The 288,358-nt window shown below is 39.6% G+C and overlaps 6 protein-coding genes across 41 annotated transcripts in view; 3 read left to right on the top strand and 3 right to left on the bottom strand.

Annotated features, from left to right (window-relative positions):
* NBEAL1 (neurobeachin like 1) overlaps nucleotides 1-69,849 on the top strand; it is an 86,148-nt gene extending 16,299 nt beyond the window's left edge. For 6 of the 11 annotated variants that reach the window (XM_080600298.1, XM_080600297.1, XM_080600293.1 and 3 more), the window contains exons 3-56: nucleotides 1,280-1,371; nucleotides 6,820-6,981; nucleotides 8,350-8,431; nucleotides 8,637-8,764; nucleotides 10,883-10,965; nucleotides 12,138-12,223; nucleotides 12,934-13,240; nucleotides 14,198-14,304; nucleotides 17,307-17,393; nucleotides 18,820-18,903; nucleotides 20,411-20,509; nucleotides 20,613-21,193; nucleotides 22,699-22,831; nucleotides 23,478-23,597; nucleotides 24,892-25,195; nucleotides 26,119-26,204; nucleotides 26,633-26,722; nucleotides 29,231-29,402; nucleotides 30,404-30,537; nucleotides 30,959-31,118; nucleotides 31,215-31,317; nucleotides 32,067-32,223; nucleotides 32,845-33,003; nucleotides 33,358-33,517; nucleotides 33,793-33,881; nucleotides 34,875-35,453; nucleotides 35,986-36,161; nucleotides 36,533-36,686; nucleotides 38,584-38,712; nucleotides 39,326-39,631; nucleotides 39,743-39,892; nucleotides 40,760-40,917; nucleotides 41,528-41,652; nucleotides 42,658-42,784; nucleotides 43,709-43,857; nucleotides 44,703-44,836; nucleotides 45,705-45,806; nucleotides 47,060-47,155; nucleotides 47,260-47,384; nucleotides 48,653-48,793; nucleotides 48,884-49,014; nucleotides 50,823-50,932; nucleotides 51,439-51,556; nucleotides 52,266-52,363; nucleotides 52,669-52,785; nucleotides 53,269-53,358; nucleotides 54,589-54,698; nucleotides 55,288-55,460; nucleotides 56,132-56,226; nucleotides 58,242-58,358; nucleotides 59,029-59,190; nucleotides 60,278-60,426; nucleotides 61,113-61,342; nucleotides 63,850-69,849. In XM_080600298.1, the coding sequence (XP_080456424.1) occupies nucleotides 1,280-1,371; nucleotides 6,820-6,981; nucleotides 8,350-8,431; nucleotides 8,637-8,764; nucleotides 10,883-10,965; nucleotides 12,138-12,223; nucleotides 12,934-13,240; nucleotides 14,198-14,304; nucleotides 17,307-17,393; nucleotides 18,820-18,903; nucleotides 20,411-20,509; nucleotides 20,613-21,193; nucleotides 22,699-22,831; nucleotides 23,478-23,597; nucleotides 24,892-25,195; nucleotides 26,119-26,204; nucleotides 26,633-26,722; nucleotides 29,231-29,402; nucleotides 30,404-30,537; nucleotides 30,959-31,118; nucleotides 31,215-31,317; nucleotides 32,067-32,223; nucleotides 32,845-33,003; nucleotides 33,358-33,517; nucleotides 33,793-33,881; nucleotides 34,875-35,453; nucleotides 35,986-36,161; nucleotides 36,533-36,686; nucleotides 38,584-38,712; nucleotides 39,326-39,631; nucleotides 39,743-39,892; nucleotides 40,760-40,917; nucleotides 41,528-41,652; nucleotides 42,658-42,784; nucleotides 43,709-43,857; nucleotides 44,703-44,836; nucleotides 45,705-45,806; nucleotides 47,060-47,155; nucleotides 47,260-47,384; nucleotides 48,653-48,793; nucleotides 48,884-49,014; nucleotides 50,823-50,932; nucleotides 51,439-51,556; nucleotides 52,266-52,363; nucleotides 52,669-52,785; nucleotides 53,269-53,358; nucleotides 54,589-54,698; nucleotides 55,288-55,460; nucleotides 56,132-56,226; nucleotides 58,242-58,358; nucleotides 59,029-59,190; nucleotides 60,278-60,426; nucleotides 61,113-61,342; nucleotides 63,850-63,926 (8,193 nt within the window). In that variant the 3' untranslated portion in view covers nucleotides 63,927-69,849. Of the gene's footprint in view, nucleotides 1-1,279; nucleotides 1,372-6,819; nucleotides 6,982-8,349; nucleotides 8,432-8,636; nucleotides 8,765-10,882; nucleotides 10,966-12,137; nucleotides 12,224-12,933; nucleotides 13,241-14,197; nucleotides 14,305-17,306; nucleotides 17,394-18,819; nucleotides 18,904-20,410; nucleotides 20,510-20,612; nucleotides 21,194-22,698; nucleotides 22,832-23,477; nucleotides 23,598-24,891; nucleotides 25,196-26,118; nucleotides 26,205-26,632; nucleotides 26,723-29,230; nucleotides 29,403-30,403; nucleotides 30,538-30,958; nucleotides 31,119-31,214; nucleotides 31,318-32,066; nucleotides 32,224-32,844; nucleotides 33,004-33,357; nucleotides 33,518-33,792; nucleotides 33,882-34,874; nucleotides 35,454-35,985; nucleotides 36,162-36,532; nucleotides 36,687-38,583; nucleotides 38,713-39,325; nucleotides 39,632-39,742; nucleotides 39,893-40,759; nucleotides 40,918-41,527; nucleotides 41,653-42,657; nucleotides 42,785-43,708; nucleotides 43,858-44,702; nucleotides 44,837-45,704; nucleotides 45,807-47,059; nucleotides 47,156-47,259; nucleotides 47,385-48,652; nucleotides 48,794-48,883; nucleotides 49,015-50,822; nucleotides 50,933-51,438; nucleotides 51,557-52,265; nucleotides 52,364-52,668; nucleotides 52,786-53,268; nucleotides 53,359-54,588; nucleotides 54,699-55,287; nucleotides 55,461-56,131; nucleotides 56,227-58,201; nucleotides 58,359-59,028; nucleotides 59,191-60,277; nucleotides 60,427-61,112; nucleotides 61,343-63,849 lie in introns of those variants that run through there. The other 5 variants (XM_080600301.1, XM_080600302.1, XM_080600300.1 and 2 more) reach the window with 4 other exon arrangements.
* A 291-nt stretch (nucleotides 69,850-70,140) lies between these two features.
* On the bottom strand, nucleotides 70,141-76,429 carry LOC308198290 (alpha-aspartyl dipeptidase-like). The gene is made up of 8 exons (XM_080600522.1): nucleotides 76,304-76,429; nucleotides 76,123-76,211; nucleotides 75,010-75,084; nucleotides 74,350-74,429; nucleotides 73,028-73,201; nucleotides 71,492-71,551; nucleotides 70,869-70,951; nucleotides 70,141-70,349 (listed from the first exon to the last, which is right to left on the bottom strand). Exons 1-8 carry the CDS (start codon nucleotides 76,402-76,404, stop codon nucleotides 70,271-70,273), a joined length of 741 nt encoding a protein of 246 aa, XP_080456648.1. The 5' UTR covers nucleotides 76,405-76,429; the 3' UTR covers nucleotides 70,141-70,270.
* On the top strand, nucleotides 76,407-95,732 carry CYP20A1 (cytochrome P450 family 20 subfamily A member 1). Of its 11 annotated transcripts, none has more exons than XR_013953792.1 (15): nucleotides 76,407-76,557; nucleotides 76,866-76,915; nucleotides 77,003-77,169; nucleotides 79,993-80,138; nucleotides 80,823-80,990; nucleotides 81,494-81,572; nucleotides 83,044-83,159; nucleotides 83,575-83,629; nucleotides 85,061-85,181; nucleotides 85,920-86,031; nucleotides 86,667-86,731; nucleotides 88,700-88,789; nucleotides 88,956-91,598; nucleotides 92,988-93,106; nucleotides 93,892-95,732. XR_013953792.1 is itself a non-coding variant. In XM_080600474.1 (13 exons), exons 1-13 carry the CDS (start codon nucleotides 76,486-76,488, stop codon nucleotides 89,104-89,106), a joined length of 1,392 nt encoding a protein of 463 aa, XP_080456600.1. In that variant the 5' UTR covers nucleotides 76,425-76,485; the 3' UTR covers nucleotides 89,107-95,732. The 11 variants fall into 11 exon arrangements, 2 of the variants coding, with proteins under 2 accessions (XP_080456600.1, XP_080456599.1); XR_013953794.1 differs by having other exon boundaries at nucleotides 92,985-93,106; XR_013953796.1 differs by having other exon boundaries at nucleotides 88,956-91,656.
* Nucleotides 95,733-106,282: 10,550 nt separating this feature from the next.
* ABI2 (abl interactor 2) lies at nucleotides 106,283-168,183 on the top strand. Of its 6 annotated transcripts, XM_080600469.1 has the most exons (11): nucleotides 106,283-106,532; nucleotides 132,005-132,172; nucleotides 140,153-140,329; nucleotides 150,940-151,037; nucleotides 151,585-151,731; nucleotides 152,767-152,969; nucleotides 153,861-154,034; nucleotides 156,676-156,834; nucleotides 160,514-160,600; nucleotides 160,923-161,096; nucleotides 162,014-168,183. In XM_080600469.1, the coding sequence occupies exons 1-11, from the start codon at nucleotides 106,416-106,418 to the stop codon at nucleotides 162,187-162,189; spliced, it is 1,680 nt and encodes a 559-aa protein (XP_080456595.1). In that variant the 5' UTR covers nucleotides 106,283-106,415; the 3' UTR covers nucleotides 162,190-168,183. The 6 variants fall into 6 exon arrangements, with proteins under 6 accessions (XP_080456595.1, XP_080456596.1, XP_080456593.1 ...); XM_080600470.1 differs by lacking the exon at nucleotides 160,514-160,600 and having other exon boundaries at nucleotides 106,285-106,532; nucleotides 152,767-152,891; XM_080600465.1 differs by lacking the exon at nucleotides 153,861-154,034 and having other exon boundaries at nucleotides 106,293-106,532; nucleotides 152,767-152,891.
* RAPH1 (Ras association (RalGDS/AF-6) and pleckstrin homology domains 1) lies at nucleotides 165,697-260,257 on the bottom strand (the record flags this gene model as incomplete). Of its 11 annotated transcripts, none has more annotated exons than XR_013953775.1 (16): nucleotides 165,697-172,890; nucleotides 174,023-174,123; nucleotides 174,354-177,913; nucleotides 181,546-181,688; nucleotides 182,341-182,461; nucleotides 183,124-183,222; nucleotides 186,379-186,489; nucleotides 187,743-187,886; nucleotides 189,266-189,331; nucleotides 191,030-191,151; nucleotides 193,615-193,774; nucleotides 195,148-195,225; nucleotides 205,231-205,305; nucleotides 222,974-223,491; nucleotides 224,288-224,393; nucleotides 227,934-228,053. XR_013953775.1 is itself a non-coding variant. In XM_080600327.1 (15 exons), the coding sequence occupies 14 exons, from the start codon at nucleotides 228,051-228,053 to the stop codon at nucleotides 175,928-175,930; spliced, it is 3,849 nt and encodes a 1,282-aa protein (XP_080456453.1). In that variant the 3' UTR covers nucleotides 165,697-175,927. The 11 variants fall into 11 exon arrangements, 4 of the variants coding, with proteins under 4 accessions (XP_080456453.1, XP_080456452.1, XP_080456454.1 ...); XR_013953777.1 differs by having other exon boundaries at nucleotides 165,697-174,123; nucleotides 174,354-174,396; nucleotides 174,858-177,913; XR_013953778.1 differs by lacking the exon at nucleotides 174,023-174,123 and having other exon boundaries at nucleotides 174,354-174,396; nucleotides 174,858-177,913.
* Nucleotides 260,258-274,074: 13,817 nt separating this feature from the next.
* Nucleotides 274,075-288,358, bottom strand: part of LOC308198300 (uncharacterized protein) — a 240,330-nt gene continuing 226,046 nt past the window's right edge. Inside the window, exon 7 of the mRNA XM_080600535.1 lies at nucleotides 274,075-288,358. This exon is cut by the window's right edge and continues 4,853 nt beyond it. The gene's annotated coding sequence lies outside the window, so the exon portion shown is untranslated.

Below are 288,358 nucleotides of genomic sequence, written 5' to 3'. Positions count from 1 at the left end.
GGTAATCCCTCACTGCTTTTATCTGTAGTAATTCAGTTGTAAAGTGGATGGAGTAGAATTTTCTGTAAGGAGGAAGAATCAAGTTAAAATCTCCTTGGCAGCTTTCCTGAACTCCTTAAGAGCTGACACCTTTCCTATGCAAGTTTATAATACAAGTTGTCCCCTTCAGAGTGTATTATTAATGTCCCTTGATTTTTTTTTCTTTGTTTGAATATCCTGTTATAATGGTCTGATGTAAATTATAAGCACAATTGTGTTTGGAAATATAAAGCTTGTACATGCTTTTGGGTTTAGGGCTACCACACCGAGATGCAAGTTTTCTGACTTGTTTGGGTTTGCCAGGGTGTGACCCTGCATGTGATACCATTATGACAGTGTGGCATAAGAGAAGCCTTGTTATTACAGCAAGTAAATCAGTAGAAGCTAGAATAAATAGTTTTTTTTTGTTTGTTTTTCTCTGGTCATATCTTAGCCTGAAGTTGTCAACGTGTTATCAGCCAAATGCTTCTGGCAAACGGTTTACCTGTTGCTTTTTGCAAGTCTTGTCTGTTTGGCACCCTACAGGTTCTAGTATCTGTCCTCCCTGCTGGCACAGCATCTAGTCCTGAGGGATTGCTGGTCATGAACAGAATCCATGTGCTCTACCAAGAACAGTTAGGAAGCCTGCATTTAAAATCTATCTATTTTATAGATATCTAGTGTACAAGTCACAGGCTCTGCATAGCTTCTTGGAACGCTTTATCTGATCTGCTACTAGCTGCCGTGTTGATCAATGAATGAAGAAAAATGCAAATTATTTTTGTGATTAGAATTGTCACGAGTTATTGCTTAATTTCGTAAGACTTAAACAATGTTATTTACTAGTTATCTACTAACTTCCATGCTATCAAGAATAGAATATACTAGTAAATTTTTAAAGTTGGTATGTATTAGAAAACTAGTAACCTCTGAAGAGTAAGTAATGGTTGTTTGGGGAGTGGGTTTGGGAAGCTAAAATACTTTCATTGGCATTGACACCAGTAGCATGAACTAATCAATAGATAGATACCCAGAGCCAGAACGTCACATCACGTAACATTGCTGAGAATTCTGAAGGACGCAATTTCTTTAAACAACTTTTTAAAACTTTAATCATAAAAAATCAGTCTATTCACTCCTTTCTCCCAGCTGGAATGTATTAAATAAAGCTTTCCATTCAAGTTAATACTACAGAGTTGCTGACTAATGATCTCAGGTACTGTATTACTTAATGTTCTCCCACCCTTTTTTTCTTTTACAGAAAGATCCAGATTACCTGAAGCTTTGGTTGGATAGTTTTGTTTCTAGCTACGAACAGTTTCTGGATGTGGACTTTGAGAAACTGCCGACTAGGTATGTAGAATTACAGACCTGTTTACCTTTGATATCTGAACCAGACCTGGCTGAGAGCCCAGTCTCTTTCAATATCAGTACCACTTTTAAACAAAAGAATGCTTTTAATTGTTGACTGGCACTCCTGTTCTTTTGAAGGTCAAGTTGAGTTGGGAATGATGAAACTAGGCAAATACTGGTATTTGTATTATATCAGGAGATGGCATCTTAGTGTTCACTTGTTCCTGCTCACAGAAATATAATCGTTCTTCCTTATAAATTTGTGGAATATGTATTCATTATTAAATGTTGCAGATGAAATAGTATAGTGAGTATTAGTACTTGCTATCTGTACCAGTAGTGACTGAATAGAAGTAAGGTCTAGGAGGAGAGGTTTGTGATATTATTTCTGGCATTGCTTCAAGAGTGAGGATGAGGTGAAATGCTCAATGAAATTTTTGGTTTTTAGCTGAAAAATGTTTAAAAATTGAAATGCACAAATGATGGACTTTCAAGTGGTCTTTGCATCTGTGAAGACTTTAGTTCGGTGGTGAGAGTATTAGTGACTTCACCTATGATGTTGACCGCAAGCATGAAAATATAATCATGAGATGGGTATTGAAGTCTGATTTCAGATATTCATCTTTACTATTTCGAATTTGCTTTCTATGCTCTAAGGATTGTGTTTTCAAGACAGACTAACTTTGCAAATGAGGAACAGAAACCTTGGACTGGTTTTTTTTGAGATGTTTGCATGAACTAAGGATTTTAAGAAAAAACAAATGTTAGAGGGTTCAGAAATCATGAGAACCAGTGTCAGTATTATGGCTGCTATTGCTACTGGTGAGTGAATACAAAGAATGCCTCTCTCTGCATGATGGCTGCAGTCCAAGCCCTGTTGAAATCAATGGAAATTCTCTAATGGACTTTGGATCAGATCCTGTTTGAAGTGTAAGTGATAGCCTCTCCTGTTACAAGGAAATGAAGAATGCTGCAACTGGATCTCAGTGGATAAAAACTGGGCATCTCATCTATTTGTATGAAATTTTTCTTATTCATGCTTACATTAATTCAACCGCTAAGCAAGAGCTACAAATTAGTTCTGTACTCTTTCAGAAGTTATGTTTTCTTTGCAGTGAGATATCAAAAATATATCTTATGTTTAGTTCAGGAAAAATGTTTTTCCTTTAACACAAGTTATCTTTTAACATGCTATTTAATATTGAAATGTGTTCAGTGGAAGAGAAGGGTATTTTGGTACTCCTTTTTTTTTTTTGTGCTCATGTTTTTTGTTGTTGTTTTTTACAGTAACATAGTAAAAGATTAAAAAGAAATGTGAAGCTTACCTGTGCAGAAGAGTAGCAGCATCTTCATTGTGCTAAATAATGGTTTTGTGAGCATAAAATCCCATATTTTTCTGAGGTTAATGACAGGATTAGTGGTTTAGCCTGAAAGAATAATTTTATGTAGATTTAAAGTCATTTGTACAACAGATGTAGAGAAAATGTATCAAAACAACGTAGGGATGAAGGCAGGTTATACTCGTGCTTTGACGGCTGGATTTAAAAATTACACTGTTAGAGAGCAGATATTAAAATTAACGAAGAATTGTTGTTTCTGCCCAGGTTGGCATTTGAGACATAATCAGGCTTAAGAAAAGTAGCATCTTTCTGGCATTTATTGATGAATATTTAAGCATTAAGCATTAAGGAAGTGATATTACTGAGCCTGCAAAAGAGAACACGGAAGAGTGTGGAACCGCCTGTTTTCCAGTGGCTGTGCTCTTAAGGCTAAAAGACCCTGTGGACTCAGGCATCCAGTACTCCTTTTCATTGCCTCCCTCTGTCGAATGTAGTTGAGAGCAGTCCAGAACAGCAGTAATTACTAGAACAGGGACTGACATGACCCTGCTTTTTCATTATGTAAGTTTTGGTGTGCTTTCCAGCTAAGTGCCTGAAAGACCTTGTGTATTGAAGGGCAAAAGCCAGGAAATGATGAGCAACTGTGTTAGGACAAGGAAGCTTGTACAAACTGCTGGACAAAATTAACCTTTTGGAAGACTGCCATGGAGTTTTATGTCAATGTAAAACATGTTTTGTTTTTCATTCAAGAAAACAACACTTAAGAAATGTAATGAAAACGTTAGTCTGTTTTTCTGAAAGAAGTACTCTTAAGTGACAGTGTCACTTGCTGATTTAACTGATAAGACTGTTTCTTCTATAAATTAAAGTATATTATTTCCTGAAACCTGTTTTGGAAATTGGAAAGATGCACATAATAGAGAACTTGGAAATCTCTAAACTTGGTGGATAAGTGTATCCATTGGTATGATTTGGCTGTAATAATAAGTAGAGTTTATACAGTCATACAGCTTATAAGTTATACAAATTCAGTTATACCTACGTCTTTGTGCATCTTCCCTATATTTTTAAGTGAAGTGATTTATTAATGGTGTCTACAGTTATTTTTTTTACTGAGAAAATGGGGATATTGCACAAGAAAATAACTGCTGACAGCTTTGAACATTGAGCACAAAGGATTAATACACATCTCTTCCTAAAAAAGAAAAACACAACAAACCAGCCATCTCATCAGTATCTACACTAGATAGGATAAAATGTTTACCAGCTGGTGGGAGGTTTTTTCCCCATTACTGAAGGGAATAAATTGTCATTTCGTTTAATGCTTTCAGAAACAACAAAGATCTCCAGAGTGTTGTCATGCTCTTTTTCTGGCTTTGGTTTGCATGCTGTCGCACAAAGGAGCTTAAAGGAAACTCATGCAAAGTACCACAGACACCATACTTGGTTAGCATATGGACTCCAAAGCCACATAGAAAAGATGCAGGAATCATGAGAGTAAAGCTGATTACATGCTTACTAGAAACTGGCTGCTGAAAAGTGACGCTTGGTTTTTTGCAGCCTTTGTTCCAAAGCGCTTGCTTACCGCTTTGGTGGGGGAGAGGTTGAGTCCCACTGTGCGGATTTAGGCCGTAATTGGATGAATACACTGTAATGACAAATTTAACTTCCTCTCAAAAAACCTGGGATGAGAATTTATGCTGCTGCGTAACCATTTTATTGTGGTGCAAGGAGATTGTAAATAAGAGAACCTAAATGCATCAAGAACTCAGATTTTTGAGGTAGGGTACCAGTAATCACATAAGACCATCTGTTAAGGTATGATTTTTTTTTTTCTTTTTGAATAGCTAGTTTATAAAACAAGTCTTGTCAGGAGAAAAAAAAATGCACAGATGTTGGTTATATACATCTAACTTTTAAATTTGTATGGTAATACAGTGGTGACTTGCTCTGGGCTGGAAAGAAGTTCAATTATTTAAGCTCTGCAAATATATTCAGTCTGAGAAATCCCAGAAGATGAGCATTTCTTGAGCTGGTCTCACACAAAGCAGTTAAATCTTAGGGGTTAGTCAATGGCACAGACGTGTGTCTACTGCAGAGGGAACAATCTTTGGTACGTGAGGCATGGAGGGTGTGCCATTTGCTTTCCTACAAAGCATTTTATGATCTTACGAAACAGAGACTTGTTGGCCATTTTAGCGAAATTACTTCTGATGTAGAACTTCAATTGTCAAAATTACATTCTTAATACAGAGGTGGTGAATTAGCAGATGATTATGAGCAATGCTTGTGGTATGGTGGGTATGGATCTAACAGCATCTTGAGGGATGAAGCTGCTATCACAGAAGTTAACATTTATTTGTCTTTTTTAGCAGCTGTGTGGTGAAAAAAGCAGTTGCTCTCAGTTTTGTCAGCTAGAGCCTAGGTCCTATGAAAATTTCTGTCAAAACTTTTCAGATCCCTTGAGCAAGATCTGAAAAGCAAATGGCATAACTGCAGAAGCAAGAGAATGAATAGTATTAGGTTCTCTGTATCCGTGTAGGGGAACGCTTGTTTTCTGGGACCTGGGAACTTGCTGTCACTTGTGCCTGTGGAGTTGTTTTACTAAATGGTCTCTCTTTTATGTAAGTTTCAATTTCAACTTCCTTTTCAATGTAGTTGACACACTGTTCCTCCTTTCCCTCAGTTTATTGGTATCACTGTGTTTTGTCACTCACTGCATTTCCCCATGCCTTTTGAAGCTTGTTCATACACAAATATGTACATGCGTGTCGTAACTAGTTCCCAAGTTAGCCATGTTTCTTGTGTGATTTTTTTTTTTGTAATTTTTCCCTGGGCTTGGCTGTATTGAAGGCTTCTGTAAGCTGTAAGGCTCTAGCTTGTCTTCCTCTTCCTGTGTAAAGTTCATAGTGGATGTGTCAGGGTAAATGGTTGATGCCACAGACAAATTCTGCCATGTGAAGCAGTGAACGTACAGCTTGCTGACAGACAGCTGCCCTTTAACATGAGCCAAAAGGAGCTTCAATGAACAGTCTTCATCCCAGAGAATGCTTTAACACATCTATAAATTACTACGGTGTTGCTGAAATGGGTTACTGTATGGCTATTCTAGAAGTACTGGCTTAGCTACTGGTTTTATTTTTGAGTTATTTTCCTTCTTTTGGTTCTCACTGGTGTATTTCTACAAATGTTTCAGTTTAACAAAACAATGAGCAAGAGTACCTAATGTCCTTCAGGACTCTGTCTGGCCTTGATAGAGTTATTGAATTTAAGACCAACACAGGAGTCTTTTTTTGACCCCTAAAAATAGGTAGTTATCAGACGAGGAAAAAAAAAAGGTGTGTGGCCGGGGGAGCTATTTGCTGAATTAAGGACACAAAATAGTACGGATGGGTCAGGTTTTCATGCAACATCTGTGTGCCAGGAGTCAGATGAGTTGCTGGGAGCTCTCCCTCTTGTACATTCAGACCCTGATTTTCAAATCTTCCTGCATTTAATTTTGAACTGTGAACTGTTTCTTTTTTTCCTGTATTAAATCTAAAAATCTATTTTTTTTCTGTATTAAACCTCATTTTCTCCTAGTTAGGGTAGTTTATGTAAGAAAAACATGAAGTTTCTTGTGCATTATTTCCAGCTGGGCTTCTCTAACTATTGAGAAATTGGCATCTAACTTATTTTAGTCTTAATTATAAGGTTGAAAATGTTCACTTGTGTTTAGTTTCATGTTTTATTTCACTGTGGCCTTTTTTAGTAATTTTGGCAGGCCACCTGTTTACCTACTGAAGATCATACAATTTCTCTGCAGTGATAAAAGCAGATCAACTCATGTAAGAGAATTTAGGAATCCACCTATGGTATTCTTAACACTTTTTCTTTTTTTGTCCTTCTTTTTAAATGCAGTTCTTTGAGGAAGAGGATGCTCAAGCTGGCTTATTGCCACCAGGCATTCCCTTGTACTTCATAGGAAGTGTTTGTGAACCATCAGTTGCCACAATTCAGTAACCTTTCTTATACAGGTTTATTGGAACGCTACGTGAGCTCACTGAAATAGATGCTAATGTGTCAATCCCAGGATTAAGAGTTGTGTGTGTTTGTTTTTTATTTTTAGGGTGGATGACATCCCTCCAGGAATATCGCTGCTTCCTGACAATATTCTTCAGGTCCTTAGACTCCAGCTGCTGCAGTGTGTCCAGAAAATGTCAGATGGACTAGAAGAGCAGCAGCAGGCCCTGTCACTTTTGCTTGTGAAATTCTTTATCATCCTTTGCAGGTATTTGTTCTGGTTGCTACCTCAAGAAGGATATTGTTTTGTTTAAGTAATCTAGATGCAGCGTAGAGATTCTAATGATGTATACAATGTGATTTGACACTTTCTAGTAGAAACAGAGAAATGCCACTTATCACAATCTTCAAACTAAAGAAAGAGGGAGCAATGCAATCAGCGATGTTTGTCACAAAAAATGGAGTAGAAGGGGCTTAGACACTAAATTCTTTGTAATTATCTAAGATATATTTATGTGAATTCAAAGCATGGCGTACCTGGTATAAGAAATACTTTTAAAAGAAAAGTCACACTTCAGCTAGTGTTGGATATGAAAGAACTCGAAAGAGGATTGTACAGGAAGAACTGCTTCACATTCTTAACATGCTTATAATTCCATAAACAGCTTAGGGATCTGACTTACTCTATTAATGCAATTGGCTTCCTTCTGAAACTTATGCTTTATTTTGTAATACTGTTCAAGCAGGTAAACGCCTCTGTTTTTAGGGATATATTTCTCCACATTTCTTCAGTTTTTTATTACAAGCTGCATTGAAAGAGGAAGGGGATAAAGTATATAATAGGGATCCTTCTTTTCTGGGAAGTATTTACGCTTTTTTGAGTCCTTTGGTCTTCCTTCTCCCTACAACAGTACAAAGAGGTGTAGGACAGTGTTTAAGTATCCTAGAATATTAAATATAAGCTGAGTAGATTGTGGTTGCTGTGTTGATGAATTACCAGCTGTTTTAAGTCTAAATTGCTGAAAAGTTCTCCTTACATCATCACTTTAGTATTTGATCTTTGTGACGTTCTCAAAACTGAGAAATAATGCCTCTTTGTTGCTGTTGATTTATTTAGTGTTCTAAATGCCTCTTTGTTGCTGTTGATTTTAGTGTTCTAAAATAATCTTAGATGTTTCTTTTCCTTGGGATAATTTCAAGTGCGTGACAGCTTCTAGGTAATATATTTGCTTGAACTTTTAGACAGTGTACATGACTGCAGTATCAGTCTCCTTGTAAAGCTCTAGTAATGTGGAAGAAACTGAATTTATTGTCTCTATCAGATACCATTTCTGAGCTTTCTATTTAAAGTGTCCTGGGAATCTGCTTAACCTCTGAAACCCCAAATTCCATATAGAGCTGGCCTACACCAGGGTGACTCAGGCGTTTCTTTTCCTTCCTGTTAGAAGAAAGCTTGTGTACTATGTTACTGTGGCAGAAATAAACATTTGAGTACATGCAGTCTTTTGGGGAGTAATTTTGAAATGCTGATACAATTTTCTATGATTATAGATTGACTACTAAAACAAACATTGTTTGAACTAGCCTCACATAGTACACTGTGTACATTTCTGTGGTTTCTGTGTTGCCTTCATAGAAATTTGGCTAACGTGGAAGAGATTGGAATGTGTTCATACATTAACCATGTTATCACCATGACTACATTATACATTCAACAGGTATGTGTTTACTAATTGTCGTCTGTCATTTTCCCCATCCGATACTTCCTGCTCTGGCTTATGTGATCCCCCTCTAAGTAAGAAAGTGTTTGTGGGGGAGAACATGAGGGTTCAGAGCTTCTGGAGGAGTACAGGAATTAATTTTTAATTATTAGAAATCTTCTGACAACAGCTTTTTTTTTTTTTTTTTACCCCCCTTCCGCAGTTAAAAAGCAAAACAAAAGAGAAAGAAATGGCAGATCAGACCCCAATAGAAGAATTTGTGAGACATGCACTGGCTTTTTGTGAAAGTCTCTACGATCCATATCGAAACTGGAGGCAGCGAGTTGCAGGGTAAGTGTGGATCAGGACTGGATCATAAACTGTGTTTTATAACTGCAGATAAATTATATATATTAGGTTTCTAACAGAACTACTGCTGCATTATGTCAAACTAAAATAAAATGTAGTTGTGCGCTCAGTTATTGTGCTGTTGCATTTTACAGCTGTTTGAGTTGATAGTCATAAGCATTTGATTTGATGCTGTGTTAGTTCTTTTCAAAGATGCACACTTGAGAATAGAGTTAATGATTTTTTTACTTTTTTTTTTTTTTTACCAAATTAAACATCATTGAGCAGGCACTCCTCAGACTGAACTTCAGTGCCACCAGAGTTGTCAGTACTGCTATATTCTGTTCCATTCAGTGCTAAAACTGAGCTCTAAGTCATTTTGAAAGGTGGGTAGAGAACTAGGAAATGGTCTTTCTGAGATTAATTTCTGTCGTTCTAGGCTCAGGCCCTGCTCTTAGAAGCTGCTAGTGATTCACTTCACTCTTCAGAGCCTCGCTGTTAAAAATTCCTATGAGATTTTTCATGCACAATTCTCCCTTATTAGTACCAAATTAATTACAATAACGTTAAACATAGTGGTCTTCCACACTATAGACAACAAGTTTTTCTCAAGTCTTGGAGTTGTTGATTGTTTCTTGCTGCTATCATTCAGAGCTGCTCTTCCTTTAGTTCCTTAGTTTTATTTCTATCAGGAACCTTTTGATATGCATAATAAATATTGGACTTATTCATGGAAATAACTAAAGGCATAGAAAGGTCACATCTCGTGTTACCTAGCCTTGTAAAATGTAGGGTCCCTTTTCACAGCTTACATTCTGTAGAACTGGGCTGCATTTGTGTGACAAGTCACTTCTGACTCCACACGTACAGAGTGGAGATCATACAGAGTGATGTACCTTGGTTGCTGGTGTTTCTTTGTAGCTGGCAACATGTAGTATGTTATAACACTTCATGGACTGCAGGTTTTAGGAGACTGTTCTTCACATTAGAGTCATGATCTTAGAGTTTTTTTCCAACCTGAATGATTCTGTGACTAACTAGTCCAACGTTTAATCTAGTACTATTTAGTACTAGGTTAGATAAAACAAGTAATACTAAAGCTAGTAATACTGTCTTTTTTTTTTTCCCACAACAGCTTGAATTGCTGTTCATGAAGTTTTAAGGAGAATGTAAGGATCACAACTTCTGGTATTTTTGTGCAAAATGAGTATTTTTCTCTTTTAGAACGAAGTACAGGTTGACACCAGTTCTCATGTATGGCCTGACAAAGTACTGCTAAGCTGTTTTCAGATGTAGCATAGGTAATGCCAGCACATCTCATGTTATATTAGGGAGAATATAAGTACTCAAAAACATTGACTTCGCATTCAATGAAGGTACAGAATATTACAATGAATCAATATAACCACATTGTAGAAAAGTGTTATATTTTTTGAAACTGGATGTGGTTTAGGTACATTTCAAAGATTACATGTATTTTCTGACAGTTTAAAGGTGTTTTTTTAATGAGGTTATATATCTCACATTTTGTTTTGAATTTGTTTGTAACTGACCAACGAGAAGCTTTTTCCATTGCTTTTTCCTTTCAAAAATTTGCTCATTTCTCAAAACTATTGGAACAAGGAAGCCAGAGGGAAAGGGGTAGGTGAAAGCAGTTGAATTACAGCAAAAGAAATTTTTGAAGATCACAGTATAAATATGTTGCATCTTTGAAAAGAAGTTTATAAGTGTATTGGTAGAATTAATTCCCTTTAATTTGTTCTCCCTACCTCTCATAATGAACTCATAATAATGTTTTGTCCCCATTTCAAATTGCATGGTTAAGAACTTTGGCAGTTCAGCTGATGACTTAGTTACAATAAGCAAAGACTAAATAGGACTTGATGTTGTGTTTTTTTTTTTTGTTTTTGACCAAACAATATGGTAAAACAGTACATTTTTCAAAAGAGTGGAACAGTAAACTCGTGGTTAGCTGTGAATCATTTTTTCAGGGTGAAATACTTTTTACTATTTTTAGGACCTGCAGGCAAAACTTTTGATTTTTGGCAGGATTCTCTATGATGAAGTCATAAAGTAATAAATTACAAACAAAGTGTCATATCTTTTAAAATGTAATTTCAGACGTATCCTAAGTACAGTTGAAAAGAGCAGACAGAAGTATAAACCAGCTTCTCTCACGGTTGAGTTTGTCCCTTTCTTTTATCGTAAGTATTATCAGCGGCATGTTTGAAAATGTTCATCTTTGAAAGGAGTGAAGTTAGCAATTCTAAGTTCCATTCCCCAAAGATTGTCTGATAAATGTAAAAGCATCTTACTTGCTTTCTGAGGCTGAATGAATTGAGTTGCTTTTTCTTGCTTTTTGCTCTGGGCAGCACCATCTTGCCATCCGTACTTGTCTTTGAAAGCCTGGCTTTTTTTTTTTTTTTTTCAGGCTTCTTTCAGTGCCTATTGTGGTTTAATAGGGTTGATTCTGTGAATTCTCAACTTTTCCATTTATTTAAGTTGCTGAGCATGTGCTTAGGACCTTACTACCGTGGCAGTACTAAAGATTTTTTCTGGTCTACTCAAGCTCATGATTTTCCACATTTGACTAATGTTTTTAATTTGTCTCAAGCTCCCCAAAAGATTCAGAGGCTATAAAGTCAAGGAAGTAGTGGGCTTTGTTTCCTTTCAAGACCAGGTTTTAAAAATAACTGTGCAATTTTCTTTTGAAAGAAGACTTATACTTTCAGTATATATAGAAATATTTCTTACTGGTAACTTGTAATTGTCTTAAAAGTTACATTATTATTTTAATGAATATGGAATTCTTACATTTTCAATTTCTGTTTTTTGTTTGGAATCTCAGTTTTTAGAAACCCAAGTCATTAACATTTTTATCTTAGAAGTTACTAATGTTTTACAATGGGTAATTCCAAATAAAACAATCCTTCCTGGTTTCAGTTGCAGCTACTATTAGTGTTGTGTTAGCGTGTCCTCACTGCTTTGTGTATTAGCATGTCCTCAATAGTAAATAGCCCTCAAAAAAAGGGGCTTATTTTCCATTTTGGTGCAGTTGCTGTACCTCTGTAGGTCTGTCAGGCTTCCTGAAGCATGTTTTATGCGAGTTGAAGGTTTGGCTCTGTGAATTGCTGATAAATGTAGTGTTGTCATGTTCTTCTGATAATGCTGAAATGGGTGCATTTGTGTCTGTGACTTATGTGAAAAAAGTGGAGATTATATAGTTGAATTTTTTTAAGTTTGCATGGTGACAAGGAGCAGGGGAGCTTATTTTTTATTATTCCTGTTTTTTTGAGAGGTGGGGGGGAACAAAAACTTTGTATAATTTATGTGACCAAAATAAGGAAGCCTTGTACTTTTTATTTATTCCAATCAGAATGCTTTCAAGAAAGTGAACATCTCAAGGAAAGCCTGAAATGTTGCCTGCTACATCTCTTTGGAGCTATTGTGGCTGGTGGTCAGGTAAGGATGTTCTAAATTTTTTTCAGCTGCTGAAGTCTTCAACCTCCTTTTCATTGTTAACGGCTTATACATACCCCCATAATCAAGAAGAATTTGCTCACTATGAATTAGTTGTTAATCTTGTGAAATGTGAGGCCATTCTGTGCAATAGTATCTAAATGATAAAAGCTAGGTTCTTTTTTCAAATAGCAGTTGGTAGCTATAACTACATGTTCATAAGAACTTACTATAATATTTTTGTATCATAAAAAAATATATCACTTCGCAGGTAGAAAGTTTAGTTATAAAGATGTAAATTTTATGTCATCACGTGGAATACATCTAGCTTATTTCCTTGTGTGTTTCAGTAGGAGGTGCAGGGAGTTTGTGTGAAAACACAGGTCTAAAATGAAGTTTCAAATTAAGGTTTATTTAATAGTAGGAGGTTATCAAGGCTACTTTATAAGAATTTTGACATCTGTTTAAATAATGTTTCCTTTTCCCTTTAAGTATTCTCTTTTGAAAAAGAAGGCCTAGTTAAGTGGACAAGACGGGTCACATTTCATCTGTAGCCATCAGTGTAATCCAAGCAGAATGTTTCATATTTACCTAACAATTACAGTGCATAAATTACACACAATATCACATGTTGTATGATTCAGGTATTTTCAAACCAGCAGTTTCCATCTGAGTTGTTTTTCATCCTTAATTTTTTTCCCCATGGGTTTCAGAGGAATGCTCTTCAAGCAGTATCTCCTGCTACCATGGAAGTCTTGATGCGTGTTTTAGCAGACTGTGACAACTGGGATGACGGGAGTCCTGAGGAAGTGAGCAGAAAAGCAGAGCTTACTCTGAAGTGCCTGACAGAAGTTGTCCATATCCTTCTTACCAGCAGTTCTGACCAGCGGCAAGTGGAGACCAGTACAATATTGGAGAACTATTTCAAGCTGCTTAATTCAGACCATTCAGCTTTACCTAATTCAAGGCGATGTAGGCAGTGGGAGACCAGGTTCATAGCTCTACAGATCCAAATGCTGAGTGAGTACCAAATTGTGCAGTTCCTTTAAACTTCTCTTAATTAATAACTCAGAAACAAGTAATGATTCAATCATAATACTAATATAACTGGATGCTCTACAAATAAATGTTCACTTCTCTATGCAACTGAAAAATTTCAAACATATCTTCTTTTTGATGTTACTTTAGACATACTCTGTTTCACATTCATATTTAACCAGAGTGTCAAGGTTCATGGACTGCCAGTCTCTGTTGAAATTTTTTTTGCTAGACAACAGCTGATGGTCTTCATAACTGCAGAGTAAGGAGGGTCTGTTAAAAAATACCCACGTGATGTCCATTTTGTGATAGTTTGCTTTTCAAATGGCATTACTATAAACACTGGCCAAAGATGATGGTCTTAAACAGTTGGTACTAAGTCATTAGAGGATTAATAAGATAAGCATTCAGGATTTGTGTTCTTTTATTTTTTTTCTCTCCACTTTGTTGTTCGGAGTGGCAAATATAAATATAGGTATTTCCTTCCCCAAAACTTCCAAGAAAACTGGAGTAGTATTAAGGTGACAAATGCTAACAATGAAAAGCTGCTGTAGAATACAGAGAAACTGCTTGATGAGGAAGCTAGTATTTCTGTGCTTTAAAAAAAAAAAAAAAAAGGCTGGTTAGGTACTTACAAATGGCAGTCTTTAAACAGAGCCCCAAAACAATCCAAGATATTATGTAGATGAATTTTTCTCCAGATATGGTAGGTTATGTGATTTTTATAGTGTCAAAATGTGTAGCTTCTAGTGCTCTGTGCTTAAAATGTACATATCTTTTGATCAAAGAATATATGACGTATAGTTTGTTGTAAAACTTTTTCACATTTATTATGTGCAATTTCTGATTGTGTTCCAAAGGTAACAGATAAAAAAAAAAAAGCTTAATGGATTTGGGAAGTATTTTGTTTTTGATGGCAGTTCTGTTTTAATTTTGTAGATACCATCACAGCCATGTTAGACTGCACAGATAGGCCTGTTCTGCAGGCAATTTTCCTTAACAGTAACTGCTTTGAGCATCTCATTCGACTGTTGCAGAACTGCAAGGTAAATTTTCCCTTATCTGTGTTTTTTTAACAAAACCAGTTTTGTAATGTTGCAGTTAAATTAATTACATTTATATACTCCTTCTAAATAAGATGTGATCTTTATAGCGTCTACATGCTGGAAGTAAAACTTTGGTTTGGTTAGAGCCAAAAATACTGTGAAAGATCTGAAAGATCTAAGTTGCTCTAATCATTTTTTTGCTAATGAAGTAGATTTCTTGTTTGTCTTATAATTAAAAATATTCATTTTGAGTTCTTCTGAGCAAAAAGACCTTTATAGGCACTGCTCAAGCTGTTAGAAATGTTCTTAGATTTGTTCTTCTCCTACATAGAGTCTAGTGTTTACAAAACTGTTTATTAATCTCAATCCCAGATGGGATCCCAGAATTTGCAAGCCAGTGTCTTCCAGTGATTCCTCTGTAGATTTCATTTCCCTCCTCATATTCAGCAATGTATGAAAAAATTGTTTGGATTATGATTTAACTGTACTTACAATGAGTGGCAGAATGCTAATTTACTTGAAATGTTTTTAACAGTGTTTGTGTTTTTTGTTTGTTTTTCATCTTTTGCTGAAAACAGTTTGTTTTACCTTTCCATTCTCCTACTGTGTTGGGCATCTGTGCCTATTTTTGTACTGACCTTGTACTCTGTAAGAAACTTCTTTCCTAGTTTCTTCTTAAATCACCAAGCAGTGAGACGTTTACCCGATCATGGAGACTCTGGCTTTGTTCCTGCTTTCATGTAAACAAGTGGGATTTATAATTTAGGAAAGCAGGAATGCTTGCTTTTTTTTTGATTGCTCCTTTCATTTCTACTCTGCCTGTATGTCTGTCATAAGATATGCATTTTGGAGCTTTTATCCTGTGATAGTCTTACATGCTACTGTGATGAATTGGGTATCAATGCTGCCAGGTTACTACATAGTATTTTTATAAACTTTTTTTAGTGAAAATATCCCCAAGGATGATAAATGGGAAGGGGGGTGGATGTGGGAAAGATGTTTTATTTTCCAGTGTATCTCTACACTGTTTGAACATCAAATGGCAAAGATGAATTTAGTATTGGAATTAGGATTTCCCCTTGTTACTAGAGGAAGAAGACCCTATTTCTAGATTTTAATTTTTTTCTTCCCTGCGCATGAAGATCTTGCTACTGGATTCATTAGCAAGCTGTGTAAAACACAGTTCTGCAGCCCTGTGTCAGATAGCAGGAGAGTCCAGACACAGATACGAAACTCAGGAATCTATTGGATCTTCAGCAGATTTGAAGAGAGAGAAACTTTCATGGAAAGGAAAGGAGGGTTAAAGAAAATCCATACCACTGTTTCTGCTATAGGTATCTCAGCTTGAGGTATTCAAGCCCATACTTCTAGCCATACTTTAAAATCATTTTCTGTCCATCAGTCTTCTAAAATTTAAATCTTTTTTTCCCCCATTTGCTGGTTTTAAGCCTTATGGACAAATTGTTTTCCCTTAACTATGCTCTAGGATTAGAGATCAGCATAAGGGTTTTTCAAAATTACTCAGTTAATTTTGGTGATCTGAATGTCACCTTTTGCCTGTGATATCCAAGAAGAGGGACTGTATTTTAAGAGGTGTCAGAAGGGACTCATTCTATCCTAAGACATTTAACTAGTTGCTCGTAGGTCCTAAATCTTTTCTCTTTGATTAAATTCTCTTGGAGATCAGACTTTGAGCAAAACACAATTACCTCTAGCAGTATGCCTGGTTGAAAACGTGTGATTATTGTTTGAACAGTTTTTACATAGAAGACTTTTGACATGTATTGTCAGAATTAAAGTAACCCATCTGAAAAAATTGCCCTTTTTTTTGCATGTCTGCATTTCCTTTTGTTTAATGTTCTTATTTGCACTTGTTAATGCTATAGCCCTCTGAGATGTATTGTAGTAATTCTGAAGTATTAAGTGCTCTTGACTGTCATGTACTTTTGAAACTGACTTGTATTTCTATGTGCTTTCACGCCTACATAAGTCAAAGTAGTATCTTGAGTGTCTTCCTTTTGTTTACCCTTTTTTTATGGAAGCTGATTTCCTAGGTTGCTCCTCTATGGAGAGAATGCCTAGTAGGTAATGGAAGAAAATGTATGAGGAAAAAATGGGGAATGCTTAGTTTTTACCCACTGAAAGAAAGGTTGGTTTTTTTTTTTTTGGTGGTTGTTGTTTGTTTTGTTTTTAAAAGGATTTTAAAAACATTTTGATAGTGGAATATTTAACATGTCTCTTTAGAATGTAAAAACAGAAGAAAAGTTTTAGTCCTGATTAGATTATGACTGACCTATACACACACAGTGACTGCAATGGATTATGAAGATACTTGAGTGAGTTTTAAACTTGCAAATTCAGGTGGAGAGGGCAGGAATCTAGCTGCTATACACAGAGCAATTTATGCTGAAAATGCATTATAGGTATACGTTTTATTTACAACTTGTCAGATTCTTAAAATAAAAGCAGAGATTTTTTACCCGTCTTCCTGTCCTGACGTTTATGTGCCTCAGAAATTCTACTGCTGTTGCTGTTTGACAATTTAAATATTTTGTCTAGATATCTTCAGCCTTCATCTAGGATGAGACATAAGTGGGCACCAGTGAGGCACCTGTATCCATTTCTTTGCCAAAGTTCCATTGTTGTCTTTATTTCTTAAAAGTAAATTTTCATCATGTTGCATACAGTAGATGAAATCAGTTGCTAAGCTTTTGACCACTGTTAACTTCTAGATAGGTCTGTTTCCTTGTCTTAGTGATTACATGCTTTCATCTAATTCTGGAAAAAAAAAAAAAAGTGCAATTAGTGTCCAGCAAAAATACAGAGTAATCTTCAGTGTTCTAAGAATTAACAGAAGACTAATGTTAATGGAGGGTTGCATCTCACCAGTGTGAGAACTCACTTGTATGTTAAACACAAATCCAGGGCAGCCTCCACAGGTTTGGCTGGAGGTAACTGTTTAATGCAATTATTTCCATTATTCTTGTCTCTGTTTCTAACAGCTGTTTTTAAATGCTAACAATAAAGTGGCAGACAAGAGTGAAAAAGACCTTGCCAACAAATTACTGACAGAAATGAATGAGGACCAGGTACCTACCTAATCTGTATTGTGCTTCAGTTGAGGTTGAGACACAAAGACAGGAAAATTGGTTCCTGTGCTTCACCTTAATGATCCTCTTTAAGCCTTTTGCAGCAATCCTTGTGTTGCTGCAGCCATCAGTATTTTCTGTCCGTGGAAAGTAATTTTCCTGATTGAATTCAACTTCAGTTTTATTTATCTGCTTCACGTTGCAGATATTTCAATAAATTGAGCATCAGTTATGCATTTTTAAAAGGTGAAGTACATGAATGGAATCTAAATTCTATCAGCCTGGTGGTGATTTTTTTCCTTCCCTTTCCTCTTTTTTGCTTCTTTGTCTCAGCACTGTGGTGTTTTGGATTCTGGGGCCTTGTTTGTGAATCTCAATGGTTGTATTTGATGTCCTGATTCTGTGCTTGTCATCAAGAACAGATGTTCACAAAACAATGGACAGGCTGAATCAGGGAGGTAGGAATAGCCTGTTGCTTTAATTTTCCCATAATGTTGTGGAAAGTACCAGATGGAAATTGTTGCTATATTAATTTTGTAGTAGAATAATTTATTCCAATGAAAAATGTAAAGATGCTAAGTACAAAGCGTTGTAATCTACAAATTGTGATTCTAACTAATGGGTTTGGCTTTTTTAGAAACTCAGTGCAAGACTAACTGCATGTAAATGTTTCTTCACATCTAACGGTCTTCTGATTCTTGACACTTCATTTTCAAAATATTTCTGATACGCAGTTTAATATTTCAGGGATAATGAAACTGAGTATGTTTGCACAGTTTTGCTCTAGGTTTACTGATGGACGTGAGATGGTGCTCTGATTTATTTGACCTTAAAACGAGAAAACGAGCATAGAGATACCACCATAAACAAAAATTAGAGGGAAAAAGAAACAGCAAAAAAAGATAACTTGAAATGGGAAAAGGAGATGTTAAGCAGTGAGATGAGGATATGGATGAGGAAGCCACCTTACTGTGCTGGTGTGACTAATCTCTTATAACTTGTGTGTGGGTTGCATTGGTATATAGGGACTTAGATGTTAAATAAAACACTTTGTATGAAATGCACATACCTGATGGATTGTCAAGCAGCACACACACACCTTAGAAGAAACTTCTTAATTTGTTTTCCTCCCTCCCTCTTGAGGTTGTCCATTAGCCGCATGAGGAAAACCTGTTTGTCCATCAGAATATTTGAAGTGCAATGAGTTTTGTGAATGCTTCTTTCTTCCTCCTGAAGTATTGTCTATTGTTAATGCAATCTTTCTTGTAGGCTGTGGGGGTTATGAAATCTTTATTGGTGGGGAGATGATTTTTGGAGCATGTTAGTAAACTCTTGGTTTTCATCCTGGCAGGAGGGCATGGTATAGATTTTGGAATAGAATGGTCTTTGCACAGTTGTATGTAACTTCTGTACCTGCTACTTTCAGGTGTTTCAGGGACACCTAGACTGCTTGGCGGTATCAACCATTCAAGCCCTCACAGCAGTAATGCTCAAGTCTCCAGCTGCTAAGGTAATGGTACATATGCAGAGGTCTACTTGCAATAGACCTCCTGATGTTGTCTCCAGTTAGCATTTTTATTGAAAAATTCTTGGTAAGGAATCTTGCTAATTAAGATGAGCAACTTGTGTCTGCTAATTTCTGCCAGATAGGAGCAGCTGATTGGCATCCCTTATCTTTTTATTTGTTTCTAATGGCTGGATTCTGAGAGATCTTGATATCAAAACTGGAAGAATGGAGGACTAATGGTATTTGGAGCTTTTGTAAAGGAAGTACATCATTACTTGTCCCATGAATATCTGGGATAGAATTAATGAGTATTTGCAAAATATAGCTTCAGGCAGGAGTATGTGTCGTAGCTTTATCGTGTCTTTAATCCAGGACCATACTGCTGTCTAAATGGTGGTCTTGCCATTACCCTGCCTTCCCTTTGTAGTTATTCTTGTGGTTTGATAAGTAGACAGGCAATGGTTAGTTTGTGAATCTGACTGGAAGCTGAGGCTGCAGAGAAGTGGATTTATTCTTAGATTGCTTAGTCTGTTAGATTCACCTTGTTGAATGATTCTTGGCACGGGGAAAGGGGTATGACTGCACAGTGCAGGCCAAAGTAAGAGTGGAAATCACCTGATTTGGTTGCTACTTGCAGTACAGTCTGAGTGAGAAATGACAAGGTAGTAAATTAGGCTCCTCCAAAGTGTAACTCAGAGTACTCATATCTCCACTGTCTCTGGGAAGCCTGGGAAAAGTTGTATGGTGGGGTTGGGAACTGACTGTAATTCACAAAGGTCAGTAAACTTTTCACCTGTGCTTCCACTGCAGCATATATATTTTTTTCTTTGCATATTTGCTTAAGCAATTGTATCGTGTCTGCTGGCAGACTCATCCATCTGTTTTAATTTCAGTGCAGAATACAGTGGGGAGAAGAATATGCATTTTGTATGATGTGTTTTCTGTTTACTAAGTAAAAAAAAAAAAAAAAGGTACTACATTTTGTATTTTGCAGCTTGATTTATTTTTTCCTTCACGTAAAAGTGATTCATTTTTCAGGAAAACTTCCCTGGAACACTTTTCTAATTTTTGGAGTGTTTAGGATGGGTGACTTTTAATCAAGCTGGTCTAGGAAAATCTTTCACCCCAAAAATATCTGGATACTTAAAATTCTCAACATAACCACTCCATTTCATGCTGTAGTTTGTGTTTAAAAAATAAGGCTATTGGTATTTTGTGATAGGCTTAACATTTTGAGTATACCAAAGCAATTATATTTTTGTATAGGTAATTACTAAAATGTAATTTTGATCTTTTATTTTTCTGCATGCTGCAGTGAAATCCTTCTTACTTGCAGCATGCTAGGTATAGCAAAATGGGCTTATTAACAGAAAGATTTCTAGCCTGTAAAATATTATTCTTGCATCCTAATAATTTTTATCTAATATTGTGTTAAATTAAACTTGTTGCAGTAGAAGAACAATTTGTGTCCCTTTCATTTTTTTATTGAGACTTGGATTTTTATCCTCAGGAGGTCTTCAAGGAGAGAATTGGTTATGCACATATATATGAGGTACTAAAATCGCTGGGTCAACCCTCACGGGAATTACTAGAAGAACTCATGAATATGGTGAGATATGCTTTCTTTGAATGCTGTCTAAAATGCTTATGTCTCTTCAGCAGTACTTCTATTTTTATTGTATTTCATATCCAATTTTTCTGCTGTTTTTCAGGCTGTTGAAGGTGACCACATGGCTGTTGGGATATTAGGCATTAGTAATGTCCAGCCATTATTGCTGCTTATCCAGTGGCTTCCAGAACTAGAGTCACACGACCTGCAGATTTTCATCTCAAATTGGTTGAGGCGGATCTGCTGTATTAACAGACAGAGTCGTGCCACATGTGTCAATGCAAACATGGTCATCCGTATCATTGAGACATTAAATTCCCATTCTGCACTCCACTGTACTTGTGCAGAGAACCTGATTGCCCTTCTGGGCTCTTTGGGGAGCCAGTCAATGGGATCAGAAGAATTGCTTCAGCTAATACGGCTCCTGAGGACTGAGGAACCAAGGCGGGCTCACCCTTATGTTGTTCCAGTGATGCGAGCCATTCTGGCAATGGCCCGGAAGCAAGGCATGGCAAGTGCCTTGCAGTATTTCAACTTGTATCACAGTATGGCAGGAATTGCAGTTCCATCAATTCAGAAATGGCCGGGCTCTGCGTTTTCTTTCAGTGCTTGGCTCTGCCTTGACCAGGACCAGGTGGACCCTAGCACAACTAGCAAAAACGGCAAGCGGAAGCAACTCTATAGGTATGGTTACCGTAATGACTTCAGCAGCATAAATCTAGGTCATCTGTTCCCTGTGGCATATGGCACCCTATTACATGCCGTACTTATTCTCTTCTTCATAGTATGCAGTATATAGCACTTAGTTTGGTTAGTTTGTGAAAGGGAGCGATATCATCTGTCACCACAGCCAGGCTGTGTTAAGAAATAAGCATGTAGTTTCTCAATTACACTGCTTTCTTATATGTAGTTCTTGTCTGCAGTTTCATTATCCACAACTCTGAATCATGTTTTAAGGTACATAGCTTAGAAACAACAGCAACAACAAAACACCCCCAAATGGTCTTCCCCCTGTTTTCTGCAAAGACAGTGGAATCTGTGTTTCATATGAGAGAGCAACGAAAAGGGCACCTTCATCGGTTTAAATAGTAGACATTGGCATGGTTTATTCTTGATAGTTTATATAAGTGTGGGTTAACTATCTGGGTACAAATGTTCAATAGGAACGTCAGGAGTATTTATATAGCAGAGCCCTGATGAAGGGTGCCACGTGATGAACTGTCATAACACTGTTTCCAGTTTGTCAGTGTGTGCCACTGAAGATCTTAAATAGACTGTGGTCCTAGAAAACCATGGTGGAATTACACTACAAAGTTTAAAAAAAAAAAAAATTAAGTCTACGTACAGCTTTTTTTCTATGTGATGCTGCTATACCAATAACTGGCTGTTTGTATATCATTTTATGTACAATTTTGAAGAAATTATGCCAGATATTTCAAGCTGTGTATAATTTCAGTACAGAATCTGTAGCTTCGTTACAGGGCAATATTGATGTGTTTTTGTTATAGGGCACTGATGTTGTCAGTAATGAACTTACATATTCTGTATTGAAATTAATACACAGAAATATTTAAAATTCCAGTGTCAGCTTAAAATGCTAAACACACAATTGAATTAAAATCTTTAAAAATTATTTAACTGCTAAATTTTATGGTGTTTAGTTGTAAGACAGTTTACATCTGCTGAGACTCTCTATAATATTCATGACACTTTTGTGTTTTATATTGATAGATATCTGACAGTACTGTAAATAATGCCTTTGCCTGGAATTACAGGCTTTGATAGCACTTCACAATTTATATTTTTCGTATTCAAGCACTTAAAAACATAAAGATTTCTCAAGACAAGCTTATGCTTGCAGGGCTTGTTTATAGATAGCTGCTGACAGCTGATCTTCATTATACTGAGTGAAATAAGGTATATAACAATGACTACACTTATTTTGCATTAAGGTTCTTGCTGATAGATAATCACGTGTTAAGAAAAAAAAATCCTTAAACAACACTTCCCTTCCTTGTAGTTCTGTGTCTTGTTCTTTGGAACAAAAGTGATAACTAGTCAAATAGTAAATAAGTGAGCAGCGATAAACAGCTTGAGTTGCTTCTCTCCTAATGAAAATACTGTTAGGCGACTTAGAATAGGTTTGATGAAGTAAGTCCTTGACTGTGTGTTTTGTTGTCTTTCTATAGCTTTTTTACGGGAAGTGGTATGGGTTTTGAAGCCTTTATTACGTGCTCTGGGGTATTGGTGGTTGCAGTTTGCACAAAGAGGGAATATACGACAGTGATGCTTCCAGACCACTGTTTTTTTGACTCGCTCTGGGTAAGATTTGATACTGAAAAACACTGTTTAGGACAGTACTGTTAGCTCAGAAGTCACAAGTTTGTGGGTTTTTTGGTGGTTTTATAAAAGGTCTATGAGGTCTATTTTTGTCATACTTAGTTTTGATCTTATGCAAATAATTAAACTCAAATAATACAAGCACTTTCCACATATATTAGTGGTTGATTAAAATAAATTATGACTATATTGTTATGGACATTGTTATTGATAAGCTGATGATTAGCATTGTTTTTTATAGAGGTGTGGAGTTTTTTTAATGTGCAGATTTTTTTATAATGAATTAAAACAAGCATATTGGCTGTGGTGCTGAGTGCACACTACTGTGTTTAAGCCTTGCCTTTTTCTATTCCCATATTTAAGGACTGACGTGCATTATCCTGTAAGAGCTGTATCTCTTTTCTTCCAAAAACCTGTTAAAAAGTAAACTACTTGAAAATGGAAGCAGTTGACAGCTGGTGTTATCTTCTTGTTTATACTTTGGATTTATTTTCCAAAGCAGTTTCTTAAATGGTTTCCTCACCAGATTAGTAGAGATGAAGTTAAATAGTTCTGTACAGTAACTTCTGTGATTCTGTCATTTTCATGCAGTACTTTTTAATAATGTTTTAATTATTTTATTAACCAGCACAACATAACTATTGTTCACATGCCTGGAAAGAGGCCCTTTGGTCAGAGCCTTGTATACATCTATGTCAATGGACAGCAGAAGATCTCTGCTCCACTTCGATTCCCTGCCATGAATGAAGTAAGTTCACCTTCTGTGTCATTCCCCTGTCCTGATGAACTCTCATAGAAGAACGAGAACATAATTGGCTTCTTTTTAATACGGAATTTGAGTAAGAGTTTATGATAGCTTAGTGTATTGCTAATAAGTTTATGTTCAACTTTGGTCAGTGTCCAGAATATCAAATTGGTGAATATGTATAACTAACCAATAAGTAATGCTTGTGTAGTCATCTCAGTTTAAAAACAAAACTAAAAAAGAATTTACCTTGGTTAGATGGGGGGGGAGCGGGGGTGTTGTCAGACATAATGACATAATTTATGATGAATAGTCACCTCTGCAAGTAGGATTACTGTGGTAGTGCTCACTGAGAAATATTCTCTTTTTTCCGTTAGTCACTCATTTGTATTTTCTGTGTGTCCCCATAATATAGGCTAGTCTTGCACCTGCTTTGTTAGCTGGATAAGCAGTGTGCATGCAGCTAATCTAACTTAAAATTTTAAAATGTGTATGCATTTAACCTGAAAACACACTAGCCATCAAAATGAGTACATAGCATGTTCAATTTTCTTTGAAAGCATTGTCCATTCTTTGTGTGGAACAAATCGTTTTTAAACTGGGGTACAATACTGACCATTCTTCTACTTTTTCTAAGTCCTCATTTGATATTTGTTAAGTATTGTGAGAAATTTTAGTAAACATTTAAATTGGACATAGTCATGGTAAAATCAGTACAACACTAAAGAATGACAAGTAAATGTTATTTCTAATGCAAGATAAAACTTTGGATTTTGGCTCAGTTGTAGAATAAGCACTATAAGTAAGGTAGCTAAATGTTAGGCAGGTAAGCCTCCCCATGAGGGCATCTATTTGAGTGGAGTGACTGGTACGGGAAGAATACAGTAGCACATATGCTGGGGCTAGTATTTTCAAATGTAATCCAGAAGAATATATCCAAAGAATATATCCAAATATAATCCAGAAGAGGAATGTCTACCAGGGTATCTTACCAGGGTGCCATCCTTCCTGGCTCTGCTCCTGCCAGCTTTTTTTGTCACACAACAGCTGAGGTTACCAAATTTGCTTTTGATTGTAGAAGGGGCGTTCTGCTGTTATGGAGAGTGCATGCTCTTTTTCTACTGTGCTGGATTACTGATTCTCCAGGAAATGCCAGAACTTGCTACTCTTGATATAATTTATTTAGTTCAGGTTTGCCAGAGAGAGTCTTCAGATTTGTTTTGTAAACTGTTGGGGTGGGGGGTAGAAGGAGCTTAGATTTACAGTATCTTTTTTTTTCCCATGCCTGACTGTCCAGCCTTTTACTTCTTGCTGCATTGGTTCAGCTGGCCAAAGAACAACAACTCCTCCTCCATCTCAGATACCAGACCCACCTTTTTCCTCCCCTATCATGCCCCATCGTACGTCACTTGGGGGCATTCTGTCTCCAGGAAGTTGGGGTGGAATGCTTGCAAAACCGGAGCTCATCACCAAGATGATCTCAGCAGGGACTCAGGATAGTGAATGGGGATGTCCAACATCTTTGGAGGGACACCTTGGATCAGTTATCGTCTTTCATGAAGCACTGCAACCCCCTCAGGTGAAAGCATTGTATTTAGCAGGTAAGCGGTGATTGTACTCGTTTTAGTGGAACAAAATTGATGAGTTTTGGAAGTACCACACTGAGCTTTGCTCTATACATACACATAATGATGAAGTGAAAATCCAGAAGAGTTGCAGAGCTAACCTAAATGGGTTATCGAAGAGGGACTTACAACAAATAAGCTCAAAACGGAATTCTAAGTATTTTTAGTTTTATTTGAAATGTTAGGTTTACTGAAGCTCATCTATTTATATGTACAGACCTGCCAAAATTAAAAATTTTTTGTAATATGTTCACTGTTAAGTTCTTAATTTTTCCTACTGTTTGCCTACATGTGTGTTTACAGTTGAGACTCTTTAAAGTATTGCTGCTGTTAAACCATTGAGGTGATATATTGCTTGAGGATTTTTTCCACAAAAATCAATCTATTTAGGGGTGATTTAAAATATATATCCTGGTAAGCCAGGTCTTACAGTGTAAGGTGTTAAGGTAGTAAGTTCCATAATGATCCGCAGTTGTTAGAGATAAGTATGGAAGTACTTGCATTTAAATGAAATATTTTCTGTTACTAAACAAAGCTGTTTTGAAGATTACTCACTGTTCGGTCATTTGGGCTTGATGACAAATGGATTGGTGGCAAGTATGAGACAGCTGTTTTTAAAGACAGAAACATAGCTGTTTGTACAAAATAAAATCTCTTTATATAGCATTTTATTTAACATTTTATCAAGAACATGTATTTCATTTTAAGCAGACCGTATTGAATGAATGACTTAGGTTGTAAGATTACTTCAAAGAATGTTTCAAGTATGTAAGTATGTTTTGGGTGTCCAGCCAAAGGTTACAACAAAGAATAGTAGTATAAAAATTGTGTAAGTCAACAGTAATATCCAGTGGACTCTTAAAAATGAAAACTAATCATTATGTACGTTTATTTTATAGGTCCAAACTGCTTAACTCCATGGAAATCTCAAGAGTCTGAAGTAGCAGACCTCCCCAGTAAGGTGTTGCTTCATTACACACCAAAGGTATGAAGTGATAGGTAATTTTACTTTGTTTACAGGATCTGCAATAATTTCAAAACTTGTTCTAGATGTTCCTTTTTGTTTTGCTATCGCTGTTTCATTAGAACAAGCGAATATACCATTTTTATGCTGTGGTTAAGGAAAGATGCAGAGCAGTGAGAGCTTTCTTAAAGTGTTGTCTCATGCAGGGGTAAAAGGTGTTACTCTTGTTTGGCAAAAGGACAAAATTATCTTGTGCAATTGTGAATGTCAAATCTAAGATAACATAAATTATATTCCAGGGGTCCTAAGTTGTTTAAATACTTTACTGTCAACACAGTGGCACAAACTTTCTGAAACATATTATACATAATTTAGAAACCTTATTTGACGTTGAAGCATCTGTAACTTGTTTCACAAATAATACTGTAGCCTTTTAATTTGTTTAACAGGCCTGCAGAAATCCAATTTGTCTTGACCTGTCTGCTAATCTCTTACATGGAAGGCTAACTGGAAACAAAGTAGTGAACTGGGACATCAAGGTAAATGCATACTGAGCCCGCAAAGCCTGATGTAAACGTGATGTCAGGTGAACATGTATGGCTACGTTTTGGAATGCTGGAAGTTACTGTCATAATGTCAATGACATTTAACTGATACAGACAGGTTTTGTAATGACAATTAATGGGCTAATGCTGTAGCTGGAGTAGTGTTGCATTACCTTTAATGAGAATTTACAAGGGTTGCTGCTCTTAATGTTGTAGATAATACATTAAAAAATGTTGTGGTAGCTGACTCAAATCTTCATAGTCTGTTCAGTGCATGTTGTGTATTGAAAGAAGAAATCAAGGGTGATATTAAAATAATCTGCTAGTGTTTAAAGAGAATTTCATCCAGTTATCTTAATTACTTTTAGTTTGGGATTGGCAGGACTATACGATTTCACAGTATAAAAGGGTTTCTTCAAAGTAAATACCAAAGATTCATTGAAGAGTTCTACTTTATTTTGTCTCTGCTATATAATAATTTTCCAAAATTTTTTCCTCGTTGGTGGATACATTTGGGTTATCTGATTCTTATGGGCCATATGAATCATCTTTGTTTAACTTTTGCCAGCATTTATAATAACGGTACTACTGTTTCTTTAGTATTGGTGCTTAAAATTTTACATTTTCTGGCTAAATCAGTTTCTAGTATCTTGCTCAAACATTCTATTATAGCAAAACTGTCCTATCTGTGTTTTTTCTTTGTTCTCTTCCTTCTTACCCAACACTTAGGGAGTCCATATGTTCTTCTGGTTGATAAGCTCTTTTCTAAGACTGACAGTTCAGGTCTGACTTTATACTATAGACTTGAAACTCACTGTGAAGTGCACCCCAGCTTGATGAATATTTTCCTCTACTTGTTTGCTTATTAGTTCCCTAATCATTAGCACATATTAACATCAAAAATTAAAGTCAAGCTTCTCACTGTGTATGAGAAAGTCAACTAATTTGCAGCAAAGGAGCTTGGTCTAGAAACATTGACATGATAAAAGGTATTTTAATTTAGATGGAATGTATCCAATTCTGTTCTGTAGATGATCTTTTCTTACAAGAAAAGTAAAGGTAAATGAAGGTAAATGTATGAATGCTGTGCATATGCTGTAACTTGTGGAGATTAATGTTAAGAAAATTCAAATACGTTTGCTAGTTAAGCTAGTTAACTTTGCTATGGTATGAATACTTTGAAAAAAATGCAGTTTGTTGTCCTTATCCCCAGTAGTGGGAAGAGGGGTGGGTGAGGATGGTTTGTATCTCTAGCTTTGTGGGAAAGCATATTGAAAGTACAAGTCTTAAAAAAATAGTTGGACTTCATTAACAAACACGATGGGATTTGGCACCCTCTTGAGGAGGGATAAAATGTGACACTGATCAGGAGGGAGCTCATAAGGAGATAGTTACAGCCTGAAAGGAGTTAAAGCTACTGCTGGCTTTAGGTTCAAATAAATTCTGTTTTTTCAACTTTCAAAAATGTGGTGGTTCTTGTTTTGCCCAGCTAACTAGAAAGTTTCATCCATTAGATAAATTTTGCAGATATAAAAATCTTTCTTATTTTCTGTTCAATTATCATTAAATTCACCGTAATAAACATGAGGATACCTGGACTGGGAAAGGAACATCATAAAGACACATGTAATAGAGTAACAATTGAAAAACTGGAACATGATGGAGGCAAAAAGAATGGTTTTCTCCACTTCTCTCCAACATTTCCAGGAAGGGAGAGTAATATCCTGCATTAATAGACTGACTTACAGAACATTGTTTTTATTTGGGTTTTAAAACTTTTAGGTCGCAGTAGTTTTCATTGGACTAAGCTGGGCAGGTGAACAGGTATCTCTGGCTAGCTTTCTGGTTACTATCTGAGACCCAGATTTTTTTTAAGTGACATTTGGAATCACTTCTAGGAATCTTGTGATTTGAATATGTTATACCTTACCAGAGGGAGTTTTATTTGAAGTGTTGTGCTACCCCTGTTTGAGAGGAATGGAAATAAAATGTATCTTAGGAGACTTGAATTCTAAAAAGGGGGATTAGAATTGAGGTTTATGTAAAGTTACTTTAAAAAATCAAACTCGATTTTTTTTAATTGTCTGAAGTTGAAATCTTGCAGGAATAGGATTAAAACACAGATACATAGTCTCCTTCCTGCTTGCTGCAAGTAACTTAGGTAACAGAAAAATATGTTTCTCTCTGTTTTTCAAATACGTTTAACAGAAGATTCTGTCCAATAGTTGTATCGTTCGGGTTCCCATGTTGTTTAGTTGAGGGGAGGTGGAAGGAAATGCAAAAATACACTTTCAGAGCAAGAACAAGCATGTGTAACTACAATGCCTAGAACTACAGCAATTCTCTTGTTAAATTCAGTATTTTAAACCAGTTTCAATGTGACATGAAACTCTGATTGATTTGTGAGTTCATAAGGTTCCTTGTACGTAGAGTGAATTTTGGTTACATAGTTCAGAGGATGTTATTTATAGTGACCTCTTTCTCCCATTTCTCTTGATTTAGGATATGATCAACTGCATTGGTGGAATAAATGTGCTGTTTCCATTGCTGGAGCAGATCAGTTTCCTTGGTGGACAAGTGCCTGAGAAGTCTGAAGGGGAAACTCTACCACCTCCAGAAGTAGTGACTCCTGTAGAGGGTGACTGGGTGGTATTGGCATCCACAAAGGCATCAGGTAGAAAACTACAGTTGAGATGAAATTGTTCTTAAGCTTGATTTTAATTAAAAATCTTCCTGTGAATGACAGCCATTCTATTACATGCTGGTTTTTCAAAGCAGCAATGTAAAGCTGACAGACTGTTCCTGTTTCTTATATGATATGGTTACTGAATGCCGGCAGTTCAGCACTATGTAAAATTAACCTAATAATGTATTGCAAATATAAATGTATTTGATAGCATTACTTTTCTTTTAATGATTTACTCTTATATTAGTGTCAAAATATGCAGTTATTTTCATTTCCAGTCTGAAAAATTGGTTCTTATTATTTTGAGAAATCATTTTTTTATATAAAACATGCTAATATCAATAGGAGGAGCTTTCTTGCAACATGAACGCTGGGTCAGGCAGCCACACAAAAACTTTGCAGTATCAGAACAGTGCTGTGTAGACTTCAGTTAAACTTTCATTTTCTTAGGAAAATGTCCACAGAGGCAAATCAAGAAAATTAAAAGGAAGCTTTAACAATAGATTTAAAACAAAAGAAAAAAAAATCCTCTACTAATATAAAATGGAAATTAACTTTTGTCAGAAAACCCTGGAAACCAAGGTGTGCAAGGGAAACAACATTTTTGTTTTGAATTTGAAGTGGTGGAATAAATATCTATACCAGTATATTCCCCCCCAATTTTGATATATGTCTAGAAAGTGTGACTTTGCAACTACAGAGGAAGAATAACTGCAGCATATGCAAAAGTCTGTAACTGAAACGAGAGAAGTCTGTTTGTCTATGCTACAGCCAGATAGATGAAGCAACTGGGTCACTTTGTTCTGGAGGGGCAAGGAAAGACTGATTCTTCGTTGGAAAAAAGTCTAAAGACAGCCTACAGCTATGGAAATAATGCATCAGGAGTTAGGAAGTTCAGGAAATAGTGACGAATATAAACACTTCATCTTACTTTTCTCCCACTGTCCAACAATCAACCATGAGGCTTTTGCTACTGTTCTGTTTTGCAGAAGCACGGCTGGAGAAGAATGTTGTTGCAACTTTCATCTTGGTGATAAAACACTTTATTCAGAGGCATCATGTTAATCAAGAAAATCTGATTCACTCCCATGGAGTTGCCACCCTAGGAGCCTTGTTACAGAAAGTGAGCAAGTCTGAGAAACAACCCGTAGTAATGAGTGTTATGAATGAAGTCCTAATTACTTTGAAACATTCTTAATTTGTACAGCGTGCAAGGCTTCTCTCAAAGATTTACTTAATCTATGCTCTTGTTTCTCATATTTCTGAAACCAAGAAGATATAAGGAGTTGATCTTGGTCTACAAAGTGAAACATGGTGTTTTGTCTTTATTTCCTGTTCTGCTTTTTTTGGTTATAGATACTGTATTGTATGTTTTTTTTCAAACTAGACTGGTTTGCATGTATTTTATTGCTTTAATAAATGCAGATTTGCTATAGAAGAGAAAATCTTTTTTTTTAAAAAAAAAAAAAGGTTAAATTAAAAAAAAGTTTATCTTAAGAAACTCTTCATTTTCTGAGTATTAAAACATGGTGTTATTTTGAAAGGTGCCAAGCAACTTAATGGATGTGAACGTACTGATGGCTGTACAGCTGTTGATAGAGCAAGTCTCAGTAGAAAAGAACATGCAGCTTTTGCAACAGATGTATCAATACTTACTTTTTGACTTCAGCATCTGGAACAGTGGGGACTTCCCCTTCAGAATTGGTGAGCTCTTGGACTTGGGTAACTGCACAAAGACACAGAACTTCTCACTTGACATAAATCTTTATCCAGGTTCTAACAGGAAGCTTTATATTGTAGGGCATATACAATATCTTTCTACAATCATCAAAGACAGCAGAAGGCTCTTCAGAAAGAAGTATGGAGTACAATTTCTTCTAGACACACTCAGGGTTTATTATGGGTATGAGTTTTGCCTCTTCTAACTCCTCCTCCTTTGTTGTGTGTAGCTGTTGTGTCATGTCCATGTCTTTGACCCTATTCCCCCGCTTGTCCTAGTGAGAAAAGAAAGCTACAGTCTGGCTTTTAGTGGTTCATTTCATTTTCAAAATTGTTTTGAAAAAGTGTTTTTCCGCTTTACTTATTACTAATCCTTGACTTTTATGATGGGATTATATAAAATTTATGCCAATGATACTGGAAATGGCTTGGAAAAGTAATTAAAATTATTAAATTAAAGGACTTGTTGTCAACAATGCAAATTAAGTCGTAGATGATGGCCTTTATGAAAAGAGAGGATGTCCATTGTTTTAAGACACTTGGTTCTTTTATGTACTTCTAGCATTTGAAGTAGACTTTTATTTTTAGGAATTTGGAAATTTAGATTTCAATCTTGGTGACAGACTTGCAACAATTTATATCTGCTTATGAATATAATTATGTAATTGGGGAAGATTGGCTAGAGGGTGCGAAGTAGGAAGCTGAAGACCTGACCTGTATTCAGATCAGAAGTCTACATTTCAGGGCTTTTTAATAGGCTTGTTAAGACTCATCTGCTATTACTTATTGTTGCTCAGCTGCCTTATTTCAGTAGAAACAGCTTGTGCCGTAATATCAAGGTACACGAAAAATTCCAAACCAGCACAACCAAATAGCTATTATTGAATCATGGAGCACTTGCTTGAGTTGCTTTTCTTGTCTGTTGGTGTGTAGGAGTGGCTGTAAAGACAGTGATTTGGCTCCTGATGACCTGAGAACAATACGGACATCCCTTTATGGACTGATCAAATATTTCCTAAGCAAAGGTGGAACACATGAAGAAATACAGAGCATCATAGGATACATAGCTGCCACCAGTGAAGAGGAACAGGTATCCATTATGACATAAATTAGTACTTTAAGTGACTTGGTTTTGTTTAATGATGTTTAGGAGTTGGTCTCAATGATCCTTGTGGACCCCTTCCAACTTGGGATATTCTGTACTGTTCTGTTTAGAAATCTTTTATTTTTTGTGTTTAAAAAGTAGGGACAAGACCACAAGCATAGTGTTACTTGGTATATGGTTATGGTTAGATGTAGCTGAGGCAGGTTATATATAGACACACACTAGAATCTTGACAAGAGTGCTCTGCAGGTGAGGGGCAGAAAAGCACGATGTGTAATACTGCCATTAGAAAAGTTCTCTTAGATTACAAAACCAAATGAATTGGACTTTAACGGATCAGTTGTTGTAGTGATATGGGTTGCTATTTTGTAGATATTATCAGTAGTTGAATTTGCTTTGTAGTTCTGATTGCAGTTTGATGAAGTGCTCTGTATATACAGAAAAGTCCAAAAACAACCCTAATTTTAAATGTGGTAACAATGAGCAGACAAAAGGTACGTTGTATAACAAGTGAAGGGTGAAATTTAAAAGCTGGGAAAATTTCCCCCAAGCACAGGATGAAGTCTGCATGAATTGTGGATTAATTCAATGTTCTTAATTTTGCAGCTCTGTGGAATTCTGGATATTCTCTTCAGCCTACTTCATTCCAGCCCAACCCCAGACCAGCTTTTTTTACTGCTTTTTGAACCAGGAAATGCTGATATTCTTTACGCTTTGTTACTGCATCAAAGATACTCTGACCGGCTTAGAGAACTTGTGTTCAAGGTAATAGATTGAATGATATGTTCATAAATTAATCAATGGGACATGAATCTGTATTTTCCAATGGTCTGGCTGCAGAAGTGCATGCACCTGGAAAGATGCTAGTTATTCAAGTTTAATTCTTTCTTCTGGTAAGTTAGCTAGATATTATTGCTTACTGCCATAGTCACAATGGAATTAGTGTTCTCTTGATGTCAAGCATAAGAAGTTTAAAAATTAGTCTGTGCTGTTTGAGTTTGTTTTTAAAATTTATTTTGTAAGCTATGGAAAAGCGTATTATGTCATTCACAGTTAAGTTCAAGAGGTCTGGATGTTCCCTTCTGTTTATATTGCATTTGTGTGTACTTTTTCGTGCAGATTGTGGAAGAGATGCTGAAATGTACTAAAGTTTATGAACGCAGTAAGCACCGTATGAGACTCAGAGAAGTGGGATACTCTGGACTGGGACTCCTTCTGAATGAATCACCAGTTCCTGTTTCTCTCATAAAAAACCTTCTTAACCAAGTTCTGTATGCAGGTAATTGGGGAGTGTTATGTCTACTATTAGTAAGCTCCTGTTGCTCAGAGGCGAACATGTTTGGTTTTTGCTAAGGAAGGAGAGCTATTATCTTACAGATCTGTTGTATTTGCAGTCCACAATAGCCTCAGTTGTTTTCTTAGTTTCCTGAAGTTTACATCCAGGGATAGTAAAGGAAACAGAGGTGACCTCCAAAGCTATTTTTAACAGTTAGCTCTTACGTTCACTTGCATGGTATACTTTGATATACATATATTCTTCTCTCTCCCCTACAGATCCTGTTGTGAATTGTAAAGATCTCATAGCTGTAGTGCATCTGGCACATAAATCAGATATAAACGTGAGAGTGGTCATCTGTAGAAAGGTTAGTTGTCATCTTTAAAAATGGAATACTGTTAAGTCCATAAGTTGTATAGTGTGGTATTTTATTTATTTGGATGTGATGGCTGTATTGTTTGCTGCTGTTGCTGCTTTCTTTAGCAATAATTTATGATGTTAGGAATGAAGCCAGTCTGTCACTTGATGTTGAACTTAGTGTATTCAAATCCTTTAAAAAAAACAAACAAACAACTTTTTTTTTTAAAAAAAAGGAAGCAAACCACAAAGCCTCTATAAAGATTCTCAAATAGCATGTTTTTAGGGTTTAGAGGTATTGGATTGCTTGAATTACTGAGTTTTCTCAAAGGATGCATAAGATCACAAACCATTTTGTTTGTATTCCTAATGTGTTACTTTGATAGAACGTATGGTTCAAAAGAGCAGTTGTGGGTGCAGGGAAGAGAGAGTGAAAAAGCAGTAACTCTTTCCTTAACTGAGCTCTCTGGCTTGTGTCACTGAAATTAGCAGTACTGAATGTAGCTGTGAGGCACTGTATTGTCTGCCAAAGTTTCTCAAAGTATGCCAAATTTACGCTATCAGTAAGCTATTAATATTGTAGTTTATCGTAGTTTTCTTCATTGTTATCTAATAGTTTATAATCAAGCATATTTCACATGCTAGTTTTATTTTATTTGTTTTGTAGACTAGTGGCTGCATACAGCTATTTGTTGTGATAACTGCCTTTTCCAGGAACTACTGCAGAAGAGTGACTGAAATATGAAGACTTACTGATATGCCTTGATAGTTTTTTTTCCTCTTATTCCTGAGATTTTTTTTTAAATATATACATTTCTAGTGAGAAGAGTGATTTATTTATTTGGTGGCACTTATGCTTTCTGTTAACTGATTGTGGTTCTTTTACAAGATCCTAAAAAGGCAAAATAAGTTACAAGGTTTTAAAATGTCTAATCTAAAAGATGGATGAATGCAGTTTCAAGCTAAAATTAACGTGTGGGTATGGAATATCTTCTATCCTTAGGTTTTGCACCTTTTACATTCCCAATTGGATGCAGCACAACACATTTCTCAGCAGCTGGGCTGGCAGGACACTTTGGTTAGACTGTTCCTGAAAGAAAACTCTGAGGTCCGGATTGGCTTTAGAGAGAACAGGGCTGATTCCTCAAGGGAGGAGGAAAGAAAGCCTCCTACTGAAGGTCTTCAGAGACATCATGCTGATAAGATGGAGGGAGATAAAGCTGGTGGCTTTGCATCTGTTAATGGTTTGTTTGATCAGTGGAGTTTAGAAGACAACAAATCTTTGGATGTCCCAGCTCATTTCTCTGCTATGCCTCTGGAAGATGCATCCACAGGAGAGATGTCTTTTAGGTCTGAGGACCAAGAAGAATTGTGGCACAGTAATCCTTCACATTTGAGTTTGGATCTGTCCAGTGTTGACTCTTATGAGCTGGCTGACGGGAATCAGATGACAGATAGTCTGCCCAGCACACCATCGCCTATAGAGAGCACAAAACCATTTTCTGGACAGTCTGACAAAGATCTGGGTGTCATAAATGATGTGGGCTTCGGTGCTGATCTATCTTTATTTGAAAACCAAGGAGTAAGTAATTCTTTCCCTGTGTGGTTAACTTCTCAACATGTCTGCAATTCCTTTTTTAATTGTCTCCTTAATGGGATAATTATTGTCCTCTTTTTTTCCTCTCACCTTCCAAAGGGAAATAGCAATATAGCTCTCTTACAGTGAGTAGAGGCATCTTTAATGTAATGTGTCTTTTTTGATTCTCTGGCTGGAATAGCTTGGGCAAGGGGGGAGAAGGGGATAAAAAGCAAACAACAAAAAACCTTCAATATTTCAACATCCCTTTATCTTCCGAAGGCGAAATGATACAGACTTGATATGAAAAAATCAAGGGTAGCTAAAATTTAGGTTTCAGTAATGATGCAGAAATCAAATCAGTATGTATTACAGATTCTGGGAAGCCAGTGCCTCATATATTTGCATTTTCATGTATTTAGTGGTTAGTCCTTAGACTGCACAGTTCTCAGAAATGCCAAAACATGCAAGCATAGGGACTGTGATGAATTAAGTTTTTTGGACTAGAAGGGTTGTAAATATTTCTTTTCTTTTGTAGGGAGGTGATAATGAACTGATACAGTTACTTACAGACATCCTACTGTGTATAATGTGGAAAGGCATTGAAAGATCTGATGATGATGCTTGGATTGAGAGAGGACAGGTATTTTCTGCACTGACCAAACTGGGAATATCTAATGAGTTGTTGCGACCGTCTGATGAAATAAAACTCAAGTGAGTGTACAGCACAAGGACAGGTTCTGTAACTTTTTTGATGAAAAGGAGAAAAAAGTAAGGGGCTTTATTAAAGCTACGAAGGAGTGGATGTTTCTTATCAAGATACAACTTTCTTTGCTCTATCTTCATATATTGTCAATATATTTTGCTACCTATTTGGCAGTGTAATGTGATTGTAAGGTTTTGAAAATCTGTATCCCAGGCTTCATGCACTTTTCAGAATCTCTTTTGCATGGTTGGCTTATCAAGAAGACGATAGTTATAGCTGTGGAGTGAGAGATTCAATTAAATACTTAATTGGATTTTTTTTAAAGCCACTTATATTTGGAACATGTAATAATTACTTTGGGATTTTGTTTTATATGCAGCCTGCTGGAGAAGATGTTAGAATGGTCAGTCACTGATAACAGAGATTCAAAAGCTCTCCCTACGCACGCTGAAAATGCCTTCCGGCTCTTACTAATTGTACAAGATTTCCTGCAGGCAGAGGGACTAGTTAATTCAAACTTGTGGACAGAAAAGGTACAGTAACTGCATAATGGAAATACTGTATATAGGCTGAGTTAGTAATTAAAAAGTTGTCAACTTGGATAATGTTATCTCTTCTAGGTTTATGTTTTTAAACTAGATATTAGGGAGTGAGGGCTCATAGTGAAATGAGTTAGATTGTTCCTTAATGAGAAAACATTATAAATACTATGGGGAATATTGTTATTGTTGCAAGTTAAATAGGTCTATAGTGGTACTCTTTATTGAAAATCTAAGTCTTTTCATACTAACAAACATCTGATAGGAGCTAATATAACAATGTCACTTGTAGTCTAAGAAAATTTGGTACCTGTTATCAGAATGTATGACTCAGTGTGTGTCCTGAATAAAACACTATACAAAACCTTGCTTGCAATTGCGATGTGAGGAATATCACTGCTAGGTTTTTACCCATATTGGAGTTTTACCATGTTTTTGTGCATATATTTGTAAATAGCTCTATTTTACATACCCAGGGAGTCAGAAATATGAATTCTGAGGAAGAAAATGACTAGCAAACACAGGAAGTAATAAGATAAAGAAACTTTGTGTATCGGCTCTGTTTCCTGTCTTCTTGATGTAAATTTTAGAGATCCATAGTGTGCTTCATTTTTTTGTATTAGAAGCAATGTTTGTTTTTTTTCTTGTACTTTCTGAGCAGTGTCATTGCTTTTCTATTTTTTGAGGCTTAAGGCGAGAGAAGTATTATATGGAAGCCATAATTATGTCATAATAAATCCCTAAAAGAAAAAAAAAAACTTAAAAAGCTACTTGTTTACTTGTTTCTAAAAGTGCAATGTTAAGAGTCATCACAACAGAGTAATTGCTAAGCTGTTTTCCACCATGTATGCTTAGAAACAAACACAGCTTAATCACAAAGCTTACATTTGTTTGTTTTTAGAAAGTCTGCTCTAGGTAAAGGTTTTGCTTTTAGTTGTGATCTAGCTTTGTGAAATCTAATTAGAAATGAGATCTGAACTTTGGAGAAATAGAAGTTGTGCTTATTGCCAAGTCTGAATTGAAAATAACAGTACTCTCATAAGTTACCTTCCACTGTGCCTGGGACGAATTTAAAGCACTGTAGTATTTTAAGCAGGAGAGCTTTCAGCCAGTCGCAGAAGCCTTCACATGAGTTTGGGCCTTAACAGAATAGAATGGAATAACAAATATTTGAGTAATTTATTAGGGAATTCATCAAGGTATATTTCTTCTGAACAGGCATGTCTAGGTAGTAAAATGTGTCACTTACCTTAGGAATAGCTTCCTTTCATAATAAAGCTTGGATGTCGCCTAATCTACTGACAGAAAGGAGTGCCTCCTAATTTATTTAAGATACTGATAGTTATGCATTCAAGCATTATACTAAATCAGATATTCATGAAAGAAGCCTTGCTTTCTTTCTCAGTGTACCATACACATTACTGTCGCTGGTAAACTATGTTAGCGTTACACTTATATCGCCTAAGACAAAACAAAAGAAGGAAATAAAAACCTATAAATACTGAACCATAAATTGCAAGTTGGTATGATATCTGTAGTATTGGTAAGCATGCCTTTTCAGTTGTAGTAATCCTGTTCCTGGAATCTGCAACATTTTTAAAGAATTGGCATTTCCTGCAGTTAAGTTACAGGTAGAAGACAGGCATGTATATGCTGTTTTTGGCCTTACTGGGGAGGTACTTGAGTTAACATGCAAGGCTAGCCATATTTTATAGTCCAGTATTTTTTTCAAATGACTGGTGTAGCTGCAGTCTTCTGAGATTTTATGGTTTTGGGTAAGTTAGAAGTGTGAATTCTTCAGTTCTTTGAAATTACTGTATCTCCAGCTGGAGTATTTGCTGATTATTTCTGACTTGTTTTACTTTATGAAAATCTTCCGCTTTTATAATAGCTCTTGGAGGAGTTAGTGACTCTCATGGATAGCCTGTCAGTCTGGTACTCTGCTGGCCCAGAAGCAACCTGGCTTTCACAGGTGCAAGTCCAGTTACTCCTTGGATTCATTGCACAAGACAACTTACAGGTTTGTTGCAAATTCCTGCAAATGGCAGTGTTTAAAGTACTCATTTGGTGTAACTGTTGTGGTTTTGGGGGATCTGCTTACGCCATCAAGTAGACTGATAGCAGTCTTTCATCCTTGTATAAGCAAATGTTTTATCAGGTCTTGCCTTTTGCAAGCTTACTCTGCAGTCCTGTCAATGTGCACATCCTGAGTATGTGAACAAGATAGAGGGCAGGCTGTTTGAAGATGGGGCAATGTAGGTGCTAGTGGCAGTAAGATGGCAATCCGGATTGTGACTTTTCATTTTTACAGTAAAATACACTTAGTGGTTTCGGGTTTAGATAGAATAAATGCACACAAACCTGAGTCTGGAATAATGAACCCTTCAGAAAAGCCAGGACTGTTAGTTTAGGTATGTGATTGTCTTAATGCAGCTAAGTGACTCATGTTGCAGCTGACTCAGCTTTGGTCATCACAGGATGAATAAGTGATCAGTGCCCGTATACAATGTATGTGTGCTCTCAGGCTATCTGAGATACAACAAGAATATGTACATTCTCCTGTGCTAAAAGATAAGTACTCAAAATTACTATTTTGAGGATTGCATTCATTTTTTGTTGTTTTTCCTGTGTAGGTCTGTGCTATGGCAGCAGCCAAACTAAACACCCTTCTTCAGACTAAAGTAATAGAGAGCCAACCTGAAGCATGCTACCTCTTGGGGAAGCTGGAGGGCATCTTGAGTAGATCAATAGAAGAGAAAACAGAAACGTATTCATTTTTGATTCCCCTTGTTCGGACGCTGGTATCCAAAATTTATGAACTTCTCTTCATGAATTTGCATCTCCCTTCTTTGCCTCCTACCAATGGCAGCCCCTCTTTCTTTGAGGACTTTCAAGAATACTGCCGCTCTGATGAGTGGCAAGTTTACATTGATAAATATGTAAGTAGTAGATTGTTTTTGTAGCATCTTCTCCTCATTTTGGACACTACAGCAGAGGAATTCATATTCAGAAATCATGTTGCGCTTTTTGTTTTGTTTTGGTGGAAACAGATTATTCCAAATATGAAGCAATATGAAGAGAATTCATTCAGACATGGTCATGAGCAGATGGCACTTTATTGGAAAGATTGTTATGAAGCGTTTATGGTGAACATGCATAAACGAGATCGGGAGAGAGGAGAAAGTAAGCTTAAATTTCAGGTAAGGTTTTGAGTTCTTCTAAGAGCAACTTGCATCTCAGGATTCACATCATAAAAGATGGAGAAATTGAATTCCAAGATGACCAAATTCAAGTTACTGCAAGGATGCTGATTGTTTTGCTGAAGACTTTATGGGCAGTCTGACTATATACGCTTCTAGTATATGCTTTTTAGTTCTATTCTTTCTATTTAAGCGTCATACCTATAAGCAGAGTTATTCCAAGACAGTAGGTCTTTTTCCATAGTACAGCAACCTAGAATTATGCTTAGCTATTAAAACCTCTTCCCTGTTATGAGATGAGTTAGTGGTGCAAATTTGACCCTGCTTCAATGAAAACACTTAAAGCCATTAGCAGTTCTTACTGTGTGGAAAAACTGAAGTGACCTGTCCTTATAAGGTTCAGAATCCATTCAAGTGCTAGAATTTACTGTTAAACTACAGCAAATGTCATAGCTAAGTTACATTTCTCTTGTTTTCCCTATGTTGCCTTAAGATTCATGTAGTAAGCTTTTCTTTATTCTAGTAACTGTAGGTAGAATACAGTATGAATCACATTCTGGAATACCAGAATTTAAAGAAAAAGCCTATTTACCATAATTGGATTTTTCCTAGTGACCACTTTTCTGATCACAAAAAATTGCCTTCATTTGGATTCAGCATTGGTAACCCTCTCTTCAAGCCTTTAAGTCAGTGTTTGGTGCCATTTCTTCCAGTACTAAGCTTTTTAAAATTTCTCTTGTAAGCAGTACCTTAAATTTTCAGAAATGTCTATTGCTGAACTTCTTTGTTCATTCTTCATTTGCAAGCATTCTTGCAAATTGCAAAACTGTTATTTCAGTGCTAGATTTATTTTTAATGGTCTTTCAGGAGCATTTTGTGGAACCATTCAGCAGAAAGGCTCGACAGGAAAATCTGCGGTACAACAGTATGCTAAAGCAACTTAATAGTCAGCACACAGCTACCCTGAGACAGTGGAGAGCAGCCCAGCTTTACTTGCTCTCTGAACGTGGCCCTTGGTCAGAAATGTAAGAGCAAAGTTCTTTGAATCAAACTGTATATGATGCTTGAAAGGAATTTTCTCAATGATTAACTTACTATTTCGTATGGTTAGAAACTTGTCAAATTGACTTGGATAGCCATTCTTGAGATGTAAAGTTAATATTGAATTCATGCTTGATAATGTTTTCTGTATTTTAATTATCAAGATAAGTTTAAAGTACAATGTTGAGCTGGTTACCTGGTTACTAGATTTTTTCGCCAAGTGACAAATAAAAAATTGCCATTTTTATGCACAGAGCTAATTTCAATTTAAAAGACTACAGTTTGCCTGTCTTGTCTTTTGGGTGAGTTCTGGGTAGAGATTTTTTGTAATCTTCTAATAGTCATTAACTGAAAGTGTAAACAATTTGCTGCATGTCAATAGGAACTAAATACTGCTTACAAAATGCTTTAGGATGATCAGAGCCACAATATCAAATCACAGTTAAGATGCAGTTTACTGCTTATGTGTTTTGCAGTCTACAGATGGGTGGGTGACTTCAGGATTTTTCTAAATATGTATTCTTTTGGAATTAATTCATTCGTAGTTGTTTTTTAACCTTTTAACTATTTTTGTGGATATTCATGTTTTCACAGGAAACAGCATCCTATCCACTGGAAACTTTCAAATGTGGAAAACTTCTCACGTATGAGACTAAAACTAGTGCAGAATTACAACTTCAACTCTCATCAGGATGCTAGTGACCTGAGAGATAATTTAGGTAATGTTTTGCTATATTTACTAGCTTACACGGTTTCTTCAGTCTTCACTGATAGATCAGTGTATTTAAGAATCAGTATATTGTAGGTACTTAAATCATGATTTGTCTTTATTTTTCCTATAGTAAAATGTGTAACATAAGAGAGGTGCTTTGACCTGAAACAGCATCTTCCTACTGGAAAGAGTACTTCATTTCCTCTTGCTCATTGAAGAGTGTATTTTTACTGAAGGAAAAAATAATTAAGAACTCCTTTGCTTTAAAATAAGCAGTTATATACCTTTCTTGTGTAGTCTTATTTTTTCAAGAAAAATAAACAATGAGATCAGAATAAGTAGGCAGTATTGTTTTAAAAACTTTAAACATTTGATTAAAATGTGTAGGTATGAACTGTTGCTTTTTTAAAAGTGTACCAAACAGCTGAGTTGCAGTGGTGTAATCTGTTCTTTAAGTTAGGGTTCTTGGATATCAAGATGCAAACCAAAATAAGATAAAATAAATCTCAGTCATTTAAATCTCAGTCTTGTAAACCCAAGTTAGCAAAAAAGACACAAAGTGTATTTCCATGAAGCCTGCATGCTGTAAGAGTGTTTGGCAAAACACTGCAAAATATTTTACTGGAAATGTCCTATTAGAGTTCAGTTTAAAGCTTTTCTGAGGTGTTTCTGTATTCTTTTTATAGTTAGGTGAAATTCATAGAGGAGGGAGAGAGATAATAGACATATATAAATATATATAATAATTTATGATATACTTTGGCATTCAAATTTGATTCTTTTCTGAACTGTACTTTTACCAATTAATTTGACATATATCTCAATGTAATTGGAGGAGCATTTTTAAAGTGTTCTGCTTGCCCAACAGACTTCTTAATTAAGAAATCTAGTTACTTGTTACTCAGATAAAAACAGTATTCAGCAGTAGAAGATAGACTCAGTAGTTTAACTTTCCAAAAATGCTGTAGCAAAAAAAAAAAAATCTGAGCTGATGATGTGTCTATTACAATAGGTGTGCACCAGATACAGCCCTCTAGTGAGTCTCTACTTCTGGAAGTGGTAAAGCAGGTGAAAGTGAGTGACTTGGAAGATGATGTACTTGAACTACCAGAGGAAGACACAACAGCCAGTTCCAGTATGTAAGTACAGGGGCACAGAACAGTTGAAATTTGTTTCCGTGCTTCGGAAGTGGGAAGGAATGGGAAGCAAATTCTGGAGTTAATTAGCATGCGAAACTTCCCTCTTTGCCTGTTCTTAACAGTCCAATTCAGGGCTCTGTGATAATTGTGAACATTAGAAAAGCTGCTATTGGATTTCTTGTTGTAAACAGCAATACATAAAGAAACTCAAGGAAAAGAAGTTCTGAGTACGGAGTACTCAGATTACAGAGAAGATGCTTGTGAGGATTCATAAGTGATTGACTGTCCACGGTTGGTCTGAGGCTGCAGAGTTGTTGAGGCTTTCTATGATGTACCTTGGTTATAACTCTCAAGAAATGGTCTACCCTGCAAAGGCATAGACCAGACTGGAACCAGCTCGTCTGCAGGTGCCAGAGCTGTTCTATGTGGCACCAGCTGTATAATGTGGATATTTGCCTAACTGGCTTTAATTTAATGGAGAGTCCCCTGATTCTCATTCAAGGAAGAAGGCCTGCTGCATTTCCTTCATGTTGCTTTGTGTACAGGTCAGGGAGAAGGAGACGGCAAATGCTTCATTCCAGTAACTCCAGTTACTGGATGCATGAAGTTGTGCATATGCTTGTGTCTCTATGTAGAGACATGGCTTTTTTTTTTTTTTTTTTTAACTTGGAGTGATACTTCAAGGGGAGTCAAGTTCATTAAGCCTGAGACTGAAATAGCAAGCCTGAAGAACAAGGCTAAAAAATATCTAGTAGTCTAGTTTGAAACATTCAGGACGGCTAATGAAAGTAACTTCATATAGTCATTTATGATGTACTTTTAATGCACTTCAAATTTGATTTTTTTCTGAACTGTGCTTTTGCCAAGTACCTCAGCAATTGTATTATCTGCCCAACCCCATAACACTTAGTGGTATTTTTGTAGGGATGAGAAGGATGAGCAGAGTCAGAAAGAAAAGCTAATATTGTCTGAAGACTGTGAACTCATTACGGTAATTGATGTGATACCTGGCAGACTGGAGATCACTACCCAGCACATCTATTTCTTTGATGGTAGCCTTGAAAAAGAGGAAGGTGAGTGTGACCAATAGGTTCTTCTTTACAGTGCAATTCAGCATTCTGCTTTTAGTAGGCTGAGCTTGATTTTTTGGGAATGAGTGCCAAACTAATTGTGAAGAGACATGGTGAGGATCTGTAATTAATATTCCTCTTGGAGGTCAGAGGTCAGCTGATCACTTCAGAATCCTTAATCTGGAACTATAGATACTGACCTGTTAAATTGATTCGATATTCTTAGCATTTCTTTATTAAAAAAATAAATAACATCTGTGCTGACTGTCTAGTTAATGAACAAAATGTGTCATTTCCTCTAAGTTGTTTCTTAAATGGCACTTATGTTCTACATGACAAATGCTTCACCTGTACATTGATTAAAAAGTTGTAGTAAGTAATGATTAAGAAGTAGTAGTATGTAAAAATTAACACGAACTTTAATGGAATATGCAAGGCTAAGTATGAAAACAGTGAACTGAAACATTTGACCAATAGTGGTAAAATAAAATAAAAAAGAAGAAACCAATATATCAAGAAGCTGGCCTTTTGGAAATTCTATCTACAAAAATTTTCTGTTTGAGCCCAACTAAGAAATGAAAGGGGTTTTGGTTTATATTTTTATCAACAAAATACATTTATAAAGTGTCTTTGATCAGAATGCAAAGATGTTCTCCATCCCATCAGATATTTTCTGCTGTCTCAATCTTTCAGTAGAAAATGAAGCTAGGAATATTTTCTAGCAAAATGGTTAACTAAGCCACGTATAAAATTTGCTCTTTCTAGGGTGATTGAAAATAATACTGTATTGTGTGTATATGAAAAGTTTTTGATATATTCCAAGTCAGTAATCAAAACATTCTTTCTAGGGGTTGGTTTTGATTTCAAATGTCACCTTTCTCAAATGCGAGAGATACATTTGCGTAGGTACAACCTGAGGAGGTCGGCTTTGGAGATCTTCCTTATGGATCAAACCAACTACTTCCTCAACTTCAATAAGGAGGTACACATTTCCCAGATTTCCTTGATTTGTGTTATTAGCACAAGTGTCAAGTTTTAGTTCACTGATCATATCTAGTTCGAGTCTGGTGTCTTTCATAATACTAGAGCATTAATAACAAAATGTTTGCTAGATACAGTCATTATGGGAAATTAGACTGCAGTCTCTGAAAACCTCAGCCTGGCATCTAGAAACTGAGTAATTGAAAGGATGAATAAAGCAAGGCTTTTTCCTGTCTCTCTCTTTAATAATACAGAACCATTATTCAACTAAAATTATATCAGTAATAATCTAACTTTAAGCCCACACATCTTTAAAAATAATCTGAGTATATTAATTACAAAGTAAAAGAGTTTTTATTTTACCACAACATTGGAAATCATTGAGATTTCTGTATTCCGTAGTGTAGGATTAGTGAACTTTTTGTTCCTCTGCATTACTCTAAGTGATCCGTTGTGGAACTTTCAGAACTTAAGGTGAGTTACATACTAGTAGGTCAGTTAAAGAATAGCTGCTGTAAAATGGCTTTTTAAATAAATAAATCGTTTTAATAGTTTGGTAGGGAATATAGCAGTATGGCATAACTTTATTTGAATAGCAGTCTTCCTAGAAGAGTTCTGTGGGAATAATTTTTTTGGTGTAGCATCAATAAAAAAGAAGTCACTTCATAAAGTATGCTGCCTTTATATCCTGAAATTGAAGGTTTTATATCTATACACAAAAGGTGTAAACAAAGGTTTATACAGCAAGAGACAGGAGTGCTTAAAAGTGTAACCATGTTCCATTTACTTCACATTTTAATTAACAGAGAAATTGTTTAATTGTCAGTTTTAATTTCTAGAACAAATATTTCTATGCTGTTTTCAAACAGGTAAGAAACAAAGTATACAGTCGAATATTGTCGCTGCGCTCTCCAAATATTTCTGGAACCAGATCTCCACAGGAACTCTTTAAAGCTTCAGGTTTGACGCAGGTATGAGACTTCAGCATAAACGGTCTAGAGCATTCCTCTGCTTCTTGAAGAAATCCTGGAAGGCTCCAGAGTACTGATTTTTTTCCAGTATTTTAGATGGCAATTGCCAACTTCTGTACCCTCAGTCCAGTGTCTGAACTTTAACGTGCATATTTTTAGAATTGTTGTTTTGTTGTTGCAATCAGTGAGTTTATGCCATGGTAAATGGATAGAGCTCAGCTCTGACGTGATTATGCCAAGTGTTCCAACAAGAATGGAGAATATGCAGCAGACTTGCTTCTAGTTTTAGTCCATGGTCCTTAATGTACATTTTGGAACTTCTCTCAGTACACATGCAAACAATGTTCCCTGCTATCTCTTCATGATAAGGCTTTCAACAAAGACCATGTGAAGACTGAGTATGAAGTATGGTGTTAAAGGAATTGGTAACTTTGGTATAATAATAAAATGTCAAAATGTCTATATTACCCTAAACATGGATAACTTATCTAAATAGAGTAAATATATTTTTATTTTCCATCTGTTTATGACATGATCGTGGTTTTCTCTGAGGGAGGGAGCTTTACAGACGAGATGAAGAATATTGGGAGTACTTCACTTTTTCTTTGTTTGCCCAGGGACATAGGGTATCATGTTGCATACTTAAGTAGAGAAAAACATTTTCTGTAATGAAATGTCTCCATCATGCTACAGAAAGATTTTGAGACCTTCTGAACACAGCTCTGTCTGTTCTTTGGTTTAAAATAGAATAATGGAGCAGAGGAGCAAGGACACTAGATTTACAAGTTCCTGTACTGTTAATCAATGGGAGAACAACTTATAAGCTTTGACCTTAAAACTTGTATGGATTTCAAAATTCTGTTCCTCTTTTACCTTCCTTCTCTTTGTTTCTTTCACTTGTGTGTTGCTTCCACTTTTTTATTCTGGGGCAGCTAATTGTCAGCTGCATTATATTTTGAAACAGGACTGGTATTGATCACAGACACAATTTCAGTGAATTTCAGCACAATCAATGCATTTCAATGAAATATAATGCTTCAATGAAATGCAGTATGATCACTGAATCAAAGGGGAAATAAAATTGATTATGACAAATTAAATTTGAACATTCATACCGTGCTTATAGACTTGTGCCTTTTACTTGTGAATGCTATCCTCTAGCAGATAAATACTGACAAGACGTGTAGTTTGCAATAGTAGTAGCTTTGATATAATGACTTCCATGGTATTTTTTTTTTCTTTTTGTCCTTCAGAAATGGGTGAATAGAGAAATATCCAATTTCGACTACCTTATTCAGCTGAACACAATGGCAGGACGAACTTACAACGACCTTGCTCAATATCCTGTGGTAATTTTAAAAAATTAATTTTTTAGTTTTTGCTGAAGGAGTGCACTTTTCCTGTTTCAAAAGAGGGATCTTTAGTCTGTTTGATCTTTGAATTTTTTTTTCAGTTCCCCTGGATTTTACGAGATTATACTTCAGAAGAACTGGACCTGAATAACCCAGCAGTCTTTAGGGATCTGTCCAAACCCATAGGGGTGGTAAATGAGAAGAATGCTAAGGCTGTAAAAGAGAAGTATGTATTTGAACACTTATATTTGTCTTTTCTGAGACTTGAGGCTAATAATACATTTAAATAAATAAAGTGGTGACACTAAAATTTTTTAAAGCTAATTTTATAACATCACAGATGCTTTCGCAAAGATTGTTGATTCTTTGTTCCTGCTGCATTCAGATTAGTTAGCTTATACAGCACTGAAAGGACAATTTACTGTTGTAAATTTTCTGTTGTTTCTCAGATGTGGAGATGAGAAACAGTATGTAGAGATACTCAATTTAATGGTCCAGCAGTTTGAAGAGACATACTGTGTCCTATATTTGTTTCAAGATGAGGAATGTGAAATCATACTGATGAGTTGAGCTGTCTGTTCTGAAAGGTAGCACTGATCCCTAGATCTGTGCCTCCTGTTCTTTTTTTCTGAGCATAGATTATTATCTTTGAAATAAAATATAACTCAGTCACTTCCAGCAACTCCTTTGTAGGTAGGAGTGACAAGTACTTATGTCCACACATCAGTGTAGCTATCCTTCCTTTTTGCTAGTGTGAAGAGTGAGTGCTGTCATACCAGATTGCACTTGCCAGGCTGCTTGCAAAACCATCTTTTTTCAGAAAACTTGGAACACGGAGCATTTTCTTTGAATGATGAGGGTCTATCCCTGACTGTAATGAAACTGGTTTTCTAGCAGTATGTGTAGCTGTAATTTCTCTTACTGGCCTTGTGATTTAAAGAATATATCAGCCAGATGGTGGCACAGTGCTGTAGAGAGTTTGCCAGTAGAAAAGGAAAATTGATATGAGTGTTAAATAAATCTCTTCTCTGCATCCTGAGACAATCACACATGCTTGTTTTTTTTTTTTAAATCTTGCAGGAAACTCTCACAAGTCCTTTCAGTAATAAATATTCAGCTTTATTCATGTTTTTATTTGTTTTTCTGTTTTATCTCTTACGTAAAGTTATGCTAAATCAAGCTTGTCTTGCCCTGTATCCAGTTTCTGATGGCTGATAGCAAATGCCTAGGGAAGAGTATAAGAATGGGTATGCAAAGGGTGATCCATCATCTCATGTACCTTTCTGTCTTTCTGTAGTCTTTTGCTTGGGGACTCTGAGCCAGAATTTGAATTCTCATGTTTAATAGAAGATGATGTGCTTTTCTCTTACAAATTACTATGATCATTTCTTTTGAATCCTTCCCTCCAATAAGTACAATCCATGTGTGTATCAGCTGTAGTGCTCAATTGTATTTATGGTTATAAATATTTTCTTTATTGTATTTTTTTTGCAGATACGAGAATTTTGAGGATCCCCTTGGGATGATTGACAAATTTCACTATGGAACACACTACTCAAATGCTGCTGGTGTCATGCATTACCTCATTCGGGTAGAACCTTTCACAACACTTCATATCCAACTTCAAAGTGGCAGGTATACTGTGAGCACGTAAACAGAGCCTCTATTTTCTTCCTTATTTTACCAAGAGAATGAACGGCCTGATCTGAGTTCTCTGACCCACAGGTTTGACTGTGCTGATCGACAGTTCCACTCTATTCCTGCTACCTGGCAGGCACTCATGGATAACCCCAATGATGTCAAGGAACTTATACCAGAGTTCTTCTACTTCCCAGAGTTCCTGGAGAATCAAAATGGTAAATAGATTGCTCAGAATATTCTGCATGGAACTCTCTTCTTTTACTCTTCTGAAAAGAATTATAAGCAGTTATGAATGCTGTGGAACACTCATTATTTAAGCTTTATAATGTACTTGTATAAACTACTTCAGTCATCACACTGGCTTCAAACTGTTTAGTGAGACACCAGTTGCATTAGACAGCAGCCTGAATGTTGTTTAAAACTCGAGTGGGACCTTAAGGATGGCTAAAATAGTGTTGTCTGCCTAATGTAAAAGATCAGAAGTGCTCATTAGGGTATTTAAAAATGAGAAAGTTAACAAAAGAATTCATACTGAGCAGATAGTGGAAGTTAGTGGAGATTAATTAGTATTCGTTTTATTGGTTTTGTTGGGTGATAGTCTGGACATCTTCAAAAGTGAGGTCTTGTACTTGTTCCAGGCAATCGGTGTATTTGCTGCTTTTTACTGTTATCTACCAATGCAATGTTAAGTCACGTGATTTTAGAGCTATGTAAGATTCCAATACCCATCAGAAGAAGGGTGTGTATGTGGAGAATAAGCTGCTTCAGTAATGTGTAATGTTGACTAGAAAGACAACATTGCATTCTAGTATAAGACTCCTAGCCATTTTTTTCTTCACATTTAGTGCATAGGAGAATTGTTCTTCCTACTAGATGATTTAAAAACAGATTTGTGTGTTTATGCTGCTGATAATTTCGTCTGGTAGCTACAGTCTACTGGAGTTCTAAGATATAAAAATTTGAAACATCGAAGTCATGCTTTCAAAAGCGTTGTGGTTTAACCCGGCCGGCAGCTAAACACCACACAGCCGTTCGCTCACCCTCCCCCCTCCCTCTCTGGGATGGGGGAGAGAAATGGGAAAGTGAAGCCTGTGAGTTGAGATGAAGACAGTTTATTAAGACAGGGAAATAATAATAACAATAATAATAATGATAATAGTATTAATAATAATAATGTGTACGAAACAAGTGATGCACAATGCAATTGCTCACCACCCGCTGACCGATGCCCAGCCTATCCCCGAGCAGCTGCCCCCCCCACCCCGGCCAGCCACCCCTATATATTGTTCAGCATGACGTCAGATGGTATGGAATACCCCTTTGGCCAGTTTGGGTCAGCTGCCCTGGGTCTGTCCCCTCCCAGCTCCTGCTGCACCCCCAGCCTGCTCGCTGGCAGGACAGAGCAAGAAGCCGAAAAGTCCTTGGCCTGGTGTAAGCACTGCTCTGCAACAATTAAAACATCAGCATGTTATCAGCGCTCTTCTCATGCTAATCCAAAACATAGCACCCTACCAGCTACTAGGAGGAAAATTAACTCTGTCCTAACTGAAACCAGGACAAAAAGTCATTTAAATATTTAGAGTTATTCTAATGAAAGCTGGTGGGATTTAAGGCTTAAAAGCCTTGATTCTACAATAACTTAAACCTGTGAGTAACTTCATAGTTGTGAGCGAATACTCTCATTTAAATGTTTTGGACTCTTAATCCTGGTAAAATAAAGCAAGTGCAGGTATGTTTAAAGATAGGTGTGAAAATGATTAATGTTACTTTTGAGATTGGCACTGCAGTTTTTACATCATTTGAGTGCTTTGGATAACTTATGTTTCACTTGACATTTTAAAGATTCATAGCAGAACTTAGTCTCCTATGTCAGTGGTAGGGTTATTGTAGATTTATATTAAGAATTTTTCAATATCCTTCCCATGTGTTGAGAAAGAACCTTTTTAATCTTTATAAAGAAATTGAGATTTTTTTTTTGAAGTATTTTGTAGTAACTCTTAAAATTCTCCAAATTACTCACTAGGCTTTAACTTGGGTCAGCTTCAAATATCCAAAGAAGTGGTAAATGATGTTGTTCTCCCCAAGTGGGCCCACTCTCCAGAAGACTTCATTTGTAAACATAGGAAGGCTCTGGTAAGATGATGGTTACACATCTGAAATAATGATAAAGAAAATACACTATACATTGTCACTGTGGCTTAAATATAAAATACTGGGACTACATTTGAGCTGGAGTTGGTGTTGAATTTGATGTTACAAGTATCACTAGAATTTTCACTTAAAAGTCCTGTGCATGTAAATAAAATGCTCGAAAGGAGGGAAAAAAATAAAGCCTGAGGATGCTAATGATTTGGGAGTTTGCTGCCTTAGGAGATAAAATGCAGAATTAGGTGTTTTTAGGTGACAGGGCTTAGACATCTTAGATGTGCTATTTTGTTGTATTAAATTTCCATCTTACATGGCAGTTAGTGCACTTAATGCATGTACATATTCTAATGCTTCTGCTCTATACGTTAGTATATACCTAGTTTGTAAATAAACTTAGTTTAGGAATTGAATCTTTTTCACAGAAAATAGTAAATACTTCAAGAAGGGACCAGAATTTTTCACATTATTACAAGAGTGTTTTTTTCTTCCAGGAATCTGAGTATGTTTCTGCTCATCTTCATGAATGGATAGATTTGATTTTTGGCTACAAGCAGAGGGGACCAGCTGCAGTGGAAGCGCTCAATGTGTTCTATTATTGTACTTATGAAGGTATAAAGCAGTATGCTTTCCTGTCATTGTCATCAGAATTGTGGGGTTTCAGCATTAGCTAGAGAGGACTTGATTTGTGATCATGCTATATAGTAGCATATGGTAAAGCAAGAGAATTATGGCTGAAATGTGGCAGCATAACTTATAATTTCTTATCAGACACCTAGAATATTTGATGCTTTAATCAGAAGTTTTGAACCTAAAATGTTAATAAATGTTTTAAAAGAGGGGACTATTTCAAGTGCTTGTGTTTTGTTTCTGAATGTGCTGGGGGCTTTTTTTTGTTGTTGTTAGCTCTTTTGTTTGCTTGACTAAAAACATTTTTGAGAAGGGGTTTCTCATGGATTGGGGTCAAGGAAAATTGTATAAATAAATAATAGATTGAAGATGCAGTCTATTAATACCAAAAGTGAATTTTGGGTGGCTTTTGTGTGCAATTTACTGCATGCATGAAGTATATTAAATCCATTTGACAAGACAAAACCCTGCAACTCTTGCACTGGCAGATATACTTAGAACTCCACATGCAGAGTAGAGTTTTCAGATTGTATTTTATGTGGAAGCATTGTTTGGAGGCATTTCTGTGGGAAAGGTTGAGAATGCTGCAATTAGTTTGTTTTGTTACATTTGTTTGCCATGTCTTTGCTCAATATATTGTTTGGATTATGTTTATTTTTTTCTACCCTTCATCTTTCTTGTTGTGATCCAGGGGCTGTGGATTTGGATGCTTTAACAGATGAAAAAGAAAGGAAAGCATTAGAAGGGATGATAAACAATTTTGGGCAAACTCCCTGTCAGCTGTTAAAGGTAATGCTGTTTGTTCCTTCCCAGTCAGACCCTTGAGGTTAAATCCAACTGAATTACAAAGGACTTTGGTTTGTAATTTTAACTTAAGTCTTTGCCACATCAACATGTATAAGGGTCACATTGATGGAAATATAGCATAGCATTTTCAAAGAAATTAGTATTCTTTCAGAAAGTGAATTAGGTGCTTAAGAGTCTGTTTTCCTGTTGGTTGTTAATAAGATTCTGAGTACCATATATGACTTGAAAAATTGGTAGATTTCTCTAATTTGATTGTCTAATTTGACACTCCTTCAAATGTCTCCTAGGAGCCCCATCCTCAAAGGCTGTCGGCAGAAGAGGTAGTGCAAAGACTAACTAAAAGTGATACCTCTACTCTGAATCTCTTCCAGCACCTCACTGAACTGAAGTCATTCTTCGTAGAGGTAGATACATTATTTGAGATTGTTTAAAGTCTAATCTGAAACTTCTGATCTACTTGAAACAAAAAGCAGTAACCTAGATGAAAACAAACTTGCTTCCGGTGAAGGAAATATTTTTAAATACAATTTGTATCTGCCTTTTTAGTTAGCTTTGTAAAAGTTGATATATTTGTATCTGCTGACATCTTGTTTAAGTATTGAGTTATAGCCAGCACTCTGTGAAAGCTAAGAACAATACTGGTTATATCTGGATACTCACTGAGTTTGGTGGCTAAATTCATTGATTCGGGACAGAGCCAGGGTTTAAGCTCTGGTATTTGTTACGCTCTATACTTGTATGAACTGAGGATGTGTGTATCAATGTCCAAGAGTACTTTACGGGTCTGGTATTGATTCCAGAGGCTTTGGGTCTTCCTCTTTACAGGTTCTGCATTTGTCCCTCAGCTCTTGGTTATAATTAGAACAAAATTGTGTCGTTTCTCTTAGGGAATCAGTGATGGTGTCCCCATTGTCAAAGCTGTTGTCCCCAGGAATCAGTCACGTTCCTTTATGTCTCAGGGAAGCCCAGAGATCTTGGTGAGTTACACATGTTAACATTAAACTTGGAGACTGACAGCAGTCAAAACAAATAGGTGCATTTTTTTGTACAAAGTTTTTTTGTTTTTTTTTTTTCATACAAAGTTTGTAGAGAAGTACTTTCTAACTGTTCCTGTTGAAATGTGTTCCTTTTACCTATGATGAACATCAGCTATCAGTTAAAACTTTGTCTCCTGGAGAAGTCAGGCTGATTTGTTGAATGGCATTTAAGTGCTTATGAGAGTAAGTAGTGGTGAGGTGTATTGTAAGTTGTCTACCTGATCCACTTCCATAATAGCAATCAATTTCCTAATGTAAAGCAGTCTGGCTTTAAAATGACAGGGTTGAGTTATTAATGACACCATTACATTTATCATTATTTTCCAACCCGTATCTTAATCTGTGCCATGTCTGGCATGTGCACACTCCAAAGGCTTATACTGTTCCTAAAATTAAATTTTTCACTGCCTAATACAGGTTCTGGTACTATGGCAGATGTCCAAATGATGAAAGGAGGGCAGCGTTTGCATATTTATGTCTATATGCATGGTCTGCATAATGGCCCCTGTGCAATAATATCTGTGTTTTGCAGGAAATAATATTTTCTGACATTCATATTTTGTAGGTCAAATTCATTGTCCTGGCTTAATGTAGTATGTTTGTCATTTGGAATCTGAAAACATCGAAAATTCTCATTGTGTTTTTTTCTAAATGTATCATGAAAATAATCTTGAATATTTCAACTTCTTCCTTGCTTTCTCAGAAACAGAGCTGTAGTACAAGTTTTTTTCAAACTACCTGTATTAATATGTTAACTATTACTGGTGACTATTTCAAAGAGAAGAAAAAACTTAAATGATAGAATTGTAATGAAATGTTTGGGGTTGAAGGGCACTGGTTGGTTGTTTTTGTATTTTTCTTCTTAAAAATCAGCTTTCTTTGACCTGTCTATAACATGCAGTATTTTTACTTGGTAATAAGTACCGCATGTGGATTATAATCTTTGAAAAGGAAAGTAGATTTGCTTTTTTGATCCTTCCTTGTTGAAACTACGTATCTGAGCTGGACTTTGTTTTAATGTGCAAGGGTGTGGGGTGTTCCTTTTTTTTTTTTTCTTAGTGGTAAACTCTTAAGAAATATGTGCTTTTTTGTTTTTTCCTGATGTAAGCTCCAATCCCAGAAAATAAGTCCCTGGGTTTCACCAATTGTAATTCTATCAAACTTTTTCAGGTAACAGCAAGTCTGAATTGCATTATTGGAACCCATGGTTGGCTACCTTATGATAAAAACATCTCCAACTATTTTACATTCATCAGAGATACCACAGTGACAAATCCCAAGTAAGCAAATGGTGGTGATAGGTACAGATGAATGCATCTGTGGTAACAAAATACAGTAATTGTCTGACAATCAATGGACTGTACTGTTTTCAGTGACTGAGTTTTCAGTTAAGAATATATTTTCTAGTGTTCAATAATACTAATGTTCTAGTAAAGAGTCCTGTAAGTAGCATTTCAGGGTTCTTCATTCTTAGAGCTACTTCTAATTCTATTTTTTCTAGTTACCAATCATAAAAACTCTTCTTGAAATCTGAGATGAATACTCATTGTACATTCTTAAACTATAGCGAAAGCATGGCACTTTTGTATTTGATTTTTGAGAAAATTATTTTTCTTTAATATTCCAATATTTGCTAGGGACATGAGTTATCTGTACAGAATTAAATGACTGAAAAGATGTAAGGTGAAATCTGGTTTCCACTGATGGCAGTGACAGTTTTGCTATGGATATTGGGGGGGCAAAATTTCACCTTTATTTATGTGTAACTTCTTCTAAAGATAGAACTTATTACTTTTTAAGGATATCAGAAGTGCAAGATAAATTGATTTGAACTAAGTTTAATTTTAACTGCCCATTACTTGCCTACAGAACACAGCGCAGCATGAGTGGTCCTTTTGCACCTGGGCTGGAGATCACCTCTAAGTTGTTTGCAGTATCTCATGATGCAAAACTCCTCTTTAGTGGAGGACACTGGGACAATAGCATCAGAGTGACATCTCTTACAAAAGGAAAGCTGATTGGACAGCACATCAGGCACATGGGTTAGTAACTCTTTATATAGTGAAATGAAAGGTTTTATGTTGGAAATTCTGAGAAATTCCTTCTCAGAAGGAGTAGTCAGGCATTGGGAACGGGTTGCCCAGGGAGGTGGTGGAGTCACTGTCCCTGAGGGTGTTTAAGGAAAGGTTGGATGTGTTGCTTAGGGACGTGGCTTAGTGGGTAATATTGGTGGTAGGGGGGCGGTTGGACCAGGTGTTCTTGGAGGTCTTTTCCAGCCTTAATGTTTCTATGATTCTATGTATTGTACCTTGACTTTTGTCCTTCTTGATCGAATTATACTCAGTGCACCTGGGCTGGTAGGCATAGTGGTCATAAAGGAACGGCAGCATAACAACAGAGGAATACTTAAACCATGATTATACACATATATTTGAGTATGGCTTTTTAGTAATTGTAGTGATGGTTTAATGTAGTTTCAAAATAAGGCTTGACTTCCTTTTTTAGGTAACAAACATGATTAAATTATGCTGGTACACCTGGTTGTATAATGGTGTCATTGGTTGATACAGTCTCATCAGTCGTCATCACAGCAGAATGCTTCATGCTGACTGTAAATGAGGATACATTGTTGACATCTTGTGTGCTTTTTGTCAAATTGTGGAGAAATTAGTCTTAAACTATATCAACTTCTTGTTATCCTTTCTTTGTCTAGATATTGTGACCTGCTTGGCAATAGATTACTGTGGAATCCATTTAATTTCAGGCTCCAGAGATACTACCTGTATCATATGGCAAATAGTTCAGCAGGTATGTTGTATAGGCATACTCTGAGAAGCTGTTTCTGCATGCTTCTTTTGTTTCATTGTTTTGCTGTGAAGGTTCATTGATTTTCTTTCTGCCAGCTTTCCAGGGAAAAATAGCTCACAAAACCTGATTAACTTAGTAATTTTGTTAGTCCCATTATCTTCTATGTTTGAAATATTTACTATATACATGAGTTACTATATAGCTAAAGTACAGTAACACTGATGGTTCTTTGAGGTTACTTTTCTCTATTTAAAGGCACTTTCAAAGATTTCACAGGTTATTTTCAGGATAGGCAAGTATCCATCCCTATTGTCCAGAAAGAAGAATGGGAGGACAGAAACACTGCTTGAGACTACAGGAATTAGAACAAATACTAAAGCAATGCTTATAGTTAAGGATTTTTACATTTCTAGGCTGCTGCTAATTATAATAGTTGCATTTTAACATTGTATTTCCTCTGTGGGAAGTACTGATGCATAGTAACCAGGAGTTAGCAAAGACATCACTAATCTGTTACCTGAATTTATGCTGGCATTTTAGAATTCTTTGATATTGCTTTCACACTGTGAAAGAGGTTGTGTGATGCATGTGTGTACTTACACTCAAAGTGTGAGGCATCTCCATTGTTATGCATTTTAAATGTTCATTTCTGCTGCTTCATAAAAGTACAAATAGCATTAATTGCAGAATGGGCCTGTTATGTGTTATGGACAGTACATTTGGTCATGTCACCCTGTTCTTACCACTGAACCTAAAGTTAGCACATTAAACCAGTAGAATGGTACATAACTGTGTTTAGTGGATGCATGCTGTGAAAAAAAGTTAGCTGTCTTTTATGATGAGAGTATTTACAGTTCTTTCAAGACGTATTCTGTACTTAGTACAAATAGTGCGTCATCAAAAAGGCAAGACCTAAGTGCTTAAAACAGTATTTTTTGTCTCAAGACAGAATAAATGTTAGAAACATCATAGTTTATCTTTTCAGAGTGAGTGTTGAATGACGAGTCCTTCTCTGGAGAGTATTACTGTTTAGAATTGTTTTTCTTTAGGATTTTTAATCTACTTTTTATTTAGCGGATATATAAGTGATGTTTTATGTATTGTAAATTCTTCTCATGAGAGTTTTATCTTGGTCTTTACAAAGTGAGAATAATGTTCTGCGTACTGCAACTTCTGTTCTACTTCTCTGCCCTGTATTGTTTCTTCTTTCCCAGCTCTTTAATCTCATACTTGTTCTGCATTTCCTGTATGCTTCAGGATTTCAGGACTTGGTTGGCAGATTTCTAACACACAAACTAGACTGGAGAGTTCTCTGCAGAACTATTTACTGTACCTTCTCTGTAAGCACAGATCTTGCCTCAGAACTGGTCTGAGAATAAGTCTTTATATGCTGACAGTATGCTCACTGGAACAAAAGTACTAAATTGTTTTGACATCCTGCAGTCATGTGAGCAATTAACTTAATATTTTTAATGAGCATTATTGCAATATTTCCATTTTATATCATACTAGCGGCAGTCACTTAGAAGTATTATTTCCTTGGTTTTCCCCTAGAAAATAGAACAGAGTTACGTTCATTTTTAAGCAAAAAATGGGTTTCGTATTCCTTGAGATTGGCTATGAAGGCAGTGCTTAATTCCAGGGTAAGCTGTAAGAATTGAATAAGCCCAGACACATGGACAAAGAAAAAGTAGGTGGATGGACAAATGACTCCTGTTAGGACTGCTTGCTGTGGTAGTTGCACACACAGTCATCTGAAGAGAAAGAAATCGACTAAGTAATTCTGTCTTTCACGTCCACATAGTACCTGTATGTGCATTCATTCCTTGATTTCAGTAAGTAGGACTGCTGACATAAAAGAATAAATTGAAATTGCAATGGGTGAGTTGTGCTTTTGGTTTTGGCCTATGTCAAATATACATCCCGCACAACTGATGCTGAAGATACCAGAAACTTATTTTTGTTTGTCCTTCAGCTGCAAGAGAATGTGTCATTGCACTTTTTGTTACTCTCAGGGAGGAGTGCCTGTCGGCCTGGCACCTAAGCCATTACAGATCCTTTATGGGCATACTGATGAAGTTACGAGTGTTGGCATCAGCACTGAACTGGACATGGCAGTGTCAGGATCCAAGGTAAGAATTTTAATACTTTTCCCTTCTTTGTCATTTCTTCAGTCAAACCCTAGAGCACGTTTGAAGAATAATACCAAAAATGTGACTATTTCACAATTTCTTCTTCAACCTGGCACATCAAGAACATATGTGCCATCTCCCTTGCTGCCTACTTAAATCAATCTGTCTCAAACAGTGCTCTACACAGCACAGGCCTCAGCTACCCATGTTGTGCTAGTTTGTACAGATGAGCTTTAAAGTGTATGGACTTATTTGGAGAACTGAACCTTCTCACAGAAACAATTCTGTGACGGCTCCTTCCCTGCTTGCTTAACCTTGAAGGCTCTTTGCTTACTGAAGCTCTGCATTTCTGTACTGCACTGTCAGGCTGCTGAACTCTGTAATGCACATCATGCCCAGTCATAAATGTGGCCTATAAAATGGCCGATTTGTTGTCTATCCTGCCCCTATTGCTCTGTTTGCATTTGTTTTTACATATGCCTATAGTACATGGCCTTGAGGGGGAAGGATTCCTCATGCAGGGTTCCTAAAGCTCAGAAGTCCTAATCTCCAGTTAAGATTTTAAGTACTTTTAAAATAATTCATTTTTATTCAAATACTCATTCTGCCTGTTACTGTAACTTACCTCAGAGTTTGCTGCCAACAACTTACCTAAATTTGGTCTCTGCAGGATGGGACAGTTATTATGCGCACTATTCGGAAAGGTCAGTACATGAGAACTTTGCGACCACCTTGTGAGAGTTCCCTCCTGCTGACTGTTCCCAATCTGGCTGTGTCCTGGGAAGGCCATATAGTTGTCCACACTAGCATAGAAGGAAAGACCACTCTTAAGGTACTTAGCTTCATGGAATACCTCTGTTTCTTTTGCTGAAGATTTTAATCATAAATTTGCCTGATTTTACCCTTATTTCCTTAAAAACTGAGGCTTTTTTGATCATGACATGTCTTTCCTTTCTCTTTTAGTTTTGCTAGCCAATTTTAGTGTAATTTGATAAGGTAAATCACAGACATACTGTGCTCCTGTAGGTTTCACAAGAATCTCCAAACACCTGCAAGGCAGATGCCCAGCCATGCACTAATTAATCATCCTGTGAGAGCTGTTTTGAAATGCAAAACTAGGAGTTTTGCAAGTTCCACTACACACAAAAATAGAGGTTTATAAGGGGAGCAGTGAGTTGTAGATGCAAGATGCCCAGGGACTACACTGGTGTTTCTTAGTTTTGGATTGGAGAGACAACTATAAGGTTTGCTATATAGCTTATTCTGTCTAATGAGTGGCTGTGTAGTTGTTCTAAGTGTAGAACTGTTATGATTTCTGTGAGAATGGGAACTTTCCTGTAAGACGAACTTACTGGATATAGGCATGCTAGCTGCATTGGGAGGACTGGGGAGAGATGAAACACCAAGGTGTTGCCAGGCTGGAAGAACTTCAGATGGTCATGTTAGCTGTGTCTTTAATCCATCAAGAATTTGTTGCCTTGTCCAAAAAGTGCTTCCAGCTGTAGTTTGACAAAATAAACTTGTTTCCTTCTACTTTTCAATTCAGGGTGAGGTGAGGAGACTGAGGATAAGAGGGCTTTTTCCTTCTTCCTTAACAAAAAACATCAAAAGACAAGGACCTGTCCATTAAGTCCATGGATGTTTCCAGAAAATTTTGAATTGATTAGATGGATAGGTAGGATCTTATGTTACATCAAGAGGTAATGAAGAGTAACTTCAAAACCTTCTGTACAGGACCAGGTACACTTACATGTAAGACATGGGCTCAGTTCTCATATCATTCAACAGGCAAGCTGTTGTCAGTGATATTATCTGTAGGTTACTGCCCAAGTCAACTCTTATCAGTGAGCTAAATATACAGATAATACATTTTTAAGCCTACCAGTCCTCTGTGATATATTTATTTTTGATTTATTCAGGATAAGAATGCGTTACATCTCTATTCTGTCAATGGAAAGCATCTGAGTTCTGAGATTCTGAAGGAGGAAGTGTCAGATATGTGTGTGACTGGCGAGTATATTGTGATGGGCAGCTTACAAGGATTTCTTTCCATACGGGATCTCTACAGGTAATGTGCAACCAATGAATTGATTATTGAGATGCAAATACAGAGGTTCATTTAGAAATGGCTGTTGTAATGTCGATTCTGCTTGGTGCTATAGGTGGTAGCAATTGCTTTTTTCTGTATTCCTGGAGAAAAAAAAAAATAAAAAAAACACCTAAGGGGAACTAAGATGGGAGAATGGAAAATGAGAAGTTGTACCAGTCCACTTTCCTCCCGTGCATTTATCCCAACCATAGGCCTTGTGCTGACAGAATTTAGGAAGAGCTGTGTCTAATGCAGGCAAGTTGTGGTTGTCCTCATGTCTGGTTAGTCACTGGGAGCTCAACAACTTGGTACTGTGATCAAACCTTGTATAGTTCTGCACTTCTCTGTAGAGCTCCACTGCTTCTCAGAATGGGAGTGACCTTTGTCACTTAGGCAGCTGTGGGACTAATGTTACTGATCTTCCAGTGAGAGTGTCTTAATTTTCTGACTTAACTTGCTGTGCCCCTTTTTATTGAAGCCGTATTCTGAGGTATGATTTGAGCTTTCTGTAAGAGTTCATAATAAGAAGAATTGCAAACTGGATCCTTGAGAAACTCTTTTATAGCACATCCTATGGTCTGTGATCTCAACTGCAAAGTGATTCTTTTCAATATGAAAAATATATATACATAATGTACTTTCTCTATGTCTCTTGTTCATTTCAGCCTGAATCTGAGCATTTCCCCGTTAGCCATGCGACTACCAATTCATTGCATTTCTGTCACTAAAGAGTATAGCCACATCCTTGTTGGCTTGGAGGATGGCAAGTTGATTATCGTTGGTGTTGGCAAGCCAGCAGAGGTAAAACCCACCATCAAGAACTTTTTCTACCGAACAGTGGGAAGTTCACTTATTTCTGCTTTCCAGCTGAGCAAGAGGTCTCCTCTATGGCAGGGTAAATTTAAGAGCAAGTTTCAGTTTTCAGTGGGAAAGAAATAACTTTTGAGACTGCTGTACTGAAATTTCTCATAAAGAATCAAAGATATATAGGGATCGCAGATGGGAAGCTCAGCTGGACTAACTTGCAGACTTTATCACTGACATCTGAATAAGCAAAATCTTAGTAGCTATTCTCTTCTGTATGTGATAGTGTTGTCAGCCACTTTCTGGTGAAACAATTTTCCAGAAGAAAAATGGAAACTAAAGAAAGCGAGCTTCTTTTATTTTTTTATGGTTTCCATCAGATGTCCTTTAATATGCATTGACTGACATTGGGGAAAACAAATTACTTTCTGTTAAGAGTGTCTAATTGTAATGCGTAAAGAATTACTTGTGTAGGTTTCCCATATGCTCTGTGCTCCATATGGTGAATATAAACTTGTTGGTACTGCATATGCAATATCAAATACAGAGCATCCATCTGTCAAATAGCTATGCCCATTTTTTCTTGTGCAAAACACAGGTTTTGCTCTAAGTACTTCTTGTCATAAATTTCAAAGTGCTTTAGTTAACTTAAACTTGCCTCTCTTTATAACTTGATTTCCATTGTGCTGCAGTGTATTTACTTGAAATTGTGGTAACCACTCTTGCATGACCTTTAGTACATGCCAGAAGAGTTTGTCTTAATTTTATAGTTGGGTTGTGAAAACAGAGCAGCTTTATTTGTCAGTGTTTGAAAATGTTTTAGCTAGGAGATACACTGTTTAATACTTTAAAAAGGCTTCATGGAATGGTAGTCTAATTTTGGTTGCAGCAAATAGGGAGGGGAAGTTTCCACTGCCTTCCAGCTGGACAGTTTTTTCCTACTGTAGAGTTGATAAAGAGCTGCTTATGATTTTGTTAAACATATGTTTGTAACAACAGCTTTAAAGTCACTTTCACTTCTGTTTCCTAATCCATAGAAAATATCTTTTGTAGGCTGAAATGTATGTATTTCATTAGACTGAAGGCTTTCAGTTCTCTCTTCTTCAGTTCTTAATCACATTTTTCTAACTGTGAAGAAGGTTTTGTTTCAAGGTCTGGATTCCTTTTGTGAATGTAGAGGTTTTCCAACAACTTTTTTTTCAGGATTTTCTGTTTATAACTCAGATGATTTGCAAGCTTAATATCCATGTAAATAGATTATATATATATTTATATACACACGCATATATGAGGAACAAAATTATGTCACAGATTTTCTAGTTTTCTATAATGGCATCGACCAATATACTTGCAAAATGTGTGCGTGTGGGGGGGAGGGGGTATTTATTTATTTATTTGAAGTTAGGAATTAGTAGAATTTTATCCTTATACAGAAGACACTTTAGTTTTGACTATCGATGGTGATACTTATCCACAGGGTTAAAAGGAGATAGCTTCTTTATTGTGCACAAAGTGAAATGCTGCTTGGTGTTAAGATTGGCCTTTAGTCTTTCTGCATTGACAGACAGCATCCACTATGAAGTGAAGTATAATAAATGTTTTTGTATTTTTAACAATCACTTAGCTGTTTGGGATGTTGCAAAAGCCTGTGGGATTATCACCTGTAAGCAGCATTGTGCCTTTTCTACAACCTTGCTGCTGTGATGATACGGTTTTTAAGCAAGCTTAGCCATAGTACTAACTGTTGGGAATGGTTCTCAAGCTTGTACTGTTAAGGCATGCATCTTGTTTATTAAATTGCAAGGGATTTAATAACCGAATCAGCTGCCAGGTTAATTACTACTAGCCAATCATAAGTCCTATACTTAATAAGTGAATTAAATGTTTCTTATAAATTGTTGTCAGATGGCAGATTCACCAGGTGCTGGATTTGATGGCATCTGGTTGCTTGTTATCTATGTTTACTTACAGGATATTCAGTATGAATTATTTCTGGTTTAAATTTTACTCTGAGCACTTCACCTAGGATCTTTGGAAGATGGTGTAAATTTGAAACCAGGAGATATCCTTTGTTTTTTCCTTCTTTCAGTCTGTCATCACTGTCCTATGATACTCCATCACTTGAAAGAAATATTCAAGGATCAGTTTTGGTGATCTTTTCCTTTTAAATTCTAGCAATTTTCTGTTTGAATTCTCTAAAATAAAGTGTCCTTTCTGCTAATTTGGTTCATTTTTGTTTGACGTTAACCTCTTTTCTTTCTTCCAATCAAAATATCTAAACTCAACACTGTTTCTAGGGTGTTAAAAGTAGGCTAAGTATTGAATATGCATTACTTGGCAATATCCCTTTAACAGTTCTAAGTCAAAGACAACAGGGATTAGTGTTTTGTCTGTTATTTGTTTTTTTTGTCAGTCCCAAGAGTCATTCCTAAGTGTAACTTTTGGTTTGTTTTTTAATGACTTTTGTTAGTGTAATTTTGTTTATGCAGTACATTGTAGTGTCTGCATTTCACCAGAATCAGTGTCTGAAGTTCCTTTTTAATTTATCCACCTTATCCCTTCCCCTTCCTTTTGTTTCTCTGAATTACTTTTAAACAGATGCGCTCAGGTCAGCTTTCCCGAAAGCTGTGGGGATCAAGCAAACGGCTCAGCCAGATTTCGTCAGGAGAGACTGAATATAACACTCAAGATTCCAAGTGATTGCTGCTTCTACCTTCTCATGGATGCCAGAAACATATTTAATCTTTTGGTCACTTTAAATGTATATCTCAGCTTTCAGGGGCTCTACTGTTAACAGTCTGTTGAAGACGAACCTATGGTAGAGGTTTAGTAATAAGCGTATGTACCCATGCAAGTTAGCTTGCTTGCACATTTTTCCTTAACTGTGTTGATTTGGTCACCAAAAAATCCCTCTCTAAACAGCTGCTAAAACAGTGTTTCAGGAAAACAAAAAACCTAAACACACAAACCAAAAACACCAGACCTCCAAACCCAAGCTTGCTAATTGAACTTAAGTACCATTTGATTTAAAGGTGAATAGAGCCAGATGCTCCTTGATCACAAGAAAGATATTTGGCATTGCTTTCACAGCGCTGTAATTCCCCAACAGTCTGTCTAAAATTGTCTGTTGCAGTGGTCTGATTCAAAACTGGGATAGCTGACAATTATGACCTTTTCAGTATGTTTTTTAGACCAATGAACAACTTACTGTGATTTGTTCCTGTAAATGCCTATTGCTATCTTCCTTTATGTAGTTCCAGTTTTAGGCTGTTCTGCAAGGAACATCTGTGTTGCACTACTTGATTATCAGAAATTCTTTAAAGTACAGACATGAATAACTTCAAAGAAGTTGAAGGTGGTGAAGGAGCAGAAGGAGGTAGGAAATACTTGCTGCTGAAAATTATTTATATTAAGTAGACTAAGATGCACACTAAGAAATCCCATAATATAGTTACTATCTTGAAGAAATAAGAGGAAAAATCACATATCCCTGTTGGTCAAAGATCTATGTTCTTCATTAGTAAGGCAACAGATTTTCACTGCAAAATCATTTAAACAACACTGCAGGACAACTTAGTGGAAAAGCACCTGTTTGTTTCTTGGCTTGGTATTCACCAAACCAGTTGTTATCCATATTTTTATTTCTGTAAAACAAGCAGGAAAACAGATCATGTATCCATTTCCAAGATGTGTTTAATAACTGGGAGAAGAAAATACCAGATCATTACATGCTCTATACACAACAAAATAGTTATGGATTTGTTGCTATATTTTGGAAAAGCCATTACTGAATGTTTTTTTGTTAAGTAATATTTGATGTTAGAAGGGATTGTGTTTTCCTGTCATGCTGGCGTTTTTATAATGTTAGTGATTTAAGTTATAAACCCAATACTGCTGGAAAAGCCTGGTGCTGAGTGAAAAATATGATTTTTTTGACTGGTGTGCAAAGGTATGTGTGCATGTGTGTATATGTGTCTATGTGTATATATATGTATATACATGTATGTATGTCTATTAAAAAGAGAAGATATTCCCCTTGCATCTTTTGGGGTAAGGGCAGTATAAATATAAGGCAGAGCTCTAATTGATTGCTAGCTAGTATATTCCCTTTTGGCTACCCATCTCTTCCCTCTGCCATCACTTTTTTGTTATTTTTATTTATTTATGGACGTGAATGTGTTGTACCTCCTGTAAAGGTTGTCAGATATTCCCTGTGACTGGGGACCCGTTGAACTACCTGAGAACTCCATTATGTATAATCTCATTTCATTAACTTTTGGCATAATATTTGTTATCTTTATAGAAATAAAGTTAATCCTTGCCCCCTGGAAAAAAGATGATCTTTAAAAGTCCAATTAGTTTCACGAAAACTGTTTCTTCTTCCTCCTCTTAATGACTGATTGTGTGCTCTGTAAAGAAAGTTGTGTTGTTTTTTCTTTTGTAAATGAAATAGTAAATCAGCCTTGTGAACAAGTGGGTCTATCCATAGTTGCAATATTCAAACTAATCACTGTGACAGACTGGATTGTCTGATTGTCAGGAGAAAATCAGAATAATTTCCCTGAGTTGCTTGCCAAGAGAGCATTAAATTTCCAAAAGCGAAGTGAAATACTGTTTTTAATCACTTGTCTATCCAATGAGAATACTAAGGATACTCTGGAAGTATTAAATGTGTATATGAGAATGTGAAGTATGTTTGTCCATTATGATTTCATGAAGAAGGGATTTCAGGGGAGCTCTTTTGAGAGTAGTTTGTAAGAATTGCAGCTTTGAATGTAAGAATCTTCTGTGTTGTGGGAAGTTGAAAAAAGAAGCACATCATTTGGGGCATTGCAGTGACGTTTTTTGTAAGTACGCGTATATGTTCTGCTTAAATGCATATATGAGATTAAGTGTATGCTTGCAGGGGAAGGGAGTGGAAATTTTGGTTTAGGTTAGCAGAATCAAGTGGAAAAAATATCGAGATAGGTCTTTTGTAGGGTTTGGTGAGAACATCTTTGTCACTTGCACAGAAGATCACACAAAGGTTTGAAATCATCCTACTGTGTTTTAGACAAGTTTATACAAGAGAGATTAATTTTTTTAGTAATTTAATATTCAGGAATACTGAATACATGGTGTCAGCTTAAGTAAAATATGTAGTTGAAATAATTGGGGATGAGAGGATTTATGGTGAAGAGTTTTGACATTTGAGTGCCGTCATTTCAGTGCATCATCAGCATTAGGTGATCTTCACAAATATCTGGGACGGGCTGAAATGTGAACGGTTTCAGGGCTGTCAGACTTGAGAATAGTTTGTGCTCTGTACAAAGCAGCAGCAGAATGAGGATGGGGAGAGATGAACTCTGAGCTACTTCATGCTCTATGCAGAATGGCAACATACGTTATTACCTTTTCATCTTTTACGTGGTCCTTGAGGATGAGGAGTATATACCATCACAGTGTTTTTGGAAAGACTCCAAAGGTTTGAAGGTCTGCACTTTGCCTTTATTTAAAAACAGCTTTAAATAAAAGATACAGGTGGTAAGTGTGAGCATTAGCTGGTATTTTGTTTCTGTTTGAATTTATTCGTATGTCTTTTTCAAGTAGAAAATCATTTTTCCAATCAGCTGTTAAGGTCGACTGAATTGCAGTCTATTATGTATTAGTGAACTGACCTCTTCCTTTTGATTTCCTCAAGTTAGGTAAAGCTTTGGATCCCACCATATTGCTTTTCATGTAGAAAAACGCGTACTTGTGAAGTAAGATTATCCTTTGTTTTTGAACTAATATTTATTTAAGTGTTTAAAAGTAAAGCTGTGAGATGAAACAATTCTGAATAGGAATTCAGAATAAACATAGTTGTTCATAACACTACATTTGTCAAGACCTTCCTGGTGGTACTTTCTTGCATTTGATTTTTGGAACAACCTTAATGATATTTATCAAAGCTAAAGATATACTTATCTTTGAAGCTGAGTAAGGAAGCATGTGTGTAACTATATATATATCACACATATCACACACACATCTTGAAAACTTTCTTTTGATACTTGTATATAATCTAGATCAAGCAGCTAGCAGTATTGAGTAAATTCTCCATAGAACTTAAAAGTGTATACCAAAGGATGATACTTAGAAGACATCTCTCCCTTATTTCAAGAAAAATGTTTAATTTTCACAATTTTCTTGTAACTGTTGATAGTATTTTTAATTCTTTTATATCTATAGTGAAGAATCTCATCTCATCTGTGCAGTTTTTATACTATACCAGCATTCAGAAAGTGAAAAGTTTGCAGTTCATGGTAGCATCTAACTTATGCGAATTATACCATATTAATATACTTGTTATCTAGTACTAAATTATAGGATATCTAGAAACCATGTCTTCTATCATCTGTGTACTTTACCAACACCAGCACAAAATAATAATCCCAATCTTAAACTACATTTCTCCTGCATATAAATATGTATCCTAATGTGAACCTAAGGCCTAATCTAATAAATACTGCTAGATGAAAACACTATGTAGATTTATATTTAATTTGGTGGGAATTTAAGTATTCAGTGCTTTCTTGAATGGGCTTTTCATGCCTTTTGGTTTAAAACCTATGTAGTTTTCAGTTGTAAACATGACACTTTGGTAGTAGTCAGTTGCTTGTGAAAGTTCTACTGAGAATGGACTGAAGCTGTGCAAGTATATACTCTCTGATCTAGTTACCAGCATATATTAGCAAAACCTTCAGGAAGTATTATAGATGGGTGAAGCGGATAGTTCTCAAATGAGATATGCCACATAGTGCTACACTTCCGCAGACTTCTTTTCATTCATCTTGCTGAACTTGAACATTGTTTTTGCAGTCAGTCATATTTGGTGCTGTAAAAAATCAGTAACAGCACAGCAACTATAACAAAGTTAATGAAAAGGCAACCTGTCAACAGATTGTATTAACTTGCATTGCTTTAAAATTGTGCACATTTATTTGGCTAAGACTGTGCAGGTCCAGGCAGTAACACAAGACGTACTTCCACCTTTTAGGAGGAGGAGGTTTTTGTGCAGTCATATGCATGTGGATTCATCGTATTACCGATGTCAGACTCCAGTGATTGGAAGATGTCTTCCTTCCTATCCTAAGGAATCAAATTCTCCTTGTTATTACTAATAGCTCTTGGAGGCACATACTTTTAAAGAAAGCCAGGGTTTCATGAAAAGATACTGCAGTTTATAAAAAATGGTAGAATATTATTGTCCCCTTCTTCACTACTATAGTCATCAGATGCCTGAGTGGCAGTTCAGCATGATCTGCACAGGTTTACTTTTCAGTCAAGTGCTATTATTCATCTTATTGCAGTCTGGAGTACCCCATAGGTGAGGAACTGCTTGTGGTGCTTATTCAAAGATACCCTTTGTTCAGTTTTAATTCACTTTTTTGCAGTGCATCTGTAGAAGAAAACTCACATTTTTCTTTTAGTTACTGTTTACCTAAAATGCCCAAATAGAATAAGTATTTCACTTTTCTTCAGGAGAGAATTCCTTCAGTTTTGTGTGCTTTCTATTTTTGTCTGCTGGACTTGGGAAATTGGGAAGGTATTTCTAGAGCTTAGGTCTGTGACTAGATTCTGTGCAGACACAATGTCATAACTTACCTTTCATCCCAGAAGCACGGCCGTCAGTAGAGATTATAGTTTAATGCTGCTAAGGTGTCTTGAAATTGAAATATAAAACATCCAGCCATATGTATCATATATCTAAATGAAGTTAGAGGCCACTTGTGTATTTAATTTCCTATCTAGTCAGTATTTCCTGTTGAGGGAGCTATATTTTTTGCCTTGAGGAAATGTTTAAATTTAATCATGTACCTGGTAGTACTTCTTTAATCATATATAGCTTTGAGCTATTACTTAAAGCCATGAGGAAAAAAAAATCAAGGAGAACTTGATAAGTTCTGATTCAACCCTTAGCTTATGCAGGAGCATCTTAATATAAAATTAGAGAAACACTGCTTGTAAGACTTACCTCCCTTTGGTCAGTCTTTTGTTGGAAGTTGTGCTGCTACTTGGTTTGCGTGATGAAATTTGGTAAGCAAGACACTTCAACATGTCTCAGCATTTTTTTTTAAATTACTAAAGCTAATGGGGCAGTGCAAATAGAGTCCTTACTTACAGCAACAGTTAATTGTATCTTCTGATTCTTACACGTTGTGCAATTACAAGATTACAAATGGATTTTTAAATGCCAAAAAAATGCCTTTTTTTTTTTTTAAAAGAATTAAATGTTAGGTCTGAGGAGTGTTGAAAATATCTGCTTTCAAAAATGAGCCTTCAGGCCCTGTAACAAACTTGCTGTTAGTCTTCTGTGCAATATCTCCCTTCTGGGTGCTTTAAGTGTATACTGTATGTCTTATTTTGGTTTGATCAGTATGTTTTGAGAGTGTGTATATTGGCTAATGATGGATTTTTTTTTTCTGTACAGCATGGTGGAAGATGTTTTAAAATTTTGCACTTTTCTAGGAATTTGCAAGTTTGTAACCTAACAATTTTTAACATGCACACTTTTGTACATGATCAGCATTGTATATATTTAACATGAGTCTGAAGCCAATAAAAATAATTGAATGCATAACTTCTCACTTTATTAATAGTGTAAAAATGAAACTAATGCTGTGGGAGTACACTAAATGAGCAATTCTTTTATTACATAGGTAAAACAAGGGAGCAGGAACAGCTGACTCAGTGTCTTGACTTAATTGTGTTACGGTAACTTTTTTGATGGGGGAGGAATCAAAGTGGAGATGCATGAAGGTACAGAACATTTCAGAGTAAGACTATTCTTATTCTATTATTACTCTAGTATTGCAATAAAAATGTCATTTTTCTTGGGAAAGAAAGATGTCTGAGAAGTGAACAGGGTAGAGGAAAAGAGTCCAATAATGCATATTTATCTTTATTTGTAAAGTTAAGGCATGCCACCCACCCTAGGACTAGAAGCATCTCTTTCCTTCCTCCTCATGTGCCAACTTCTGCTGCAGAATATGCGAGGCTACAGCTTCTGGAGATTACTGTCAATCAGGAGGAAACTGAAATCTGTTCCAGGCTCGTGTTCAGTTGGTTTCTTACCCCTGTAAACAAGATCAACCATGCTGTAAGTTTGCACAGCAGCTAGGACTACTGCTCTTCCATCTGTTACTAGGGATAGAACAAGGCATCCTTGTTCCTAACTAGCAGCTTTGATCCCCTTCCTTGCCTCCATCCTGGGATATACATATTTAATTTCTTAGTAATGTTCATACAACTGAAGACCTGAGACCCTTGTTTCTAGAATACAGTGCGTTAGGATCAAAGTGGCATTCCCCTGGCCTTCAGTACAGAGCACAGCCTGACTGCTGGGGCACTCTTGATGAATGGTAGTTATTCGATCAGAAACATGAACATCAATGTATGTAGTGCCATAGCACTTCAGAGTGTTCTCGTACTGACAGCTCTTTTAGAACATTAAGCAATACTCACGTTTTCCCAAAAGAGAAATGGAAGCAAAGGATTAAGTAACTTCTGACATGAGGGACAGGCACTATGTGCCAGAAATTTAATAGAAATCTCTTCCTTTTTGTATTTTACTCAAACTCAAATGAAGCATTTACCTCAAAAATAGTCGTGCTCCTGTTACTCCTTGTAAGGTGGCTTTGTCTCCTTCCACTAGCAGCATTGCGCCTTCCCGCAAGCCCTAACATAGGTGGAAACATTTTAACATTATTTTCAAGCTATTTGAAAAGCTAGAATACTTGTCACAAGCAGAACAGTTTTAAGTGTATCTCCTCATGACTACAAACAGACTTCCTGGCTCATTTTTTTAACAAAGATGCTAAGACAAAGGTAGGTGGGTTATTTTGTTTTAGAAGCTGGTTTTCTTACATATTTAATTTTGCTGTTATGGAAGGCCATACAAACCATTAAGGAGAAAAAGAAAAATGTTTGTTCCACAATTACTTCTGCAACCCCCATTCTGAGACTCACTTTTGTCCAAGCAACAATAAGCTGGGTTTGTTAGAGTGCAAACTTTATACTTCAAGTTAAAAGCTGGCACATGGAACAAATGAGCAAAATCCAAGGCTGAAGCTGTTAGCAACAGTATAACTAGCCTTTCCTGCTAGAGTTCTGAAAGGCTTGTCAGGAGGAGGAACCCATACTGAAAACTAGTAAGGATGCATTTAAAGTGCTTACCATGCTACATCCCTCACTTTCCTGACTGGGAACTACTACTTACCAAAACTGGAGGGGTATTTGGTTCTTCGTGATATTGGCGAATTCTTTCCTCTCTTGTCTCCTGCAATAATGAGTGTAGATTTAGCTGCCCAGGCAGTAGAGTAGAAGTTAAAGCCATCCAAGTACTATGACACTCAGCAACTTCTTAATGATAAACAAAGCAGGCACTTCCCCTTGAGGAGAATGCTTTAATTAGACTAATGTATTGAAGAAAGTGGCAGGATTGACTTTAGTAGATACATTTTTTCCCTTTCATCATTAGTAGCAAGTGTTGTAGGTTGATCAAACAGAACTTGCATAGTCCCAACCCCAAAAAGCCTGAAAACTTCCAGTCAATTCATCCAGCTTTTTATCTTTTCAAATATTTTCTCTATGTGCTCACTCTCAGAACAAGAGTACAGAGGAAGGTGGTGGAAGCAGATGCCTGAGGTGCCTTCTTCATGAAAGATGATAGTGAGCCATGGATTTCCACTAATTAAATATCTGTTTCTTCCTTCTCTAGTAGGAATCACAATGAAGAATTTCTTTCTATGAATGGCTCTGCCATGTTTCCTGAGGGTTGCTGCTTCTCAACTGAACAACAGTAGTTAAAGAAATCAAACCAGAAGGCTTTGTTGATAAGGAAACATAGGAACACAACAGGCACTTGTTGCAGCACAGAATTTCCATCCTCCTCTCAGAAAAATAGCAGGCAGTCTTTTTCCTGTAAATATCTCCCACTTATCTAGAGACAAGCGAGCAGATTAAGTGACCACCTACAACTTCATCTAAATTCTAGAAGCACATCTTGATCTTCCATCTCTTCGTTGTCCCCTGATTCTTAATACTTCCACTAGCCACAGAGAAATTCTGACTACAAGGGCAAAAAGTATTTGGGCTGTTAAAGGATGCACTTCAGAAACAGCCTCCTGGTTGGCTCCTGACAAGCTATTTAAGAAAAAGCTCTTCCATACAGTGGAGATATCAGTCTCAGTGCCTGATGTTTAACCATTTTTCTTTCAGCTATACTAGTACATGTGCTTACTTAGTACTGGCTGTTACAAGGTGTGCTCTTTGCAGGGACACTCACACATAGGTATTTTCTTATATTACAGGTTTGCAAGCAATCTTAAGCTTTCCCTGTTCTGATAGCTCCTTCAGATGTTTAGATGTTTAAGCCTCTTAAAGTATGCTTAAATTAGGTCTTCTAGATCAGGAAGCAAGGCAGCCTATTCCAGGACTTCCCAGAAACAAATTGCATTTCATCTTCACATTTTTTTTTTCCAATTCCATGCCAGGTATGAACTAACAGTATTTCAGACATTGCAAAGCTGCTGTTTGTGAAAAACACTTTGTTCCACCTCAGTACCACTGTTGCCAGCTCCTCTTCCCACTCAAAGAAAAGCTTTAGGAGGGAGTAAAATGTTATTGCCTCTTTGGTATTTCCAACTGTTTGAGGGAGCAGCTGTTAAACATTCTATAGCTTTGTAATCCCTTGCAAATGCACTCTATCATTACACCTTGGTACCCTGCGTTTGCTGTGGCATGCTTTACTTACACCCATGTGAGTGCTTTTATCATCTGGATCCAGGTAGTGAGGGTTAATGTTAAAAGGAACTAAACCTAGGGCTTGCAGGGAAGGCGGATAAACAATTGGCATGTCATTGGTAGTATTGATGCTGACGGTAGCAACATTAGTTCCTGCACTGGATCCCATGTAAGGAACCCCATCCTGAAAGACAAAAGCAATGATTAGTATGTGGTATCACAATTGGGAACAGCATTTTATAGCATCTTCTATCAATCTTGGAGACTGAGCAGTCAGATCAGACTTAGTCCTTCTAGCTCATCTTACTGCTAACTTTACAAGTGAAAAGCAGAAAAAGAAGAGCTCTCAGTTTGAGGTGGGCAATAGTTTCTATGTATAACGGCTGGCAGAGAACTAACTAGGGAATGCCCTGTACTCACAGCTGTATGATCCCTCACAAGAGAAAACTTGCAAGGTTGTCATTTCAGACAGACTTTGCTATTAAGAGATGAGGCTTGCCTATGTTGCAGTTACAGGAAATATCAGAAGTAGCTTTAACTAGCTTCTAAAGAGGGTAGATCACCCGAAGCTGAGCACCGTGCTGCTGCATTGTGCGTTTGTGTATATTAAGATGGCCTACGTGACCTTTATTCTTGGCAGCTAGCCTCTTCAAACATACTGTGGCTTGCATAAATTTGTCTGAAGTAATTCACAGTTCCACATTACTAGGGGAACACCTTGCTTCTGTTGTCTTCCACTGGTGACCTATCTTTGCTGTGCTTTATGAGATTCACTATGCTAGAATGGACTGCTGACTGGAAGGGCTTGATGGCACTTGTACCTCTCAATTTCATGTCAAACAGACACCCAAGTTAATTACTACACTTACTCATTTATTCTATTGTCTAAAAGGCACGTGCAGATTAAGTTGTTGGTTTATTATTAGACAACCTGCAGCATGAGCATATCTATTAACAAGAATAAAAAGTGAACATGACCTGAAAAATGTGGGTTTTGGCCAACGATTAAATCCTTGCACTGCTCTTCATTGGTATTTTAAGTTGAGGGGCTTACTTCTAAGGTATGGCATAGCATTGTACATCCTAAAGTCTTGCAGTCCCCTATCTTAGAAACTGCTGTAGGACAGTTTACTGACCCTAGTCTTTTCAGGCTTTCATGACTAATGACAGCTTCATTTGGCCACAGATTTCAGTTCACCAGCTTGCAAGATATGGCTCAATATTTGAAGTACATTAGAAACAAAGACATAGAATCAACTTGGATTTGTCTGAACAAATGTTTATACATGAGATCCTATCATTCAGACTTGACCTGAGACATCTAGTTGTTACCTCAAGAACTCTCTTCCTGATCTCCTGTATCAGACTGTTGTCATAGAGAGCTTTCAGGAGACGGAATGTGTTGCCACCTCCTGCAGAAAAAGAGTCCAGCTTATTTAATGTGCTTTACCGTCGATTTTAACTGATGCCATTACAAGCTTGGCAGACTCAGTGCTCTATTCAGGACAGTATTCTGCTTTGAGCAACAAAAAACCCAGAAGCTTCAGAGGAATGCTTGTTTGGCAGGCCACGGGCTCATGTCCCAGGTCCTTCTGACAGATGACACTGGCTCATTGACAGCAGATAATATTCTAATACCCTTGAGTGTGGTGTTAGGACTGCGCTCAATCTGAGCACAGTAGGCCTGGATCCTCTTAGTCTTGGTAAAATGATGATAAAACATCTAGAATCATATTTTTAATGCTGAAGTACTGTTCAAGGGAAGAGTTTGAAACTTACTGGAGAAGCAGTTCCATTGATAAGTCTTCCCTACTTCTATTCCCACCACTAAATTTAGGGTCTTACTGTTCCCAAATACAATATTGTTTTCTGTAGCTGCTTCTAATTGTGAGGTGAGACTTTTTCATGCTTGTCTCTACAGTACCAGCTCTACAAAAGACTAATGCAGCGTCTTATATAAGCCCTCTTCAGGAAGCAAGAAGTAAAACTTACCAATAAATATTGCTTCAGATTTCCTTACAGCTTCCACTGGATCACAGGATTCATGAATGCTGTCCAGCCCGTAACCTTAAATTAAAAGTTATTTACCTTTGCTGCTTCAGTTTTGAGGAGGAAAGTACATTCAATCCCTCTATCCTGTTCTCTGCCCCCGTTCCACCCAAATGTCTCACAATACGACCAGGGAACCTTCAGAGACCTCTACGAGGAAAAACAGTGTATACCCTATGTTCATACTGGGCTTCTGCATGCAGCTGTACCAAAGCAAATGTTTCCTTTAAAGATATAGATGCTCAGTGTCTAGAAGAGCAGAGCATTTCACTCAGCATGTGCTGGCTGTGGTACAAAGTCCTGCTGAGCACTACCAGCTAGCTAGAAAACAAGAGGAAAAAGCTGTCACTGCCCAGAGTGGCTATGAGTCTGAACGGGGTCTGCCATCGTTGCTCTAGCATTAGTAGTATGAATGTCGCATTTGAACATATTTTTTGTAATGGTTAAAATGTTTGGCTTTGACAGATTTGCTCTGCTGTGGTTCACTGAGTAGAGTATGTGCCAGGAGCCCTGGAAGAACATGGACAGTTGATAGCAATCTTTCTGCAAGATAAGGAGCAAAGTGTGATACCCCAGGAAGTGAGTATTGATTGTTACTACAGTAACAAGTCCAAAGTTACCTGGAAGGTGACAGACACAAAATAGGGCTGTTGCAGTAGGCCACTCTGGAAAGATCTTTGCTCATAGCAAAGCTCAATCGCTGTTCATCCTGCAAACACCTGCCTGCCTGAAGCACGTTACAGTAATTGTCTTCTTCATCTAGCAGGAGGTGCACAGCTTGAGCAGAGGCTTAATGTATATGGGAAGAAATGTTCTCCTGTGTCATTAAGGAGAATAAAAATACGCCGCTTCACATCCGGGCGTACAAGCTTCCTCCCTGAAGCGGTTACAAGTGTTTGCAACATGCTTTTTCCCGGAGGCCTCTGAAGTACCCACTTGTAGGTGAAAGTTTGCAAGCAGCTCGCTCCCTGCTGCTGTCACCCCCTCGCTGACCGGAGCTGAAGCAGGACTCGCCAGAGCTCCCCTGTCCCCGTCCCCCCTCGGGGCCCCCCTTACCCAAGCTCTCAAACTTCTCCCTGGCGGTGCGGGCGTAGGCGTCTCGGTCGTGCAGGGCGTAGGGCACGAAGAGCACCCGCTTCACCTTCCTGCGGGAGGAGAGGGCAGAGGTTTGCTGGAGCCCCCCGGGCACGGCGGGGCTCTGCCCCCGCCCCCAGTCCCCCCCTCCCCCGGCGCTTACCCCCCGAGGAAGCTCTGAATGTGCTGCTGGCAGTGGCCCAGGTACCCCCCTCCGTGCAGGGTGGAGTTGGAGACCAGCAGCAGGCGCCGCGGACACCCCATGCCTCGCCCCGGCCTCGGCCCGGCCCGCCCCTTCCTGCCCCGTGGTGGGGGCCGGGCCTCTCCCCCTGCCCCGGCCCGGCCATGCTGGACTTCGCCATCTTCGCCGTTACCTTCCTGCTCGTCCTGGTGGGCGCCGTGCTCTACCTCTACCCGGTAATGGCGGGGGCGCACGGCACGGCCCCGGTGCAGGCAGCGGGCGGCCGCGGGGCCCGGCCCGGCCCGGCCCCTTCCATCGGCCCGGGACGGGGCTGCCGCCCGGGGGCGGGCCGGGCCGTGCCAGGGGGGCTGCCCGCCCGCCTGCACCCTGCTGGGCGTCAGCGCGCTGTGGCACCCCGTGTTTAACGAGCCCCTTGAGCCCCTCTTGGGAAGGCTTTAACTGCTCGGAAGTATAGCTCTCTTGTAGGGAAGTCCGCCTAAAACCTAAGTTCAGAGAGGCTGACGTGTCCCCCTTTACTCTCCAGGCATCTAGGCAAGCATCGGGTATCCCCGGGCTAGCTCCGACTGACGAGAAGTAAGTGCTTCCCATTTTCATGTTGATCACGTTCCGTCTCGGCACTGGATGCAGCTCATGCCCAGGTAACCTCTTTGTGTTCCTCAGGGACGGCAATCTGCCAGATATCGTTGCTAGCAGAAGTCTGCACGAGTTCCTGGTGAACCTTCATGAGAAATATGGCCCAGTGGTCTCTTTCTGGTTTGGAAGGCGCCTTGTTGTCAGCATTGGCTCCATTGATCTCCTGAAACAACACATCAACCCCAATCGGATATGTAAGTGCCCTCTGCTTTGTCTTTGAGCTTATTTGTTCCTTCTGGCCGTGCTGAGCATCATATGTCAAATGAAGGAAGCTGGGGTTTCATTCTGAGTAGAAAGAAAATGAACCTTAACTTGCAGCTGATGCGGTTTAGACATGTCCATGGTCCTGCTTACTGGACTTGAATGTCAGTGACCGAGAGTTGCTGCTGTCCAGTGCCTGTCAAGAAGTTCCTGTGCTTCTGCCTTTTACCCTCTGCCTAAGGGCAAATATCTATGGAGAGAGAGCATCACGTTCATTAATCACTTGAAGCAGCCAGGTGAAGATCCTGTAGCAACTTGAGGTACAATTTAAAAGCAACTTGAAGTATGATTGAAGATGGGGAATGTTGCTAAATTGTCTGAAAAGAGCTCTGGTATTCTGTGATAGCTTCTGTGTGTGGTTCAGTGTGGAGATTTTTAAAGTGTTATTTCAAGAAGTTCTTTAATTTTCATTTTACTTTGAGTTATAGAGTTTTGAGTCAAACACTAATGATCTTCTAGCCTTGGAAGTGGTTAGTGGAGCTGGTTGTTGAGTTGATCTTCTTAGTCTTGGGAGAGTATTTTAGTTTCTAGTGTAAGCCTTTTGGAGGTTTTGCTTCCTAGGGTGATCACAGACAGTAAGTTAACGAGGCTGATGTTTGGGTTTAACCTGCTGTTTTTCCAGTTTTCATCCTCTAGGGTAGATTGAGTTGCTGGTTGCTCACCTCTGACCTGATAGCGTAGGTTATTTTCAGGCACAGGCAGATATCTCAGCATCACTTTATGATGGGGTCACGATGGGTAAGCTTCTTGTACGTTTGCATGTCAGACTTAAAAAAACGCTGATGATCTGGGAAAGGTGTAGGAGTTAACAAAGATCAGCAAGACACAGCGGATAGCAGTGGCACACCAGAAGGTGGAAACACACCCTGAAAGATCTGAATGCACTCAAGTGTGCTTGGGGAATATTGAGCAGACTCTTTCTCAAAGTTCAGAGAAGTGGTGACAGGCCCTTGAGCAGACAAGTTCTCAAAAATGTACTGAATTTGGGAGAGTATCCAAATACTGGAGGAAAACAAATACAGTACCAGGGCTTAAATGTAGGAAGTTAAGTGAACAGGGCAGCTACAGACTAGATGCTGAGGGCTAAAAATACTTTTTAAGGATGGGGATAAGTGGGAAATGCAATAAAGTGCGGTCATACCATACTTCTTTGATAATCAGACTTCTAGAGAAGTAAAGTGATAGAACAGTGTTTCTAGACTATCAAACCATTAAAAGTCTGATATGCTTCACTCTTAGGAGTGAAAACATAATCCTAGAGCTGTTTTCAAGACCAGGACAAAGCACAAATGAAGTCTGTGGAAGTGCTTGGTAGGACAGAATTCTGTTTCTGAGAGATGGTTTGTGGAGGATGGCCTCATGGAGTCACTAGTCTCCTGTAGCTGTGGGAAAACAGGTGTTTCCCAAATACTACAAGATGAGGGCAACCCTCTGCAAAGGGCATCCTAGTCTCTGAAGTCTTAAGTTCACAACAGTGAGTGTAGCAGTGGCATAGGACTGACAGTTTGTGCTAGGGACAGGGAAGGAAAAAAAATGGAGCCCATTGCTGAACCAGCAGTTTTCTTTCACACACACCAGGAGAACTATGCAGTTTCTGCAGATGATGGTGCTAAGCATCCTCTGGCCTCTCCAAATGCCTCTGCATGCCAGATTTCTTTGTGGGCTTTCCCATCACCAGGGGATGGTGGCATGAATAGCAGCAGCCACTTCATGGCAAAGTACCATGGAGGAGGAATTGTCAGCAGCAGCTAGAGTCACGTAACAGCCTGTTCCACGTGCAGAGCCACAGGTACCATCTGCTGTGCCACAAGGCATATGCGTACACTTCTTGTCATTTGAAGTAGGAAACAGGGCGAGCTGCAAAGCTTTAAAACATTGGAAGGGAAATGATGTGAGAAAAAAAGTATTTAGGAAAGTTTATTCTTGCCTCTGGCCTCATTAGCTGCCTTTGTGTTATTAGCTGGTAAGTCCTCTGAAGGTAGGAATTGTCTCTTGTTGGATGTTTGTCCGGTAGCATAATGAGGCCGTGATCTCTGCTGGGAATCTTAGATGCATCCACAGTAGGTTGAGTCATAGGTGTCTAGCCCAGCCTTGTTGTTTTCTGATGCCTCAGAGGTTTCTCTGGCTCCATGTGGGAGAAATAACAGACTGTGATAAATAGTGAAAACCTCTCTTTTGAAACTTTCCAGACTGCTACTTCCAAATAGTTCCTTAAAGATTCTGCCAGTTCGTGAGACCCACAGAAAATTTTACAGAGACAGAAGATCATATAGTAGACCATGCCTTATTGCATGTTTTTGCATTGACTACTAGTGTACTTTAGTGGGTTAATTAACTAGAGGCCCCTGGTGATGAAATTCAAAGTTAAAGATCTAACTTATGCAAGCTGTAGTTATAGGAGATGGAGGATATGTGTTTTTGCCTAATTTATTCACTGCTGCAAGAGTCTGTGTGCAAGGAAGATGGAAAGCAGTTAGAAGCAGAAAGCATTCTGTAGCTTAATGGGGCACTGTTTTCTGTGAGAGACCTGCAGCTTCTCTGCTGGGGGCAGCCCTGGCTGGCTAAATCTCTTGTGAGCTGATAGGGCTTGTGTGCATAGATGTGGTTGGGGCAGGAGGGTACCCCGGTTGTGAAGAGGGAATCTGCAGATCAGGCAGGAGAGGTGGAGGAGAAGGGGAAGGAGTGTACCTACCACTCTTGCTGTTGTGACCAAGTGGTTGTCACACTAGAGTGGTGTTTCCTTTACTTGCTTTCAGCGAATCCCTTCGAAGCAATATTGAAATCCTTCCTGAGGTACCAGCCCAGCCTGAATGGGGATACAGGAGAGAGCCACCTGAGGAGAAAGCTGTATGAAAATGGTGTGACCAAGTCCCTTCAAAGTAACTTAGCTCTCATCCAGAAGGTAAGTTGCTTTTCTGCAGCAGAGAAGCACTGTGTGGCTCACAGGGGAAAGTTTAGTGAGAATGATTACTAGGATAAAAGACTTTCATTCAAATTCGTGCTGGATCTACAAGCGTCTGAAACAGAGAACAGCCTCTGTCTGTTCGAGCACAGAGCACAGTGTGAACATCTGGTTTCTGTTAGCTCCAGTGGGTTTGGGGGAAAGGGTTGGCCTTTGTGACATTTTATGCCAAGGCATCAGATGTGCTTAAAGGTAGCACCTGATTTCTGGATTTATTTCACAGGACAGGAGGGAGGAGCAAGGAACCAGCTGTTGGAACCATAAACAACTGGAGAACTGTTCTGTTAACTCAGTCCAACAGCCAGAATATGGTCTATCTTCCCAATAGCGAGTTACTAGTATTAAACGGTTTAATGTATTTTCTGCAACAGAGGGAACAAGAGAGATGGACAGAACTGGCTTATGGGGGAAAACCTTAGGGCTAGGCAGGATATATGATGCTAAAATGTTGCTGGTTTAAGATAACAATGAAAGGAAACCCTGAAAAGAGAATAGATAAGTGTCATGGCCTTGAAAGCATGTTCTGCCTTAGCAACTTAGGGTGGGAATGCCTCCAGTTTGGGATATGTTTTGTAAATAGGCTGCTGATATTACTGCCAACTAATGGTTCCTTTCCTCTTTAAGTTGTCAGAAGAGTTGCTAGCCAAATGGCTCTCCCTGCCTGAGGCACAACACGTGCCACTCTGCCAACACATGCTGGGCTTTGCCATGAAGTCTGTAACGCAGACAGCTATGGGCAGCAGCTTTGAAGATGACCGGGAAGTCATCCAATTCCGCAGACACCATGATGCAGTAAGTGTCATGAAGAGTCAGGAAATTTCCTTTGCCATTTGTCCAAGCCGACAGCAAACAGTTTTCATCTTGTGTGCAGTGTAGTAAGCACAAGCTACTGCTGAGACATTAACATTAAGAGTCTTACTCAATTGTCCCAAACCAAAACAATCAGAAAGATCCTACTGCTAATCCTGCTGTTATTAGTCTAAGGCCAGGTGTTTCTAAAGGAAATTTTGTTGGCGATAGGGTGGGAAAAGAAGCTGTTTAATCACCCAGTCAGGATGCCCAGCTTTTTCCCATACAGCTGTAATTAGAGTTTTTTCATTTCAACTCAGTTTCAGCTATTATAAATGTAATAACTGTGATGAGGCATGATGTTCTAAAGAGGAGACTAGATTCATATTCTGAGAAAGTCTTTGTTTTATTTGATGTTTTCATTTTGATGAATAGGGAAGAATAAAAGAGTCCCAGCGTTCTGCCTGTGGTAAGTGGTGGTGCTCTTCTCTCTGTCCTTCTTTCAGATCTGGTCGGAGATTGGGAAAGGTTTCTTGGATGGGTCCCTTGACAAAAACACAACTAGGAAGAAGCTGTATGAAGATGGTAGGTTCCTCCCAAAATCACAGTCACCCTCATGCTCCACTCTGATTAATGCTTAGAGTTAGCTAGCATATGGAAGCACTTAATTTGTCTAGCCGTATTGGCTTTTCTGCAGTTGATCATCATGACATAAGCTACTGGATGTGTCTTCCATAGATGTGCAGAAGATCAGAAGGTATCACTGTTTTGTAGTTCAGTGACAAGCCTGCCATTATACAAAAAGTGTGTAGGACTAGAACTCTGCATCTAGGTCTAGTTCTGAGGTCTTGGTGTGCTTGCTACCTTCCTGTTCTGTGTCCTAGTATCTGCTTTTGACCTCTCCTGGAGGCAGGCAACTGTGCTAAGTGGAAGCAGATGAGGTCATTTGGTCTGGCTTGTTTAATCATTCCTATGATGCACCATTTTACAAATGCACTGCCATTTCAGATTGATTTTTTTATTCTTCAGTTGTCCTGTCCTTTTAGTTGTTAAAAGTTTAGACTTCTTAATATTGATTGATAAGATGTTACACAAAAGTAGCCTGTATCTAGAACTAAGGATTTGCTCGTAAATCCTTCAGACGCAGTGTTTCCTTCCTCATGTTGCTGATTGTGTGGGTTTAAGAGCCTTAAGTCAGCTACTGCCCCACTAAAATGGGCTTCTCCCACAGGTACTTGTTCCCGATTTGTATTAAGGACACAATTTCACAAACTCTGGTTGGTGAGGCTTGGTGTTTAAGCATTGCTGGCCTTCCTATACGGAGAAGAGGTGAGAGAGGACAGATTAGTTCTAAGACGAAAGGGCTGCATTGGACCTTGGGAAATCAAGTTTCAGATCTAGCTTCTGGTCCATGTTTCTTGGATTGTCTGAATTAGGTCACTTAAATGAGACAGCTGACAGCAACTAGGTCCCTAACTCTCCCGAGTTCCCAGAACAGCCACTAGGAGTTAGGCACCCAAATATCTTCAGATGAGTGGAACCTTTGTGCCAAAATCCGCAGACATTTTAGCCTTCCTCTAGCATTATGTCTATAGAACCCCTAGCAAAAGGGAGAATATCAGTAGCTGGAGGTGCCATAGCACTAGTAATTATAACTCAACAGGCAATACAAGAAGTTATCTGGCTCAAACTTTTTATTTTATTTTATTTTATTTTATTTTATTAGAGCTGTTTAAACATGTTATCTGATGGCTATAGTGTTGAAACTAACTTATTTGACCTTCCTTTACATGATTTCAACTCACAGATTACATGTCTTGGTTATACCTGTAAAGGCGACTCTTTGCAGGCAGCCTGTGATATTTGGTTCCTACATTTTCAGCTAAATTAGAGATACACCTTCCAAACCGACACTAACGTGTAACAGAGGCTGCTTCTGTAAGTGAGCCCAGCAGGGACAGCTGGTCTGAAAATCTGCTTGGGGAAATGGATTCACATCTCTGCAGCTCTCAATCTGACCAGGTTTTAAAATAACCATTTCTTTTTGCTTCCAAAGCTCTGAAGGAGATGGAATCTACCTTAAGGAAAGCCATAAAGGAACGCCGAGGCAGATCGTTCAACAGGCACGTCTTTATAGACACTTTGCTGCAGGGGAGCCTGAGTGACCAGCAGGTCTGTGCAGCTGTTATGTCATTAGGAAGTAATGGAATTCTAGTAGATTGGCAACTCATTACATTGTAGCCTTTGATTAATCTAAGCTTTTGCATCTGGCAGGGGTCAGATTCCTTACTAAAGCAGCATTCTCTCTGGTTCTTTTTCCATTTCTACAGTGCTTAATTGAATTAGACATCAGTAGCTTTCCTTGTCACTGTTTTCATTGCTATTTTTATAAACCAGAAGTGTGCTAGTATTAAGCATGTCTCAAGTGCTGTTACAGTAGAAGTTCTGTAGAGAGTTCAGTCTTCTAGATGAATTTCCTGCCCTCTGCACTAAAGGGATTTCATGTGCTTGAGTGGAGAATGTGCTGCTTCTTTTTAATCTTTGCATCTTACAGACTTCATTCTCTGAACTAGATTTTGTTTCCTAGATTCTGGAAGATACAATGATTTTCTCCTTGGCAGGATGCACAATTACTGCTAACTGTAAGTATAAATCGCAGGTAACTTTCTATCCTTGGACTCAGTTGTCTAAAACTGAGAATGATGACATGAGACTTAATCTAGACTAATAAAAAGTGATACTCATCATTCTATCTCTCTTGAGCTACAAATGTATAGAAGCAGCTAATTTTATAGCAGTCATTCAATACAGCCTCACAGCTAGTGAGTTGAAACTGACGTTTGACAACTTTCCCATTCTTTTGGTGAACCTTAGAATTTCTTCCTCTTGCTTTTTTCTTGGACTCAAGTGATGCTGAATTTGATGAAAGAGTACCAAAAATTGCAAGCCACAAAGAGCATGATATAAAATAGGTTCTGGTACACAGGAAGGAAATCAGAACAGAGTGGTAAAATCTGACTGGCTGCTTTGAATTTGTGAAGGATAAGTATGTTCCATATAGGGAAGACTTTCCAAGGAGCTACATTGGGATTTAGATTTTAAAAAAAGCAACTGAAAATACAACCCGGGGCTGTGTAAAATCTCTTATGATATGAGGATGATTTAAACTGAACCCCTGATTATCAGGCCCTGTATCTCAGCCAGTGGGACTGGAACTCCAAAGAAAAACTCTCAGGTGCTGCTGGGTACATGGAAAGTAAATTTGGCAGCTATGTTAATAACATCCCCAGAGAATATACTCTCCAAGTGCTTCAGGAAGACAGTCTTTTCAAGGAGCTTGACTCCTTAGAGATTGTCAGATAGTTCTCAGGAATAGACAGTTAGGAATGGTAGAAACATTCCCTTGTAGCTTCAGAGAAACTGCATCCTACACACTTACTTCTTATGCAAGGCTTCTTTTTTCACTGTGCTGTTGAAGATATCTCTTGAGAACCTCACAAAATAGATGTAGAGGAGAAAAGTGCTGGCCAACCTGGTGCAGAGAGCTATATTGTTCTCCCTCCCCGTCAGGAGCCCAGACATTGGGTGCCTGGAGCACTTGTCAGAGATGTGCTGAGGAAACCCACTAAATAAGGGAGTTTTCCAATGCTGTGGACAAACCAGCCTTTCAGTTGAATGTTTGGTCTAAAAATCCTGGTTCCCTAAAAGGGGTGATTGCTGGAGCATCACAGCTGTTACTCATACTGGGAAAGAGAAACTCTTTGACTGATGCTTTGCTGGGCTGTGTGGTCCCTTCCCCGGGGCTGAGACTGAATGGGTCAGTCTCCTGCACAGCTTTCTAAGCTCCTCATAGCACTGGAAAGAGAATTTAAGCTTGCAGGGTCTCTTGTTACACAACAGTTCAACCTCTACTTCTCCCTCTGAATAGAGAATCAGTACAACCTGCTGAGAACAGAGGTCACCCTTTTAGAGGTCAGAAAAATAACATTGCAAATACAGCAAGCAAGAAAACCAAATACAGTTAGTAAAGTTTGAATTTTCTTGATCTGATATTGTCTTGATTCCTTCCCCAGTATGCACCTGGGCAGTCTATTTCCTGGCAACGTCTGAAGATGTCCAGCAGAATCTCTACAAGGAGGTGGACCATGTTCTGGGGAAGGGACCAATTACGCATGAGAAAATTGAGCAACTCAGGTGGGTCCCTTGAAAGGAATTGCAGTGGAAGGCTATCTTGTGAAGTAGGGACAGGGGCTTCATGTGATGGAGGCTGATGCCCAGTCTACACTGGACCAGCAGACCGCATCCAGAAGCTACTCCTGTCTTTTCCTGGAAGTGATCAAACCACAGGATGACTTGCAGCACAGAGAATCTGCTGTAGGGCTCCAGACAACGGGGACCAGGCTGTTCTCTTCAGGGTGCCTGTAGGAAACTCTTTAGGTTCATTGGCAGGGGAAGAGAGCACAGAATCAGTGCCCTGGCTGCCTGAAAAACTCTGTGCCATTGTTTTTTTAATTGCATCTGGTGGTGCAACTGGGTGTATTTTGTATTTGTACTGGTGTTAGGGTTTCAGTAAAGGAGAATGAATATGGATTTCCTGCTGCTTCTTGTATGGCTGGGAGGTCTAGGAAAAGGAATAGTGTGTTTATGCTTTTTAGTGGGGATAATTTGGTTTAAAATCTGGAAGAGGTTGGATGAGAGAGATTTTGATAAACTTCTGTAAAAGTTGCTGATGAGATTTAATGCTTATTGGAAAGATGCTGGGACTAGTCAGGAAAAAAAAAAAAAGAAGCTCTTCATTGTGGCTGGAGACAGCTCCAGGAGCAGACTGTGACCCTGAATGCAGCGGGTGACTCAACTCTCCTTGCCTACAACAAGGACATGGATAAGCGTCTTTCTGGGAGGGTTAAATTGACCCAGACTTATTGGTTGCAGATACTGTCGGCAAGTCCTGTGTGAGACAGTGCGAACAGCAAAGCTTACTCCCATTGCTGCACAGCTGCAGGAGCTGGAGGGCAGAGTTGACCAACATACTATCCCCAAAGAGGTAGGGCAGTACTAGGCCACCCTGGTTTCCTGGAGGGGAATTTGCTGTTTGCTCTTCTATCATACTTCTTCCCATGGAGGGGTGAGGGAGGAAGACCATTTCTTCTGACACTCGTTTAATCTGAGCAGCTGGTCTGTCATCTGAAAGTGCAGTATAGTCAAAGTTTTCCATGTGGTTCCTCTGTGGGATAAGCTCTGGGACTCATGTTCTCTTCCTGAGCAGGTTTGCCTCTGGTTCTGGGTCTACCAGGGATGAATCATCCTTTGAAGGGGTTTATGAGCTCAGCTGTGCAAGTGTATGATTTCAGGACTAATATCACCCATGCTTCCTACGCAGAGTAGTACCCTCCATTGCAGAGAATAAAGTGGTGCATACATACATACCAGTAAGAGTAGAGGAATGGGATCTGGCCCTCTCTAACCATGTAAGAGTTGCAGTGTGGGCCTTAAGAAGTTAAAATCCTAATGTGTGTATTTCATTATAGAAATCTGTAGATGAATATAACATACTATGTTTTTAAACAATTTATTAAAGTGAGTGGTCCACAGAATAATTGTCTGGCAGAGTTGTCCAGAGTTGTCTTTAATCATGCATTTCATTCTGGTCTGACATATTTGTTCTCATTTTCTTTGCAGACACTTGTACTTTATGCTCTTGGTGTGATGCTGCAGGATAGTTCATCTTGGCTGTCACCATACAAGTATGTAGAATCAAGATCTTTATTCCTTCCCAAACTAATTCCTTTCATTTTTTAATTGATATTCTTTAGATCTTACTTCCATGCACAGCCTGCTCTACTGCAGGACCTGCCTTAAGCAGATTTTGGAGATGAAAGGGAGTCTGTAAGAAAATCTATTTATGAAGATCTTGATTTGTTGGTCTCCATGGGCAATTCAAGTTATGGTCATTTATGATCTTCCTAGGCTCCAGTCTGTGTTTGTGCGTGTCTGTCAGAGTTTAATATTTTTTGTTTTTTCCCCCCGACATGCACTGCTTTTCTGACAAACTGGTAGATTCTTTTTAAGGTTTTTGGAGGAAGGAGAGGAGAGAGGGAGAAAAACAATGATTTGAATGGTTTTGGAATCATTGCTTGTTGACATGAAACACTGACACAGGGGAGGAAAAGCCAGTTGGAAGTTTTGTGTTTTCAAGGGGAAGGAAGTGCTACTTCATTACTTCATCTGGGAAAATAATTCTGGATTCAGGTAGTATTTTGGAGGTTAAAGAAAGAAAATGCTGTAGCTTACTGTGGCCTCTAGGTGGCAAATACTAACATTAGTTTGACTTGCTTCACTTGGGCTAGAAAAAAATACGGGTCAGTTATTCTAGAGAGAGAGAAGAGACAGCTGAAATCTAGGAGAAAGAACAGAGCCCTTGGAACAGTGCTTGTCTGGTCCTGAAAGCATAGCTTTTGCAAAGGGGTCAGGCATTGATGCATGACCTATGAATATCTCAGCAGATTGCTCAGTAGAGTAGAGCGGGCACTGTGTTTAGGAGAGGTTCACTGGGGGCCACAGGGAAATAACAGGTGAGGAGTGCTGTGAACACTGTGTTTATTCCAAGAAGAAGGAGGGCTGAGATTGTGCTTGAGCCGGAGACAGATATGTATGTATGTACGTGACAGAGACAGGAGATCAGCATTCTGTGGTCTTTTCTCCTACCTGCCATATAAAAACACTGTATGGCTCTTTGTCCTCCCTATTTGTTTTTAATGGCTAGACAGCTGTGATTTCTTTCCTATTAGAGTTTCTGTAACGTGCCACTTCAGAGGGAATGTAAGCCTAATGTTGCTTTAACTGAGGGTCAGCACCCACGTACCTGTTCACCTTGGTAGAAGTAGAGCTTGGATGTTTAGGCAGGGACCCAAAGACTTGAAGTATAAGCAGAAATATTTAACAGAAAGTGAAAGAGAACTACCTCCCATCCATTAAATTTGCTGGGGTTTGTTTGTCTGCTTTTTTATTCTGTAATACCATATGTTTAAATTGAATGCTATTCTATTAGTCTCCTTTGGGTTAGTGGATTGTGGGAATCTTGTTTTAACTTGTGCTAGTCCTGGATAATAGTTTTTTCACAGCCTCCACCATCCTAATGCTGGAAGCCACTTTTCTCACTTGAATGAGTCACCAGCTTCCCTCCCCCAGCATATACACATACACACACACCAGCTGCCTGAAGAGAATTGCGAGGGGCAAGGAGAAAAAGGAAAATATTTTTGGAAGTGAGAGAGGGAGGGATGCAGAGAGATGGGGTGGGAGAGAGGGAGAGGGAGACAAATCAGGTTGTGTGTGCCCTGGAGGGAAATGGGGGGCAAGTTACAGCATCAGCTCAGCTGTGTATTCGAGCTAAATACCCTCTGCTGAGAGGTAATGCATATTAGTTCTAACCCTCTATCACACTAACTCAGTTATTCAGCATTCTGACCAAGCTGGGACACAGCTGACTGGCTGGAAACATAGATGGAGTGATTCACAGTTGCCTTCCTGTATCTGTGTGGAATTACCCAGCATGATTTAGAGAGAAAAGGCACTAGATTGATGCTGTTTGCAAATTAGTGAGATTCTGTATTTCATTGCCAGTTTCTTACTCTTGCGTGTGTGTGGACATGTGTCCAGAGGAAGGATTCTGTGCCCTCACGAAAAGCCTCAGTGTATTTTGTCTTTTGTAGATTTGACCCAGAGAGATTCAATGAGGAATCAGCCATGAAAAACCTTTCCTTGTTGGGTTTCTCAGGAAGCCAGGAGTGCCCAGAGTTGAGGTGAGCAAAGGGAAGCAGGCCTTCGCGGATTTGTGTGGTAGAGGGAAGAGGAGTTTGTTTCATCCCATTCCTGTTACTGCTGAGACAATCTGTCCAAGCTGGCAGTTGTTCATTGGCAGATTTGTATCATGGCAAGGTTTTTATTCTCTTCTGCCTCCTTCCTCAGGTTTGCTTATATGGTGGCTACAGTTCTGCTCAGCGTCCTAGTAAGGAAACTGTACCTTCACCCAGTGAAAGGACAAGTCATGGAGACCAAATATGAGTTGGTAACCACACCGAAGGAGGAAGCCTGGATTACGGTGTCTAAGAGAAGCTAAGAACAAGGAAAACAAGGGACTGAAAGTACCAGTAGTGAAATTCTGGGCAAGAGTCTTAAAAGGAATTGTGCTGGCAGCACAAGGACACAGCCAGGGAATTTTACATGCAGATTTTGTTACCTTCCATGTTCTTAACCACATACCTTTGGGTACTTTTTCTAACTCAACGAATAGTCATATTAAAGTAGATTTAGTCTGTATGCTTCTTTACACTTACTTTTTGCCCAAACCATTGTAAAGGAAGCAAAAAAAAAAAAAACAAAAAAAAAAAACACTTGCAGCAGTGTATCTATGAATTGTTGGGTTCCAGCTAGTCAAAGAAGACCAGGCTGCTGGTTAGTCCAGTCCCTTTCCAACAACAGCCAGATGTGGATAAGGAAGGGACTGTACCACAGGGAATGTTTCTTTGTGGATTCCAGCTAGATAAGACCTTGGAAACACAAGGACACAATCTTTCTCTCTATATAGGTATTTTTATTCAAAGTGTCTTTCCTACCCTTGAGCTATAGCTATAACTGTCAAGAAGAGCAGATATATCTTGTGAGAAGTATGTGTGAGTGTGCGTGAGAGAAAGAGAAAAAGAAAGTGGGGTGGGAATTGCACCATCGGCTCTCATGCTGAGTATGTAATCTTGCTGTGCTCTAGGGTTGCAAGAGAAAGGATGACTGAGAAATGCTAGTCAACAGGAGGAATAGAATTGGTTTGGCCCCTGAGAAAACAGAAGCATTAGTAATGATATAATGAAATGAAATAAAACCACAGAACAAAGCCCTGAGAAAGGGATTCTCTATCCTGACAGTTCTGAGGGAAGTGTCTAATCTAATCAGCATCAGAAATTGATGACAGATGCTTGCAGTTCATTGAGCTCTGGGTCAGCATGAGACTGGACATGCAAGTACTGGAAAGGGAGAGTGCTGATTTTATAGGGCTCTGAATTAATGTTGTGCTTAATAACTTAAAAGCCTTTGAGAGAGCACTCTTCCTCTTCCAAAACGTGTGTGATCCATAGCAGCCACATGTTCACATGCTTTTCCCTGCTTCTTTCTCCCTCTCAGCTGTAACAGGCCATCCTGTGGAAGATTTTTCAGAGCCTAACTGAATGGCTTGCAAGGCAGAGACCTCTTACCCCTTTATCTCAGTACTATTTATTGCAATCCAACGTGCTACGGTTGTGGTTCTCTTTCTTTCCTTTTTACATAGAATCACCCTTTACCTGATCTCGATGAGTCTGTTCCACATAAACCTGACTTCTCTGTTAACAGGAGTTCCAGGCCCCCTTCCCATCCAAATGCAGTGTTGTCATAGGTGAATTGTTGCTCAGTCTGCAGCTACATGTGCCTGAGCTGCTTTTGCACACAGCTACTGATGCATCACAGAAAAGGTCAGGAACATGTGGCTCCCAGTTTCACTGCCTCTGTAGACAGGGCACGCTTCACACAGGTACACCTGTTTCAGGTATCTGAGTAGAAGCAATTCCCATTTCTACAGACATCATTTATTTCACTGGCACCTTCCAGGTCAGAAAATCTGCTGCTTTTACAAAAATGTTTTGGCTGTTGTGTATCCGCCAAGTGCCGGCCTGAATGCAGTCCTTTCAGCTCTTACAGGGTTAATATCTGATGCCAGGCTCTGTGGGCACCAGACAAAGAAAATTCAGCTCTTGGGTTTAATGTGTCAGCTCTGCTTTTGGTGGAGCTGTGGAGATTCAGATTCCCCCCCGCAGCCCAGTGTGTGTTGGGGGAGATGTAGAACAGAGATTCTGTTCTTCTGCTTTTTGTCTGCTGGGCAGGAAAAAGAGAGTTGTGCAGTTCATCTTGCTGCCTCTCTTGCATTGATTTTTATAATGAACTGCAAGAAAGCTCTTGCTAATCTGACCTCCATTTAACTGAAGGTTGGTCGTGTCCCCAGATGGCAATTCATGTTAGACTTTGCTTCACTGCTTATGCAGAATGCCTGTTTTTCTTGAAGGCTGCAGACGTTTCCTAAACCTTCTGGAGAAATCAGTGTGGTAAAGGATTTTACTTTAAAGCATCTGTGGTGTACAGAGGAGGCAAAACAGAAGGGAAGTTATTGCCTTCTTGGAGAAAAATGGTAGGATAGCACTGTCCCTGCTAAGAACCACGCTAGGAATAGCTGACTTGGTCATATAATTGAGTGGCTAAGATCTGCTTTATTACAGCCATGTGGTGCTAGGGAAGCTTTCACACAGCAGAAAAGCTTCCCAAGAGTAATTGTTCAGACTTTGTTAACAGTGTTTCTCTGCCTTGCTGGAGTTGTGTGGGTCAACTGCCTTGCAATAGTTTTTACCCAGTTGCAGGAATCAAAAATAGGAGTAATTCTTTATAATTTGTTACAAATTTTCTATCAGTCTACACAGGTATTGCATCCTATAAGACAGTATTCTCAGTGTGGGCCAGTAGCCAAACATACTACAGGAGTCTGCGACTGACAGGAGAGAAGAATGTGGCTCAAAGCGCTCAAGAAAGCCAATGGTTAGTTTGCATTTGCTCAAAACTGCTGTCAAAAAAGGCCCTGGCTCATCAGTTAAAGGTATGTGTTACGTGTTGGGAGAAAGAAGGGGTGTGAGGATCTCTCAGGCATTCATTATGCATTGTTCGAGGGCACAGTCACATTGTTTGCTGCAGTCTGTAAGTTTCCATTGCTCACTCTTTTTGTGTCGGTCATTTCAAACAGCTTAACTCTCAAGATATAGCACACCACTGATCAGTCCATCTGTAGCTCCATTTCTTAGGCAATAAAAGCCCTTCTTTGTATGGGAATCTTCGTAGATCAGAGCTTTCTCTGAAGGTTTAATATATTTCAGTTGGAAAATTGAAATACCAATTTTGTTCCGTTTCTCCCCTCACCCCTTGTCACACATGCACTGTCCAGTGGTTCTTTTTTGGCCTGGTTTCCTGAGGAAGGCCTGTGTTCAGAGTGTGCCCCCACCCCACTTATGTTTGACCGCTTCCCCGCTCTGCTCCTCTTGCAAGAAGAAGCTTCTGAGCCCTTGGGTCAAATCAGCTGCATTTGGCAGGGACTGGGGTTTGAAATCTCAACACAACTTTGTTCCTACAAATTCCGTGAAAAAATGACTGGTCATAGGGAAAAGAATCTATTCTAGATGTGTCACAAGATTGCATCCAAAGCCAAAGCATTGTTAGATGCCAGCCTGCGGAAAAACCTGAGTCAGAGCCTGCACTGTAGCAGATACTCAGTCTCAGAAGTCCAGTCAGTAGGGAATAGGGTTTTGTCACTCCTGCTGCTCATAGACCCCACACACTAAAGACACATCTTCTGGCCACGACATGGGGATGCAAGCAGTATTGCAACCTGTGGAAAAAAATGCCTTAGTCTAGTAATTGAGAGGAGGAAGGTTGCTTCTATAACATAGGAAACTATTGCTTTTTATGCTTCACATTCCTGTTCTGCACCAGAAAGCTACTTCACAAGTTCCACAGGGTGGTTTTGAAGAGCATACAGAAAAGCTGTCATTTCATTCCTTGGGCTTTTACTGTAGAACAAGCTTCAACAGAGGGCTGCAAATTAATGGAAGGCAAGAGGCTAAATATATCTCTGTGCCTATGCAACCTACTGCTATCAGAAGCAGGCAGCCAGCACAGGTGCTGGGAGCGGTCAGGCCACTGCAAATTGATTGTCGTGGCTGTTTCTGTCTGACACAGGTGCATACTTTTGCCCCTCATCCTGGTGGCAACTGGTGAAACTGTTAGGTAACTTTGTGGAGCAGACAGCTTACTGAGCTTGCTTCCCAGTACCTCCAAAATGTCCATGAGTGATGTTATGTCTAGGTTTTAATTAACCTGGGCTGCATATAGAGCCATTATTGCAATGTAGTAATATTCCTCTCCTTTTCCCAGCAGTTAAGGACTTGCCAGGAATGGCTGTGGCATGCAGATCAGGGCTGAGGACTGTACATTTTATTTTCCGTCATTAAATGGGAAGGATGGTCTTTGCAACTTCTGTCTTGCTTGCTGCAAATGTAAGTGTCAGTTGTTGGACGGAGTGGACGTTTGCTAATTTAAAATACCTTGGGCTGCTCTTCTGCCAGCTCTCCCATTAGCCGTGCAATTACATGAACCAGGGGCTGCTGGCAATGCAAAATGGGGAAACCACTCGTCTGTCTCACTGCATAGTTAATTTATCAACATTTTGGTACTACTTAACCCACAATTAACTAGTGTTGACTTCCTAGTCTCTCTGCCTCAGGTGCTGTGCACACATTCTCATTGGAAACAGGTGTTACCAGTCCACAGGGCCATGGCTGACCTTCCTGAGGTTTCTGTTATTGCTGCAGAAAGGGCTCCCTGGCAGGCACCCTTGGATATAGATGTATTCTAATCAGCAGAATGAAGTCTACAGCTTATTGGCTTCCTGTCTAAGCTCAGATCCTCCTGTAGTTTGGGGGTAAATGGAAGTGAGTAGAGCAGTACCTTCATGAAAGCACTTAGAGCATACAAGACTTCACCCAATTCCCTACCCCTTCTATCAAGAATGACAGAAAATGGTGAAAAAGACTTGTAATGAGAAGTCAAATCTTTATTAGTAGTGGGTTATGCCACCAGGAAGTGGAACTGTTGTGGTTACCATGGCAGTTTGTTGCTGCTTTCCACTTGTCCAAATCAGAAATTGCTGGAAAATGTTATAGGTATCTTTCTCTGTATCCTTAGAGTATGCACCCATCTTGGCATCTCTCTAGTTGAGCTCAGGACTGTTTTTTAGCAGTCAGTCTTCAACTAAACAAAAGGCCTGTTTGACATCTCTTAGGATTTAATGCCAGGTTTTTGGCAGCAGCAGACGGAGAAGAGGAACTACCACACGCAGGAAAAAAAAAAAAAAAAGATGAAGAAAATGTTCCTCACATATGGAGGGTGGGGAAGGAGAGAAGATAAGGGTTTCCATGGCAACATTCCTTGAAGATAAGTATATTTAAATCTGTGTGAATTTTAGCATTCAAAACACAGTTGTGTTTCCCACAAAAAGATTTGGGGGAGGGCTGGTGTGGAAAGATTTTTTTCCCTTACTTTTCAGGTCGTTCCTTCTTTTACATAGCAGCCTGAACCTAAGATAAATTAAGTATATGCAATTGCTGTGATGCTAACACTCCTGTAAAGAAAGGCCTTTCCAAGAGCAAGAAGCATTGGTCATACTACTGTATCTGCACTGACATCTCTGGCCCAAGCATTTGATCATCTCTTTAATGGGAAAAGTAGTTTAATTAGAACAATGCTAGACCAGTAAAAAGTCGCAAGGACAAACCTACAGCATTCCAGGTTAAATCCAGTGTAAATCAGAGCAAGATCTTTATAGTTGACTCTCAGCTAAGTGATAGTGGTTTTAAGGTAACTGAGGTCTTTGGCCTTGGCCAAAGAGGAGAGAATGTAGAACTGAAAGAGCAGAGGAGCTGGGTAAAATGTGTCTCTGGTGAGTGCCTTGGTTGCCACAATGACAGTGAAAAATCACTGTAGGTAGGCAGCAGATGTTCCTGTGACACTATTAGGCAAGAAGTATTTACTCTTTTTATGAGTTCAGTGCTGGGGCTACCCCGAATCTCTGAAGCTTTTCTGCTCCCATCTCTGCAGAGCTGAGCAACTTGCAGGCACTGGCATGCTCTGTTCTGCTCTCACCTCCCTGCTGGAATCCAGGCAGGTCAGCTCTGTCACAAGCCTGGCAGCGAGACAGCCAGTGCTGTGCCTGCTTGGCTGCCAACTTTCTCATCTCACCAAAATAGGCTTTTTTTTTTTTTTTTTTAACAGTTGCTTCCAACTCAATAATGACTCAGACACTGCAGCAAGGGTAAAGCGATCATCTTCGCTTTCAGACCTTTACAGCAGAAGGCCCTGGGTATTCTCTCTAAAAAGCCAGAGCTTGCTGGGCACAGCCATCAGCTGAATTCAGTTCTTTAGGTTACCTGATCGAACCAGATGTTCCTACAGTGCTGTCACCCTGCTGGCTACAGGGCTGTGTTTCAGCAATAGATTAAATGATTCCTACAAGTTCTTTGTGTTTAGCAGTCCTGGGGAGGGGAGGCTGGGAGGGAAAGAATAGTCATACATAAGGAGGATGCGATTTACCCATTAAGGCTCTTGCCCTGACCAAATTTCCCTAGGCCGTGAATCCTATAAAGAAACAAAGATCTATTGGAACACTAAAGAGAAAAGCAGTAAGTCATATTTGGGTATTTATCTTTTGAGGTGAGAGAGGGGAAACAAATAAGGGTGTCTGAAAAAGCAAAGTTCGTAATGTCAGACTGGAAATTGCCACCTGGTGGCATTTTGTATTGGCTGAGACCCTGATACAGAATAAACAACACTCAGGTCTAGCTAAGGTGACTATGTCCCTTGTCAGCTTCCCTGTGCCTTGATTGATAAAGCCTACAGGCAGTGTGGAAAACTGAACTTTTTATGGATCCTTTTCTGGAATTCACTGTTATCAGATACATTATTGTAAATTCTGGGACTAATATTCAAGCCTTGATGTCAGCACTAACATGAAAATGCATACTCTGGCTTTGTAGTTTCTTGGACCGAAAAGCAACTGACTTGCTGATGCAGGGCTTGTTAGCTGTGAGTTATTGATTAAATATATCATGTTTATTCCATCCCTTCCGTTCAGACTGCTGTGGTATTTTGTGCTACAAACCGATGCTCTAGCTCCGTGCACTTGCCTTACAGCTGAACCCAGGGAGATGCGACAGGTCTGGGATATCTAAATAAGAGAAGTGCAGCAACTTCAATCCCGGTTTGGCAGCCTTCAGCATCCAGTATGTCACAAGCTGTTTCTTACTCCGTCCTTAGGTGCTTGTACGATAGCCTGTTATGGTGATGGGGTTCAGGACACCATGGGCATTAGATGGCAGTAAGTGGATTGCTGCCCCCTTGAACTGCTCCATTGTTGCACCACATATGAACATCCTCACATATCTCTAAGCTTCTGCAAAAACAGTTTCCAGGCCAAAAAACCCTGCCTTCTGGCAGGCTGGCTGCCTGCCTGTCTTGCCTGGGGAGAAAGGAGGTTGCCCACTGTGTGGCAAATTAGCTTCTGACCATGTCCTGGCTCTGTGACGTGGCTGTCCTGTTTTTTCAAGCTCTTCCAGGAATCTGAATGGGGGAAAGGCGCCTTGGGAGAAGAGTGAGCCTTGTGAGTTAATGGGAGCTGACAGGGATGCCTGCAAGAATACACCATTGTGTATTGTGGAAAATCAGCTGGACCAATGGTTGCAGTTACCCCACGTTCATTGCTGAGTGAGGTATTTGGGAACAGAGAGGGTGTTTGAAGCACTTAGTGTTTTATCATGCAGAATTCATATTAAATTTGCAGGAGCCTATGCCTTGATTTGATGGCATTTTTCTTGTAAGAGAAAGGAGAAAAATCATTGCTTGCTAACAGTCTGCTCTAAATTAACCTCAGGCGTGGGCCCAGGCCTGCAAACCTTTGTATGACTGTGACTATTATTTATGCCGTGTGATTGCATTGAATGCCATTGACTATTCATATATTAGCCTAGCACATAGTTGTGGCTTTTAGTAACTAGAAACTAAATTATTGAAGCTGTTCAGGTGTTTGGACTTCAAATATCCCATCAAGCACCTACCTGACTATTTAAGTGCCTAGGCATCTGTCCTGGTTTCAGTTAGGACAGAGTTAATTTTCCTCCTAGTAGCTGGTAGGGTGCTATGTTTTGGATTAGGATGAGAAGAGCGCTGATAACATGCTGATGTTTTAATTGTTGCAGAGCAGTGCTTACACCAAGCCAAGGACTTTACAGCTTCTCGCTCTGTCCTGCCAGCGAGCAGGCTGGGGGTGCAGCAGGAGCTGGGAGGGGACAGACCCAGGACAGCTGACCCAAACTGGCCAAAGGGGTATTCCATACCATCTGACGTCATGCTGAACAATATATAGGGGTGGCTGGCCGGGGTGGGGGGCCGGCTGCTCGGGGATAGGCTGGGCATCGGTCAGCAGGTGGTGAGCAATTGCATTGTGCATCACTTGTTTCGTACACATTATTATTATTAATACTATTATTATTATTATTATTATTATTATTGTTATTATTATTTCCCTGTCTTAATAAACTGTCTTTATCTCAACTCACAGCCTTCACTTTCCCATTTCTCTCCCCCATTCCAGAGAGGGAGAGGGGAGGGTGAGCGAACGGCTGTGTGTTTAGCTGCCGGCCGGGTTAAACCACAACAGCATCTTTGTATATCTAATATTGCCATAATGCAAAGAAAAGGATCTTGCCTCTGGTTTCATATCGCAGTAGCAGCACAGCAGTAACAACCAGGTAGGGCCTGTTGCTGTATGTGCGTAGTTCATAGAGAACCTCTTCTGTGTTTGAGGAAGCTTGTTGACCACTTTACCCAGTAAACGTAAAAACACTGCAAAACCTGCATCCTGCATTGGCCTTTATATATCTTATAGCTGTAGTGTTCCAGTGTGGTAAACTGAGTCGAGCAATCACATTTTCTCAATTACCCTAAAGAACTAGTAATCCTTATCACCTCTGTGTTTCTTTCTCCCACTACTGCACTGGTCTGGAAATTGTCATCACAGCTAAAAATCCTCATTCTGTAAATTAAACTGTGATTTAAAAAAAAAGTAGCAGTGCAGCTTCCTCATAAAACTCCACCAAGTCTTTTGTCGATGTGACTCACTCAATTACTCATGTGGGCAGACATTCAGATAATAAAACTAGTTAATGGAAAGCAGTGAGAAATACTGCTGGTTCCTGAGGAGGTAGGGGAGGGGGAAGGCTACTGCGGGTATTTTATCCTAAGAACTGCTGAATTCACTGAGCTCCCAGACATTTTTTTAAGATAAGGATTTGTCTGGTCTGCTTTTTTTTCTTGGTATAAAAACAGCTTGAAAAATCAGATTGACAATAGAGGAACAAAAGTAGCCCGGCAGTATGTGTGTGCTTCTCTCCTCCCCTTCCTACATGTTAGAAATGGTAGCCAGTCTCTGCCCCAAATCAGTCTCTTTATCCTAACAATGTATATACTTAAACAATGCTCAATGAATTCCTAAATCAAAGAGTACAGCTAGCAAGTGATAAAATGAATCCTTTGGCTGGAGATGTTGCATATAGTGGCACGGACCAGACTTTTCTAGAATAAATAATAGGTCCCTGAGATTTGGTGTACAGTAGGCCAGGTAATACTACTACAAGGCAGATTTCAATAGGACATTTCAGTGGATGCACGCTGGAGGAATATGGGCACTTTTTGAAGCTGGTGGGGCAGGAAATTACTAAAAATAGTGAGATGCCACATGGATGTGAGAGCCCCCTTGTGCAATGAAATTATACATGTATTATGGCTTCAAGGAGACTTAGAATTAAGACAAAAGTAGAACTAGTGGAGGAAGACAAAACTAAGTGGAGCTGAGGGCTGGCTGGCATTTACAAAACAACCACAACAGTTAATTCTTGGTTGTGTGGCTCTGAGGCTGCTAGATAATGGAGGAATGTGCTACTGCAAATGGCTGTGTGAGCCCCTTCCAACAGAAGAGACGGGTGGAGTGTGAAAAGGGAGAGGACATGAGGATGTGCTCATTCCTCATGCAAGATGAGCTGAGATGGAGACTACGGCTTGACTTGTAAAATAGAGCTGCTGGCACAGAGAAGCAACGCATGGGTGTTGAGGCTGTGGACCTGAGTAAGTAAGCTGTCAGATTATATTTAGCAAATATACACTGCAGAAAAGTGCAGAGAGAGAAGGAGGGGAGCTAATGCATAGCTGTGCTCCATGGGTAGCGAGCACACAGAGCAAGGAATGGGGCTGTTTGGAGAGGATGAATTGCTTTGGTGTTCCGATTCAAATAAATCTCTATGAGGTCAGGGGTCTGCACAGACCTCTATGATGACTTTGAACAGCAGAGCTCAGCTTTTATTTATCCTTCAGTAATAGCTCAGCTTCAGACTGTTAGGTGAAGGGCAACCAACCTGTGGCCTGTGAGCCATTCACCTCTGGCTCCATGCTAGGGTTGTCTTCTGCAGCAATCCCATTCCCTAGCTGTGGAACCAGTAGTCTGATGGATCTTGAAACCAATGTCACAAGCTGCTGTATACTGCGGCTGCATGCTCAGCTCAGCTCCAACCCACAGGAAGCTTGCTACCTAAGGCTGGCATCTGCAAAACAGGTGAAATATCCTGCCCCATCTGAAATCGGGGGTGTCAATCCATTGGGCTTCTTGGAAAGTCCAGTTCTAAAGAGACGAAGATGGGAAAAAAAGCTGTAAAGAGAGAGGCAACTTAGCTCATACAAGAAATCTGTGCCAGATCTTAGAAGTGACCCTGTATTACCTGAGAATCAGGTCACTGCTTTAACTAGAAGGACTAACCTTACGCTGATCTGCAAGTAGTTTGCAAAGCACACTGATGCAGGATGGTGCTTGTAAGTGCTTTAAAGGGAGAACTGGAGAAACAGTTTTTCATAGCTAGACAGATAAGCTGATTTTGTGGGGTGACCAGGTACCCACCAGTAAAACCACAAGCCCATAGAGACGTTTCTATTTTTATTCTTCTCTACAAAGAGGAGGGTTAAATCTGAACTTCTGTGCAAGACAAGGTGATGGAAGGAGAGAATGTTTTCTCAGGACCTCAAGTAAAATGTGTTTAAGCCAACACATACATGTCAGCTGTCATTGTGCAGTTTCCTGGTCATCTGTGGGAAAGGAGACGTGGCAGTCTGCAGCCAGAGAGATAAGGGCGAGGCAGAGGATCTGTTTTTTGATCAGTACATTGTGATTTGAGAAACAACAAGTCCAACTCAGGAAACCTTAAAATGAGCGGAAGTTAACATGTCCTCAAGAACAACATTTTTTAAAAAGCACATAACCCAATAAATACTAAACTAGGTTATGTGGACAAAGTGAGGATTCCTGGGTGATGAGTAAAAACAGTTGGGTGAGGAGAAGCAGTTCATAGCTTAGGCTTATGGTTTTTTTTTTTTTTGAGGAGTGCAGGTGTTAAGGCTAGTGTTGGAATAACCTAAGTATTTCACTTGTGACTGATGTTTGCAATGCGTCTGTCACATGGTATGCCTTGTTTTGCACTGTGTGTACCAGCCAGAGCTGGCTATGTGGGGGAGAGAAAATACCTCATACTCCTGCGTTTGATATCTCCCCCACATTCCCAGTTAAAGGCCCAGGACCTGCCAAATCAATATGTGAACACTCAGAGACATCAGCAAGGCCATCAGCAAGAAACTTCGTGTCCATAGTCTGTAGTGGGAGATTCAAGTGCAGAATGCAGAAACAGGTCACCCTCTACCTTTGGCTCTGCCAGCTTACATGGGGGAGGAATTTGGCCCTTTGTGTTCAAAATGATTCAGATCTGAAATACTTGCTTTTCTGCTACAGCTCAGCCCTGTGGGAATGCATGCACCCTGCATGACATGCCACTTAGAGGCACAGAATCTAGGGTGCAGAAAAACAGAAATCTAAAACCTAGATTTTTCATGAGAGCATAATGAGTTTCATCTCTGATAATATTTCTAAACAATCTTCATGAAGGAAGGATTCGGACAGAATAGATGTTAGAAGCAAAACACAGACAAGAACAAATACTGCTTGTGAGTCTTTTCTATGTAGCTCTGGATCCATTTCAGAAAACCTGGAGGGTGGTGAGCAAGTGTTTTCTGGTGTCATGGAGCAGGGTTGGACAGTGCTGCTCACCCATGTGGCCTGCCTCTCAGATTTTCAAGACATAATCAAGCTCTTGGCAGACCGTTTCCCCAAGTTTCCCTCAACGATTAGTCGTAGATAACTGTAACCATTCAGTCCTTTGTTGTATACACATTCAGAAATGTTACTTGAAATAAGCATCATCTACAACTTGACTCTTTGAGTGTGTGTGTGTCGCAATCTAGAATGAGCCGGTTAAAATGAGCTGGCAGCTACATACACTGTTGAGTTTACAGAGCAACCACTTCATGCTTGCACCTTACACCAGATCAGCGTCAAGCCTGCCCCAGTCGTAAGTCACGGCCCGTGGTGCGTGCACCTTCAAATAAGACAGAAAGAGCCACTTAACAATACCAGCCTCTTGCTTGGCCCTCTCCATGTAATACAGCCATGTTCTTTAGTGCTCTGGGCAAGTGTTGTCATTCTTATTTTTGTTCACAGGAAGAAAATCAGGGTGCAGATGTTGTGACTTTGGTTTGTAGCAGGAGGGGGACAGCTAAGGCTGTAACTCTTCCCGGCTAAAAGCTCACTCATATCATTCAGAGACATCCTTGCCTTTGAAATAAATGACTCCTTTAATCTCCCTCTCAGAGGAGACAACGCAGGGAGGCCTGGCTGCCTTCTGCTCATAAATACTCTGTCAAACCAGTTTCAAGCTGAGGTGGGTGAAGCTGCTGTGAATGATGGGGAGCCATCAGTCTCCATCTCCTTTTAGTCAGTCCTGCATCACTGAGATGTGTGCTCTTACCATACTGTCAAAAATAGCTGTGGGTTCAGAAAGGGCTGAAATGCTCCCAGGTGTTGGTCAAGGGGGAAGACAGAGAAGAGAAAGACAGAGGTGCAGACTGATGGTGACCAGAAGCTGTGCAAAGAGGAGCTGCCTTCACAGGCTGGTGAAAGGGGATTACTTGTCCAGATGTTGGTGGAAGCAGGGAAGATGACTTCACAGATGAGATTCATTATCCTTCCCGTGCAAGGGAGTTATGCTAATTTCAGAAACAGAACAGTTGTTTGTTGGCTTCTACAAATATAGAAAGACATAAGAACTTTTTTAAGTGGTTTATGTGGTTAAAGCATAATTACAAACAGGACAGGATTAAAAAAGCTCCAGCCGCCAAGTTCCTGGAGTTATGTGAGTACCTAAGAATCTGAGCTTTAATTAAAAACAGGAAGAAACCAAGACCTCAGAGAATGGTTCTAACCATTGTAGCTGCAGAGGAAACTTGCAAATGTGAGGAGAGCATAAGTAGGCCAGTAACATCTGATCGAGTCTGAAGTGAGCCTGCAACAATAGTCGAGGATGATTTTTCCCATGTGCTGTAGTGGAGCATTAACTTTATAACTGACCCTTTAGGGTCTGTCTCCTCTGCAGTCATATCAGACTTACCTGGGGGATGCCACAAGGGTCAGGGCAGGATGGAAAGGGTCCGGCAGTTGGGTTTGGTTGGCATCTTTGAGAAGGAATACTGGCAGGAAGGAAAAACAAATTAGAGCAGTTCTTTCCTCCCCCCCTCCCGAGTGCTTTGTTGTTTGAACTCTTGGAAGGGAATCTGATGATGAACTGTGCTTTGTGCTGGCTTCTCTTTGAGACCGTTTGTTGCCTGTTTTCTTTTAAAGTCTGAAATGATAGAAAGAGATCATTATTTTTCCTCTTTAGCTTGACCTCTTCCCCCCTTGGAGAGTTTCTCCCCTTGTACTGGCTCTGTCCTTCTCACACAATGCTATGTTGAAATAACATTAAAGAGAAAACTTGAATTCCTAGAAAAAAAGCTTGGTATTTAGAATGAGACATGTCTTCGAACAGAAAGAGTGAGGCTCCGCAACAGTCATGCACTGCCTCTGTCTGAGGTGTTTCTGAAATAGCACTCTTAGGGCAAGCACTTCCATGAAATGTAAACTACCCCATAGGGGACAATTTCTACGCTTTGTGCAGCAAGCACTTTACCCAGCAGCAGTTTATCATAAGCAGAAAGGTTATCTGTGGTTACAATCTTGATTGCCCAGCAAATTGCTGAATGCCCAAGGAAGCAGGAGAATGTGCAGCTGCAGGGTGTGTGGGTTCTTCGCTCTGTGTTACAGCAAGGGCTGGAGGCTGAGTGTTAGATGCCTTGGGATCCCAACACCATTTGTTGCAGGCACTGGATATGCATGAGCTGCATTCTGTGCCAGGCCACCCTGACGTTGTGGAATAGCCTTGGGAGTTAAATGTGCTGCTATTCCTTTTGTGCGCTTTGGATTATGAGACTAGCAAAGATCTGCCATCCAGCCAGAGGCAGATCCAGACGCTATCTAAAGTGAGTAGGATGGCACAACTCTGTTGAGGGAGTGAAGGTACTCACTTCAGCTACAGATTTTCTTCAGTCCCCCAGTTTTGCCTCCTTCCCCCGCCCCTGCAGTAAATGTTACCTGCAGCTGAAGGGCGTGGGCCTATGTGCACGGTCAGTACACACGACCATGCTTGGTGTCAGAGGCTTTGCCCTTTGTGCAGCTGCAAATCTGCTTGGCTCCATGTGATGCAGCAGGTACAGGGATTTGAGACTTTTGTTTCTATTGTTTACAAAATACAATTTTTTGTTGTTGTTAAGGAAAAAATACTCAGAAATGAAAACCTCATAAAACTAGAGCAGAGTTATTTACACAAGCAAACTGAAAACCTGCAGCCCAATCTGTCAGCGATCTGACCTGGTCATCTGTTTAAATGGGATTAGGGATTGTGCCATTCAGTCTCCCATACAGCAAAGACAATGGAAGAGGCTTTTGATTGTGATGTCCTCCCATGGTGCCGAAAATGGTGGCCTTCAAGCTACCCCATCATTACCTTTCTTCAATTAAGAATTGGTGATTCAAGCTGTGTTACGTAGGACACACAAAGTGCCCAGCTGTGAGATTGTACATGACCAAATGATTTGCTTGTCTGGGCAAGTTTTTGTGTGCAGGGGACTCCCTTGGGAGGTAAAAACCTAATGTGCATGAGGGACTTTGAATTCAGTCTCCTGCTAGATGCTTACCTTTCTATTTTCTAGTGACGGTTTTCCCAGTGTGTTTAGGTGGAAAATACATACACTGCCAAGTCTCGAAGCTATTGTACCAAGGGAAAAAATATTGCACAGAAGTATTAAAAAAAAAGTTGGAAAAGTTAAAGTGTGTAATACTGTAATTAGGGCTCAGAGAGTATAAAAACTTAAAATTAGTTTAGCACATCACTTGACAGATGGGAAGTCATTTATGTAAATTTGGGGAAGTGGTAGTTGGATTCAGTTGGTCTAATTTAAACGCTATTTCTAATCATTTTCAGCGTGTGTACAGAGAATTATAGGATAACCATTATTCTGACAGGAGGGCTCTTCATATTTAAATTTAAATCCACAAAAGAGTACCCTATTAAAATGTAAACATGCTGTGATAACAAGCACCTAATTATGCAGACAGGTTAGTCCAGCTACTCTGGTGAGCAGCTGTGTGCACATATTTCAGACAAGGCTTTTTCTCCTACCCCAGAAATCACTGGCGGGGCCACTGAGAGGTCAAGAGGTGCCTGAGCCACAGGTGGGAGCTCCCCGTAAGCGGGGCTGATGCTGAGCTCAGAGCTGGCAACAGATGAGCCCTCACGGGTTTCCACTGACAGCCAGGCCCTGATGACCCAGAAGCACAGAGAGATGATGCAATTAAGTTCCCCCTCCCCGCAGTCTGGTGCTACCAGTTGAAGTTAAAACGCCAAACAGCATCTCTGGAGAACATTCCTCTTCACATCTTGACAGCTTTCTCATTTTGCCAAGGGAAAGATCACGCAGGTTTATTGGGGAGCTGCCAAATGACAGCTTGACTTGACACCTGAGAAGTAAATGAAGGAAAAGGAAAGCCTCAACCTGCCTCCAGCTTGGCACACATGCAAAGTCCTGGGAGCGTGGGTGTGAGCAGCCACTAGAACTGCAGCAGCAGATGTGTTGTAAGGGAGTCCAAGCTGAAGCTAGTGTGGAGGAGGGAGATGGGGTCCGTTATCGATATTCATCAGCTATCAGCCTGGCAATGGCCGATTCTTGGAGGCATGAGACAGGGCTGGGGGCCTCATGCTATGTAGCAGCACTTTGCAGGTTCATGTTGGTTGACTTTTCTTCCTGGAGCCCTTGCAGCAAAGGCTCAGATCATCTCTCTCAAAAGGTGTGCTAAGAATCAGCAGAGAGACTGACACATAGGATTTATTCTTTAATTGCAGCAAAACCAGTATTTTTGGATGCATTACTCATGGTTTATAAACCTGGGGGAAGCAACAGTTGTGCAGTTTTAGGGCAGGGAATGCCAGGATCCAGGAGGACTGACACCCCGCTAACCCAGCTGCGTGCTGGAGCACGGGCACTGGGTCACAAAGTACAAGAGCAGTCACCCCTCTTCTTCCACACACATCACGGTGACGGGGCCCTAGCAGGGTGGTTTGTGGTTCCTGAACTTTTTTGTTGAATTAAGACTACAGCCATAAAATATGAGTTACCTTTCTTTGCACCTCACCTGCCTGTAGAAAAATGAAAGCACACAAAAATTAAAATAAATCAAGTAGTTGAATGTAAATTTTAACCCACATATTAAAAATGAGAGAAGAATGCTTTGCACATGAGGCATTTCAAAGCTGAATAGTGAACACTGTGCCTGACTCATCCTTAGGAAGAACTAAGCAAGCTGAGGAAGATGTCTCCAGGCAAGCAACCCTCTGGGACCGGATTTTTATCTCATTTTTAAGGGAATAAACCCAAAAGAGCTAACCCAAAGACTCCGTGTTTGCTGAGTGACCCCACCAAGTGTTTGGAATCCGTCTGTAATTACAGGGACCACCTGGAGGAGAGGCACACGCAGCTGGATGCCGTTGGGGTACGAGAGCCACCCGTGGTACCAGGACTGCAGCACCACATCCCCGATAGCTGGTGACTGCCCCCAAAAGCGCCGGTAACGTGAAGGCAGGGGAGACCGTGTAGGAAATATTATCACACGAGATCGTGCACGTAAGGGATGGCAGGACCACGGGCTGTGCTACCGGGGCTCTGCGGAGCCTGAGGGGCGCACGAGGCGAGCAGCCACAGCAGGAACTCCTTTCCAAGAGGGAAACAGAGGCGGCAGCTTTCCTCTTGAAGAAGAGTGCCCAGACCCGGCCGGGCAGCTCCCCCTGCCCTCACGCGGGCACCACAGCCCCCCCCCAAATACAGCCCCCCACAGACGGCGCCCGGCGGGGAGCGCCCCCAGCCCCTGCCCGAGGCTCCCCGCCCGGCCGAGCCCCTCAGGGCCGGTCCCACCGCGGCGCTCGGCGGGGCCGGAAGTGGGCTCGGGGGGGGGCCGGGGGAGGGAGGGAAGGAGAGAAGGGGGGGGGGCTCGGCGCATGCGCAGCGGGGTTTGCCCGTCCGCGCCCCGCCCCCGCCGCGGTGGGGGTCCCGCGCGCTCCCTGCCCGCGGCGAGAGGCCGGGCCCGTGCGGCGGGTGGCGGCGGGGGGAGGGGGCGGCGGGGGCGCGCGCGCGGAGCGGGCAGGGGACGGAGCGGGGGGCGGGGGGGGGTGCGAGAGGAGAGGACAGACAGACGGCCGGCCGGACTGACGGACGGAGAGGGGGCGAGAGGATGTGAAGATGGCGGAGCTGCAGATGCTGCTGGAGGAGGAGATCCCGGGGGGGCGCCGGGCCCTGTTCGACAGCTACACGAACCTCGAGCGGGTGGCCGAGTACTGCGAGACCAACTACATCCAGGTGCGGGGCGGGGCGGGGCGCGCGGAACCTCAGCGGCTCAACGGCCGCGTGCCGCCTAACGGCCGCCTAACGGCCGCCGCGCTGAGGGAGGCTGAGGGGCGCTGAGGGGATAACGGGCAGGCGGAGGCCGCTTCGCCTCCAGAATTAAGTGCCCCGGTGTGAAACGTGTTAACTGTTTGCTACGTGAAATCGCCTCCCCTCCGCGAGCGTGCCCGGTATTTATTCCTGCTCGCGGATCCGTCGCCCCTCTCCGTCCCCTGCCCGCCTCCCGCTCCCCTCCGGTGACAGCAGCGCGATGGCTTCCTCCGATCCGGCGTTTGTGCTGCGCAGCACAGCGCAGCCCCACTCTAACCGGGGTCTGCCCGTCCCTTATGTGTCTCCCCTGCCGAGCAGGGCTGTGGTGGTATCCAGAGCTCCCCAGCGGTAGGTGGAGGTGGCGCGGTGTGGCGGTGACACGGAACTGAGGAGATGTAAGTTGGTACCGCAGTCTGTGGTTTTTGCCGTGACTGCTGAGGAGCCAGCTGGCCAGCTCCGATTGTTCCTTTCGTTCTGGTTCTACTAGGAAGTGAAATATATTCCTTTCGTGATCGTAGGGTCAAATGAAAGAATTTCCCCCCAAACGCAAAAAAACAGCCATCAGTTGTGAGCCATTCCTCCAAACGGTCTGAGCGTGTTGGAAAGAAGGGGGACATGGATTTGTGGTGTCAGTGCTGAGAGAAGCGCAAGGGCTCCTGGTTTTATTTTTGCTTTCAGTCCTCTAAGTGGAGAGTGCTTGTGTGTTTCCTGAGGGCAAGTGGGGCTGAGATCTGTGGCTAGATTGTTTTAGCAGTGAAAATGAGAGAGCATATTTAAACAGTGGCACAGAATAATGAAGATTTCCCTGTAAAGAAGCTCAGACTCTTTCTTTCAAATTGTTGAATGACAAACCATCTCGCAGAGAGAAGACTTTGCATATTTTGGGTCATTTACCTAGCATGACAATTGCAATGACATTCTATAGATGCACCTTGTTACGTAATTAATAACATTTCATATGCTGAATTAGTGTGACTTACGTTCTTTAAGAAAAATTAAGTGAAATATTTTCTTTTAGTCATAAACTGACGTGAATGTATTTAAAACAGTGCTTTTTTGAAAACAGGGAAACTGATTTTTTTTCTGAGAGAGGAGAGTCTTGGAAGGCAGATCTGATACGAAGAAGTAGATTTAGCTTTTTTGTTTGTTTGTTCTTTCTGTGACCTTTTTTGTTTTCTTCTTGTAAAGCAAAGAATAAAAAATCTGTATTGAACAGCTCCACTTCTATTGTTTCAATAAAAACTACAGAGGAGGCCTCCATGCTGTTTCGTACAAATAGAGAACGAAAAGAGAGGGTTATTGCCCCGGTTGGTGTACAGTCTGTAAGATAGCCTAGATAATAGGAGCTGGGTACAGACAGATGGTGAGTGAAGGGAGAGAATGAGACACTGTTGGTCAGCCTGATGGGTTCTGGCCACCGCGCAGCAATACCACCCCGACTGCTGGCAATTTGTCCAACCATCGTGACAACAGAGAGCTTTGAGAGGGAGGTGAGAGTGAAAGAACGGAATTGTGTTGTGAGTGCTGACTGAAGTGCAGTGTGGGGTCACTGTGTGAAAAAGTTTACATTTTTAAGTAGGGAATGGAGGACCTTGGCCAGGTGGTAGGCTTTGGCCTTTGGATTTGGCTGAGAGACTAGAGGGTGGGATTACCGTAGAGAAGAGGTCCAACTGGAAGAGATTCTGGATTAGTAATGCGAGTGTCCTCACAGCAAATCTGCCAGGGAGCTCGCCCCATGTTCACAGTGCCAAAACTACATAAACTCCTGGTTAGGATCCATACGCAAAGCTAATTATTTTTTTTCCTCTGCAAGAGCAGGAGTGAGTAACTGGATATAACTAACAGAATTGGGGATTTTGCTTCTAATAATAATTATTCCAAAAATCATTACACCCAATGAAGTCCAAATTATGTTTTTAAAAAATGATTGGATTTTGTGACAAAGATGTGCTTGTAATTGCTCAGAAATGTGTGGGAGAGTAATCTTCCAGAAAGTCAAAAAATATTCCAGAAGATGGACTAATTCTACCATGATCCTTTAACGTTCCATTGTTGACAGAAGGTTTTATCATGGATATTCCTGAGATCTCCTAGCAGGGGCTCAGTGTATGACTGAGATCAGAGTTTGATCTGCTGGATGATAGGCAGGACAGCGATTGGGGTGTTGAAGACATTCCATTGCCTTGTATCTGTCAGTCGACAAGCTGTCACCTTGCTCCCCCCCCCTTTTTTTTGACAGTTGGTGTTTTGAGGTGGTTTTATTGTCAACTACAGAAATTGTTGCAAAAGTCAGTGGAGGCATAGGTCAGTTTAATAGATGCTTTGCAGTTCAGCATGAAGGTGAATGTGTTTTTTTTTTTTTATTTGCAACATCTTTGCAACATCATAGCAGCTTCAAAACAATTGAGCTCATTCTCAGGTGTGGGAATTGCTAGGTCATAGTCATAGAGCTGTGGTGGCTGCAGCTCGTTAGACTTCTGTTTATGGAATTAAAAATGTTCTTTAAATTTGGACAGTGTTTGATTATCCAAATTATGATTGATATTAGTGAGCTCAGTTACTTAACAACAGGGAATGTTAAATAAATCGTTACCCTTCCCCTGAGTCTGTGATACAGCAGTATATCAGAGCACATCAGCTTAAAATTTTGTGATAAATAACTAGGAAATACAGCAAATATATAATAAATGGAACTGAAGCAATGAAAGATGAAAAGCTACTATTTGGACAATTTAAAAAAAAAAAAAAAAAGGCTTTTTCATTCACTGTTTTTCCACAATGGCTGTTCCTTTTAGATTTTCCCACCAGGAAAATTCAGTCTCCCAACTCTCCAGACAATCAATTAATCTAGTAAGGTGGTATATTTTTCAAGAGGCACTACTCTTAAATAGGAAAATAAATTGCTAGAATAAACATTTAAAGAATGATTTTCACTTGCATAGTACAACAATTAATTTAATACTTTTTCTGTGATTATGATTGTACTTTAGATTAGAATAGTATTTTTTTCTAAATTTTAAATGTAAGTGCATAAATTACACATTTAAATCTGCTTCTGTTACTACAGAAATCAGATAACTTCTTAACAGAAAGCTGGTCTTCTAATAACTTGGAGAAATCATAGAGTTACTGCTCTGTATTGACACAATGTCAATCACAGGTTAAATTTTATGCTGCCTTGATATTATACTTGATATTATACAATATCAAATTATATTATACTATTATATGTGATACTATATTATACTATTATACTTGATATTATAAAAACATTTTTGCAGTCTACATTGATTTATCTGAGTCTTTCATAAAAACAGAGAAAAGTTTTCTAATTATGATGGTGTAAATAACAAAAACACTTCTAAGCAGTTATGTGATTTGTGCATTTTGTTACTGGTATAGTAATATAAATTCCAGCACTGCATTGGCTTGCCCAGTTTCTTTGAGCTTGTCCTGCCTAAGTCTGTTTTAGAATAATCTGGTTACTAGTGACCATCACTCTTAAAAAAATCAGTTTTTCATTTCATGCAGTGCATAGAGCTTTCTAGAGTAACTGCATGCTTGTGTCTGTTAACTTGCTGTTTTCAAAGTGTCAAAAAAAATTACCAGGTTGGTGGCTTTTCAGCCGGTATGTATCTAGCAGGAACAGATACAGGGTGAGGTCCCACCAGCAAAGTCAGCTCACACAATTGAGTGAAAAGCCAAGCCTCTGTGTCCTGTCCAGCTTTCAGAAAGTGTCTGGGATTTCTGTGTGCTGTGTTCTCCAGATTTTTCTAACGGGCTCTGTATTTCTTGGTCTTTCAAGACTCTTATGCTTTGCTTGTCATCTCTAGAGACTGAAAAGGACGATTGAGATTCTGGTTTTCCTCTCTTCATAGTCTTCATGTTGCTATGATTGTACTGAGTTTTATACACAGAAAAACCCCTCTTGTATTTTTAAGGAGAAGGGCTTTAGTCATTTAATGTGAAATTTCTGCTGAATTGCTTGTAATGACTGGTACGAGTAGCTAACTTGCTTACAAACCATTCATTCCTAAGATACTTACCCAAGTTTGAGAAAGATCTCTGTTCTCTTTGCTGAAGATGAGATGTGTATCACCTTAACAAAAACAACTGAGCTGTTTTTTTTTTTAAATTTATTTTAATGATCAGAAAGTGGTTTTCACGGTTTTCAGTTCTCCCGTTCCTTAAATTTGTTTCCTTTTTAATCCAACTTTGGTGAAGAGGTGGTTAAGCTTAGCGTTGATAGAAGACTTGTTTGGCAGGCGTTAAAGTGGGTGTTGATGGGATCCAGAGAATTTTTGTCCAGAATTTCAGGAAGATGCTGTCAGGTTAAAACTCTTAAAAAATACAAAGTAAATGGGCACTCTACTACTTTTTTCAGTGTCTCTGCTCTCATGCTGTCTCGTGTTCAGACTGTAGATCACTTACAAGGTCTCCACGTTCCCTTAAAGTAGAGAACAGAAGTAACTGGATGGTGGGCAGTGGTGCTGCTGTAACAGAACTAGTAATAATACTGATGATCTTCTTGGCTTCCTTTACTTTTTCATGTCCTCCTTCCCTTTTACTTACTGTATCACCAACTGTCAAAGTTTTAAGGACTCGATAATTTAAAGGGAGGTTGGCAGATGCTACTGCTTGAAATGGGGAGTTGGATAGCCTCCATATTGCATTATTAGGATATACAAAAAGAAAAATCCTCTGAAGTGACACCACATGTTTTCAGTATTTATGACAAAATTAGAAAAAAAAAAAGTGCTAAAAGATGCCATTTATGTTTATGGATCTTTGATTCGAATGTTCTGAAATTAAATCCCATGGCAGTAGTTCAGTCACAGTTTATGCTTCTCTCGGTTGCAACTGTATTAAATGACTGTACAAATTGTTTCTGCACAACTCTCTGCTCAAGATCTGCAGAGACCTTGTTGTTAGGTTGGTGAGTTTTGTGGGGATAATGGAGATACAGGCTCATCCTGTTTTCTTTTAAGAGAGTCAGAGTAGCAGGTAAAGTTGGTGAAGTATTTATCACTCAACCGCTGTACTTCCTCTTGCATTAACTGTGCTGTGTTTTGCCAGGAAAGCAAATTTAATTCATTTAATAGTGTCACAAGTTCAAATGAGAGTTCAGGAAGAGTAGAATTGATTTCTGTTGAGTGGATATGGAAATAACATGAGACATTTTATCAGTGGGAGTTGCTGGTGGTAATACTTCATGTATAAACGTGAAAATAAAATTGGTAAATATGCACATTGCCATTAGAAAGTAAGTCTTGTAACGCTGTTAGTTAGAAGTGGCATTCCTGTAGTTCCCTTCTATAGGTTATTTTCTGATTGTAGTTACTGAATAAGATGGATCAAGAATTGTAATTAAGTGTAGCAAGCTTCTGCATCTTGCAGTTAATAAGCTCTCTAAAATGTATTGTTTGTTGCCTGTGTTTTACCAGTGTTTGCAGCCATTCATCTTTGTGGCTTAGTGCTGTAGGTTTTAAGGCAGGAAGTGGTGCGCCACAGTGGTACACCAAGTAAAACAAGACCTTCTCCAGTCAGTACTTGAACAAGTGAAATCTTACTCTGCTGTGTTCAGCAGAATATTTTATTGGAGAAGAAGACAGATTTGTGTTAACTGCCAAGTTTTGCAACAGATTTTGAGTGGAGTCTGCATGCCAATCTCTGATGGCCTAATTTACTGGATTTTTTTTTTCCTATACTGTATTTTCACCCTTAGTTGTTCATCTGAAATTAATATCTTGCTTACTAATCAAAATTCTTTAAATTTTGTTGAATACCATTATCTGGAATTTTAGTTATGCGGCTGATCGCACTTCAACAGAGCAGGTAATGGCAGTGCAATGCATTTAGGTGCGTTTTCCTTCACATTCTACATATGCTATTCACTTTTCTTATAGCTTATTTCCCAGTAGATGTCATTGTAATATCTGTTCTTAATGGTCTTTCAGCCTGAAATACAAGTCATTGCTTTATTATTATTGGCTTACTGTTATCGTAGTGAAGTTGTTTTATGTTCAGTGAGTTGAAGGAGAGGGACAAACATTATTAGGTTTGGGTTTTGTTAGCCTCTATGTCTCGGTTATACACAGAGCCAAAGCTAGTTTTGTGCTGAACTCATAAATTAAGCATATATTATTTTCTTAGAGTTAAAAGCTGTTACACATAGATGTGAATGTTTTTATTAGGGTAATTTGTAACTTTGTTATGAATATATTGCTTGAATTTGTATGAACTCTAACAGAATTCTTGGGAATGACTTTTGGACTTTTTGTCTGTTTTTGAGCTGGCTGGTAGTTTACTGAAGTTGATTCTTACTACAGATCATACCAGGTTTTTAAAACTGTACTTTCAGAAGATCAGATCAAGGCTATTAGATTGCTTTTTTTCCAGCAGATTTAAGTGAAGCCTGAGATGGTTTTGTTTGAAGATGCTCATTTCAATCTGCATGCCGTAATTATCAAAATTATTTACGTTTCAAACTGATATTTACATAAATACATAATCTTCATAAGAACTGTTTCCTGTATTGTGAACTATTGTTCTTTTATATCTGGATGCCATCTGTCTTATTAAGAGTTTTGTTGAAAGTAACTGATAAACATGCTGATGATACATATTTTTTGATGTGTTACAGGAAGAAAATTTTTACGCAATTTATTCGGAGGTTGGTAAACTTCATTAGAAAGCAGATTTTATTTTCTTTTATTGTTTTTGGTCAATCTGGTCAAGGACTAAGATAAACCTTGCAAAAATTTCTGTAAGGTTTTGTTTTTTGGTGTTAGTATAAATAGGTTCACTGTGTTTGATGGAGGAGAAGAAAGTGGTTCAATTCGTATTTCAGAGTTGAAGGAAATCATTCAATCATAGTTACCTAGAATTAAGTAAATTTTGCTTTGGAGTGGCTTATGAGAGGAAGGTTACTGTCTGCGTTAAATATTAAGTTCCACTGATGGGATTGAGGTTTTCAGGCAGGCCGCCCCAGTGCCCCAGTCAGCACTGGAGGGCAGATATGAATTTTCTCTGTCCAGTGCATTGCCAGCAGGTTATGGCTCTAAATTTTGTGCTGGGGGCAGGAATACTAAGAGGCATTGTGGCTGAGATTTATGAAGGCCTGCCCTAGGCATGTCCAATTTTGAAGTGCTGAGATTGAATGGTTTGTCTGTTGGACCATCCTGAAAAATACCGTGTTTTGTAGATTTGAAAATTTGCCTTTAAAATTGCTGAGTGCATAAATTCTTCCTGTTACCCACCTAGAAGCCTTTGGATCATAAGGTAGTTAGAAATTAGAGCAGCGCCTCCCAAAAGATGCAAATCTTAGACTCTGCTGTTGTTTAGGAGCAAGATCCCTGAGTTCATCTAGCATATTTTTGAGTCCAGTTCTTTCTATATCCTAGTGCTAGGTCTGGTCCTTACCTGGTCATTGGTGAGCCTGTCTAGTTAGCTGAAGGAGCAGAAAGCTAACTAGGCCAAAGAAACATCGTTCCTTTGCTAAGTGATGGTGGAGGGTGAAGCCAAGGAGGAGGGGGGAAGGCAGTAGGGAAGGAGTGGGACCATCCCCACTGGTGGCAGTGAGCAGTGAGATTGACTCTGCTAAGGTAGAAGAGTTCTTCCACATAGCATGTTTCAAAGTTGGTTATTCAATCTGTTCTCTGGGCTTGAAGGGTAGTAGTGAAAATGTCAATTGTTTTTTTGTTTTTTTTCCCCTAGTGAAAACTGTGAGCAGTAGGGGCCGACACCTGTTAAACATGAAAGGATTGTGGCAGATAGCCTTTAGGTAATATGTGACCTTTGAAAGCAGAATAAGTGCTCATCTTTCTATATAGGCTGTGTGATAGAACAATCTAAGTCTGTTCTTGGTACTGCTCCTCTTAGCAGTCAGGGATATATAAACATAGCTGAATTAGTATTACTGATTCCCTTTTCAAAGAGAAAATTTCAGTCTGTTTCACAAATATACAAGGCCACTTATTAACGAGTAGTCTAGTCTTAATTCAAGGCACACTAATTTGTCTTAATATTTTTTAAATACTGTATGTTTACTGAATATGTAGTGCCAATTCTTAAAATGATTTCGGAGTGTCCTTTTAATGCTGTAAGTTTGAGAGATGATATATATTGCAAAGTTTGTAATTCATGCTGATTTTTTTTAACTAAGTGATAAGTTTATAAGTTGGCATGAGAAGTGGAGCTTGTTTATGTGTGAGGCACGTTTGCTGCAGATTGCAGAAGTTTGTTCTCTGCCTATGTAAAAAAACACAGGCCTGCTGCAACTTGTGGGGAATGTAAATATGTTAAATATCCCAAATTAAATAGCTATCTGGAATCAGTTAATGTACATGTATCTGTCTGGAGGGTATGTCGGGGTGACAATTATGAAGTATATAGGTATTTAGCCAAAAGACAGGAAAAAATGGTTATAAACCAGATAACTAAAGATACCATGCCATTATGGAAAGTTTACAGTCATTGTCACTGTTTATAAATATACCCATTAGGGGAACTAGTAAAAACAAAAGCCAACTTCTTATCACACCAGTAACAGCAAAATAGCAGACCAAGGTGGATAACAGACATCAGATATATTGATAAATGCATGTATGAGCAGGGCCTGGAAAATGGGGCAGTAGTTTTTGATAGAAAATAAATTAAAGAATATAATTAAAATGATATGCAAGTAACGTTGTGAAGAGTGTGAACAATGTACAGTAGTTTTCCACTTTTCTTGAGCAAGGTACAAGGATACTCAATTTAGTTTGATAATGCTACTTTAGTTTGGTAATGCTTCTTAACGTAATCTTTGGAATTATTGCTATGAGTTCAGACTCAGTGTTTAATGGGATCCTAAAAAGGCTAAAGAGACATTTTGAAGAAATGATAAAAATATAAGCAGTTTTATCTTCTGTTTTTGTATGTTTTTTGCCTTGCATTTGTTTTGAATTTGTCCATGATGGATTTTTTTGCCCATATATATTAAAGTACTTTGCATTGTCCACTCTAATCCATTCGTATCTGATGGGCATCTGTATAAATCAACAAGTCTGGATAACAGAAAAAGTTACCTGCAGACTGTGGATTTCTGTTACGATTGTCTGGTGGTGATAACAGTTACTTTAAACCATCTCCTGCTTGAGGACACTTCTGCAGCCACTAAGAGACTTGTTGATATGAGTTAACAGAACTATTGTAATCCATTACCATATTGTGATCTGCTTAAAATTTAATTTTTGCATATCTTTTATACATATAGGATATTTACATTGCTTTTAGTCATAATTTCAGAGGGACCTTGACAGGCTTGAGAGATGGGCTCATGCAAAGCTCACGAGGTTCAACAAGACCAAGTTCAAGGTCCTGCACCTGGGTTGGGGCAATCCCAAGCCCAAATACAGGTTGGGTAGAGAATAGGTTGAGAGCAACCCTGAGAAGAGAAGGCTCTAGGAAGACCTTATAGCTGCCTTCAAGTACCTAAAGGGAGTCTACGGGAAAGCTGGGGAGGGACCCTTTGTCAGGGAGTGGAGTGATAGGACAAGGGGGAATGGCCTTAAACTGAAAGAGGGTAGATTTAGATTAGACATTACGAAGAAGTTCTTCACTCAGGGGGTGGTGAAGCACTGGAACAGGTTGCCCAGAGAAGCTGTGGATGCCCCATTTCTGGAAGCGTTCAAGGCCAGGTAGGATGGGGCTTTGAGCACCAATTTTTGATCTGAGGTTCTAGAATCAGTTCGGAGGTGTACTGCACAGTTACTATAAGTCTTACTGTGGTATTTTTTGAACTGATTTGGCATTAGCTTTGGGGCTTCTTGGCATTATTGCATAATAACTGCTATGTTGAGTGAAACTCCTAGGGCAGCTCTGAAAGGCCAAAATTCTGTAAGTGGCATTTGTCATTTAAGTTCTGCTAGAAATGGAAATGAAAGATAGATTAAGGATGTTAAGCTGTGGAGATTGAAATATGAGAATTACTCATTTTTCTTTTCATTTGTGTGTATAGTGTTAGTTTGTCAAAATGTCGTCTGTCCGTTTTTTTTTTTTTCCTTTTTTTGGCTAAATACATAGAGTCCTCCAGGATACCATTCTCTTAATTACATGTCTCTTCACAAGCCAAATCACAACTTGAGCAGCCATAACTTAAGCAGTCAGCTTTTTTTACCTAATTCTTTCATTTTTAAGTAATACAGCTCTGATTAGATGCTTATCGTCTCTAGACCTCATACTTTACTGATCTGCATAAGTACCACATTTGTTTACAGAGTGGAAGGAACTTTTTTCAATTTTTTTTGGACTGGGTTTTATATGCACTTAAGGCAGTGTTTGGACATAGTCCTTTAATAATTGTTTTCATATGTTTCTTCTGGGGAATGTAGGGGGAAAAAAAGGATGGTATTTCCTGTGTTTTAGGGACAATCTTACAGAAGATTGGAAGATAGCGAGTGTTACAAAAAAGCCACTTGTCTGGGAGGTGCAGAATTAGAGGTTATGCAGTTGGCTGGGCATCCTGCAAAATGAATAACAGAATTGCTTGACAACAAAGCAGCTTGGAAATTTCCTCTCCCTCTGTGCCTCTCTCTTAAAGTCTCCCTATCACTCATAATATGAAACTCTTCTTTCCAGGGTAGGTTTATTTATTGGCATAACTGGATGGGTAGAGAGATGATATTATTTAAACATGTCTTCTCAAATGAAAAGGCCTTTTGTGCAGCAGTTTAATTCATTAGGGTATTGAGAAAAGCCCTTTTCTTTTTTTCTGATGGTAGTAGAACTTGCTGGATCTACTGTTGTAACAACCTATTAGGACAACTTGAAAACAAATGAATTAACATCCAAAAAAATGAAAGAATGCAAGGCAAGAGAACCTTTTGTAAAATAAAAAGGTATTCAGCATTTGAAGTGTTATTTCTAGTGTGGTTGCACTCCCTGACGTTTCTATTCTTGTGATAAGTGAGAGCTCAGAACTATCGGAACAATAATGTTGTTGAAATGGGTGAGTAAGCAAGTTCAGAACTCTTTCTGTATCAGAATGATGGTGAAGGTAAAATCCAAGGTGGGGATTCCTCATTTCCTGTAACAAAACTGCTGAGAGGAGTCTTATGTTCTTTTACTAGTTTGCAGCATCATTTTCTATTTGTATGCCATAAGCTTTAATTTCTATAACTTCAATGTAGCACAACTATGCTAAGCATAATGATGTAACTGGTCACTACATTAAGATACACTGAAAAGAACTTCACCATTTTGAGTTTTCTTCTAAACTATGACATTGCTGGAAACCCCTGTATCAGTAATGAACAAAGCAGTGGTGATGCAGAGGACAGGTGTTTGGTACTTGAGCTTGGCTTGTTGCTCCTGTGGCACTGGCTTTGGCACAGACCTGCCCAGCTGGGATGAGCACTTGGTTGCCTGGTGGCCATTGGGTTTGGCTTGGAGGACGTGGGCTATGCTGTCTCCAACATGGTAGCTCACTGGTGTGGAGGTTTCCACTGGATTGCCCTTGGGCATTTTTAGTGCTGTGGGTTACAGAGTAAAAGGTGTTGAGGGTGAAGAGAAGGGGTTTTCCTTAAGCCCGAATTTATCCAAGCACAGAGATCTCTCAGTACTACAGGAAAAAGGTTCTGCTGACTGACTAGAAGTCTGTTCTGTGTTATTGTGCTTTTGTGTAAGACTTCCTGCACGTTGTTTCTTTATGTCTCCGGAGGTGTCAGGGCAGTCTAGCTTTTACTGTTTGTATCCTTCCTTTTAATGACTATTATTTCCTTAGCTCTACTGAAGCTAAGGAAACTCTTACATGGGATTACTACAGATACCGATATCTAAATCTACGTGGTAGCACTTCTGAATGCCATCTCCGAATTGGTTTACCGTACTTGTCTTGGCTAGTTCCTGAGTCAGAGACACTTCTTCGTTGGCTTTCAACTGTGGGGAAAAAAGTAGAGAGAGATGCTTGTAAGTTGCAGGCATGCTGTGGGTGCAGTTCAAGCAGGTTGGCTTCAATACTGCACATAATCCTTAGTGATGTGTTTTATGGTTGAGAGCTCTTGCCATTATGAGAGTTACCAGAATGAGTAAAATTATCTGGTATTGCTGGTACTGGATATGATGAAATTTGGCATATACAGGGAACAGGATAGTAATTCTTATCTGTGGGATTAAAGTTGTTCTTTTACTGAAGTATTTGTGACCGATTTAGATTGTATAGCAGGAAGGAATTGTTTTCCCTTATTTGAGGCAACTATAGTCTGTATCTGGCTCTTCTTTGAAAACTGTGTGTAAAAACTGACTTTTAAGACTACTGTAACTGAAAGAATTAATTAGTAGGAATTTTGTTAGATGAGGATAATAAGATTGTTTTATTTCATGGAAGTTCTGAGCTTAAGTTTAATTGGACTATGGATGTGGCTGTTGTAGGGGGAAAAATAGCTGTACATCTTTAGCTTCTGCCAAGATGTGTGTGACAGATGGTGTCTTGTCTGTCCAATATGAATTCTTTCTGCTGTATAAATATTGATTGGAGAAAAATAAATGGTGTTCCGTGGCTTTAAAAGGTATATTCTTGTTGGTACAAGAGTGACTAACGCATATTAAAAAAGGTCTTGGACAGAACAGCACTGGTACGTGCAAAACTTAGCACCTGAACAAATCTAAAAGGCCTGGTAGAAGTCTCTCTTCTCATTAGACAAACAGAGAAAAGAAAAAAAAATATTTGTATGTTTTGGGGAAATAAAATGGTCCCTGTGACTTCTTTTGTGGTAAAAAACATACTTTAGTTAAAGTGGTTGTCTGGAACGTAATCAGTAAATGTGCAAAGATGGTCAGCTGCTAATCTTTGGGCAGCACAGGTGCTTGATGCTGTATTCAGAGGCCTTGTCTGCTCATTCATCTGTCCTTTTCTCAAGTACCCTTCCAATTTTTATGATGACCAACTCTTTTTGTGACAGACTTGGTGGAACTTCAGGGTTTCAGAACCTTGTGCTGATCCCAAATTACTCATTTGTCTGATTCTTTGTCAGGTGTGTTGATAGAACTATGTTCTGTGGCTGCTGCCTCTACAAGGTCCTGCACAGAGATTTTCTTCCAGATGTTATCTGGGGTATTGTTGAAATTGTGTTTTTTCAAGGAATCTTATCATGCAATTGTCATGGGGTTAGACACATTAATTTTATTAACCTCCTGTGCTGTTGGTATTTGGTATGTAATCAACTCTCTTTGTGCACATGAGTAAAAACAACCACGTAGAATTCATAGAAGTTCCCCTGAGGCATCCATTTCTAGTATTTTGGCTACCAGTTAATACCAATGCTGTGCTTTTCTTAAGCACTTTTTTATGTTGCTGTTGTTTTTTATTTTCCTTTGAATACAGGGCTGAATTTTACACCTTGGAGGTATTGTGTGCATCTTGCAACATAGAATTACTATCATCAGTTATTATCATTTAAGTACAAATAGCAGCCTCTGGAGATATGCTCCAGATAGGTATTCTTCTATAAGCAATAGAGCAGTCAAACCTGTACCAATAAAAGCATACACTTCAGTGGCATATTCTCATGAAAAGCACTAGCTTGAGGTCAGATATTCTTTCCTCCCTCCAAGTTTCTCCTTTTTCTTTCCATAGGTTTTCATTTATAGCTGTGATTATATACAATTATTTTCTAAATTTCATTCAGAAAATACATCAGAATATTTTTCTGTAATTTTAATAATTACTGAAAATTCTTCAAGTGTGCAGAATTAACATGACCAGTGAGTCACTTAGCGGAGTCGTTCAAACAATAGTTCTGGGGTTCAGCCAAAGTAAACAGTCCTGATTAAGAAAAATTAAACAACTGTGGAGTGTTTAGACAGAACAGTGACTGAATGCTTTCTGTTGAACTAGCAGGTTATGCCAAACTGTTAAGACACACAAAAAGCTGGAAAAATGTCCATTTCAGCCCTTCTGCTGTACTTTGTCAACTCTGATCTGTCATTCACTGTTGTACTCAGAATGTTTATTATTTCACCAAAATATTTTATCCTATGTTTTTCAGAATTGGTATAATAGAATTAACATGGTAGCAACTACATTGAAGTGTTGATGTGCTTCTTGCCCTTCAGTAGGCTTCCTGAAATCAAACTAATTCCTTGTAGAATTTATATGTCTTCATATTTGGAATAGATGGGCACAGTGTTCATGATCAGGCAGTACAGTTCCAGCTGAGCCAGTTCTTCACATGGTCTCGTAGCTATTGCTGGATTCAGTGTTGAAGGTGGTTTGAGAGTTTCACTGCTAATTTTCTGTAGCTTAGCAAAGAAGAGAAAAAGCCATTCATTCAAAGAAATCTTTTCGGCTGAAGGGAGAGCATGTATTGACTTGATTTTTAATTTCTTTTATAGAAATTGTGAGATTTTTGGTAGAAGTAAATTTGGCTAATGTATTTAATCTTAAAACCAATTAGAAGTGTTTCGTACACTCAAATGTAAGAACAGGTATGTGTGGGTCAGGGGTTTCTGAAGGTCATTAATGCTGAGTAACCGTTAGTAAATTGACAGCAGTCTTACACATTCACTGTATGAAATCCTCGGTATTGTTCTGAATGAATTTACAAAAAAATATAATCTCTTCATGCGCATCCTGACTCAACATTCGGAACCATGGTCTTTTATAGCTGAGCAGGAAGACCCTTACTGCTGATAGGTTTACATCTTTCAAGTTATAGCTTTCTTTAGCAGCGAGAAATTTCTACATATTGCTAGAGAGGAATTCTGAAATGGCTCTGTGACCTGCAAGGGAATCACTGCGTTTTCTGAGCTGGGAAATGTAAGAACTACTGTATGCGGAGAAAAACTTTGCCCAAGCTGGATTTGTTTATTAGGCGTATTGCTTTTTCATACTTCATTGTGATATTTGTTTATTCCTAAAATAAGTAATTGTGTAATTTGTAGAAGGAACTAGTATTTAAATTGTTTGGAGATGACTGCATTACGGTTTTACTATAGTTAACATGGGAGATTAAATGCACGTTTTTTGATTGCATGTAAAAGGTCATTATATTGCTTTAAAAAGTGGAGTTACCGCTGACATAGAACAGTCTCTGGGCAAGAAGCACTGTAATTAGTGTGAAAGTAGGTCATGCTTAGGAAAATCTGTGTCTAAAATACAGATCTCGGTGGAAAGAATTACAGAAAACTTGATGCTGTGAGGTTAAGTTATATGCAGCAGGTTGAACAGCACTTTGCATGCTGTTCTGGAGCTACATAGCAATTGACAGAAGGTTTACTTCTAATTTTGAAGTAAATGGACCAAAACTGCTGGTTAAATTGGAAGAAGGAGGATAACTGCTACTTATAGTGCCTGCATTTTTTTTCTGTTTTTTTTTTTTTTTTCTCTGCTCATTTTCTATGATTCTTAAATCGTAGAAACATAGCAAAGTTTGAGTCTGATTAAAATGAAAACTCTCCTGCAACTCTCTGGTTGCGTGCTGACAACTCTTAAAAACATGAACAAATTGAAGAACTTTTGAAAAATACTTATTTCTAGCAATTTACCCTTGGGATTTAAGACAGGGGCTCCTCCTCTCTTGAGGAGATGACTTTTGGATTATCGGTTGTTCAGCAATTCCTCAAGGGCTGCAGAGCAGAGATCTAGAGCTGAGCTAACAAAGGTCTCTGCATAAGAGGCTGGAATCCCACTCTCTCTCTGCCAATATTGTGTTTTGTCCAGTGCTATGGTAACGGGAGCAAAAGGTTGGAAAAACATTCCCTGCCAGAAAAGTGAGCAGATACAGCTCTCAGGGCGCACAGGGAACAAATCTGTTGAATAGGAAGGCTCCGGTTTTGTTCAGCAGTTTCTAGAGTGAACTTTTCCTGACTTCCCGCCACTTCTTTATGTTGGGAATGGTAGTTTGTGTAATTGGGCGCTCTGCCTGGTTCACTGATGCCTGCTTAGCACCGGGTGTCCCCACCACCTTCAGCGGAGCGGTACAGCAGAGGTCACCTTTCAGCAGGCTGACTGTGGGCATCATGAACAGATTGTTTGACCCGTGCTCTGTGTGTTCTGGTGAAGGCGAGGGAAAAGGCCTGTGAGTTGTGGGGACTGCTGTGATTTTTCAGAGTCAGACGAAAGTGTATTTGTGTCTGGTCATGTAATGAGGTGCAAACGTGCATCTTGGGTGATAAGGCTCTGGCATATGTGGTGATGTAGCGGTGGAGGAATTGGAGACTTTGGCTTTTAGCTGGTTCTACAGTAGGCAGTAATGGCTGTCCCCTCTTCTTGACAGAGAGGGGAGCATGGTTGGAGGGAGGGGAGAGATTGGGGAACCTTTCCTGGGGCAATGCAGGGAAACCTCTTCTGATTTCTCAGTTCCCAGATTTAGTGTTGATCAACTGCCACTGCATCTCTCTGATGCTCCGCTTGTTTGAGCATAGATCTCTAGGTGTGGGAGGGTCAGTATGCTGCCAGGGGCTCTGTAACCTCACAGAGGTATATTGTATGTTGCTACTGTTTTGCGAAGGTTTCTTTTTTTGATCTCTACGTTCTTTTATTTCATATAAGATTTTTTTTTGTTCTGTCTGGTTATGTATCTGAACTTGTTCCTTTCAGTATGTCTGAATTGGCAGCAGCTTTAAAAAGCACCAAATAAGAATCATTTCAGATGATTTTCAAATGTAGAGTTAACTGATTATTGTGAAGGGAGCTGTGTAAGCCAAGCAGGGTTATTTCCTAGAAAAGGAAGATGATTATGCCAATCCCTGGCCCCTGGTTGGTTTAAGGGGCCTTCTCCTCTATCTCTGAATTGGCAGATTCCCGTTACCTGGTAGCTGCATGGCTTCGCTTCTCTCACAGCTTTTTTTAACCACAGTTATCAAAGGTAGCTAATTTAAAATACTTTAACTTGTAGAATGATAACATCACGGGGGCTGCCAGTGTGAGGAAGTAGGGACAGTGGAATTCTGAGGGCATTGCGTTGGGAAGTAGGGCCTTGCGTTAAGAAGTAGGGACAGTGGAAGTCCACTGAGGGCCTTGCATTAGTTGTTTTGACAACGCAAGCAGACTTTGGGACGTGGCACGGTCACGGTTGTTGGGGCAGACAGCAAAGGCTGCCCAGTGGTGTGTGTTCCTGGGGCCACCGGACTCCTTTCTATGCTGTCCAAAGACATGGGACTGCAGAAAGAACAGGTCGATGGCAGCCTGATGTAGCTGTGCTAAGTGATGTGGCTGGCATCTCCACCTGTTTGCTTGCCTCTCTTTTGGGAGCTGCTGGCTGAACAGGGTGCATATCATCCCCTTACGTGCTGCAGTTACACTCTGGCAATTACAGGCTGTTCTGCCATCTGACTAATTATATTTGTATATAGGCTGTAAACTATGATGGTGGATGACACGGCTGTGTGTCCTACTTAGCTTTTCTTGCTATGAGGTTGCAGTGTCTGGCAGTGGACACTTGGAAGCAGAACCTTCTTCTATTGCCACAGCTAACTCTGCTTGTGATTTGAAATAAAAGCTGTTAGTTGGCCTCCATTGTTGCTATGTACGGAAGTGATCTGAAAAGTTATACTTGGATGGAGAAACTGGCAAAATTGGGAAACAACTCAAATGTTACATTTTGTCTTATTTTGAAATAGACGTCCTTCTTAAGGTAGATTTTGTCAGATTTCTTGAGAGAGAAAAAAAATCTGTTCCTCTGATAGTGTTAAGGAGAAAACGGTGTGAATAATATTGTCTGTATAGTGGAGTGTAATTATTGTGATTGTAGTTTGTTCTGGCTTCCGAAGGCCATTTGGATTCTGAAAAGTGACTTTTGCAAACGCTGTAATGATGTTTAATTGTTATCAAGTAGCTGTAAAATCAAATACGAGTTGAAATGCATCAGTTATTCTTACTTGCACACTCAGTGAAAAGTAAAGCTTTCTCAGTGAGTGAAGAGCTGTAGAACAGCAGGTGCGTGAAATAATAGATGTAAGTCTCTGGATCTTTGCTCTTTCTTTCTGAGGTCCTTCATTCAGCACATCTGTATTGGAGTAGTCTCTTATGGCCACAAATGTGATTAGCTTACTGATATTAAAGCTGAAGTTGGCCTTGTTTTTGGAACTCTAATAATTACAATGATGAATGAAATAGAAAATTATCCACTTCTCTCAGCTGCGTTATTGCCAAAGAGCTAACAGTGAGGTGAAGAATCCACTGATTAACAAAATAAACAGTGACAGCCTTAAATACACATGGAGAATAGATTTCTGTCATTGCTGGTCACCTCTCAAGGAAGAGCTGCATTTGGTGCTGTAAACCAGTAATGAATTACTATTGTTGTAACTTCATGTTAACTACAATTCAGATGCAGATGTATTTGGATGCTAGCAGGCTGTTCAGTTTCTAGTGATAAATCATTTTAAACTATATTATTTATGTGTTGAACAACCTTTATTATGACCTTGTCTAGTGTGCTGGCTGTTTTTTTTTTTTTTGGTTTTGTTTATTTTGGCATAAACAGGACTTTGGCTCTGCTTTCAAAGAATAGGAAGTTGCTAGTTTTGATGAGAGCAGGACATTTGCATGTGAAAAACGGTCTTCAGTGCTTGTATCTGTGGGAAAATAAAATCCTAAATTTGATCCTGGTGTTATTTAAGGGAAGCAGATGACAGATTTAGTGCAATGATGCTGGCAGCATGAAAACAGTGGTGTAAGTGATTAGATGTCAGTCAGGCAAGTTGTGCTCGACCACAGCTGTCATTTGTTACCTTTTTCATCTGGGTGCAGTAGACTGATAGTCTTGTCATAGATTTCAGACCAGTGGGTTAGTTTTGCCCTTACTGGCAGCCTTGAATGCAGTATGTATTTTTTAAAAAAAACCACATTTTTCCATTTCAGAGGCTAGTTAGATTTGTGTATATTTTTTGAAAGGTAGTTTTCCTAGCTACTAATCAAACCTACATTTTGAGGGCCAGCACAGAAATGAAAATACCAAATGATTCAACTGCAGTAAAAACAGAAGAGTAACTTAATGAGAATGACCTGATATTGACTGCAAAGGTTTACTGATACTGAGTTTCTGCTGGCTTAAAATTTAGCAAGTCACTTATGATCTAGCGATTCCACTAACACTTAGTGCAGTGTTAGTATTTTAGTAAACTGAAAAACAGAACAGCCTGATGTCAGACTCTTCACAAGTATAAAGAGGAGTATGTTCATCAGCTAGCATGCTTTTTAATAGTATTCAGATAAGTTAAGCTAAATTTTCATCATAATTTACTCATAAAAATGGAAATAACCTTATTTATATTTATATTCATATCCATGGAATATGGTGAATGCAAGTAACCTTGCATTTGAAAATGGCTTTTCTTTTTTAAGTTCATTACTTCCTGTTTAAATTGTAGAATCTAATTATAGGATTTATGCATTTTTAATTGTAAAACTGGTATCTTCTCTAATGGTTATGTTTAGCCTAAATGCCAAAGTTCCCTATACAGCTTTTTTGATTGATGTGCTTACATTACTGTGCGATCTGAGCTCAAAAGGTGATGTGTTTGATTACATTTAGGATATTCAAAATTCACAATACTGTGAGAGTAGTCCTAATTGCTTTTTTTTTTTTTGAGTTGTGTTCAGAAGAGTTGACTGCAGTGACTTCACATTTAAAGGTGTTTCAATTGAAAAACACATTGTATGAGCAGCAAGTTAAATGCTTTCATTTAGGTGTTGATTAGAGAGACTTTTCTTGCAATTGTGAAGAAATACAGTTTTTGGTTAGACAGTTATTTACAAGGTGGGATGGTTTAGATGCCTGTTACCTCTTTCAGTGCGTGGAAGGTCCACTCATGGCTCAAGTTTAATTGTAGCACTGATTCTTGCACCATTTCTTCTGCGAGTAGTTTGCTAATAAAAACAGCAAATGAGTCGCTAGTAAACTAACATGTTCCATTTTTACCAGGTGGTACAAAGGCTGGTCAAGCAGGTTACTTTAACTAGAGCTATCTATCCAAATAAGGCCATGTTAAAATATTGTAAAGTAAATACTGTCTCCAAATTCTGGAGGTCCCATTTCTCGTAAGTTGTATGCCAAATAACTAGTCCCACTGATCTCGTTGCTTTCTCAGAAGCATGATCCCAGTGCATCTTGCTGCTTGTGGTTGCTGTTGAATACAGAAAGCTGTCAGTGGGTTTTCGGAAGCATGTGTATGAGAAAGAGATTCCTATTCACATCTGAAATATGGTTTGGTTATATTTCTTAACATTTGATTAATTCATAATGGTTAGGGTGTAGAGTACATGTAAGTGAGCAAGATGACTACTACCTCTCCTTATTTTTAAAACAAATGTATAAGCATTTGAATAGGGTCATGAGGAGATCAAGCTAGGCCTTTTCACTGCTGAAATAATAACAGCAGTAATTACACAAATGAGCAATATGTAGAGAAGACTGTTTACATGTAGGGATGAATTATTTAGAGATTACAGTCTTATAATTGACAGAGAAGAAAAACTCTCCCCAAATCCAAGTACTTTGGAGCTCTGGTTATGCTGAAAAATAGGTGGACTGGATTTCCTCCTGTTTTCCTCCAGTATGCAGGATCCTCCTGCACATCTGAAAGGGAGATATTGGAGTTTTCTAGTTTTCTTTATGGCATTATTTTTTTCAAGAGCTCTGGAATACTAGGAATGAGCAGCAGTAGTGAAGTAATGAAGAAAGGAGTGAGGGATATTCTTGAGCAAGTACATATTTAATGAGATAGTTTGTTTAAAACAAAGCTATTCTTTTTTTTTACTGGCAATTATGTAACTTTTTGGCTTGATTCTGGCATAATTATTAAATTAGTGATGCCTAGCTTTTTTCTCAACCATTTTTTCTAGCTTACCAAAGGTCCTTGGAAAGCACTTGGATAGGCTAAGCAAATACCATCTGTGCAGTTGAATAAATGTGTATAAAATATTTAATTATGGATAAGGCACATTCTGTTCTGAATAGCGAAAGCTTGTTGAACTCTGTCATGCAGCTTTTGTTCTTGGGGATTCCTTAAGCTGATGCAACCTAGACAGAAACCTGAGGAGTTTCCCTTGCTGATCCTTAGACAAGCGTCCCTTTGGGTTTTTAATCAAAAGAAACAACTGTTATTGATTAAATGAAGTTAAATCTTCTCATTCTAAGATTACACTGTTGCATTTTTGTCACATATATTAAGTGTAAGTTTTGTTACACTGAACAGTCCTGTTTTGAATGCTGTCAAGAGATACTGTGTATATTAGGGAAGTGATGATTAGATTCTGGATGCCTCCTTGCCTTTAGTCCCATACTTTAGTCCCTGTTTAACCTCAGCTCCCTCTTTGACATCAAATGATTGTTCTGTAAATGCATTATAACCTGAACAGCTGATTTGAGTATGAATGAAGATTCTTCCTTTCAAAACTCTGTTGTACATTTTTAAGTTTAGGCTAGTTGAGGGCAATAGTAAGTTCAGGAAAGAAAAGTTCTCTATTTTTCCACTCTTAATTCAACACTAAGTATTAATCTCAGAAGGAAAAGGTTGCCCTATTGATATTAAAGGCAACAACTTGTTTTAATCTTCTGCTGTAAGAATCAAACACAGTATTTTTATCAACTCATAGGTCCAAGCTTCAACTAATAGGATTTGTTGTATAAGTCTTGTTAGCCCAGATGAATACTTTGTACTTACAACTAGATGATGGCTAGTGGTTGAATAATTACAAATTTTTAGAACTAAAGCAGGAAAGGAACCTAGCTACAATTGCCAAGTAACCCATCAGCATCTTTTAGTACTTCCTGTGAAGCACCACTTTCAGACCTTTCTTAATTAGCTCTTTCCAACTCACAATAACTGTGTTTTTTCTTTTTTACCGTGTTGTTGTCTTTGAATTGTTTTCTTCTATTTTTTTTTTTCTTTTGGTAGCATTTCTCATTTTGTCTGGTTGGATTGATACTGTGCAAATCTGTATCGTTCATGTTGCCTCCATCATTTGTTTCCTTCTAGTATTACTTTCTGCATTAAAAGCTGTCTTTTTGTTCAAAATTGTTGAGGTTCTTGCAGTGGCCTAACAGACTTCATTGCTGTGCTCCTACTGATCTTGCTTTGGGGTGAGGGCATACATTAAATTCTTGTGTTTTCTACTCTTGTTTTTTGGGGGGATTTATGTGCATTTAGGCTTTCCTTTTGCTTTTCACATAAAATATTTTTGCATGTTGCATACCATACTGCATATTTTTTTTCTGTCTCATCTGCCCTGCATTTTCCATTCAGTATCATTTTTTCTTCTTTGTTATTTGTTTTCATATTGCTTGTGTAGTACAAAACTTTGTATTTCTCTAGCCAGGAGAAAAAACATTGAGAGGTTTAATTCCTGAAGTAGAAGGATATCTTACACGGTCAGCAGCCCAGACCATTTCTAATTGAAATCTGGTAATGTAACTGTGCCATGTAAATGGCATTTTCAGAGTGGCTAGGAGTAGTGATACATAGGCACTGTATGCTACAATGAAAAATAGTCAGCTTTGCATTTACAGACCATTGAATTCTGCATCCTTTCTACTGCGAGCAATTTGGGTTATACAATGTAGTATTAAAAAAAAAAAAAGAAATATTTTGAGGTGAACATTTGTATTGAGGTCAGTACATTCCTGAGTTTTGTTAGACTTAGTGTCCCTCTAAGTCCATCTTTGGACTTGCATATAGAAGTGCAATTGTGTGGGGTACCACTTTCTGCTGCAGCAGAGGTGGCCATTCACAGTAGTAGCAGGAACATCCTTGGCTGGCAGAAGCACCAGGTGAGCTCTCCGTGGTGTTAAAATGATGGTCTCACAGCTGAGAGCATCAGCAAAGCATGCTGCTTTGTGACTCAGTGGGAACCACCTGGTGTGGGCATTGTGTGGAGAAGAACGTTGATGCTGAGCTGCTGAATGTAAGCTGGAGAACGTGGGAACAGAAAACATCAATGATCCAAACTCCTTAAGGCTGTGCAGATGATCTACTTGTGATGTTCAACTATCTTCCTAACATTGCTTGAGAAGTTGAAGCTGGAAGTTCAAGAAAAAACTTTCAAAGTTTGTTTCAGAGAATTTTGAGCTCTGTATAAAGGTATGCAGAGCAAATCATATTTGCTGAGGTTATCAGCCAAATACCCAAACTGGACCTCTCAATCAAAAGGGTTTTTATGCTAATAACAGTTCCCAGTGTGTTTGTAGGATTGCTGTTTTATGAGAAGCCAGTTCCTTGTTGAACTAGTGTAAATGGGGGTGACTTGAATTTAGCTGGTAGGTGTGTACATCAGTGAAAGACTAGCTCTGAATGTAGATTTATGTTTATATTTTTTTAAGCAGTAAAACTGGAGCAGAGGCTCCTAATTTCTAAAATGATAGATTGTCTTCCTTTTGTTCTCCAACTCTTTGGCTATTAATGAAACAAATTGTGCTTGTTGGCTTCTACTCAGCTAGTCTGGATGTACAGTGTGCTAATGTAAATCAGCAGTTTCTGCTGCTATAAATAGACTTCAACAGCAGCTGCAGAGCAAAACTGACAAGCTTCTGGTCATTTTTATTATTGCCATTCAGAAATTGTTTGAATAGATGTGAAAGTGTCCTGTGGTGTGTATGCTTGCTGTAGCAATGATATTTGGAGACTGAGCTGAGGTTATGAGGAGAGAGAGAGACTGCATTTAGATCCCAGTGGTGTGAGAGCTGAGACTGAAGAGTTGTGTTCCTCCATTTGGGAGTCCTTAAGCGACGTTTGGAGCTTTTTTCTATAAAATGTATGTTACTCAGCTGGCTGAAAGTCAGGAGTTCTTAAATGGAGTCCGGACTCCATATTTTTTGGACGTCTTTATGGCTAGATATAAGTCTTTATAAGCATCCTTGATTGCGGGACATCATCATATTATGTCCTGAGAAGTTGTCCCCTAACATGTTTAGTTTCTTCTGCTGCTGAGGCATTTTCTTTCGTTGCACGGGGAGGAGACAGCAGGGCAAGAATGCTTGCCTTCTACAGCATCCTTCCCCTCCCTCACCTCCTTAGGAGCTCTTGCATGATGAATAGCAACTGCCATTGTCCTCCCTTCTAGGAAGCAGAGTGGAAAGTGGTACCTGCATGGCCTGCAAAGGTGGATGCTAGCAGGCCAACCATTGTTGTGGCTGGACACAGGAGATGCTGACAGGACAGGAAAAGTATTGAATATCTTTCGTATGAGCATTTAATGGAGTCCTATGTTTATGTTTACATGTTGTTGTTTTTTCTCTTGAAATCCTGCTTTTGAGGATCTTGGTACAAGGTCTCAGGAAATATCTTTAGCTGCAAGAATGATTTTCCTGTAGATAGACTTAATTTCTGTGCTGCCCTGGAGTGCATGTGGTCAAATGGAAGGTAGAGTCAGCTTGTGCTAGAAGATAGGGAATTGCTTTATTTTCCCTCTCTAGTACAAGCATGTTTCTTGAATCTCGATACTCAACCCGTGTGAAAAATAGGAAGGTGGGAGCAGAACCCACTTGTCAGCTGTTACTTTAGAAACAGCACCATCAGCCTGTGAGGGGGCTAAAGATGACCTAAGTGAAATTCGGAGTGTATTCCAATGCCTAGCAAACTGGAAACTAAAGTCTCTTAGCATCTTAGTTGTGTGTTTTACCAGTGGTTTATGCTGTATTCTTTATACTGAATTAGGTTCTAGTAATGTTAACTATTTCTAGGAGGAACACCGTAACAACTAGACTCTTAACTTATTAATTCTAATGTTGTTTGAAGTAAATGCATGTTCTTCTAGTGGATATTTTCTGGCTTGATAGCCTAAGTATTTTAAGTGCTCTACTACTAGAAAAATAGAAGAAAACATAGACTTGTTCTTTTTAACAACGATTCTTCTCATCTTTTAATTCAGCTACCACTTTCAGTGAATAATTATAGTTCATTCACTGTGACTGAGTGCTTCCATTTTTAACAACCATTTGTGGCAATAATGAGGTCTATATAATTGGAGAGGAATATGGTATTTGGCAGATCCTTGCAGGCTCTTTTGAGAGTACACATTGAAGTACAAAGTTTAGAAGGGAGCCTAAATTCTGTAACAGGAATTGGATAAACTAGCAAATCATGAATATAAAATCATAAAGAGTATTAAGTATTTTGGAGTGCTTTTGAAGTTCATTGCAAAAGCACAGTATAAGAAGTTGCATTTTCAATATTTCTAGAAAAGATCAGCATGTCGTATACTAGCTTAATTCCATTTTTAAAATACTGAAACTGTTAAAATACAAAGTTGATATATTTTGTGTAATGAAGAAATGTAAAGGAGGAGAAATGATAACTTATGTAGAATTAGTTGGACTCTATAATTCATTGTTCTTTAGAGACAGGCAAAAGGAGTTAATTCCAAGAATGTTTGTGTGATAGACTTTACTGAATAAACCTTTTATTTCTGCTTTCAGTCAGCAGATAAGCAGCGAGCCCTAGAAGAAACCAAAGCCTACACAACCCAGTCATTAGCAAGCGTAGCCTATCTGATCAACACTTTGGCCAACAATGTTCTCCAAATGCTGGATATCCAAGCATCCCAGCTTCGACGCATGGAATCTTCAATCAATCATATTTCACAAGTGAGACTTTTTCCTGATTTCTTGTTCTCTGTTCATGAAATTATACAACAGATAAAACTGTCACTGTATGTGACTTACCTGATGTTTTGTGAATAAGAAAAATAGTTGCATCTAGAACAGAAGGATGCATTTCTCCTCATATTAAATCTAGGAATGGGTGTCTGTGTGATTTGGTATTTGTGGTAATGTGAACATTTTACATAGAATAAGAGATTAAATATAGTCTTCAACAGTTTGTTGTTTGGGGATGAATCCATTTTGTGTATGAAGTGAAAAGTGCAGGTAGGCAGCTTAATGGAAAAAAAAAAACAGAAAATTATGTTAAGAAATGGATTAGCCTTTCCAGTTCCTATTTGTGACTTACTGTATATGGTATTAAATAGCTACAGGCATTCAAAATTTAAAAAGAAAAAAAAAGGCATGAAACAGAAGCTGGAAAACACTACTTGTCATATGTCGTCTTTTTACTTTAACTGTCGCTATCATATTGGCCTCTGATGACAAAAGCATAGGTGGCTTTTCTTAACAAAATTCAATTCGCAATGATGTGAACAGAGGGTAAAACTAATGTTTCAAGTTTATGTATGGCTAGAATGCCTGCAATTGTTTGCATTTTTTTTTTTGAACAACAACAAATAAACTAAGCTAAGGTTATAAAGAACCCGTGTCCTACTCCACACTGATGAGGGAGTTCTGACTACCAGAATAGGCTGAGGATGAATGATAGGTTTATTGGAGGATTACATGCCCATGATGGGTTAAAAAGAGAAAGTAAGAGCAATGATACAGCACTTTCTGTTTTTCTACTATGGGAGAGTTGTTAGGTTTTCTGACTGAATATTCTGTCTTATTCAACCAGTATGTTTTGGGTGCTAGTGTTTCTTGATCTCCACATGATAATGTTACATATGTAAAAATATATATATCTGTGTATATATATTGTATTCAGAAAGACATTTGAAAGTGGGAGCTGCATAAGGTAGGAAATAGATAGTTAAACAGTATGTAGATCTGGAAGAGACTCTGGGGATGACACGGCATTATGACAGAGGAAGCAACACCACAGCAGGACATACAAGTAGTAAGATATATTTTCATCAGTGGGTCAATGAGAGTGGATGGATGTGTTTTATTATTATTCAGAAAATGTTTTAGCTGGCTGCCGTGTTCTTGATGGCTACTTTTTCTTTTCTGTTGTGTGAATGATCACATGGTTCTCCAAAAGTTGAAGTTGTGTCCATAGAATGGATAGAGATCTGTTAACTAGTTGGTGCTGAAAAGGTTGCTAAGCTGGTAGAGATCTGGACCATCAAAAGAATATTTTTTTGCTGTCTTAATGGGCCAAATTGGCTTACTGAGTGGTAAGATGAATTCCAGAGCAGGTGGAAAGGAAGGGACAGGGTGGATTTTCCCTTCTGGTGATAGTATGCTATTAGATTGCCTCAGTTATCCCATGCAACTGCATCCTCAGAAATAAGCTGAGAAGTTTGATTTGTTTTGCAACATGCTTTTTGTTAATCCATGGACAACTCAAAATTTTACTTTCCCTCAGAAAATGTCTTATGTTACTCTATATATGTGTGCTATATATATGCTATGTATGTGTGTATATGCATCTGTGTGTGTATGTGTGGTGAGTGTGCTTATGTGTGTGTATATGGTTCTTGAGTGGTTTGTACCAGCTGACAAGTATTTCAACTATTTGAGACCCTAACACAGAATAAGGATATGGATAAAAATTCTTTCACTCAGGCTTCACTGGATTTTCCATTTTTATACATGCATACGGTTTATTTGCCACACAGTTTTTCTAAAGCAAATTTTGGGGAGACTGTCAAGGCATTTTTAATTTTTTCTTTTGAGAAACCGAGTTTTATATGGACTGAGATGTTAGGTCAGATTATCTTTGGAATTTATACAAAATGGACTGTTACTTAAAGTGGGGTGCTAAATTACCACTACCAAATACATAACAGAGATGGAACAGCCAAAATTCATAGGCTGCATTTATACAACCAAGGAAAGTTTAAAAAAAAATTTCTGAATTCGTTTATATCACTGTAAAATTGAAAATTGAGGGTATACTTTGGTTGTGGTTTTTGTTACTTGAATCATCTGTATGTCAGATGTTCCCCAAATCTTCATGGAAGAAGTGATGTTAGAAGAGCAGACAGTATTTGAATTTTGGATATTAGTTATATGAAGTGTACTGATCCAAGGAACTTTATGAAGTTGCATTCAATGCACTCAAAAGTGGGTTCATCCCATGATACTGATGTTGCAGATGATACATTCTCCCTATTAATTTTGGTGGTTACTTCTTAAAAAATGGATTTATTTTGTCACAGTTTATATGTAATGCATAATTTCTGTTCAGTAACTCTGATTGTATTTCTCCTGGAATAAGCCTAATCTGCAGAAGATTTCTTCAGTCTTTCTTACTTTGGGTTTCAAGTGTAGTGGATTGTCTTTAGCACCACATTAAATACCTCACGGTATAATATCTCATAGCTAAATTAACATTTTGGTCAGTCTGACTTGAAATGATGTCAGTGAGGTAGAACAGGTAACGGATTGGTAACTACCATCTGCTCACATTTGACAGTGCATTATTATTAATACTTTGTATTAATACTTTGGTCAGCAGGCATTGATATTTAAATTTAGAAAACACTAATGTATATTACAGTATATAAATGTGTAGCTCTGCTTTTAATTCTGATTCAAAATTCCACATACTCTCCAAAGAGGTAAGCAAAATCATTTGGCTCTTAGTAAGAAAACTTTTTCAAAAGTGCTTGTTTTGCTCAAGTGACATACAAACTCGAAGAGACATGATAAACTTCAGAATATAAAATATTCTAGTTCTCTGTTCATACATAGAATGCCAATTTATGTCACTTTCTGTTTCCTTCTAAATGCCAGATTAATCAAAGAACTGGAAAGGAAACTGATAATCATTCGTGGGTTTTTAGATTATATATAGGTCCTGAATAAGGAAATCATTACTATTGAAACTATTTTTATGCAAGTGATTAAATCCTACTGGTTTAAAATTTATGATTACTTTGATTTGGTCTGAAGGCTGATGAATCTGTTCTTACTTGCCTTCTTTGTCCATAAATAGATGATATGCAATGTTTCTTATTTGGCTGAAGATTTCAATGCTAAATACAGATCTTCTGTATAAATATTTATACTCATTTAAAAAAAATTGTGTTAAAGTTTTTTCAAGTTAACAGACACTGTGAAATGTTGATCGTATCCAAATACTTTAATCTGGCAGATTTTCAGGTTTTAGTATTTGTTTGATGAGAAATATTTTGTCAGATTTAGTTACAAAATGGTCTTAGTGAGCAAGTTCAGCTTTAAAATTCTTCTCTGCTGCTAATTATATAAACAAGCATGCTACCACAAAGAGCTGAAATATAGTAAGAGCCATCAGTTATCTTCAGCGATGCTGTAGGATGGAGAAATCTGCTTCATCCCCTTCTTATGGAATTTGTCTCCTATGAAGTTGCCAATCAGAGCTGTTCATAAGTAGTGAATAGACTGCAGACTGGAGCTTTTCTGTAGTCAGCACGTAACGCTTAGCTGAACTGTAACAGCATGGGTGAGCTGGCTGGTGTCTGCAGGGATGGTCACTCAGACCTTCGGTTGCTATGTCACTAAAGGCTCCTAACCATGTTCAGTTGTCTTTTTCTTGCAAGTTATAAGAATAGCCAGACTTACTTAAAAACGGTAATCTACGTCCAACTCTACACAGTAGATATTACTAGTTTATGGAGCAGGTAGTTCTTTAGCATCTTAGTATCATTGTGACCTTTTAATGTATGAAATACATGCAATTTAAGTTGTGGCAACTAATATGTCACATTTCTGACATTTCAGTTATTCATTGTTACTATGAGTAACTACTCATTATTTATTACTAAAAGTAATAGTCCAGTTTTCAAGGTAATTTGAAATAAAGTTGTTGAAATTCCAGTAAACTAACGTAAAAAAAAAAAAAAAAAGCTCACAACATTGTATTTAAGCAACCTTTTCTCCTAAGATTTTTTTAAAATGAATGTTAAAAGCCTAAGCTAACAGTGACAATACGTTGATAAAAGTCAATGGGAATGTTTTGAGCAGAGGAAAAAATGAAGGCTTATGGAGGCTTTTGTTTCTGAAATTTCACTGTAGATTGGACTTTCAAAGTGCTAACTTAATATTCTGAGAAATTTCACTTATAGGTAGAATATCTTTCAAAACTCTGGGTTCAGTGATTTTGAAGTGGAGAATGTTAATTTTGGAATCCCAGGCGTAGTTTAATATTTTCTCTGTTTTAATCCTTAAAAGCATTGAAGCTAGTTTTTTTGAACTCAATATGGAAACTTGATGTTTCAAAATGGCCAGAAAATTTCTAATAGAAACAATGAAGTGGTTTATACGTGTTTCTCTTTAAGTCAGGCCTTGCCTTATTGTAGGCATCTTGGAAGGTGTATTTAAAAATTGTAGTAAAGAGCCTAACTTCTCACAAACTGCCTGTCACCTAAAAGCTTTTGCCAAAGGAGGTGGAGCAGTAGGGGAAAAAAAGTGCATAACAGTGCTGTCAGGAGCCTTACATTTCTTATCAGAGAATAGCGTAAGTTCTAGAAGAGCAGAGTGTATCCCATCTGCTGTTCGTGCCAGACTTTACGAGCTCGGTGTTCTTTTAGTCCGGCTATAAGCATAAAAACTTAATTATACTTTTTTGCTGTCTTCTTGGAGATTTTCTGAAGACAGTCATTTAAAAATGATACTTCTTCATAGATGTTTATAAATCGATGAATAAACATTCTTTTGGCATTCTTCTGTCTCACTTAAGGGATTTATGCTAGTTCTGGAGGCAATAATTACCTGTGCGTTGAGGATAAATGTTTTCATTTTCTTTAGTAGCAGGTTAATCTTTGTTCCTTTTTCTATTAATCAAATAGGTCAATGTTTCTTTCTGCTGTTTTATAAATATCTTAAGATATTTTGTCTCTGGTAATCTACTAATCAAGAAAATGAAATTTTGGAAAAACCTTCCAACAGAGTGCTTTTCAATGCAATTTTGGGAGTATTTACCAGAAGTGGGTGCTGTTTTAATACATTTAGTTATTCCATAGCCGTTGAAGGTAAAGGAAATGTTCTGAATCATTGTGCAAGAGAATTCCCATTAGATGAGCTTCAGGATTTAATTAGATTTTATGCATTTCATTGTTTCTTACTGTAGTCGTGCCTCACCGATCACTGAAGCCCTTAAGGAAACTGGATGTACTTACAATTCCTATTAATAATTAATAAAACTCTCCCATCATTCATGGAAACAAGTTTCCACTGTGCCAAGATACCATCGCGGCAATAGCATGTGTATTAAATATCTGCACTCATCTTATGTTTGTAGATAGTTGCATAATAAAATACTAAAAGTGCATGGTTAAGTTCACAGAGGTCAAGCACTTGAAATGCAGAGAAAGGAAGAAATAATCTTACCAACACTGGACTAATTAATTTATTTCTGATTTGTAGATCAAAGCCAAGGTACTGAAGGTGTACTGTCAAAGGCATAAAACAGTTTTGAATGTCCAGATTCAGATTCATAAGATTTTGATTTTGCAGTACATTCAAAACATCATATAGCATTTGAGACGCTGTTGCAGCTGGGATTGTTTAACAAATAGGATCAGAGGCTTATGAGACAAAGAACATAAGATAGGCAGTATAATGTTTCTGCAGTTTTCTAGTGTCATGTCTAGATCACAGATAAAGTTTGAGATAGTAGAGATGGAATTCTTCAGTGGTATTAAACATGAGACCATCCTCTAAGTTGTTTCAGTCGCATACAGTTAGATAAAAATAAATTAAAAAAAAATACGTTTGTGCTTTCTAACTCCTCAGCAGATGAGGTGAGGATCCTGTAGCCAGTCTCTTTGGTATGACAGCTTCTTGTTCCACTTCTCCTTCCGCTTTTCCTTCCACTATGCTATAAAAGCAAAAGTCTGGCACATGGTAGGGATTAAAACATGTGATGCAAGAGGAAATACTGAATCTTACCCTGACGCAGAACGTTATGTTTTTGGTAGTCTGGACTGGAACGTGTTTATGTGCTGTTTGCACTGGTGCTTCTACAACCAATAATACTGTATGAACTGTATGTAGACTTAGTCATCTCAGGCAAAACTGACCGGGGAGCAGATTAGTTATTAAACCAGCAGTTATTGAAATATATGTGTTCCTGTTTAGCTTGAATGAACTGTGAATTTCTGCAAAGGTATTGGCCAAATCTGGTTGGCTTTTTGTGATGGTGATGGAGAATGTATCCCAGATTTTTTAACTACCCCTATTAAGTTTCAAATCATTACTCAACAAACTCGAGCTTTCCAAAGAGAGGGTTGCCAACATTTTTGACCTTGAATAGTCTATTTTTCTGTGGCTTAGTTTTAGAAATAGCTAGCTCTGGTAGAATCTTTACAGTTCTGGGCAGGTGGTACTAGAGGTGGAAATATTAGAAGCTATATTGAGTGCTTAAGTTTAGCAAAGGTGTAAGATACTGAAAATATGTTTCTGGGAATTACTGGGTAATCTTGATAGGTAGTAATTTAAACTTGTATATAATGCCTTGATATTTGTGGAAATTCTTTTGAAGGAATGTGAAGAAACAGCTTCTTGGAAATGTTTTGTTTGTTTTTTTATATTTAAAAATATTTTAAAGGTAATACATATATACAGGATCTTTTTTACTGTTTTTGCTATCTGTGGCACAAACAAAAGGGTAACTAACCCTACTGCCCCAGTGCCTGCCCAGAGAAAAATAAAATTAAAAAAACCTTTGTTATGAAAATGAGTTCTTATTCGTACCTATTCCTTTGTTGCAACAAAGCCTTTGTCTTAACTATGAAAAGATGAAAAGTCTTTCTGGTACCATTCATGGTCACTGACGTGATGACAAGAAATGTTGTGAATGATTAGAAATCCTAATGATGACAATTCTGGGTGTTTTGTGACTTTATAGCTAAAATGTTTGTTCACAACCAGCAAATTTTTTGTAAGGAAAATTGTTTTGTCAACAAAGAATGAATCTTTTTTTTTTTTTTTTTTTTAATGATGCAAGCAGTGTCATGCACCTTGATTTAAGAGTTGTGTTTTGTTTGTTTGTTTTTCTCCTGCAGGGGCTTTTTGGTAATGTTCTCTTTTTTTCTAGTTTTGTTACCAAACACGATTCAAGTACGTGTTTTCAGACACTGAATTTTCAGTTGGGCTTTGTCTTACACTAGAGATTCTTCTGTGGTACTCATTGTATTATGTGGAGGGACGGCTTTTCTGTGTTGGCTTTACCCATTCCAAGTAAAGGCACTGGGCTTAACCACTGGCTTCATAGTGGTTAGCTATGTTAGTACTGAGCACCTTCTAAAATCCAGTCATTACTTTGTGATAAGCAATTTGTAGTGACTGAAATACATGGTCCAATTTGTCTGAGTGAAATTTTATTCTGTTGTATAGCTACCAGTCCTATTTTAGCAAACTGTTTTACAGTGTGAGAAAACCAGCTTACGGTTTGTTTTTCAGGTTGTAAATGTTAAACTTTGGGAAAATACCCCTATGCTTCATCTAGTTGGAGACTATTTCAAAGACCAGTTTAGAGGGCAGTTGTAGAACTAAAAAGAATAAAAGAATCATATAAATGAGTGTCAGTAAATCAACAGGAACTAAGAATGGAAAGAAGGTATTTTGCTGAATTGTAAAGAATGAAAGTAGTAGAAGACCCAAAGAACCTGAGACTATCAGCGTGGGCTTAGAGGTGACAAGTTCAACAATAAATTTGACAAAGACGATGTAAGCAAGTATATGTAGTAATATGTTCAGCACAGTATACAGAGGTTTTCAAAACATTAGAACTGATTCAGTGTTTTCTTTTCTACTGACTCTGTATTCAAATGCATACCACTGTTAGTAAATACACTGCGTCTTTTGTAGACGGTGGACATTCACAAAGAGAAAGTTGCTAGAAGAGAAATTGGTATCTTGACTACAAACAAAAACACCTCAAGAACTCACAAAATCATTGCACCAGCTAACCTGGAGCGACCAGTTCGCTACATCAGGAAACCTATTGATTATACAATTCTAGATGATATTGGACATGGAGTGAAGGTAGGTGATATTGTTAAAACAGCCAAACTGCAAATACATTGTCTTTGTATATTTTCAAAATAACCTGATGCTTTTCATGATAATATACCAGTTTCTCCTTCCCTGGCCAGTATGTCTATACACGTAAGAGGAGTTCTGCCCAGATTGCAGTTGCTCTTTCCCTTGTCCTTTCCCCCATGTTTCTGAACCTTGCAAGCTCACTGAGTCTTATTTCTGAGGATATTTGGGACTGTGGATCTCAGCTTTTTAAATGCTTCTAAACACCTTGTGTGATGCTGCAATTACTCTTCAAGTCAGTTGTCAGGATACACCTGAGTAATGAAAAGCTAATTACCAACTGTCAAATTTCTCTCTGAATTAGCAACACAAAGTATGTCCAAGCTTTAATTGCACTTGGTTTAGTTTGGAGCTCACCTGAAGAAAGGATTTGCATAAGATTATTTGCTCTCTTTAATTTCTGTCAGTCTGTTATGTCCTGTAATGTGCTTTGCTAAAGTGAGCTCCCTGCAATTTCTGTGCTATACAGAGTTTAAGAATGAGAATATTGCTGTCAAGTTCAAAGCCAGCTATTTCTCCCTTTTAAAAGTAGGAAAAAAGGAGGGATTTCAGGGCAAAGATCAGAAGGTGACACAACTGGTGGCTGTTGTATGCAAGTGGTAGATCAGTGCACACAACGGCAGTAATGTCATGTGTGAGATTAGTTTTTTTTTTTTTTTTTTAAACATGTCCTGAATGTAAACATAGTCTTAGCAGGTGTGAGCTCATTGTTAACTTGTGCTGCCAGGAAAACAAATATGGAAATGAGAACACTGACAGTCTTAAAGTTCCAGGAGAAGAAAGGTAAATAACACAAAGCACTGTCATTTTTACATGACAAACTAACAAATCTGTAAACCTGCTGAGTAGCAGTAAGGTAAGATGCTTCTTCCAGTCAAAGTACAGCAGAATTTATTTTGCTTGACACGTAACTGCATTGGGTCGTCTATGATATTCAATTTGAAGTATCTACTTGGATAGTCATTTTAATGACAACAGGTTGTTTGGCCACTCTTCAAATTCTTAATAGTCCTGATTAGATATCTCTTCAGAGCAATTATACTCGAGTCTTCCTCACACCTTGTTAGTTAACAGAAAGTCTATTTTCCCCACTTCTTACCAAAAGAGTCAGCCTCAATTTGTAACCTTAAATCAGATTTCAAAACCACACTTTAAGTTTAATTTGGAGAAAACAACAGCAGCAAAAACAAAAGAACGTGCACACACACATCATCATAAATAGCTACTGTTTTGGCCAGGAAATTGTTATAATTTATATGTTAAAATCTACTGCCAATTCAAAATTTGAACTTATGCACGTCAGCAGAACTCCTTCTGGGTATGGACGGAGCATATTAACCTGTAGGATTACCATTGCTAATATTTTAATGAGCACTTCTGTTTTAATGAGACTGTTTTAGAACTCATAAAGGAATAATTTTTAATTGTTCTACAACACGTTATTTAGCACTGGCTCTAAACCATTGTTATCCCACTTACCTCAGTGTAGCAGAATTGTACCCACTGTGATGCAGTGAATTATGTTCTACTGAAAGGACGTAATTCATCACATGGCTGATGACTCAAATGTGTGTTTGCATCCATTTGTTATGCTTGTGATATGCTTGAAATAGCATCCAAATGATATTTATAATGTGCTATATTTATCTGGAAAATTAAGAAGCATTGTGTACTTAGTGAAACAAGAAGGAGCAACTTGTTGTCTTTAATCATGCAATCTTTAATCTATGGAACTGATCTGTGGATCAGTTAATCAGGTTAATCCATTGTTCAGTGCATAGGAAAGAACCACTCTCTTGCTGGTGGGGAGAAAGTGGCCAGTAGTGTTTGTCAACCTGTTGTTCTCATTCTGATCAAGTAAATACAGAATAGTTTTTTAGATCTCTATCTGGAGGACAAAGAGAAAAGAAGAAAAGAAATAGGAGCTTTAAATTTGTCCATCTATAGCTGTTTATTGCTTGAGCTGCGGCATTTTTCCCTTCAAATCAGTACTCAGCAAGAGTTATTGGATAAATAGCATTGAAGTTCCAGTTAGTATCAGAGTATCTGTCTGCATTCTTAGTTCTCTGCCTGCTTTTTTGGCTGTAGGGCTTTCCCTCTAGTACTGGGACACAGAATTGTTTATTGTCAGGGCAATCAAAGAGATAAAGTAGCAAGCATTCATTGCAATCCCTGAGAAATCCCTGATAAACTGGACAGAGAGCAATATAGGGGAAACACGGAGCATTCTTGGCCATGAAATCCAGTATGCCATGTTGGGGTAAATAGTTTAACCAGCTATGGCCATGGGAAAAGGTGCTTTACAGTATGGTTTCTTTATAGGGGAGAGTGAATGTAAATGCCACTGTATCATTCTAGCACTCCCTCCTCATCTTCATTCCCTGAAGTCACAATGCTGCAAAAATCCCAAGAACTTCTTATCTGAAAGAGACTTGCTCAAAAAAAATTTTTCTTTAAATATTCCTGGGTTACAAAGTCTTCCAATCTGCTTTTCCTTCCAAAAGGTTCTATGGTCAGGTTCTAAGGTTCTATGGGGCGGGGGGGGGTGAGTTGGATCCATTCAAAGCAGTGTGTAGTTGTATTAAGGTACTGTAATTATCAGGCAGTACTGCTGAGGGAAATGTCTCCCACTGATGGACCCTTATATGCAGTTGGCCATTCTTTCTGGCCAGTACAGGGGGACCTGGCTTTGCTGTGTAACTTTGTGAAGCAGAGACCATTTTGGTTAATATCTCCATGGAACTTTGAACTTGAAGACAGGATGTTTTCTAGTAAATTGGATTATGTTTTCATTAATATCTTAGGGTCTCATTACAAGCTATATGGATGAACCAGAGTAGTCACTCTGGGTGCTCTGCTGTTGAGATTCTGCCATATGTAATCTTCAGTGTTACAAGAAGTCTAAGAAACATAATATGTTTAGATCAGCTGAGCTGAAAACAGATCTAAAGATACTCAAATGGAAGGACTACTTTTTTTGAGATTTTTATTATGGGGAAAGAAAATATATACGCTATTGAGCCAGTAAGATGTCATGTGATTTCATGCCAGACAGCTAGCACTTAAGCTTTAAAATACTTCACTCTTGGCTAATGTTTTAATATATAGCTTAGAAAAAGGTTCAAGACATAATAATTTACTCTTGATCTTTGTGCAAGAGGTTTCTCATGGCACCAGGTTAAGAATTAACTAACAGCATTGTCTAGGAAAGAGCATATGTTAGCTTAATATTCTAGAGGATTTTGTTCAGCTAATTGTAAATATGCTAACACAATTAACAGAGCTTAAATGAGCTCAGGGTATTGATAAGTCTGTTCTTTGACAGCTCCAAAAATTAGTCTCTGAAGTTAATCCAACTAGATATTATATTCCATTCTGAAAATTGGTGACTTTTTGTTAGCACTGTAAGAACTTTAGTAAACAGAGTACAAACATTTGAGCATTAATTTTCAGGTGTTACATCTAAAGCCTTTGTGATCAATGTGTATTGAAAGTTTCAGCCTGAAAATCTTTTGTTCATGACACATTCTGCTTTAGCCACTCTTTTTATGATCTATTGATACATTATTTTGTTAATGCTGAATGCTTAACTTTTTTCTTTCTTTTTCCTTTCTCTTCATATCCTGAAGTTCCAACTAACCTTTCAATGCTTTTTTTCCTTACCTCTTTTATTTGCTCCATTTATGCATTAAGTGGTTGCTTAGATTTAAGGTAAGAAACCCCAGGGCTGGATTTCCATTCTTATTCTTCTGAGACTATTACACACGGGGAGATGGTTATGTGAATGTTATAGATTGTTTAAAAGAACACCTGCTCTCCTTCCTGTGTATCGGATATTCTGTTGAAAGACTTCATTGCAGATAAATGTTTTGCGATAGAAATTGATGTATTTATGTAAGGAAGCTAACACAATTCATTTTAAAAGCTTTGTGGCAAAATATTGACTGACTTAAGCATATCTACCAGGTCATTTACAAGGGAGGAATGTTGTGCTTACCATGCCTAGATAAAAAGATACATGAATACTTAGCAGCTGAATAGGAGCCTCCCCCTGTGTAATATTCTTTTTATCCTATATACGGTGTGAATTATGATTTGATTGGGATTAATGTTTCAGCGTAAGATTGCTCCAATAAGGGGCTCCAAAGGTATGTAAAAAATTCAAATCTGTACATTATTTTTTAAAGTTGCAGTATCCTTATTTTTTTTTCCAGAAACTGCTAGCAGTATTTAAATACTGAGAGGCACTCATATATGGAAATTTTTTCAAATTTGGTAGTTGTGTAAAATCCTTAATTTCCCATAAACAGCAAGCGAAGTGGTTTATTTAGTAGAATATTAAATGAATAATGCATCAAAAAACTCAGACTGAAGTATGGCAAATTCTCATAGATCTTACAGAAATTAAAACATTAGTAGTGTTAGTGGCTGCAGATATAACAACAAAAAGCATAAAATCGATTGGACAAGAAATAAATGAAGTTACATGATATTACATTGGAATTCATAGTACCTTAAAAAATAAATAGGTTATAGCTTTATTTAGTATTTTGCTGTCGTCGTCTTCCTGAAGTGCAACTGATTTGGTTATTTGGGGAAGGGGGAATGAAAGTTTTTTGAGTAGCAGCCATGATTTCAAAGAGGGAACTGTATTCTAGAATGTAGAATAGTAATATTTTATATGATAATATTAATTAAATGAAGTTCCAAGTGGATGTGGAATTCTTTTTAAGTATTTTCCACAACTGGGAAAAGCTAAAATAAAATCCTGCACATTCCTGAAAAGATTGCCTTTTAAATAGCTACTACTGGGGATATCCTAACAACGTCCATGTTGAATTGGCCAGCTGGTACTTTTAATAAAGTATTTAAGTGTATGTAGCATATCTGATCACAATGAAAATTGCTTAATAAATGGAGATTTCTTGCATGTCATTTTAAATTTACTTTTACATGAGTGTTTAAGGTACAGTATTTCTAGTCACATAGTGTTTAAATTGGTTATATTTGAGAATTAAAAAGTTCATCTCCCTGTTTCTGCATAGCCCCATGAAGTGCATACTTCTAATGCTGAATATGCCTTATTCTGCACACAGTCCATGCTAAGTGGTGCTTTTCACAGTGATTTGAAAACAGGAATTGGCAATCTGTCGGTTTTCTTTGTTGCTCTCTGCAGTTAGAGTTATGAACCATCCTAATGACTATCCTAAAAAAGTAAAATATAAAAATTGTGCAATTACAGATTATGCATGGACTGCCATATCTGCATCATCTGCAATGGTGAAAAGAGTCTCTACAGCTTTTCAGAGAAAATTATTTTTTCAGTTTATAGGTTTGGAATGAAAAATAACGTTATTTGTTATAACAGCAGTTAAAATACATCTCTGTTTTTACTGGAGTGAACCTGATTTGATTTGGAAGATAAAATATGTCAATCAACTTCTGACTGCCAAAAACATGAGGGTTTAAAAAAAAAAAGAAAAAAAAAAGAAAAAAAAAAGAAAAGGCAAAAAAACATACAGCCCCCCTCTTAGTGGACATAAGAGGTCTCACCGTAGTCACAGTGCATCAGCCTGAAAGAAAAGTAGAAGAAGGCTACTAACCCATAGTTTCATGTGAATACTAATTTTACTTCACTTGAGAGATTATATATGAAGTTCTTAGCCTGTATTTATTTTTCAGGGCTGCAAAGAAACCGTAGCTTGGTGAGCAGTTACAAAATTAAACTGACTGATGGGGCTAACTGTGCTTGTGTCTAGGTAGCTTAAATTTAAATTTTAAACAAATTTTGAAGAAAATTCCAGCTGCAAGTCAGAGGAGTATCTGTACCATCTCCTGTCAGAAAATCAATTGAAAATTACATTGTTTAAGCCTTTTTCTACTTGCTGGACTTGGTTCTCCAATTATTTTACATAGGTGAATGTGGTAAAAACAGGTAAACTTGATTGCTGAAGCTTTTACTTGTGGTCATTGGTCAAGACAGTGAAATTTAGATATTTCAATTCTATATCAACCAGTTAATCAACTGGTGAAAATATGGTTCAATTAGACTTGCAAAGTAAATATTCAAGTGGCTGAGCACAGCCTGAAAAGGAGTTTACTCTGAAGTAGCAGATGACAGGCAAAAAATCTGTCATTCTCTCTAGAGCTTTAACAAGACGAAGCAAGGCGTGAGAAGTTAGTTTTCATTCAGCATTGGGTTGTTTTTGCTGGCGTCAGGTACAAAATCATTCAAGAAGGCTGGATAGCTGATTGATGTTTCTGAATGTCATCCATGCAACATCACTGCTGGGACACTCTTTCTTAATAGATTTGCCAAATCGTTTGCTGACCTGAAAGTTCTAGAAAATCAGATTTGACAATAGAGCAGCCCTTAAAAAATTTGGGGCAGAGTCCAATTTTAGCTTTAGAAAGTAGTTCTTTGTGAGGTTTGATTGTGTGGAATATATGCTATTGAGGCTTTTGGGGGAAAAAGTTTATCTTGGTAATGAAACTGACAATGAGATGTTATACTGAAAAGTAAAAATGTTGTAGGTTCAAGTCTTTGCTTCTGTTAAGGCCTTAAAGCTGTGTAAATAAACAGTTAAGTGCCTTAAAGTTGTGTAAAAAACAGTGCATTTGTGCAAGTACGTTTAGTGGGTCTGGTGACCAACTATATCTGACCAACTATGTATTTCTGCACTTCAGGGAACAGTGCCTCTCTTAAACAGAATAATCTGTAGTGATCACTTCAAGCCTTCTATTTCTTTAAAGTTTATATTACTGTTCTTACTGTGGAGGTGGATCCCAGAGCATCCTCTAGGATGTGTTACTTACCCAAGATCTGCTTGTTTTAGGTTGTTTATGCAATTCCTTCCTCAGCAAAGCTTCATATTCCAGCTCCAGCACTGCTGGAGTTACAGCTCTGGTCTTTGGACCTTTTCTTCTGTAGTCCTGTTACATGCTACTTCATGTATAAAAAGCCTCTGTAAGGTATCCAGTCAAAGAAATGCTTATCTGAGAGTGTCTGTGTCTTCTTTCTAGAATTATTTAGACACCCCCCCCCCCCCACACACACCATGTAATTTCAGTGGGTGATGTTTTTTGCTTTTTTTTTTTTTTTCTTCAAGGGAAAGAAGCAAAAAAGTTGGAAAAATCTCTCCATTAATTCTGTGTAGACCATGTACAGTACTTTTTTCTGGGTTCACTGGGTTGTCTTCTTTCTTGTAGAACACTCAGCTGTTTGTTTCTTTTTTTTTTTTCCCGAGCTTTGTGCCCAAATTCTTTTTGCCTCTCTTAATTTTTTATTTATTTAATTTTTAGCACAATGGTTAGCTGTTTTGACAGTTGCAAGCAAGGACAGAAGTACTTCTTTGGTTTTTTTTTGTTTGTTTTGTTTTGTTGTTGCAGGCTCTATTTTACCATACAGTTTCCTAAAAAGAATTTGCAATCTCTGTGCTACAAACTAACCACAGATCTGTGGAGTCCTGCAGCTATACTAACCAACAGCCAGATGTGTCCCTCTGCTTTCACCCTCTAATTACACAAGTTGCAGCTGAACGCTTTTAGCTGCATGGAGCTAGGGGAAATGTCATCAGAAACAGTGCAACTTCTAGCAAGGTCCAGCTTACTCAGAAATTCCAACTTAATGAGAAAACTAATTTTTGCAAATTGACGACAAACTCAAATGTGACCTTGAGGTCTAGTGATTGCTTTGGATTGTAAAAGTTTGTAAGAGGGATGTACGTGGATAACCATAAGTGCAAAATAGGAAAGGCAGTAGGCAACAGAATAAAGTTTTGCAAGGGTTGGGGGAGTGTTAATAGCTTTCTTTTTTTTTTTTCATCTAGCAGACAAAAGGAGAAAGAAGTTGGAAATTTTGCAACGTTTGTACCTCAAGTGAAGTTACAACTAGTATAGCTTTAAATCTTATTCTCTTCTTCTTTCCTCAAGACAACCTGTAGTCCTTTTAGTGTCTTGCATAATATTATTTCCACAGGTCTGTCTACTTTGATTAGAACTGTTAGAATAATTTTATATTCTTAATTTCTCTTCTATGATTATTTGGTTATAAGTAAAAGGGGAAGTTATTCAGACAGAATTGTTTAAATTGCAGTAGCTAGTCTTAAAGTCCTGTCAGATTTGAAGACAGTCCTGGTAAACTTTACTTGTTCTTTCAATATTTCAGTATCAGTGTTGAAAAGTCATTTCAAAGAGCCTGAAACTAAGCATTCTGTCAATGCACTTCCCCATCTTTCAGCCTAGTCTTTCTGAACAGCTTCTTTGTGACTGAGATTTCTTGTTTAACAAAGGTTATTTTTTCTTCAGCCACATTGTCTAAAGCTGTCTTACCATCCTATGTCAGGGGTGTTTGTTAGCAGTGTTAATAAAAGCAACTGGCAGTAACTGGAGTTCTGCATTGGTCAGGCAAGTATTGCTTCCACATCTTGCTGTGTGATGTCACTTCACCCTCCAGCTGCATTCCTCTCCTTTTCATGTGATTCTAGCACAGTGGAATCCTAAAACGTCATTTTTCTTGTAATTATTGTATGCACATAATACCACTCTTGAAAGTAGGGTTAAGTAGGATGCTCTCTTAACTGTAGGACGTTCTGTTAACTGTGAAGTGATAGCTAGTGCTGACATCATCTGGGGAGAAACCATAGTGTAGCTAGTTAAAACATCTGCCGGGACTGCTCAGGGGCACACAGATTGGTCTAAGTTTGCTGTCCTCTAAAGACATCCAAAACCCCTGCCCTACTAGGCTTAACAGTCTGTTTGAAATAGCTGTAGCAAGTGTTGCTGTGAGTTTTTAATTAAATGGTGTTGGGTGTGTTTTGTTTGGACAACTCAAATAGATGGATGAAACAGACATCTTTAATGAAACAAGAAATACAGGGGATGCTGCAACTTTAAAAAAAAAAAAAGGGGGGGGGGGATTTTTTGCTATTTATTGATGTTCCGTGTATAGAATAAAATACAATTCATTTTACATTTTCCCTTTTCCCTTCAAGTAGTTGTAGTTCAGTGCTTACCTCATCCCTCACTTGACTTAACTTTAGAATTATTGCTGCTTAGAGTTGGCTTAAAGGACTTTATAATGCTATTCAAAAGACTTTTTTCTTAAATTGACACTGCAAAGCGCTTTTTGCACAACTGAATCAAAATGTTTGGTTTTGAATCTGACAAAAAAAAAAAAAAAGAACCCAAACTTTACAAAGCTTGGTTTTCTTTTCCTCCCAGGAAATTGAAAATGTTGTAACACGGGTTCTTGAGAGCTAAGGAGTCAAGTTACAGCATCAGAATACTGAATATATTATGCTTTACACTGTCCTCAGTATTTACAAATTCACAAAAGTAAACATTTGCAGGATTTTAAGCAAGTTGTTAAAGGCAAATTACTTCTTTATAATTTGTCTATAACGATGTTTGCAAATATTCTTAATGTGTTGATTACTGTGCCTTTTTTTTTTGTATGGGGGAGGTGAGGTCAGTAGACAAGACTTACACTTTGGAAATAAGAAACACTGAAGTAGAGCATGACAGGAACAACAGAAAAAGGGATGTAAGCGTACTTATTTTGGTTTGTTGAATATTTCTGTGCCTAAGCAAGAATTCATAAAGCATTCATAAATCAAAAGCTATTTAATGGAGACTTTTAAGAAGACCACATACAGATTCCTGTAATGGTGCATGCATTGAGAGAATTATGCTTGGCTGGCAGTATGCAGGTAAACAAAATGCCTACATCAGTAATAATTGTTTACGATTTCTAGATTGATCAGGCAGTTAGGAATGCAGGTGACTTCTTGATTTTTAGAGGTTATAGTAAATTCTCTTATATAAAAGTTTCTTCTTTGTAATTTAACCTGAAAGAATGCAAGGGGATGACTGCAGTCGCATCACATCACTGCAAATAATTTTTCTCCCCATACGTTTATCTATCAATTCTTAGAGGTCAATTTGCTACAAATTTGGTGGGGAAAGAAATACATCTCTGTGTTTTTCTATATATAGCTTTCTCTGTAATTTTGCATGTGTACTATTGATATTTATAACAAACAGTTTATTAAATAATTTTAATACTGTGAAAATATTAAAACATTAATGGAACATATTTGGACATTATGTTGGCTTCTCTGTATTTGTATTAATTACATTAAATTGTGGTCTATTATATAAACCTTAATACTTTTAAAGAGTTCTTTAAAATATTCTTTGAAATTTACCATTTGGTAGGGCAATGTGAAATAACTGCCTTTGTCTTAAAAGGTGACTGGGAGGTTTAACCAATTCACATACAATGCCTGCGTTGTCACTGATTTAATGTTTGTGATAGCCCAAAGACAAATTCACTCTTTGTATACGTAATTTTTGAAAACCCTATGTAATAAAGAGTCCTTTGAGCGCAACTCTTGAGTTCTAGCAGAGTGGATATTGCATATAGAATGCATGGCCTCTCAATTTATTTTTTGTTTAAACCTTCCCCTACTTAGAGTTAATTGGTAAGGGCATCTCTGTCCCTAGACGGTGAGCTTAGTGAAGGCCATTTCTCTCCCCGTTCTTTCACGCAGGTCAGCACACAGAATATGAAGATGGGTGGGTTGCCTCGTACAACACCACCCACCCAGAAGCCACCAAGTCCACCAATGTCAGGAAAAGGAACTATTGGGTAAGTGGAGTTACCAAGCATGTAAAGGGCTTAGGTGAACAAGAAGAGGGAAAAAAAAAAAGATTCTTTCTTTTTGTGTGGTCTGTTTTGGTTGGTTGGTTTTGCTTTAACCATCCACAGGATGGGATGTTGCATCAGCATCCTCTTATATTGATCATGTCTTATATACTGGTTAACACATTTCTGTCACAAGATAATGGGCATCATCAGCCTTCCCAACAGAAACATTTTTTATCATTGCAGAACACTTAAAACTATATGCTTTAGCATAGAGAGTCATCAGCTGTGTGGCTTTGACAGGTGGTGCTAAACAACTGGAAAACTAGCATGTGGTGCTGTTGTACATGAAGTACATGAAAAATGTCCTTGATTGTTTTCTCATCCTCTGAAGTAGATATTGCAAACTTACAGGAAAACGTTTTTAACTGCTGATGCTGCTTAGTATGTAGCAAACATTTCAAAGAATGAAAAATGTCTTTGTCTATATTATCTTAATTTGCTTCCTTGCTAATTTGCTTATTATCTTAATATGCTTGTCCTTGTGTAGGCGTCACTCTCCTTATCGTACTTTGGAGCCAGTACGTCCTCCGGTGGTACCAAATGACTACGTGCCTAGCCCAACACGCAATATGGCTCCCTCACAGCAGAGCCCTGTAAGAACAGCTTCTGTGAATCAGAGGAATCGCACATACAGGTATTCAGAGTAGTCCCACACAAAGTGTACTTAGTGTTTTATAAGTGCATGGACAAAAATGCTATGATAAATGTGAAATCTATCTGCACCTTGACAGTGAAGCTTCAAGCAAGGATAACTGGGGATGGATGCCATTTAGCATGTCGACAATGTGTTGTAATAAAACTGGAATAGTGAATTGTGAATGGTTCATTTAATCCCATGGTTGCGTTAATTTTAGCATTATAACATAGTTATAGCACATAATGCTGTACTAAAATCTTGTAATCTTCCAAGTGTTTAGACTGTGATATTTTGTGAAATGTTTACAAAACTGGGAAAAGACATTGTACACAACTTAAGTTTTGCATGTTGAAGGACTGCTTGGTGTGCTTACCATTCACATTTTTGTTTGAACAGTCTTTGATGTTTTTAGATTGAGAAGTTGAAAAAGAGCATTGTATTTTGAGGGTATTGGTAACTTCAAACACAGAATAAAGCTGAGTTGTATTACCAAAGGTTCTGTAGAAAGCTAGCCTTCTCTCTAGGATAATGAGAAGAGTTTCATGATATGGTCTAAATACTTCCTGTGGAATCTTTACCTTTTAAACTTCATAAATACTCGATGCTGGCTAAATAGATTGGCTTAATGTGACTTTTACTTGATTATCTTAAATTTTTCCTATTTCAGTTGTCTTATATGAAAGCACATAAAGCAGAGTTTAAAGAGTCAGTACCTTTTTTAAGTTACAGGAAAAAGGTCTGTATTTGCTCAGCAGAGATTTTACAATATTGGAGTGGCGTGCTTTGGCATTAAGTTCAGAAGTGTTTCATTTTGGAGCAAGTTCACTAGAACTAGGTGAAAAATCTGTTGCACTGTAACCAAAATGACGACGACTACTGAGAAAACTAAGCTTTATATAGGTCTTCATCATTGTTTCTTTTCCCTTGTTCCCCATTACTCCTCTGAATTAGTTAAGGTGCTGTCTGAGGGATCTTGTGTTTCAGCATGTAGAGCAGCATATTCATTTCCTGGATTATTTTGGTTTCTTACAGCAGCAGTGGGAGTAGTGGAGGAAGCCACCCAAGTAGTCGGAGCAGCAGTCGAGAGAACAGTGGAAGTGGCAGTGTGGGTGTTCCTATTGCTGTTCCCACACCATCTCCTCCCAGTGTCTATCCAGGTAAACGGAAACTTGCTTTTCCTCTTTCTGACTCAGCATTAGCTTCAGCATTTGCAGATTTCCTAAAAACCGTGATGAGTAAACCCCAAGAGGAATCTCAAAATTCATCTTCCAGAAGCATGCAGTCCTTGAAATTGGTCCTAGCTATTGATAGTATGAATCTGAATAAAGTAGAGTGTTTTCTGGGAGTTTCTGATGTTCGCTAGTGTTTATTTTATATATTACTCGATTTATCAGAATTTTTTGCCTGGCTGCCTGTATGGGACCAGATAGGACACAATATTTTTTTTGGTGGACAGGGGAAACGTCTCCCTTGTTCTTCTAAGCAAATTGGTGCTTTTTCACTGGCTGTCTACAGGTCTATAGAAGCTTGCTTTTAGAAAATTAGATTAAAAGAGAGGCAAGCAGAATGTAAGTCTTCAGTACATTAATGCAAGCCTAGCCGAGTTGTCATGAAAAGGCATTTGTTCAGTGTAAACGACCCCAGTCTTCCCAGAAATAGGAAGTGATTCTTTTTCCTTTGCTCAGCACTTTTGGTGAAGAAGAGTGTATAGTTGGCTTGCAGTGTGATCTGAAATATATGATGCTTCTGAACCGAAGAACGGGAAAATTCTGTCTTTCCTCTTCTGTATGTTTTCTAATTAGTACAAAAGCTAAAGGCAACTGTGATAAAGATTGCAGTGTAAATAACAACAAGGAATGAAGACATCTTTCCAAAGTAATGACTTGCAGTGAAAAGTTCAGGGTTGTTACCTTCAGACCAGAAAGAAGCAGTGGATTTGCTTGACTGTCGTGAGCAGCCTACGTAAGAATGAGCCTTTCTTTAGTAGCTTTTTCTCCCATCTCCTCGTGCATTCCAAAATACTATGCATCCAGTAAGGTGCTAACACTGAATAGTCAAAGGCTTTCTCTAATCCTTGCTAACATATCTCCTTATTAACTCCACCTCTTCCTCCTTTCTTCACGTAGCCCCTGCTGGCTCAGCTGGCACTTCTCCCCTTCCTGCTACCTCTGCTCCTGCCCCCACCCCTCCTGCTCCTGCCCCTTCCTCCGCTGCCCCAGATGCTGCTGCAGGAGCCCAGCCCCTTGCTGATGGCTTCACCTCTCCAACTCCCCCTGCTGTTTCTTCCACACCCTCTACAGGTGAGTGTCTGCTCTGGTGTGTGGGCAGATGAACCCAGATGTGATCACGGTCCAAGGCTTTTCAAAGTTCCTTGAGAAGCACTGATTTTTTTTCCATTGGCTTTTCTTTTGTCTTAAATATAGAAAAAGTATCTGCTAATACTCAGCTATAAGGTAATAGTTGGAGCAGACAATTCAAGGTGTGCTAGTTTTATAAACAGCAGTCATCACTTTATTATTTTTACTTTTTTACATTTACGTAGCTATTTATTACATTATCATTTTATTGCAGTTTGGATACTGGGACTTTTACTGAGTTCCGGGTCTGATTATTCTCTTCTAGGAACGGATTAAAAATGGTGCAACTAGCAAAGTATAATTTATACAATTCGTCTCTTCAGTGCTTTCAAATGACAAGTCTCCTTTCAACGAACTGTTAAGGAGAGCATTCTTTTTGTAGGAGTGAAGTAAAACACAAGTTTTTGCTATGGAGAATAGTACTAAAGCATTTTGGTTTGATGCTTTAGAGTCAGTACTTACGGCATGTAATGCAACTTGCTTTTCTACTGCTTATGAAATCATCCCACATTTTTCATTTTCTCATGTGCTGAAGTTGTGGCATGTAGTACTTACTAACCATAGCACAGTTCTGTGGTAGCTTTTGATGAGGTGTTACACTGCATTGTACAGCTCTGGTTTAGATAGAAAACATGTAACCACATATTGGCTTACTTTTCATTATAGTGGAATCTGATTACAAGGGCATCAGTTGATGTGTGTGTTTATTAGTGTTGGTCTCTCATAGAAAGAATTTCACCAGGTGCCAGAAGCATTCTTGAAATTGTATTTAATTTAAGGTGCAGTGGTTCATATAAAATTAGAAAATACTTACAGTAGAATCCGTGACTATGACAGAAGTTTCTGGACTGTGATGAATTCTGGTATCCAGATGATACTGAAGTCTAAACTACTTTCACATTTAGAAGATGAGGTGTGTCAGAGCACTTCAGTTTTCCATTTTTTATGCACTGTCAGTATCCCAGTTTTAAAGCCATATCGCTTCTGTATTTTGGACAAGTCGAAATCAAACAGAAATTAATATTTCAATGGCTACAAACCCTTACTTACAATTTTGTAAGAGAAATTTCAGTTTTTTTGCTCTTCTGTTTCCTTGTGTTATTAGTGAGGTGGCTTGCATAGCTTCTCTGAAATAAAATATATGAAGAGACTGGATAGTTTACCATTTACGAGGTTGTAGTTTTTGGTCCTTAAGGACCTCTTATCCTTGTTCCTTCTCTCCCCCTTCTTTGCAATCACCACCAATTTCACAGTCCTTTAAGTAATGGGGAGACATACTGAAAAGGTACGGTAGGAATAATGTGGAAAAGCATTTTTTACTAGGTGGATTGCTTCTTAACTGCTCTTGTTCCTCACCTGTAAGAAGTGTGCTGTTTGAGATGCACATACCTGTACAAAGCAGGAGGAATGGGAATCTCTAGTTAATGCAATTGCTCTTAGAAGCAAGTAACACAGAAAGCAACTTGCATTTTCTTTACTGACCTAGTGTGGAGTTTTGCAAAGTAATCAAGCATAATGGAGAACCTCCTTACACCTTATGTAAAAGGAGAACAGTGCAGATTTTTAAAAATTGCTCATTCGTGTGTTCTGTTTCCCTATTTACTTCACTGCATGTATGCCTCCTCAACCACAATGGCCATCTGGCTTTCTTCCCTTGTTTTTCTGCAAACCCTGAAATCTACCTCTAGTGCAAATGGTGGAAGCAGAATAGTTAGGGAAGTTAATAACCCATATGGGTGTAAGAAGTCTAGTTTACTGTGTGCTGTTGTGTACCATATATAAGCTGGAGAATTTTATGTGAGCACAAAGGCTGCCTTAATAGCCTTACTTCTTGATTAGTATTGGGTGGTGATGAGTGATATGCAAAGTCAATTGCCAGTTTTGTGTTCATATGTTTTGTGGAAAACATATATTGCTTAGTTAGATTCAGAATCAATTATTTTGATATAGGAAGTGATTAGAATGGAGAGCAAGTTTTAAGGAATTATTTCAATTGACAGCTCCTTGAAAATTAGGTCTTTGAGTATGATTTCATTTATTCCGTACTTCAAGCAGTTTCTAACATTCTCTTCTCCCCAGATGATTCTCTGTATATTTCTTGAACAGCAATAAGACAGTTTTCAGTTGTAGAAGGTAACATCTCTGAATCTTAGAAATGGCATACATATAGTTTTCACATGTTGTGTTGCTTGATGGCTGGACTGTGAAGTGTTATTTTTCACAGGTTTATAAATGAGATGACTGAATTTGCAAGAAGTTATTATAGTACATTATATAAAATATGCAACTGGGAATGACTGTCTTTCATTTTGAAACTTTGTAGCATAGATACCTTTGCATTTCCATTTTGGCTTTTGCAATTAGTGCTAAGTACAGGCAGTTGGGAGAATTATTATGTTGCTATTGAGACATCCAGTATTTGGCAGTCTGGTAGCTGAACTGGCTGAATGCACCTAGGATGCAGATTGTCTTTAAAGAACAGAAACCTTTCCAAGCCTTTGAATCTTGAATGTAGCTATTAAAAAAAAAAAAAAAAGGCAGGCATCATTCTTCTCTTGGTAACACATTTCCCTTTCTAACCCAGGTCACCCAGTTCAGTTCTACAGCATGAACAGGCCTGCATCTCGACACACGCCCCCAACAATAGGGGGATCTTTGCCATATCGGCGTCCTCCTTCGATCACGTCACAGACGAGCCTTCAGAACCAGATGAATGGAGGACCTTTTTATAACCAGAACCCAGGTAAGAAAGGTTTTCTGCTGTGCTGAATTCAATGCAGGCGTGAATTGACTGGACTTCAGGTCTCTGAAATTTTGTCTCCACTGCAGATCTTGCGGTTAGTCTCAGATTAACTACCAGTAGAGTGCTGGTAGCCATGCAGAAGCTGTGGTGCAAGTACAGAGCATTCAGCTTGCACTATGGCAAGCAGCCCAGAACAATATGGGCTTTGTTGCCAGATGAATTACTTCGATCTCCCAGAGATCAGAGATGTGTGCATTTAACTTGAGAAGGAAGTGGATGGTCCTTCTGGGGACAATGAGGATGGAGGAGCTTATATGAATAAACTGCAGCCCAGTTGCCTGAAATATGCGCTACTTGTTAAGCACATTATGTGCATATTGAAATCTGAAGGGGAACAGACAGGAAGGAAAGGGAAAGAGCTATAAAGGAAACCTTTCAATATTACCTTTTGCAGTAAAGAGGATTTTCAGTATATCCAGAGTTTCTGACAACTGCTGTGCATTTCTGTATTAGTAAAGGGATAATTCTCTGGAATTTACCACTGCATTGTTAAAGGTAATCATAAAGATGCCAAATAGACTTCAAAGAAGTTACATAACCATGATTCAGTCTGTGGACCCAAAAAGAAAGTAGTGATTATGGTGATCAGTCACTTGAGCTGTAAATCACAAACAAAATACTTCAATTATACTGTCACACATAAACAAGCTGTTGTAGTAAAAGCAGAATACAGAATTTATTAGCTTTGTGGTTAAACTAAACCATTTTTTTGGACTGCACCTTGAGAGGAGAGGATGCTCAAATATGTGTAATTGATGAATATCCTATGAATAGAAGGATTGTTGTCTCTGTAAGGAGCAGGGGTAATAGTGGCAGGATGGAGGCCATGGTTGCTTTTCAGCATTCCCAAAGAGAAGGAGAAAATACAAATTTCTGGCTTGTAGTGATGAAAGAGAGACCCTACACAGGCAGAAGGAGCATGTCAGCTATGGCTTGTTCTGCTTTGCAGGTTGTTTGGCAATAAAGCAATACTTTTCTTCCTTTTTTTTTTTTTTTTCAAGTATGGTGGCATAGTCATTTTTGTTTATTTACTTCAATACTGCTACTAAGATAAGGTAATTTTTCTGCTTCATGGTGAGACATTTTCAGCAACTGAAAAGAAAATAGTAAGGAAATGCAGACCCTTAACCGATCTCAGCATAAACTTGTCCCAAAGACACCCTTGCCAGTTATATCACCTAACAAGTAGTGCAACTTTGCTACGTTAGTTAAATACCAGTAGGAGTTCAGCTGCCAGCAGTATAGAGCTCAGTACAGGCTGAAAGCCCTTGGGAAAAAGTGGGGGCTTGTTGGGATGCTGGTATGCACTGCACACTGTTCATACAGCTGAATTCTTACCAGGCTGAAGCTATCTTGGGAAAGGTGCTCTCAAGCATTTCTTAATGAATCCACAGCAAACATGTTGATGAACTTCTACCAGTGGTCTATATGAAAGCAAGCTGAGTGGGAATGCTTAAGACGGTGTTTATCTCATCTTTTGAGATAGCAGGAGTGCAATAGAGTTCTTCTGATGCACTTTATAAGAAGTCATTATTTTAAAATGTCATTATATGAAAAAATAAATAAATTACTGTATTGACCAAATACAGTAAAGGCCAAAACTAGAGTCATTATGTATTATATAGAGACAATATAATAAGATAGTGCCTGCACTGTGTGTAGACTTAAGTATAAAACTTGACAAAAGGTTAAAATAAACAAGGAATGATGTCAGCTAGTGTTAGCCATCACCATTTTGATTAAATTGTGCAACCCAAGCTAACAAAGGGATTTTTTTGTTTGCCTAGAGTGATTTATTTTACTACCTGGAAAGCCTTGTTATCTCCTTCAAAGAATTATATATAGCACACATATGCAGCATGCTGAAGGGATGTAGGAAACTGAAGCTAGTCTCATATGATAGATATGGATTGTATGTATTCATGTGACTTGAGTAGAGAAAACATTTTGAAACTAAGTATTTTCATAGCATGTATAATTAAAAAGGGGAGCACTTCATAGTTGAACAGGAATGTTGAATTCCTGAATGTTACTGCATTTGAATAGTACTTCAAGTTCCTTTTTCCCACTTTCATAAATGCAAGACCAAAACTTTTCCCAGCTACTGTGGTTATACTTGAAAGAAGGAATATACTCTCTCTGGAGTCACTTAATTCAAGTCAAAGAGGTTGTAATTAGAAAAGTATTTCAAAATTTCTCAAGAACTATTAGTTAAGTGGTAAGATAATGGAGCTTGCTTTGTGTAGAAGTACGAGGTTGTTCTTGCAACAAAAAAGATGGTTGCTGCATTGTGCTTTTTATGTTTATTTTGCATGCTTTGTTTGGGGTGTGTGGTTGTGACAGGAAGGTGAACATGAGTGGCAGAGAAAGTGCTGGTTACTAAAATGAGCAAATAGGAAAATTTGAGATGTTAATGTTGAATACCTTGGATTTTTTTTTTCCTTTGATGATGTGAATTAATTCTGAGAAATACTCAGAATTAATTCTGAGAAATACTAAGTCATATGTAGCAGCTCTGGAATTAGCTTGAAATTTAATTAGCTCTGTTCTATAAGCTAAATAAATGTACTGGTACATGAAGTGTAGACCCTTTTCCCTGGTGTTCTTTTGGACATGATTAAATGTCTTTGTATGCCACTACTAACAAGAAATAATTTAGTTGTGCTTTTCCTGAAGTGTGATTTCTGAGAAATAATCCTGGAACTTGCTTAAAAAAAAACAATTGTACTGCATTACCCTTACAAATTGAGACTAAAACTAGATAAAAATATTAAGTAATTTAGTTAAGTAATTTTTTTTTACCCTAACTAGATAACTGAAACTTTCATTCCTAGCTTAAACCACAGTTTAGTGGTATAACATCTGCAGCTAGCTGAAAGTGTATTCTTTAAATGTGAATTCATGTGTATCATACAAAGACAGTTCTTCTGTTACCAGCAAAACAGCTGTTCAGAGTTTGGTGGCTTGCAAAACAAGGTAGAAAGATACCGAAGGCAGCCCATCTGGAGTAGGCTCTGTTGCTCTGCAGCAGCACAGTGTGCTTTAATCTGCCAGCAAGGACCCTGGTCAGAAGTCCTTTGTTTCTCAAAGGCATCTTTGTCTGGTTCATCTAAAATAAGTTAAATGAGGCTTTTTTTTTCCTACATTTTGGAGAAAACTCATTATATCTAGCATCAGTACTAAGTTTTTGTGGATGCTGTTACAGAAAAGGTGTTACCTTTATAATATTAAGTGGATCTAAAAGGTGGAGGATTGTAGGGAAATAAACCTCTTGGCATATTTGTTTCTTAGGCCTATTCATAAAGTCCTGTAGTAATAAACTGCTGCAGTAATAAACATGTATTTGAGGGAATCTTGTAGTCAGATTAGACTACTACTTCAGCACGGATTCTTGATCTTATGAAAAAGAGCTGAGTTGAAAATACTAAAAATAGAGAAATCTCCTTGAAGTAAGGATTGGAAATATAAACACCCTGAACCCTTTTTCTTTGAATGCCATCGTTTTTATCGCAGCTTCTTGGCAGACTGCTACGTTGTCTGAGTGGTGATGATGTCTACTCTCCTGTTTGCTGCTTTGTTGTGTTTCTAACTGAATGCCTCTTTTTAATTTCTGTGGCAGCATCCCTTGCTCCTCCTCCCCCCTCCATCCTACAGGTAACTCCACAGTTACCGCTAATGGGATTTGTGGCCAGAGTTCAAGAAAACAGTAAGTTTGCTGCTTCCTTGTGCGATGATTTAGTACTGCATGTGGCTTTTGTTTCGAGTGGATGAAACATCTGTCTGTGTACAGCCAGAATTCTGCTTTCTTTACTGTCTCTGCAAGTTTGTCAGAAGTTCCTAAGGGGGGCTAAAAAGGAAATAATTTAATTGGAGGATCCTGATTCATTGAATTCAATGATTCTCTAGTGTATCTTCACAAGTTCCAAACATTGATGCCAGAGCCAATAATTGGGATAGGGAATCTTATTTAAACCTTTAGCCATGGCTCTTAGAGATACTCTTATGATTACATTGCTGCTTATTTTCAGTTTCAGATACTCCTCCCCCCCCACCACCTGTGGATGAGCCAGTGTTTGATGAATCCCCCCCGCCGCCCCCACCTCCAGAGGACTACGAGGAGGAGGAAGCAGCAGTGGTGGAGTACAGCGATCCTTATGCGGAGGAGGACCCTCCCTGGGCACCACGGACCTACTTAGAAAAGGGTAGGTTTAAAGCTGCTAGAGATGGTGGGATTATTTTTGTAATAGTTTCTATACGCTCCTGGTATCCAGCCCTGTGCAAAGTCTCTCTTACAGGTGCACAAAGCGTGCCAAGTGTCCCGCTGTGTGACTCTAAAACATGGGTGCTCTTTGCATGCCCATAGGACTCTATGAGGGCTTCATGTGCTCTTCATGAAGAGGGCACGGGCCTGCACCTCTAAGACGCTGGGCATGCTTGGCACACCCCTTAAAAGGCTTTTACAAGGATCCACGCACACAGCCCCCTTACAAGGGAGGCATGTGCGCAGCCCTCTTATAACGGCCTCATTGTAAGGGGCATGCAAAGCATGCCCAGTCTTAAGAGACTCACGAGTCTTCCCTCTTAGTGGTGCACATGCTTAAGACACCTTTCTTACATATTGCGTATATACATCTGTTACGTCGGTATCTCTGTACATAGATATGTGTATTTTATTGTATGTATATGTCCATATATATTTCCCTGTAGAAATAGTTTCTTAACAGCTATGCTGTATGATTGTAGAGTTTTTTAAATGTGTATAGTATAAATGTTATCTGGATAATGATACATATCTTCTGTTTCATATTTGCCAGTGTTTTGTCATATTTCTTTGACTTTCTGAAGCAGCTTTCATCTGTTTAGTATTTCCCACTATTCTGCGGTTGTAGGGAAAAGTTCCTGATGATACAGTAGTACATGCATTTTGTTTTAGAGAGGCACTGTGTTTCCTTCTCTATTTCTTAAGTGGATTTCACTTACTTTGGTATTATGTATGATGGGAGTGATTTCTTGATAATGGGACTGCACATGTGCATTTTATATATCTAAATGTGGGGATAACTGAGGTACATGCTCGTACCTCTCCTAACAGTCCATACTCTGATTCTCTGTTCTTTAGTGGTGGCTATCTATGACTACACGAAGGACAAGGAAGATGAGCTATCATTTCAGGAAGGTGCCATCATATATGTCATCAAGAAGAATGATGACGGTTGGTACGAAGGGGTCATGAATGGAGTGACGGGGCTCTTCCCAGGGAACTATGTAGAGTCCATCATGCATTACTCGGAGTGAAGACTCGAGGACAGAGCTCTGCATCTCCTGTTGTAGGAGCTGTCAGGGCTTCCCGGATCTCCACCAGCCTCTGGGGCCCCATCCAGAATAGCTGAATGAAGGATAATTGTAACAACCACTCTTTTTTTTCTTTTTTTTTTTCCTCATTATAAAACAATAGTGATTTGAGTTGTTTGAACAAATGGCTCTTCCGGCTGCCAGCAAAGAGGCTATCCTGAGCCATCTGATGGTGAATTAAGCTGACCCATTCAGATGTAACAAACTCCTTGAGTAGCTGACACTTCAGTCAAATTCTGACTTCTGACAGGCTCTGGGATCTGTCTCAGGAATCCTGTGCGCCCTCACGGTACTACTTTTGGCAGCAGTGCCTGGCACTTGGGATGTCCTGTGATGCGTGTGGTGAAAGGTTGCTGGCCAGTGGATGTCCCTCCTGTTTCTACACTACACTCCTGTGCAGCTGGAAGAACGCTCGTGTGCTAGGGAACACTGGGATTTGTACACAAAGCCGTTCCTGTATCTGACTTCCTTACAGGTGGTTACATCTTAGCATTAAACACTTTTGCAGCTGTTCTGCACATGTAGGCTGACCCAGGGCACACAGAGCTGGCTTTGAATCACTCGCCTTTTAGTTTAGACAATTAGGATGGCCGCAGCCCAGAGGACCCTCACCCCCATTTCCTCATCTTTTGAATGCAACAGGTTTGTTTTTTGTTACGCGCTGATGTAAACGTGCTGCTCCGCACCGAGCTACCTGCCATGGGTGCTGCTGGGTTAAACAGAACTCACAGATGCCATTGACGGTGAAGGTGAAACGAAGTTTACAGGTCCTCCTGGGGTCTGAGGATAAACTCTAGGGGCTGTGACCTCTAAGGTTCAGATCTACTCACGCCTGCTTGCACTAGAGAAACTTACCCCCAACTTTAGTCTTATGCACAATATAATCTTAAAAATCCAATCAGGTATTGTAAATTGGCTTTTTGTACTTGATGACTAGATTTGCATACGTACTGTGAGAGCCCTGTGCAGAGGCAGGACAAACGGCAATTGTCGTCTTCATGTCTGTTGCCAAAATCTCTTCAGTGGAAGTAAAAAGGGCTGTTGTGTGTACTGGTTTCCCATGGAAATCCAAGCAGTAACTAGTAGTAGTCCTAGCTCTTCTCCCCATCCTTTCCATTGCTTATTTTGAAGAAATAGATATTTTGAGCTGTACTGGTGGATCTGGGGTGGAGTAATACCAAGTGAAGGCCCCTGGGTTAATAGTTTGCTTTTTAAGTTTCAGTTAAAATGCTGCTCAGTGTTCTGCTTTGCAGATCAGTGTAAAATGATGGCTGTACTAGTCTGCCCTCAGGAAGGACTAAACACTGTCTTTGGGTGAATGTCATGCACTAACAGAATGAACCGATTAAACCTCCTGTTGCAGTCCTGTTGGCCCACAAATGGAGCTGACCCCTGCGTTGTGAGAGCCTCCTGGCTAGGGCATCTTCCTGGACAACTTTTGACTGTCACCTGACCAAGTTCCAGCGGGTACCAGCAGTAGCTTGTCAAAGGCAAGGTAACGCTGCACCTTTCTTTTGAGGCCCGTGTGTAAAACTGCAGTGCAGAGAGCAGTGCCAAGGTGAGTTTGTGATAATATTGGCAGGGGGACTTGACACAATCCCCTTGCTTTGTAGCCGGTGCAGTATCAGGATGGAGGTGCAGGTTTGGTACAAACTCTAGTGGGAAGGACCCACAGCTGCTCAAGGGGAAAGAATGAGGAAACAAACAGGTGAGGTGCATGGGGGATACTGGTAAGTTTTATTGGTATCTGCGGTGAGCTTGCAAAAGAGGGCATTAACTCCTGTGACAGTGTGTAAAAGGAACTAGTTTGGTGGAAGGTACAGTTCTGAAGGAACCAGTGCAAAGATGGAAGTTACTTTCTCCCATGCTTAGTCTGCAGCTGTGTAGCCAAGACACTGTTGTCTTCTTTCTAGAAGCTGGCAGCATTAGTATTTGGAATAAACGTTAGCTAGAACAGATACCCTTTTACCTTCCTTCTGTCTTGCAGCAAGACTAGTGGAAGCAGCCATGTTCAGTTCCCTCAGCCCATTTCTCTGGAAACATACCTAGAAACACTGGTTGTCCAGTACCTGGAATGTCTGTTTCCAGTGCCACAGGGCAGGCCTACAGCTTTTGCATAGGGCAGTGGTGCTTGCAGCATGGCTAGAGATCAGGGTGATTGCACTGCAGTATTACACAGCCACCAAAGAATTGCGTTTTCCAGGACTATTGGAGCTCTCCTGCCTTCTGCTGTGCTGGGTTTGTTTTTGATGAAGACTGAGCACACAGTGCACAAATGTATCGAGTTTGGCAGCTTAGAACGTTGCTACAGGAGAGCGAATGCTCTCTCCTTGCACACCCATATTCCAGCTGGGAGGTCACGCATTAGTGCAATCATGTCTTTAACTCGGTATGTGTAAGAGCATGCGCTTGAATACTCCTGACTGATGGGTGATGACTGTGTGTACTTCCATAGTGTGTGATACACACCCATGTCCTTAATTTTCATTCAGCTGGTTGTGTATCTTGTGAGTTTTCTGTGTTGAGAGCGGCCAGAGCGGAGCAGTGTGTACTCTGGAAAGTGCTGAATGCATGTCAGAGCTCAGGACAGAAGATGAGGCTGAAATACCTTGAAGATGTGCCAAGCTCCTTCAAAGGCTGGGTTGGCTTGATGGGCCAAAGATTAGTTGGGCTTCTGCAGATAGCATGTGGTATTGTTTGTCCTGTAAGAGTTGCTCTGAATGGGATTTTGGGGTCACCTCCTGCTGGTTTTAAGCTTTATTATGCAGTACTAATGCAAATAGATGTGTTGAGTTTTATGCATACTTCTTATTTTGTATAGATTTTAATTCTGTGGCTTGTTTGGGGATGATGTGATGTTATGGTCATAGACCAGGCCAAGGTAAACAGGCTTTGTGTATTAATGTTACATAGACTGCATGCTAGTGAAGTCAGTGAGGGTTGTGTTTCCAGTTTTGTCCCTTGTATGTCTTCTCCAAAACCTTCACCCCCACACCTCCTTATTTACATATACTTCTAAAAGGGGGGTAGGGGAGAAGTGTGGAAAAAACCCTCAGTATTTCACATAGATGCACAACTTCACTGAGTTCTGCTGCCACAGTGGGAGGTGTTCAGCATCACAAGCCGTTGATCAGAGCAGCAGGTGTGCATGAGAGACGTAGGGGAAGGAGATACTCCAGAATAGGCCAAAGAGTGCTGTATGGCCAAAATGAATGTTTCTCCCTTCATGAGAGCTCTATTAGCCCAGCCAGATGTTTTCATTGTGCACTAGGACTCTCTAGCTGTGGATTTTGCTTTGGTTTGCTGTAGCAGAGTTTTTCCTTGCTCTTGGTGCTTTGGGACAAAGCTGTTAACTACAGTTATCCCTCTGCCACATGCCTGTGTGAAAGGAGGTCATAGACTGTTCCCAGCTAGTGTTGGTGCAGTTATTTTCATGCCTTTGTTCCTGAGGGAGCTGGGGTTGCATGTGTCTCATGTTGTTGTTGTTGTTGTTTTTTTTTTTTTCTCAGATTGCTTTTCTTTGTTCCTCTCATTGGCTGTTGCAGCAGCCGGTTGAGAGTGGCAGGAAAACCAAGCCCCCTGTTTTATGCCTATGCATTTGTACCGCACCTCCATGCCAAGCAGCTGGAGCAGGCACTAGAGAGCAGAGGCAGTGCCAGGGGACTTGTTAGCCTGACTTGTGAGCGATTGCGGACACGGACATTGACGAGCCTCTGCTCTCACTGAAGGGCAAAAGGTGGAGCCTGGCCCTTGTCTTGTTGTGATAACAGGAAGTTGAGTTGGGGTTTCCTGGAAGTGGGTGGAAATTGTTGCTGGTTTGCACCACAGCTCCCCCACTGTCCCTCTGGTCTCTGGCTGGGTGTGTTACCAGAGGTGGCAGGAAGGCTGATAACCAGCTAGCCCTTGCTAGAACAGGTTGTTCTCCTTTCACACCTCCTGAGAACTTTCTTTCTTTGCTGTTTGAGGGCTCTCGCTGTGCATTACTTTCTGGAGTAAGAGGATGTGCCTGTCTTCTGCTTATGCCAGCATGCTCGTCTCGTCAAGGCAGCGCTAGTGCCATGTTTGCAAATTGGCAGAATGCTTGGGCCCCTGCTCTGCGTGGTTCTTCAGCACTCTTGGTGACAGCCGAGAACCAAAGGGTACGATGGCAGCAATGCAGCATCTGCCAAGCAGCACTTTTACCTTGGGCTTTTCAGCTGCCCTTCAGAAGGGAAGCAGCGACAGGACTGATGCTCCTTTTTGGACAGGGAGCGTGCTGCCTGCCTGCCACGTATGTGTGAGTCGCTGACTGGTGGTGGAGGGTCATGCACTGGTGCAGCCTGTTGTGCTTCTGGGGCGTCTCCTACCTGTGTCAGAGGGTGGCACATTACTGCTGTGCTCCGCTCAGCAGCTTCCAGCAGTTCCCAGTGAACGCTGTAGCTGTGCCTCTCTTCAGGAGGAACAAGCTCACTTTTAATTATGTCTCTGGCCTTCAGGCATAGATCAAATGCAAAAGTTTTACATTTTTGTGTGGAAAGGACAGGACTTTTCTTCGGTTAGTAATCTGGTGGCATTTACAGGGCAACTCATTGGAAGCTGCTAGAGGAGGCTGGTGCTCTGGCTTCTACGGGGTTTATTAGCATTGAGCGTAGAGTCACTGACTGAGGACTGCAGCATTTCAAGAAACCTTGCAAAACCCATACAGTCTTTAGTCAGACAAGCCTTTGCTGGCAATAGTGGCAGTGGGAAATGTGCAGAACTGTTGCGTTCACTAAGGCAAGTATTTAATGTTGAGAAAAAGCAGTGTTGTAAAACAGTATGAGCAGGTAGATGATGGTCTATAGCTTATAGGGAACCATGTTGAAGAATTTACTGTGCTTACAGATATTTCTCCACCTTCCTCACCCTTTGGCATCACTCAGTATTAGGCACAGCCACAGTTTGTGGCTAAAATGGTATTACACAGAGGTCAGAATAGCGCAAGAGGGGAACAGTTTTTCTTTTCAGTAGCTGAAGTCAGTGTGGAGCAACAGTCCTTTTGATTTTTTTGAAAGTGCAAGAGTAGTGGGACCTTCGTCTCCTGTCTGTGGGAAGGTTGTTGAATGCTTGATGCGGCCAAGGTTTGCCAACTGCTGTTAGAAAGAATAATTCATAGACCACGGTGTTCTGCTGCTTTCATTCAAAGAAAAGAACCGATGTGTTTTGTGCAGCCTCCTGTGAATGCAGGAACTTTTTTTTTTTCTTTGGTACTCTGAACATACCCATTTTATTAGTACCTTTGCTTATTCCAAGATGCGTTACAAAAAGGTAAAGTCAGCAGCCCGTTGGCCAGAGGTAAGCCTACACCCAGTATCCTGCTGAATACCTGTGTGGTGACTCTGCTGAAATACGTGCAGTGTAGTTGTTCCTATTTCTCTTAAAACCTCAGAAAAATCCTACCACTATCTACTAATGAGGAAGAGCTTTGTACAAATTCATTTCCATTACAGCGCCTTGCTAAAGTGCTGACGTCTGGATTTTTTTTTTTTCTGTAAAGCCCAAGTGCTTCTTTTCACATTTGAAAAAGTGTCTTTTGCAACTTGCATGGACAAGTAGTTTCTATGAATTCTCTGAAAATGTTAGTGTCTAACATGGATCTTTTGTCCATGTACTTTTTTTCTGAAAGCAGAACCCCCACACACACCGTTGGTTTGCAGTCAGAGGAGAAGCACCCTGTGCTTTTGATTTTGGCACTGCTGATGCAGTGGATGAGTGCAGAGCCCACTGTAAATGATCAAGCCTGCAGGACTCTGGGGAGCTGTGTGCCGCCAGTAACGTTTTATTGTGTGTGCCATTTGAACCACCTTCCAAGTGAGTGCAAAACCCAATTTTTAAATTTTTTTAATTGTACTTGGAATTAACTGTTGCTGTGTACTAAACCCTCTTGTTACGAGCCCTAAATAAAACGAACAAAGCACACACCATGTGTTCTGTGAGTGTGTCACTGCTGCGTCACATTCCTTGTCTTTTGCTACAGACTTTTCAACATGTCGAGGCTGGGATAAGTAGATTGTGTATGCAGCCCTGTTCCAGAGGAGCTCTGAGGTCAGCCCTTCCAGAGGTCAGCACAGGTATGATGACTTGCGTCCACCTCGCTGCCTTCAGCAGCTGCTCTCTCCACTTACTTACTTCTGTATGACTGCCTTTCCTGCAGTTACCACTACTGGGTTGGATGCCAGCTGTTCTTCCAGCACAGGGCACCCATGCCATGTTCACAGCTCTGAGCTGCCATCCTGTTCCACCAGCTTTAGGCTTGGATTCGTCTGAGCTGGCTGGAGAGCTGCTCTCCCTTGCCTTTCCCAAGTAACATTCTGCACCACCAGTGTTTAGGCAGAAGTCCCTTCCTCTGGGCCTGCAGGAACACAAGAGCTGCTCTTCTTTCAGCAGTGACGTGCCTGCCCTGGGGCCGTGACACTTGCTTTATGTGCTGTGTCCTGTCCAGCTCTGATCTCCTTGTGGTATGCGCACAGCTGTGCTGCTTGTGAATTCCTTTCACTGAGCTGTCTCCGGTAGGTGAGAGCATGCACTGCAGCTGCTGCTTCCCAAGGATGGTATGGTGTTCCATCTCCTGGCTCAAGGCAGAGACTACCTCAGTTACATGCAAGACCAAGTACCTCAGTGCCTCTAAGAATGACTGCCCCACGTGAGCAGGAATTCCAGTCTCAGTTCCTATAATCCTGACTTTCAAATCCCTGCAGTAGTATCTCATGACTGCTGCATGGCTAGCCTATTAGTGTCCCTAAGGGAGAGATGAACAGAGCTGAATCCCCTACAGCGGACCCCAGAGAGGGGCTGCACAAGCACTTACCAGCCATCAGCTGTTCTTGGGTGAGCAGAGATGTACAGAGTAATGCCAGGACCCTGCACGTCTGGGGAAGCACGCAGATACAAAAGGTGAGCCTTCACTCTGGGTCCTCTTTAGACCTGTAGCTGGTGTGCACCTTGTACTGGTACAGCCAGTTCTGACCCACTGGAAAGAACTGTGCAAAGGAACAATAAATAGCAATTTTATCAAGCGTGAGCACAGAAATTGTAACCTGTAGGCTGTCAGATATCTGATCCCTAAAAGGGGAACCACTGGTGCCCTTAGAACACAATGTGGGCTATGAACTGAAAAAGGAAAATGGCAAGACAGAGGATTAAAACAAATTATTAAATTTAACTACATCTTTATTGAATTGTGCATATTCCATTGTATAATGGTCTATATTGGGTACTCTATAATGTAGTATTTCTTTTGTCCTCTCTCATGCTTAAAAAAGTATATTTATACATATATTTATATATATTTATAATATGGCAAAGCTCCCCCCAACCTGAAGCTATCAGTCTAAAAGAGCTTTGATTTTTCTTTTTGGAAAGGGAAGAAGAGGGGAGGCAATCCCACTGAAAGACAGAATGTGCAATTTTCTTTTTAAAGCAGTAAACATGAATGTATTTATAGCACTCAGCACAAGTTTGCTGTACAGAAAAATCATCATTGCAATGACACTTTTTTTCTTACATTTGCATCCCCAGTATTATACAGGATATCACCAGTGGCCACTAACAATTAGTGTAAGCCATAAAACAAACTGCTACTCCAGTTAATTTCGGGTCCACGGCAGTCCACTAGAAGGAGAACTAAGATTTCAGTTACAACTTGTGAAAGAATTTCATTTCCTTTTTAAAGTACAAGCTTTATAGTGCTGCACCAAATCAGCAGCGAGGGAGCCTCTGGGCACAGGTTCCCTCGCTAAACTGCTCTTTGCCCCCACCCCTTGCAGATCTGTACCCCCAGTTACCAAAGGCAAGAGATGCACAACAGCTACCTGCGGCAGCCCTGCTCTCTTGCCAAACAGCAGCTGCAGCCCCTGTCCACTTGGATCCAGGACCAGCTGGTGCAAGAACATCTGTGTACCTGAAATTTAGCTCTGAATGCATCTTTGGCATCTTAGGAAAGGTGAGAGGAAACTGTTTTCCACTGTAGAGAACAGTTGGTTCCATTCCTAAGTGTCCTAACAGACGAGTTGCCTTTAAGTGTTAAATAAGGGGGTTTCCAAAACCTGTTCCTCAAGTTCCTTCTCACCCATTCCCCTCACAAAATCCCTGCTGTGGGGGACTGTGCATACATATAGCACCAGTTCCTGTTCCTCCAAATTCTTCTCTAGCTCACCTCACCGAGGCTGTATAATTTTCCTGAAAAGAGAGCTCACTGAATCCTTGCCCTACTCAGCGCCTCGGAGCACCAAATATCCATCAGCCCAAATAACTACTTTTCCTATGTTAGTGGCAATTACTTTAATTTACTTAGGACAGCTAGGCGTGTGTTGTCACCTCATTTGCAATTTAGTGTCTTAAACTTTTCAAAACTAGACAAAGCCTGTGACTCATGGTATCACAGTATTAGTGAGTGGTAACCCCTGCAATATAATGCTGGTTTTGTCACTCATATGTCTTTAATATATATATTAAATTGAAGGAGATAAATAATTCAGAAAGGAAAATTATTCAATTTCAGAGAAATTTATATTTCCAAACTTAAACTTTTAAATCCACCAGCATATTACAGAAACATCTATGGAAAACCTGTAGTGTTAAACACTCTCTGGTTTGGAGCCTGTCCCGAGTAACCAAGGGACTGCAAAGCTAAACACCAGGAGCCAGAAAATGGGGCTTTGGAAAGCTCCTCTCCAACAGAAGTAAGATTCCCTTTACCCCCAAATTAGGAGCACTGTTTGAACACGTGCAAAATCTAAACCTTAATAAAAGAAAGGCAAAAAAAACCAACCCACAAACCACCACCCACAAAACAACCAAAAACCCACAACAAACAAACGAAAAGCCCTCATATGTTCTGGCTGCACTATCACTACCTTCTGTCAGGAGTTTATATTGCTTTTGTGTTTGGTCTGATACAAAACTCCAGGAAAGCATCTGTGCTGACAAGGTGGAAGTCACATACGCATATACCAAACAGAAAATACGTTTATAAACTTCTGCCGCTACATTAAAATAAATGATAAAAACCAGGAAGAGCAGCAAGTCTTGGAAATTCTGTGTGACAAATCAAACGGAAATGTCAATACAGCTCTAAGAAGAATTTGGCTCTACGTTAACAAGATTTTCAAATGGTAAATCTAATTCTCTAACACAGTAAGTGTTCCCCAGCTATAGTTACAGCCAGTGAGCCATACAATGCCCCAGTTAATCAAGGAGATACAACTGATTTTAACATGACTCTGTATTGGACATAATACTCGTAATAAGACCCACTTACTTACTATCTTACTTTGAATAAGAAATTATTTTACCTGTAACAGCACCACTGAAGTACAATTTAGTTCTATGTGGTTTTCTGTAATAAGCAGAAAAATTCTCTTTTTTGCCCTTCTGTTGTTGAAGTGGCACTTTCGGTTCCTTTAACTGTGGAAAAAATAATTTTAACCCAGAGCAAAACTGGCCACACTTTCTCTGAGCTGATTTGTGTTACCTGGTTGCCTAAGAGCACAGAACAAAGAAATTAGAAAAAAACAGCAACAACAAAAAACCCTCTAAATGTGCAACTCCACAACAGTGAATCTTAAAATGCACTTGTTTAAATATTGCTCCCTCTCCCATCAGCCCTGAAACCAAAGTGATTCAGGTACCTTGACTCTTTCCCTGATGTGTCTGTCAATCACTCTGTATTGCCCTGCAGGAAATCACACAGTAAGTTCAGGAGAGGAGCTCTTTGAAGGTGAGGTCATGCACCAAGTTAGAGCAAGCAGTGCTTTGCTGCAGGAGAAAGCCACTGCACAGGGGGAAGCAGGAGCTTTCCTCTTCCACGTACAATAACTGGATTTTTTTTAATTTATTTACTTCCTGTGAGACGTGCCTAACCTCCTCCCCCAAACAAAGGTTTTGAAAGACAAAACAGAACCACTGGCATGTCTACTTCAACCAAATTACCTGTGATTTATTCAGAACCACTTGCTCAAAAGCTTTTCTTGTTACTATCATTTTTCCTCTACGATTAGTGCTGTTACGAGAGCCTAGTTTTCCCTTCCAAAGCAATTCCACAAGAGCGGAATTAAACTGGAGTGCCTGAGAAGACCAGGTTCCAGGTTCCTGCTTTCTACAGCTGTGCTGCATGCACAGAGAACCTCCCCCCTCTCTGCTGGCTGAACAGATCCCTGCTACCTGCAACGGTGGATGCTACTGCTGCTTGGCAGAGAGGAAATTAAGAGCATAAAGAATGCAGCTGTCAGCTCTCACCTCCTCCTGCAGGAGCAGGGCTTTCCCTGACATACGCTTTAAGTGCCAAAGGGTATATACACTTCATCATGCCACATAACTATAACTATACTCAGTGTTTTAGGATAAAAGCATCTGCTATCTGTGGGTTCAGAGTATGAGATCTCAGCTCTCACATGCTAATTTTAGTAGTGCGAAAAGGATTACTGCCCTTGTTTGTAGCAAGAAGCATCTTGCTTTGTGTCTGAGCTTTGGCCCCTTTATTTTCTGATTTTACAAGATAAAATTGTACAATTCTGAGACCACTGCACAAGGAGAAAAATAACTTACTTGCAAATAAGGCGTGATATTTGCTGTCATAAAAACAGTAAATAAACTGGAAAAGCAAGTTCCATTGACAGGATCCATAAGCTGAAAAGGCAAACCAGGTTGTCCAAATCACTCTGTATCCAAATTTCAGCACGCATCTGAGACAAAGCTGCAGCCACTCACATTTCTGTATCACTACTGACTGATGAAGTACGTTCTACTAAGAAGGATGCGACCTTGCAACCTTTGCCAACACTTACTCTTTTTGCTGCGAACCTTGAGTTAAACTTCTGTCTCCCAGCAAGCTGTTACGCAGCCTGCAATGTTAAGCATGGATTCATTGTCCTGGGGGAGATACTGGGTAAATGAAACTGGGCACAAGAACATAAGAACAAAGTTCAAACGCCTCTGAAAAAACTGCACTGAAAACATTGCTCTGCCAAGTGCAAATCCTAGAGGTACCCGCACTGAGTGAACAGGAGAAAAAGGGTTGCAACCGTCACCCACCAGTGGAGCTAGCTATCTTGTAAGGAAAGGAAAACAGAGGGAGCAAGAATTCCCTGATTCTCATCTGGGAGCATGTGCTGTGTCAGCCCAGATGCACCCTGCCAGGGAGTAGATTTGTCCACTTACCTATCATCAGTAACAGCTGGGGGTTATGACTGTACTTGCACACCTTCTGCACTGGTGGGTGTGAGCCCCAGGAGCTGCATACAGTACAAAGCAGCAGGAGGACCAACGTAGAAAATTACAGCACCCATGAATTGCAGTATAGCTTAACAATCTTCCTGCGAAGTTACTTGCCAGCTATACTGAGCATGCTTAAAATCAACAATGCAAATGCTGTTAAGGACACTTGATAAGCACAAAAATAGTAGAAACAAAACTTTGTGAACAATTTGAAAGGTACAAAAAAAGTGCCTTTCCATAGCAGTGCTTTAAAAATGCACACAATGGTATATTGTTATTGCTCAAAAAAACTAGTCAGAAATATTAAAACAATTTCCAGAGGTGCTGAAACGGAGTTTATAAAATTATATGAAACAGGTCAACAGAGACAGCACCATTAATTTTTCTCTTTTCATGATGCACTTATTTAAAACTATATAGTTATAGATGTATCATTTTCCCCCTCTAATTGGCAAAACCTTTTTCCTATTCATAAATTATTCACAAAGATATTAATTTTATTATTTGGACTTAAAAAAAAAAATAAGGAATAGGGGACACTCACAATATTTCTTCTCAATCTGAGTTACTCTAATGAGAGATCAGTTTCCGTCTTGTTTTACACACTTGAAGATACTGTCAGGTCAGGCTACTTCCTTTGATTCACTTTTTGGGGGAGGAAAGCATATAGTATTTGCTTTTGGAATAAAGGTAAACAGTAGAATCCTTTGCCAGCTGAGCCTTGACAGTATCCCTGTAATGACCAGGGAAGTTGTTAACAGCTGCAGATGGCATAGGTACAGTCCAAGTATTTTAGTTAATTTAAAAAGATTGTGTACCACTACCCTGTAATAAACATGCATAACACCCAAGACCACTTATCCTAATTACAATACCTTATTGTGTCCAATATGTAGGTAAGACTGTATAATCAAACTCCTGAAATACAAGATGAAGGACGCTAGTACTTGATACGGTGATTGTGACTCGGTAGCAATAAAAAAAAAAGGCAACTATGATAATCTATTTCCTACTCATACAGCTCCTTAAATTAAACTAATAGCAAACGTTATTGCCTCTCAAAGTTTTTTTCCAGTCCTCTCCCTTGACTGCTAGAAGCGCAACTTCATAATTAACAGATTTATGCATTGGTCACAGCCTCTGGCAGGTCAAAGAAAAGAGAATTCCAGCTGTGCTTGGCCTGAAATTACCATTCCCTTCGCTTTTTCGAGAAGGGAAAGTTTCCTGACAGTTTCTAATGAATTAGAACAACACTTTAACTGTTTCCAGACACTTATTTTTTTGTAAAGATAATACATCTGATCAGGCACAGACAAGGTGAGACTGTACACTGTAGCGTGTGTCTGTGTGAGAACAGAGTGTTCTCTACAGAAACCTACCTGTTCATTCAGGGAAAGAATGACACGTACAAGTGATGGATCCACACGGGTCAGCCTTGTGGGTTAGCACTGATTGCAGGAGTCCTGGCAGCTTTCAGAAGGGGTTAACACAAATGGTCATCTTGTGCCATAAAAACAAACGATCGAGCCTATTATAAACTTAAAATGCATAATGGATTGGAATAATACGTATTTATCCTAGTTACTTCATGGGCAAATAGTTTTCAATTAATTTGTAGCAGTGTATATTTTTAAACTATTTGGAAGGAAGGGGGAGGTTCTTTATAGTATAAATATATTTCACTCCAGCCCACTATATATAAAATCTATTTTCTTCGTCAGAACATACTCATTTTCAGTAGTATTATGACCAGAATGTTTTGGTATGTTGAGTCTGTATTTTTCAATCAATGACCAATGTACAATTACTAGCAGAACACCTCCACTTTGCACCATTATTTACCCATCACAAACTGCCAAAAGGTTTGTGGTGCTTTTTTTTTTCCTACTTCTTTTTCTTTCTTCTTCCTTTCTTTAAAGTGCCCTCTACATCTCCATCTCATACGGTAAGATTTGACTGGTAACAGAGTCTTATTCCCAATAATATAGTGACTGAAACAATAAATACGGCTCTACAAAAACATTCTGGTTATCTTCTATAATTGCGACGAAATATATCACAATATATTATATACCTACACTTATAATACATGCACAAACATGTCTCACATGGACAGACACTACAAAAATTATCTTCCCCCCAATGCAGAAAAAGTAAGAAAAAGGGATTTTGGTCCAATCCGTACGAAGGGTAAAAGAAATTGAAAGGATTAAGTCGATGGCTCTCTACCCACCTCCCCCAATAAAATACTGACAACCCCAAGCCCCCAACTTTTTTGGCCTAGCCACAGAAGGGGAATGTCTCTATCTTTAACCTTAGCTACAGTTTGAGATCACCTCTTTTGACGGGGCTATTGTTCACGTCCCCCACATTCTCTCCAAGCGCATAACATCACAGGCTGCCTGACCACAGAGCAGCCCTCGAGTCAGAGAGCACCAGCCCCTGGGGACTACCAGTCCTGCGACAGCTTGGTGTTCTGATCCCTTTTGGGAGGTGCAGGCGGCGGCCCCCTCCGTAACGTTGCATAGCCAGATATATGACTGCCCTTGAAGCTGCTCGTCTTCTGTTGGTCAGCCAGAAGCTCCGGTGGGGGTGGTGGCAGGGCCATGTCGTCCATGGTGGCTGTGGGCTCTGCTCTGGACATCCGTGCAGACGAGAGGGAGCCGTGCCGGGTGATGGATTTCCGCTGCAGCGTCCGGTTGAGGTCTGCCAAGAATCCCGGCTGAACGCTAAGGCTGGACTTGGGTGAAGTGGGCACTTGGGGGCCAGGAGTCACCGGTGGCTCTGCAACGTCTGCCTGTGTCAGCCGAGTGCTGTCATTCCGCTTCGGACGCGTGGGCGGTGGGGCTTTTTTAATGGATGGTTTTGACCATGCCTGAGGCTGGGGATTGACAACAGCAACTTTCGGGGAGGTACTGCCTGAAAACACGGATGGGATCTCAACTGGTGGGACAGGAAGATCTATTTCAGGTGGCGGTGGTGGAAAGTCTGAATCCGACGGTGGTGAAGGGAATTCAACCACGGGTTCCTTCCCAGACACACCTGGCGCAGGAGCCTTGGCTGGGATCCCTCCCTGCGGAACGACGATGGGCAAGCTCACACCAGAAAGGTTGAGCTTTCCAGGCTTTGGAGGGGCTGCAGGAGGCAATGAATCCTTCAAAGGAGACCCTGACGGCTCTGGTGGGTGTGCAAATTTGCTGACAAGGCGGTCCACTGAAGGTCTCTTGGACTCATGGTACTCAGTGGAGCTGGTGGATTTGATGCTGGAGTTCCGCTGAGGTGTTGGAGGTGGTTTCTTCCCTCCAGGGCTTGATGTCTTGCTGGTCTTTTTGACTGGAGACCCTGATTTGTCAGGGGGGGGAGAACCTGCAGAGGTAGCTGGGGAAGGAGGTGGAGGAGGAAACACTAAGCTGCTCTCTGGTGGAGGAGGGGGGAAATCCGGAGAGGGAACAGAGGCAGGCTGCCACTTGGGCTTCGCCTTCACCGCTGGAGGCGACTGGGGAGCCACGCTCAGTGGCAGGGGTTTCAGAGGCTGGGGCTCAGTGGCAGGTGGGGTGGGAGGAGGTGGGAACTGGCTGACTATCTGCTTCACCACTGACGGCACTGGGGACTGAGGGGAAGGAGGCGGCTTCACAGAGAAACTCTGCTGCTTTGGGAACGTTGGGGGAGGAGTGGGGCCTGGAGGGGCTGGGGGCAGCGGAGGCACCTGGGAAGAGGTGACACTCGGTTGTTTCTTAATTGCAAGGGGCAAGGGAACTGGCACAGGGGGGGTGACATGTGTGACCCCTGGTGATGCAGCCTTCCCGCTAGGCTGTAGAGGGAGAGCTGTCACGAGAGGCTTTGGGGGTGCTTGGGGTGGTGGGGGCGCAGGCACGGGGGGAGGAGGGGGCGGCAACGGGGGGGCAGCAGCAGCTGCAGCGGCAGCAGCCTGGCTTATATTTGGTTGCACCTGATGGATTTTGGGGGGGGGTGGCGGAGGCGTGAACTGTGGCACAGAAGGGGCGCAAGGCGCCGGCTTCAGCTGTGCCATGGCTGAGCCCGGAGTGGGAGGCGGTGGTGGAGGGGGGGGAGGTGGCATGACCCCGTTGGGGGGCACCAGGATCTGAGGCTTGCCCGAGGCTGGAGGGGGCGGGGGTGGCTGCTGTGCGGCTGGAGCCTTGGAAAAGGGCCCGCCGTGCTGGGCAGCGTTCTGCAGCCTGGTGATGGTGCTGTACTTGACGAACATGGTGGCGGGAGAGGCAGCAGATGGGGCAGCCTGGCTGGGGAGGGGGGGCGGAGGAGGTGGTGGGGGAGGTGGGGGTGGAGGAGGGGGAGGTGGTGGGGGGGGCAGAGGGGGGGATGGCTGTGAGGCTGCATAGGGGGTCGCCACTTTTGTCTGCGGGGACACAGGAGGTGGAACAGACATGAAGGGCCGACCTGCAGGCTCCATTCGGGCCTATTGGGAAGGGAATTTTAGTGAAAGTGGAAAGGGAGAAAAAGAGAGAGAGGGAGAGAGGGAGGGAAGGAGACAAAGAGATTATAAAGTCAAGATCTAAATGTGCCTGTCATTAAAAATTAAGTGGCAGATCACAGCATGCAGGAAGTATTAGGAAAACAATGCAGCAAGAGACAGTTCTTCACACTTATCAAGCCTGAACCCTGCAGTCTGGCCACACAAGCTGGCAGAGGAGCTGCCAGGAATCAGCGGGACCAGGCCTACTGCAAGCTATGCCGAAATTGTGGGAGAGGCAGCTGTACCCAGTGAGACACATGGGTCCTCCTGCGGGCAAGCATAATGAACCAAACAGGACACTCCCCAGAGTGCCAATGGCCACAACAAAGGACGCTGGGCAGAGCAAGAGACTGCAGGCATCTCTTCAGCTCTGTAAGACTGAAGTTAAACCATACACGGCCTCCCAGAGCGTCTGACAAGCCTTTATGTTGTCAGTGCAGGCCTTAACACAGCTTAGTGTTGCACAGTGCAGAAATCCTGAACTGCTCTAAAACACATGAAGAGCAAGCTCTACAAAGGCGTATTTCTGAGGTCCTTCTCCACATGCTCTGACACTGAACACAAAAAAGAGGGACCACTAAGGTTTCCTAGGAAAATTTCCCCAGAAGGAAATGTTTAGAGACCTGCAACACAAGTTAGCTTAGAAAAGAAAAGCTAGGCATGCAGCTGTTATGTTATTCAGAAAAAAGAAAGGAAAGACAGGGAAAAACCGTCTAAGGGAAGGAGCAATGGGAAAGCAGCAGGCAATGCTTTCATCTACTCACTGGGTTTTGCTCAGGTTAAATTGCTTCTCTAAAATTGTATACCTACGTTCATGTTAAAAATTAAAAAGATAATTACATTACGCAAGTTTATCAACAACTTCCTAATACAAAGTGGTTTTGCTACAAGCCAAGTTGTGAACTTCACAGTGCACAGCTTAGAAACATGCATTAGAAATGCAATACCAACATGGCAACTAACCGCACTCAGTACCTACACTTCATTAGTAGATATTTTGCCACAAGTTAGCCCAATTACGTTCATTTTCGCTGTATAAGAATGTTTGCATATTGTTTTGTTTTAAACACAGGTGCACAGTTTCTATATGCACAGGAACAACACAAAAAAGATTAGGGTAAGAAACAACAAAGGGCAATTTACAACAAACATGGTGTGTGCCTCTACCTGTCACGTTAGGTCTGTGAGGCAGGAGTGTAACAAAGTTCTCGAGCTTCATCAACGTGTTCACATAACGAAACAGGGAGAGATCTTGATCTCTTGCATATGTTAGTCTGCAATTACCATTCTCCCAATCACCCAAGTTAATGAATTTACAAGTAACATCCCCTGACCTTAGTTCTGCCCTGTATAAGGCACCACGGGTGTGCTGACCTTCACTTTTGACACCTGAGACAGCAAAAGGCAACAGGAAAAAATAAAAGCGGCATCAACAGCGAGAGAGGGAGACTGACGCATAAAAGAACAGCTATCCCTGAATGGCAAGACTTTAGAGAGTCTTGAACAGGGAACTGTCCCTTATTCCTTGTCACGTAAAGCACACACAGTGAGCACGCATTCTGACACCTGTTGTATTACCCTATTTAAAAGAACATTTTTAAAACCTAACAAGAAAACAAGACATGACATTTTCACTGTCCAGCTGTGATGAATGTGAACAAGTGAATAAAATATTCTTTGGGCAAACAGCAGCATTTTGGGAAATTACATCAATAATACTAATATATATAATAATATACCAATTATATCAATAATGTTGTTTCCTTTCTTGCCACAGTTTAACATTTGCCCCTACCAGCCTAATTTATTGAGCATTTATGTTCCTTTGGCCAGAGCTGTACAGTATAAAAAAGCACGTATAGTAGTTTGGCTTAAGTTAAATTTGTGAACAATTTACTCAGAATTCTTTTTAGCATAGTTTCAAATCATAATTTTACATGGTTCATTTCATTTGGAGTCTTTGCAAGTTTCCATTCACCTGTGTCAACATGTGAGGATATGTACCTTTTAATGGATTTGTGCATAGAAGGGAATTCAAATGGATGAAATCTTGAAACATGGATGGCCTTTGATAGGGAGCAGTCTGAATATTTTATTTGTAATAATGCTTTAATCAGATAACATAAAAATTATGGGGGTTTATTTAAATGAGCAATTGCCAGCGGCACTATGGACTTGTTGTGGTCCATAGTGCTAATCTCAAAATTTTCTCCAGAAGTTCACAGAGTGTAGTAGCAAAGAGTTCACATTAAAAACAAAACTTCAGAAAACAGTAACATGACAGTTCTCATAGCAGTACTCTTCCACCTCTGTTGGATACATGCTAGACAGACTTGAGTGCCCTGTCTTTTCCATCAACCCAGTCCCTGCAGATATGATGCACCCTGTACACATACACAAGCCATCCGCTGATGAACATGCAGCAGGTGTTGCACACATGCAGTAGAAAAATTTGAATCACAGTTTAGTAAGCTATGTTCCTGGGCCAAGTACTACATCACTATTACAATCAGATGATTTCCAAGCCAGCAGGCACTGCAGAAAAGTTACAAATCCCAAAGAACAGAGCCAAGTCAGTTTTCACATTGTGCCACCTGTGCTTTTTTATTTGAAAATGTGATGTTGCGTCTTATTTCTAGTTATTTATCTGATGCACCAATATGAGGTGTAGTGACCCATGGTTTTCTTTTTAAAAATCTTCCTTCTCTATCTAGCTTGAACCTGCAGTTTGGGAAAGATTTGAGACTGACAGGAGAGAAGATGGCTTCCCACAGCATCCTGCCAATACACTTCCACACGTAACTGCTGCAGTTAATACCTGTATCATGGCTGTTCAGGAACCTGGAAATTCCTTTAAGCTTGACAACCAACCAGCTAAAGTGGTGGTTCCGCTGCGTGTGCAGGTACTCCCCAAGAACTACACCAGCCAACTACCAGACATAAAACTAACCAAACCACCACAGACTCTCGGAGTCGATGGGTTACTATCTTTTGTAACTCTCTACCAGCAACAGCAGATATCAAATCTGTCTCAATCCACAATTACTTTCAATTTTAGTACTTCTGCTTTAACCATGTCTATGTTTACTGCTTCCATTTCCACAGAATACAATAGCAACCATTGGAATAAAAACATTAGAGCATGTCTTAAATAGGTGTACCTGCCTCCAGATCTGTCATTTACATCTTTACAATGGAAAAATGTGACTGGTTAACTGAAGAAAGATCTTAATAAATTAATTTAATTCATCAGCTTATTAACAGCTGATCTTTTTATTTGGTCTTTACTCAACACTTATTAATAGGATTCTTGGGAAGGACTGTCTCATGCCTTCAAACACCAGGGGGGTTCTGTGCACACTAATAAAAACAAGAGCAGAAGGTTTCATGTCTGAACTCCCTGAAAAAGTGATTCCTGAAAAAAAACGTATGCAGCAGTGTATGCAAATAATATAGAGTAATAAAGTAATAAAGAGAAAAAAATCCATCCCATTCCAGACAGAGGTGGAAGAGGTAACACTCTGTCTTGTGCATTTTGTTGGGTGTTGGTTCTCAAACTAAAGTCTTCTTGTTACCTTGCTGGATTCCTCCAGTTGAGTGCCTCGCTTCCAGGCCTCAGAGAACATGGAGCTGACAATACTTTGGGAACGGACATGTCCAGTTGGCTGGGTGTCAGAAACTCCACTGTCAGACTGATTAGAATGATTTGATTGAGATTCTGTTTAAAAAAAAGCAAAGAAACAGTTTACATTTCTAAATGTAAGATTAGAGCTAGTGTGCTTATAATGCAAGTCTGTGTGACATTTATTGGTCACGCTTGTTAAATGTGTTATCCCATCAAATAACATTGTTCCCACTAACGACTGCACAAGCTCCAGCTCACAGCCAGCCCACTGAAGACTGCTGTCTGGACAACACAACAGAGCAAAAAGACCATACTCATGCAGGCACAACAAATTTGACAAAGGAGCAGAACCACTATTTTCACAGTTTGTCTCTCAAGAGATTGTCTGGATCTTTGCCTATGGGCAGGGATTATTTCCCAATTGCCAATTTCAAATATTTCAGTTAACAAAAGCAGTTTACATCGTTAAAATAGGGACCTTGATTTCTTTTTTTCAAATAGATGAAGACAGCAGCATCAGGAATTTGAAATGAAGTTCCTCTTGGTATCAGAAAAATATTCTCTTTTGGAAGTGAATGAGAAAGTACGGTATGTTCTGAAAACACACACCACTAGAAGTAATAAAGGTTTTTGGATTAATATAGTCCATTTCCTGCAATAGCCTCTCCTGCAGTCTCCAAATAACTGTGAATAAAAAAGGTAGTTAAGTCTTTCCATTCCATTATGAGACAGATCACATTATTACCTGGCAAACTAGATGAGCTGGAGCCTGACTTGATACTGGAGCTAGACAAGGAAGTCCAGTCATATGCCGATTCTGTTCTCTTCAGTGCTTCCTGATAATTCATGTACAGTTGCTTCCCATACTAAGCAAAATGACAAACAAATGTAACAACTATACAGGCTGTGTACCCTTTTCAGACTGTTGATCTCCACCTCCGGCTTCTCTATTCCACCTTCTTTTTCCCCAGAGATAAAAAAGCAGGCTCTATGTAAAGGAGCTCACACAAAATTAGATCAGTGCAAATTTCTTTTTCTTTCATTTAGCAGCAGTGGCAACTTCCTCCTCCCAATCTTTTGCCTTTTTATTAGTGAATTGCTAAAAGAAATAAAAACAGTTTCTTTATGCTAGAAGAGACTGCATCAAACCACCCAGATAAATGCAAGAAATGGGCCAACAAATAAACTAAGACAACCTGGGGATCTTAGAAAAAACTCTGTCAAACCCGAAGTCTCATCTCTTCCCACAAGCCTTCTTTTTAATGTCTGTAAGAGAGTCGGCTGAAATCTAGCACAGATGTCAGTCAGAATTATGTCACGTGACAAAAAAGTACGGCAGAAATGGAAGGGTCCAATTTTTTTAGGGAATGAGGGATGTAAGAAGAAATATTGTATAGTTCACATTCAGAATAGTTAAATAAAAGGAATTTGGATTTAGCATGTATTTTGCCAAATAACTATAAATGGTTTCAAACAGATAATGACAACAAGTCATGACAACAGTGCAAGACTGGCTAGAGGAGGTTACCTTAGCAATGCGGATGCCATTGATCCATTGGTGTAGAGTTCTTACATCGTCACAACAAAGATACTTGATATACTGGGATTTCTTCTGGATCTGAGGATGCTGCAGAAAAAAATGTTAATCCCCACCGATATTTTAATAGCTAGGAATATAAGGAAAGCCATTTATCTTCTGAGTTTTATACAGACAAATTTATTGCTGGAAGCTCTTGCATGGTAGTGCATACTTTGGACCCATTTACAAATGTTTGAGAGTATTTCAGGAGGTGGGGGGACTGCTTTACACACAAATTGGCAGCATGTCCAGCAAACACTGACTTAAGGTTTGAAACACTAGCAAAGGGCGACTCTTGAGTATTTTAGTGCTGTACTTTCTATGTACCTACAGAGCTTTCTGCATCCCTAAGACTCTTTAGAAGTATTTATACTCTCAAGCCAAGCAGCCAGAACAGTGTCAGCTTGTAAAAACTGCAAGCAAGGGATAGTCAAAGTGTGAAGAGTTGTCTCCTTTAGTGGTCTATGGACTAAATCACCACCTGAGGGAGACAACTGTTTTAGCTTCCTCTCACCAAAACACGCTGTCAGAAAGCAAACATACTCTACTCTGCTTTTGCATGGCTTGAGTGAGATCCCACAAATGACATACTGTGAGCACAATTCTGTTCTCAGCTTGTAGAGCCTTCAAGATCCCTGTCCTACTGATACACGGCTGTCATTTAAAATACTCGCTGCTCCCAGTTGCATGTAGAAAAGGAAAAAATATTGTATTTATAAATACAGAAGAAATAGATTTTAATTTTTTTTTTAAATCAAACAATGGAAATCACTCTGGATGGATTACTCAGTTGTTTGCTGTCTGTGCTGCAGAAGTTACATGTCACAGAGCTGTCATGGCAACTGTGAATACTCAACTTATTATTATCCTGTATTAGCTTATAGACCAGCAATAGAGTTTTGCTAGATGTTCATAGGCATTTCAGTTTTACTGGAGACTGTTTTAAATATATATCAAAGAACTTTTAATCTCTTTTCAGACTGTTTTCTCTTGCTACGTCTTCCAAACACAATCGTTTCAAAATGAACATGAACACATTTATCTCCATAACCAGAATATATATAACTAACTTCACTATGACTTTAGATCACTGTTTTTGTTTTTCATAACTGATCTCTTTCACATACACATTGTGTAACACACAAAATCAATTGTGTATACAAAAAAAAAATTGCATGGCTTCTATTTTGTTGATACTGATATAAAACACTGATTTAGCACATTGAGAATTGAGGAAAGCAGAACTCAATGTAATTGGTGATTCGTCAGTTCCACACTAAAAATATAGCTTCATTTTGTATAAGTTAGCCAACTAACTTTATGACATGAATCTACTTAAACAATAAAGGAAAACTTAGACATGTTACATTTTGACTTCAACATTTCCATGCCTTCCCTTACACTCAGAATGGCAATATATATATTTTTTAAATCTACTAAGATAAGACTTAGTTTGATTTACTCTGGGTGATCAACAAGTTTGAAAAAAAATATCCATTTTAACCTGTCAAAATGACATGGATAGAAAGTGACAAGCAAGCAGAAGAAAACAATTTAGTTAAGTAACCTAATACCTACAAACACAGGTATTTTTGCCTTTAATTGTCTTCAGTTAACTGTGCCAAGGACTTACAAGACCAGAGAATATACTTCCAATTTCAGTTTTATGCTTTTTCTCTTAATCTCATGTTCCATATTAGATATCCAATCTACCTGGGGTTATTTAACCTAGAGAAAAGGAGGTTCATGGGAAACCTCAAGTTGCCACAGGAGGTTTAGGTTGGATATTAGGAAAAATTTCTTCACTGAAAGTGTGGTAAAGCATTTGAATAGGCTGCCCAGGGAATTGGTTGTGTCACCATCCCTAGATGTATTTAAAAGATGTGTAGATTTGATACTTAGGAACATGGCTTAGTGATAGACTTGGCAGTGCTAGGTTAACGGTTAGACTTGCTGATCTTAGAGATCTTTTCCAACCTAAATGATTCTATGATTCTACCTCTCAGTGGGCCCAAACACATATTGCCCTGTCTGTTGAAAAATGAAATCCTTCTTTCACACCATATATAGGCAGCCACACGTTCCAGGCACATAAAACATTCTAATGTACTGACATGCATAACACCGCAAGAGATGGGAATTAGGGAAGATAAAAGTTCAAATGAAAATTTTAAGCACAACTGTAACTATCTCATTACTTGCACCATTTTCAAATCCATGAAAACACTTTATTTGCTATGAACATACTGTGAAAATCTGTTTTTAAAAAGCTTTGTAGCTAGCTATCTTGCAAGAACTAACACCATTTTGAGAAACGTGCAGGAGTCAAGAGAGACCGGGAGATGAGTTGATGCAATTTAAAATAACTGAAAGCACTCAAATCCCACCGTTTAAGATCAGGTCATTACTTTTGTAACATTTTTTCTACTTGTTCTATTTGTCCTTTATACACTGAAGTTTCTTCCTTTATAGCATCCCCTTTCCCTCTGATTGGGCAATATAGGTAGCCTTGACACTCACAGTATTGATTTCTGCACAACTCTGGACCTATGCTCTGAGAAGACAGGAACTCCCTGACATTAGTGCTTCAAGGAGCACTTCCACTGAATCCGAACTGTTGTAAGGCATACAGTTTCCAAAGAAAGATTTTAGTGTTATATTTTATAGTAAAAAACAAACAAACAAACAAAAAAACCACCACCAACAAAAAACAATTAAATAGACCAGGACTCAGTCTGGAAGTAAGGCAATTCAGGGCAATATGAAAATGTTTACGAAGTCACAAAGAGCATGGAGAACAAGCAACTGTTCACTTACCAATACAAGAACTAGGAAAAATAAAATGGAAAGCAACTGATGGATCAGAAGAAGTAAAAGAACATATAAGGTTTATGCTAAAGGTTTCTTGGGGTTCCAAAACAGAATAACTGAGATCCACTCCATGACTCCCTAAATTTCTAAAGGCTGAAAAAGTATTCTGCTAAGTATCTCTGCCAGACTGTTGTGTACTTCTAATTTTTCCCTAAGCAGCTTATAAAGAAAGGCCACTGTCAGAGAAACCAAGAATGCTAGATGAACCCAGTAACACCATTCTTCTGTTGTTCTCTGTACTTATTACAAGGAACTAAGACTAGTGTGGAAATGTCTGAAGCTCTTAAATTGCTATTTCTAGTGGTAGGAGTTTTAAAACAATTAACAAGTTACCTTCAGCACTAAACAATAGTCTGTGGGTGCTTTGTATTTGTTCCGATAGTCTTGTCCATAGTAAACGTTGACATGATCTAGCTGTAGAAAGCATACAAGATCCCGCGAGACCTATTAAATACAAAAATACTCATTTACAAAATATCCTTTTAAGAAAAGCACGCACACTGAAAAAATCAGTCTAGTGTTAAGATTCAATACTAATATAAAGTCTAGTTACAGTCTAATATTAGTTTCAATCTGATTTAAATACTAACAATACAAAAAAGGGATACAGCCATGTGTAAACTCTTGCATCAGACATTTATTCTTTTAACAAGGTTATTCTTCTTCAAATTCAGTCCATTTTTATGTGTGTGTGTGTTTTATTTATATTTTGCCTTCTGACCACATTTTACAGCAGGCTGCTAATGATTATTCAGAGTTGGTATCAGGAGAGAGCAAATAGGACTGATTTGATCAGAAACTTTAACAGCTGCTTGTTATATTTCATCTTAGTAATAAGCAAGGTCCCCAAATTCCAATCTGACCATAAGTATACTTCTTATGATGTTTGGCAGTGATTGTAGGGCACAGAATTTCAACAGGATATCTTGCATATAGATTGCTTTAATGAAGTAAAAGGCTATAGAGAGAACGTTTGAGATGTATTAAAGTCTAAAAGGGAGCTGATGCACTGGGAGAGCACAGGGACGATTTTCTCTCCATTGACAGCTATGGGGGAAGCAAACTCCCTGTGCTGCAAACCAGTTCATGCTGCCAAGACCCACAGATTCGTGGATGACTTGAACTTGCAGGAGTTCAGCCTTGAAGCTATAATGCATTTGTAGCAGCTTTCTATTTCCTTTTCATTATCGAAACATACAGAACAGTAGTAAATGACACTGAACGATATTTACCAATTTCAAAAAATGTACCACAAATTGGTCCAAAAAAGAATCCCATTTATATGAAATAATTAAACCCAATAAAGTTATGCATATTGATTGTGAAGTTGGGTCTTGATATTTTATGACCAGAACTTGCAGTGCAATTTGGTCCTTCATCTGAATTCTACTTGAGAAAAGACAGTCTCTTAACTCCACCAATCCTTTTTCTTCGGTGTTTCTGACCACCTAAGCCTGAACTCACTCAAAGAGCAGACCCCTGTTGTCATGAAATTTGGGGTTAGACAATTTACATCAAGTGCCACCACAGTAATTTAAAGTAAATTTATAATTTTCTTCCATGATAAAGCTGCAGTGTTACTTTAGGGATGTGGCTCTGGTCAGGGCATAGCTAAGCCAAACTCTGAGGCTGACGCTTGTGCACAAATGATTTACCAGCAATAAACAACTCGGAGAAATTGCTTTAGAATAGCATACCTTTGCCTTCCCTTTAGGGACATAATAGATTCCAGAAGCTCGAAGAAGAAAGTAACGTTTCTTCCAAGACTTCTTACCATCCTCTTTCAGCCACAAAACTCCCTCAATTTCTGGCACAGTTACAGAACTTCCACAGAAACACTCCTGCAGATGAACACACAGTGGTTTGGGAAGAGACAGAAAGAGAACATACTGCATGCAGGTCTTTTTTCAATGATTGAAATTCTGAAATTCTTTATCTAAGAAATGCATACACAACAAGTACTTTCTCCATGCAATAACATGACCCAGAGATTACATGCAGAAAGTCTAATGTAAATCAGACAAATACCGTACAGGATCTTAGCATTTTCTCAACAGAAATATTAGTAGCTACTGTAAAGATTTTCTAACCACTGCTTATCAGAAATATCCTCCCAAGAGCTTTACTGGCCTTAGAGCCATGAGGTCACCTTATAGATAAAGCCTCATAAGTCTACATATACACAAAACCTAACTACATATGCATCCATTACTTGAGTACTTGTTGCTACTAATGCCAATACTACATTTCCTGTTAAAGTTCTATTTATAAAAAGCTAACAGCAGAAAGAAAAATGCATTAAATACACTCCAGACTAATACACAGAACAGAGATTTATGAGGAATCCTAGAAGACAGGTAGAATTAGACAGCATTACAACCTTCTGCATGTTGTGGCTCCAAACAACTTTTTGATACAGCTTTTTGAATACTTTCACATAATCACTTATTAAAATCTGTAGTACTAATAGACTAAAAGTCTGCAATATGCTACTCCTAAGAGTAATTGTATTATTAAGTATGATCAAAAATTAAATATTGAAAATATTTACTTTTGTGTAACAATTGAAATCATAATCATTATTCCGGAAATAAAGTGGAAGCATGGGTATGTCTCTACAAAAATGTCACAAAACCATTCTGGTTTTAGCTTATAGATACTATTTGTACTGCTTGCTTTATTTGCTCCACACTTACTTTTTCTGTTGTCCTCAGTTCTGTAAACTATTTAATGTGTTCAATATTAAATAACTTCCTTTTCTGTCACTCATTTTTTAAATTTAATTTTTCGTGGTTTATTTTGAAATGTAAATGAAACTATTTTTAACTGCTTTTCTTACTAACAAAATTTAAAATACTAACACAGACTCTTCAGTGAAACAGTGCTATAGAATTTTGTAGAGAATAACAATTTGGAGAGAACTAGTTTTAAAAAAATATTTCTACCACCTCAGATAAATACAAGTTTTGACTGTGTTTAGCCACAGTTAGAGGTAACCTCACTTTGGTTACCAAACAAAATAAGGACACATTTTTATTAACCGATTTTATATGAAACGGTAACATTAGATTAGCCATTTATCTCGAATGCAACACATTCCATTCCATTTCCCCAGAACTACATTCAGCTCCGTTCATGTATTTCAATAACCACAACCTTTTAGAGTTTAACTTCAAACACTGGTATGACTATTACGTCCTTTTTATTTTGGAATTCTTACCTCTAGCAGCACCTCTTTATTTCTGTCTGCCATCTCAGAGGTTTCTTTTTTCCCCAGAAGATAGTTCTGTAACAAGAAAAACTCAGTATTTCTATAGGCATCGTGAAATGTAACCAAATAATATTTCTCATGTCCCTTTCTGCAGCAGTAAGAAGAAACAGCTGTTATCTAAGAACATTATGTTATTTAAACAAAACTTTATAGTCCAATTGAGACTGTCAGACTGCTAAATATTACATGGACGTTAATTACTACCACCTTTTCCAGTAGTATGAATCAGTCTCTACTCCTGGCCTAACTAACAGCCTCATAACAACATTATCCTTGCTTTCTACACAATTAACAGCTGACTGGTACAATGTATCCAGAAATAAAAATACTGGGAACTTGAAAACCTCACAAAAAATAATAAACAGGTATTTTAAAACTTGTTACATCCTGCTTTTATTTATGTGTTGACAGAAGCACACACAGAAGAAACATACTTCTTTCCATGTTATGCTTACAGTTCTCTGAATATTTTTCATGAAGAATTACTAAATACTCCTTGTCTTCTTAAAAACAACCTAATTATGCATGGGTACTATATCTTATTTAGTAACATTCCTTGAACTCTTTTTCAGCTTGGAAAGGACTGGGACTGTGAAAGTCTTCCTCTTCCTAGCCTCTAGCTCTTACTGGAGAGCTAAAAACAGTATTCATGAAGTTTAGCTAGATCAAGACTTTAAATGGAGGATAAATGCATACATTAAAATATTGGTTTTGTGCTGGTACCTTATTCTTATAGACAGTACCTACCATATGTATTAACAGTAACCATTTATCAACTATGTGTTTTTAAAAAGAATTTTTTTTTTTGCAGTTTTTCAGCTTTCTCACAAACCACTTGAAAAAGACTTGGTTTTCAATTTTTGCTCAGAAGTACACAGTCTGAAAGGATGGCCATGCAAAACAGACATTTAGCTTGCTAGATAAATAGGAAGTTCAGATCCAAGAAATTACCACATATATGTCATACTGATATAAACATAATCCATGACACCAAAAGACAATATTTTAGCTAAGACTTACAAGAGAGCAAGTGATATTATATGCAGTTCTTTTCAATTCCAAATCTTCAAAGAGTCACCTTCTGCTTTTCTGTTCCCTTTAACACTTTCCTCCACCCCCTTATGGTACTGAACTGCTACTGGATATCAAATCTATAGCTGTCATCTGGAAATCTCCATTACCACCCGTTGACAATCAGTGCGCAAGAAAAAAAGAGGACCCTTAGGTTTCCTAACCAGGGAGCAGGATAAAGGGCATGTTCTCTTCTCTTGTCATTCAACCGTGGAGTGGCTATCCTCTCTGATTCTCTGTTCACCTTCTTGCCAACAAAATAACAATGCACAGAGGAGAGGCATTATTCTGAGCAGTATCTGTCAACACCTTTGTATTATCACATATTTACATATGTGCAGAGCATGGAGTATTGGTGCAAATACCATAAAACTGCCTGCCTTTATCTCCATTAAAATTACCCACAAACACATTAGAAAACAGACTGCTTCAGCTCATGTTTTTCTGTTAGGGACCTGATTTTGTACCAATCACAACAAGAATGTACATGGCACTGAGATGTAAAGTTGCATAGCGTTTTTATACGCATAAAAATATCAAACTAAAAGTATTGAAATTAATGCTACAAAAAGTAGTAAGAAACTGAAATCAGGCATGCATGCGTGCGTAAACGCATACATTCACCACGAGCCTCGTGATTACCTGGGGATTCTTGAAAAGTGCGTATTTCTCTATACGTTCCACAAACATTAGTTTGTTTTGACTGTCTCTTGTCCAGTTCAGAAGATTTTCAACTAAATTTTCATGATCTTCAAAGATCCTTTCTGCAGCAATAACAAAAGAGCAAATACATTTTAGTCTGTTACATTTTGCAAAAGAAGCTACTCTGTAGTTGCATTTTGGACACAAGAAAGAATATAGAAAGAAGTATAGAAAGAAAATACAGTTCAAGGTCTAGCAAAATGGGGAAAAAGTTTAAAACACAGTAAGAAACTAAAAGAGCTTAGTCAATTTTCAGAAATGCCTGGCTTAAATTTACACATACACACACTCAGTACTCTCACTTCCCTCTCCTCAGGCGGCTTATGGTCTGTATATTAAGCCTTAACAACACATTTTTTGCTATGTCACAATGCTTACCATCCTACTTGAGCACAATGGACTCAAATAACAATATTTGAAATGTTATGAGTAAAAATAAAAAAGCTATCACATTTATATGTAGTCTGGTCCACAGAGCCCCTGAAGGAATTTATGAGGTGGCTTTTTCAGCACAAGATTTCATTCTATATACCTAGTCACTATCTCACTCTCATAAAGTAACCAAAAAAGTAATAGACAATGATCAGAGAGAAAATGAAATGTTTCTGAAATGCAGAATACCCATAGTTAGTGTGGGTATGGTACAGGAATTCTGAAAACTGACACAGTATTTCTTACAACTAATCTGTCTGGGTAGATAAATGATCAGTGGCTTCCGAGAACACTGAGCTGTGACTCTGTTGAAATGGTCATCACCAGTACAAGATAAGGAATATAGGCAAAAAGGAAGAGAGGAAGAAAAAAAATAAAAATTTACTGAAATGGCCAAGAAATATCTTAAAATCCTTATACTAAAATAAATAACGAATAATATATCTTTGAGAAACCACTGGACCAACTTTCTCCTCCTTTAAAAGACACTCAAGCAGAATCTTTCTTTCTGCATTTTGTTCCGTCTTCATATAGGCCATACAGTGGCACTTAAGCAAATTAGTTCTTTCAGAATCCTTGGGGACTTGCTTGACCTTTCATTAGCATGTGAAAGCAGAATATGTTTCTCAACCCCAAAATCAATTACACCACATTTTTACAGAAGGCATATGTCACTGATCACATTCAGACCTAGGATCTATCACTAAGAAAGACTGAGATGACAGGTGGCACCTCAACATCCTTAGTAATTAAGAATACTAAACAGGGTGAAAGCAATAGAATGTCATCTGTAGGGAATGAATGAAGGTTTAAGGTGACATAGGCATAACACAGGACATTACTGAGGTCTCAGTGACATCTTTCTAAGGTGCTTTCGAATTACAAACTCAACACCAAGCTCTATCAGCAACACAGCAATGCTGTCTTCCAAGAATGTAAAAAAACGTTACCTAACAGAAGAACAGAACAGAAAGATCTTGAAGGCTGTGATACACAAGCTTAAATCTCACCACAGCCTAATTAGGGAAACTGGATAGCTTTCCAAACATATCAGTTGCTATTAACAATAACTGAACTCAAACACGAAACAAAATATTCACCAACTATGTATGTACCCCTACTTCGCAAAACAGCAAATAATGCAGTGTTCCCATTATTGAACTTAATACATAGAATTAAAAAATTATAGCTCTTGGTTATTTCATATACCTATTCTGCTCTAACAATAAAAATGAAAACAATCTTTGTACAAACCAAAAGAAACCTTCCAGAGTCATTTTTGTTAAAAACCTGCAGAGTACAACTGGGAAAAGCATTTCATTCTGTATCCGTTTCTACATTTGTGAAATGAAAGTAAATATCACTAAGTTCTTGGGCAAAGCGCATACAAAGCTACTGGTTAAACCATTACATAGTGGCCTTGTACTTCATGTGCATGTATCTAAAACAGACTCCTCAAAAATTAGTTAATCGCACACATTTGAAGCAGACCACATAAAAAGCAAAGACGAACAGGAATGCTACAGACCACACGTCTTTCTTCACAGTTTGTTAGCTTAACACTTTCACTGCATTTCACTGCACTGTGCAAGCAATGAACAATCAACTAACAAAGATAACATGACAAACACAATGTGAAGGTAGATAGGTCTTCTATGCCTAGCTAAGGGAAAACATCATAAAAAAGGTGTTCCTTCCTCCTACATACGTATTTCCATAAATGAATGTTTGGAAAGATGAACTGGTTGCAAAATAACCCAATACAATATAAAATAGTACATAAGGTAAGAGCTTTGCTTTACTCATTTTTCATCTGTTTTTTAAGCTCCTGCATAAAGCGTATGAGGCAAACAGTCTGCGTTTTGGATTGTCTTTTTTAAAAATACATGTGATTTGGGATTTCACAGAATTTGTGCATATTATTTCCGTTTTCAATACAGGACAATTTTAAGAGTTATTTTATTCAAACTTTTATGTTTTGAGCCCACTAATACAGTATTCTTCATATGAAAAGTAGAAGAGGATACCTTGTCACCCAGTAATAGTCTTTTTTGTCAAAAGATAAGAATTATAGATTTATAATGATTACTTACCCATTTGCAGTTCAGAGATGGTTTCCACCAATGACCAGTCTAAACTGTAACCACAATGAGATTTGTCCATCAGATTGTCTAATACTTGTCGCACTGTCTGCCTCTCATCCACCATCATTGTTTTTGAGCTGTCATCAGACATGTGGACTCTGATCACCAACTATTAAGCAGAAAATTAGGACAACAAGAAGATGATTAACTTCCCATATTTCCTTCATTTAAAATAAAAACCTACTTTTTAAGATCTAGTTTCTTTTTCTAAAATTTTGTTAAATAACGTAAAATATTAAGATCAATCAAAATTATCCCTCAAATGTAAAAAAACATACATGATGATTAGATACTTTTCTCAAGTAAACTTAGCAAAATACCATTTTCCTTCAGTATATGGGTGTAAATCAAGGTTTTCCCAATATAACAGCAATGTACTTTAGCTGTGTGTTAAGGAGGAAAAAATTCCTTCCTGACAAAGTGCCCTGATCTGATTAATGTGACAATTTTTCTCATAGATGTAGGTAGCACAAGCACAGATCAAGAGTTCTGCACAAACTTCCAAAGAATCACAATTTTTCAGATTTGCACCTCAAAATTTCTGCCTGCTTCCCCTATATTTTCTAAAAATGCTGATCATATAAACTATACATATACTAAATCTTCCTTTCCTGGGGAGTATGAAGCACTAGTGTAGAGCAAATCTGCTTTTAAAACATAGTAGGTTTTCATAGCCACTTTAAAGAGGTTGCTGCCCAGAATGAAACATGCAGCTGTTTTTTCAATTAATCAGAAAACTGAAAACAATAGATTCTTCTTGCCAATTATTATGCTGTTTGCTTCCTTTTTACACCTTGCTCAGCTGGAAAAGTTAAAGCATACTGGCTGTAATGCACTGGTTGGTTTGTTAATTCTTTTCTTCCAGCCAGGACAGTTTTTCAGCTTTTGTTATAAACACTAAACGTAAAAGACATCAATAGTTATGGAAGAACTTCTAAATTAAAATATGAAGGCTAAATCTCAAGGAAACACCTTATATTCTTTGATAATACATCAGGTAGTATCACTAGACTTCCTCCATTTGGTAACTTCTGTCCATAATCTGGAATACCTGCATTCCGTTTATCACTAAAAAATCCTACTACGCAAAATGGGAAGCGGGTATGTAAAGAGAACAGACCCAAATTTTAAAGATGAGACTGCTTAATACACAAAGACAATCTCAGGAAGCTGGATCTTTTTCTGCTCTGGGTGGAAGTCGGCAGTCTTTTAACAGTGCACTAGCAGTCAAATAAGCTATTCTTTAAGGAAAACATAACGTCATTCCATATGCTAAGATTTTTTTGTTAGGTGTTCTGGGTCTGTCTGGGATGGAGTCTAGATGACAAATACATTATCACTCCAGATCAGAACACTACAATGTTCCTATTTTATTTAGGGGTTCTTAAGTGTAATAGACACAAATGAGAATAATTCTGCCTGCTTTTTCCAGGTGAACAAAATATAAAAGAAAGATCTCATAAAAAAGTGTAAATAATTTACCTTTTTCACTTGTGCCTCTTTAATCTTCTCTAACGCGACTCTGATCTTCTCAGCTTTCAGTTTAGCAGCCTGTTCCTCCTGGGGGGACAAGATACACCAAATTCCAGTTATACAAACTTCATACGTGTTTTAGAAGATATAATTTTGAGGCTATCACACTTTATAACATGAACTGAAATGCAAATTTACCCACTGATAATTCCATAACTACTTGTTAGTGACAATGACTATTATTTTCAAAACAAGAAATGTTACTATATATGTCTGACTCTTAGAAATACAACTACCATTATCCCCAAAATAACACACCGGAGGTATATAATTTCTATAAACACAATTGGCTTATCTCTATTCTTTCACATTGTAAATAGCCTTGCACATTATTACCAAGAATTTTAACATATGCATTTAAAGTCATATTCTTGGACAAGACATATTTGACAAGAGCTTACAATTGAGTGCACTGAACAGATTTATGGTTGATCAGCATAAGACTACATTCTGATATTTCTCAGTGTGCTATTTAACAGCATAAAGAAACTATGTGAAACAAATCCTCTAAACAGGATTTCACACTATGTCCATTGATTTGGAAGACTTAGTTTGCATTATGTAAGTAGCCTGAACACTCCCTTTATCCTTACTAAACTCTGTATTTCTCCTCACTTGATGTATTTTAAGACACGTAAAGCAAACAGGCATTCTTTTCTTCAGTGCTCTTCTAAAGTCATTAATCTAGTTTTGTTACAACCAGAAGAAATGCATTAAAAATCCATGTGACATAAATCTATTCTATCTGCTGGTACTAAAGAAACCTGCCCATTGTGACATTATCAATACTATCAGGTTTTAATTTCTAGATATTTTTGTCATTTCTATTCAAAATGGACTTGAAATGAGCAGCTAAACAAGTAACCACTCTTTTCAATATGATCATATACAGGTTTCAGATTTCTAAAGTCTTAAAATGTGGATTTTCATTGTGGCTAATATCTAAAAGCACCATAATAATTTACTCCCCCCTGCCCTCCCCTCCAAATAAAAACAAATAAAATAAATACATTAATAGGGAAAAAATCTGCTTCAAATTATTAAATCTTCTTATAAATGAAAAATTAAGATTTTTCTTAAGTAGTACAACCTATCTCAAGAACAGCACGCCATATAGATTTTTTTCTGCATTGCTTTCTTGTATTAATGTAACTTGTAGTTTCTTTATTACATTTAGATGATTGCTTTCCTTGTAAATATCAAGATTCAGCTATCCTCAAAACCGCAGAGTTTAATCTTTTTACTTCTCAGTGAATTACTAATATTCCCATCAACTGCTTAAAGGTTTTTCCTATTGTATTCTTACTTAACAGCTTTTGCTCCCTCACACCTGTGGCCATACTATGCACTGGGAAAAAACATAAAGAATATCAGCTAGACAAGACAGTAGGCTGTCTTGGGAGACATATAACCCTTGTCAAAAAAAAAAAAGAAACAGTAAATTGGCACATGTAGAAAATTTTGGCTTGAAACATTATCTAGGAATTCTATTACCAAGTAGCATTTTTCTTTTTATTAGTCTAGGAAACTAAAATTTTTTATTCATCATAAAAATGGCGTCACAGAACTTTGATAGGTTAAATCAGATTAGCATTCTATTAAAAACTAAAAGAAAAAAGCACCATGATACCTACAATCATTTAAATATAAAACATGCCCAGAATTCTACAATTTTCTTCCTCTTTAACTGTTTTCATCCACAGAAAAAAATCAGTACCAGAAAACCCAAGGATTTAAATACTTGCAAGTTTCTAACAGTGACACTACAAACCCATGCATTACAAAATCAACAAGCCTTCTTAAATTTTAATACAGATTTAGAGAAACTTTGTTTGCAGTTTTAAAAAGTTGCTCATTAACTCGACCATAAACCTTTATTGCTGTACAAAGGTTGACAGCACGTTTGTTTTTGCTCTTCACTAAAGTCCAGCAGCACGATTTTCCAGCCCATTTCACTGTGCACCCATGCAATGCAGCTATCTATAGCAAATCCCAGCAGGAGCACTTTATAGCCACAGCACACAGGTACATGCAGCAACAACAGAGAGCAAGCAACCAGGAATCAGATGGGGACCTCTCATACGCTTGTGCCAACACAACTAAAATATCTTAGTTTATCTCAAAGTTCATAATCCTTTATCATTCCCTAAAACATTTAAAAAAAATTTACACCAAAAAAGATTGCAAAGATTTATTATTCTACCACTTATCAATCATCTTTCACTTCCCACTCAACTTTAATGTGGTTCTAGGTATCAGAATTTCTTATACTATTATTACATTTTAACAAAGTCAGTTTAAATTTAAACAAAAACCGGATTTACAATGCTAAAAATAAGAATTGTTTTTAACCAGATACGAGAGGTCTGATCTACTTACTGAAAACACAGAAGAAAAGGAAGCAAGAATTTGAATTTCTGAAAGCACAGAGTAGTAAAGGATTTTAAGTGTTGTTTTTTTTGGTATATAATTAGTTTTAAGGCTGTTGTTGCAGTTTGCTGATGTGACAAATATTTTTTTTCAGTGGAGCAGAAAGAAGAAATATCTATTTTGATACTTAAATAACCAAATAACTACTGAATTCTTCAATATTCACAATGATTTATTCTATTCCTCTCGCAACTGCCCAAGCAATACCACCCATCCACATCCCCCCCCCCCCAAGAGAGCCACCCCCAAGCTTCGCTAGTAAATCCTTCTAGTACTGGCGATGTGAGTGAGGTTGCCAAGCAGTCATCAACATGCACATAAATGGCAGGACTGCCACCTAGGTCATGGTTTCACAAGCGGTATGTAGCAGCGTAAATCCCTGCTATGGCTGATACAACTGCCTCCCTTGCACAGCACTCCTTTTCAGTTGTATCAGACACAGACACCTTGGGTAGGGAGGTGACCTGGTTGAAAATTAGCACAGCAGGAAGACTGCTTTTCAGCAGAACCTCCTCCTTGATAAGGCTGCCTTTACAGTCACATGCGTGCTATATAAAAGCATAAAGGAGACACAGAGGTCGTAAACCCACAAAACAGCGTTATCTCCACCTCTGATGGGAAATGAATATTCTCTTTTAGTAGCAGTGCACATCACTAAAATTGCAACATAAATTCCTCCTTTAAAGGGACAACTTTGGGAGTGCAGTTATACTTACATTCTGAGCATTTGAGCCTTCACAGGCTTTTGACCTGGCTGAGATTACATTGAGTTATGGAAAACACTGCACCTGTTTTAAATAATGCTTGGCAACACACTTATCACGAGAACTTGTTCATCCTAACATACTGTGAATGAAAATTAAGAGCATAACTCTGCAACACAATGGTCTTAAAACTTACGACTTTTTAAATTTTTATACCAGAACGCAACTTCCAGTAATTTTACCCTGTAGTGTAATATTGGTAAGAATAACCCCAAAAATCTAAAGTTAAGATGTCTTTAGTATAATAAAAATCAGCATTCTGCCCAGTTCCCAGTTAAATGTGCAGTTAAAGACATTTTGGTTGTGCTTCAGTGTTAAATATGCAACATATGTGCTATGACAGAGCTGACCTTGCTCAAACAACTCCATATTTCTATGTCAGGGTTTTATTTTTTTGTTACGTTGCACACTTTAAGGGTCATTAACTGATTTCTTCTGCTTGCCAGGCAGAACATAGGCAGAATAGAAAAAAATGTAAAAATATCATTGAAGAAGTTCATAGTATTTAGGAAAGCCAGCAAGTAAATTACAAGAGGTAAACAGCAAAGTCCACATTCCATTTAAGTTAGCGGGGAAGACACAGAGAACACAAGACACACACAAGCAAAAATGTGTTTTATGTCTACTATTGGAAAATTTTCTATAAAGCCTTTTTTGAATGAAGATAATTAAATGCACATGAGCAGCAGTGATTTGTGAAGGATTAAAAGCAGGTATCCAGTGTCTGTACCAATCCGAGCATTACTGAAGAGTTTTCTCTTCATTTTTTACGAAAGAAATACTAGAATAAGCGTACATGGGATTAGCACTGGAAGGGAAACGCTGAATGAGTGCATAAGTAATCAGAATGGTGTTCTTTTCCTCCACTCTAGATGAGTATTAACAGCAGTTCTGTATTTCCTGACAAATTCATTAGGACATGTAAAACAATGTGTAGCAAGAGTTGCACAGTCCATTTATGAACTGAAGCAGAATTAGTTTTTGACCATTCTCAAACACTTGTTTTATTGCATTTCTACCTCAAAATAACCAGGAACAACCTATACCCAAGGAAAGCAAGAAGGGAAACAATACACTCCTCTCTTCTAAGGCTCACTAAGCATGAAAGGGTACAGCATCTACTTCTGCCGTGAGAAGGCCACACTCTCTAAGGTTGGCTTATGCCCTGATGCCCCCTTCTCCCTTCCCAACTCATTATCGCATTTTCTGTACCTTCAGCAGTCTTGACTTCTCGTATTACATCAATAAATTCAGAAACATATGTGAAACAGTAGTATGGTTTTTGAGTTTGTCTGAGACAACGTTTTCACATAGAATGCTTAAATTATGATGATACAACGTAAAAGCAAACAAGGAGACACAAACAGGAAGCTGTAATTTTCACTTTAATTGAAAATGTAGAGGAAGTAAAACAGAGGAGGGTTACTCATGCATCCATCAATCATTCAAAAAGCAGCCAACCCTGTTTTCTTAATCTCACCTAATAGCTCCCACGAATGCCATCTTGGTTTCCCCCCCCCCCCCCCCCATATTTGGGTGCACCACTTTTGCTAGTAGAAGCCTAACTCCAAGAGGGAAGATGGCTTCTGACAGGAAAGTGGAAAGCAGCAGTCACATTTTAAGTGTATCTCAGAGCCACACTGGCCCTTGTCAAGAGCTCCTGCAGAAAGGCTCTCCCCCCTGTCTGCACTGTTAAGGCAAAGAAGGAAAGCAAAGACATAGAGGGCAGTTGTTCATGAACTTCAGTGAAGAATGGCATCTACAAATCTCTCCAGAGCCTCTGTTGTGCTTGATCAAAATTAACAAGTACTTAAGTGTTGTGGGGGTTAACACAGGTAAGCAAGTCAGTCCCATACAGGTGCTTGCTCACTTCCCCCAAGTAGGATGGAGAAGGATAAAAGCATAAAAACTCATGGTCTGTGATAAAGAGTTTAATAAGTAAAAGCAAAAACTTTGGGTGCAAGCAAAGCAAAGTAAGGAGTTTATTCATTACTTCCCTCCACGAGCAGATGTTTAGCTATTTCCAGGAAAGCAGGGCTTCCCAAGTAACTATTACGCATGGTGAAGATAAACCTCAACTCAAAATGTTATCCTCCTCCCTCTTCCTCCTCCTTTTCCCTCGGCTTTTATTACTGAGCAGGACATCATATGGCATGAAGCAGTTAATTTTGCCCATGTCAAAAAACATGGCTGTCCCTATCCCTGGGAAATCTGCTCTTCCATTCTCACAGAATGGTTGAGGTCACCTTGACCAATATGCTGCTCAAGCAGGGTCACCTACAGCATGTTCTCCAGGACCATGTCCAGATGGCTGTTGAGTATTTCCAAGGAGAGGGGTGCTACAACTTCTATGCGCAACCTGTTCCAGTGCTCAGTAACCCTCCCAGTAAAGAAGTGTTCCCTGATGTTCAGAGAAGCTCCTGTGTTTCAGTGTGCGCCCTCTGACCGTTGTCCTGTCACTGGGCACCACTGAAAAAAGCCAGGCTCCATTCCCTATTTGCACACTCCCTTCAAATATTTGTACACGTTGCTGTGATCACTCCTGAGCCTTCACCTCTCTAAGCTAGTTAGTCCCAGCTCTCCCAGCTTTTCCTCATAGGAGAGGAGCTCCAGTCACTTCATCTTTGTTGTCTTCTGCTGGACTCTATTCAGTATCTCCATAACTCTCGTGTACTGGGGAACCCCGAAATGGACACCATACTCGAGATGTGGCCTCACCAGTGCTGATTAAAGGGGGAAGAATCACCTTCCTTGACTTGCTGGCACTACTCCTAATGCAGCCCAGGATACTGTTAGCTTTCTTTGTGGCAAGGGCACATTGCTGGCTCACGTTCAACACTGCGTCCACCAGGACCTCCAGGTCCTTTACTGCCGATCTATTTTCTAGCTGGGCAGTCCCCAGCACATACATGTGCCTGGGCTGCTTCCTCCCCAGGTGCAGAACTTTGCACTTTCCCTTGCTGAATTACACAGGGTCCCTGTCAGCCTATTTCTCCAGCCTGTTGACATCTCCAAATTTTGCATCATCAGCAGACTTGCCAATGGTACACTCCACCCCACCACCGATATCACTAACAGAGATGTTCATCAGTATTGGACCACTACTGACCCTTGGGGTACACCACTGGTTACTGGCCTCCAACTAGACTTCGTAAGGCATGCTTCAAGGCATGGCAGAGTAGAATCTTTTGCAACAGGGACCTATGTTCTACTGTCTCCCTGATAAATTGCCCCAACAACATGCAACAAAACCAGTAGTGATGAAGGAAGAAGGCAAAAAAAACACATGCCACAAAGGATTTCAGTCACAGAGATGGTTCATTCAAGAATGAGCACATCTGAATCAGACTGAGCCAATTTCACAGCTGATTTATTCTAAGGTTTGGAGAGATTTCATTGTGTAGTAACCAAAATATACAAAAAGCAGGGGAACCAACATTTGTAAGAAGCGTATTTGCCTTTTGGGTCAGCAAAAGAATGAAGTACTAAATATTTGTGAAATAAAGGCATAATGTGAAACCTTATGTTTTCTCCAGATGCTGACATTCATAGCTGAAGCATTACATCACTAAATCACCATCTGGCTTCCTGGATGTAGTCTAACCTTCAAATGCATCAGAATGATAAAAGAACTGGTAACTTAGAAATTCCACATCACATTTCTATTTCCTACTTGCATGTCCTAAATTAAGATATATTTGAGCCCTGACTACTCTCTCAAAATTATTTGCATGTGCTCTGTATCTCACAGCCATAAGAGATTAGAAACATGAAATCAAAAAGCTTAGTTTTCAGTATTCATCTGATGGCTTAACTCCAAACAAGCTTGAAGTTTTAACATGTTGCTTTATTTTCAATATCCAGTAAGTTACTTCATTGATGTATATTCACTTCTTTTTCCAAAACAAAATGGGCAGGTGGGTGAATGCTGTGAACAATAAAGCAGAGAACTACATTTAAAAATGAAGGGACTACCACACTGAATAGGTCTTTTTTTGTGCTGTGATCTGCCCTCTGCTGCAACAGTATCTGTGTCTGTGCATAGCTCTAATGCAACAGAAACCTAGTCCATGACTAGAATTTTTTATAAGGAGTTACATCAGAGGACAAAACTGGTATTTATCGTTCCTCCAAATTCTCTCTACACTGAATATAAGGGGTAGATCAAAGATGAGGAAGCATACAAGAAACAATAAAACAGTAAGAAATACACTATTTGACAAGTGAGAGACACCAACAATAGAGCTGCAGTATGATTATACAGTTTTAACTCATCTAACACCTAACTACAAATACAAGGAAAAGCCCAATTTCTTGGGACTGCTTCTCTCATACTGGGGCTTATTTAACGTTACAACAAGCTGAAGGGATCTAAGCCAGCAGCAACATGGACTTAACTGAGATGCATCTGAGGGTGCCAAGGGAACTGTCAGATGAAATTCCTAAGCCACTATCCATCACGTTTGAGAAGTTGTGGCAGTCCAATGAAGTTCCCATTGACTAGAAGAGGGGAAATATAACCCCATTTTTATCAAGGGAAAAAAAGAAGACCTGGTGAACTACCGGCCAGTCAGTCTTACCAGCATACCTGGTAAAATTGTGGAGTGGATACTCCTGGAAATTACGCTAAGGCACATGGAAAACAGGTGATAAATGACAGCCAGCACAGCTTCACCAGGGGCAAATCATGCCTGACAAATCTGATGGCCTTCTATGATGGGGCTACAGCATTGGTGGATTAGGGAGCAACAACTGATTGTCATCTGCCTGGACTTGCGCAAAGCATTTGATACTGTCCTGTACAACATCCTTCCCTGTGAAACTCAGGGACACGGACTTGACAGATGGACCCCTCGATGGATGAAGAATTGGCTGGATGCTCACATTCAAAGATTTGCGGTCCATGGTTCAACGTCCATGTGGAGACCAGATAAGTAGTGTCCCTTAGGGTTCTGTATTGGAACAAGTATTATTTAACATCTTTGTTGGTGACATGGGTATAACCATGTGGTAACCACCACTCATCCAGTATAACTGGGAAAGGAGGATATGATGATACATGGAGATGAAAGAGTATTATAGTTTGTTTGTGCCACAGCCATCGTTAATCTGTTAATCCATTGGCAACCAAGCAAGATTTGCTGGTTTGGTGGCTGTTTGCTTTGTTACTTGGGGTAGGGGGTGCTGACAGGTGTGAAAGGAAAGTGACACAGACTTGAAGTTCAGGAGTGTCCTAGTTTCAGCTAGGACAGAGTTAATTTTCCTCCTAGTAGCTGGTAGGGTGCTATGTTTTGGATTAGGATGAGAAAAGCGCTGATAACATGCTGATGTTTTAATTGTTGCAGAGCAGTGCTTACACCAGGCCAAGGACTTTTCAGCTTCTCGCTCTGTCCTGCCAGCGAGCAGGCTGGGGGTGCAGCAGGAGCTGGGAGGGGACAGACCCAGGACAGCTGACCCAAACTGGCCAAAGGGGTATTCCATACCATCTGACATCATGCTGAACAATATATAGGGGTGGCTGGCCGGGGTGAGGGGGGCAGCTGCTCGGGGATAGGCTGGGCATCGGTCAGTGGGTGGTGAGCAATTGCATTGTGCATCACTTGTTTCATATACATTATTATTAGTAGTACTATTATCATTATCATCATCATTATTATTATTATTATTTTCCTGTGTTAATAAACTGTCTTTATCTCAACTCACAGGCTTCACTTTCCCATTTCTCTCCCCCATCCCAGAGAGGGAGAGGGGAGGGTGAGCGAACGGCTGTGTGGTGTTTAGCTGCCGGCCGGGTTAAACCACAACAAGAAGAAACAGTCACAAAACAAAAAAATTACTTTTTTTTTTCTGTTGTTTATATTCCTCTAGAAGAGAGCTGAAAAGTTTGCTGTCAAGATGCATGCTGAGCATTTTGAGAAAAATGTTAATGTATTTAAGAAAAATACAGACTACTTAAACATCATTGTTTTGAAGTGACAAAATGTACCTTGGCAAATTCAGTCTTGCCTGAGGTTTTTCATCCACGGTGTCTCTTTCAGAAAAATAACTAAGGAGTGGTTTGCAGTATGTAAGTAGCATCAGACTTATCTGACACCTCAGATATTAAACAGCTTTCTCACCAGTCTGAAGCTGCATATATACGTCTTTATCCCAGCACTTTTTTTTTTTTGTGTGTGTGTGTCTGGGAAATTTATTGCTTGCTCCATCTCTCCTACTCTAGAGAGAAAGGGAAATATGTATGGAAATTACAATTTTTAAACTGAACCAGAGAAAGTGAATGGCAATTCATGGCCTCTTAGTCCATTATTGACCTGTAAGGAAAATTTATCTATAATCAGGCTTTGTCCATACCTGTCTCTCTCTCTTACTACAATATTGTGCCCACATTATATCAAGACAGTACTCAAAATGAAAAAAAGTCCCATTACTTGCTACAGATTCTCATCATCTAGCAAGTAAACTTACTTTAAGGATACTACTGCCTTTCAACAGCACTGAATGCTCCTACATATTTTCCACAGTTGTGGCTCTATTTTCTTAAAGTATTGAGTGGGAAGAGTAACAAAGGAACCTCTAGGTCACTGCTTTTCCTTTTTAGTTAATGCATTTTTACCTGCTGACATAGCTATTAAGTACTTGTCAAGAACTTGAACACTGATAAATCTGCAGAAACAAACAAAATACAGTCTTTAAAAGCACGTTTGACAATCATGAAAATCATGTAAAAGTAAATGCAAAAGTTCCTGGAAAGGGCAGGGGTGGCAGGAGTATAGCATACAGCAAAAGCATTTTTTCTACATAGAAATAGTCACATGCAGGTGGAAAGAAGAAGCATCACCTTGGTCAGCAAGTGAGAAGGCTTTCCTGCAATGTTTCGGAGAAGGAGGGAGGTTTCCCTGTCCAAATAGGAGTGCTTGTGCAGAAAGAAAGAGAAAGAACATAAGTCAAAAGAAGTCAGTAATTTTATAGTGTATTGACTATAGAAGATAAGCAGAGTTTAAGGAAAAAAACACCTTGCATCCTCAGTTTATTTCCCTCCCATAAAAATGTGAACATTCCCAAATACTGCAAGCCTAACACATTAGTGTAACAGCAGTTGTGCTAATAGAAGACATAAGTTTAACCTTCCCCTGTACAAGAGGTCACACAATAGAATTAAGAAGTTGCTTACCTGCTACTGGTTTCTTTTCTGCAAGAGAACTTATTTTTAAAGACATTTACAACTATAACAGAAAACATCCACTTATAATACTTAAAAAATCCTGTCTAGTGTTCTAAAACTGAACATTCTGCTTCTGCTGTACAAATGAATCCACTAAATGACCATGGAGACAAGAAACTGGTTTCAGATTTTCTATACTGACTGCTGCTTCCACAGTTAACAACAAAAAGATGTTACTATAATAGTAGTAATCTAAACCTGGCTTACAATTAAGCTTTGTTTTTGTAAAAAAATAAAAAATACCTACGTTTCTCTTGTCTTGCAGTCCCAATTATGTAATCCAAGAAGTTGGGAGCAAATCCCCAAATTTCTCTCAGAATAAAAATTAGCAGGAAATATTTAGTCTGTTCAAAAAGGAGGAGCAAAACTAGCAGCAACCCCTAAGGATGATTCTCAAATAGTAAAAATCAATTAATGACAGAGTTAGAGCAATCTGCAGCATCTGCTACAGAGGAACAACAAAACCGTCATCCCACAGCAGTCTGCAGAACTGCCTAGTCACAAGTCTGCTAAGGAAATTACAGTAATACTATGGCACTAAACAAGAACATTGAATATATGTCTCATGTACCATCACTATACTGCAAATTTCACCCCTTGTGGCTGCATCTGTCCCAGCTGTTATTTGTGTTGATTAGTTTTACCCTATATAGAACAAGGTACAACAAACAGGCAGACTACCATATTCTTTTTTCAATAATTAAAAGCCAAATGCCGCATAGCGTCACTGTGTCTTCTTCAGAGCCACAACAGGCAATAGTCTCCTGAAAAAGTTGAGGAGACCATGTCTACAATTTCATGCAAGGCAATATCAAATAGTTTGGTGCATGAAGTCCCTGCAAGGAGATTTTACTTGATATGAGTGCCACATTCTGTGATGAGTAATTTAAGGGTCACTAGCACGCTTTAAAAGTTACAGCTCAGAAGAGACTCTACACAGCATCTGAAGTAAAACCTAGGCTCCAGCCCAAACTCCAACTGGTACTTAGCCACTAGCATAGACTCAGTATATGATGCAAACTGAACAAAGATTTTTCTGCCTGCAAATTAATTACCACATGTGTCTACATCAAATGTTTCAGAAGCATAGCACTGCTGCCTAGTGACAAATTTTTCACACCTCACACAGAGATTTGTGATGCCATGATTAAAAGACCTTGCACATTGATTACAGTAATTCGGAACTCTCAAAAATAGGCTTCCTAACACACAATCATATCATTTCGACTTCAATGTTTCTTAAGACAGACTGTATTTAAAGAACAGCTCATTTACTCAGCCTGAGGTGACACTAACATTGATGGTAGATAAATACAGCTTTGCTTAACTTGAAGGCAGACCCATCCTCTTTTTTTTCCCCCTCTCTTTAAAAATGATTTCTGCTACATGCATCTTCACTCTGAATAGTATTCCTTTCTACACAGAAACTGTAACTTCACACATCCTCTAGAATTGTCTCATTGCAACACATTACCCCAGAACTTCCAGAACAAACTGGTTGGCTCAATCCACAGCTCAAAAATATAAACTAAAAAAACAATTCCTTGAACTTGTCCTTGTTTTAAAGAGCTTCTGGACAGACTTTGTCAGACATTGTGGATTCCGATAAAGATACATCACTTTCTTGGTGAATGGAGCTCTGAGGGTAAAAAAAATACAATGTACATTCGTAGCCTCTTTATTAGGGTTTAGCCTAAGGAATCTCTCTTTAAAGAAAACACTATTCCCTAGAGAATATTTCTCTGAAAGAGAAGCTTAAGGGAGATTATTTAAACCCTCTTCCTATCATTGCTCATTTTAGCTGCTGCCATCTTGCATTGCAGTACAGTGGGGCATTTCTCCGCTAAGGAGCTTTTATTCTATGCTAACACTGTTTGCCAGACTTGCAGCAAAACATGAAAACAGATAACCAGAAGAAAGTTACTTTGGAAATTAAGAGAAATAGTATTTCATGAGAACGGGTGTTGGCCAGTAAAATATCATCGCAACATTACTTCTCAAAATACCCATGTGAATTTGAGCTGGAGAGACATGTCTAGAAGCAGGAAAGCAACAGTTCTTTGCCATATGTCTCTCGACAGTGGCTCCTTACTACTGTGCAAAACATCCTGCAGTACTGCAGATACCCAAAAGTTAGAATGAGCCGAAGTAGTAAAGCAACAAGAAATCCTGAGTTCTCAAGAATTACAGCTCAGCTAAACAACTATGTGCACATAACTATAAATATGCATAAACCCAGAGAGAAAAATCACTTAATCCAGTAACTGGACATAAATTATTTTAAAAATTGCCTTTGTTTGAAGGCAGAAATGTAGCATGCATTATCTTCAGGCCTAAATACTACAAGTTTATGAACCAGGTGTTGAATATTGCATTTCATTGTGTTTTCAGAGAACTCCACACAAAACTTCCCCTAAAAGATAAGTAGCTGCTTAAACCACAAAGTTTTCCAATGCTGAAATACCTTTTATCCTCATCAGGGACTCTAGAAGCATGAATAAGTGTGTTCAAATATAACTTTTTGCCTCTGCTTGTAAGTATCTCAGCATTAAACAAGGGAAAAAACGCTATTTTAATCAATTTAGCATAGGTTTCTCCCTATTCCACTCTCGCATCTCACCTGAAAGCCAAGTTCCTTCTGAGTACATGTAGTTTTACTTTCCACACTGGTGAAACTATTACCACTAAGGCTGTTAGTGGCAAAAAGCAGAGAGAGAACTACAAAAAGAATGTTTGCTAGAACAGATGGACCACCAGGACATGAATGTACTTTTCAGATTTTCAGAATATAATTACTTGAGCCATACAAGCAATCCTCTGCATGGCCAAAGCTCAAGATTTTTTCCCCAGTTATCCTTTTAATTCCTTTTTTGAAAAGTTCAATAGGGTGTTTTAATTCTTGAGGTTCTGAGGTCTCATAATGAAAGACAGTTTCAACAACAACAAAAATCTCTAAGAAGTAAAGACATTTTTAGAAGCTGTGATAAACTAAGCTGCCCAGTTAGCCTCTGAAGGATGCAAGCTATACAGCCCATCTTGCAAGTGCAGCAGGCCATCACTTTGTTAGTAATGTGCTATATATATTTACTCATTGACTCATTTCTTCAGTTTTCTTTGCAGATTTCTGCAAGAAGTTGACAAGCACATTCATATCAGACACTGATCCATCTTATTACACATCTGATCATCATTCGGTTCAGACAAATCTAAGAAGAGTCAACCTCATTTAAGAGCCAGAGTTTATCTAATTGTTGTGTCTATCCCAGACATACCCTGGAAGCACAACACAGCCCAGAGAAAGCAGTCTAGGAGGTTTCTGGAAAGCATGGAAGATAGCTTCCTGACGCTGGCTAGAGAGCCTACCAGGGGAGGTGCCCCACTAGACCTTCTGTTCACAAACAGTGACGGACTGGTGGGAGATGTGGCGGTTGGGAGCTGTCTTGGGCAGAGTGACCACGAAATGGTAGAATTCTCTATTCTTGGCGAAGCAAGGAAGGGGACCAGTAAAACCGCTGTCTTGGACTTCCGGAGGGCTGACTTTGAGCTGTTCAGGACACTGGTTGGCAGAGTCCCTTGGGAGGTGGTTCTGAAGGGCAGAGGAGTCCAGGAAGGCTGGGCACTCTTCAAGAAGGAAATCTTAATGGCTCAGGAGGGGTCTGTACCCATGTGCCCAAATACGAGCCGGCGCGGAAGACCACCGGCCTGGCTGAGCAGAGAGTTGTGGCTCAAGCTTAGGAGAAAAAGGAGGGTTTATAACCTTTGGAAAAGAGGGAGGGCCACTCATGAGGACTATAAGGCTGTTGCGAGGCTGTGCAGGGACAAAATTAGAAGGGCCAAAGCTCATCTGGAACTACATCTGGCTACTGCTGTTAAAGATAACAAAAAATGTTTTTACAAATACATCAACACCAAAAGGAGGACTAAGGAGAATCTCCATCCTTTACTGGATGCGAGGGGAAACCTAGTTACTAAGGATGAGGAAAAGGCTGAGGTGCTTAATGCCTTCTTTGCCTCAGTCTTTAGCGGCAAAACCAGTTGTTCTCTGGATACCCAGTACCCTGAGCTGGTGGAAGGGGATGGGGAGCAGGATGTGGCCCTCACTATCCACGAGGAAATGGTTGGCGACCTGCTACAGCACTTGGATGTACGCAAGTCGATGGGACCGGATGGGATCCACCCGAGGGTACTGAGAGAACTGGCGGAGGAGCTGGCCAAGCAGCTTTCCATCATTTATCGGCAGTCCTGGCTATCAGGGGAGGTTCCAGTCGACTGGCGGCTAGCAAACGTGATGCCCATCTACAAGAAGGGTTGGAGGGTAGACCCAGGGAACTATAGGCCTGTTAGTTTGACCTCAGTGCCAGGGAAGCTCATGGAGCAGATTATCTTGAGTGTCATCACGCGGCACTTATAGGGCAACCAGGCGATCAGGCCCAGTCAGCGTGGGTTTATGAAGGGCAGGTCCTGCTTGACGAACCTGATCTCCTTCTATGAAAAAGTGACACGCTTAGTGGATGAGGGGAAGGCTGTGGATGTGGTCTACCTTGACTTCAGTAAGGCTTTTCACACCGTTTCCCACAACATTCTCCTCAAAAAACTGGCTGCTCGTGGCTTGGACTGGCGTACGCTTTGTTGGGTTAAAAACTGGCTGGATAGCCGGGCCCAAAGAGTTGTGGTGAATGGAGTCAAATCCAGTTGGAGGCTGGTCACTAGTGGAGTCCCCCAGGGCTCAGTGCTGGGGCCGGTCCCCTTCAATATCTTTATCGATGATCTGGATGAGGGGATTGAGTGCACCCTCAGTAAATTTGCAGATGACACCAAGTTAGGTGCGTGTGTCAATCTGCTCGTGGGCTGGAAGGCTCTGCGGGAGGATCTGGATAGGCTGGACCGATGGGCTGAGGTCAACTGTATAGAGTTCAACAAGGCCAAATGCCGGGTCCTGCACCTGGGGCACAACAACCCCAAGCAGCGCTACAGGCTGGGAGATGAGTGGTTGGAAAGCTGCCTGGCGGAGAAGGACCTGGGAGTACTGGTTGATAGTCGGCTGAATATGAGCCAGCAGAGTGCTCAGCTGGCCAAGAAGGCCAACAGCATCCTGGCCTGTATAAGAAGCAGTGTGGCCAGCAGGTCTAGGGATTGTCCCCCTGTACTCGGCTCTGGTGAGGTTGCACCTCGAGTACTGTGTTCAGTTTTGGGCCCCTTGCTACAGAAAGGACGTCAAGATGCTCGAGAGAGTCCAGAGAAGGGCGACGAGGCTGGTGAGGGGTCTGGAGAACAAGTCTTACGAGGAGCAGCTGAGGGAGCTGGGGATTGTTCAGCCTGGGGAATAGGAGGCTTCAGGGGCAACCTTATCGCTCTCTATAGGTAGGTATCTTAAAGGAGGCTGTAGCGAGGTAGGGGTTGGTCTATTCTCCCACATGCCTGGTGACAGGACGAGGGGGAATGGGCTAAAATTGTGCCAAGGGAGGTTCAGGTTGGATATTAGGAAGAACTTCTTTACTGAAAGGGTTGTTAGGCACTGGAATAGGCTGCCCAGGGAAGTGGTTGAGTCACCATCCCTGGAGGTCTTTAAGAGACGTTTAGATGTTGAGCTTAGTGATATGGTTTAGTGGAGGACTTGTCAGTGTTAGGGCTGAGGTTGGACTAGGTGATCTTGGAGGTCTCTTCCAACCTAGACGATTCTGTGATTCTGTAATTCCTCTAACTTTACGGTAGGAGCTCAGAATACATGTACGTAGGGATTGAAAACAGTAAAATACACTATGAAAGGTGCTAAGTGTGTTTTTTACACTGCCACTTTTACAAATAGCGAACAAAAACTGTCAGGTCATCTTTTTCTTGCAATTCCCACCCAATCTTCCATGGTATCTTATCTTACTGTTCTAATGATTTAAGTATGTTAAACAGAAAGTCTTCTTCCTGGTTAAATATTACCTGTAGGTTCAGACATCATTCACTCAAGGTCTATACAACAGAATAACTTACCTCAGTACATACTAAACAGACTTCTACACAAGTCCTGAGTGTCTCATTAAGTATCTTGCCACATTTCTTGCAAATCTAACAATTTAACATTAACTCATAACATGTAGTTAAACCAGCTGGTGGCACTCTTGTGCCATTATTTTGGAGTTAATTAATGACAGCTGAGAAACTCAAAACCTTTTTAAAAAGCCTGTGTCTGTTCACAAGAAAACTGAGGGAAATGCAGTAAGCAGTGTCTGATAGAAAACTATATGCTTTCAAAGGTTTCTTGAAAAGTTAATTACTATAGCTTTTGACTACATCAATATGTTGAACTCTTCAGTATATTCTAATTGTTTAAGCTGATGTCTATTTTCAAAAGAGAACTCAATAATTAAATATGTTTTTATTTATATACATATATATTTTTTAAACTTTGTCCCAAAGGGGCCAAAGAGAGAAAGGAAGAACCAAAATTTTTCTTCGCATATCCTTTGAGATTATATTTTCATGTATAACATATAAGAACATAAAACATAAAATGATGAACATCTGATTTGAAAGATTGCATTTTTCTGCCTTCCTTTGCAATGGACTGTCAAGAGCAATTACACTTCAAAAGAAATAAAAATTGTTACATGTACTAAGCGTATTTCAAGTAGGCTTCCCCAATTAATAACTAGAAAACAGATAATTATCAACTTAAGACTGAGAAGCATAACTTTAGTGATGTATATGGTTACCTTTCTGCACTGTTGGGATACCAATGGATTCAAATTGAAATCACATCAGTGACTTGAGTATTCAGGCAAATGGATTCAACTACTGACATAAACAGAAACCATATATACATGTGATAGTAACTTACAGGAATCAGTTCAGCCTCCTCTTCTGTAAAATTAACAGGATGCTTGGACTGATTGATGAAACGTCCCATAAAAACAGATTAAAAATGCAGGAAAACACAGAGGAAAGGATGAAAAAGGAAAAGGAAATAGGACAGAGAGGAAAGAAATGGTTTATTCTCAATCAGAAGGAAGAAAAAAGCAGTAACAACAATTAATGGAAGCAAAAGAAACAAAACAACATTAAAAAGTTGCAGTGTCCCTTATCCCAATTTTGTATGTATAAATGATCAATGACTTAAAGACAAGAAGAAATTCTGGTTTTCTGCTCCTATTGGAAGGGAAAGGAAATAGGACATGATTATGTTCTCAACCACAATGAGAGGGGAACAGTCACTAACTTAAGTAAAAGCACTGAAGTGAAACATCTGTAGGCATACTCAGCGAAAAACAAACTCAGGTAGCATTCTCTTTGTACAGCCAATTGCTCACTAAGTCAACAAATGAAAGTTAAATTCTCTAAATACTACCAAAAAAAACCAACAACGGAACCGTCACTTCATACAGGTTCATATAATTTCCACATCAGTTCCTTCATACCAGTAACACAAATACACTTTGGTGACAATTACTAAGTATAACAAGAAAAAAAGTGGATACAGATTAATCTTACTTTCAGCTGGACATACTATTCCAGAACTGGGCACTCTCATATTGCAAATTATTTTAAAAAGAAATCCAGAGAAAGTATTTCTCTATTTCCCTAACCATTGTTCAGTCATGACATTGACATGCTTTTAAGTGTGAAGTATCAAAAACTGAACATTTTGAAGTACCAAAAATTGCACTACTAAAAAGTAGTGCCTAAAGGTTTTCCATTCAGTGTGCCATCCAATGCTTGCTCCTTTTCCTCAAAGGTACAGAAGTATTTATTTCAGGCATATTAATTTGGGTTACTGAGTTACACAGGTTTTGACAGATGAAAAATGCAAAAGGGGTTACAGTTTATTCTTATCAAGACCTCAGGAAAAGGAATACACCTATGCCACTTAGAAACTGAAGTGGCACCGTTAGATAACGGCTGCCTGATATTTCTATATACAAGATGTATTTTCAGTTGCTTATAAAAAAAGTTTCCGAACTATAACCACTAAGAAATTTTATGACAAGTTTCTGTTATAGAATTATTACTAGTCATTTATTCAAAATAAAGGTAGTTTTAAGGCTTTAATACTTCTGTATGCCTGACCACGAAACAGTTTATTGACAGGGACAGCCTCACATACTGTCTCTTCTCTGCTGGTCCATTGGAAGTTACCCAAATTCGCCTGAGCAGGAGCCTTCAGAATTAAAACTGTAGTCCACAAAGCCTCACTGAAGTCTAGACCACCACAACTAAAAACCTCAAGGCTGCATCTTGTCACACAGCACTGCCCAGCCTTTCAAATGGGCTGCAAACAACTATCCTTGAACAAAAGATTGGTCAAGTTCAAGAATGCTTGGGCCCATGAGGGGAGAACACAGCAGCTTTCTTACAACTGCAATGCCTGGCTGCTGCAGAGCATATTGGAGCCAGACACTGGAAGTGAGAATCCAGAGCTATTACTCTGTGCTCCCAAGAGGCCAACCCTCCTGGAACTTGTGCAACTCCGTTTCACTGCAGGCAATTGGAATTTCCTAACTCCAAGCGTTCAGTTCTGCAACTTCTTTTAAAAAAACCACACACAGCTATCAGGACTCACAAAATCCAATTTACAGCAAGTATTTATTAACTGCTATGGACCCTTATAACTTCATGCCAGTTTTGGCTGTTACAGTCCAAGCCTACTGAAACTTGATGCAGTTTAAAAAACATGTCTGTGGACATTCCAAATTAAGAAGCTGCTGCACCATATGCATAAGATGCACTATTTGCTAGTCCACATGCCTCCCAGGTCAAGAGAAAGAGTAGATGGTTAGGTTGTGATAGTTCTTTGTTGAACACAAGTTGCTTGGGACACAGAAATTTAAGGCAAAACTGCCACAGGAGAGAGTCAATCCTAATCCCCAGCCATGTGTTCACAGATCTCTCTTGCGTGGACAACAGGGAGGATTATTTTGCAGGAAGACCACAAAATTATTGGAATCACTAGGCAGCTGCACAAACACTAGAGCCAACACAAGGTGGGGCAAGACTGCTCAACTCAGCAGAAGCACAGACCTAAATTAGCATAAAACCAAACACAAAAATCATAAATACATTTTGTCTGCATGGATGAGGTTTCAAGCAGTGGAATTTTCCCAAAAGAAAAAGCATAGCAGGAAAAAAAAAAAAGTAAGGCTTTCATGGAAAATAGTCGTCTGACCTGTCCAAAAAGAGATGCTTTAGTTAAGCTGGAAGACTAAAAGGAAAAAGAACAAAAACACATACAATAACAACAAGCCTGTAGATATCAAATCATCAAGAACTCCATCACTAGAAGAGAATGGGTATGCACAACTGTGGAGTTAAAAGTCACAGATTCACCTTTTCAGTTAGGAGTAGATACGACGTATGGAAAAAAATTAAACCTTTATTCTTTAAAAAAAACACTGATACTGCTGGTCTAAAATCTACAACTTGTAAGAACATGAGGTTAAGCAAAATATCCAAAATAAGCAAACGTAACCAAGATTAAGAGTAAGTTTTGTTAACTATAACTGAAGATTTGTCCTTCTATTGACGGGCAACCATTATTATGCTATTACAGCCTAACTGCTAACCAGAATGCACAAAACTGACAACTAGAAGGCCAGTTCTCAGTTGTTTGATCATAACATGAAGTCTCATTTTGTGGATTCAAATTCCTTTACAAACCTGACAAACCCTAGCTTTCATCTTATAATATAACAGTATATGCAACTGAAGTAAACTGCATAAATTCCTTTCTCCTCTTAGATTTTAATGTCCCTTAATGGGCTGCTTTGTTCTCAATTTTTGTCATCTGTTCCAAATTTCCTAAAGACGTCCTATCTGTTCTCTCATCTCATTATATGTTGAAAAAAAAAGTGAAAGAATTTATCTGTGTTTCAAGTAGACTGGTATATCTATAAGGAAATTCAGTTTTAAAATTGCAACTTGTACAGTGATATCTTCACTGCGAACTGCAACTGAAGTGTACAACTCCCCCCAGTACTTTTGATAAAATTTGGTGAAATCATAATGCAAGCATTTTCATTTCTAAACTGAGGTCTAGTGGCTTCTTCTGAGATGTATGCTGCTTAGATATACTTGGTCATTGATCTACAGTATTCTCTTGTAGATCAATCTAGCAAGAGTTCCCCAACCTCTGATAAAACATTTTCTTATCTTGTCTGTATCAATGTTATGATTATTTTCTTAATAAATCCTATCATAAACACAAAAATATTTCTAAAATGCTGTGGAACCTGAATAAATTCAGTGAGATTTATTTAAAAGTGTGGTCATTTAGGCAGTACCCAATTCAAACCATCTTCTACAACTGATGGAAGTCTGTAACAGTGATTTCTCTAATCAATGCATGTAAAGAGGTAGATACAGAAGGAAGGTGAAAGGATAAAAAAAAGGTCACTGGACTGCAGACAGCTTCCATCAGTAGGAGCAGCTGTTTTATTTGTAGTGTTACTAATCAAAACTGCACATGTACACCCCTCTCCCCAGAAGTCTAGCTATTTTAAGAGAATACCTGCTCAGCTGACTACCGCTGCCACCAGCTTACATTCTCTTCCTGTAACGGTCAAAATGCTTCTGTGACTAGGAAGTGCAGACCAATGAAGCTTGAATTGCGTTTCTTCATCTTAAAAAGTCAGCAGACTTGGACACAAGCAATCAAGTGCTTCAGATCTCCATAACATGATAGAAAAAAGGGCAAGAACACCGAAGGCAAATTTTACTGATAAGGTACCACTTTGCTGGAGACAGTTAAGGTGATACCACAGAAGTTTCTTGGCAGATCGACAGATTTGGGGCAGCCAGTTTGGTGGTCTGCAGATGACTCCAACATCACATAACTACCAGGAAGAACAACATTTAGGCATACACAATGCCTTTTGTTTTCAGTGCCATAGTTTTGGCTGGGATTGAGTTAATATTCTTTGTATTTTTAATGAAAATAATATTGATAACACCAACATTTTAGTTGTTATAGAGCACTGCTCACACAGACCCAAGTACATTTCAACCTCTCGTGCTGCCCTGCCAGCAAGAAGGGTGCACCAGGAGCTGGGAGGGGACACAGCCAGGACAGCTGGCCAAGGCTGGCCAAAGAGATATTCCATGCCATGTGGCATCGTGCTCAGCTGTAAAAGCTGGGGAAAAGAAGGAAGAAGGGGTGGACATTAGGAGTGATGGCATTTGTCTTCCCAAGAAACCATTATATGGGATGGTCCCTGCTTTCCCAGATGCAATGGAAAACCTGACTGCTACGCGAAGTAGAGAATGAGTTCCTTGTGCAAGAACCTTCTGCTTTATCTAGTTAATTGTCTTTATCTCAGTCCATGTTCTCACACTTTTTACCTTTCCAATTCCCTCCCCCATCCAACCTGGGGAGAGTGAACAAGCAGCCATGTGGTACTTTACTGCCTGCCAGGGTTAAGCCACGACACACAGGTAATGGTGACAAAATATACCATAACTGCAATTTTTGTGTGGACACCAGCTTTGCCAGACAGTTGTGTCAAATAAGACAAGTACTGTACTGTCCCTTTTCCCATTCCTTCTAGGGAGGAAATTTTTAAGCTTAATCATCAGTATCAGGCAAATTTGAATATAAAGCTCAACAGATAAGTATATTCTTGAACATTTTACACAAATCAACTTCCTGCTACACTTTAATTAGTCACCTCCTATGTGGAAAAAGTTGCATGGCAAATTTTAAATTCATGGCTATGAAATCAATTGGATCAGAGAATCAAGATCTAACAACACAAGGATAATGTTTAGGTTCTCATTTCCCTTTCACTTATTTTAACTTGACACACCCCAATTTTTACAACCACATGTGTATTAAGTTAAACTTTGAGAACATTTCCTATGGATTCTGAAGTTCTCACTAATAAATAAATAAAAATCCCATACCATCATTTTCTTTGCAGATTCCATAAGCATGTGACAAAATTAGGTGCTAGTTTTGCAAATGTGGAGATAAGCATATTAACAATCATTGTGTTCTAGCATATCATAGGAAGAAAACTGTTTTACTGTCATGCATAAACTTCACAATGAATAGCTAAGCATATTTTATTACCAGAACACAAAAATATTGCTTACATTTCATAAACTCAAGACATTTTGAAAGCCTCAAAAGAACTGGCAAATGAAGAGTCGCTTTACATGTACTTCAACAACATCTGAAAACTGGACTGCTCACACTTCTTACGCCAACAAAACTGGAAGCCAAAGTAACACTTCAATGATAGATACACAATTTTCCTTTACTGTTGTCTTATTAAAAACACTTGGTGATTAATAACTGTAAAAAAAAAAAAGAAGAGAAAGAGATGGTCTAATTGTTTTTCAAATCAAGTCTTTCCATTGACTATTTTCAGCTCAGAAAAAGGATAACTGGAAACACTCCAGAATACACTTTTTGTGTACAGAACTAACAACATAATAGAACTGGCAGATTTTTTTTTGTCTTTAAAAGAAAAAAAACAACAAAAATAACAAAACCAAACAAAATGCCAAAACAAACATCAACCCTTCCTTGTCTGTTGTGTATCAGTGACTATTCTCACAGAGGCAAGCATCTTTAGTGTCTGCTAACCACACAAAACATGGAACATAAGGAAGGAACTTAAACCTCAGGCTCCCAAATACAAGAGCCAATAGTGCCCCATTACTCCAAGAACTAAAACAGACCACAACTGTTCTTTAAATCAGCTACAAATTATACATGAGGTTCAGCAATCCAACTCTATTTTAAGACACTGTCGCCTACCAAAGACTGTGTTGCGGACTTCCTTCTCTGTCTACAAGAACACTTATAATTGCATTTTCATGCAATGTAACATTTAGTAATCACACACAAAACATGACCTACAATACTCTGCTATGGTTAGAAAAGCTTCTGTATTCCTTTGTGTAGCAATCACTATCTTAGTGGCAACTAAAATAAACTATGTAAGAATAAAGGCAAAATTGCTGTAGAACTAATTTTTTTTTCCTTACACCCATTTTTAATTTTCCACTTTGTCCCACAGGAGTTTCTGGCCAACGCAGATCTATGTATGCGCAGCTTGCATCACAACCATTACTAACTGTCAGGCCCCCAAAGCTCCCTTCATTTCCCAAAAGAAACATTACAGTTTACTCTACAGTTCCTTCTTCTCTGCCAAGTGAAGCAAAAAATCCGTAGTTTTAATGAACTAGTAGTCCCCCATCATAATTTTCAGTTCTCATACATAATGTATAAAGCTACAATGAATTTAAGTAAAAAATCAAAAAAGTATTTTTAAGATTACTACCCACTAAATTATGGATTATCTCTGCAAGTCAAGATCTCTCAGCTGCGCAAACGGGGTTACATACAAAAAGAACTCCATCGTGTAGGGAGGGGAGTGGGGGGACAGCGTACTGTGCCAGACCAGATGGCAGACTTCAAACTTATCTTCAACCTCTTCACTGAGCATATGCGAGACAGTAACAATGACTGTCCATGAATAGGCCCTTTCACCAGCAGGCATAACTAGCTACACACGCGTGATCAGCACAGTTCTCTATTCTCTCCCTGCTACTTTCTCCTCCTTTTGCTCTACCACAACTTGCTGAAAACAAACGATTTCTGGATGGCAGAAACAAGGAAACAGATAGTATGGGTGGGTAAAGGGGACGAGTTAGTCATATGGTCATCACTTCCCCTTCCTTTACTCACACTACTACATCACTCATTCAGCTCTACATTCAAGTAATATCTGACAAGCAGAAACTAAGATTTAAAGTGTATGCCTCTTGTTATACAATTACAAACACAGAAGACGTTAAGAAAGGGAGAAAATTAAACAAATCATTAAGACAAATAAAATAATTATTTTAGGCAAGTCAGAGAATTCCAGCCAACTCTTCTGAAAACAGCACAGAGACAAATTCAAGTCCTGGCAAACAGCACCACTGAGAGTAACTATCTGTCACGATACTCAAGCATCTTGCACACCACTACGTTTCTACAGTGCAGACTTGCTAGGAGGAAGAGGAGGAACTCACTGAAGTGCCTCTCTAGTTGCTCAAGGCAAGAAGATTTGAATAATTCATTACTACTAGTGAGTGTATTCCCACTGTCCCTTTCAGTCTCCAGCTCTTGGCTACACATTTCCCTGCTGTACATCAGCACACATCAGAACCCCCTGAGCCCATGCAATTCACCCAACTAACACAGAATGAGCCCCTGAATAAAACTAGGAAGTTCTGGTTTAAGTACCAGTAAGCACCAAAGGTGGGGCAAAGGAGGCTATGAGATCATGTAGGGCTGTGGGTGGGGAAGGGAGACAGGAAAGGGAAGGCATACCCTTCCATTCTGGGAGGGGGGCTATGAATTGCAGCCTCTTTCCGTAAGATCTGTCTCTAGGATTAGTCAAAGCATACTAGGCTATACATACCTTCAGCGTGCCAACTGCATGGCTGTTCTTTTACAGCATTTCCCTACATTTCCAGGTAAGGAGGCTCAAACATACTGCAGAATTATTTTCTAAGGTAGAATACTTAAGTTATTAACTGCTAAACTTGATTTCCCTTTTCAGGCAAGCATTTCCTCCTATTGGAACAGTCTTCCATCTTACTTAACGTCATTTTCTTCTGCTAGTGATTCCAATAAAACTAAATTGCAGAAGAAAAGATGACTTCTTTAAGTCCCTATACGGCCTGGAGAGGACAGAGGATCACTCAAAAGGGCAGAGCTGCCAAGTCACTGACCTCTTTGATAACAGCCACAGCAGAAAAGGAAAAAAAATTAAAGGTCAGCTTGAGTACAGACAGCCACCAGGAAGACAGGCAAAAAGAAAAGGGCTAACTTAAAACACTACATGGGAAAAACAAATTCAAAACACATCTGTTGAGGCCATGAAGTAATAGCCTCTCCCAGTTTCTAAATTAAAAAAAAAAACCCTTTGCTGTTTTTTCCCCCCCCTACATTGGCAGTAGGTCTTCTCCAAAGACTACTCTCTCAGGTGGAGTGATGTCTTCCACTAGAAACAGAACCACTGAGACAACTGTCTGGGTGGGAGGGCAGAATTCAGCCCTACCAGGGAAAGGTGTTTTGGTTCAGAACCTGGACATGAAGGTTAACAGAACCCTTCACAATAGCTTTTCATGCACTAAATGAAATAGGAAAAAGACTCCTTTGTTGAGCCCAGTGATTCTACCAAGGTCTTGGGTTTCTGCCTATTTTTAAGATGAATTTAACTGAGCAACCTCCACCACCAACTCTGTCAAAACTCCAAACCAATTTGATTTTGCCCTTTTATCAGTGTTGAGAAAAAAACAACTCACAGTGAGAAGTCCCATCAAGTAACAGATTTAATATTGAATAGTCAAATATCAATCCTGTAAACCTGGGTAGAATTTCTCAGAGATGGACACTTTCCCCAGGCTACTGAAATTAAAAAGACCAGACAGAGTAAAACAAAGCAGCACTGTTAATGACTGCAAAGGTTTCTGCTCTCAAGAAAAGAGCAGAATTTGGCTCTCAAGTTACCAACACTTTCTGATTACCTCCTTTAAAGGAGTCAGTCTTATCAATTTATCTGGGCAGGGAAACAATAGCCACATTCTTATGAGAAGCAATCACTGGGTTTACAAAGCCAGCTCTCAAATGTCTGAGAGAAACGCTTTGGGGGGCAGTTCTGAGCCTCACAGTTAATGGTTAAGAGCTCAGAAAGCAACTGTAACACTTGCAGCAATGTGGATTAGCCTCTTGTGAAGACAAAGCTACTTCTTGACTTCTGCCTGTTGGCTCAACAACACCAAGACACTTCAGTGGAGCTGGTGGTTTGTTGATTACCGATGCCATGCAAAGAACTGAAAAATGAGAGACTAGAAGGGTAATCTTACTGATGCCTCAGCATATCACTCCTGAAGTAAGAGGCTGAGATCTGGAGTGATACCTGCAAAATCAACTGCCACATCTTGCATTTTTAAGAAGTTTCTCATTTTCCTTATGCCATGCAAATTTCAGAAGAAAGTAATTCAAGTAAAAAATAATTTCTGCCTTAGGAGAGATAAAAACACATTATTGTAGAATATTAGGCATTAAAAGAGATATCCACATGACTAACAGTCACGGATCCAGAAGAAAAGTAAGTCTTATCATATCACAGAAGGCGACTGAAAAATGAACAGCAATATAAAATCAATAACAGTCACGGACTGGGCTCCAGCTCTTAGACCTACAGCAATAATGCAAAGGTTTGCATTTTAACTTTCTAAAGAGAAAAGGACACATTTCTATCTACTGTTGTTTTGCTTCACCCAATACAAATCTCCAATTAAAAAAAAATTGATCACCAGTTTTTAAGAAAAAAAAGTTTACCTAGGCTGTAAATGTAAATCACTTATTTTTCACTATTTCAAATAAAGATTTGAATTTAAAAGTGTGACCTTGATGTGTTGATCATTAAACTGACAAGTCTGCATCATTCACTCTTTACATCAGATGAACTTTTGCTACAGATGGGTAGAGGCACACTTTCAGCACAGCTCACTCAAATTAGTGTTAATTATTGACTAGAACAAACTCAGCTTGTTCCAGTTTTCTCTTTGGTGGAGAGAAAACTGAAAGAGAACATTCATGTTAGTACAGCTGACTTCGGAATAACAGGTCAGGTTTCTGTTTCAGAGTATTTCTCTGAGATAGCTTCTAGTTTACTTTTTAAGTTCTTAAATTCAATGGTACATTTTTCTTATTTCCTCACACAACTCACCAGCACTTTCAGCATTCCTCAAACTCACTTTTTTTTTTTTTTTTACTGATTTGCTCTGATTATTAACCAATATCGGGCACCAAAATCTCAAGTGAACATCTGCTATTCCTGTATCACAGAGCAATTTTTTCTACGTTGGGCATTGCTTTGAAGCCTTCTCTCAGCCATATATTAAATAAGAGTATTAAGAAGTGGCAAACTGCTGGTACAGTTTCAGATACTGGGAGTGCCTATCTGGAACATACGCAGTAACTTAAGTGTACTGTAACAGGAACATAGACTTGTTGTTCAACTTGTCATTCCTTTTTTCCAAACTGTAAACTTCTCATATTTAAATTAAAAACAGTATGTAAGATTTACTCAGAAGAATAACATTAAATATTGAACATTAAAATCCCTGAGTGGCTTTGGAAGAGGAAGAGAGATTGGAAAATCTTAAAAAAAAAAATCTTTAATAAGATTCCTTGCAGACAGATAAAAGCAAAGAAGTAGCCACACTGCACATAGCCCATAGAAAAAACAATCCTGATCTGCAATCAACCCCGTTGTACTGAACATGTTTAGCAAGGAGTATCAGCATAAGAGGAAATAAAAGGAAAACTCTTGAAGAAAACAAAAAATTATTGAATTAATGACACTACCTCAGTGATTGGTTGCCCTTGTGATGTCAAGTCCAGTTCCTGAGGCCTTGTCACCTTATCAATATCCAAGGAGTCCATGCTGGAAGCTGCAGAAGTTATGCTGGAACGGGAGGAGTTACTGATTGAGCGTGCCTCAGCATCACTCACTGTGCCAGCTGATGCTGTCCTCCTGTGCTGAACAGTAACTACTGGCTTGGTGTCTTCTGCAACTGACTGCTGGGCTGCCTCATCCATGCTCAAAGAGGCTTTCTCTAACTGTGCAGTGATGTCATCCAAAGAAACGTTGGCATGTGATGGTTTAGTCACCTTACCAGATGAAGAGGATAATCCTTTCATACTGCTGTGCTTAGTAGAAGGTCGGCTAGCAGGTGGTTTCTGAGCTTTGGGTTCTGTGGCAAGGCGTTTCACCGCAGTATTATTTGCTGAATGAGACCCAATGCTGCTGAGCTCCTGCTCTATGGAACAGAGATCAGCCATGAGGGCATCTAGATCCACAGTCTCCCCCTGATTCAGGGCTTCTGCAATGAAGAAGAGTTTTTAGTATGCGCAGGTTTGTTACACATCTCTTTGGAGAAAGAGGGCAGAGGAAACTATTTTCATTCCCCATCTATATTGCAAAATCTCACTGCTAAACACAAATTTGCACTAACACTCTTGACTGGTCTAAGAGCAATTAAATGACTATTTAGGTTAAATACATTTACTGATAAGAGAAACCTATGAATTATTAGATTACATTTGAAAGGTCCAAACTGCTGTCACACGAACAGAATCTAAAAATGTACTTGTATATACCATGCTCTATCTTTCTTAAATAAGTGCACTTTGCTAAGCACATCTGACATTGCTTTAAAAAAAGCTACAAAATACTATATGAATAATCAAACTTTTAAATTAAGGCTTCCTATGTTACAACCATGGGAAGTTACTTTAAGACAAGGAAAAATACACTTCTAGTTTAACGTGCAAACATTCTGTAGCTATATTCCTGCATTCTGTCCCATGAAGCAAGACACTCTTTCTTTCTGTTTAACAGATACACGTTAATTCTTTCAAGAGACCAGATCCCAGAACAAGTATTTCTTTAGAAATACTAGACTGCAATTCTTACATATTAGGTGCTGTAAAAGATACAGTTTGGGGATATTTCAAATTTTATGCCATCAGAAAGCAAGACCTTTAGAGCAAACATTTTCATTTCAGCTAGAAGTGTATTTTAACGCTCTATTAAACTATTTTACAATGATCTTATTTATGGCTGAAATAGTTCTTTCCCTAAAATATTATTTGAGAGAGTTAAATAGTTCAACAAACCATTCAGATTGTACATGGAGAAACGATATGAGAAGTTGGCAAGATTAGTTTCCTGATGGAGAGGTGATCTCTTCACTGGTGCCACAGGTTTATCTGTATCCAAACTCTGAAAAGGACAAGAAAAAGGGCAGAATTAACTTTGACAATGAACCAGACAAGGAAATGTTCAAAATGAATTAAATTGATTTTCTTTAAGATAACATTTTCAAAATCTCCTGACACATCAAAAACTGTTTTTTTCAGGCTTTAGATTGAAAATGTCACTGTATCACAGAGGTTTAGTTAGTCAGTGAAAAGATACTCAAGTTCTGTTGTTACAGAATTACATGAAAGCATGTTCCAAATGCATTTTTCAATGTTTACATACCAGCTCGTTTTAAAACACAGCTGACTTACCTATAACAACAACCCTGCAGAGCATTGGACATGGATCTAAACAAGTGCAAACTATGGCACCTTAAGAAACTTGGCATATAAGCATTCCCGTAGTATAAGCACAAAAAAGCCATTTGTGGAGAATTCTGTTTTATTAAAAGGGATTTTTAATTACTAAATTCAGACATTTCTCTCAGTAAGTCTTTCCCGTGAAAAACGATGAACTGTGAAAGCAACTCCAAGCCAAATATATGAGACTTTTTTTTGAAAAACTAATATGGGGAAAAAAAGACAAGACCTCTTTCCACCTGATATATCTAATTGTTATATTATGAAGGCTGATACGAATATAAAACTTTACAATAAACAGCAGCATTTTTGTATATAACAAACAGTAGGGCACTATGATCCAGCTAGTGACCCAAGAAGTACGTAATGCCCCAGAAGTGAGAAGTGTTATGTGGGGAATTATCTCCTACTGTTGCTTGACAGGCCTGCAGAGGGTGTGAATTAAAGCAAAGCTTATATTAATAAAGCTTTCCTGACAACGTGTTTGTCTGAAAGAAAAAAGCATCTTCTAGCTCCAAAAGAATTAAGTTTCTCACCTATGTTTTTTATTTCCATTTTCCACATCTTTACTCAAGCCTTTGTTAAAATAAAACGCACTAATCTTTTTGTTGTTGTTGTTTGAGCATTTATCTTTGCTGAAACCCTTTCCTTCTCTCCTCAGTTTGGCTTGAACTTCAAAAAATAATTTTATTAGGAAGTCAATCATCACTTAATGAGTAGAAGCCAGTAACGCAGGACTGCTTTCCACCATATGGAAAAAACACCTGTAGTGCCTCTGATGGAGCTTACATACGGCCCCACACAGAATAGCTGAAATATATCAATTAGAACCCTAGAGGCAGCAATGAAACTTGAGATAAAGGAAGCAAGTCAGGGCTCATTCCTTCCAACTGAACCCACAGACTGACTCAAAACATCTCCTGAAAAGCAAATAAATTCTGGTTAAAAGCATTCCTAAATTCAGTAAAACATATTTTAGATAATTATGTTAGAGCACGTCCTTGGAAATAATTGAAATATGCTCTTACTAATTATGAGAGCACATTCTCCATCATGCATTATGATATTAAAATACCAGTTTAGAGCACTGCTGGGAACTGAAACAGCACTAAAAGGTTAGTTCTGAAAAATGAGAAGCAAGGTAAGACTTTATTTATCCTGCACCATATAGCAGGATAATCTTACATCAACTGCTAACGCACTCTGTGACAGACACTGCTCACTTGTGCTGCAAATTTTGTGACTATCTTTTATAGTGCTTTATTAGGCAAGGGGCTAAAACAGGCAAAGTGAATTAAAATGATCTTAAGACATCTCAACAATTACACATCTTTTAAAAAACACTTCCATCTGGAAAGGAATCTGGGTCTTACTTTTCATCCCTCCTAACAAACACTTAGGAAATCTAAAAAAGAAGTTAAAGTTCAAGGAACTTGGGGACAAAAAGCTTTTTCACCCACTGCTCTCAGAGTGCAGCTGATAAATAGCAACAAATGATGAAACTATACCAGAATGTACTTTGGAGCTCATGAGCTGCAATCATGCCCCTTTACTGGGACTTCAGCTGCATCAAGACACAACCACTTTCCAAACAAACTAACTGAGACACAACTGACTGTATTCATTTGTTTATACAAAACCATACGAGGCCATTAAAAGTCTGGGGAGAAATGTCACTTTTAAGTAGTTGCAAAAGGCAGAATTGCAACTGTGGGGCTATGTTGCAGACTGTATTGCATGGTGATACAGATGTGAGAAACAAATGCGTGTCCTCTCCTTAACTACCTGTTAGTATGCTTTAAGCACTTTAAATGGATCAGCACACAAATCCAGAAAGTCTATGTTAATAGTAAAGCTATAAGTCCCAAATAAAGTACACTTATATTTCTAGGCTGCTCATAGCTGCTAAAACGGAGCAAAGAACAAAAAATCTAAAACCAATTACCCATTGTGCTCATCTGTGAAGATCCTCATTTGAGATAATTTACAGAGCCCATGCCTTCAAAAGGGCTCTCATTTACCATTAAAAATCCTTTGCAGGGAATTAAAGACAAAAAGAGATATGATATGCAGATTTCTTTCACACCATCTTCCATTCATCTGAAGAGGTAGATTCTTTATTGACCTGTATGCACTAGTTCAGAAAAAAAAAGATACTTTCCCCTGTTTTAAAGTGCTACCTACCATACAGAACTTGCAGGCAGAGCCTTTAAACAGACGACAGCAGACATGAGTATGAATGTGAAGTGCTGCTGTATGATTAGCTCAATTTTCCTTCAGTCTCCGCAAAACATGATTCCTCCTTTTTCCCCACACTTAGAACAAACAAGTGATAAAAAAGCCCCTTCTTCTGTGGCTTATTGAAACTAGGGGTACCACACCTTTGCTTAAGTCTAAGTGACAAAGAAGAAGATGAAATACACTATTCAGGAGGACAGCTCACGACTGAAAACAGCAAAAAAGCATAGCAGTCAGTCACAGAAATAGACTATCACCTCAGGAGTATAGCATATCATTCCAAATGCAAGGTGTTTTTTTTTTTTTTTTCCTCCCTAAAAGCACTAGAAAGAACAAAACGCAAAGAGAAGATGCATCAGCTGCCTATCTGATGCCACAAGAGTACTCTGGGTATATCACATTATCTTCGCATATCATCTATAACACCATTCACACTTTTTCTTATTGCTCTTCAGGTACAACAAAAATTCAATGCTGTTGTGGCTGGACAATGTCCAACTATGCATTTGGAGATAAAGCCCAGCTTTAGTCAGCTAAAGTCAGTGTTTCTCTACATACATGATAACAAAAAGACTGATTCCATAGCTTTCAGAAGGGATCACACCCTTTGGGAAATGCTGAACTACCAGATTGTGAAAAATTAATTTAAGAACTTTGAGATAGGGAAAATAACCTAATTTAGAAATCTTTACAGAGTACTAAGTTGGTCACATGCTGCAGCCTGTCTTGCTGCAAGTGGCAGTGCAAAATAACTGAGGAAGAGAGACATCTTTTGCCCTTGCACAACAAAACTGGGGGTGCAGGCTTGGCCCTAACAAAATGCCATAGCTGAAAAAGCCTTAATTCCTATTCATCTGAAACGTTCAATAGGATCGTTGTCAAAGCTAAAGTAATTAGTATCCAAATGAAAAACATGTAGTACTTCTAAAAGAATTATTCTGTTTCTGACTGAAACCTTCCTAACCTGCGTGAGTTTGTCTAGTTCTCCCAGCCAGGCCCCAAACATCTTGTCCAGATCCTGATCTTCCTTATCACTATCTTCTTCTGCACCATGGTCAAGCTCTTCATCTGATAATTGCTCCATCTGGAAAAGAAAACAAAAACATTGATTTTTCAGGAGTGTAGTAGTTGACACTAGTTTTCTTAGACACTGATACATTCTGAAGTCAAAGCGTATTTGTCCATAAGCTTCGTAAAAATTGCACATTCAGTAAGTTTTTTTACAATGCTTACACGTAAAGAGTAAGTATGAAAGCTGCAATGGGTAATTGCAAAGCCAGGCTTATAGCCCACTTTTGTCTGAATCATGCAGGAAAAGATGAAGAACAAAGTCCATAATACTTAATACACCATCAGAAGTTACTTCATGCTAGCCTTGCATATGCACTCATTGCCAGCTATTGTTGGCAAAGTTAACTGACTTGACATTAAAAAATTCATCTCTGTACAAGGAATTCAGCTGACCACAGTTGAGCAACACCATTCAACGCACAGGAAGTGCAGTCTCACTACATTACAAATAGCTGACTCCACACATCTGTAAACAGAAATGCTTAAACAAGCCACAGAGAATGCCAGCAATGAGGCAGTTTAAATTCTGGACGCTCTCCAGATCACTTCAGTGATACTGCACAGTTTTCACCTGACAAAGAAATCCCTCCCTGCAAGCAAAGGGACACCATTACATCTAGGTGACCCTCCTTCATTTGAGGAGTCTGAGCGACCAAGATAAAGACATTACATTCTCCAGATGTTACCTGTTATGAATTCAAAAGAAGTTAATTTTTTTAAACAAGTCTTACTTCCCCAAACACGTCCTCCAAGCCCCTTCTGTAGGGCTAAGACTCAACATGCCTTCCTGGGTATATCCATGCTGTTAAACCCAGGATTTCTTCAGAAGGAAAATTTACAGAGATTTAAACATACCCTGGGGGAAAATGACATAGGTGGCAATTTGGGAGTGATTGGGCACTACGAAAGAGTAAATGCTAATGCTACAGAACATCCAAAGAGACATGAGAACAGATGACCATCAAGAGCTACACAAACAAATCATGGCGTGCAGTAGAGCTTGATTTGGTCAACCCATAGATTACATAGTGATTTACTACACAGCTTTCAAAAGCACTCGTTTACATTTTGTAGACTCGAAAGCAAACTTTGTAAATGTTACTCTTCAGGAAGAAGAATCTTGGTCTGAAAAACTTCACAGTGCTGCAGAGCTGAACTGATGAGAGAGATTATTAAAAATGATAAAGGTAGTCTCAGAGAAAAACTGTTCAATCAGTTTTAGGCTATTTATGACAACAGTTCATGCAAAAAAATACCTCCATGATCTAAAACAGCCTTTATTTCTATTCTTACATTGCTTAGATTTCATTTTACATTGATAAAATAACCAGGCAACAGGAGATTTCAGAAGCGATCTACCATTCTGAGGCCAGCAGAAGCCAGTAACTCCCACAGATGCAAGATACTGCCATCCAGTTGCTCTAGGCAAAGCAGCTTCTACCTCCTACTGAGGCTTTGCTTTTGTGGGAGAACAGAATGCAGCTGCTTATCTTAAAGGGGCAATAATATTAAAGCTGACATGGCATACTGCAGCGTAGATGCAAAACAGATTAAATTCACCTTCTAAATCTCATTTTGTCCGACACCTGCTCTGAGACCTTTAAGTACTTTTGAGACTCCAGGAAAGAGAAGAAAGCTCTTCTAAAAATCTACAAGCAATGTTGAAATCCAAAAAACAACAATATGCTCATGTAATAGAGCAGCAGCCTTTTCCGTGATGTCACCCCAAAACCCTCCTGCATAAAAAAAGTGGAGACAGTAGGGCAGCAGCAACTCATGTTCTACCTAACCTTCTGCAAATCAGACAGAAGCTGGATTCCATTTTCACACTCCTTCAAAAGCTTTGCCTTATTAGTTCTTAGGCTTTTATGTGGACCAGAAACATCATAAATTTAAGCCAAAACACATTATACCTAAGGTGACATGGCAAACAAACTACAGTAACTGTTCTCATTTGAGAACATAACATTTCTCACTGTGTAGATGTGCCTGATGTTTAGAGCTTTCATTTGAAGGCTAAGGGAAACTATTAAACGTGTGCCTTAGGAAACATGACTATAAACGGGTGAATCAAACGGAAACTGTGATATAAAACAGACAGAGCTCTATTTACAGAGATTTTACGTGGCTAACCTTTCCCTCTTTCAGCTGTTTTTGCCCCTTACTCTACAGTTAGATGAGACTATTTCTGCAGCGCATTCATTCTATGACACTGTTCATAACTAATCCGTTCAGTAAGAGAAAAGTTCGTTCTTATTACTAAATTTTTCTGAAGATCTGAGCTGCGGAAAGAAACTGGCATTCTCAATTTCCCATAAATTGTTGCTTTAGCTTTTTTAACTTGGCAGCAGGGACATTGCTTCAGTTCCAGTTACTCTGAAGACAGAATTAGCAGCCTAAAGAAAACTTTTACAAGTAAAGTACTGTTGTGTCAGCAAGCCTGGCACTAAACCCAGTAGCATTTGCCAGCTTCTTGTAGTCCCCACCCAAGCTTTCTAACGTCAGCTGCATTTCCTATAAGCCTGTCAATGTTTGCTTGCAAAAGGCACACAGAGGATAGTGTCTCACTTAAGAAATAGCTAATATTAACTCGCTAGCTCTGTAAAATGGATCTCTTAGCACAAGCCCTTCTACTGGACTAAATCAATGAATTAAGGCAGCAACAAAATGTTCAACTAACAGTTTCTGAGCTTTCCATCAACAGAAATCAAAATAGTAGCAACTCAAAACAAGCGCATGTTACCATTCAAAAGTGACTTTTTTTCCTTTTTACAGAAGTTTTCTCAATGCAGTTGAACACAGCAGACATACACCATACTTCAGCAAATTAGGACCTAACTGGCAGCTATCACACCTTTCTAAGGCTATGACATTTCTATTCATAACAAGAAAGGAAAATGACAGAAGCTTAAAAATTTCTTTCTTTCTGTTTTTTAAAGGAATCATTTAGAACCAAGTTCAACCTAAGAAATAAAAAGTAAGCCACTTACATATCGAAAGCATTTGCAGGTTAGCAGAATTAAAGTAGCTCATGCTTTTGTTTGGCTCATACCAGGTGAAGTGACAGAGTAACAAATTCAAACCAGCTTTCAGCACTTCACATCCATTCATTTCAAGTGTATCTCAAAACACTACTTAATGAAAATGAGCAGCTTTCAGATTTTATTGAGCCTTCTATAACAGAGAATAATGTTTTTAAATGTGCCCACTAAAATTCCCAGCTAAAGATGCTCATCTGTTCTTGACTTGTCCAGGGTAGCTCAGCAGAAAGGCAAGCTGAACAGACTCAGCAGGAAAAAGCAAGCAAGTCAGACAAAACACAAATGAAGACTCACTGCCAATTTGTCGTATGTACAGCAAGGCTCTGACCTGTCCTTGCATGTAATACACACCAAGTTAAATTTCTTCCAGGAGCGTGACCACAATCCTAGTTGCATCCCATGTATGGCATAACAAGGCTCTCTAATGAGGTTTTGTTGCTCAAAACTGCTGGCCATTCCCTCCCCTGAGCATCATCAGTGACTAAATCTTATATTCAAATACCTACACAACTACAGCCACTGGAAGTTTTAAAAAACCTCAATCAATTTAACTCTGGCACTTGATGTCAGTGACAATTCCAACTCAATTCTACTTTTAAAGTGATATAGCACTGACAACTTACCAGATAAGACTCTTAAAGATCTGAATATTGCTCCTCCGTGAATCCCTGCCAAGCAATGATTAAAGAAAGATCCTTTTCTAAATATTTACTCTAATTCTCATCTTAACCATTTTCCTATTTGTATCCTAGTAAGATTCAACTAAACCAGTTATAGTAAATATGATTCTTAATTTTTTATTTCTTTTCAGCGTTAATGCCCTGGCCACCTTTTTTGTTTTTCTCCCATAACAAACACGATAGGGCCAGCATGAATAACTGATACACTAATAAGATAATAGATGTTAAGCTGTAAATACTGGTTGGACCAGATGACCTTGGAGGGCTTTTCCAACCTAAATGATTCTATGATTGTGTTTTAGGAGCCCTCTACATGAACATTTTTCATAGCAGCACTTTGCCTCTCACTTTTCCAGAAAATCAACAACAACATATAAAAACATAACCTATGAAAATACTTAGATTTTGGCCTTTTTTTTCCTTTTTTCTCCCCTTGTAAGGGCTTCTACTTCTTAGCATCTGTCATTCTGGGACACCTAGATAAAGAAAGGTCCCAACATGGTGTAGACTTCTGTATGCAAGTAAGACCACACTTCTGTGCAGGAATCCTATGTACCATCTCTTTTATCCACTACGGTCTATATCAGCCAGTTTTAACTGTTTAAAATGTTATATTAATAGGCAGACCTATAATCTGCCATAAGTTTGCTAGTTTTCTAACTGTTTATTAGGTTTGTTCACCTTTAAATGCACGAAGCCCAGTATTCTAGAGTTATTTTATGAAAAAGTAATGAGGCTTTCATTAGAAATCAACAGTTAGAGCATTTAATCATAATCTACTATTTTAATTACATGGACAAAAATTGTATCCATCATTAGGAAAAAAAGGAAACATTTACTCTTTCAAGCTGGTCCTTACGCGATCTGATGAAGCTTTTAGTATGCTAGGATGAGCATGAGATGATGTAATATCAAGAAAACATAAGGAAAGATGAAAAGTCCAAGAAGATTTTTTCAAATCTACCTCTCTGACATTTTCAAAAAGGGACAGCACAGCAGAATTCTGAAGCTAACAAATCACAGTCATCAGAAAGCTACAGCTGATCTTTGGGACAGCAGGAAGTTGTAATTGAAAGTGTCTCTAGTGTCTTTCACTGAGATCCCATTCTGCAGACTTGGGCTTTGAGATGCTAGTTCCTACCTTAAATCAAACCAGTTCAAGGCAATCGGAAGTTTCATTATAATAGTATTTCCTTATAGTAAGGACACACAGCACTGAAATAAAACTTTGTAAAAAAACACACTACAGGATTTGTCTATGCCACACTTTTTTAACAATAGAAAGATTTTCAAAGAAACAACAGAATTCCAACTCCAAGTGGAGATGCTCACGTGCTTAAAGGGTCAAGAATGTGCTTATTCACTATAATTTCAGAAGTACTGGCATACGCGTTTTGAGCTAATGATGCTTAAGTATGTTCAAAGACAACTGGCAGCATAAAACCCTAAAAGTAAAACAAACCATCTCTTTCAGGCAACTGATGTTTTCACCCGCACCCAACCTTATTATTTAAACAACCTTGTACAAGCTCATGCCTGTTACTGAACTAAGGATTTGCTTCTTCAAAACAACTATGGAATTTGTTAGAACTCTACTCTAGGGGTAGAGTGAACAGTACAATAATACTCAAAACACTATCTGAACAAATAACTGACCTTCCGCGCTTTAAAAACCTAGCCTCACGAACCTAAAGGAACTACGTAGCACACAAGATGTTTTTAGAAATTAGAGCTCTGTTTCCATTTGTGATCACGCCAGCATCCATTTCTGTTCAAGAAGTTGGACATGACAAAACACTACTGTAATGCACCAAACAAGTGCATAAGCATGGCACGCGTACAAACAGGAGTAAGATTCTAGCATGTTTTTACCTGTACTACTCATTCATCTGACTGCTTGAAGGAATATAAAAACTGTGCAGTTAATAAAATTTGGGCTTAGGGGTTACTTATAGAGGAGAAAAAAACCTGAAATGTATTTGCAAAACAACCGAAGCCCACATCTACATTTTTACCTGTTTCCTTGAAGTTCTGGTAAACAATGAAAGCTACCTTGAGCACAAATCATTTATTTCATATTAATAATCTGCCCACATGACAAAGATCAAACAAATCTACCATGCCTTTCAATAAAAAATAACAAAAAAAATCTTATACTAGAACTGACACTACCTTTCTCCTTTGAATTCAATACAACACTACACCAAGCCAGTGATACGCTGGAGATAATTTGTTTCAGTATTTCCATGTTTCCTCTTAATAAATACAAAATATAATGAAATCTCTTACTCTGGCAGGGAAAGGGAGAGGGAAGATCTGGAAGGGGATTAGAAGTGATAGGAAATTCTTCGCACATCAGTGTCCTACAATTCAGTTTACATTAAGAGTAATTTAGGTGAAAACCTGTACAAGAGCAATTGTTTGCTCTCAGCTTCAAATAACAGAGGTACAGGCTGAGTACATCCCAAGGCTCCTATAGCACACATTACAACACCTCTCAAATTCAAACACTGACATACAGAATCTGTCAGCCACAAATTCAAAACATCCCAAATAAAAGTCTTGCACTAAGTGAAAGGCCCCTTCAATACACTATTTTGAGTAAACTTTGAGTTGTTTTTTTTTTTTAAAACATGCTTCAGGCAAGTTTTCCAGGCTTGTACTCAATACAACGTACTGAAAACACACAGGATGTCTGACGAAAGAAAAAACTTCAGCCACTTCAGTAAAAGCAAAAAGACCATTTATAACCAATAACTTTATATGCTTCTAAAATTGCTCAGGCACTAATTTCAATAGTTAAAACTCTGTATTTATGCATTACACAAAGATTGCATCTGTTGCCACATTTTAAAAATCATGCATCTGTGCACTCCTTTGTCCCAGTTAAACAAGCAAATTATTTATGCAATGCAGCTTTAAATTGGAAAAGTAAGAGTCTATGCCTTGCATACACAAAGAGGCTCACATAATCAGAAGTACTGTGGGTGACATATTGAGGTCTTTAACAGCAATCTTTACCTGCCTCAATATAAGATCCAAGAAACAGTTGCACTAAATCACACCTCAATGGTAAGAAGATTTATAAAACATTTGTAGCTACTAATATGTCTCAATACTTGGTCGCTGGATTATTAAGCCAATGTGACAACCTTTGACCCAAGTCTACTATCTGTTTCCTGCTCATTTTTCTGCAGAAATCCAGCAAACATGAAAACCAGGCATCCTCACTGTAAGGCCTTATTCTCAGCTTTAGCTGTGAGGTACAAAAAATGGACAGACAGCCTGCAATCTTCCCTACTTTAACCACTTATCTGTGAAACATGCAAGAATGTCTCTTTGAAACCATGGAAAAGAAATCTTCATGTCTGAAAACATACATTTTGAATTGCAGACAATCAGAGTTTCAATAAAAGATCAATTAAAAGCTGCTGAAAGTAACAATTAGTCAGCCAAACGTATACAGCATGATTTCTAACACTACTCCTAAAATTAAGCACATGCCTGTACAAGACCTTGCCTTTGCCCCCAGCTGTTTGTGTTTAAACCCTATCAAACAACTACATTTTCTCTAAGTCCCTACAAATATTTTTCTTTATTTCCAAACTATCAGTTTGGAATATTTCCCAATTATGGAATTATTTCCAAACTATTAGTTTAGAACATGAATATTTGTAGCTACATAACACATAACTTACATTAATTTTAGAAACTCTTAATAAAGCAATTGTCTGAATAAGCAACTGGAAGAAGAAAAAAGCCTTAATCAGATATCAGACATCAAAGCAAACTGTCTCAGTGTTCTTGGAATCCCTCCAAATACATCAGTGCTGTATACAGTAAACACAGGTTGTCTAAAACTCAGTGGTGTTCATGCAAGAGCTGTTACACCTTTCAGATTATAACTACCACCCCAGGGATTCTAACCAAGAAAGTCAAACATACCACAGTCGCTCCCTAGTTTTCCTCAGATTCAGTACCAAATCTTTGTATTGAGGCAGACAGTCAGTTAAGCAGGGATAAGAAAACACCGCACTCTTCACAGACAAAACAAATATGAAAGAAAAAAATATTTTCGACTAGCAGCATCAAGAAATAGAAAAACGTAATTCCCTGTATTCACATCCACTGCAACTACTGATTCCCTTGGTATCTAATCAAGGCTGGTACATTCCCCTTCTAACTTTAGTGTACTCACTCACCAATCTCCTGAAATAAACAACCTGAAGATACTAGAATGTTTACTTCACGATCTTGATTTCAAATTAACAGCAAATTCCTCTGACGTGCCACAGTAAGAACATCCACAAAATACCCGCCCACCCTTTCTTTGCTTGAAAGCTTGAAAAGTAAAACACAAAGTGGATCAAGGAGAAGTCTACCTTACATTCCACATGGTTAGCTTCTTATTACCACTCCAGTATTTTTTTATTATTATTTTTAGTATTTGTATATATATTGAATATACAGCATGAAATTTTAAATTTGCCTTCATAAGGTGACATCAAAACACATTTAAGAGAACTTTCTTCCTGGAAGGAGAGACACCAAAATTACTGAAACATCTACTGAAGAATCTGTCTAATTGCACCTGAAGTTTATACTCTGCTGAGAAAGCACACAGTAAAACCTTTATTCCCCCCAATATATTCTAGTGCCTATCTCGCATCTAACCAAATAGATGTTGCTTTGAAAAGACTCAGCTTTATCCATTATTGTGCCTAATTTCCTGAACCAAGATTTCAGCCAGAGAACCCAAACAGTATTAAATTAAGTCCTGTATAAAAAGAGCATGCTAGCTCCATGTCTCACATGTAGCACCATGTCTCACAGCAGATTCTTTTTGAAGACAACATGAAGACGGCTCTAAAAAAACAAACAACTGCTTAGTCAGGGATCATAAAAACAAAAGTTGCCTTAGTTAAAAATATACCTCTAAGTAGAGAGAAGAAATACAGGTGTTCTCTCAAAGAATGTCAGTTATCAGCTACAGGAGCCAAAATCTTAGTCTGTCCAGTTTCTGAGAATTTTCAGCATGAAAAGAAAATGAGGTTATGTAAGCAAGGAAAGTGCACAGCTTTAAGCCAGTGTTAAAGTATAGTCTGCCTTCAAGAGGCAGAGAGATGTATTTAGAAACACACTAGCCCCTACTTTCCAGAATCTTCATTACATATTTATAGTAACACAAACACTGGTGTAGCATCTCTTCCTATTGAGTTCTAACTTTTGGAATCTGACAGATTCCAGATTTCTTGAACAGAAAACCCCAACAAATATTAACAAGTTTATGCAGAAAGAGAAAAGCAGTATTAACACAAAAATTTCAAGAGAAGGTTTTTTTAAACACAAAATTTCAGGAGGCTGCAATCTGTAAATAAGATGTGTAAATAACCTTTTAAAAATATTAGTAGGTAGCAGACAAAATGTATTTTGTATTGTAAATGAAACAAAAATATCTTAGAGTAGTTGCAACCTTAACAAAAGACATAGATGTCAAAACAAGTTCCATAGTCAAGCTAAGCTTTATTACACAATTTGAGAATGTGCAATTCAAGGCGTAAAGGGGAGGTTAGTTACGTACTTGACTCCAACCGATTATAGTTTGAACATGCTTGTGACAGTATTTGAAGAAGATACAACTACATAAACAAGTTGACCTATCTTAGAGATTGCTAGATAAATGGCAAAAAAAATGATTTAGTAAGAAATCATTAAAAATCATCTTACAATAAAAAAAACCTTAAGTAACTCATGACAAGTTCTACTATTTCAGCCCCGAGTTCTTCCTTCAGAAGCTTCCTACAAATCCTCAAGACTAACCTTCCTATACGTTGCAGGCCATTAAACTTGCCTGCGACTTTAATGCTGAAGTGACCACAACACTTTTTCTAACAGGAAGAAAAAAAGCTGAATATTGACAGACTGTACAGTAAATGAGAAATTACCAAGCAAAATGAATTTCAGATGCCTCTAAGAGGTGATTCTTCATTCATACGAGATGCAGGCACCTCAGGACGAGGACTTACTATCCTAGCTCAAAGCACTGAGCTCCTTGCTCTGCTGTCCCAGTTCTAGCTATGGCCTCGTATGTCAGGAAAACACAATGCTCCCAAGTATTTTGGTGTGAGGCGGACGGGAAGAAGGAAGAGGAAGATGTGCAGCAGCACAAGGAGAAGATGAACATTCCAGACTTGAAACATAATGTTCAGTTACAGTTACTATCCTAATACACAGCTGTAAATGATAGCAGAACACTAAGGGCAACGCAGGCAATTCTTTTGTCCCCAGGGTACACAAAGGAAGTAGATGAACAAAAATCCAGAAGCATACATATCCAAACATCATGGTGGACATGCACACTGGTCAGCCAGCCCAAAGCTCCATTAAAAAATTATATAAAACATTTAGTAAGGGAAATAAAGAAGTTAGATGTCTCAACTTTTAGTAAAACTTCCCAAAGACTGAAATAAAAACACAGGCCTGTAAATTTTTTTTATACATTTATCAGCAAGTCTATAGCAGACAAGTTGGAAGAACGAAGGAAAGAAGGAAAATTTTCACCTTCCATTTTACAGGTAAGAGCCATTGCAAAGAACACAATGCAAACTGCTCACTGCTTGGGAAGACAAAACAAGGAAAACTGTCTACACTTAATAACTGCATCTTCAGCAACATTCTGTATATAACAACAGAACGTGAAATGTGACATGCATAGAATTTTGCATAACCAGTTTAAGGATTCTGTTTTGCAATGAAGACAACATTTTCAGAAATACTATTTGCAACTGTCAAAACAATGATCCAAACCACCTAACACATGTTGCAAATAAAAAAGCAGGTAGTATGCCTGATTTGGTCTTCTTTCCTCAATAGCTGCTGATGTTGAGCGAATTATAAAAGAAAAACAAAAAACTGTATCAGAGTCACACAGAAACAAAAACCAAAACCTTATTCTGTAGGTGTACCACATAACAGCCTTCAAAAGTAAAATTCAACTGAAACATTAGCAAAGCGTTTTTGTGATGTATGAAACTGCTAGAAGAGATGTACATTTGGTTGGAGGAACGTTTTACTACGTTTAATTATAAATTCCAATGCAGGTGAGCACATTTCCTCATAAGACCCTCAGCTAACCCATGTTACTTGCATGTGGACAGTAACACTATACTTGGATTCAGTACAGTTAAAAACTAATTTTTGCTCAAGGGACCCTCTCAAAGATTAAAAACAATAATTGTGCCAACGTTCACTTAAGATACCACACCAGGCACTCAAAACTTGTGTGATGTGGGTATTATCTAGTAGGACTCAGAACAAGTTGCCAAATCCCCTTCAATTAGGGCCATGTGTCAGCATATGAACCATGCTTCAAAAAATTAAAGAGCAGTGTTTTAGCAATGATAAAGAAACAACATTCTTCACAAGTTGCTTATACAGAGTTGTGTATCAGGTTGTGTTTTCTTTACACTAACCTCAGCTGCAACAGGCTGCAAGTTGATTTAGGCTTTCTAGTAAGAATTAAAGACTACATATGAACAGCTGCATTTCAGTGCAGTAGCTGGAACTACCATCTCCAGAAAATGCTCTGTATGTTTTTCAGAAAACCCACAAATGAATGTTTCATATACCAGCGTTTCATTCTTAGCATTTACGAGTAAGCACATTTTGACGATAGTTTCATAGTTGGCCATTAATCATTTGAAAAAAACAACAAAACATGTTTAGAGGATGAATAGGGAAATAATCTTTTGGCAGATAAATTATCAAAAAAAGAAAAAAAAATTTAGAAGACATCTGCTTTACTTTAAACCTACTCCTAACAAGCTGAGCAAAAGCACAAACAGTAATAGGGACTTAAATGCAAATACCTAAACAAGATAAACCAGCTCAATTCATTTTGCATTTTAAGCCAAACTTACGAAGGAAGTTTTAACTGGCAGTCAACTACCACCCAACTTCATTGCAAACTGCAAGCAGGGACATAAGCCCCCCTGCCCATCTCCATCACTTTTTCATCTCTGTCTTCAATACAGTAGGATGTGCATCTATTTAAGTGCTAAGCAGGTAAGCATAACTACTCTGACAGGGGAAAACCACAATGACATTACCAGAACAGAAAAATACAAGAAGTTTTCCATGGAGAACCTGTGCCCTGGAGGAAGCTTTGAAGGACTGCATATAGGAGAATCTTGCAAGTATATGACAAACCCTGACGTGGGGGCATGACAGAGAAGCACTAGGAGCCAATACTGAAAAGAAAGGATGGATGTTAATAGGAATGGGGCATTGTTACAGGATATGAAAGGGCTGGGGATCATTTGGCAGTAAACAGGATTAGACAACAGTTCACTATCACAATAAACCTCACGTGTGATAAAAAACAGAAGGCCAACTTCCTGCTGCATTATCTAGAACTCACCTTTTTCCTCGTCAATATGGAATAATCCAAGCTATTTATCGACAACCCCACCAGGCAAAAAAAAAAAATCCCTCTTGAATTCCTACACTGTAATAAAGAGCTCCTCTCAGCACTTGCTCTCCCCCCTCAAAAATGAAAAACCATTCCAGGATTTCAAACCCCAAAGTAACTTCTCCGAGACATCTGGTTGAGCAAGGCACCAAAACCTGTAACAATTCCACCACTATTCTCTAGTTAAGCCTGTCTGAATTGCTGAAGAGAAGAAAGTCTGAGCTAACAGAAGAAAGGATATGATAAAGGCTGAAAATACAACTTAACTCTTATCTTCCCATTTGAGCAGAATATCAGTGAAAAATTCTCCCCAGACTTCCTCAAACCACAGAAGGCTGACAAAATATTTCTCCCTGCATAATTAAAAAAATAAAAACAAAACAAAAACACACACACACCTTTCTTCACATGAGGTTTTGCTCCTTTCTTTGCTCATCTTTCCTCTGTAAGGATGGTTTAATTATCTTAATCTAAGTCCACACGATAACTCAAAGCAGCATCAGCAACTGGAAGTACAAAGCAGTCCGTGACAAATTTCATAGCTTACAGGCACCTAAGTGTTGCTGAGCACTGGTCTTAACTTCCAGTTTATAAACCTCATAAAACTCCAAATTGATTTAAAATATTTTAAGAAAGTCATTTTGTGTACTTAAGATGTGCTCTAAAGATATATATTCATACTGAAAAACTGCATTACTTCAGTTTCTAAATAAACCTTGGCAGGAGAGGCTGAGGATGAGAAGGGGGAAGAGCACTAGTAGTGGATTCTACTCCCTGGAAAGAAAAGCACTTAAAGCAAGAAAGCAACCTCAACATTAGAAAGGTTTTGTTATGTCTAAGGTTGGAGAAGTCTAAAAGCCAGTAAAGCGCACACAGATGCATATCAAAAGGTCTTTATCTAGAATTTAATCATAGAGATTAAGACCAAATGTAAATATTTAACACCAAATCACTGCTTTAAAGCTCACATTCCTGACAACATAAGAAAATCAGCTTCCATAGCGAAAAGGAAAAAAGAGAGTACAAGTCATCCACCTCGGAAGTGAACATGAAATTCCTGTACCGTAGGACAACCATGGAAGACAGGGCTGACAGCTGGATCTTGTTAAAGAAGGACTTGAAACAGAAAGATTTAAATTCATGGGATTAGGCCAGCATTCCTAAAAAACATTGTTCAGATCCTAAGCTGCAGAGACCTTGTCTAAACAGCTCAGCACCTGAGTCACATAAACAACTACTGTCTGAAAAGCCTGCTGCCACCACACACAGTAGTTCTGTGAATGGAACTTTTCTTGCACATAAAAACTAAGACAATAGCATGCTTTGGTACAGCAACTGTGGAAGGGAAAAAAACCAAGTGAGTCAGTCGATGGGCTCCAAACTGCCACTCATAAATACACCAAGTTTCAGTAATTTTTCTAAAAGTTTTTTGACTAAGACTAACTCTACCCCCAACATCTTTTTTTTTTTTTTTTAATAAAAAAAGAGTTTTTTATTCAGTGAAGGAACACAACCCTAAAGCAGGTGGTTGGTCACAGGTTTATACTCACAGACATATATACATTGCACATTATATTTTACTTTACAGTTTGCTTGTAAGCATGCTTTTAAGTTCTATCATCCGTATTCAGTTATTCTTCTCTCATCTGTTTAGTGCTGTGGTAAAGTGATAAACCAAGGTCGGACAGATTCAGATGCCAATGACAAAATGAATGCCAATGGTTTACTAAAATAAGCTTAAAGTTTACCTAAAAACTGAGACCTTTAACTTTTTTTCCACCACATATATGATTTCTTGCTACTTTTAAAGCCACCATCTGAAAGTAACATGCAATCTCTTGGTGGTAGTGTTTTTTTTTGTTTTTGTTTGTTTGTTTTTGTATTTTAAATACAGAAGATACATGAGCCTTTTCAAACACCAGGACTTCTTAGCAAGGGTCACACCGATGGAAATTCAATCACTGTACAGCAATCTCATTTCCACACCAAGAAACATGAGTTTGCAGGGACAAGAATGAGATACTCTCAATGCCAGAAAGCCTTCAAGTTAGAGGCTAAATACAGAAAAGGTATTTTCTCTACTGTACTTTCTCATTTGATGCTTACCCACATTTCTCATACACTTCTGGAAACCAAAAACTTATTCACAAGCAACAACCTAGCATATAATCTGTAGAATTGGTTGCCTCAGTACCAGCCCAGAAACTACACATGTAAGCACCTCAATTTGTCCACTCTTGCCTCAAAACAGTAAAAATACACAAAATACAAAGTAACAGAGAAACAATATACAAAGAAACAAAATACAAACACACAGAAACAAAGAAGTACACACAGAAGAGTAAGGCACTTGGACAAACACATGGGCACACCTGAATATCTCAAAAAATGACAAAATAAAATCACTCAATTTCAAGCAAACGATACTAAGGGCTCACAAAATTCTATGTAATGAATAGATATCAACAGTGCCAAAGTAATTTTGGAGTAACTCAGGCAAAGAAAGAATATTGATTCTTACTTCAGTCAAATACTGAGGGTAAACAACAGTGAAAAATCAGTAAAAACCTTTCAGCAGTTTTTAGCAAGGGAACACCTTCCGTACCTAGCTGTAAAGGTGATCTCACAAAAGATATACACCATGTTTTTCATGATTTTGTCGAATAATTGAGAGTCAAACCCATAAACTTTCAGAAACTTTGAGTAAGCAACAGTTTGTCAAGAATCAAATGTTTCTCTCTTTTTGCCATCACATCTTAATATCAAAGGCTCATTCTCTCCTGAATTCAATCAAAAAATGGAAAACATTCCAAGACTGATTTACAGACTACTCCTCTCAACTAGTCAGATATTTCTGTGAATTCCTTCCTATCTCCCTGCCCTCCTACAAATGAAATTATGCTACCAGAATAGTTTAAACAAACAACAACAAACAAAGAAAACACCAACAAGCAAACTAAAAAAATCCACCTTTTAGAGATGTACTATTTTGATGCTATTGCCCTGTCTATATAAGAAGTATTATTCTATTAGCAACACACACTACCTCAGCTTTTTTCCTCCACAGACTATAAATAGCCATGTCCTCACACGGAAACAATTACATGCGACTTCTAAGCATTAAAAATGCATTAGAAAATCAGGGCTAAAAGTGGGCTTATAGTGTAATGCATACTGAATCTGCACCTTGCTCAAAGAACCATGCCCTTCCTAAGTCAAAGTACTACCTCAGTTTACAGTATCACTGCAGCCAATCTCAGTTCCTTTCCAAAATACATAAGCCTGTGTCCATAAGGTTGATCACCAGTGCTGTCATTTCCTCCAGCATAATTCTGAGAGCAGCAGGAAACACTGCTCACAACAAATGCAGGAATACCTGACGTATACAAATGAAACAGAACCTGCTATCCACTTTGAGCCTATTTCTGAAGTAGGATCTATTGCAACTACAGCACAGCAACCGTCCCCCAGGATTAAGGGTATTCCGTTCAACAGTTCTCACAGATGAGTATTTTTCTGTGATATAAAACCAGGACAAACTCTTATTCTTGACACACATTCTTTTAGTGGTACTTAGGGAGGAGGTTATATCTAGTTCACAGAAAATTAGGTCACCCATTTCATAACCAAATATAAACTGCATGTGTAATTTGTAAGCATTTTATAGATACTCTCCCTCAACAGATATTTGGAAGAGATTTATCACAAGTTCTGCATGCAGCCAGATTAATTATAAATGCAGAAGGAAGGAAGTTCATATTTACAACCTTAGTCAAACAAAAACGCCATTATATCATCTTAACAGCTGTGCAACATTTTGGCAAGCTTCAGAGCAAAGAGTTTTCTTCTCAACATCCCAAAAGAACAATTATTTTTGTTCCTTCAAAAATATCTTCTTTGGTATAAAGACCTCCTTAAGAATTGAGCCAGATGAATCAACTACAGAATAAAACACAACTGGAATGTGTACTACAATGAGTATTTTTACTGCTGAAAGCAGCTGTATTGAGTTGACCACACTACATAAGGAATGTCATTTGTGACACCAGAAATGGTAATTACTTGGAACACATTCACATCTTGTTAAGGACAAGGGTTGGCAAGACAGAACTTATCTGCATTGATTTGCTGTAGCTGAGCAAGCCACAAAACAGTAACAGTTACTATTCAAAATGTAGATGCAAGGACAAGTTTAAAAGCCATATTATAATATGCCTTTTAATTCACTAGCACCTTGATATTTAAAGGCAAAAGTTCCAAATTGTTTGTCTAGTGCACTGTGTCCGACTTCAGTGAAAAAGCTTATGCAGAAGTCTGTGGAACATTCCATTAATATACAGTCTTACTGCCTTGGATTGCTAACAGTGAGGTGTGAAACGTCTGGAAGATTTATTTTTTGTAGAAGAGGTTATTCCACTTGAATCTGAGCTGTCTACCTGAGAATTAAATTGAATTAAATCAGAAAAGCAGCACCATGAAAGGACTTATGTAATTTTAAAACAAACAAAGAAAGCACAAGAGTTTAATTTCCTTTACTGGTTTGCTATGTTACTTTGCACTTCTGAACACACATTCAGGTCTAAGACTTGCTGACAACTTCTTCCTGTTACCTTTCCAAAGGATTTACAAAATTTTGCTGATAGGAGCTATCACCTAGCTTACCTTTAAGGGCTAGGTTGCGACAAATCAAATAGTTTTTGTAGTTATAAATTTCATTCCATTTCACTGGGAGCTTTCTGCACACTCTCCCTATATCCCAATGCATCTCCACAATAAACACAGCATATAATTACTAATATATAATTCATAAATAAGTGTACATAATGACTAGAATAACTTCTGCCATGGACCACATTCAGACCATAAAGGAATGCTGCATTTGCTTGTGCCATGTATGTTTGTTTCCATGAGCAGGAAGGGAACAATGAAATGAAACAAAGCCACTTCTTTGGAGGTCCTGCATACGGCTGCATACGGTCCAGTATACGGCTGCATACTTCATCTATCTTCACACTCCAGAATTAAAGATGTCATTCCATCTAAAGAATGATGTACTTACTACAGCTCTTGCTATTAACCACCATTCATCCAGGTGAAGGTACCTCACCTTGTTAGCTTACATCACAGCAGGTAGTTCTCTTGACTAACACCAGAGGATGCAGAGAGATGGCTGGAGAGCACAGCTATGCACCTAGAAATGCAGCTCTTTCATAAGAGAACCCTTGAAACCTCCCCTCTCAACAGTAAAATTAGATGTAAAACAAAGAACTTCTTAAAAGAATGAAAATTAGAACAAGGTAGAACTTCAGCTTTTCAAATAATATGACACATCAGTAAAACCAATAAACATAATGAGATCTAGTATTAAAAGGAGTATTCTAACTCAAATTACTTCCAGAACATGATCAGTACTTTTTGATTTTAAGCCGAACAACCAAGAACAATTTCATCATTGCTTTTCAGGAAGACTTTTAGCGTGGCACAAGCACTGGTATATAGCTGGACTTTGGATGGAAATGTTTCATGAGGAAAACGGATTTTCACATGACAGCATGACAAAACACAACTTGATCAGTTCTAAGTATAAATGAGGGAAGTTAATTTTAGAACTTCAAAATAAATTAATAAAGGAAATAACAGGCCACTTGACAACATACAATTCATAGCATATGAATTTTCATAGTACAAAGCTGTATCGAGAGAGAAATAAGAAATTAAATTACATTATTTGTCACTCAGTGGCTGAAAGGATTTTACATAATTCAAAACAACAGTTTTTAAACAGGTGAAGTTTAACAATTACATAAAAAAAGAAAATACCAACACCTGAGTTATATATATAGGTTTAATAACCTCTGAACAGCTCTGACTCATCTTCTCTCTATATACTTTTGTATAAAAATGGACCATAATGCCAAACAGATTTTGCAGTCTGGGGTGGGACAAAACTAAACAGACTTAAATCAGGTCAAGGACAATGGAAACATAATAAAGAACAAAAGAAAAGTTTAGAAAAATACCCTATGCCTGTTGATATCACTGTGTATTTCAGATGCCACATGCAAACTAACCTCAGTACATAAATTTTTTAAAAAGCCTAATTGATAGTGTCATGCCTAAAAAAAGAAATCATCAGTTTCTAGGTCATGCAATATAAGAATTAGATGAAAGATAAGAATAATGCATTTAAAGATTACACATATTACTAATGAAATTATTTTTCTTAAACTATTTTTCCCATTTCGAGTTCTAAAAAGTATTCAAAACTGTAGAAGTGACTAATCCCAACCACTTCACTTTGACATGAGAGATTTCTCATGCAAAGCTCCCATTAAGTATGAACACATCATCATATCTGTGCTGGGTTTGGCTGGGATAGAGTTCACTTTCCCTGCAGCGGCCCATGCAGTGCTGTGCTCTACACTCACAGTTACAACAGCCCTGGTATCACACCAGTGTTGTGTCTATTGCTGAGCAGTGCCGGCACAGCACCAAGACCCCCTCCAAAGCCCCAAAGCCAGCAGGCTGGGGGTGGGCAAGAGCTGGGGAGGGAACCTCACTGGGGCAGCTGACCTAAACTGACTGAAGGGATATTCTGTACTGTGTGGTGTCACACTCCACAATAAAAGGTGGGGAAGGGGAAAGAGCGGAGGGGACTCTCATTATGAAAACGTCTGTCCTCCCAAACAGCTGCTATGCATATTGAGGCCCTGCTTCCCAGGACATGGCTGATCATTTGTTGATGGGAAGTAGAGAGTAATTCCCCCCCCACTTTGTGCTTCTGCGCAGCCTTTGCTTGTTTCCCCCTCCCCAACTTCCTTGTCTCTTTAATTAAATTATCCTTACCTCAACCTGCAAGCCTTTTTTTTTTTCTTTCCTCTTTTTATTCCAGCATACTTTCTTTTCTCCCTCTTCTTCTGAGGAGGGGGAGTGAGAGCGTGGTTGTGGTGTAGTTCAGCTGCCCAGCAGGGTAAAACCACCACCATATCCCTCTCATAATCAACTACTGAAAGGAGCCAGAAGACTTCTGCTTCCATCATAAGAAAAAGGTTAAGACGAAACTATCTTCAAGGTGCAGCAGACAATCCAAGAAATTTGTACATGCACTGTCAGAAAATCTACATCTCTCTACGTAGACCTTTTGATTCATGTAAAGCTAGTTAGTCTTCATTTTCCAAGAGAAAGTGACAGCAGAAGGAAGAAAAACAGTATTAAAAAGTTAAGAAACATTAGAATAGTTTATTCTGGATTGGATGACATTATACACATTCAAAGGACAGTATGACATTTAATTTTACAAGTCAAAGACTGGAAGGAAAACCTCAAAAAATATATTTTTAAGAAAAGGGAGAAAACAAAAATAACTTGAGACTCCCTGTTCTTTCAAGTAAATTAAAACAAATGAGAAAAAGTCACCTTCTGTAGGAAAAGGATAAACAAGCCCAGAAGTCAGTGGAATAAAGTTTGGAAAGATTTCGACACACTGGTGTTGTTGCAGTGCTAAACACAGTTGGTCACATGCACCAAGGATGGATTCCTAGTATTCACTGCTATCACTTTTTAGCAGCATCTGTATTAGAAGGGTCAGAAAGGAGAACAAGAGAATATAATTCTCCTTATAAAAGGAGAATTATGTTTTCTTCACTACAGATCATAGTGGGATGCATTCACACTAGTGTACTTTTCGCACATCTGGCAATAAAAAGCACCAGACAAAAGATAGGTACACAGTAGTATCAACATAAACCATTTCTAATAGTCCTCAAATATTTCAGTCTCAAAAGTCTTGAGAATGTTTCCGCAGAACATTAATTTTAAAAAGGAAGAAAGATTACTCGTACACAAGGTAGGTTTTAAATTGGCTGGGTGAAGCCTAAGCAAATTCTGTTCTCATACAGCTGGATTTGGCATTCTGTTGAAAGTGCTCTCACGCATTTGACAAAATGCTGCTACACAAGCCAAAGGATGATACCTACAAATAGAATAAATAAGGAAGAAACTACATAGGCATTTATCCCATCATATCAGAAGTCTTACAATCAATTCAGTTTTACTGAGCTTAACGGAAAGGTGAAGATACGAATCATGTTACTTTGCTCTCTTTTCATTGTTCACCAGTATTATAAAATCTTAACCTCACATTCTGGTATTGCCTTAAGCTACAGCAGTGTAGCACATACAGCAGCGTAGCAGCTTGACAAAACTGTCATCAGTGCAAGTCAGTATAACCACTCCTTCAATGACTGGTCATCAAGGTGTACAAAAACATTTTAGTCAAGAAGCTAGCCAAAGCTCATGATTGACTGGAGGTAGCTAGAACTAGCAGCAGAGAATGACTCAATGCCTAGGTGCAGTAAGCTGACAGCACCGCTGCAACTCACATTAGAGCTGCCAGCAGACCTCAGGTACTAAGGGAACTGACTGGCTGTGGTCCCATGGCAGCACTGCTGAGAACTACCAGGAATCCATGCCTGGCAGCACTATTTCTGTATCACTGTCGCTACCCATTCAGTGCAACCATTTACGGGATATCTGCAGATGACAGAGCTCAATCACAAGCCAGAGAGCACCCCACAACAAGTTGCACCAGTTCTACTAAGAAGGAAAGCAAAAAAGCAGGACCTAGCAGCTGCAGCTGGGAACTTCAGGCTCCAGTATTTGAGAAACAGGTCTAAAATTAAGATCTGTCTCATATGTATACTAAAACAACAACTAGGTCTATTATTCTGCAGCCTAAGGCTGCAAGTTTCTAACTCAAGAAGACTCTGTGCCCAAATCAATATTCTTTAGAATAGTTTCTGCATCACCAAGGGAAAATACAGGATTAGACGAAACATTTCTCAAAGCACTTACAGCTTAATGTTACTGGTAGGAAATGCTCATCACACAATCCAAATTTTAGTACAGAAGATACTTGCTCCTTTCACAGGCAAAAGTTTCCACTAAGGAAAACTACAGATGCAGTTCAAAATCTGGTTTCATATTCTTAATTTGGGGTGTTACTATTAAACAATACTACCTATCTTAATATCAAACTCAATGACAGCAGCTACTTAAGATTAAACGTGGGTAAACCAGCAAAGGATGTCAGCCAATTATTAACTGCACGCACGTCACAAAAAGTACTCCTATTTCAGACAATATATCATATCCACTGAGGGAAGGTTTTCAACCCACATAGTAATGCATAACCTTAATGTTTTAAAGGTAGAATGCTTCAAAGAAAACCTGATATGCCTCATCTCAAACAAGGTACCAGTGATTTCATCTTTCATAAAGAAATGCCTGTTAAAAAAAAAAAAAAGGAATGTATCCTAAGGGCTTGTTTGTTTCTGGTTTGTATTCTTCATCTGAAGTCACAGCCTTCTCTCAGAGGAAAACAACTAAAAGAACAATACATTTGTGTAATCATCCACAGCTTTCCATGCTAACTAGTAAGGTTACTTCCAACATTATATCCTTGCAGCTCCATTAATCCTGAGCTTATATTTTAAAACATGCAAGCAAGTCACAGGAAGCAAGTTCTCAGACCTTCTTCAATTCTTGTGCATCATCTACAGAATTTCTTCTGAGAACACACACACACAACACAGAACTAACAGCTAATAGTACCATTCAACCCCCCTTACGTGCATTTTGTTTGCATGCAAACTTCAGCCCAAATGCGAAAAGGAGCCGTGAACAGAAAGAAAAGCATTTTTCCACCTATCCAGTTTCAAATCGAGGAGCATTACAGAGGCAAACATCCTAAGACTGATACCCAAGAAGACCAGAGCTACACACAGAACACTGGAAACCACCAGCTGTCTACAACTCAAAGAGAATTGGAAAATTGTATAAAGAAAAAAGTATGGATGTAATGAGAGAGAGCAGACAGAGTGTGGTTCAAAGACGGCAAGGACAGCATTTAATCCACAATATAATGCTTCCTCTGTGGCAGACCTAACTTCCTCTTTTTAAGTAATGCCCTGTTCCTCATGAAACTAAAAAAAGATTAGCAATACACAGAAGGCACAAATCAATTATTTACAGAATGCACAGTCATAGGTATCATTCCAGTGCATAGCTTACTCATTTTTGAAGGAAAAAGATCAGAGTTAGCTGCAAACAGTTTTTCTGAACGTGACCTATAAGAATGTATTAAGCATAGTGGCAAGAAAAATATGAAGACTACACAGCTATCTATCTGTATCCATTAAATTCTCAATTCATTAAGTATCAGGCTACTGCATACACAGCTAATGACAAGAAAATCATCATTATTTACTGCTGCTAATACACAAGCCTCAAACCAAATGTTCAAACTAGTTCCACGTACACAGACAATTCTGGATGCACACAGGACCAGACCGCTGCTACCCTCCCTGCTCCCCACCCCAGGGAAATGTTGCTGCTAACATTATAGAGGCAAGCAGAACTTCGAAAGTTAGGAAAGAAATGCCAAGTAAACTAAGGGCTTCTTTTACTGGACCTTAAATTCCCCCATGAGAGGTCGTCTTTAGCCGAATAGATGACTCTATCACAGCACTAACAGCCATAATGAGTAGCGTCAGGCAAAATTTTTCATTTTCTTTCCAAAAAGTGAACTAATCTTTTAACTTTTTAACTGGTTAACCACCTACATATTCCAAATTTTATATGTACTTAATCATACTTTAAAAAACAAAACAAAAAAGGAAACAAGAAGCCTTATTTTTTGAATATATGCTAATTCCATATTACTGTCAATCATACCGCCTGAACCTTGCTTAAGTACCAACATTTTAAGGAAAGCAACCCTGCAAAAGTCATTTTAGGAATGAAGAAGCAGCTGCCAAATCTGCTAGCAGGCTATGCCTTCTCAACTCCTGTGGCACAGCACAGCGAAAGCATGTTCAGTTGTAAAACCAAGTATTTAAATCCATACTGGAAGGCAAAAAGAATGCAGACAACATAAGGTCAGCTGTAATTTTTAACATTTTCATGAGAGCACAACTGGCCATTTATCTTGCCTTCCAACTCACTCAAAGCAGCAAAAATAAAGATTTAGGCAGCATCAACTCTAATGATGGTCCACACAAGACATACCAAGGTCTCCTAACATTGTATCATGTTTAATCAGATCGTTTATGTAGAAATACTGTTGTCAAATGCTCACAGCCTGTCAACAGCTGTATCCAAGAGAATTCCATACTAAATGGATCTTAGAAAGTTAATAATGAGCAAACATACAGAAAAGGGGGGGGGGGGGGGGGGGTCTGGCCTTCTAGTATCAAGTAGAGTACATTTTTAACAAAAACAAGATTGTGCACCTCCAAGAATGAAAAAATCCAACAGATGGAGACCACGCTTAGAAGGCAGGGATTTTATGCTCTGCATCAAGAAACTGAAAAAAAAAAAAGTATCGGTAAGACACCTCTTTAAAGCTCACTTTCTATTGTTCTACAAACACCGGAGACCAATTGTGTTACTGGTTTGGGGTTCACTTCTTGCTTCCTCAAACGCTAATGCACCTTTTACTTTACAAAGACGTGTCTAGCCCATGGTCACAGTACAGAGCAACATAATGATTCATACACACGTTAAAATGAGAAAGATCAGATCACACCATCAGATGGTACTATGGATATGAGGAATAATTTCAGATGTTACAGACGATACAGTAATGTGCCTCAGGTACTGTACTCAGATCAGTCTTTAGGCTAGAAAGCAAGCAATAGCAGTTAAACTCTTTCCATGACAGTGGGAGTAAACATCTTGTATATTAAATGAAAATAATCACAGAATCACAGAACATCCAGAGTTGAAAGGGACCCACCAGGATCATCTAGTCCAACTCCTGGCACCACACAGGTCTACCCAAAAATTCAGACCTTGTGACTAAGAGCACAGTCCAAACGCTTATTAAACTCCGACAGGCTTGGTGCCGTGACTATGCCCCCGGGGAGCCTGTTCCAGTGCACAACAACCCTCTCAGTGAAGAACCTCTTCCTGACGTCTAGCCTGAACCTCCTACCTCTTCTTTATGCTCGCTCGTTCTGCCTGACAATCTCTCTTTCACAAAGGACACACCAACCTAATATTCTTTTGAAAGCTCTAGGCACAGAAAAAAAGACAAAATCACTCCCCGGTCTTCTGAGACTGACAGTCTTATCCAAGCTAACATCCTAGGTAACAGTGGTAAATATTGCCCAGTGCTTCAGGAGGATGAAAATTGAATGACCCATCTTTTCAAAAAGAGACGCCCAAGTCATCGCATTTCAGAAATGAAACACCACTGAAAGTCGAAAGTGCACAATCTGAAAAAAAAATTGTTTGCTCTATACTGGACTTTCAACCCTACAACGAGCACTAGTCATTCCAGGAATATTCCATTTCAGCTGATAAAAGATAATTTAGGAGCTGTCATTACAATGCAGCAGTAAGTCATTCCAAGGGGGTTTTGTTTGTTTTTGAGAAGCTTTCTGACTTTTTTGCACAGATTAAAACTAAATAGGAATAATATCACAATAGGTTTCGTTTAAGCCAATCAGAAGCATTTGAATGGATTTTTGTTGTTTTCAATTTTCATTTCAATTTTAAGAATAAACTCTGATTTTCGCTAACTAGGATAGCAAGCACAAAAGCTTAAGCTAGATGATGCACTATCAATAGCAGTTTAGGTAATATAAAGCAGTCTTCACAAAGACACTGCATGTTTCACTTTAAGAACTGTGATGTGAGTATGTGGTTCCTCCTAAGAATTTCATTCATTTCCCCATTGCTTTGATTTTCCGCTCTGCCAGCTGCTAGAAGGAAAGACAACATTCATACTTCTTTCTCTGTGGCCCTCTTTCTCCTTCCATGTCACTGCTGAAAATGAGACTTCACTTCTGCTATGTACCTCCTAGAGAATCTGTGAGCTCTCTAACCCCGAACAACAAAACATTTCATTAGGAAAACAATTTCTTTCCTCCCTACCTAGACAAGAATATATTGTTGGTACTCACATGAATCTGACAAATAGCCTTTCAGTTTCACAGAACTTATCATAAGATATCACTAAGTTACTTATTGATAGACAAACCTGAGTAAAGGTGAAACAAAAAGTGATCCTTCTGTTCCCCACCTAGACAGTTGTTTTCCTTACCTGTGACATGCTCAGAGACAGCCAAAGCAACTGACAAGTCAGTATTAGTACTTTGCAAAGTTACTAGTGAATGAAAAATATTAGCCTTTTTTTTGCTGTTGCCTAAATAAAACACCACTATTTAATAGCTAAAATTGATTTTCTTAAGCCATCAGAAACAACTACTACAATCCAAACCACAAGAAAAAATTAAATGCTCTATTAAACACATTTGTTTAAGTCTTTAGTCACCTGTGAACGAGAATGATTGTAGGCCCCTGGTAAGTCCAAACTTGCATTAGTATAGTAAAAGTAAAGATTCCAACAACTGTTAACTCAATTTTAGAGGGTGCAAAAAGATCACAGTGATCTTTCTGCTAGTAAGCAAGACAGCAAGAAACAAAATGCCTAAAAAAAATAAAAAGAGCTTGGAATTCTTGGCTTCTGGCACAGAATCAAAAATCCCATGCAAGATGCCTCATCACTATATAGGCACGAACTAAGCAAGTCAATATGAAATCCAAAACAACCATACATGAACAGGAAACTGCCTAGGAATAGCCATCACCGTGATACCAAATACTGAGGCTCTATTTTAGAGGCGCAGCCCATCAGCAATGTGCCTTACAGAGAACAACCAGGGGGAACCGCCCTGAGCAGTGAACCCTGCCCTTGCTTCTGAAGGAAGCTAGAATCGATACGCCAATTATTTCACATACAGCATCTTGTCCTTTAACCACTGGTAGGGTGTCTTAACTAACAAGCTTCCCATGCCAATTTCACCTTTGAAAGGTTATTACTAAACTGCAAAAATTAGCTTAATTCATGAGATGTTTGAAAACAGCCTGAAAACTTATTGTTTCCAATATTCATTTAGAATCCACCTCAGTTTTGTAAATCAGCTTTCACAAAACAAGCATAGGTAACATTTGTCATCTGGATGTGCAAATTAATTCATTTATGAAATCATAGTGCATTATTATTTTCTACAAATGATTCTGAAGCTCTGGGCAGATGCCTTTTAATGCTCTTAAGATGCAAACAGCAGCCTGGAAAGGAGATTGTCATTGTTTTTAAAAATGCATTTACATCCCAGGCTTAAGAGAACCACTCATTTTGCTAGAGTATATAAACATGGTCTAGAAAGATATATACAAGGATGTAGCTTCTCTTCCTCTCTCAACAGCTCCCCTGTTAATTTCTGTCTTTTACTACAGCTGATCACCCCTCCAGTCGTACCAGTCTGGCATGTTGTGTATCACGTTGTAAAGTGAGTTACAGAACTTCCGTGGAATTAATCTCCCCAGTCTCTTTTTAGAAGGATACTTCGAATGCACAACAGTTTAGTGGTCACTAAAGCTAGGTAACATCTAAATACATTTCAGCCAGGAAAAGCAGAAGGAAAAAAATGATCTCTAATTTTAACTGCTTCTCTTTAGCTCTATTAATACCATTTCATTATGTGACCTGCTAGAAAAACAGTGAGCGGAAGATAAAATTCTCAAGACTGGGTCAGCACCATCCGGGATGCAAGCAGGGAGAACTGCAAAGCTGAGGCTGTCCCTGGTGTAACAAATGCACCTGTATAAAGAGCAAACTATTAAACTGTTCCTTCCTGCTGGAAAATTCACTACGGCAACAACTAAAAAACACTACCAGAAGTAGAGGTATTGCACACCTCAACTCTGAGCACAGAGCAGTTACACTTGTTCATTTTTAACCAACTACTAAGGACAGAAAGAAATGCCAGGAATACTACAGGTCTTATAAAGCACAGCAAGTTGCTAAGTCTTTGGGGAGTGGGAGGGACGAGATGAGACAACCAAGCACTGGGAGAGGACCCTGTGCCATCCGCTGCCTTCAGCTCTCGCTAGCCCGGGAACGGCTCTTTCCGTCAGTCCCTATGCAACCGCTCCCAAAGCTGTCTAAAGGGGAAGCTGGCAAACAGTAGGAAGGATACAGGAGGCTGGGGGCAGATAAATTGGTACCTGTTTTATTTCATGTATTTTCCCACTTTGTACGTGCATTTGAGAGAAATGACAAGGTTCTGTTTAAGCTTTCAATGACTTCTTAAATAAAAGTGCAGTACTGACACAATTAATAAACTGATCAGAGCTGTAAAATTAGAGAGCATCATTACCCTTCTCACTTTAGTTTCTTTCTAATCCTTATCCAACAGAAATCAGCTTCTGTGCTGTAATAAACCGTAGGAAACAATAAGGTGACTTGGATCTATGTCAACACAGCTCGAGCAAAACAGATCTCATCTAACACAAGAACACAACTTACTGTTCCCGGCACCTACACTGCCAGAGTACTGGCCTCCCTGCAACAACAGGTCTGGAAGATTTCAGCAGAGTTCAAATGTGGTAGTTAGAACAATACAATACTAACATTTCAACAACAGATGATGCTTAAGATAATTTTTAAAAGACAAGAATGATCCTTATTCATTTTACCATTTGCCCTATTCAACATCAGTACACTTCTAGCAGCAACTTGAGCTCTTCAACAAATGAAAATATTTACTCAAAAAAATAGGTATCATAACAGTCTGCTACTGTATATATAGTAATCCCCTCATCAGACTCTAAATAATATTTTCATATAAAAACTTACACTTTACAGCCTGCTTTCCTAAAAAGAAAGGCCATCAATGAAGATTCAATCATCTTTCTGACTACAGCAGTTTAAATGCACATGGTAAGACTAGTAATACAGTAACAGGTAAAAATTCTCTTCTATGGTTAAAAATTTTTCAAAATTACTTCTTTTTAGCAGCTCTAGAATTCCCAAGCTTCCCTCTGCCCCCTCCTTTCTCTCTCTCTCCCCCCACCTCTCGCATTCAGCCAATTCATTATTTAATAAAGTGGCAAAAAAATAACTTCCCTGGTATTTAACCTCAGGCCAATCTCACACACATGGCCTTCTTCCATTTAGTTCCTAACAAACTGAATGACAGTGCACAGAACAACACATTTCAAGTGCTCACTCTTCGTTAGCGAAGAAAAAAATGACCAAACTCAAGAAAAATACTATTTATGTAACACCTGATATAAAAGATTTTAACTAAAGACTGTCCTACCACATAATTAAAATTATTACTTAGGACAAAATTCAGAAGTGACCAACTCTTTGAAAATTCAAAAACTATCAGTGAATACACCTTGATGCAGTCACATAAAAAGTATGCTGAGGATACGTCTTATTCTTTATAAGATTTTTCAACTATGAGAATGATTATTTGCAACTTGTGTCAAAGAATCATACGTCTTTCTAGGAGACACTGGTATGCTGAGCTAAGTATTTATTACTACTTTCAAGCGTTCAACTTTTGAAAATAGTATGCCATTTTCAATGAACACAGTTTTTAAGGAATAATAATGCTTACAGAGGAACAAGAAGAAACTTTAATGCCTTGTTACTCAGATTAGCAATTATAATAGGTAATTACAGTGCAAGTTTCTCCACTGGCATTCCCTAACCTTGTAGACATTCCGAGAGATGGAAAGCATTCAAAGTACATACTCATCATCTGTGATAGCCAGTTTTGATAGAAAAATATTTTGAATACTTAAAGGAACCGCTCAATAATACAATGTTGTTTTTTATAACAGCTACATTTTCTTAAACAAAATTAACAGGAGAGATAGTTATACTACATGTAAAAATAGTGTAAATTTGACCACTCACCAGTTTGCTGACTTGTCTGTGCAATCTTAAACCTTAGTCAGCAAGAAAATACCTTGGACTGCCCCCCCTTTTATAAAACTTGTTTATCCCATATTGCCTGATTCAGCCAAAAACCAACATGTTTTCTTCTAGTGAGTGCACGGAAAGGGTGTGAAACATCATGAAGTAAGCACCCAGTGCTTGGTTTATTGAGGGCTGAAATAAAAGTTGGACATTTTTTGCTCTGTTAAGTGCCCATAGCAAGTTCTAGATTTTATCAGCGGGATTCTCGGTATGAACAGATGTTAATGGGAAGCTGTGAAGCACATTATTTCAATTCTCTTCTACTGGAAAATTCAGTAATAAAACTATTGCGGAACATACCAGAAAAGGCAGTGCAATTATTTTGCAACCTTTGGCTTCCTTTACCACACAAGAGATTTGGATTTTTCTACTATTAAGACAGCCTACTATTTAGATTATTTAGGGACTACGATCTTCAGCGCTATTCTTCACACTATTTGGCTAACTGGCTGCATCACTCGGATTTAACTCTGTCCCAGTTTGATAGATTCTGTTTTTTCCCCTCCAGTTGCTGAAAGACATTTTAAGAAGGAACATAAGTTGTACGAGCAGTAAAGATAAGACTAATACAGCATAAAGATGTTAAATATAGAGCACAAATAACCTTTTTCCTGGAAAAAAAAAGCTGATTTTTATTAAAAATCCTGATGCTGAAGGAAGAGACAAAAGAGCACATGTTAATATTCCATGAAAAATCAAATAGAGAAGCAACACAATAGCTTCACAGCTGAAAAAAATCAGCAGCTTGGGGATAGGAAGGAATGAGGAGATGCTCACATATGCTGATACTCAAAAGACTATTAAGACTCCCTCTTGAAAAATAAAGCCTCTTAAAATCAACCATACTGAACCATTACCTATAAAAGTTAACAAAGCTGTCTCGTACAGTCCTGTAAATCAACAGGTCTTCTCTGTACCATGGTTTACCTTATTAAGGGAAGAGCAGGATATAATACACAGGAAGTTCAAAACAATTTACATCAATGCATTATTCCCCTGGAAGAAAAATATTTTAAATTCAAATCTGAAAGCAATGGTCTCAAGATATTATGCAAAGAGAGCCGATTCAAAATTATAAAAAAAAAGTCAGCATCTCTTTCCACATTATTTTTAATAACCTTTTGAGAGATTAACAGCTGGTAAACTGCACTGCTTCCCTCTTAGCAGTACCTTTCTCTCTGTCATCCCATGCTGAGTCAGAGAAACACTGGCAGAAGAATCCTTCACTGCATGTCATGAGTCTAAAAACCAAGCCATGTTACGGAATTATCTGAGAATAACATTTCTAGTAGGGCACTTACCTCTCTGTTCTATAAGAGAAAAATCCTCCCTAATGCAGAGCTCTGTAAAGTAATTGGAGTTTCACCGACTGAGATGAAAAACCACACATCAACTTATGCACAGAGAAACAGCTCTGTATTCCACTAACCACCACACCCACCCAAGAAGGATATAAGCATATTATATGAAGATATACACATATCTGTATTTCTTACTGTTTAAAATATTCCCAGAACTGGAATTTATAATTGTTTTTTTCCCTTCAAGATGATTTAGGAAGTAATTTTTCTGTTCCTCTCTTTTTATAGGAAACTTCTTACCAGGGAAAAGCTGATTAAGCAGACAGTAAAACATGGAGGTTTGCTGTTTTAGATGCAGTAAGTGTTATCAGTAAGCATCTAAACTCATTTTTCTGCTCGATGTTGTTTTACAAGCTAATGTGTCCCTATCTGGAGGATAAAGGAGCAAGGGGAAACAGATGAAAAGAGGCATTTATGTTTAAAATGGAGCTACACATAGGTATGATTCTTCAGTCCCAGGAAACAGTAGTTGCCCATTCCTCCGCCATGTGGATGGCAACCTAGAGGTAACAGCTGCATGAGACACTGCACTTGTTCCAAATTGAGTGCACCTGTACACTCCAGTAGAAACGACACCACACATACTGCTGCTTTTTCCCTTCTGAACACCTGTGACTAGGTAGAAAACCATAAAACAACTGAAATACTAGTAAAAACAGCAAAATACAGAGACAGTACCTGAACACAGCAGGGACTATTTTCTGTCACATGAGAAAACAAACCCAAAAGAAATGAAATCTTCTAAAATGGAGTGGTAAGTTATTGGCTTCTTAAAACAGCATTAACATAAGAGAAAAATAAGCATACCTGTAGCAATTTTACACAGGTCATGTGACACACATGTATACAGACACTCCTTCCCCTCCCACCATCAATGACTTTCTAGGTACAATTAAATGTATGTACATATATGTATACACACACACCCCTCTGCTCATCGTGAAAACCAACCCAGACACAGCTTTGCCTTGGAGACTCTTCACAACCCAGCCTGCCCTCACCAAGCTGTATAGCTAAAAAGCCTTAAAGACTCAGGTTTTAAACAAACCAACAACCCGCTACACCCCCCCCACCCCCCCCAAAAAAAAACAAAAAAAAAACCACCACAAAACCCAAACCACCACGACCACAACCCCACAAGGCTGCAGCGACCAGCCCAGACGGCTCCCTCCCTCCCTCCCGCGCCCAGACGCGGGCTGAGCGCGTTCCGTGCTGCCGGTGGGTGCCACCACGGCGCCCTGGCGATGCCCGTGCCGGGGACCCGCCTGCCTGCGGCTCCACAGGGTGGAGACTCACCCAGGCTGACATTGTCTGGATGCCACACACCGCAGCCCGCGCAGCCCCGGCTCGCTTCTCAGCCTATTCTGAGGGACGCTTCGTGCGGGGGGGCGCCCACATCCACCCACCCACCCCGGCCTCCCCCAGCCCTCTGCATTTACCCGCTTTGAGATAACCCCCCGCCCGCCGGGCTGAGGGGCAGCGGCAGGAAGCGGCGCCCCCCCCCCAAGGCGTCTCCCCGCTCACCTCGCCCCGGCTGCGGGGAAGCCCCCGGCGGGCAGCGGCGATCCCCGCGAGGCGGAGGGGCGAGGCGGCGGCACCGCGCTCCGCTCGCGCTCCGCCCGCAGCCCCCCGCGGCTGCTGCTGCTGCTCCCGCTCCTCCCGCCGCCGCTAATGGTGGCCGCGGCTCCCGGCTCCCACCGCCGCTCCCTTCCTTCCCCGCTGCTTGTTTCCGCCGGGCGCGGAACCGCCTCCGCCCGGCAGCCGCAGCACGTCCGCGCCGGGCTCGGGCAGCGCCGCTCCCCGCCCCGCCCTGCCCCGCACGCCGCTCCCGGACCGCCGCTCCCCGCCGCCGCCGCCGCTCCGCGCTCCCCCCGCCGCCCGACTTCCGGCGCGCGGAGGCCGCACCTCGCCTCGCCCCGCCTCGCCGCCAGCGCCCGGGGGGCGACCGAGGCCCTCCCTGAGGCGGCGGCGGCGGGGGCGGGAGTGACCGTTGGGCGGCGGGCGCGCGGGGGGCCGCTGAGGCGGCTGGCGCGCGGGCGGCCGTTGGGCGGTTGGCGCGAGGGGGCGGCTGGCGCGCGGGGGACCGTTGGGCGGTTGGCGCCCAAGCACGGCGGGTGCGCGGGCAGCGCAAGGAGCGGCCGGCGCGTGCCGTGCCCAGGCAGCTGCAGACCTGGCGCGGCCGCGCTGCCCTGTCACGTTCAGCGCCCCGGCAGCGCAGGAGCTGCACGGCCATCGAGCGTGCAGGGCTTCGCGCCCTCGGCTCGGGAATCGCAGCAAAAGGAGGCTGCGGCTGGCTAACGCGAGCTCTGCCTTCGGCGCGTGGAAGTGTTATTTTTGCATACCGAAGTTGTTAATTTGCCCCGAGTCTAAGCAGGCAGCGCAGTTAATTTAATGCAGGGCAGAAAGCAGAGCCAGACCATTTAAAGCGTGACACCGAGATTGGATCTGTGCACATCCCACAGAGCCGCTACCCAATTACATACAGCAGTTACTGATGTGAAATCATCTCCCGGGCCAGGGAAATAGCACGTACCTGCCATAAATGTTGGATAAGGTTTTCAAAGTAGCACAGGGGATTTAGTCTTACATCTCCCAATAAAATTAGCACTTAATGAAATAATAAAAATAGGCAAGCTTTTTGAGTAGGCTAAAAGGTGTATCTGCTTCCAGAGAAGGAAGGATAAAATGGATCATTGTTTTTAACAGGGGCAATCATTCCATGCCTATAGACCCTTCCTTCTTCCTAAAGGTTGTCTATCAGTCTCAGTTTTAAGTATGGCTGAGCAGCATTGGCAGCTGAGCTTAACTTTGATCTCTTCAGAGGTTTTATTTTATGTATTTAAATCATTCTGAATAAGAAAACATGAACTAGGTAGCCATTTGGATCATTGGACAGTCAGGGAATTTCCACAAAGGACACACCAGGCAGGTCAGGTAAAGGCTGGACTTATGAGAGTTCAAAATTAAAAGCCAAACACCTCCCATCTTGACTGATTTGTTGGATCAAAGAAACCCCAAAGTCTCCTGCAGTAGAAATTCCACATTTTGGGGACTGTGTCCAGTTCTGGCCCCTGCAGTACGAGAGAGACCTGGCCATCGCAGTGAGAGCCCAACGGAGGTTCACCAAGATGGCCAAAGGAAAGGAGCACCTGTCCTGTGAGGAGAGCTGCGACCCTTCAGCCTGGAAAAGAGGAGGCTCACGGGGGATCTTATCAATGTCTAGAAATATCTGACGCGAGGCTGCAAAGAGAACAGAGCCAGACCCTCTTCAGTGGTGCTCAGCACCAGGACAAGAGGCAAAGGACGCCAAATGGAACGAGAGGTTCCAGCTAAACTTCAGGAAGCACTTCTTCATGGTGTGAGTGACCAAGCGCAGGAACAGGTTGCCCAGCAAGGCCACTCGAGAGGTGCCTTCCAGCCTCAACCGTTCTGTGATTCTGTGTGAAGACCGCCCGTGTCTGATTCAGACCCTATCAATCAAAACTATGTATGTGCATACACGGGTACATCTATATACACATTAATGTCTTGCGCCTGTGACCCCCGCTATATACAGAATGTCTTGCGCCTGTGACCCCTGCTAGCCCTAAGAAGGAGAAAAAGTTTCCACCTGTTCTTAGATTTTTGCCAGCTAAAGTGTTCAGGGTACAAAATCATTTAAAACCTTTCTTGTGCATCAATAACTTGCTCGACCTATACTATATTTCTTGCTGCTCAGCCAGCAGTAATGGTGTTTCCAAACAGGAGTTATGATGAAGTATTATGGTATATCTTAGCAACAGGTATAGCACCCATAGCCATTAACATAAATAATTCAGGTGATTCAGCCAGTACTTGAAAAATGTCTTCTCTCAGCTGTTACCTATTGCTCAGAGTAAACAAGAACACCTGAGAGAATTGGACATTGAAGCAACAGGTGCAATGGCAACAGAAGTCTGCAACAAGAGTGAAGGCTTGGACAGGAGCTTCTGGAGCTTCAAACCGGCCAGCACGGTGCATAGTTTGTTGCAGAAACTGCTCCTGTTCTAGATTATGGCCACTAGACTTTCTCAGGGCTACTGTCCTTTGTAGGATACGTTGCTGCTCTTTGTGTGGGAGCAAGTTCAAACAGAGGAGCTCCGCAAAGAAGCGAATGGGAAAGCACCATTTTCTGAACTCATTTCATCAGAATAAATCAGGAAAACTCTTGACTAATACCAGCTAAAATACTCCTGATTTACAGTGGGAGGGCAGGTCTGAATCCAAAGCACAGAATGGGCATGAGTGAAAATACGACCACCTCTTCTCACGTACTGTCCCCTCATTGTGTTCCTGATAACTAGGGAAGTACGCTCTTCCCATTTCCCAGGTGATGATTTTGAGCACAGAGAGAGTAAGCTACCTACAGCCAGAGAGGAAGTCTCTTTCAGAGCCAAGGTCAGCAATCAAATTCACTACGGACTCATCAGCTGAGATTCTTTTTATGGGAATACCGTGGCTGCCATAACACAGACTAGCAACCCATAGCATTCATCACTGTGAGCACTCCTTAGTGAAAAGTCAAACCATCTCATCACACATCTCAATAAACCAGCAGGGCTAACACATGGCAAGAAAACATTTCTTCTTGACCCTCAAAGCAATCAGCTTACGCTGCTGAAGCAGGAAGCTTGTTTGCCCCCTGCCCTGTTTTAATCTAGCGCATGCAGCTGCAAATGTTGTCTTTGCTCACAAAGCTTCCTAAATCCTTTTTTAAATTCTACTTAACTCTTTGCCTTGATGACTGCCTATGGCAATTGGATTCCATAGATAGAATATATACCGCAGAAAATAATATTGAAAATGTATTCTGCAAGGTTTTGCTCTGTGATTTGGGATACAGAGGCTGCAATTAACTGACTGCACCAGGCACCTGATGAAGTTTCATCTTACATGAAGTTCCCTTTTCCTCCATGATTTCTATTACCCTGCGCTACTCTTTATTCCGCACAGCTGACTTACTGGTTCCTTTTTAGGTCCTCCGAGGAAAATCCTGGCCCTCACAAATGTATTTGAACACCTATGCAGCCATGCATGTAAATATAGGGAAGCAACAGCACACACAAAGGTTAGGATCTTCCAACACACAGAGCACCACAGGGACTCTCTGGAGTCTGCTCCCATGCTGAAATCAGTGAATGACTTTAATGGGAGCAGGGCTGAGCTAATGCTGGCACTTTGGAAAATCCCACCCAAGGGATTTGGTGATACTGAAAGTGCTTGAGGCGGGTTAACTGTAGGGCATTTCCACTAATGAGGAATGGCACAATCATCTTTATTAGTTTTCCTTCTCTAAAGTGCAATTAGAATGTATATTTTTTATATCTTTAGGAAAAATATTATTGTAAAATACCTTTATTTTTAGAGTTTCTTACTGAGAGGCAGATCAATGAGTAGCTTTCTGCAGCACAGCTACAAGACTTAAGATCTACCATGCCCCCAAGCTCTATTAATACTCTAGCTGCCTCTCTTTTTCCTTCATCTGACTTAGTATGACTGCAAGGGGAAATAACGTGGCTGTGGGTCCCAACCACAGCAGTTGTGCTACTTATTCACAAAAGAAGCTTTTTCATCATATTTTTGGAGGTGGGAGGAGCCAATACTTTTCTATCTTCAAAACCAAGAGGAAAAAAAATCTCAGTAAAGAAGATGCATTTGGAAAAGGCCCATTAGCACAGGAAAACAAAAACAAAAACAGTGACACAGTGACATGAACTGGAATGAGGGGTCAACAACAACAAGGGAGGTGATGTAAACAAATGCTAATGTAGGAGACCTTGACTCTGGCACGGTCACTTTTTGGAGAAGTCACTACATGTAAGGGTGGTCAGTCTAAAAAAAAAAAGCCAAAGCTATGGCAGCAACTAAATCTGCTAGTAAATACACCTTGGAATATCTTTACTTTCTTTGAGTGATGCCTCTGAAAATTATGAAGTCATTCATTCGTAAGAATTATGAGGATCTGGCCCACTTAAAATACAAACAGTGATTCTTTTCCATACATGCATTCTAACAGCACCAGAGCTTTCAGGATAGGAGCAGACATCACACGTACCTTCATAAGCATTAAATCATCCAACCTGCTGTGGTGTAATGGCAAAGGTTTGGCCATTTACACCACAGTGAAACGCCAGAAGTTCTGCAGTCACAAAAACTATTACTTAACATTAAAAACAAACAAACAAAAACCCTCCACAACACGTTTAAAATACTAAATGAGGTGAATGGCAGGGTGGGATGGGAAAAGAAATTGGCCATGAGGCCTCCCCTCAGCCTGCTCTGCTCTGGGCTGAACAAACCAAGGGGCCTCAGACACTCTTAGTACATCTTGCCCTCCAGATCCTTCACCTTCTTTGTAGCTCTCCTTTGGACACTCTGTAGTAGTTTTATGTCCTTTTTACGCTGTGGTGCCCAGAGCCACACACAGTGCTTGTGGTGAGGCACACAAGCGCAGAGCAGAGCAGGACAATCCCTTCCCTCAGCCAGCTCGCAGTGCTGCGCTCGGTGCACCCATTTGTGCACTGGCCATAACTGCAAGGGGATGCTTTGTGTGTATGCACTGGAGCGATGTAGTACAGCTGCTGGAGCTGCAGAGATAACTCTACACAACTCTGCTACAGTGCTGGCACAACTTCTGTTTTTCTAGTTACCATTAAATGTTCTTTCCCAGAGATCTTAAGCCATGCCTTGCACCCAGATCCCATTCTGAACAGTGCCGTGCTCAAGTGGACCTTTTCCCTTTCTGGAGCCAGCTGGCACCAAGTTGCAAGACTGGGTAGAAAGTACAGCTTTCTACAGAAGTTCTGTGTTATTTAACTTTATCAAATGTTTATATAGCACTACTGTTTTTTTTCCATGTCATTTTTGTGCATATGTGAATTATTTGACATATGCCTTGTAAATCATATATTAGGATTTACTGGAATTTCTGTCTTGACCACTTGAAGTGACATTGGCTGGACTTGTCACATTATTTAAAGAAATAGTTTAAACTACTGCAGTTGTTTTTAACTACCAAGTGACTGAAAATAGTTGTGGGACATTTCAGATTCTTTTTTGAACAGCTGGAGGTGAATGGACAGTAGATTCCTGAACAGTAAATTTCAGTTTTTTTCTCATTGTATTTTGAAACTTTTACAGTTTATTTCAAAACTCTAGTTTTGAAATGAAAAGTGAACAATAAACATTTCAGCATGTTTAACATGTCCCATGAAATGTTTCTAGACCTGTAAGAGGGCCATCATGATTTTTGGAATAATTTCAGTGTTGAGATAGGAAGAACTATATGGCATTTCAGAATAACTTTCAAGATTTTTACTCAAGATTTGATGGGCAAAAATCCAAGCAATCTTCATTAGTAATTCTCTCAGAGAAAAAAAATCCTTGAATCTCAACGTATATTTCTGATGTAGACTACTTGGGAGTGTCTGCTTCAGGAAAACTCAACTGCCTTAAGTATCACTATGATTTCTCCACAAGTCTAACACTGCACACATGTGTAATGCTACATATGGGTACACACACACACAATATAAGTATGCATATAATTTATACTGAAGCAGTCAGGGATTAGATCTAACTAAACGAAGAGTGGGATTAAGTGAACATATGGTGTTAAGAAAGCTGGAAGTAAAATCCCCCTCCATCTTACTTTGCCACATTTATATTGCTTATTAGAGGATTACTTCTGAGTCAGTGTGCACAAGCTTTCTGAAAAAGGATCGACAGGCAAGTTTCAAGTTATGAGGGAAATCCTGCAAAATGATACTGTCCAGGTGAAAGGTACTTTGTCTCCTATTAGCATCTTAAAACTATTTTTCCCTTGCACTGTACAGTGTGTACATGCAGAAGAAGAGAGGACCTAGTGGCTACTTTTGACTCATCATCATATTGTGGCAGGTAGCTTTTCTGTAATTCAGCCTACAGTCATAACTGGATGCTGCCTTCTTATTAAATGTCTTTTTATATGCATATTAAATAGGTACTGGAAAGGTCATAAACCTATACTAAACTGACATTTTTTCAGCCCTAAGATCTACAAATGTACTTCAAGAAGTTATTTGTGATATTAGATTTAAAAATCAATGATTTTCTTGATTACTTACCTGACACCTAGGCCTAAAACAGATATAAAAAACATGCAACATTTATTGTATATACTGACCAGTAGCAAACTAGAGATCACAGAGTGAAAACAGCTTCAAAGGACAGTCCCCATTATTTCCCACTAACTGTACACCTGTGCATTTACTCATGTAGCCAGTTCATATTGCCCAATAGACCCTCTTCACTTAAGTCCTTTTCAACTGAACAGTCGCCATCCCCTAGAAGTACAACCTCTCTTCTCCTCTATACTCTAAAATAAACTCCCTGGACAAAAATATGAAGCCACTGCATGGCCCCTGAGAAACCTCTTCCATATGCACTCCATTTTGACATCTGTAACCGCCACCACTGGAACCAGTAGGAATACAAATGTCTCAAAATAGCAATCTGGCAATGCTTACAGTGCACAAAATCAGTGTACGTAACTGCCTGTTTTTATCTTTGCTATTCTCGTCCTTCCTTTCCCACTTCCTCCATCTGCCATTGTTCCCCTTTTTCTATTGTGTCAAAACCGACTGTCAGCTCTTTAGTAAGATGTAGGTCCCCTGTTACATATGTGTGAATATCTGGCATAGAAGAGCACTGACAGTAAGGGCAGGATCTGGGCCACCACACCCATACCGCTGTCTGGGATGGCAACACTGACTCATGCAGCAGGCAGTAAAGCCCACGTGTCCAGCCAGGCTGCACCAGCTGTGCTACAGACCTACTGCCCCGAAGGCCAGCGTGCAACCAGTACGCTCAGTGCCCTTGGACACCGTGGATGGTTGGTCTGGCTAGAGTGGCCCGACTGGAGACATCCAGCCTTCAGGCTGCGTGGCCAGAGTGACTGCCTGCAGGGCTGCTTCAGCAGCTCCAGACAAACATCCACCTTCCGTCAGGATGGCACTTCTGCACCGGAGCCTGTGCTCTGCTACAATACAAACAAAAAAGGGTACAAAAGAAGCCTGGCATATCCAGGGACTTACCCCTGCTGATTTACAAAGGTGCTGGAGAACATTCAAGCCGCCTGGCCGTGCTCCAGCCTCACCAGAAAAGGGCCCTGGGCTGCAGCTGCAGGCCTGCCCCTGCGGCAGGTTGTGCTGTGCTGGCGCTGTGGGTGACGGCTCCCCAGGCTGGGCAGCGCGTGTGCAGCCACAGGCAGACATCCTGCACTGCCTGCTCCTCTGCTAGGGCTGGGGAGCAGGACGGGGAGTGCCAGGCCCTTGGTGGCTGCAGGAGGATGTGGCAAGGCTCTTATTGCTTCCCACAGCTCTCCTCAGTCACAGCCAAAAAATGGTGGTGGGCACTGCGCAGCTGGGCCAGGCCAGGGGAGCGGTGATGCCTACAGCTGTGTTGCCTTTAGATAGTTCATGAGCAGTGCTCGTTTTTTTTGTTGTTTTACAACTAACCAGAAATCAACCCCAGCAGCACCCCATATGCTCTTAGTCTTTTGCTCGCTTCGATATGTTTATTACACAGGTTTATTTAGGATCCAGCTATGACTGTGTCATGGGTTTGTCGTATACACTGTCAAAGACATAGACTGAGCCCAGCACCCGTGTTTAAAACATTATGGTTGCGTCTGGAAAGTCAGAAAAGTGGGAGTATGATTTGTTCTGAGCTATTCTTACATCACTGTAAACACATTTAACTAGCTAAACAGAAAGCCTGCCACTAAATGTCAAGTTGCAACCAGATCCCCAGCATGCCAAGACCACATCAGTACAGTTCCAGATTTCCCTTTCAGTGAGTAACCCAGTAGTGCCTCGCGTTAAGCAGCTGACAGCAGGACTGTTGTTACGTACATCCTGCTCATCTGACCCCATGCACAGATCCGCCTCTCACCATGTCACCAGGGCCTCTGAGGGAAGAAGTGTAACTTCTCCAGAAGAGGACATAACCAGAGCCTGCATTACTGCTGGTCAGAATGTTGTATGCAAGATGGTATAAGTAAGACGCACAGAAGCGTACTCCCATTCCCCAGAAAAATATTTTCTTCTTCTTCCAAAAGACTTATGTAAGTTTCAAAGAGACAAATTCACCCTCTGCTACATCTGTAGGCCTCCAAAATCTTCCCTAACCCTGTCTGCTGCCTCACCATCTTACTTTTGCTAACTGAAAGGTAATTCTAATTAATTTTCTGTTGCTGTTGAGCCTATGTTGAGATCCCTTAGTCTGCAATATCCAGTCCTGCATGTGTGTTCAGGCTATCTGCAACCTCCCATAAATGCTTCCTGCTTCAAGATTTCAAGATCCAAATTGCTCCCTAGGTGTTGATATATTTGTTGCCTCCTTTGAAACTAAAGACTCCATGGATAGAGAGGAGATGTATACAGGCAACACATGCTGCTAATTCTCTCTGAAAGTCTAGGATTAAAGCTAAGACCTCTAAAAGCCTGTGCTGTTACGTATATATCTATATATATAAATATATCAATCACAGAAAGGAAATTTTGGCAGCATTTATAACTCTAACATACACGAGAGAGTCCTAAGTAGAAAGTATTTTGGTCATTGTAACTAATGCTGGGCTAGTGTAAACTATATGGGTTACATCTTTTTTTTCCCCTCTCTATTAGTTGCCCCTCCAGTAGCAGGACTGTTTGAACAGTTGGCAAATTCAGTCTAGCACTGACCTGGCACATTGTTTCCTGCTACTTGCATTACTATTCCTCTCTTAGCAAGCATCACGTGGGATGAGCACCATAAATCTCGATTAGAGTTGAGAGGCAGGGCTCATTTTTAATTTTCTAGGGTTCTTTAGTTTGTGATACAGTCCAAATACGGCTGGAACCCACTGTGCGTATTTAACTTGCTATGTATTTAACTTTGCCTTTCCCACTGAAATGTGTCATCTGTACTAAAGAGAGATGAGTTCTGCAGCACAAATTCCCTTCTGTCTAAGTAGTAATTGCTGTGCAAAAATGAGGTCATTGTCTGTGAGGAACATTTTTTTAAATGTTTATGAAATGATTTATTTTGCTTAAAAAATAAAAGGAATATTTCAAATTGATGTGGTTTTGTTGTTTGCTGCTGCAAAATCAGCATTAAATGAATACTCATAATATGCAGAATAGGGCTGGGAGGGAGCAGGCCAAGGGCATTTCTTAATGGAAGTGATTTTCTGCTAATGCAGAACTACGTGAAGCAAGAAAAGGTCTCAAACCTGGCTGCTTAAACTTGTGAGTCTGTGTGTTGATGACTAAATAAAATGGCCTGTTTTTCCAAAATGTTTGGCAGGCACTCACATTTCAGTGAAATCAACAGGCATTGCATATGTTTAACACCCTGGAAAATCAGGCCACTTATATTTAGGAGTTTAAATATGACATTTGAAACTTAAAGTTCATCTCCTAGAGTTAAAATATTATGCTAGAGTATCCAAAGCCTATTTGGAAGTAGTAAGTCTGATGTAGTGGTTGAGGTTACAGTTAACTAATATAAACAATTGTTACGCTGACCCCCCCGCCCTGCTGTGAAAACATTACCTGTATAGTTCTGGGAGACCCACCCTTCTGACAACAATGTTCTTCATGGATATGAGCCCCAGCAGTCAGCATTTTCATAAGAAAAATCATGTTTGAATGCAACTTATCAAAATAAGGATTGTGCGGCTTGGTCCATTCGAATTTAAATTACTGCAGAAGCACTAGCTGTGCAGATGTCGTTCAGGGCAGAGGTACCATTGCACTCTGAGAAGAGCTGGGTGCCTGGAGCCTTGGCATTCTGCTGCCCTGTTGTCTGGACTTCCAGACCGGGGAAGGCTGAGGATCTGGGGGAAAGCACCTCTCACAGTCAGTGCTGAATTGGCATGGTCATTCAGTCACACTGCCCAAGTCCTTTCCCAGTAAATGCCTAGTCAAAATTAAGCATGGGTAAAAGAGTTTCTCTAATTCATGGAACAGGTATTTTATTTGGTTCTCACCGCTTGGCCTGGGATGCCGAACAGGTGAGCTGATCTGCTTTTCTGAGTAACCACTACTGTGCTGACTCGCTGTTCGTGAGGGACCAGAGGGAGGTGCTGGGTCTGTGGTGCCCACTCTGCTCTGAAAAAGGATCAAGGACCACTGCCCTTCAGTCCAGGAGATCCCTGTGCCTGCACTGGTACCAGAGAAAGTCATTATGATGGATTCCAGGCGGAACCTGGCCTCATCTCTCTTTTTGTCACATGGTGCATTAAAAGACAGTCCTGGAAGCCACAGCACTTCTTTGCCAGTCACCATGGATGTTAGGTCCATCCTTTCATCATTATGAAAGAACAATGGTTTATTGCTTCAAATGTTAATCAGAGCATCATCATACACAGCTCTGCCTAGGGCTGCCAGCCACCATGGATGCAGAGTCCCGCTCTTTGCTTGATACTTTGGCCTGTGTTGAGGTGTTGTGAGTAGCAGCACAGCCACAGGCAAGGCTCTGCAGTGCTGTGTAGCCAGCTCAGCCCAGCAGCAGCGGTGGTGCAGCTGTAGGCATGTGCAGTTTGTCCCCAGTAGATCGTTTAAAGCGGCAGCACTGTTTCTCAGTGATGCTCCTGTATCTGCACAGCTATCGTTAGTATGAACTTCCAACATGTAGCTCATTTATTTTGCAGGCCAGAAAAGAAAAAGCTCCTTAAATAAATTCAAGTGCTTTCAAAGAATTTGTTATCTCATCACCACTCTCTATTTCTAAATATCCTGGCAAACACAGGATTCCTACAAACAGCATTTTCCATTTCTACTTACTTCCCCCAGCCACAAGACTCGGTGGTCACAGCCCCCCTCCCTGGTTTATCTGGTGGAAGAGAATTGAAGAAAATCACTACAATACATGCTCTATTTCTGTGTGGTTTGAAAAGGGATTTAAAGGGCAAGTACTGCAGAGAGACTGCAAGAGTCTGAATGTTATTTGTTAAATATCATTTGAACAGTGCCTGTGGTGGAAAGTCCGTTATCTTCTAGAGGCCAAGACTTCCCCGGTTGTGTAAACACGTTCTCAGAAGGCAGCTGTGGGTTAGATCACCACTGTGCTATCCACAGGAGGGGAAGGCTGGAGTTCATGCATCCTCCAAAGCTGACCCCAACTCAAATTAGGGAAGACTCTTGGTGACTTTAATGGGCTTTGGACCAGATCTCACCCATCAGCAGTACTGAATCGGTACCCGGATTCCAGAACAAGACCTGCTGGATACGTCCTCCAGATACAGACCGAGTCCTGGTGGGGACCATGAGGACAATGCAGGCTCCTTAGAGCCTGCTCTGAGCAATGTGTGTGACTACAGCCTGCCTCATGCCATGCCTCAAGCACCTTCAGAGATCTTTCTGCCATTTAGGCTTACAACACAGCTGTGACTCTGTAACTAGCTTATAGCAAAAGAAGTGGACAGAGAAGCAGGGCTGCATTTGCAGGTGCTGAATATGTGCAACACCTGAAGATTTTGAAAAAAAGGTAAGGCCGTAGCTTCTCTGGGAAAAAACTCAGGCTTCTACTTATTTAGCCACAAAAGGGTTTTGTCTGAAAGCCAGAATTAAAACTCAAAAGTTCCTGTCTTAGGCCAAAAACCCTTTGTGGGATAGTGTTTCATTATAGAAGTTATTTATCTACCGAAACTATTTAAAGACAGGAAGTGTTATCTGTGGCTAGGATTAATCATCTCTGTCACATAGCCTGTCTCCTGAATGAGAGATTAATGTGGAGTATAGCTTCCTGACAGGCAAGAAGCAATAGTATGGATTTTGTTAATTTCTGTGGTAAGAAACAAAGCCAAGTAAATTGCACAATGCGTGGCATGTTGGGACACGGTCAGCCAAAAATATCTCAGTTGAGACTGCTTGTTGTGCCAGACTTGATAGATGGAAAAGGGCAAGGAAACCTCTGTCACACTTCAACATCCAAGCTTACCGTGCCAAAAAGGAGAATGACCAAGATGTTGGACATATGGCACAGAGGAGGCAGCTCCCATCTTTCCTGCCAAACTTCTTATTTTCTCCCTCAAGAAAAAATGGGAGTGAAAGAAATGTAGGAGACCACAGGGGGATGGAGCCAACACATGGAACAGCAACACCAAAGACGCTGCCATAGGAGCAGAGACAGAATAGCAGAAAATGTGGCAGCCTAAGTTGGCATTTGCTGCCTTGTGTGCTCAGCCAGCCCCTGGCACCCTGACCACACACACCACGCATACAGGCAGGATGCGGCGAGACCTGACCTCAGAACATCCTTCCGAGGCTCCTGTCACGCTGCCAAGTTGCAGATATAATGCCTTGCCCTTTGTGCACATTCACAGAGGAGGGGAACTTGGGCCAGTGAGCTGGGGTAAGGTTTTACTTGTTTAACTTGATGGAAGGAGGTCATCACACATATCTTTTGTCTCCCTAGATTTGGCTGCCTTGTCTGCTCTGCTATTTGTGTAGCCGTCTACACAGCTGAAATGTTTGCATTATTTTTCCCGGGCCCTGCAGCCAGTGCACCACTATTTGAGCTGGTAAGATGCCAGACTCTTACTCAGTTCTAAGAGCGAGATGGTGATCTAGTCGGCTTTGTTATGTTACTGTCGGCCACAGCAGCAAGATAGCAGACACCACCACCACCAGGATCATCAAAGAGAACATTCACTTGCAGGAAAAAAAAAAAAAAAGCCAGGACATAAGTTACACCACAGATCTATTTCTAGCCAAAAATAGTATCTATCATTATCAGAGCATGTATGCTAGAAAAAGGTCAGGGCTTGACCTGCTCTTGTTGGATGATATGATGGGCTGCTGTTAGTAATGGTATGATTGGAGCCATATGGGATCTCCAGAAAATTATGTGCTAATTACGCATTAATGTGATCAGCTCATATGTGCCTGATGACTGGGTCTCTAGTGCTGCTGTACAGTTTATTCCCCAGCAGACTGACGACGTGTGATAACTTCAGTAGTGAATACAGGAATCTGCTATTTGAAGAAAAAGGGATCTGTGGCCCGACTCACTTTTTTCACCTTACATTTATGATGGGGTTGTTCATTTCCAATGAGAATTGTTTCTGTTCTGATGGGGGAGAAGAGGGTCTTTGAAGCATAATACAATAGGGCACTGCCTTACGTGCTACAGCCTGAGAGTAACAGAACAGGATCAAACTAGTTCAAACATCCCCTGTTTATCTTAGCAGGGCATCCAAAGACTATTTTTAATCCTTTGAGTGCTTTATACCTTTAAGACGGTAATTCTGAAACCAAGAAGCGCTCACTGTAACATTAAGTATTGATTAGTTACAACCCGGCTTGCACTCAAAGTGTTTTTGTGGTGTACTACTGAACTAACACGGCTTGTATTTTCACTCCACTATTCCTTAAAGGTCTCAAGTTTCAATGAACTGAGGGGCAGCTTAGAGCTATGACACACTTCTTGTCCTCAGTCATCCTTATGTACTGCTTGGAAAGGCTGGGCGGTAGCTAACATCCCATCCGGTCCCTGGTGACACAGGCTCAGACATTAGAGCCACATTGGAGCAGGCAATAAAATGACAGGGTACTCACCTTGTACGCTTTTAAGGGCTGCACCATTCGAGTAGAGCTGCTTAATGCGTTCGTTACACGTTACACAGGGAGAATGCACTCAGGATCCAAAGGCACCAGCTGGCAGCTCAGCTTCACTTCGTCCTCAGCATGACTAACAAAAATAAGGTGTATCTTCCACACTACAGCAGACGACGACTGAAACTGTGCCTCAAGACATAGCTAGCCTTCTCTGTGTTATTTTTTCCCCCTGTGCTGCTTGAGTCTTTTCATCCAGCTTCTTATGGGCAGCAGGCTGTATGTGCTTCTCTGCAGATAGCATTGTTTCTTGTCTTTGCAGTGCCTGCATGTTGTTGTTTGCTCTTTTCTTCCCTCCTCCCCATGTAACGAGAGGGGCAGATGCTTTCTACTGGACTGGAACATGGTTGAATGTGTATCTCTGTGAAATATAGAGAATGAAGGCTGGGCCTGACCCTTGAAATTTCACTGCAAACAAACATTCTTACGCATGCAAGTGGCTCAGTTGACTTCAGAGAGGCTGCTAGTGTTCATAAAGGATATCTGTGTGGATGAGACAGCAAGATGGACACTTGGTTTATTGTTATGATAATTTAACTAGCTTGAGGCTGCTACGAGATAATGATAAGGATGTCTCAGAAAGATAGCAAGTTCATAAAGTGTTTCATTTTAAGACATGTGGAGAACTATTAGCAGAGCAGCTGTAGTTTTTTATATCATTTCGTAATGCGGGTGATGTGGCATTCTGAAATTAAAACCCTCTTTGGGGTGACGTTTTGTCACATACATCGTGACCAACACCCCACCTTTTTCAGAGCATTCTCTGACTGAGCCTGTACAAAGGCTCTGAGCCCTTTGGAGGGTAAGGACCTTTAAAGTGCAAAACAACTGTTTTCCAAGAAGAGAGTTAGGTGAGTTTGCCAGATTGAACTAACCTGCTCTGTGGAAGAAACAGTCTGTGTTTCTGCATCCCTGCAGCGGAAGAGTTGAGACATTCCCAGGCGTGGCCCTGGCAAAGCCCAGTGCCCATGTATTTCTGGAATGAATGCCAGCTGCCTCCGCGTCTTCTCACTTGCGCATTGCAACGCTGTACAGCCAAAGCCACCGGGACTTGCAGACAGCTCTGAAAATGATCCCAGGGAAAAATCATCTAGGACCTTGTGCTCCTTAAAAAAATGACCCTTGAAACTGCAGTCACATTACCAGAGGAGAAAAGAGCCTTTTGACTGAAGAACAGAACCTGTGCACTCTTTATACTTTTGCCCCTCCAGGAACAACCAGCAACATTTCATTCCTGCTAACACCATCACTGTAAATTTAGAACTCATCCTGATCACTTTAAACAAAAAGCTGGGCACATGGAAGCACGTAGCTGTAACATAACTCCTGCTAGGTCACAGACAGGGTAAAGACTCAGACCTAAGGACTCCTGCCACTAGCTTCACCCACAAAACCTGCCTTCTTCCATCAGAGACATGACCTTGGTTCCAAATCATTGTGTGAGCTTGGGAAAACCACTGAATCATTTCTTGTTTAGTTTCCTCATCTCTGAATAAGGAAACTTTTTTGCAGGGAGGGGATTAGCTTAAAGATCCACGGAAAGCTCTTCCCACTCTGATGGAAAATGTGACAAGCACATTACAGTGCTGTCAGACACACGAAGAAAGCTAAGCCCAGCTCCCCATATAGGACTTTAAATAACCAGCAACTCTCAGTGAAGATACCAAAATCAGTGACATCTTAACACATTAAAGAAGGCCTTTTTGAGGCTCAGCCACCAAACATGACCTCGTGAAAAATTTACGTCCCTATGAAAAACATGCTTGGACACTGATGAGCGCTGCTGGAAAATTACACTTGGTCAGGCGGACTGAGAAGTACAAGGCTGCTAACCTCTTATCCCTTCAAAGGCCTCTTCCACTGAGAAGTGAAAATCTGCTGTTACGAAGGCAGTGAATCCACCTTTTCAGTGGGTTAACTGCTGGCTACCTAACATCTTCTGTTCATATGCCAAAGCCTGTGCAGGATAGTGTCCTCTGTTCTCCCTCCCAAAATACTGCTGAAGATAAAGCAAGCGACTGCTTTCTGAGAGCTTCTACTGCCCGCAGGGCATCCGTTGCCTGAGCCACCTGTGAAACCAGTCATTTCACCTCTTCTTGTACTTCCTGCAGCAGAAGGCATGTTGATACAGGCTTCCCCCAGTCTGCCCCTGCACCTCCCTCTCTCCCCTCCAGTAAGACCCGAGGCTGGTGTTTTTGTTCGGCTGGCTACAAACCATCACGCACCCAGCCCAGGGCTGCAGGGCAGGGGTTCGAGCCCCGCCACCGCGTTGCTTCCTGTTCTGGTGCTTGCCTGTTTAGCTCGGGGACGCCACTGGCCCCTTCCCTCGCCTTTCCTAGGCTCATTCCAATCCCCACCCACACCTTAATCTGGTATCTGGCATCTAGATTTGACTGACTTTCGAAGTAAATGGGTCAGGTTAGTTAGCAGAGGCTGCTGGGTTGCGATTGCAGCTCTTCGCATGCTGAGTCACCCCGGCAGCAGATGTCATCTGCTTCTTGTTTGAGGGAGAGGCACACAGGGAATTAAAAATGCAATATGCACTGCTAAAGTCTTACACAGCTGTATTCAGCAGGGATGAGGAGGAGTAACAAGGCAGTCAAATTACAGGGGGTTCTACTATGAAGGCAGAAATTCAGGGGAAAAGCTTTTGTATGAGTTCTTATTTCAGTTTTCCATGCGTGCTTCAGTGAACTGGCCAAATATAGAACACCCAAACCACTGGAGAAGGAAAGGAAATGAGGACCCAGGAAAAATAAGACACTGATGGTGATGCAGGAAATACTTCTGAATTAAGCCCATTCTGCTGGAGCCATCACAAGGCTCCCAGAAGGCCACAGTTGTAAAAAATGAGTCACTCCTGGCCTTGAGTGCAACACTGGCTTTACGCTGTTGACAAGGGATAGCAATGGATCTGTGTGGCAGTCGGGTAAACCGTGTTTGTTTTTACAGTCATGTATAAAAATACACATCACTAGAAAATCAAAGCAACAGCCACAACAGACCAAAGACTTTCCACAGGAGACAGAAAGCCTAATTCTCTGAGAGCCAGCGACCCCAGCTGCTCTCGGGGCTGAGAACGTCACTCTCTTTCAAGCCTTGACCCAGAAGAAAGGAAATCAGGGCTGCATTTTGTTATTTCGGCACAATGGGCTTCAGCAACTGCAGCTCAGTTTAACGAACTGCAAGTCAACTTGCAGAGAAGCAAAATACATCAACCCTCCTTCAGAATCAGGCACATTTGTTTCCCAGAAAATCCATCAAACCCACTGCAAACACAAGGTCCTCTATGTGGTTCAGGCTGCTGAAGTGGAAGAGCCACCCTGAGTAAACACAGGTCAAACGAGGCTAAGCATTTTTTCTTCAAAGAGTTATCTGGAAAGGATTATGACTCCAGCAGCAGCACTGGCCACCAAATGTGCTCAGACATCTTAGCTGAACTCAGGGTATCTTCCAACAAAAAGCCTGGGGTTTGTTCCTCTAGATGCATTTGTTCTGGGAGGTGTTTATGGCATTTACTGGCAGTTGACATTGGAAAAATACACACTTCTAGGCTTGCGTTTGTTGAAAAGAGGGAAGTTTTTGCTGAAACATTTGCTTCTATTTTTCAATAGAGAAATAAACAAATCAATAGTTTTCTGCTGGACTGAAACTTCTGTCAGTGCAACCAATTGGCTGGCCAGCTGGGTTCATGGTTACATCCCTGTCCCACTTCTACATGGCACTGCAAGCTCTGACAGCAAAAGCTTTTAACCTTAGGACAGCCTTGGCTGCAACTGTAAAAATCCCGCCTCGCTCCCTGCCCCTTTAAATCACCTTCAGCATGGTTCCTCACTCCCATTTACGTCAATAGGATTTCAGCTGAGGGAGGCTGAGCACCGTTTTGTTTTTTATGACCTTTAAGTCGAAGACTTTAAATGTTTTTGTAAGATTAAGGAAAAAGATTTGTAGAGCTAAACTAGGGGATTTGGAAGACACAGTTCCACTGACCTTCCAGTAGGATTTGAGGCAGCACTTTCCCAGAAGGTGGCTTGGCAATGCCCTTGGTGCCAGGCAGCAGAGTCAGCCCCCAGCGCTGGCAGACACCCGGAGGCGGCCGCTCGGTGCAGCCCCGGCACGAGCCCGGCTCTTCGGGCTTCCCACGCTCTGCTGGGAGACATGCTTCACACGGTAGAACTGGAAAGCACTTCAGATCACGCCATGATCTTAGGATTATTTTAATTTTGCATTTTTTTTTCCCCTACTGAGATCTATTAATTAGGCCATTTGACTAGACAGGAGAAAAAAATCCTAGGAAAATAGACTCCAGGGAGCTATCTCATCTGAGCTGGGCAAAAAAGCACATTACCTCATGGGTGATTTCTGTCTCCTTTTGCAATGATATTTGCTCCTTCAAGGCTTGGGAATCTGTTTCATGTTTATCAAAATAAAAGCTGCAGTATTATTGAAACCAAAGTTCTTGTAAGACATTTAAGAAGGTATGCCACAGTTTTCTTCTTTAAATAGTCATGGATTATATGGTCTTGCCTGTGAAATTTCTCTGGAAAGAATGGCCTATCCTCTAAATTTGCCCTGAATTTCAAGCATTTTATTCCGCCCAGGGTAGGCACAAGATTAGCTACAGCCCCCCCTCCTGCCTGAGGTCTGCAGTTGCTCTCAGCCTTTCGGCATGGGAGAGGCACTGCCATAGAGTCCCTTGCTCTAGAGTGACCCTAAATAAAACCCAGCGTGGCATACAGGAGGTGTTCACATCCAGCATTTTGCTTTGGGGCCCATTCTAAACACAAAGGCTTTTCTTTAAAACATGATGCTTGCATTTAGTAATGAGCAGCACACATTAAAAATTACTAGGCCAGTTTCCAATGCACTCCCTCCCGGTGAGATGTACTGCATGTGGTGGTGTTAAATAGCTTGAATACTGTAGCACAGATGAGTCCTATGGCACTCTCTGTATTATTAGGGAAGAAGTGTCCAGGAAACAAAAGCTTGTGCCATATTCAGTCCTGGTGTATGCGCCTGCGTCTTCATTTTCTTTGATTATTTATTCTGCAGCCCAGGGTTGGAGCTTTCATCAGAACTCCCTATCCTTGTTCCTTATATAACAACTTTCTCCACTCCCCCTCTCCTTCTGTAGGCTTTACTTTTGCAAAAAAGAGGATGCAAATACTCTCCTAAAAATGCAAGTTGCTTATGCCTTGCTACCTGTTAAAGGATATGGGGCAGTGGGAGACTGCAGGTTGAGCAATCATGGCAAGTATAGAGAACCTAAAGAAATCTGGGTTCTGTTTGATGGCACTAAGTTTGACTTTGGGCATAGTTAAATCAACATACAATGTGTTTGGCACATTTTTTGTTCCAATTTTCTCTTCTCTCTTTCTTGCCATTTGGACTCTACGCATCTGAGTGTTTTGAAACAGCCAGTGGGTGATTTTCCACATTCTTTCAGCTCTCAAAGTTAGATCACTGAAGTTATTTTCCTTGGATGGGTTTCATCCATATGGACTTTTGACTACCTTCTTGATCTGGTTTCCTGCCAGTGTGAACATTTTTGTCAAGGGAGCTCCCTCCTGTTGTGGTGTAAGTGTTGTAGGTGGGTGCTGGGAGGTGTCTAATTAAGCGTCTTCTGTGAAGTAATCAGAGGTGTCAAAGAAAAGAAATTCAGGCTACTCTGAAAACAGCCTGCACTGTCAGTAGCAAATGTGAAACAAACTGCAAGCTCAAATGTCTGATTTCTTGTGAGAAGGCTCAGTAAGAACATAGAGCTTTAGTCAAGCAGGAGATGAGAAAGCCCCTGGTGCCAGGAAACTGGGAAAGTTTATATAATGTGTCTCGATTCCTCTCACTCACTTGCATTAGAGATACTGAGCTTACAGTTTTGCAATTGTCCTAGGAGATTACGTGGTTCTCAAGAAATAAAAGCATCTAGTAAAAAGTAAATTGGCCCTAACTACTATTTTCAGAAAGAGTGTTTTCCTCTCCTCCCTTTTCTCTCTGTCTTACAAAACCAACGTGGCCAAATTTATGATTAGTAGTGAGAGGCCCTAGGTTAAATTTAGAGCCATAGGAAGCCCTCTAAACCTTCAGCACAAGAAAAACTGGCTGACACAGTCATGACGGGTTTATAGGGCAGCACCAAAGCTAGCACACAAAGTATCCAGCATTTCAAATAGCTCATTCACAAAATCTGTGTACTACATTCTGGAGTTGAATCCTGTTTGCCTTTTGGGAGTTGTCACATTGAAGCCAATTGGATTACTCATTTGTTTGAGGCAAGCAGGATTTAACCCTCCAAGAAACAAAATGGATTTGCTAAATGAAAAGGATTAGTTTTTTCTGTATAATACCATGTTAGGGAAAAAAAAAAAAAAAAAGGCATCTCTCCTCCTTCTCTTTGTTTGGTGCAATATTAGCGGGAATCTGAACAGGACTCTTCTGTGCCCTTCACATTTTGCATCTTTTTTTTTTTTAATTTTAGTTACCAGCTTCTTTGCCTTGCCATGTTTAAATCAGCATGCAAATGCTGATGGCTGCTTTTCAGTATGCAGGTCATACTGCATTGTTTCTGTAGTGCAGAACCACTCTCTTGCTTTGGTGTTTGAGAAAGGGTATAAATACTGTGTGGTCTCAGATCCAGACTTATTTGTGGTGGATTTAAGGCTGGGCATGGTTTCTGATTTGGCAGTGCTACAGATGCAGTTTTTTGCCATTCTTGCAATGTGCTGATACTGGAAAGTAGGCTGCTTATGGCGATGTCTCACAAGATCAAGCGTTTGACCCTTTCTTGAAATGAAGTTTGAATTCAAGGTCTTAGTCTGAGCGAGCGCTACACTTGGTTTCTTTCATCACCGAATGAACCCCTCTGGCAAAATAGATAGTTAGGCAACAGGTCCTGCTGAACTGAAAGAAACTTCATCCCCTGAATTGGCATGTCAAGGGAGGAATGGTGCCCTTCTACGGACGGACAGCTTCTGCATGGCTGGAGTCAAAGAAATTGCAGCTGCATTGCACTACTTCTCTCACTTATTGTCATCCTTTCTGAGCACCCAGGAAAAGAGTCAGTGAGCAGTCCTAGACTTCCATGATCTTCATCTGGAGATTGGCAACATCAGATTTATGCTTCTTCTCAAGATGGGACAATACTCAAATGAGTGAGATGAGAGTCTGGCAAAATTATAAGGCCCCTGGTTTGGAAGATCTGACACACATACAGAAGTGTTCTCTTCTGTCAGTATATCTAACAGGAATTTCATAGAGAAAGGAACAGTCTGCAGATTTTCAGCATAATGTTTCTGAATCTGATCTGTGTGAATGTGTTACCGACTGTAATGCTATCTCTGCTACAGATTTTATTCCTTCCCCAATTCAGAGACCCACCAGAGTAGTGGCTTCACAGTGGATAGTCTCTTCAATCAATGCTAAAAAGTTTTGGATGTTGTGACAGCTCTTACCAAGGCCAAGATTCAACGCAGGAGGTGGCAACATCTATGGGGAGAAGATTTACATGCACATTAGTTCTCTGCATAAATCTGTCTGCCTCCTGAAAAACAGCTGTGAGCTCCACAGGCCCAGGATAGCTGTAAGACACAGAGGGCGGAAGATTTATTATTTCTTTTAATACTTTAGCAATGATGTTATTTATCTGCCAAGTGACAGACCTCTTGGTGGGAACAATTTCGTGTTCCACCAGACTGCCATTTGAGGTAGCCTAAAAGGTTTGCAGTCGGCTACACAAATAAGAAAAGGATGGAAAAGTCTGCTCAGGAACAGCTGTAACCTATGAGGAGCAAAACAAAATCCACTCTGGCAAGCTGCCTCTCTGAGTCCAGATACTGCAGTCTGCACAGCAGATTGATAACCTGCTTCCCCTTCCAGAAGGCCTCTCTTTCACACATGCTGGTACCAAGGAGGAGTACAAGGCATTAACTGAGAAGCAAGTGAGGTCGAGGACCGGTGTTATGAACGAGCTGAATGACCAAACGTGCCGCATGCTAAATTCAGGTTAGTGCAATAGATCCCTCGGACTACACCGCTCTTTCATGTTGCTGCTCAGGCAGCCAAAGTCCAAGGCCTCTGTTGCTGAGGAACAGACAGTGCAGGATTGCTTACACCTCTCTTGTACTAATTATTTTTCCCCAGCTGCTGCAGAAACCATCTGCCCCGTGATGACAATCCAGGTTGTCACATCATCAGAGTAAGTATCAGGAAAAGGCAGCTTTCCTCCCATGAATCTCAAAACGCCCCAGATGGAGGTAAAGAAGTTCAGTCAGCAGAAATGCTCCCATCTTGTCACGACGCGTGTTGCAGTGTGGGCCGGTGGATGTTCCACCATTAGTGAGAGGAGGAGGAGGAGGCAGCAGGAGAGGCTTGTCCTTGCCGCGGAGGCACAAGGAGAGCACTGTGTGAGGGGATGCAGCAGCTGGTAGGAGTAAGAGCAGAGGAGGAGCGAGAACAGGGGCTCTGTCAAACGCAGGAGATGCTCTGCCCTGCTGGGCGCTGCAGCCAGCCTGCAGTGGGGTGCCCCGGGAGAGAGCCAGGGGCCCCACAGCCAGCACGGGGGGGCTCTCCCAGGAGGGGACGGGCTCCTGCCCAGCTGAGCAGTGACCTCCCTGCAGCCAGGGCAGGGCTCAGCCGCCCGCAGGGTTTCCCTACTCAGCTCCATTGCTCCAAGGCACAGAGGCAGCAGCGGCTGCACAGGGAAAGCTGACTTCAAGATTGGCCTCATCTGCATTCAAAGCCAGGCGTGGGCGATGCTGCCTGGGGATTGCATTAAACTGTTTACTTTTTCTTCTAATCTATCAGCAGACTTTGCCAAGGTATCTTCGAATGCAGCAGAAATGCCTGTTATTCTTGGACCTTAGCAGTGTCCTCAGCTCCTGTAAATTACAGGAAGGGTGAGTGACACAGGGTGTGCATTATCTTCTAAAGAGGCTTTTTATTATTGCGGTGCCAAGCTAGGGAAGAGCATGAAAAGAGCAAAGCAGGCAGCGACGGTTATTTGAGTTGTTGTGCTGTTCAAGGCTGGAAAAGGGTTGCTCCGAGCCATTCTCAAATGACTCCTGCTGTCAGTATGGCCGGGTGGGTATTCCCTAGAGCAGGGCTGCTGGGCTGAATCCAGCCCTAAATCTTTGAGAACAGGGCTGCTGTGAAGAGTGGCACGCTGCTTTGTTCTGTACGGGAATATCAAGACAGGAGTAGCTTAAAAAAATAGGTCAGAGTATTTCTATTTTAAGTTCTCGTCAAGAAATCCGGGGGTGCAGCGCGGTGTGCAGGAGGCGCTGGCGGCTCAACCCCAGGGCACCCTCTGGGGGGAGCAGCTCAGAGCTCCGTGCCCAGGCACAGCAGCACGCCCAGGAAAACGCTAGCAAGAAGTAAGAAAGAAATGCTCGTACAGTTTTGATTTCGTGGATGCTGAGCATCTGCCAGGCTGCTCTGGAATAAAGTTCAGTATCAGACCGAATCCACTAATAACAAAATCCTATTAACTCTGCATTTTCTCACCATACAAAGGCTAGTCATGGGATCCTCGGTAACAGTAGCCTCATTCTGCACAGCAGATCTTATTTTACATTCCTGGGGCCAGACACTCAGCTGATGTCAATAAGTATATTTCTGAGTTGCAGTAACTCCGCTTTGTACTAGCTGTGACACTGACTCGCTGTTAATTGCACACGTTACAGTTCTCTGGAACTTCTCTTGCCACAGACTGCAATAAAAAAGCATTTTCTGGTGGTAAGAGGTCAGTAAACAAATCTGAGATGAAACAATCTCTTTGTGATTACGGTTATGCTTTAAGAATAATTTTGTCCTTCCACGAACATAATATACATGGTCTGCCTGGGAGCTCTGAACAAGCAAAAATGCTTGTTTACAATGACTGCAAATAAAACAATAAAGAGATTTGTTTCCATTTTCAAGCACGATTGTTATTTATGACTTTAAATCTGTCTATCTATGTATATCATCTTCCTAGGAGCTGCTGCTAATTACTTGCCTATTTCCTTCACTCATGGCTTATAAAACCATCCCCAGAGCAACACCTGCTAATTTCTAATTTAGCCTGGTTTAACCAGCCCGGCTGTTCAGGCAGAACTAGGTTTCTAGATTTGTTTTTACACAAGTCAGCTGCGATCAGGCTGAAGGTGATGAGACTGCAATCATTTAAGTGCAATATCAATTTTCAGGCCTGCATCCTTCCTGCAGCTGGACGGTTTGGCAGTGGAAAACACGTCCCCAGTGGCAGGGCAGGGGCAAACAGCCGCTGCGGCCTGCACAAAACAGCTCATCTCCCTATGCCAAATGGGTCTAGTTTTTCACAGCCCACTGTCATGGTTTCAGCCTCGTCTCCTGTTCCCGTGAGAAGCGCTGAACTGCCAGCCTGCAATCTGCAGACTTGTGTCTCCCCACAGGCTGTTGGCAGACGGGGCAGCAGCAGGACGAGCGCCCCTGGCCCACCCAGCCCCGAGGCCAGCCCGCACGGCCAGCCAGCCCCTCTGCTCCTGAGGCATCACTTGGCTGCCGGTGGCAGAGACGGCAGTCTGGGAAGAGATGGGCCGCACACCCAATCTGCTCTGAGCATCTGGATCCTCTGTGCTCTCGGCATCTTCTCCTCGCCTGCCAGGATGTTCCCTTCTGATTGCAAACCCTTCTCCCAGGGACTTCTGCAGGAGACACTTGGCCAGTGCGTGCACTGACCCCTACGGCTGCCAGACAGTCCATCCAGACCTGTGTCTGCCCCACCAAGCAAACAGTTCCGATACAATTAATATTCCCTCTGCCCTTCGTGCCCCCTGTTCAAGCACCAGTGCCTTACACCGATCAAAGCCTGCTGCAGACCTGTGGAAGCCATGCGTGAAAGCGCCTGACAGGCAGCTTGCTAGGTGATGGTCTCAGGCTTTGGAGTAGGGCTGGCATTTTACGTGACTGGAGACTGCTTCCCTTACCCTGACCCTACCAGTGAGCACTTCCAAAAATGCCTTTTAGCATTACTGAGAGGGCAGCAGAAGCAGACCCTTTGTGAGGAATACACACACGCATTCATTAGTCCTCAGGAAGAAATGAGACCTGAAATCAGCAGCAGACGTTAGTACTTAAAATTTCCTCCCTGGACTTCTAACTTGATGGTGCATAATGAAAAGAGACTTCGTAAACACAAGGAAAATAATTAGATCCCTTAAGTTATTGCATCTAAATTGATGCAGACGCTATAAACAAGTATTAGTCTCAAAAGTCCACAGGTATCTGCAATTTCAGAGCCACTTCAGATATCACAAATCAGAGAATCTACTCTGGATTTTCAACAGAAGTATTAGCATTGATTTCATATTAAACCTCTATCCAGTTGCACAGGGGGAAAAAACGTATTCTGTTTCTCTCTTTTGGTTTCCAGTCCTTCCGTCATGCTGTATGGTGCTATAATTTATTTGCCCTTTTAAGAACTGGGAATTAATGTACAGATTGATTACATAATGTCTACCGGAGCTGCAGATCCTATGCATTGCAAGTCATCTTTGAAGCTAGGGCATATGACACAGCTGAGACTGCATATGGTTTAGTCTTATATGGTAGGAACTTATGGGATATACTTGGAAGCAGAAATCAGATTAAAAGAGAGAATTACTATTTTTTGCTTGCCTAAATATGAATATAAATAAGGCTCTACATAGATTTTCTGCATTAGTCAAGGGAAAGGATTAAGCCCACTTCCACTAAGCGATAGCATTATTAAACGTGCACTTGGCATGTGAAAAACTTTGTTCTCCGATTTAAAAAACAGTGGCGTAATTACTAGGCCAAACTGACATGCATCACTTTAAATGCTTGCCAAATGCTTGGAAAATAATTAGAACACAATTTAATATGGTGCATGAAATTTAACTATGAATGTTTTTGAATTCCTCCTTTGGGATAAAGTTTAAAAAAAAAAAACACCAAAGGCTGTAATCAGTTTGACAGCAGGGCTAACCCGTCAATAAAGCAGAGATGGTATTCGTTCAGGTGCTGCAAACACATTTGAATACGGAAACGCATTTCAGCCTCAGGCTTCCAAGAAATGCTGACATAAGATGGGGAGAAAATGACTGTAAAACGTCAACTACCTAGACAGCCTTTTTATTAAGCAAGGAAGTAAGCTGAATCTGTTTTGCCTGCAGATCTGGATTTACCTATGTCATAAGAAATGATGGAAAGCCTTAGCTGGGAGTTATTCCAAAAAAACACGGAGGCTGAATTCAGAGTTTTCCTGTCCAACACTTGCTGTGACTTTATTAGCCAGCATTGTTCACATCTGCTTATAGGTAGCACACCAGAGGAGCATGTGATCCAGCTGTTGCTATGGTATCTAGTGGGATTTTAAGAAAACAACAGAAGAAACAGTGGCAAAAACCCTTGCAGCTGACACCTGAGTTAAAGAGACATTGCCAAAAATGATGGGTTGAGCATACCTAACCTTTATTTGTCAGATTTTTTTCTGAAGGAATTGAGCGTTTAGAACCCCAGGGAGAATTATGAGTACCTGGAGCCTCTCGCACAGAAAGAACAACAATACCAATAATAACACCATCCTGCCATTTCTTTTTAAATGCCTCCTTGATTTAGCAGAACAACATCTGCTTTAAGCTGAGCTCTGAAAACACTCAGTAAGCCTATCTCATCACCAATGCAAGAGGATTGAGACCTCGTTCATTACAGAAATCTATACGTCGGCAAGGAGACAACAGCTAGCACCTTGAACCAACCTTTCCTTGCCTCCCCCTCATTCATGCAAGGCTACAGATAACAGAAATACACAGAAACTTTGTTCCCCAGATGCTTCCTAAAGCAAGGTTGCTCACCCTCATGCCTTGCTGCAGCAATACCTATACAGCCTAACAGAAAAACAGACAGAACGAGGCGAGGCGCACACAAAAATCTGTTTGGGGGACAGTTTTTCCTTCTTCTTCTTCTTCAGACGGAAGTTTTCTGAGACCTGTCATCTAATAAGTAAAGAAATTTCAACGAGTGTTTGGCTGAGCGCAATACTCAGCCTTTTGTGAGCCAGCCAGCAATTTGGAGCCTGCAAAGCCTCAGGAGACTGGGCTTTCCCCTCGTTTCTGCTGGTACTTCCCTTCAGTGGGTCAGTCAGAAATACTGGGATTACTGTTCTGGCTTTGTTGCATGCCTGCGAGAGTCTGCTTTGTGACAGTGAAACAATGTGCTACACATTGAGCACCCCTTGCTCCGGCCCCGGAAGGAATCCCTGAACAAGAGAGTACCTGTCTGAGACGGTGTTATGTTTGGTCACAAAGTAACTGTGAAGCAGCTGTCCTTGCTCCTGGGGGAAGTTTCTGCTTCTGCAGAATTTGCCTCTGCACAGTGCCCAGCTGGCTTTTGGGAATCCAGCATCCCATCCAGTGCCAGCATCCCCCAGCTGGGAAGAGTCACGGTCTGGGATTTCATCTAGTTGTGGACGAAGCTTCAAGTGAGGCTGATTCTGTCCTGATGGTTCCTCCATTTCGAGTACTAGCCCTGATTAACCTCTGAGAGCCAGCACCACGTCCACCGCGTAGCTGCAGAACTACTGTGGGCTACCAACAGACAAGCGTGATGCTAATGCAAGAACAACGGGCTTTGTGTTGAAGGGAATCTGCTTTCCTGACTTGAACACAGATAGTCTGCTCTGCCACGGCTAGTGGAGGGCTTAAAAATGTATTTCTTCTCCCTGGTTCCTCTTGAATATTATAGACTTCATGAATTAATCAGGAGAATGCTTGGTGCAGTAGGTGGAGATATGAGAGGCTGTTTATGTTCAGCACGAACACAAAATGCTTTGTAAAATTGATCTATAAAACCAGGACTTGCAAGAATCGTATGCAGTTTAATAGCTTACTTATACAACCTGATAATAAAAAGTGCTTAATCCAACATTATATGGATTTTTTTTCCCTGACAGAGTATGAATAATTTAAGATTATTTTTTTCAACCACAAACCTCTTGCCATGACCCAGTCAAATCTTATCATCCTGGGATGTATTATTCCACAAACCAAACCTGGGGACATCCCACTCTGCACAAGCAGTCCCACTACATTACACACAAGACAGGACAGTGGGGCAAGGCTAAGAGCCTGGATAAGAAAAAGTGGCTCCGAGATATTTCTTATAATTGACCTGTGAAAGCTCATCTGCTAAATTCACAGTAGAGGAAGGCTACAACCTCTAGCACATAGGAAGAGGCACTTCACCCCAACACTCCTCAGCTCAGGAGTGCCAACAAGCCGACTTATCAA

This window comes from Anser brachyrhynchus, assembly GCF_964034855.1.
Source record: "Anser brachyrhynchus genome assembly, chromosome: 7".
NCBI lineage: Eukaryota > Metazoa > Chordata > Aves > Anseriformes > Anatidae > Anser > Anser brachyrhynchus.
This window is presented reverse-complemented; position numbering and strand designations above follow the sequence as displayed.

Bases quoted from the DNA above. Each gene is read 5' to 3' on its own strand.
- LOC308198290 (XM_080600522.1), bottom strand. From the start codon at position 76,404: ATGGGGTGTCCGCGGCGCCTGCTGCTGGTCTCCAACTCCACCCTGCAC. The intron at 73,202-74,349 runs GTAACAACTAGA...TTTGTCTTTCAG, and splicing joins TCAGGAAGAGAGTTCTTGAG to GATGGGGTTCCTTACATGGG. The intron at 70,350-70,868 runs GTAAATGCTTCA...TCTTGTTTACAG, and splicing joins GGAGCACGACTATTTTTGAG to GGGTAAGAAACCAACTGAAC.
- ABI2 (XM_080600469.1), top strand. From the start codon at position 106,416: ATGGCGGAGCTGCAGATGCTGCTGGAGGAGGAGATCCCGGGGGGGCGC. The intron at 151,038-151,584 runs GTAAGTGGAGTT...GTCCTTGTGTAG, and splicing joins TCAGGAAAAGGAACTATTGG to GCGTCACTCTCCTTATCGTA. The intron at 156,835-160,513 runs GTAAGAAAGGTT...TTTCTGTGGCAG, and splicing joins TTTTTATAACCAGAACCCAG to CATCCCTTGCTCCTCCTCCC.
- CYP20A1 (XM_080600474.1), top strand. From the start codon at position 76,486: ATGCTGGACTTCGCCATCTTCGCCGTTACCTTCCTGCTCGTCCTGGTG. The intron at 77,170-79,992 runs GTAAGTGCCCTC...ACTTGCTTTCAG, and splicing joins CATCAACCCCAATCGGATAT to CGAATCCCTTCGAAGCAATA. The intron at 80,991-81,493 runs GTAAGTGTCATG...TCCTTCTTTCAG, and splicing joins TCCGCAGACACCATGATGCA to ATCTGGTCGGAGATTGGGAA.